This window comes from Peromyscus maniculatus, chromosome 21 (assembly GCF_049852395.1).
Source record: "Peromyscus maniculatus bairdii isolate BWxNUB_F1_BW_parent chromosome 21, HU_Pman_BW_mat_3.1, whole genome shotgun sequence".
Classification (NCBI taxonomy): domain Eukaryota; kingdom Metazoa; phylum Chordata; class Mammalia; order Rodentia; family Cricetidae; genus Peromyscus; species Peromyscus maniculatus.
This window is the reverse complement of record NC_134872.1, coordinates 51,864,523-52,152,880: the sequence shown is the minus strand read 5'-3', so window position 1 is coordinate 52,152,880 and position 288,358 is coordinate 51,864,523. Positions and strand designations below refer to the sequence as shown.

Genomic DNA, 288,358 nt, shown 5'->3' with positions numbered 1-288,358 from the left:
GTGTGTTGGGGAGGGAGAGGTAGGCACAGAAGCCTTCAATGTCTCTCATTTTCAGTTATGAAGTCTGAAGTCATGGATACCACTGCAAAGGAAGCTTTTTTGCCCATAGCAGTCAATGGCCTCATGGACCATGGACCTCAATATGGTCTTCATCGGCAGCATGGACCACAGACCTCAACATGGTGGGACTCCACATTCTTAATAGTCACCCCCATGGTTCTATGAACTATATGTTAATGAACAGGACTCTCTAGAATTTTCATCAACAAATGTTTCTGCTGGTCATTACTGGATAGCTTCCTCTGGTCCTTTTCTTATAAGAAAATCAAAAGACCATAGCAGCCTCTAGACTCTGGGAGTACTAAGCGGATATTAAGAATCAGAGACAGTGTCTACACTGCAGGGAAGGCCTCCCTGGGGTGGAATCCACTCGCTCCTAAAGTTTTAAGATGTTGGGGTGGATCTGGTATGGAACATCCCCAGCAGGCAGGATGTGAAAGAGCGCAATGCAATGGGCGGGGCTAAGGGCACCGAGGGCTTGCTCCTCACCTGAGCACTAAGGCAGAGCCCTGAGTGACCCTGATCCGGGTCAGCATCCGATAGATTAATTTCAGGTTTTTACCTTGCTGGGACACAAAGAACATACTTTCCCATCCGTTCTTGGTGAGGAGAGAAATCAGTCAGGCAGCTTCTTCATATTTTTTGCCAATCATCTTCATATTGATGAAGTGGACACTTAGAAGATACTTTGGTAAAAAAGCATTGATTCCTTGATATTGTCAACGAGGCAACTAAACACACCCCCAAAGCCTGCCACCTCTGCCTTTAGTCTCTACCTGCCCCCTTTGCTTCTGGTCACCTGCTTCCCTATGCAAGCCAGAATATTGTTTATTCAAAGAGTGCCTGCCTACCTAACCTCTCTCATTGTCCTTCAAGGCTCAAATCACAGAGATACGTCACTACCCAAACCTTGCAGTCACATTGAATTCAAGTAGGAGCATCACTCAGGACAGGACCCCTCCCCCACCACGGAGCAATCTTCCCAAACTCTTAACGTGATTATTTATTTAGCATTTGGGGATTTATGTGGAACCTAACTTGCCGGGACTACCATTGGACTGGCTTTTGTCCTAAAGACACTTAAGTTACACTCAGACTTTGCAAAGTACTTAAGTTGAAGTCACTCACAGGAGATCCACACAGCCATAATGACTGGGCCAGGGGCCCAACTGGACTGGGTATTTGGAAGAAGCATCTAAACACATGGGGATGGGTGGAGAGAGAGCCAAGAGAAAATTGGGCCAGACTTTTGTCAGTAATGTGGTTCTCAGGGAGAAGATGTCTGTTTTTCTCTTGCCTCAGAAGTGAGGGCACAAGGAAACAAGCTCATTTGCAGAAGGGACACTTAATTACTCCATATAAAGTGCATTCCTGGTCATCCGAGGAGCCTTGGATTTTGAAGCATTTTAAGGAGGGGGTTGGTATTAGTCACAAAGAATTGGTCTCAAGGCCACTGCCTGGCAGCAAGGCCAAAAGACTGATGAAATCCCTCAGAGGAAGACAAAGCCTGGGTGGGGCAGAGTTTAGAAGGGCTCTTCTTTTGTGTGTGTGTCCTAGGAAAAGTTATTTAGCTTTGAAGTCTTAAATGAAAGCAAGATGATGACTAAGTTGCACACGGAACTCAATCCAGAGAGCAGGGGGTTCAGCCCTCTCAGAAAACAAAAGGGATTCGGAATCCCATTTCCCTCAGAAAATCACCAGGCTGGTTTGGAGCCAAATAACTCTTCTATGCGAGTGGACAAGGGCTCCATTCCCGACAACCCCATCATCCGCACTATAGGCAGCAATTCAAGGTCAAGTAAGAAGGAGAAGATAACGGGAGGCCCTGGGCAGGGGCAGTGATGGGAATTCTCTCCGGGTAATGGATCCAAGCTGATAGATTAGGAAAGGAGGCGTCCTGAGTTGCAGCCCCAGGCTCAACACAAGTGTTTCCTATAACTCCGCCATCTAATGACCTCGGATGGAGGATGACAGGCCAGCTGCTTTCTAAAACACTGCCACATCCCACACTAATGAGGACAGCTTTGTGTGGTCATGTAAAAATGTCAGTCTCTAATAGCCGTGTTGGAATGGAGCGTCTAAATAGCTTCACAAACCAAACAAGGAAGAAAAGTAGTCATGCCTTGGTTTTTCAGTTGAATTTCTGGGACTAGCTGATTGCCAAGACCTGGTAAAGTTGCTCACCTGAATTTCTTCTCATTGGTGACTTAGGAGGCACCTACCATATGGCAGCTTTTTCTTTTCTCTTCTTTTCTTTCCTCCGTCCCTCTGTCCCTCCTTTCTTTCTTTCTTTCTTTCTTTCTTTCTTTCTTTCTTTCTTTCTTTCTTTCTTTCTTTCTTTCTTTCTTTCTTTCTTTTTTTCTTTCTTTCTTTCTTTCTTCCTTCCTTCCTCCCTCCCTCCCTCCCTCCCTCCCTCCCTCCCTCCCTTCCTTCCTTCCTTTTTTTTCTTTTAATTGTAGACAGGATTTCACTATGCAGCTTTAGCTAGCCTGGAAGTCACTCTGTAGACCAGGTTGGCCTCAAACTCACAGAGCTCCACCTGCCTGACTCCCAAGTGCTGTGACTAAAGGCCTGTGCCACTACATTGAACCTCATATGACAGAATTCTAGTAATCACTTTATATGGACTATTTTTCTTGATCTTCCTAACAGTCACATAAAGTAAGAATTAGTTCTTTGCTTTGATAAAAGCCTCGAGTTTCAACAATATAAATATATAGTGCTCAGCACCTAAGGAGCGCTGGGAGTCTAATTAGCGAGAAAGAGGAGGGTTTATATGAGCAAGAATTGTTGAAACCAAGGTTGGATAAAGCACAGGGACAAATAGCCAAATGAATGGAAACACATGAACTATGAACTAAAGGCTGAGGGGCCCCCAACTGGATCAGGCCCTCTGAATAGGTGAGACAGTCGATTGGCTTGATCTGTTTGGGAGGCATGTAGGCAGTGGGACCGGGTCCTGTGCTCAGTGCATGAGCTGGCTGTTTGAAATCTGGGACTTATGCAGGGACGCTTGGCTCAGTCTGGGAGGAGGGGACTGGACCTGCCTGGACTGAGTCTACCAGGTCGATCTCAGTCCTTGGGGGAGACCTTGATCTGGAGGAGGTGGGAATGGGGGGTGGGGTGGGGGGAAGGGGAGGGAAGCAGGAAGGGAGAGAACAAGGGAATCTGTGGCTGTTATGTAGAACTGAATAGTATTGTAAAATAAAATAATAAAATAAATAAAAAAGAAAAGAAAAAATATCTAAATAAAAAAATAAGTATTTAACAAACAGGGCCTCGTGTAGCCCAGGCTGGCCTCTAACTTGATAAATTACCCAGGATAACCCTGAACTTCTGATCCTCCTGTCTGGTAGTACAGGAATGTGCTTCCATACCCGGTTTATTCAATGCTAAGACTGGACTCAGGCTCTTGTCTATGATAGGCCAGCACTCTGCCAGCCAAGCTACATGCCCAGCCCTAAATAAATAAACTTATTTAATGATGGGCTTTCTTTCCATCAGTTGACTAGGTGGGTCCTTTCTGTGTTCATTTATGCATTCATCCATGAAATGCCATCACATACCACCCCTGTGCCGGATATAATCTCAGAGACAATGAATCCACCATGGACCAGCGTTACCTCAAGGAGCTTGGGTATCAGTGAATGTCTAGATTGCCAGACTTCAGCACAGTCCAGTAGAAAGGTGAACAAGCAGGTAATAAACGGAGTAATAAATTGTGATATGTTGTGATAGAATGCACATCAGGACACTAGTCCCAGGGGACGCTGTGGATTCAGTGAGATAATCTGCCATTCTTAGAAGTGAAGAGGATTCTAAATACTCAGGTATAAGGTAAGGCTTTGTCATGCTCTAGGTGACATGTAAATATGTGACTAGGTCATTCCTTTACTGAATATCACCTTGTCCTGATTCTCAGAGGCCTTGGGTGAATTTAATAAGATGGGTTTCATAACATTTCATTGATGATTACCTTCTAAAGAGAGCAGCCTCTGAGTCCAAGCCAGGCCTTGGGGCCCGGGACAACATGCTTTAGGGAGAACTCACCCATCCGCTCCAAATTGGGACCATCAGCTGGCTGGCAGATGGAAATAATGGCTTTTGAAGATTTCTGCCAGGAACCACACATCCCCAAATAATTAATAAGCCCCTGTCCACTATGTGACTGGGTGCAGAGCACAAGCCACCCAGGGGTCACAGAAGAAAATGAATTAGTGACAGCTGCTAGGGCTGTGTTCAGAAAAAGCTGCTCGAGTCTCCTCTGATGAGTTTGTTCCTCAGTGCTGGCTGTTCCCCCAATGAAGCAAAAAAAAAAAAAAAAAAAATGTGATTTCTCAATTCACAAAGCAATTCTTCACCATGGTTTTTTTATTTGATTATTATTACCTAGAGTCCAATTTGCCACTAATTTCGAGCCAGTTCACACTAAGAAGGAACAGGAGCAGTTATAGATAATCCCTCTTGCCACAGTAACCACAGCCAGTGTTTAATATGGTCCCTCCTGTGCACTTGGGTCTATGTTGAATGCTGAGGGGTAAGCCAGGATGGATGACGTACATTCTTGTTCTCAAGACCTGTATATTTGTTTCTTCTTTCCTCCTGATAATTCAGCTTCTTTCTCTACTGGCAAGGAAAAAGACATATCTAACATGATGTTCATTAGAGAACATTTATAATCTTTTGTTTTGTTTTGGTTTGGTTTTTGGTTTTTCAAGACGGTTTCTCTGTGTAGCCCTGGCTATCCTGAAACTAGCTCTGTAGACTAGGCTAGCCTCAAACTCAGAGATCTGCCTGCCTGCCTCTTTCTCCCAAGTGCTGGGATTAAAAGAGTGCACCACCACAGCCCTGGCTTTCTGCTGGGGAAGGGAATGTTATTTTTCTGTGTCACAAGTGGTCACTGATGGCTGTCCGTGCTCCAGTGGGTAGCTCTCATGTGTGTATAGACAGTTCTAACTAGACCCGAATAGGTTTAAAGGAAGGAAGGAAGGAAGGAAGGAAGGAAGGAAGGAAGGAAGGAAGGAAGGAAAGAGAGAAAGAAAAAAGGAAGGAAGGAAGGAAGGAAAGAGAAAGAAAGAAAGAAAAAAGGAAGGAAGGAAGGAAGGAAGGAAAGAGAAAGAAAGAAAGAAAGAAAGAAAGAAAGAAAGAAAGAAAGAAAGAAAGAAAGAAAGAAAGAAAGAAAGGAAGGAAGGAAGGAAGGAAGGAAGGAAGGAAGGAAGAAGGAGGGAGGGAGGGAGGGAGGGAGGGAGGGAGGGAGGGAGAGGGAAGGAAGGAAGGAAGGAAGGAAGGAAGGAAGGAAAGAAAGAAAGAAAGAAAGAAAGAAAGAAAGAAAGAAAGAAAGAAAGAAAGAAAGAAAGAAAGAAAGAAAGAAAGGGACATGTAGTTGAGGGAGAGATGTGTTGGGGAAACTGAATAGGAATGTGGAAGGTGCTTATCAAGATACATTGTATACATGCATGCCATTTTCATAGAATACACAAAAGGTATCACTTTTTAAAATCTTAGATCAGAAAAGTATGAACGCCTCTGATTACATATCCAGTTTTAAACCATTTGGGCATGCGTATTTTAAGATAATATAAAGATAATATCAATGTAGATCCATTCCAATCTGACCAAGAGGACGTTGGGGAAGTTTCAGGGTTGAGATCTCACCAGTTTTCCTAAATGATCCCTTTTGTGGATACCCGTCTGTGTTCACCTCTTGCCAACAAACGCTGAGCATCAGAGCTCTGCCCATGACACTGTCTTTGAATGTCTCACCTTCAAAAAACAAAACAGATGAACAGAGACCAATGCTTAAGTTGTTCTCTGTTCACAATTCAGAGACAATGAATAAAGAAAACTGGGAAGGAAAGCCAGAAAAGGCTCCCTTTACTCAAATGCCCACTGTTGGAATCTATACACATGGCCAAGACTTTTTTTTTCTCTTTGTTCACTTTTCTTTTTATTTATTCTTCTCTCATACAAAACATCACAGCCACAGTGCTCCCCCAGTCCCCCTCCCATCTCCCTTCTCCCCCAGATCCACTGATCCTCTGTTTCTCTTCAGAAAAGAGCAGGCCTCCAAGGGATATCAACCGAACACATAACAAGTTGCAACAAGACTAGGCATAAACAAGGCTGGATGAGACAACCCAGTAGGAGGAGAAGGGTCCCAAGGGCAGGCAAAAGAGTCAGACAACCCCATTCCCTTTGCTAGGAGTCCCACAAGAACACCAAGCTATACAACCATAAGATATATGCAGAGGACCTAGCTCAGACCCATACAGGGTTTATGATTGCCACTTCAGTCTCTGTGAGCCGCTATGAGTCCTGCTTGTTGATCCTGTGGGCCATGTTCTCTGGTGTCCTTGATCCCTCTGGTTCCTGCAATCTTTCTCTTCTCTTCTGCAGTATTTCTTGAACTTTACCTAATGTTTGACTGTGGGTCTATACATCTCCTCCAATAAGCTGCCAGAGGAAGCCTCTCTGATGACAATTGGGGTAGGCCTATGAGTAATAGCAGAATATTTTTAAGAATCATTTCATTGATTTTTTTTTTTTTTGGTCAGTTATGTTTGGTGTGTAGTTTTCTAGATACAGTCAATGACTGTGGATAGCATTGCTTATATTTTTACTCACTTATGAGCGAGTACATACAGTGTTTGTCTTTCTGGGTCTGGGTTACCTCACTCAGGGTGATTTTATTCTAGTTCCATACATTTGCCTACAAATTTCAAGATGTCATTTTTTAACAGCTGAGTAATACTCCATTCTGTAAATGTACCACATTTTCTTTATCAATTCTTGAGGGACACCTAGGTTGTTTCCAGTTTCTGGCTATCAGCAATAAAGCTGCTATGAACATAGTTAAGCAAGTGTCCTTGTGGTAGGATGGAGCATCTTATGGGTATATGCCCAAGAGTGGTATAGCTGAGTCTTGAGGTAGATTGGTTTCCAGTTTTTCTGAGGAAGCACCGTACTGATTTCCAAAGTGGCTATTACAAGTTTGCACTCCCACCAGCAGTGGAAGAGTGTTCCTCTTACTCCACATCCTCACCAGCATGAGCTGTCACATTGTTGATCTTAGCCATTCTGACAGGTGTAAGATCAAGTCTCCAAGTAGTTTCAATTTGTATTTCCCCGAGGGCTAAGGATGTTGAGCATTTCTTTAAGTATTCCTTGGCCATTCCAATTCTTCTGCTGAGAATTCTCTGTTTAGATCTGTACCACATTTTTAATTGGATTATTTGGTTTTTTTGAAGTCTAGTTTCTTGAGTTCTTTATATATTTTGGATATTAGCCCTCTATCAGATATGGAATTGGTGAAAATCTATTCCCATTCTGTAGGCTGGCATTTTGTCCTATTGATGGTGTCCTTTGCCTTACAGAAGCTTTTCAGTTTCATGAGGCCCCATTTATTAATTGTCCATCTTAATGTCTGTGCTACGGGTGTTCTACTTAGGAAGCTGTCTGTCTCCTATACCAATGTGTTCAAGGCTATTTCCTACTTTCTTTTCTGTCAGGTTCAGTGTATCTGGTTTTGTGCTGAGGTCATTAATCCATTTGAACTTGAGTTTTGCACAGCATGATAAAGATGTATCTATTTGCAATCTTCTACATGACGACATCCAGTTAGAGCAGCACCATTTATTGAAGATGCTTTTTTTTCCATTTTGTATTTCTGGCTTCTTTATTAAAAATTGGGTGTTCATAGGCATGTGGATTTCTGTCTGTGTCTTTGATTCAATAGAAGTTCTTTTATTGTTCAGGATTTAGCTATCTTGTTTCTTGTTTTTGTTTTGTTTCTGTTTTTCCATATGAGATTGAGTATTGTCCTTTCAAAGTCTGTAAAGAATTGTGTTGGAATTTTGATTGGGATTGTGTTGAATTTGTTGGTCACTTTTGGTAAGAAGTTATATTATTATTGCTATATTAACTCTACCAATCCCTGAGCACAGGAGATCTTTCCATCTTCTGATATATTCTTCAATTTCTTTCTGTAAAGACTTGAAATTCTTGTCATACAGGTCTTTCACTTGCTTGGTTAGAGTTACCTCAAGATATTTTATATTATTTGTGGCCGTTATGAAGGGCCTTGTTTCCCTGATTTTGTTCTCAGTCTGTTTGTCATTTGTATATAGGGGGCTACTGTTTTTTGTTTTGTTTTGGGTTTTTTTTTAGTTAATCTTGTACACAGCCACTTCACTGAAGGTATTTATAAGTTGTAGGAGTTCTCTGGTAGAATTTTTGGGGTCACTTATGTATACTATCATATCATCTGCAAATAACGATACTCTGACTTCTTCCCTTCCAATTTCTATCCCTTGATCTCCCTTGGTTGTCTTATTGCTCCATCTAAAACTTCAAGTACCATGTTGAATAGATATGAAGAGAGTAGACAGCCTTGCCTTGTTCCTGATTTTACTGGAATTGCTTTGAGTTTCTCTCCATTTAATTTGGTGTTGTCTATAGGCTTGCTGTAAATTGACTTTTTCATGTTGAGGTATGTCCCTTGTATCCCTAATCTCCCCAAGACTTTTGTCTTGAAGGGGTGTTGGATTTTGTCAAAAGTGTTTTTGGCATCTAATGAAATAATCACGTGGGTTTTTTTTCTTTCGCTTTGTTTATATGGTGGGTTACATTGACTGATTTTCATATGTTGAACCAAACATTAAAAAAGCCTACCTTGCATTAGGCTTATAGCCTGACTTGCAAATGTTTCCCCACATTGATATTCTTAGGCATCATGCTTTGCAGTGGTTAGCAATAAATTCCCTAAATGCATACACAGCACTTACCTAACTGAGCCTGTGCTAGGCATTTATAGGATATTTCCACGTGATCTTGTTTATTATAGGTCTATTATTCTGCATCCACAATGGATGCAGAACCTTGAATTTGTAGTCCTAGGTTATCGAAGGTTATTCCCTTAGAACGAACATCACAAAGAACTGAGAAGAAACTTGCTACAGAAAATCCATAACACCTTTGCCCTTGCCCTCTGAAGGCATCTCACCCCAAGTTCCTTTCACCTGAGGCCTTCAGAGTGCAGGAAGCTGGGGCCACCATGCCCCAGCACCGTGGTCTTGGGGCTCACACAAGGTGAGCAGCCCAAAGGAAGTGACTTTTATTTTATCATAGCAAACAGTTGAACAGGAACAAGGAAGCCACAGGCAGCAACCGAATTCAATCCCAGCTGATGTCACAGCCCAAATTATACCTGGTTTGTCCTCCCAACTTTACAAAGACTAAAAATTATGATGTTACAGGCACTCGCCACGTCAATTCTGGCTTCGTGAACGGATTCTGTTCCCAGAAGAACACCAAATTTCAGTATCTGACCATGTGAGGGCATTCAGCTTTTTTTTTCTACTTTTATTGACTCTTTGCAGATTTTACATCATGCATCCTGATCCTTTCATCTCCCTGTCTGCCGCCACCTACCACCCACCCCTGCATCTGCCCTCCGTCCTTGTAACCTCCACCCCCCCAAAAAAAATTTAAAAGAAAAACCAAAATAAAACAAAAATTTAAAAAAAGGACAAGAATCTCATCGTGGAAGCTGTAGTGTGGCCGGTTGAGTTACACCTTAGTCAGCCCTTTAATTCTTTCATCCTCCCTCGCAAGCGTTCAGGCAATCAGCTTTATAAAGCTTTGGTTTCCTGCACTGTGAAACGGCGTTCCACACCCATGGCGTGACTTTCAGAGTCTAAGGTTTTCTGCTGAAAATGTATCGACTAGTATTTTGTTCGCTTTTATAAGAAATGCACTCCTGGGATGCCGTGCTTACGTTTATGAGTGCGGGAAGGCTGGGACAGAGGCGCGTGTTTGGTTTTGTGTTTTCCCCACCAGGGGGCGCCCACGCGCTAGCGAATTAAATATCACACGCCTGTCTCCACAGACACTGTTTTCTCAGACTTCAGGAAAACCACTAAGACGGTTTATGATGGTTAATGTTGCCAGCATGATGTACATAGTCACCCTGAGGGAACACCTCTCGCCGTGCCTTTGGGGGATTACCTTGCCTAGGTTGAATGGTGTATGGGAAGAGTCACCTTAGCTTGTAAGCAAGACCGTTCCCTGAATGGATCCTAGACTATGCAGAGCGGGAGAAGGGAGCTAAGCACGAGTACTATTCCTCTCGTTTCTGACTGCAAACGTCATGTGACCAGCTACTTGAAGGACCGCTGCCTTGATTTTCCGGGCGTGATGGACTGCACCTAGAACTGTGAGCTGAATGAACCTTTCTTCCTTAAGTAGCCTTGGTCAGGTCATTTACCACAGCACCAACAAGACACCAAGGCATTGCTGTGAGCACAGGATTATAAGAAACTGAAACACCATATTTAACTTAATGATTTCAAAAGATAATTTTTACTACAAAGTAATTTCAGATTTTTTTTTAATGTTTATCTCTGCACGTAGGGTAAGTTTGTGAGTTTTGTTCACAGTACTAAAAAGATAGACTATGGACTGAGTTTGGGGTTCAGATAGTGCTGGAGAAAGCTCTCAATTCCGTAACTTACCAACACTCTGCTTACTAGTCATGCTTCCTAATTACACCTGTGTGGTCCATAAAGACTATAGAGACGGTCTGAAGCACTTCCTAAACCCGAGTGTCCAATTCACAACCCACGGGCCTCAGGCCACCCAGGGTAGCTATGAACCAGGTCCAACACAAAATTACAAACCAACTTACACAGTATGAGTCTTAAACAAACCAACAACAAACCACTTTGTAACTCCATTGCTTGGTTCTTGAATATGAACTTTGTAGATGGCAATGTTTTGTCACACCCTCCTACAAAATCAACCCGCATCTGTGGGCACGTGTGGCCTCGGTTTTGTGGTAATGGGAAGTCTCCAGAAGCAAGACAAATGAGCTGGCGCCATCGGACATCACATTGGCAGATGGAACTGGCAATTACCTTGCCCAACACATTTCACAACCGCCCTCTGCTTTATACTGCATCCACAGCTGAGACGTGGAAGGATCCAAACTCTACTCTATTGTCCTGTTAACTAACTTTCATAATGAAAGCAAACAGTCTCTCATCTATCATTACTTTTTAATCCCGGCGTGGCTTGCTATAGCATCACAAAAGGAATCAAAACACCAAGAAAAAAACTGCAGAAGAAGAGAGATTATTCAACTAAAAGCAAATAGGTAACGACTGTGTGTCCAGGCAAACAGTAAATGACTGATTAATTTGTACAAAATGTGTACAAATCTTCCAAGACTATAATTTGAAAGAGTGTTATTTGTAAAAATACAACATCAAATCCAGAGTATATGAAGGATGATGCCATTAGGACAAAAGTGCTGAACTGAAAAATAAAAGGCTGTCTTCTCAACAAAATCCCCAGCACTGCTCAGGGGGCAAAGATCCCGAGACTAGATAGGCCAGCGAGCTAGGGGAAAAACCAAATGCTACTGTTCTGCTAAAAAACTACAGCAGTAAAACAAGGCCTCCTAATGACATGCTGCTACACTCACAGACCAGTGCCTGGCTTGGTCGTCATCAGAGGAGCTTCCTCCTCCAGCAGATGGGAAACACACAGAGACCCACAACCAGACATTATACAGAAAGGGAGAGACCCTGGAACCCTCAGGCCTAAACAGAATGTGTCCTTCCAACTCCACTCTCGGGGCTCAGGAAACCTTGTGGGACAGGAGGAAGAAAGACTGTAAGAGCCAGAGGGCATGGAGGACTCTGAGAAAACAGGGCCTCCTAAAGATAGCAGAACCAACACAGAGACTGTGGCAGTGTGCACAGTCCGTGTACGGATCTGCGCCAGATGAGGCCCCAGTGCTGAGAGAAGAAATGGACACACCTGTGTCTCCAACTGTGCTGGCTGGTTTTATGTCACCTTGACACAAGGAGAGTCATCAGAGAGGAGGGAGCCTTCGCTAAGAAAATGCCTCCCCAGGAATAGGCTGTAGTCAAGCGTGGAGGGTGATTTCTTAATTAGTGATTGATGTGGGAGGCCACAGCCCATGGTGGGTGGTGCCATCCCTGGGCTGGCGGTCCTGGGTTCTTTAAGAAAGCAGGCTGAGCAAGCCAGGGGAAGCAAATCAGTAAGCAGCGCCCTTCCATGGCCTGCGCATCAGCTCCTGCCTCCAGGTTCCTGCCCTGCCTGAGTTCTTTCCCTCACTGCTTTTGTTGATGAACCGTTCTAGGAAACAGTGAGTGAAATAAGCCCTCTCCCCCTCAAATTGCTTTTGATAATGGTGTTTCTTCACATCTGGGGGAGTGAATAAGCAGTGTCGGGGATAGGTCCTTACGGAAGGTCACTGTCTTGGTAGGAAGTGTGGGTTTTCAATACAGGTTTGTGGGCCCTTTGCTGGGCTTCGGTCTCTTGAACTAAAACTGCACATGGTGAGTTCTGCAGGAACAGCGCGGTGACAACTGCCACCATTGTCATTATCACCATCTTCCCCGTCATGGCTCTTCTCCCTGTCATCGTCGTCGTCGTCGTCGTCGTCGTCATCCTTCCTCTTATCGTCATCATCCCCCTGCCCTCCTCCACTCTCTCATCCCTTGACCTCCTTCCATTCTAAGGCTGATGATGCAAGCCCTTCAGCGAGAGGACCCAACCAGATGCTTGTGTGTGTTCTCATGCCTGGCTGCCTGTAGAGCTCTTGTAGACTTTCGCGTCGGTATACCCAGTGACCAAACAATTCTACCCCTGCGTGTTTACCGGAGAGAAGTGAAAACAGATCAATAAGAGGGCATGCAATGAGCAGTCACTGTGGTTTGCTATTACAGTGTCCTCAAACAGAAAGCAACCCGGATACCCATCGAATGGTGAATCATTGAATAAAGTGTAGAGTATTCAGAGCATAAGCTGCTGGCAGTCAGTAACTCATGAATCTCAACCACACATGGAATGGAAGAACTCTCACATAAAGGACCCATGATAATGAATTCTTCATAGAAAAGTCAAGAAAGCCCAGACTAATCTACAGCGACAAAAATCAGAAAAGAATATAGGGAGGCGACGGGGTGGGACTAAGAAGTAGTAGTGACCAGAAAGACACATGGAGGGGAGATTTAATGTAACTCTATTTAAGGTGTGAGCTTCACAGGCACACACATTCAACTGTTCGCTTACGCTTTGTGTGTCCAGTAGAGCCAAGCAGATCGGTTCTCTGGAGAAATAAAGTAAATGAGTCTATGGTATTTAACTATTCATAGAGACCTCACAAAGTAAGGTTGGGCTACCAAGATATAGTGCAGGGCAGCATGAAAGGGGACGGCTTCCCCAGCAAACAGACAGCAGAAAATGATCGTGGGTAAAGCAGGAACAACTTTCCAGAAGAGGGGGAACATCATCGCTATTCAAAGAAGTCACCAGCTGTCAGGGGCCACCCCAGCCACCGCAGCCACAGGCTTCCCTTTGCAAAGCTGGCTTGTCATCAAACACAGTTGAGGCCCATGAATGGGGCTGACACGACATATCCTGAGTATCTGTCTACTCATCCTGTAGCTGGGCCCTCTGTCTCCTGCTGCGGAGTGCTGACCTCCAGGCATGGCATGGCTATTGTCCTGTTGAGCTCTTGGTAGCTATGATTAGCAGAAAGACACCACCACCAAATTGTGACCATTAGCTTTCTGTCACCACACAGGAGGTGATCACAAGGTCTCATCTCTCCTCAAGGATCCATAGACAGTTAAAGTTGATGCAAGGGAGGTGGTTATCCTCAGGGGGCAGCTGCTCCTCAACGGCCCATGTTCCTGTTCTCACTCAGTCACACTCTTCTAAGTAATTCTACATGAAACACTTGTTTCCCTAGCTAAACCTGCATGGAGTCATTCCCTTGGTCTGTCACTCATATCCTTTCTGGGGTGAATAGACATCAGTTCATATTTCCCTGGGAAGAATTTGCACATTGCTGTGCCTGCACGGCAACTGAGCCCGAAACCTGGCGAGGGAAGTCGGGATGAACACAGCACACACCAGTCAAGTTGCAAGCATTAGGACAACCTTTATTCTTTCTTCCCCATCTTACATACCCTTTCAGGAGGAACAAACAAAATTGTTTATCAAGCACCCAGGGTCAAGGAACAGTCAGCATGCCCCAGGAAGCCACAGCTGCCAAACCACGAGATGTACCAAACAGCAAAACATCTGCAGAACAGCCTGACCTCAGCGCACTCTGAACAGGGGAGGTGGGGGCAATCTTAGAGGGGTCAGAGCCATTCTGATCCCAACATCTCCTCCCTTTTTATTTATTTAAGCAGCACCTGTCTTAGGTCGACCCGGTAGCATGAACTTACCCGTCATAGGAAAGTGCCCTTCATACTTCCTGTCTTAGGCGCCCATGCTATCCTAGGAAGTTACCTGTCTCTGGTTACCGCTTATCAAGCTTCTGAATCCACGGGACTTGCGTGAATTCAGTATGTGCTGAGACAGCTGGCGGGGCCTGTGGGGTGACACCTGCATGAGTGGTGAATCGCGTTTTAAGTAGGCAGAGGGCCCAGAAGCATGCGTCGATTCCAAGACATCCTAGGATTGCCTTAGCAAGCGATCCTGACCATTTTTGAAACCAGCCTCCAACCTGGGCCACCCAACCCCACCATCCAATATCCGAAATAGGAACAACTCCGGCATCATCAATGGCCTGTATGGCATGAAAAAGCTGCATAGTAAAATTTACAAATGTCATATTCCAGGACCCTGAAACATACTTATTCAGGCTCCAACCTTCATGAGAGGCATCAACAACCCTCCCCAGGGTCACACACATGGATATGTACATCTGAGAGCAGGTCCATGTTGTTGAGTCCATAACAAATCTAATTGTTCTTGTACCAACGCCATCTGTTGATTGAGTGTTGGCAGTCCAGAATATACATGTCCATTTATCTGATTTTGAGTGTCCAAAGCATTAGAGACTCTTTTCACCACATCAGCTTGCTGGGTCTGTTGCGAAAGGGCCATTCCTGCAGTAGCGGCAACAACAGCAGAAACAGCAACAGCGGTAACAATGGCGGCAGTGATTCCAAAACGTCTCTTTGTTCTATGCAATTGGACAGGAAACTGGGAAGATGCTTCCATCGGCATCGGAATGGCAGCAGGAATTCTCACAATTAACTAATTATCTTCATTAAGCCAGCAACTGCTAAGGCTGCAATTCTGAACAGAACCAGTTTAATAAAGCACCCCTCCCCCGCCAGTATCATTCCACACCGCAAAAAGGAAGGGAGCTAATAAACAGGGAAAGGAAGAAATGCTAAAATTTTCCCAACAAGAATAATTGACTTTAACAGACTCCTCAAAAGTCAGGATGAGATGGAATAGAATCATTAAAGTTTTATCCATAGGTCTATGAGCCAACGGATGGCCCATAGTCCAATTACTAGCATAAACAGAAGATAGGGCTATGTATCCCTATGGGCATCAGCACTGGGGGATTTTTTACCAGACTCCAATACACCGTCTCCGGCTTCACTTGATAAATCAGAAGCAGCATTTCCATCAGCCATAGACATTTCCACAGGATGAACACACCTCTCGGGAACCCACACTGGTGATTCAGCATCTGGAGGATAAACACACACTGCTCCCCTTACCCTAGCCAGAATCGGGGCAGGGTCTTTCCAATTACCTGTAGACAGATCTTTCCACCTAACCTGTTCCTGTACCATAGGCTGGCCCTGAAAATGTTGGGTCATGGCAGTAAGGCCCTGTTTATCAACCATTAAAAAATGTAAAATGTATAAAACAGATGATAATTTTATATTTGGTCCTGATTCTGGCCCCACAATTTCCCCCTCTTTTATTTTAATTAAATACTGCTTGATGATAGCATGTGCTTGTTCAACTATAGCTTGGCCTTGAGGATTATAAGGCATGCCAGTAACATGATGAATAGAGCAGGCAGCACAAAATTGTGCAACCCCTCTGCTGGTATAAGCTGGCCATTATCTGTTGTTACTTGTCTGGGAACTCCAAGGTGAGTGAAAGCTTGAATACAATGGTTTTGTACATCTTTTTGGCATTCTCCTCGATGTAAGGAAGAAAAGACAGCTCCTGAACACATCTCTACTGAAACATGCATATACTTAAGCACACCAAAGGAGAGCACATGTGTAACATCCATCTGCCAAATATCACTGAGACAGAGACCTCAAGGATTTACTCCCAGCGCTGGAAAACTTAAAAAGGGGGCACAGGTGGGGCAGGTGGATGTAATTTTTTGAGATATTTGATGAGAACATTTGTGGAACTGTAAGGATTGTGCATTTAAATGATATTTTTGATGCAATTGCAAGGCTTGATCACATACAGTGGCAATCATAATAGCTCGGGTTAAGGAATCAGCTAAGGCATTTCCTTGAGCTAAGGGGCCAGGCAAGCCTGTATGGCCACATATGTGAGCCACAAACACAAAATGCTTGCAAGCCCACAATAGGGATTGTAATTGTAGTAACCATTCATGAATCCTAGAAATAGAGGCAACATAAGAAGTCTCAGGGGTCCTACTATTTGACTTGCATAAATACTATCAGTATAAATATTAAGATCTTCGTTGGGAAACTGTTGAAGGGCCATTATTAAGGCAATAATGTCAGCCTGCTAAGCAGAAGCATGTAACACAGGTTGCTGAAAAATTTGTTAACCTGAGACAACCACAGCATAGCCATTAATAAAGGCATCTGTAAACACTAATCGAGCCTCTTTTATGGGCTTATTCTTAACAACTTTAGGGAAAGTAACAAGGTGATTTTGAAAAACATCCATGAATTTATTGGCGGGATAATGGCAATCTATATGACTAGCAGTGGTGCTAAGAAACAAGCACCACATATCATTTGTAATCTGTAAATATTGTATCTGTTGATTATTATATGGAAGAATAATTACATCTGGTTCTTTACCAAATATCCTAATACTCATAAGCTTGGCTTTCCATAATAGTTGTAAAATTAAATCATAATATGGAGTAAACTGTTCGATTTGGTGAAGCTGACCCATGAACCCAAAAGAGGGGAGCCTCCTGCCAAAAAACTCCTGTAGGACTAAGTTGAGAAGGAAAAACTACAAAGGAAAATGGAAAATCATAATTAATGCACTGTGAATGAGCATTTTCCAAGGCTGCTTCTACTAGTTGAAGGGCCCTTTTGGCTTCCAGAGTGATTTGTCGCAAAGAATTGGGATCCGAGTTTCCTTGTAATACATCATAAAAGGGCTTTAATGCTTTAGTGGGTACGGATAGAAAAGACCAAATCCAATTTATATCTCCCAAATATTTTTGCCAATCATTCAATGTCTTTAAATGTTGTATACTCAATTGTAATTTTATAGGCTTAATGCCTCCCTGGTTAATAACATAGCCTAAATATCGATAAGGGGACATTGACTGAACCTTCTCTGGGGCTATAAGTAAACCTACTACCTTTAAACATTCTTGCAACCATGTATAGGCCCTTAAGAGTTGCTCTTCTTGGGATGCAGCTAGCAATATATCATCCATATAATGGATAGTATACAATGAAGGAAATTCCTTTCTTAATGGCAGGAGTGCTTCTGAAACATCCATTTGACATATGGTGGGACTATTGGCCATTCCTTGAGGCAAAACCACCCAATGATATCTCTGAGCGGGAGCTCTTAAATTGATAGAAGGCACACTAAAGGCAAATCTTTGACAATCTTTAGGATGTAATGGAATAGTAAAAAAACAGTCCTTCAAATCTATCACCATAAGGTGTCAGTCCTTAGGTATAGCCACAGGACTAGGTAAACCAGGTTGTAATGCACCCATGGGTTGCATAGTAGCATTCACTGCTCTAAGATCCTGTAACAATCTCCATTGTCCAGATTTTTTCTTAATAACAAAAAATAGGGGTATTCCAGGGTGAAGTTGAAGGGACCAAGCATTGTTCTTCCACCAACTGATTAGCGGCCTGCAATTTTTCAGTTGGCAGGGGCCATTGTTCCACCCACACAGGTTTATCATTAAGCCAAGTAATAGGTATGGTTTGTGGCCACAGAACAATGGCCCCTACTAAAAATGCCCTGGTCCTGTTCAATCTCCTGGCAGTCGAACGATTTGATCATCAACCTCAATAGCTGCTTTCTTGCCCTGGGCGTTTCTCCCTAGTCCAGACCCAGGAACCCAGCCCATTTCCATCATCATTTTAGTAACAGGAGAAGGAAGATTCCTTGTTAGATTAGTTGTTAATACTGCTCCCATCTGGAACAGCACACCTCTTCCCCATAAGTGTGTGGGTAATCCAGGCAAGACATAAGGCTGAAAACTCCCTCGATGGCCATCATCATCTTTCCAGTGCAAAATTTTAGTACATTAAGAGGTGTGGCTTGCCCTATTCCTTGTAATTTTTACAAAGTACTCTCCAGGGGCCAGGCTTTAGGCCAATATTCGTAAACCAAAACAGAAACATCTGCCCCAGTATCCAGAATTCCCTTAAAAATCTTCCCATCTATAGTTAATTAAAATTGAGGTCTGTCCTGCGAAGAAGCAACCCAAAAGGCTGCATGACCTATGGAGCCAATGCCCCCAGTGCCTCTAACGGGGTTAATAATAGGATTATTCATAGATACCCTGGGAATCAAAAGTAATTGAGCCAATCGCTCCCCTTGGGGAATGACTATAACTCCTCTTTGAACGGTGGTCATGATCTTAAGTTCTCCTTGATAATCTTGATCTATGACTCCTGGAAGAACTGTGACTCCTCTTAAGGTTACACTGCTGCGGCCCAATAAAAGGCCCATGGTGTTACGCGGTAAGGGCCCATAAACTCCTGTAGGCAAGGCCTGTGGTCTCATTTGAGGAGTTAGGAATGCTCTGGTGGTGGTACTGAGGTCCAGTCCTGCACTGGGGTTCCTCTGGCGAGGTTCTCAACATGAAGGGATTGCCTTGAGGTCGAACTGAATCCTGCCGCTCCCAGGCATACTGGAAGGGTTCACTGCTCCATACACTTGGGCTTTTCAGGGGCCCCGGAGCAGGCCCCTCTGGCCGTTTCCCAGCTGTAAGGGTCTCCCTTCAATGTCTGTTTTTGAACGACAGTCGCTACTCCAGTGAGCCCCTCTCCGGCATCGTGGGCAGATGCCAGGAGTAGTCTGTTGTCTGTTATTAGGGCAGTCCCTTTTGAAATGTCCTGCTTGTCCACAACCAAAACAGTTGCACTGTCCTGCGTTACCTGCAGCCCCTCCAAGGCCACGGTGTATGGCTGCAGCTAACACCTGTCCCATTATGTGATTTCCACATATCTCTATATATAGAATATATCTCTACAGATCCTGATATAATCATTCAAACTCTTCTACGAGATCTTAAGGCTTCCTTACAATATTTATTGGCATTTTCAAAAGCCAACTGTTTTACTGTTGGCATGGCCTGATCAGCATCCCCAAACAACTTTCCAGCTAATTGTAACAAGCGTGAAACAAAATCGTGATAAACCTCAGATGGGCCCTGAACCATTTGAGACAGTTGATCACCTGCCACTTTATTAGGCAATGCTTTCCCAGACTGGATTGCGGCAGTAGCTTTTTGAGCATATATCCCAGGATCATAAACAAGTTGTGCTGCCAAGGCAGCGTACCCTCCTGAGCCAGTCAGGATGTCTAAATTCCTCTAAGGAAACTGGGCTTGTGCATTTAAATGGGCAATTTGTATACACTTTTCCTGATACTCTCCTCTCCATAGTAAGTAATCACCTCCAGACAAAACGGCACGGCATAGCTGCTGCCAATCGCTGGGTGTTAGGTTAGATGCCTGGTAATATTCTACCAAAGATAAAGTAAAAGGAGCCAAGGCACTGTAGCTGGATACAGCTTCCTTCAACTGCCTCACTTCCTTGAAGGTGAGGGCAACATGCTGTCTGATTCTCTGACCAGGGTTAGCAGGATCATCTGTCTCTATGACTGGGAATGCATGGGCACCTGAATTTTGTAAGGCTACTCCTCGATACTCTTACATTTGGCCATTTCCAATCCTCCTCCTCATAATAGGTCGGAGGTAGAGGTGGCCCAGACGGCTGAGTGCCAACAGCGTCCTCTTTGCCTGAACTGTCTTTTGGTTTCACTTTACATTGTTTTAATTTTTTCTTTAACTCCTTGATTTCTTGCTTTAATCTCTCCTCCTCCGAGTCCTCTCCTTCTGATTCTGACAACTCAGTCTCTGTGCTCCCTAACATGTCTGATTTCTCATCAACAGTGCTTACAGATTTCTTGGTTTCTTCCTCTTGAACCTCATTAAAAAGTCTAGTAGCCTCAGCTAATTGTTCTTGTACTTTAACCTTCTCTGTTAGCAAGGCGTCTTTAACTAATCTCCATAAGGAAAACGTAGCTATGGGTAAGTTATCTGGGCCCCTCTCATGAAGGGCCTTTGTAAGTCCTGTTGCACTTGTTCCCAGTCAGGGATGTTCAATCCCCCTCCAGTTAAAAACCAAGGACTGACTTCTGCAACCATTGCGACAAATGCGGCTACGGTACTTCGCTTAATTTCTGTTCCTTGCTGTTTTAAAACCTTAGTGATCTCAGTGGCCATCTGAGATTTACTTGTAGTGTTCCCCATGGTACGTACCTTACCTTAATTACTCATATTCCCAATTTACTCCGTTTGCTAGCCCAGGAGTGACCCCGTCCTTCAAACCCCTCTTTCCAGGTCTCGGTGAGACCTCCACTTGCTGCGCCTATACGGCAATTGAGCCCGAAACCTGGCGAGGGAAGTCAGGATGAACACAGCACACACCAGTCAAGTTGCAAGCATCAGGACAACCTTTATTCTTTCTTCCCCATCTTATATACCCTTTCAGGAGGAAACAAACAAAATTGTTTATCAAGCACCCAGGGTCAAGGAATGGTCAGCATGTCCCAGGAAGCCACAGCTGCCAAACCATGAGATATACCAAACAGCAAAACATCTGCAGAACAGCCTGACCTCAGCGCACTCAGAACAGGGGAGGTGGGGGCAATCTTAGAGGGGTCAGAGCCATTCTGATCCCAACAGCACATGTTCCTTGAAAGCACATTCATGAATCTGAGTTGTTGTGTATAGGTCACCACAGCCAAAGAGTTCTGTGGTACAGAAGTACAAAAGGACTGCAGACGTCACAGAGTTGGTAAAGCGTTTGTCACACACATGAGAATTGAGGTCAGTCCTGGGCACCCATGTAAAGAAGCCAGCATGGGAGCATATGCTTGTAATGCCAGTGCTAGGGAAGTAAAGACAGAATTCCTGAGGCTCACTGGCCAGCCTTGCCTGCTTGGTGAGCTCCAGGCCGGTGAGAGACCCTGTCTCAAAACAAAAACAAGCCAGCAGACAACAGCAACAACAAAAATCCAAGGTGGATGGCATCCGAGAACCTAGAGTTGAGGTTGACCTGGGGAGTCCTCATTAATGCATGCACACATGCGCATATGTAAACACACACACATACACCTGCACACAAAAGGCTTTGGCTTTACCCTGTTCCATTAAAATGACCTGTCTTAGTTATGGTTCTTATTGCGGTGAAGAGACACCATGACCACAGCAACACTCATAAAGAAAACCTTTAATTGGGGCAGCTCGCTTACAGTTTCAGAGGTTCAGTCCGTTATCATCATGGCGGGGAGCATGGCAGCATGCAGGCAGATGAGGTGCTGGAGCTGAGAGTCCTACATCTTACAGGCAACAGGAAGTTGACTGAGGCACTGGGTGGTATCCTGAGCATAGGAAACCTCAAAGCCCGCCCCCTCAGTGACAGACGTCCTCTAACAAGGCCACACCTCCTAATGGTGCCGCACCCTATGAGATTATGGGAGCCAATTCCATTCAAATTGCCACATGGCCCAAAGATAGGAACAATGTCTCCACCTCCGGTCACAGAACACAACTCACTGTGGGCGCTCATTAACGTGTACTGAGTCGAGCGGGACCTGGAGGGGCTCCAGGTGCTCACTCTACTCACATGTGCAGGCACGGGCCCTGTGCCTGGCCCGGGGCGAAATGACACAGACATCTCTGTCGCTTCATCCTCACAGATGTGAGGACCCCAGAGAAGGCTGGGGAGACGGCTCAGTTGGCAAAGTGCTTACCAGGCAAGCACGAGCACTTGAGTTTGACTCGCTGAAGCTACCTGAAAGAGGCAGGTGTGGTGGCACACACTTGTCACCTCAGTGCTGAGGAGGCAGAGACAGGTGGATCCGGGACTTGCCTCAGAGCCAGCCTCACTTGAGGGTTAGTGAGAGATCTGGTATCATTGGACAGGGTAGATAGTGCCTAGGAAGACAGCTGAGGCTTCTACATGCATACATGCATGGACATATGCACACATACGTGCACTGCACACGTGTTTACACCATACGCACATGAACACACACAGAACCTAGAGCAGTGGTTCTCAACCTGTGAGCCGCGACCTCTTGGTGGTCAAATGACCCTTTCCCAGGGGTTGCCTAAGACCATCAGAAAACACAGATATTTACATTGCTATTCGTAAGTATAGCAAGTTACAGTTATGAAGTAGGAACTAAAGGGGTTTTATGGTTGGGGTCACCACAATGCGAGGAACTGTATTAAAGGATCACCGCATTAGGAAGGCTGAGGACCACTACCCTAGGGGAAAGTCCTGCCACTCTTCTTAGTTCACAAACAGGAGAGCTCACAGACAAGCAGTTTAGAGGAACAGGGAATTTTCCTTAACTAGATTCCTCTTAGAGCAGATCTTATGATTCGGGACTTCACGGGGCTGATAGCTCGGCTGACTCCGTGTGGTATCACTTACCACAGTTACTTCAACAGTATCCTTAGTTGCGCTCTCTGTTTGGATGTTTGCCCTGTCCAGGAAGAATGTTTGTAACGTCACCATGTCACAAGCAACCCTCCCTAAAGCCTGTCAGAAGCATTCGGGGCAGGAGGTGGGGGGGGGGGCACATCAAGGGCATTTATGATCTGCCTTTGCTCACTTCCCAGGCTGTCACCTCCCCTGGGGTCCCTAAACCCCCTCACAAACACTTCGCGGTAACACCGCCAGAGCTGCTCTGGTCTGTCAGACTCAGCCCACGGTTCCAGGTCTCGGTCTCTCTGTAGCAGTTCTCCAGCTTGGAGCCTGCGCCACTTCCTCTCACCTCTGACTTCTGACCTCTGACTTCTTCAGATAGCCACGAGCTTCAAGGGAGAGCTCTGCAAAAACTGTGGCCTTCCCTTTCTTTTCTTTTCCTTCCTTCCTTCTCTTCCCCTTCCTCCCTTCCCCCTCTCTCCCTCCCTCCATCTCTACCTCTATCCCTCCCTCCCTTACTCCTTCCCTCTTTCCCTCCCTCCCTTCCTTCCTTTCTTCCTTCCTCCCTCCCTCCCTCCCTCTTTTCCTTTCTTCCTTCCTCCTGCCCTCCCTTCCTTCCTTCCTTCCTTCCTTCCTTCCTTCCTTCCTTCCTTCCTTCCTTCCTTTCTTGCAACATGGTCTCCTGTAGTCTAGGCTGCCCTTGAACTTGCTATGTGCCTGACGATGATCTTGAACTCTTGACCCTCCTGTCTCCATCTTCCAAGTTCTAGGCTTACAGGAATACACCTCCACAGCGGGCTCTTCTTTCTTGTGTTGACTGTATAACTTCTTGCCTTCCCTGTGGAGTGAGACCGCATTGCCCATTCAGGACAAGTCCCTAGCACCTAGCAGGGTGCCTGGCACACACCCCTGCTGGGTGTACACTTGCTAAGTGGCTTATTGAGGAAATGAAGAATGGAGGTGTTATCATCCCTTCGTCCACACATTTGCAGGAAATGTGCGGAAATGGCAGCTCCATAGAAACAGAAAGTAGATGGGTGACTTCCGGGGTCCAGGAATGGAGAGTGCCTGCTAATGAGCAGGTGGCGTCTCTAGGGTGATGGAAAGGTTCTAAAACTAGATCGCACAATGTTTGCACAATGATGTATGTTTACTAAATTTATTAAGTACATTGGGACCATTTTAGGGCATGTCAAATAGACTTCAACGAAGCCATAAAACCTAACACAAAGGAAGTGTCTGGCTCCTTGCCAAGCAGTCGCAGAGTTTATTTTGATGACAAGGAAGACTCCTAATCCCCAGAGAACTTAACTTCTAACGGTCACTGGAGACCTCAGAGCTCACTACTCCATGTGCAACTTGACTTCTCAGTGGAAGGTAGTTTGCATGTCAGATTCTTCCGTGGCAACAGATAATAACATCCAGAGTCACATGACTATGTGATTTCCCAAACTAAGCGCTAAAAGGGGTTGGGGGTGGTAGTGAAACAATATGCTTGAACATTAGCACAATATGCATACATGTTAGATACGGTCAGAGAAGTGTCCCAGTGTGACCAGTCAAGGATAAGAAGCCAGTGTAGCCAACAGAAGGTATTGTCTCAAACTGTTAATTTACTGTGTACAATGTTGCCTAATGGCCACATGATTCCCAGTAGCGAGAGGTTTCTGATTTTTCTTCTGCAAATTTAGCATGAGTGTGTACTCTCCCAGATCCAGAAGTGGGAACATGTATAAGAGCACACCGGCCTTGAGATTTTAATCATGCCCCGTCTTGTTAAATGAGATGGGGCTAGAATGGCTGGCAGGGAAGGATGTACCTGCTGTACCTGTGACGTTCTTACTTACCACGCCCTAGCCAGCAAACAAAAAATAGCAGTGTTTGATGGGTCCTGGACAGCTCATCTCCTATGGGATCTGAGACCGCTTAAGTGTTCCAATCAGAGCAGCCAAGACAGCAGGGGAGAGATCTCCACCACCCTCTCTTTATTTTTGTGCACAGAAGTGATCGTTGAGACCTTACTACTCTCTAAGTGACCCCCATGTTTTGTAAGGTGTAAGAAACAGTCCTCTGGAGTATGAGTGGGATGGAGGAGAGATTCCTCATCTGAAACACAGAGGATCTGAACACAAATCACCCTTCTTCAATAAGTTAGCTGCACATCCCTGGGGAAATCATCTTTGTTCTCTGAGCATCTGATGGCCCATCTGGAAAATGAAGAGGTTTGAGTTTTAAGATCCTATTATTTGGAGCTGGAGAGATGGCTCAGTGGTTAAGGAGGGCACTGACTGCTCTTCCAGAGGACCCGGGTTCAATTCCCAGCATGCATATGACAGCTCACAACTGTCTGACCGCCAGTCAGGGGACCCGACACCCTCACACAGACATCCATGCAGGGAAAACATCAACACACATAAAATAAAAACAAATACATTTAAAAAAGAAAAGAAAGGGCCAGTTATTCTAGTGGTAGGAATACTTACAACTATAACTGGGCTGAGGAGAGAGTTCAGTCAGTGAGGATCTTGCTGTGCAAGTGTGAGGACCTTAGTTTAAGCCCTAGAACCCATGTGAAAAAGCTGGGGAGGCAGAGAAACGTAAGGGCCATGCCACCTAGCCGAGTCAGCAAGCTCCAAGACGGTAGAAGAGCATACTTAAACAAACAAACAAACAAACAAGCAAACAAAAGACCTAAGGTAGGGGCTGGAGAGATGGCTCAGGGGTTGACTCAGGGTTTGTTCACTCAGCTAGGATGGGAATTGTAAGCATGATGCTCAAGAAGAGATTTCCTGGTTGTTGTTGTTGTTGTCAGCCTGACAGAGTCATTAGAGAAGAGGAAACTTCCATCGGGAAAATGCCTCCATCCGGTTGGTAAGTCTGTTGGGAATTTTCTTGATTAGTAATTGATGTGTGAGGGCCCTGCCCACAGTGGGTGGTACCATCCCTAGGCTCATGGTCCAGAGTGCTATAAGAAAGCAGACTGGCTGGGTGGTGGTGGTGCTCGCCTTTAATTCCAGCACTTGGGATGCAGAGCAAGGTGGATCTCTGTGAGTTTAAGACCAGCCTGGGCTACAGAGTGAGTTCCAGGAAAAAACGCAAAGCTACACAGAGAAACCCTGTCTCGAAAAACCAAAATAGAAAAAAGAAAGCAGACTGAGCAAGCCAGGGAAAGTAAGCAAGCAGCACCCTCCTGCATGGCCTCTGCTTCAGTTCCTGCCTCTAGGTCCCTTCCTTGAGTTCCTGCCCTGACTTCCCTCGGTAATGGGTGTGGTCTGGGAGTGGTAAACTGAAATAAATCTTTTTCTCCCCAAATTGCTTTTGGTCATGGTCTTTTATCATAACAATGGAAACCTAACTGAGACAGATTAAATTGATTGTGTTTCCTCTCCAACAGCACTTCATATTTATGGTTTTGTTTTGTGCCTGTGTTTGAGGGTACATTTGTGTGTATTTTTGTAGTAATGACTTGTTTTAGAAACCAGTGCCTTTGAACCAAGTTGTAAGAGAGAAAACCAGAGTCATAAATGGTTTTGTAGAATAGGTGGTTCTTCTGTCGCCACGATGGCAGTTGCTCTTTTTGCAGTGCATCCCCAAAGGATTTACATTCTTCATGAAAGAAAGAGGAGGAAAAAACAGAACAGGAAGAGGAGGAGCTGGGGAACCTGAGGAAGAAAAGGAGAGAAGGGGAGAATGGAGGGAGGAAGGCAGCCAGTTTCCCCGGGCACAATCTGGACAGAGATTGAGAACGAAGAATATCAGCAAATACCAAAGGCAAGCAGCCCTGGAGTCCCGTAACTGGGTGCACGTCGCAAGTCCAGCACAGGAGGCAGGACGTGCGGTCCTGCACAGGGATTCATCGATTGTTTGATTTCAGACAAAAGTCTCCACTGAGCTTTAGGTGTGTAAACACCTGATCTGCTGGGTCAGTAGGGTATCCTAAAGAGGCTCCAAAATACCTGGTGTGCAGCCAAGGCTACCCAATCAGAAACTCCTGGGATTCGCCACTGCAGCCAGCTCAGTAACTTAGGCAAGAATTCATCTTGTGCCTGCCTGTCTGTAAACACCAGCTTGGAAGAGAGAATGGCTAAGAAAGGAGCTTCTAATTTCTCAAGTACGCCAGCCTAGCGGCTGTGAAGGATTTTGTTGCTGTTGTTTCTTTATTTGCTTGCTTGATTTGTTTTGTTTTGTCTTGTTTCCTTTTTAGTGGGAGTGGAATCCTCTCTCTCATCTAGAAAACATTTGTGATCCCATTTCATCCAGAATATATTATATTCTGTTTTCTTCTCTCTCTCTCTCTCTCTCTCTCTCTCTCTCTCTCTCTCTCTCTCTCTCTCTCTCTCTCTCTCTCTCTCTCATTCTGTCACACACACACACACACACACAGACACACACACACACACACACACACACAGTTCAGACAGTTGTGAGCTGTCATGTGCATGCCAGGAATTGAACCAGGGTTCTCTGGAAGAGCAGTCAGTGCCTTTAACCACTGAGCCATCTCTCCAGCTCCAAATAACAGGATTTTAAAACTCTAACCCAAACCTCTTCATTTTCCATGTGAGAGGTGTGTGTGTGTTTGTGTGTGTGTGTGTGTGTGTGTGTGTGTGTGTGTGTGTGTGTGTTTGTGTGTGTGTTTCTGTTAAGCCTTATGGGAGAAACTAAAGGAATATGTTCAGAGCCTCTGCCTCTTAGCTTAGAGCATAGTGCTAGGGAATAGAATAAATCATCAAATGCTAATAAAACTCAGAGCAGACCCAGGTTGAGTGGGCTTGGTACTCTGAACAGCTTTCTGATGGAGGCAGATTGACCCTCAAAAGGAATGGGATTTATAGAGGCAAGAGGCAATTTAGGGGTTCAGTGAGATGACTCAGAGGGTGAAAGCTGTTACCACCAAGACTGGCCATCTGAGTTTGGTCCCAGCACCCCAATAGTAGAATGAGAGAACAGTATCCCTCAAGTTGTTCTCTGACCTCCGTACAAAGTGAGGACTGCCCACATGTCCACATGTCCATTGTGGTGGTTTGACTAGGTATGGCCCCCACAGACGCATGTGTTTGAATGCTTGGCCTATGGAGAGGGGCACTATTAGGAGGTGTTGTTTGGTCCAAGGGCATGCAAAAAGTGGGGGACAGACCATGGAAGTCTAAAACTAGAAGCAAACTTTATTTAAAGAAAAAATCACCACAGGGAGAAGAAGCATACCAGTTAACTAGGGCCATAGCCGGGGTTCAGGCTTCTGTCACTATGGCAAAGGGGGTGGGTTTCAAGCCCCTTTATAGGAAGAGGCAAGCATTAGGCATGGACAAAGGAATTTTTACAATTTTTAAGTTACACTTTCAGAGACATATTGCATTTTAGGATTTACAATTTCCCACTAACAAGATTTTAGAGCGTTCCAGCTAATGGATGTTTGTATAGCCCTGTAGTTTTCTTTTGACATAATTAACAGTATTTGTCAAGACTTATAGCTTTCTTGACCTAGCTGGTTTCCCACAGCAGCAAGAATGTGAACCAATGCAAAGCAGGTTTTCAGGTAAAACTCATTAAAGGTTAACTTTGGTCTACGGCAGTTGTCAGTGGTAGGAGGTTGTTGAGAATAGCTAACCCCAAGCTGTAGAGAGCCATTTAAAAAGCTAACATTTGGGTTGCTGACAGAGCTGCCCATTGTAAAACAAAGACAGGCCCAGTTAAAGGCTAATCCCCCTTTGTTGGCAAAGCTATTGGCTGTAGGCTTCCATCTCTCAAGCTTACTACCTTTTTTATTCTTATATTCCTATCTCATTTCTGTATTTCTATCTTATTCTTATATTCATATCATCCTATTTCTGGACCCTTCAGCGTGTCCTTGTTGGAGTAGGTGTGGCTTTGTTGGAGGAAGTATGTCTCAGTCTCTCCCTGCTGGCCAAGGACCAGGATGTAGGACTCTCAGCTCCTTCTCCAGCATCATGTCTGCCTGCATGATGATAATGGAATGAACCTCTGAGCTGTAAGCCAGCCCCAATTAAATGTTTTCCTTTATAAGGGTTGCTGTGGTCATGGTGTCTCTTCATAGCAATAGAAACTCTAACTAAAACACACACACACAATAAGTAAAATATAATTTAAAAACTGGATACAAAAGCAAAAAGAAGTAACTTAAGTGGCGTTGGCATGTAGCCCATGGTGGAGAAGAGGACAGCTGGTCACAGTGCACCTGCAACAGGAAACAGGGAAAGTACAGGTCATAGAGCCATCTAAGAAACCTCCGGGTGCACCACCAGTGACTTTCCCAGCTAGGCCCTGCCTCAAGGCCACACTGTCCTGGAGACCAAGTGTTGGAGCTCCATATAGGACAGGTTTTATCTATGCCACATTGTTAGAGAAGGAGGAAGAGGAGGAGGGGAGGGGGAGGAGAAGGAAAGAAGAAGAAGAACAAGAAGAACAACAAGAACAAGAAGAACAACAAGAAGAACAAGAACAAGGACTAGGAAAACAAGAAGAAGAAGGAAGAGGAGGAGGAGAAGAAGAAGAATTCTTATTAATCTCCTTATTTTTCATGTTTTTAACCATTCACATTTATTTCTTCTTGGAGACACTTGAATGTGTTTTTCTATATATGCTACCACTCTTAGACTTTGTAGGACACACTGGCTTTAAGAAAGATAAGATGAAGGGTGTGAAGAGATTGCTCAGTGGTCAGGAGCCCAGAATGCTCTTTCAGAGGACCCAGGTTCAATTTTCACAATCCAGGTGGCATTTCACAATCATACATAACTCCAGGGGAATCCAACACTGTCTTCTAACCTCTGTGAGTACCAGGCATACATGTGGTGCCCTTACATACATGCAAGTGAAACACCCATACACATAAAATAATAAATTAAAAAGAAACAAGATTTTAAAGGGGGACTGGGAAGGTGGCACAGTGGTTAATGTGCTCCCCATGCAAGCATAAGGATTGGAGTTTGGATCCTCAGAAGTCATGTAAATGCCAGGCTGGTGTGATGACGCTCCTGGAACTCCAGCTTTGAAAGGGGGAGACAGGGGATCCCCAGAGAAAGCTGGCTGGGAAGAGTGGTTGTTCTAGCAAGCACTAGGTTTACTTGAGAGACTTCTCCTCAGTGAATAAGGTAGAAAGGTGATGGAGGATGACGCTTGACATCAACCTTGCTCTTCTACATGCACATGCCCACAAGTATAGGTGTGCCCACACATATGCAGACATGCACAAACACACACATACTCACCAGATACACACATGTGGAGATGGAAAACATAAAAAAAGATAAAAACCATTCATGATGTGTTAATTTGAATGTAATTAGTCCCCATAATCTCATAGGGAGTGGTACTATTAGGAGGTATGGCCTTGTTGAAGTAGGTGAGACCTTGTTGGCAGAAGTGTGTCACTGTGGGGTGGGTTTTGAGGTCTCCTATGCTCAAGCTGTACCTAGTTAGGTTCACATCCTATTGCCTGCTGATCAAGATGTAGGACTCTCAGCTCCTTCTCCAGCACCATGTCTGCCTGCATGCTGCCACGTCCCACCATGACGATAATGGATTAAACCTCTGAACTGTAAACCACCCAATTTTTTTCTTTATATATAAGTCGCCATCACCATGGTGTCTCTTCACAGCAATAGAAACCCTAGCTAAGACTCATGACCAAAGGAAGATTTTCAGAAAATTCAGTCATTGACCCAAACAGACGCTTGGGTACTGGGCATTGTAGTTAGATTTTTATTTGTGCTGCCAGCTTACAAATAATGACTCAGAAACTTATTATTAATTATGAAAGCTTGGCCTTAGCTTAGGCTTTTTACCAACTAGCTCTTATAAGTTAATTAACCTGCTTTTATTAATCTACATTCTGCTATGGGGCTCAGTTACCTCTCCTCTGTACTGTATGTCCCGACTTCTTCAGTGTCTCCTGGCATCTCTCATGCACCTAGATTCATCCTGAGTTCCTCTTTCTGCCTGGAAGTCCCACCTAGTCTCTCCTGCCTAGAAATGGGCCACTCAGCTCTTTATGAAACCAATCACAATGACACATCTTCACACAGTGTAAACAAATACTCCACAAGAGGACATACACAAAACACTGTGTCCTCTTGTTGTCTTGACTGTAGATCTGAATCAGGAACCGACAAGTTTAGGTTATAGTCCTCATTCTTCCCTTCCAGAGGCATAGGGCCCAAATGGCATCATTTGGAAAGTATTTGCTAAGTCTTCCTAATATACTCTCTAACATGACAGTGAGTAACCAGAGATTGCCACATTCTGTAGTCAATGCTACTATTGAAAGGCATTTGAATCAGTCTTCCAGGACTGTTAGAATAAATCACTACATATAAGACATTAGTATTAGCTACTTTTCCATTGTTGTGATAAAACACCGTAACCAAGGGAACTTACAGAAGGATGTTTATTAAGGCTCGTGGTACCTGGTAGAGTCTATAATAGAGGAGTAGAGGCATGGCGGCAGGACCAGGAATAGTGAGGGCTTTTTAATTCTCAGAGTGCCTCAGTGATGTACTTCCTCTAGCAAGCCTACACCTCCACATCTTCCCAAATAGTGCCACTAAGTGAGTACCACATACTCGAATGCCTGAGACTATGGTGGATATTTACACTCAAACTACCACAACACTTAAGCCAAATATTTTTTCCTCCAGTTTCAGAGGTCCACATTCGCATGTCACTAGCACTTTGGAGGGTTACTTGATGGCTACTTTCATTGTCAACTTGGTGGGATTTGGAATCACCTGGGAAACACACTTTTATGTCTGTCTGTGAGGGTGTTTCCAGAGAGGCTTAACTTAGGAAGGCTCATTCTGAATGTGCGTGGGCTATCCAGTGGACTGTGGTTCTATACAAAACAAAAAGGAGAAAACATTGAATAGAGGTGCTCTGAATGCCTCCTCCAGAAGACATGGGTCATTAAATGAAAGTTTCATTGCCAGACATAGAATAGTTCCCTATAAACTCCCTATATTCAGGGAGTCCTAGAGGCTCCCGACACAACACAAGCTATTGTCATTGCTCTTGGTTGTCCATCATAGCTAGACAGCAAGACCCCATTGTTGAAGACATAACACACTGTGTGTGCAGGCTGTAGAGAAACCAGACTGGAACTAACTTAGAGTCTTCTCCCTATTGTCTACCTTTAATAGACCCAGTAGGTGCTGTATAGACTTCTGAGAGAAAAAAGTCATCAATGGACTTACCCAATGGTACAACCCACATGCTAAAGTACTAACTTGCCAGGCACTGGTACAATAGTGGCGTGACCATTATGGGAATAACCAAATGCTTTCTAATTTGATTTGAGGCTTGCTCCAAAGGAAGGAATTCTTACCTAGTACTATAAACATGGTCCAAAGTGCTGTGGATGATTGATTGATAAATAAAACACTGATTGGCCAGTAGCCAGGCAGGAAGTATATAGAGGAGAACTGAGAGAACAGGAAGGCAGAAAAGAGGATACACTGCCAGCCGTCCAGGGAGCATCACGTAGAAGCAGCAGGTAAAGCCATGTGCTGTGGGCCGCAGGAATATGTCATAAGAACTCAGCTGGTTATGGCAAAGTCACTACCTGGAGGGATCAGGGAATTCCTCCAGAGGAAGCCAAATCCCAAGGAGTTTTTGGTGTTACTTGGCTTGTTATTATCAGCTGTGTTCTGTTATGAAAATCATGTGTGCCTTCATAGCTTTCCCAATTGACTTTTCCCTAAGAAGGACTAACAGTGTAGACTGAGCACTCTCTGAACATACACATTCCAGGTATTTGGAGAACAGCCTCAGGGAAAGGCTTTCTCTGGAATCAGATATCTCCCTTGGCCACTTTCAAGGACTACAGGAAACACCACCCAGGTGGGCGCCCATTGTTAGTCCCAGGTGGACTAACAATGATAACAGCCCACATGCAAGTCTCCTGATTTACGGTAAATTCCACAAGGAGACACCGCCTAGGAGAGGTGGACGTTAAGTAATAGCTTTACACAATTTAGCTCGGACCCTCCCTTTATATACCGAGACTTCCAGGGCACGGGGGGAAGAGAAAAGAGAATGGAAGAACTAGATGGGTAAGAACTTGAGAGGAACAAAATGAGATGGGGAAGAACTAGAATGGAGGGCTAAAAGAGAGGACTAGAGGAATGAGATGGAAGATGAGGAAGAGCCAGATGGGGAAGAACAAGATGAGGAAGAGCCAGATGAGAGAGGAGATGTGAGAGGAGCTGATAGGGGAAAGAACTAGATAGATGAGAACCTAGAAGGGACAGAACTAGATGAAGGAATTAAGATAGAACCTAGAGGGGACAGTAGATAAATATAGAGAAATCAGGCAAGAAAGGAGCTAGACTTGAGAACAGAACTGAAGCTGTGTATAAAGGATGTTATGCCAGAGGAATTAAAGCAAGTGGACTATAGAACTTGGTGTGCTGAGATTCTATTTCCTGAAAATAGTCCTCGCCGTTAGTAGTTCTCTCTCCTGAGCCCCTGGGATGTATAATATTAAGGCTGGTTCTTCTAATATTATACAAGAGCCATGGAACATGTGGCGACATATAGATTAACAGAAATGGGCTGAGTATAAGAGTAAGAGCTAGATAATGGTAGGCCTGAGCTAATGGCCGAGCAGTTTAAATAATATAAGCGTCTGTGTGTTTATTTTATAAGTGGGCTATGGGACTGCTGGGACTTGGCAGGACCTGGAGAGAAAACTCCAGCAACACCAAAGTCCATGGCTAAGCGGGTCATAGGCCCTAGGGAGTGACCTGCTGCTGTTGTGTTGCCATATGGACATGTGGTCAAACTGCCTTCTAAACATTTATGTTTATACACATAGATAAGCGCTGCTCTCAACCTTGATTAGGGAAGTGTACAGTGGACAGACATCTATGGGTCAAGGTGCTGAAAATAAATGACTGGTAAGTGAATGAGACAGTTATAACAACATGCACACACACACACACAGAGTGAGAGGTGGGGGGGACTACTCAGGGAACATCATGGAAGAGGGAGCAGAAAAGATATGAGAACCAGAGGATGGGGAGGAGTACCTTTGAAGTTCTGTCTGTAAGCTATGACAGCCATTGAACTCATGAATTCATAACAACTATGGTTATCTGCACAAGCTGGGGACACGGTCCCGTCAGTCAAAGTTCCATCATGGGCAGAAGAGGGCCTCAGGAGGCTCCCCACTCCTAGCTGAGGAGTCATTGTCCATTGATGGCTGCTGGGAATCATTTCTCTTCAGAGATGGAAACATGGACAGTTTTTCTATAGCTATACCACTTTCCTGTAAAGAAGTGAAGCTTTCTTTTTGTAAGGCTAGAAAATCCCAAACAAGCCCAGTTCAAATCAACAGATAATTAATTGAACAGTGTGTAGTAAAGATCTTAGGTAGCTAAGGCTATTGATTCATGCAGAGAAATTAATTGATCTGAAAGATTGCAGAGCTGGCCATTAATATAAAATATGCCAGCATTATCTCTTACAGGAGGCTGCAAATGTCTGAATTCTATAGCAGTGCCAACAGAAATTAAATGCAAGCCACATAGGGATTTTTAAACATTCTACTAGACATAAGCTTTAAAAAGTAAAGCAGAGCTGGCAAGGTGACTTAGTGGGTAAGGGCCCTGGCCACCAAGCCTGACCGTTGAGTTTGATTCCCAGGACCCAGATGATGGAAAGAGACGACTGACTCCCACAAGTTGTTCTCTGGCACTCAAGAGCATACACACAGAGAGAGAGACAGACAGACAGACAACACACACACACACACACACACACACACACACACACACACAAAAAAAAATATGGCAGGTGCACATGCCCCCAACAAAAAGAAAACCTACATAATCTTCTCATACTTGAAAACAAATAGATAAAATAAAAAAATAGAAAGAAGTAAAATTAATTTTCATAGTATGCTTTACTTAGCATTAAAACGTCTGATGCATTTCAGCAAATCAATATTAAAAATAGCTAATGAGGCATTTATCTTTTTCTTGTACTGTCTTCAGAACTTCAATAGATGTGATACTTTTCTTGGAAATATGTGATCTAACTTTTACAAAATCCACAATTGCATAACTAGACCAATAAGCCCACACTTCATCATTTTCTGCATTTGCTCCGTTAGGTGGGGCAGAACCCCTTCATGCCAGGCTTTCCGGTTCTCTCACTGAGTGGGTGCAGTGCCCACCATTGCTCCTAGGTGGACGTGATGATGGGTGAAAATGTCAATGCTGGGACTGTGGGCTCCCACAAGAAAGAAAAAAAAAAAGCTGAACGCCAAGAGAGAGAGAGCGTTTGCTTAGTCTTTGTGACAAAAAAAAATTCATAATTTTATGCATAGATTGAATCAATCATATTGGGACATTTTAGAACTTTTTTTGTAATTTATTTAACTTTATTTTATGTGCATTGGTGTGAGAGTGCCAGATGCCCTGGAACTGGAGTTACAGACAGTTGTGAGCTACCTTGTGGGTGCTGGGAATCGAACCCGAGTCCTCTGTAAGAGCAGCCAGTGCTCTTAACCTCTGAGCATTTCTCCAGCCCGAACTTGATTTTTGTTTTGCTTTCTATTTCATTTTTTGCCCCCCTCCCCCCCGTCTGATCAATTTCACTGGAAGAGCCCTTTCTTTGATGGCGAACACTCTGTAACTAAGTGTGTGTTGGTGGGTGAGGGGCGGGGCATGATGGCTTTGCAAGTCACTACAAACAAAATGCAAGCAGCTGTTGCCTGCCAATGCCATGTCCGCTCCGGGTCGAGCTTCTGGGTTTAGCTTCACGCTCTTGGGTTTTGGCAGAAACACGGCGGCAAGACTTTCCAGCCGAGTGGTTTGCTGTGGAGGCCTGGGTAAATAAGGGTGGTGAAGTCGAATTCTGTGAAGAGCAGGAAGCTGGGTCCCAGGTCCAATAAATCTGTGTCCTGGGCTCCGCCTTCTCATACCCTCCAGGCCTTGGAATGGCTGAGCCTGGTAGAACCTCGGATTCTCTTATTACTCTTTTTGTTGGTGTTTCGGTCTGGGGCGGGAAGAGACTGCTCTAGCTCTCTTTTCTTGAGGTCCCAGTCTGGGTCCCGCTCATCAAGCAACAGTCCTCTCTGGCGGTGGTCGCGGCATTCCGGTTCTGCCCTACAAAGAGACCGGTCTGTGAGTGTGGTGGAAGGAGCCTGGCCCGCGCTGACATGGGCCTTGCTTCCCCGAGCACTACACACAGCACAGGCCATTCATGGTCTAGTTAGGACGGTAGGAGGCCAGGTTCACACATGTCCAAGTGCACACGTTAGATTCCAAACCTTCTAAAGTTCAGAAGGTCTCAGATCCCAGAGGAACTACCTGCAGATGGAAGAGGCTGGTATGGCCTGAGTGTGATTAATCTCCCAAGACTGCTAGAAGGAGGGGCTGCTTATTGTTAAAGTGCCCACGTTTCCAGAACAGTCTTCATGTGATTGGGAAGATGTTTCTTGTGGTGGTATTGTGTTCCCCAAAATATTGTGTACCCTAATTAACTTATCTGGGGTCAGAGAACAGAAAAGCCAGTAGATACTTAAGATAGTCAGTGGTAGCACACGCCTTTAATCCTAGCATTCCAGAGGCAGAAATCCATCTCTACCATCACTCCCTGGGATTAAAGGCGTGAGTCACCATGCTTGGCTGTATCCTTGAACACACAGAGATCTGCCTAGCTCTGCCTCCTAAGTGCTGGGATTAAAGGCGTGCACCACCACCACCCAGCTTCTGCTATGGCTTGCTATTAGCCCTGACCCCCAGGCAACTTTATTTATTAACATACAAATAAAACCACATTTCAGTACAAATAAAATATCACCATAGTTTCTTTTAATTCTTTCTTTCTTTCTTTCTTTCTTTCTTTCTTTCTTTCTTTCTTTCTTTCTTTCTTTCTTTCTTTCTTTCTTTCTTTTGTTTTTTTGAGACAGGGTTTCTCTGTGTAGTTTTGCATCTTTCCTGGAACTCACTCTGTAGCCCAGCCTGGCCTCGAACCCACAGAGATCTGCCTGCCACTGCCTCCCAAGTGCTGGGATTAAAGGCGTGTGTCACTACCACCCAGCTGTTTCTTTTAATTCTATTTTCCTGACTATAAAAGGAACACATGTTTGTTGTTTAAAATTTTAAAGTATAGCCTGCCACGTATGCAATACCAACACCCAGGAGAATGAGGCAGGAGGATTGCTGTAGGTTCAAGGCTAGCCTCTGCTGTATAGTAAGCTCCAGCCCAGCCTAGGCTACAGGTGAAACCCTGTCTCAATCAACCAATCAATTAAGTAAATTGGAAGTGCAAGAAGAAAATGCCAATTGCATACATTGTGTGTATAGGTCAATTAAGTAAAAATAGCCTCAGAATGCACATCCTCACAATGTGAACTGTGAAGAAACTCAGTGGTCTTGTCTAGCGTCATAAAGCCTCTGATCCCACTACAGGAAACCCAATTGCCACATCCTCTATTGTGTGAGCAACTTTGCTAGCCAGTCTGTTTCAGCTCATCAATCCCATGATGAGTTCAGCATTGGCTTCTTGCCTAACTAACTACGGTCCTCGGCCCACCCACTTTAGCTTGCAAGGCTCCTGGCTGGGATCACCCAGTCAGCCAGGGCATTCAGCCCTCTCTACACCCTCCACATCTTCTCATGCACACTGGACTGATGCACACTTCCAACACCCAGATCAACAGGTTTTCTCTCTCCTCCCTTGGCCAGGTCTTCACTCTATTTGCAGGACCAGACTAATTACACCCACATCCAGAATTCTTTCCTCTGACTCCTCTATCAGCAGAAAGGAAGTAAGTTTCTGGTGGGAAATGGTAGGTAGATGTGATTCACATGTGATGTAGCTGGCATTTATTTTTGTCTGCTCGGCATTGTCTGCCCGGTTTCCCTGGTGGTGCCCACTCCATTTTAGATAACTGGGCCGAATGTCATGTGCATCTGGTCACTAAGGAGGGGCTAAGATTACTCAGAAAAATCCAGAGAAAGCCAAGGCAAGACTCTGAGGAATCCTTGCATTTGAAAGATACACAAGAGAAAATGCTGATGGTACCAGGCTGTAATCCTCACCCTTGGGAAAGGGAGGCAAAGCTGGATTGTACAGTGAGGCTTTGACCAAATAAATAAATAAATAAATAAAAATTAAATGAAAGAAAAAAGGGAGGGAGGGAGGGAGGGAGGGAGGAAAGAGAAAAAGGGAGGAAGGAGAGGGTGAAAAGAGGGGGGAGGAGGAAGGAAAATGCAGGATTAACTGTGAGTGGAGAAGGGGGCATTGTGTTAGGAACAGGAAGTTTATGGTTAGTCCTGTGAGAAATGTGTCAGTGCAGCCATGGGGAAGACTTCCAAAATGAGCGAGAGGTGAGGAAGAAGCACCAGCCCTGTGGATCAACTCTGCAGCTTCGGAGCCGAGGGGAGAAGGGAAAGCAGCCGGAGGGGCCTCTGGCTGTGTTCATTTGTTTAGTAAGATCTGCATGAACGAGTTCACAGACTGGGGCGGGGTGGGGGTGGGGGCGCGGGGGTGTGTGTGTGTAGAGATAACCGGCAATACAAGAGGAAGTGGAGACTAAACAAAGGACAACACAGGGGTGGCTTCCTTAGAGGAGATATGAAGATTCTAGAGCAGTGGTTCTCAACCTGTGGCTTGTGACCCCTTGAGGGGTTGAACAACCCTTTTCACAGTAGTTGCCTAAGACCATCAGAAAACAGGTATTTACATTCCAATTCATAACAGTAGCAAAATTACAGTTACGAAGTAGCAACAAAAAGAATTTTATGGTTGGGGAATCACCACAACAAGGGGAACTATGTTAAAAGGCCGCAGTGTTAGGAGGGTTGAGGACCACTGTTTCAGAAGGAGGACACCATGACACAGAAAAAAGGGAAGGCGAGGTGAACTGATGTGGGGATTTGTAAGACATGCAAGTACATGGGGGAGCAGCCTTTGAAAAGTGTGTTCCTTCATGAATTCAGATACAAAGTGTGTCCTCTGAGAAACAGTTGAGGTGGGTTTATATAGAAGTAGACCTCTGTTGTTCCCTGCCAATATTCATCTACTTATTTCTGGGCCTTTCTTTAGCTGGTCAAGCCCAGGAGTAGAGAGTGTAGAAATGCCAAGTCCAACAGAAACCCAGACAAATGGCTAACTATGGTGTCCATTAGCATACCAAAGAGCATGCTGGCTTCCAGGCTCTCTCAACATTACAAATACCTATTACAAAGTCCATGCTGGCATTCTGGAGCTTCTCAGCTCTTCTCACCCCACCTCAACCCTAAACTTCTCCAGCTTACAGGCATCCTTTCCCCCAGCTTCTCATTCCTGTAAGCCCTGCCATTTCAGCCATGCTATCTCTTAGCTCACTCTTGGCTGTTGGTCCTCTTGGCTCTGTCTCCTCTTTACCGTCTCTGATGGGTGATGTCGTTCTGTATGCTGTGAATATGTATTGCTCTGATTGGTTGATAAATAAAGCTGTTTGACCAATGGTGAGGCAGAATAAGATTAGGCAGGATATTCTAACTAGAGAGGAGGAAAGAGAACGGGAGAACAGAGAAGACACTGCCGGCCACTGCCATGAGAAGCAAGATGTAAAGATGCCAGTAAGCCACATGGCAAAGTATAGATTTATAGAAATGGGTTAATTTAAGATGTAAAAGCTAGCTAGTGAAATGCCTGAGCTATTATGCTATAGAGTTTGTAATTAATATAAGCCTCTGTGTGTTCATTGGGTCTGAGTGACCATGGGATGCGGGAGCTGGGCAAGACCAGGAAATCGTCCAGTTACACTGTCTATGTTCCTCTCTTGCTTTCCTCTCATGACCCAGTCCATTCTACTGGCCATGTTTAGTCTACTACTTTGCACTGGAATGCCCCTGGCTGTACTCTCCCTCACATCTACAATAAAAACCTTCTCTTCAACCATCCCTCAGAGTAGTCATGTGCTCACTTTATAGATCTGGTGCTGAAACCCACATTATACAAGAGATCCATCCACAGATGGGAATGCTAGGTCATAAGGTATAGATAGCAAAGGGTCTAAAAGTTATGAACAGAGGCAAGAAAGGTATGGGATACCATTCCACGGTATGCGGATGACAGGGAAATTAGTGAGTCCTGCACACAGGTGATAGGTTGGGAAAGAAAAATGTCCAATGACAGGAGTTTCAGATTCAGATACCTGTGTGAGGACCTGAGAAGTAATAAGATCAAGGGAACCATGTCACATAGCAGGGCGTTAGATCTGTAGGAAACTCAATGAGGAATGCCTGCTGGTGCTCAGGGCCATGGCACACAGAGGTCCTGAGTGTGACACCTAGATCTGGGGAGAGGAGTTTGTGAACAGGACTCATAGCGTGCCTCTTTCCAGCTCCCCATCTGTGATCTGTAATATTGTTAAATGGTGACACCATCTCCAAGGTAGGGTCTCTTGAGGCATCTCTATGGATTGCCAATCTCAGCCCAGGGAACAGTTTTACTAGTTTAACTTTTAAGGGGATGGTAGTGTCAGGGATTCAACTCAGGGCCCTCACATGGGCTAAGCAGTCACTCCATTTTCTAAGTTACATTCCCTAAATCTTATTTTACTTTTTCTTTGAGACTAATTTGCCCAGACTGACCTTTAACTCACTGTATAGCCCAGGCAGGCCTTGCATTTACAATTTCCCTGGCTCAACCTCCTGAGCAGCTCTTATTTTAGGCCTAAGCCACCATCCTGGCCTAGTTTAACATTTTGACCATAACTGTATTTGAAGCTCATCGGAGACAGCCCACGGTCACTGTTCTCTACCATAAACTGGCATTACTTCCAGCTTTTCTATCTCACCTTCCTTTCCCAAGCAACCATGTTCAGACCAGGCTATTCAACTTTTTCTTGTATGAATCACTTGTTGACCCAAATTTTAGGTTCATATATCTTATTTCCATTCCTCTCAAGGCTATGACTGCAAAGAACAGAATTAGTACTTAATTATATCCAACTGCTTAACTTAGTAAATAAATGAATGAATATTTGACAAGTTCTAGCTGTGTTAGGGGAGCCATACATGAATGTAGATGGCTCTTAAAAAACAGAAGTCTAATTCATTTGCCTCATGGGGTGTGGGAGGGAGGGCAATATATGTATGTGTTTGTGTGCACGTGCATAAAGAAGCCAGAGATCAATGTAGTGTATCGTCTCCTCACATTTTGGGACAGAATTTCTCACTTGCAGTTCTGTCCAGACTGTCATGGGATCCTTCAGTGTCTGAACTCTCATACTGGAGCTACCGATGTGGCCACTGTGACTAGTTTTACATGGGTTATGAGGTTTCAAACTCAGGGCCTCTTGTTTGTGTGGCAAGCACCTCACTGACTGAACTGTCTCCACAGCCCCTCCTGCACTGTAAGTGTGTGGAAACCGAGGGTCAGGAGGCTGGTTTAGCTCCTACAGAGTCATACAGCTAGCTCGAGCACCTTTCAGAAGCCCAAGAGTGGCCATGAGGTTTAGGTTGTGTCCCATCCCCAAACTTAGTGTCCAGCTCTTGTTAGAGATAATTTTGTCGGATCTAGAGCAAAAGATCAATGTACTTTTCACCCTCAAGTTGTCATTCAAATAAAAAATATTAAAATCAAGTTAAAAATTATTATAGAAGCTAGAAAGATGGCTCATTCTGATAAGAACTGTAGCTAGAGTTTCCTGCCTGGCCCACGGTCAGGACAAATCTCTCTCACCTGCCAGTACCACACCCGCTCAGACCCAACCAAGTAAACACACAGAGACTTATATTACTTATAAACTGTATGGCCATGGCAGGCTTCTTGCTAGCTGTTCTTCTATCTTAAATTAACCCATTTCTATTCATCTATAAGTTGCCACATGGCTTGTGGCTTACTGGTATCTTAACATGTTGCTTCTCGTCACAGCAGCTGGCAGCATCTCTCTGCCTCAGCCTTCCACTTCCCCGAATTCTCCTTTCTGTTTGTTTTGCCTATACTTCCTGCCTGGCTACTAGCCAATCAATGTTTTATTTATACAGAGCGATGCAGAGGACCTTCTCTTCCTAGCCCACATGGCTGCTTACAGCAGTTGGTAGCTCCAGTTCCAGGGGATCTGGCACCTTCTTTTGGCACATACATACACCCAGGCAAAAACCTCATACACATAAAATAAAAGTAAATAATCATTTTAAAAAATTATGATACCAGTCAGTTGGTTCAGGGGTTCACAACCTGTAGGTCATGACTCCCTTGGGGTCACATATCAGATATCCTGCATGTCAGATATTTATATTATGGTTCATAATTGCAGTAAAATTACAGTTATGAAGCAACAACGAAATAATTTTATGGTTCGGGGGTCACCACAACATGAGGAACTGTCATAAAGGGTCCAAGCACTAGGAAGGTTGAGAACCACTGGGTTAGATCTCTTTGTTTTGTTTTCATTTCCCTGAGATTGGTCAATGGACAAAAACTCCATTACAGGCTCCTTTCTATCTCTGGGAAAACACAGTACTTACTTCTCCAGAAAGTCCACACAGGCTTTCTGCCCATAGATCTGTGCGATCCTCTTGGGTGTATCTCCAAAGAAGTCAGCAGCATCAATGGCAGCATGCAGTGCGTGGAGAATTTTGAGTACATTCAGATGGCCTGACTCAGCTGCAAAGTGAGCTGCGGTCCAGCCCACATCAGTCACCAAGCAGGGTCTGGCTCCATATTGTATCAGGAGATGTATCACTTCCATTTGCCCTTAGATATACCACGGATAAACAAACATGGAGTTAAGATACAAATGTCCTCAGTGGCCTGAGGCCACAAGCAGCCTAGACAGTACCAATGCAGGAGGAAACTGGCCTTCAGGGTACCTCTGCCTTGTTATCATCATTCTTCTTCCTGGGAGGCAGTTCCCCATCCTCCTTCCATGGAGACCTGAGCCCTCTAAGAACTTCCTGCATTCTTTCTAGAACAGTCCTCCTTTCTGTGTACTGTCCCAGGCCTGACTCCAGTCCTTCCCATCTACACACTGGCAAGCCTCGCTGCTTCTGCAGCCGCAATATATTCCTTGCTTATTTATTTTAATTATTTATTTTGTACAACTTGGGGTTGAAGCTAGGGCCCCACATGTCCTATGCAAGTTCTCTACCACTGAGTTACAGTCCTTAGAACTCTTCTTACTTTTTATTTTGAGAGAGAGTCTAGTTAAGTTGCCAAGACTGGCCTTGAACTTATTCTGTACCCCAAACAGATCTTGAATGCTCTGCTCCATTCATAAACAGCCAAAAATGTGAAACAACCTAGCTGTCCCTCAACAGAAGAATAGATAAAGGAAACAGGGTCCATTTACACAATGGAATATTACTCAGCTGTTAAAAATGGCATGATGAAATTTTCAGGGAAATGGATAGAACTAAAATAAAATTGTTTTGAGTGAGGTCATCCAGACTCACAAAGATGAATATGGCATTTACTTATATGTGGGTATCAGCTATGAAGTTAATGATAACTGAGCTACAATCTATAGAACCACAGAGGTTAGATATAGAGTAAGGGACAAGAGGGAACATATAGATTTCCTTAGGAAAGGTAAGTAGAATAGACAGTTATGGATGGATGTGGGGGGCTAGAATGGAAGGATCAAGTGGGAAGGGGATTGTGGGAGGAATACAGAGAGAGACAGCAGAAATTAAGGGACATTTAAAAGGTAGTATGGTGTCTTAGTTTGGTCTTGGTTGCTGTGAAGAGACATCATGACCACAGCAACTCTTCTAAAGGAAAAGATTTAATTGAGGCTGGCTTACAGTTCACAGGTTTAGCACATTATTGTCATAGTGGGAAATGTAATAGCATACAGACAGACATGGTGCTAGAGAGGTAGCTGAGAGCTCTACATCTGGATTGGATCAGCAGGCAGCAGGCAATGACTGAGCTACTAGGCCTGGCTTGAACTTCTGAGACCTTAAAGCCCACCCTCAGTAATGCACTTCCTCCAACAAAACTATACCTATTGCAGCAAGGCCACAACTCCGAATAGTGTCACTCCCATGAGCCTATGGGGCCATTTTCATTTAAACTATCACATATGGAAACCTAATGTAATAGAAGCTTTCTAAAATATATACATCGATGAAGGTGATCTAAATGAAATTGCCAAATAATGGAGGGGTGTGTGTCATCATTCCAATTTGCCATCTCTTGTCACCAAACAAAGCTTCCAGTACCTGTATTGGGTTAATCTAATTGAGTTGTTGGTCAAAGGGGCACTACAGGAATCCCCAAACAACTCCAGCTGTTACCAAGACTGTAGGTTGCTCTCCACAAACTGCCGGCAAGGCCCCATTGCTAAAGACAACACCTATACAACTCATTAATGATGGAGATGTTGAGCCAGTGCCTACACAGAGCCTTCACCCTATGTTCCAGCATCTTTGGTATGGCAAGGTACTCTTCACGCTCTCAAAAAAGACATGAACACCAAGCCAGCCACAAATTCTGTATCTACAGTGGTATCCTATCTGAAAGATATGATAAGGCAATGGTGGCACAAAGCTTATGGGAGTCACCAACCCATACCTGATTCAACTTAAAGCCCACTCTGTGAGATGGAACCCTTACCAGACAGTGTTGTGGAATATTATTTCATGATGTGTTACATTTATTCATGCTGTGGAACATTTTTTTAATGATTCAAAGATATGTTGCTTTCTTTTATGTTGCATTTGTTTAACTTTGTGAAGGTGTGCTGCTTTGCCTGTCTAAAATACCTGACTGGTCTAATAAAGAGCTGAACAGTCAATCGTAAGGCAGGAGAAAGGACAAGCAGAGCTGGCAGGAAGAGAGAATATATAGAAGGAGAAATCTGGGAAGGGAATCAAGGAATAAGAAAAGGAGAGAGGACACTAGGGGCCAGCTACCCAGCTACACAGCAATCCATGGAGTAAGAAGTAAAGAAAGGTATATAGGAATAGAGAAAGATTAAAAACACAGAGGCAAAAGGTAGATAGGATAATTTAAGTTAAGGAAAGCTGGCTAGAAACAAGCCAAGCTAAGGCCAGGCATTTGTAAGTAAAAATAATCCAGCTGGGTGGTGGTGGTGCACGCCTTTAATCCCAGCACTCGGGAGGCAGAGACAGGAGGATCTTTGTGAGTTTGAGGCCAGCCTGGTCTACAGAGCGAGATCCAGGAAAGGCGCAAAGCTACACAGAGAAACCCTGTCTCGAAAAACCAAAAAAAAAAAAAAAAAAAAGAATAATCGTGTGTGTGTGTGTGTGTGTGTGTGTGTGTGTGTGTGTGTGTGTGTGTGATTTATTTGGGAGCTGGGTGTCAGGCCCCTAAAAGAGGAAAGAGCAAAAACAACTAACAACACAGTGGTTGGGTGACCAAGAAGCTGAGACTAGTTAGCCCAGGGACCTAGGGTAAAAGGTAACAACTGTCACTTATATTTGCTGGGAGAGAGAAAAATCTGTTTTCTTCAAAAGAGTGACACCGAGGATATCAACCACCCTAGGACAGGCCTCGTGTTCAGGAGTAGAGTATCTTGTGTATGTGTGCTTTTATTGGCTATAATTTGGTATTCTTGTTTTTTTCTTTTTAGGTGTGGTTTTACTTGTTTACTTGGTTTGGGGGGGTATTGTTGTTGTGTTGGCTTTGTTTGTTGTTTGTTTTTCAATACAGGGTTTCTCTGTGTAACCCTGGATGTCCTGGAACTAGCTCTGTAGACCAGGCTGGCCTTGAACTCAGAGATCCATTTGCCTCTGCCTCCTGAGTGCTGGGATTAAAGGAGGGAGCATGGAGAGGATCTAGAAGGACTTGGGAGAGAGGAATAATATTATCAAAATATACTTAAATAACAAAAATATAATAAAACATCAAAAATACATAAACTAAATTTTTAGAATAAAAAAATTTTAAAACTTGTGTTGATGAGATAGCTCATCATTCAAGCCTGGTGCCATGAACTAGAGCTTTTTCTTTTTTGGTTTTTCAAGACAGGGTTTCTCTGTGTAGTTTTGGTGCCTGTCCTGGATCTCACTCTGTAGACCAGGCTGGCCTTGAACTCATAGAGATCTGCCGGGCTCTGCCTCCCGAGTGCTGGGATTAAAGGTGTGTGCCACCACCATCCAGCCTGAGCCAGAGCTTAAAGTAAAACAGAACCAACTCCTGAAAGTTGTCCTCTGACTTCCACTGTACACCATGGCATACACACACACACACACACACACCTACACAAACAATCATGTACAAACACACACTAGCAAAACTAATTACAATCAGTAAACTGAGCACCCTTAGAATACAGCTGACACAGTTTAAGAGCACAGGCGTTCTAATCGGACAGATGTGCGTTCGTTCTCCAATAAGTAATACCTTGGGTACGAAACAAATGCTCAATGCCCTCATTTGCAAATTAGGGCTGCACCATTGGTCTCACCAAATCCGTGAGGAGTATGAATAAACTCCCAGACACGAAGCACCCAGCACAATATCCAGCACACAGCAAGTGTTCCCTGAGTGGTCATCTGATACAGTTACTAATGCTCCCTACACAGATTTCTGCAGAAATATCCCAACCAAGGTTTTTGCAGCTAGTTTTACTTTCTGCCTAGTCCCTCTCCCCACAAGAGAGAAGACAAATAATTGACAAGCAAAGTTGTCTCTAGTACTCTTTTCCCTAATGTCATTTGGTGGTGTTTATTGCTAGAGACTTTTAAAAAAGTTTAATTTGTGTGTGTGTGTGTGTGTGTGTGTGTGTGTGTGTGTGCGCGCGCGCGCGTGCATGCACATGTCTGTAGGTGCCCCACAGGCAGAAGGTGTTGGTTCTCCTGCAGTTGGAGTTAGAGGTGGGTGTGGGTGCTGGGACAAAAACTTGGTCCTTATATGAGCAGTGAGCGTTCCTAACTGCTGCTGAGCCATCTATCCAGCCCCAGTTTCCAGAGACTTTGACTGAGTTTTCTCACTAACTTCCGGTCGCATAAATGGGATGTGCTGGGAGGGGGCGAGAATTCATCTTCATGATGCGCCATTCATGAAGTCATGACGACCGAGGACTAATTGAGAGCATCGTTTAGAGTCTCATCGTTGTTCTCTAACTCTCCATCAAAGAACTCCAGTACAGCATTACTGCCCCCATTGTGTAGAAGAATGAGTGCCCAAAACATTAAATAACACGGCCCAGGGGCTGTCACTAGTAAGGGTCAATGCCAGGTGAAATGGTCCATGGAGCATTAACGAAATGTCCATCCCACTCTGACACAGACTGACGCCCTCGTGAAGGTGGCCGGGAGGAAGGGGTCTACGGCGCCATTGTCTACTCACCTCTGATTGCAGCCCAGTGGAGAGGCGTCCGGTCATTCCAGTCCACGTCCTTGTAGTTTGGGTCACAGAGACCTTTCTTCAGAATCTTCTTCACTGAATTGCAGTCCCCTGCTGCTACAGCCTGGTGGAGCTTCGTCATGTCTGATATTTTGGACAGTTCTATGACAGAATCTGCCCGAGATACAGGCCATTTAGGAAATTCCATACAATCCTTCACCCCTAGCAAGGGCTCCCTAGGTTTCTGCATCAGTGACTTGCTTTCCTGTCATGTGGATTTGCATCTAAATTGTGTGTGTGTGTGTGTGTGTGTGTGTGTGTGTGTGTGTGTGTGTGTGTGTGTGTGTTTTCTGCTGTATGGATGCCTAACTCAGCAACTGTGGATAGCATTCACCATTCTGCAAACCCCAAACTACTGATGGCCTCCACTGTACCCAGAATTATCTCTAAAGTAATAGACTGGCACTTTACAGTGTCACCTCCACCCATCTCCCAGTGTGACTTTTCTGCTCCTACTTCAGGGTTCTGTTAGTTTTATGCTACCCTGAGTTGGTTGTGGAGTTCTGCATCTTGTCTTTCTAGTATAGAAGCATCCAGAGATGCTGTGGGGACAGCGACAATCTGCATGAACAGTTTGGACTGGATGACTGGATCTGGCATAAGGGATCCATGGAAATTAAAAGCTGTTGCCACACCACATGAGGAGTACAGCTCACCAACACACAACTAAAACAGCTAAAAATTGTTATTCATGTATGCCACGAGGTGTCTGGGGGAGATGATGCACTGTCAGTAACGTGGCTTTTTTCTCAAGCTTGAAGACCTAAGTTCAGATCCCTAGAACCCCCACACAAAGCTGGGCATGGTGGTTCATGGTTGTGATCCCAGCATGGGAAATAGAAATAGGCAATCCTGAGGTTCCCTTGCCAGGCGGTCTGACCTGCTTGGTGATGTTCCGGGCCAGTGAGAGACCCTATCTCAAACAAAAGATGGGAGACTGTGAGAACCAACACCCAAAGTTGTTCTCTGAACTCTACACACACATGCACACCTCCACATAAACAGCTTTCCTCCCACACACTCATGCACATGCACATGCACACATACACAAAATACTGTGCCATGGATCACCAGTGCACATACTGTAATCTATAAACCCTTACGCGTCCCTGATTTTTAGTTTAGGGGACTTAGGAAATGAAAACTGTTTTCATTGTCGGATTAAAATGTCAACAGGCTCATTTACTCTGTTGTCACTTATCCTGTGGTTTAAAGACAATGGTAGAGAAAACTGCTGATGCCTGAACACACAAAAAAAGATGCCATCGGCAAACTGCTGTATGCACCACACTTACAGGAGCATGTTACAATCCAAGTACAATTTGGAGTGCATTTATTGAATCCTTTACCCCTGTGTATACGGCTTAGCAAATGTGATTGTACGATGAAATGTGTCAACCTGAGGGAATCTCCACCACCCATGGACCAGTCTCTCCATATGACAAGCACAGGGTGTTGCAAGATGGAGCACATGTAAAGAGAGCCATTGGAGGTAGGTCGCTGGGTTCTAATGGACTATAGCAGGAACATGCACATCATTTCAGATGCTACATGGCACTACATCTTTGAGACATCACCACTTGTGAGGTTCTGATGTGGATCCAGAGAAGAAAACCCATGATTATCCAAAAAGGCTACAATTACTTTTCCCTGTCCAACTTTACAAATGCCTGAAATCACCGTTTCTTTATATACATCCATCAAAACATTACAGTGAATGCCAAAGTTGCTATAAAGATCGAGCTGACCCCAGTTACGTTAGCTGGTAAAGGGATTCTGGGAACAGAGAGTAAGCCAACATCATTCTTCACATTTTTTTGTTGTTGTTGTGGAAAACGTGATTACTTTTCATGAAAATATTTCTTATTGTGCTGTTAACTTTCTTTAATTCTATAAGAAATTTAATTCATGAAACTACTTTAACATGTTTCTAAATATACCATTCTTGTCAACTTGACACACAGGGAAGGAAGCTCAACTGAGGAATTGGCCTTCATCAAATTTGCTCTCAGATGTTGGAGGGCTCAGTCCACTGTGGGCAATGTCACCCCTGGACAAATGGTCTTGGGTTGTATAAGAAAGCAAGCAAGCTAATAAACATTCCTATATGATCTTTGCTTCAGTTCCTATCTCCAGGTTCCTGCCTTGAGTTCCTGCCCTGATCTTCCTTGGTGACGGACTATACCAGGTAAACTGCAACTTCCTCCCACAAGTTGTTTGGGTCAATGTTTTTTATCACAAGACAAGCCTAACTAGGACTCTTATGGAATGGGTTTATTTGAATTCCCATCGATGAATCTATCCCACTTTAAGATATTCTGTTTGAGGGCTGGAGAAATGAATCAATGGTTAAGAGCACATGCCGTTCCTCCAGGGGACCAGAGTTCTACTCCCAGGCAGCTCACAACCACCTATAATTTCAGCTCTAGGGGATCAAAGGTCTCTAACATTTGGTTCTAAAACACACACACCCCTCTAAAATGGGAGCTAGTTTTTAACTTTGTATGCCTGGTAATATCAATAGATACAATCTAAATAAATGAAAGCCCTTTGGGTGATGTTTAAAAGATTCTGAGCTCTAAAGTCTTGAGAAATGCTGATGTGAACACATGAGGACTAAAGGCAGGAAACTGGAGTGGGCAGTTGCTTGAACTTGTGCCCACTGGGGATGCCCTAGATCTCAAGATTCAAGCTGAGAACTGGAGAGCCAGAGTCTACCTTCCAAACTATCATCACGAGCAGCTCCAGAGTTTGTTAGAAATGCAAATTATTGGGCTCGATATCTACCTACTGAACCTGAAACTCTGGGGCAGGGACCAAGGATCCTGGCCCGGCATCTGATGCATAATCAAATGTGAGAACAACCCTAGAGCCCGAGGATCAGAGAAGTAAACGTAATTCAAATGCAGTGTCAAGGGACGGGAAAAAGAGCCAGTCACTAAGACTGGGAAGTAAACAGAGCTGTCCTGTCAGAGCTCTAGGTTGGATCCTAAAGAGCTGAATAACGGTTGTTTTCGTGGCTGACAGTGGAGGATCCTGGGACTAGGAGCTCACACTGCACAGGGTACGAGCTTCCAATATCAACGTGTAGACCAGGGCTCACCAATCTTTTTCTATAAAGGATCAGACAGTAAGTCACTTTTACATGGAGGGACCAAGCAGAGGCTACTAAATAGGAACTTAAAAGCTGCTTCTATAACAATGGGAATTCCTGTTCCACCATTTTTTCTATGTGCCTCGGGTGAATGTGCCGTCTACTTGGTGTCCAGCACCCACCAGCTGTAGGCATTCTCAGGAAAAAGAAGACAGGCATGAGGAGGGAACAGATGGTCAGTGAGAAGGTCAGGTGCCTCTCAGCCCCAGGGCTGAAAATCCTCTGGAGACCTCATTCCTCCCTGGGTTGGCAATCTCAACAGCTAGCCAGTGTTGAACAACCTGCACTCAGATCATTGATGGGCTATGTAAGGACCTGATGTTAAAATCCAGCTGTTGCTGCTCAGGCCACAATACTTTTCAGACGCACCTTTCACAGATAGCTCCAGGCTTCCTACAGAGACGCTTGCGTCTGTGAGTCCCTAGCTAACATAGTTTCAGATGTCTGGATTTCTCATCTGGGTCAGTGAGTTCATGTCAAAAGTGGACACACATCCTGCTCCTCAGCCCTTCTTTGCCCCCTGCCTACGACTAAGAGAGCCCGGCTACTGGCTTGTGTGTGAAACCTCCTCCATCCTCAGAACAGTGTAAGAAAAGGCCCCTTCTTCTGCCACAGGGGCTCTGATTCTTCTTCAGAGACCCTGCCATGCTGTCTGTCTCCTGCTGGGGCCCGATCTCAGACGACGGCCATGTTTTTACTACCTGTCTGTCTTCCGTGGCAATAATAATCCTCTAAAAATCACTCATCATCAATACAACTTGGCGTCCTCTTAAACCCCATCGAAGACCTTTAAGACTGTATCAGAGTTTAGTGTCAGGTCCAATGGGTACTGCTCTGTTTTTCCCCAAAAGGGCCAGTCTACTGATTTGGTCCAAAATCAAGTCTAGGCTCAGCCTCCCCCCCCCCACCCCCACCCCACCCCCCCGCCCCGAAGAATTTCTGGTGGTTGGATAAAAGCCAGCATTCCTCAGGGACTTGAGAAACTGGTTCCCATCTGCCAAAAGGAGTCATCTCCCTTGCCTCTGGCAGGGGGGACGTATGGCTATCCATTGACATGTCCCTGTGGTTGCATATGGAAGCCCATGGTGGCCTTCAACCTCTACTCACGTAAGCTTCTTATACATCTCAAAGCCCAGCTAGTTCCCTTGCCTTTCTCACCTCTCTCCTAAGGCTGCTCCAGACACAGACACACATGCAAGCACTCACAACCCCCTACACACACACACACACACACACACACACACACACACACACACGCACGCGCGTGCACACAGACACACGCACAGACACACACACGCACAGACACACACGCTCACACGCGCGCACACACAGACACAGACACACACGCACAGACACACACACACACACACGCACAGACACACACGCTCACACGCGCACACACAGACACACACGCACACGCGCACATACACAGACACACATGCGCGCACGTGCACACAGACACACACGCACACAGACACACATGCACACAGGCACACACGCACACGCGCGCACACATGCACACACGCACGCGCACACACACATACACACACACACACACACACACACGCGCGCGCGCGCGCGCGCGCGCGCACACTGTATAACACAGGGTTTTTCACCCCACCCTGCTCCTCTCGCTAGTCTCTCACTCGCTATTCTCTGCCATCCCTGTCTCCCGAGCCTGGGCCATGCCTAGTCTGCTTGTTTCTCTCTCTTTTCTGGACTCTCTCTCTCCCAGATGCTTCTGAATGTTTTCTCCCTCTTGGCCCCCAGTCATGGAGTGGCCAATCACGGGTTTCTTTACTGTGCCCCTCGCAAACATTTAGGATCTTTCAACACTGTGATCAGAAGGACCTGAGGAGGGGGGGCAAGCATAGTGGGGGCTGGGCAAGCAGGTGACTGGGATGAAAAGGTCAACGAGGGTGGCGATGTGAAGGCTCACCCTGCAAGCCTCCTTGAGCCAACCTAGGAAGGCTGGGAATCTTAGATGACTATAAGCCTTCAAAACAGGAACGGGATTTGGCCTAGAGGTCACAGATTGCCAACTTCTGTCTGCACAGATCGATTAGGGAAATTGTTTGTGTTTCTGGCTGGGTAGGTAGTAGATAAGGCCTTAAATTCTGCAATTGTAATGAGCTCCCACGGCAGGCTTAACCACTCACCAGACTGGATAGCAGCTTCTCTCTGAGTGGAAAGCAGGGAGCAGAGGGCAGGGAGCAAGACTGGACACTTGCGGGACACAGCAAGAAGGGGATGGTGGTTCTCATTAGAGGGGATAGATACATAGTATCACCAGTGGAATGTTGGGAACAAGGACCCTTGACCTTGACCCAAGCAAATCAGAGTCTCTAGTTATGCAAGACAAAGGTTGAGTGTGTGACAAGAGAAAGGTGTTCTGCATGTGCTTCGTGGAGTAACAGAGAAGATGGTACACACAGCATTTCACCTTTTTTGGCATGTGTGGGGATGCATGCATGCATGTGCGTAGATACATATGGGGTGAGGGTGTGCAAGCATGTGTATGAGAGGACATGAGGAGGTCAGAGGTTGAGCGTCTTCTCCCACCTTATATATTGAGGAAATATGTTTCCCTTGAAGCCGTAGCCCAGTGATTCAGCTACCTGGCCAGCTTTCCCTGGGATCTCCCGTCTCTGCCTCCTGAGAACTGGGATGGGCCATTAGACTCACACCTAGCACTTACATGGGTGTCAAGATTCAAACTCTGGTCCTCAGCTTATACATCAAGCATCTTGCCTGCCCCGATCTTTCCCGAGCCCTCGCGTCTCACTTTTTAAATTGGACTCACTGGGGCCAGGGACGGTGGCTCACTTGGTGAAGGGCTTGCTCCACAAGCAGGAGGACCAGAGTTCAGATCCCCAGAACCCATGTCCAAGGATGCCTGCCGCAGCTGGTGACTGTGATCTCAAAGCTGGGGGACTGGAGTCGGGCAGATCTCTGGAGATCACTGGCCAGCCAATTTAGCAGAATAAATGACTAGAAGTTCAGTGAGAGGCCCGGTCTCTCACGAATTCTGTGGAGAACAGCTGAAGAAGACACCCAGAGTTGATGTATGCTTCCTATGCTTCCACACGTATGTACACACACACACACACACACACACACACACACACACACACACACACACACATGCACACGTACAAAATAAACTCAAATTTAAAAATAAATATTTAACAGACAACCCTTACCTTACCCTAGAGGATTTGATCAACAATAAACAAATATTCATAGATCTCATCTTCAGGTGTTACTAAGCAGAAAACCATTTTTACAGCCAGTGTGCAAAAGCCCTTGCGCTTGACTTGACTTCTACACAAGCCTCTAGGCTTTAACCATCCCCATCTGCTCCACATCTGAGGCCACACCAAAGAGCTTGCACAACATGTGGACAAGTAAGCCAGAAGTTTGAATGGGCGGCAATATTTTATTTCCAGACAATTGAAGAGCGAATGCCCCAGCCCCCAGAAAAATCATATAGAAATGCAAAAAGAAAAAGAAGAAGAAACAAGCAAGCAGAAACCCAAACAGGCAAAACCATCTCAAAAGGGATAGGGTGAGAGGCCCCGACATCCTGACTTCAGGACTCATGGCAGGCAGTTCAGTGGGGGAGGAGGAGGCTTTTAACAAATGCTACTGAGAGAACTAGATGGCCATAGGTAATTTTCCTTGTTCTGCCTTGACGGCTTCAGTCTTGCATTTGTATCTGTGATCAATTGTGAACATATTTCATTTATCTGTACATTTTATATACCCGTGTATAAACAACTGTGAAAAGCAAGGAACATGAGCACAGGACTTTTGAGAGGGCCAGGCAAATACCATGACAGCCTGCCCTAATAACTCAGATAAAAACTAGGCCTCAGTCCCTGCTCTTGAAACTGGAAAGAATGTTTCTGAAGAAGCTAAGAACAAAGGGCAATTAATCATTGGTGCCCCTGACAACAGGGACAAGGGAGATAGGGAGTAGCAAGCCTGGACATTTGAGCCAGTCCTCATAGTCAGCAAGCTCAAGGTAATAACAAAATAAGGCCTGGGACTTGTCCAGGCCTGCCCCTAAATGGAAAACTGTAGTCCTGACCAGCCCCTGACTAGCCCTGGCCAATTAGAATGTACTAATATGATTGCCACTTGCTTAAGCCAATTATATCTAAAATGACCTGACTGCCCTAGGAACTCCCCTTCAGCTCTGCTTAAAAGGAGTTCACACATCTCTTTCAGGGTCGTCACCATTTTGCCTTTGTATGGAATGGCCGGGCCCAGAATGCTGGAAGCTTTCTCGAGATATAAATGCTCTTGTTGATTGCATATGTGGATGGTGGTCTTTTGTGGGACCTAACAGGGCCCTAACAGCTTTATTTCTAGACTTGCTTTCCTATCCTCTTTTGTGCTAGTATTTCCACAATCTTGATTGCTGTGCCTTCATAGTGAGTTATTAAATAGAGTATATCCATCAAAAAGAAGGAAAAATATAGCTATAAAAAATTTGGACATGAGGCTGAGTGGTGGTGGTGCACGCTCGAGAGGCAGAGGCAGGGGGATCTCTGTGAGTTCGAGGCCAGCCTGGTCTGCAGAGTGAGTTCCAGGACAGCCAGGGCTGTTACACAGAGAAACCCTGTCTCCAAAGACAAAACAAACGAACAAAAAAATTGAACATGAATGTTCATGGGGAGTCATAACGGGCAAAAGTGAAAATATTCTTGATATTAGCCAACAGATTACAAAACAAAAGTATAATACCCAGACAGCAGAATAGTATTTGACAACAGAAATGAAGCAGGATGGACAGACAGCTCAGTTGGTAGTCTTTGCGGTGCAAGTGTGAGGATCCCAGTTCAATCCCCGGTATACATGGCAGGGGAACATACTGCATTCTTTTTGCTGTTGTTGTTAGTTCTCTGAGGATTCCCCATCATGTATCCCAACCCCACTCATTTCCCAGACCTTCCATGTCCACCCTCCATCCCTGTGGGAGCACACTTCAAGCTCTACCTGGGGAGGGAGAGACAGGCAGATCTGTGTGGCTTACTGGCCAGCCAGGCAAACCTACCTGGTGAGCTACAGGCCAATGAGAGAACCTGTCTCAAAAAACAAGGTGCGTGGCTCCTGAGGAACAAGACAGAGGGTTGGCCTCCATCTGCCACACACATATTCACACATACACTCAATGAGTGAAGAGTGATAGATGTTTTTATGGAAGAATCATGAAACATGCTATGTGAACAAAGTCAGACAGAGAACACCACGTATTACCTGCTTCCATGTGCATGACAGAGGCACAGAGCCGGCAAATCTCTGAAGTCAAATGTAGACCAATAGTTGTCTAGGACCAGTTGGGGGTAGGTGTGAGCCCTGAGTGCTGGCAAAGTACAGGGCTTCATTTGGGGGTGATGAACTCCTTGAAAATCAGACTGTGGCAGCAACAGTTTCCTAACTCTAAAATTCTAAAACCCACAGAATTAGATGCTTTAAACATACCCAGTTTTATGGCATGAATTCACTAACCTGTCTATAACCACTGAAATTTAGCAAACTTCCCTTTGCATGAATCCCTATGAATTTGATCAAGTATATCTGAACTCCAATTCTTCAAGACAGATGTGCCTTGGCTTTAAAAAGTAATCAGTAGTACATTCTTGAGTTAAATATGATTTGTCTAATAAAAATAAAGAACTAAGATTAAAACACTTACTGTCTTTCCTAGGCGCTCTGTGCTGCAGGTCAACTTAGCTGGCTGGAGTGTTAGTTTGTGTGCACCATGGAAACTTGTTGCTTAGGATTCCTGCAACAAACTGACCCCAGAAAAGCCAACAATGACCCTCAGCTTCTGGGGCCTTGGAGTCTGGTAGGGCAGGCTTGCCTCTCTGCTTCCCACCCAAACTGTTCAATCATTTCATCTTCTACTTTAGTATAAGTGGGATGGTCCTCAACAGGCTCTTAAGAACATTTGATAATCAAATTGAAATTGAAAAGCAGCCGATTGCTCACAGCCCACAACATACTGTAAAGCAGACGGGCTGTTAATCAGCCAACTGGAACTTGAGAAATGTCTGCCCACCTTGGGGTACTGGGTACAGCCTGGACCCCTAACCTTCAAAACCAGCTGTGAGATCCTGAAAAAATTCCTTAACTTTGACATTTCTCTTTGCTCAACACTCAAAGGAAACATGTTTTGGTTTCTTTGTTTGTTTTCTGAGACAGAGTTTCTCTATGTATCCCCAGCTGTCCTGGAACTCACTACGTAGACCAGGCTGGCCCTGAACTCATTGCCTCTGCCTTCTGAGTGCTGGGATTAAAGGCCTGCACCACTACTGCAGTAGAAAGGAAACATTTTTACCCTTTCCCCTTCTGGCTATTAAATACAATTAGCTGAAGTAATTTATGAAACATTTGATGCAAGATAGAGGTTTAGACGATGACATTCCTGGATGCCTCCTCCTGGCCTTTCGGCCCCTCCTCCCCTCTGCTCTAACCAAACGTCTACCATGTCTATGGCACTGCTGATCTCAAGCTCCTCCCTCCCTCTGCCCTCCCTCCCTCTCACCTTCTTGCCGCTCTGTTTTCTCCTCTCTTTTCCTGTTGCTGTTCTGTATTGCAGGGGACAATCAAAGAGAGTCACTCCAAGATGTAAGCCAGGCTCTGTGGCAGCCGGGAGGAACACTTTCAAGGAACTGAACCCCGAACAGCTGTGCAAAGGCAGATTTATTGATTGTTATGAAAAAGTTGTTTTGGGGAGGTAAACAAGTTCCTCATACCAAAGCCCCTGATCTAATGTGCATGTTTTGTGAAGGAAAATATCAGACCCCTGCAACTTTAGTCCTTATTGTGTGCTGTTTGCAGTACCCAACAACGTAAGATGCTCTAGGTGTGCCCGGACCATCTTGTGACGTCATGCAAAGGCCATAAAGCTCCTTCAGAAAAACAACTCTGTAGATAACAGAAACAATCACTGTTTCTACAATGATGTCTTCAAAGTCTAAGTACTTCTAGAAAACTATTCATGCTAATGTTTACCCTCGATACAGTATAAACAACTATTCATGCTGATGTTTACCCTTGATACAGTGTAAACAACTCTTCATTCTGATGTTTACCCTCCATATAGTGTAAACAACTCTTCATTCTGATGTTTACCCTCCATACAATGATTCTACTGGGGTTCCACTACATCTTTTCTTTCCTTCTTCCCCTTTCCTTCCTTCCTTCTTTTCTTCCATTAGTCTTCCTGTTTTTCTTCTAATATATGTTGGTGGCTGTACTGGGCCCACGTTAGCCTTAATTGTTACCTTGACCCAGCCTAGAGTCATCTGAGGGGAGAAGCCTCAGCTGAGGAATTGCCTAGTTAGGCTGTCAGTGGGCATAACTGTGAGGGATTATCCTTATTATAAACGGACACAGGAAGTCCCAGCCCAGTGTGGAAGGCACCACTCCAGCAGGTGGTCCTGGGCTTTATAAAAAAAAAAATGTGGAAGAGCCAGCTAGCAGGCAGCATCCTCCACGGTTCCTGCCTTGGCTGTGAGTGAGTTTCCTGGTTGGAGGTAATACTGCATGGAGGAGCAAGCAGTCCTTCCTTCAGGTTCCTGCCCGGACTTCCTTCAACGGTGGACTGTGACCTGGAAGTGCATTTGGTCAGAGTATTTTATCACAGCAATACACAGAAAACTAGAACAGCCAGGTAGAGAACGAGGTACTCCTCATCCTGTCTAATTGAGCTTTCTCAGTCCAGAATGGGGTGGGAGTGGGGCACAGACAATAAACAAGAGAAAAATGCTTACATGTAAATTTACAACTTCTTAAATGCGATAAAGCAAGCATGCAAAGGCAGAGAAAGTGGGAGAGGATGACTGAAGAGGCGCTGGAGGGGGGAAATGAAGGCTACGCTGTTCCCAGGTACGGATTGAGGAGAAGGTTTGTAGGAGATGTGAGGGAGAAAACAGCCTGAGTCATCTGAAGAGTCCAGACTGACCTGGGCCGTGAGGTGGGGTGGGGAGCGAGAGAGGAGGAGAAGAGTGGAGAGGGGGAGCAAACAGAGTACCTGGGAACCCCCAGAGACCAAGAGACCAAGAAGGCCAGAGAGCATGCATGCAACCAAGAGCTCCAAAGGATGCACAGCCAAATGCCTGAGGTTGTATAAAGGAACCCGGAAGCCCAAGGGCTGGAGATATGGGGGCGGGATATGTCAGCCAGGATGACTCTGTAGCGAGTGCTTGTGAGTAGAGACTGAAGGAGCCTGGAGGCCAGAGTCCGCTTTGATATGTTAAATAGGCACCTCAGCCATCTGTCCTGAGTTTGAGACCCAACAGGAGTCATGATTGATTTTGGTTGTCAACTTGACCTGAGAGACACCTAGAAGAGAGGTGAAGAACTGTTACCATGTTTGCATACAAAAGGGCCTGTAACTGTGTGTCACTTCACGGGTGTGGGTGTTCACGTGGGTCTATGGAATGAAGACTCAGTGGCATCTTAAGACTGACTCTAGCCTTTCACAGCTGCAGGGGGGTCCAGCCTTGAAGGACTGAAGCACTTTCCCTTCACCTAGTGCATATTTATTTTCTCTCTATTACAGTTTAGCCACTTAATTTCCGTACCTTCCAAGCATCCTAAAAGGAGCTCCCAGAGACCAAATGTCAAGTTCAAATTACTTGATTTGTCAGGTACCTCCGTTTTCTAGGGCAATAACAGAAACAAATGGTAAGAGAAACAAAAGGTGTGGTTAAATAAAGGAAGGGCTAGGTGCTGCTCTCTGGAACCAGGCCAGGAGCTCAGCAGGAACGCACTACAAGGGCCCTAAAGGCTCCCCTGTCAAAAGGTCGATTGTCAGCAAATAAGACCTTAGAAAATGGCTGCATTATGATGGCTCCGACCTGATCAGTAGATTTCATCCATTGATGGATTCATAGTGTGTGTGTGTGTGTGTGTGTGTGTGTGTGTGTGTGTGTGTGTGTGTGTGAATGTTCCTGTGTCTCCATCTTACTGACCTTTAAGCTTACGAATTCAGCTAGCCTGGCCAGCCAGCCCAGAATCTTCTTGTTTCTGCCATGCCAAACATGCACGGTCATGACAGCTTTTTTAACACCAGTGCCAAGGATCAAACTGAGATTCTCACCCTTGTCCAGCACCTATTTTGCTGAATCATCTTCCTAGTCCTTGGATTCAGGCTTTGGTAGCGTTATTGGGAGATGGTGGGAAGGAGGATGGGCAGCCATGTGGGAAGAAGTCCATCACGAGGAATGTACCTTTCTTGAAGCCAACATCTTCTCTTGTTCTCTCTGCTTCTAGGCAGGCTGGAGGTAAGCAACTCTGCTCCACCATACTCTCTTGCCACAGCCTCTTGCCATGATGTTGGGCCTCACCAACAGCTCATGTAACAATGATGCAGCTGGCCATGGCTGAAACCTCTGAATGAGAGAGAGCCAAAGCAAACATTTCCCCCTTTACGTTGTTGTTTGCCTCAAGTATTTTGTCACAGCAATGAAAAACTGACAAACACAAGCCTACTTCTGCTGTGTCCTTGAGAGTGACTGATAGGAATTCCACCCATGCCACCATGGTCGTGCATGCCTGGCACGACACTTAGTCATCTCCACCTAGTCATTTCTGGGTCTACGTCCTCTATAACCAATGCCCCATGGCTCCGTTGTCACATAATCACAAGGACGTGACCATGTGATCTATGTGCATCTATGCAATAGCCACGTGGTCCTGTGTGCGCAGGTTCAACCTGGCTTTTATAAGTCGGGCCCCATGTTCCCCTGCCCTCTTTCTCACACTTGTCCTTCCTCAGGCATGATCACATCTGTCCCTTTCTCCTTGTCTTGATAATACTCTTGTTAGGGGGTTCTGTTGTGTTTCATGACTTTTCCTTGGGGGTAAGAGCGCTGCTAAAAACCATCAGTGATTCCCAGAACACGTGGGTCAGTCAGCAAAACGAAAGCCTAAGACCGTCACTGAGTACAGAATCACCAAACAGACTAGAGGCCTGGAGGGAAGCTCAAGTTCATGCAGCTGTCAACCCCTTCCTGAGCACATGCATTGTTTTGTGACCGCCACAGCTCAAGGGCATCCGTCTCCAGATTCACCAGCATTTGCAGGCAGATGAGCACTGATAACTCCCCAGGGGTTTCCAAGTCTTCATCCTCCAATCAGGACTGCACGGTGGCCCGCCTTGTGCTGAAGCTTCCAGAATCTTGGACTGAACATACTGATTTCCCCAACATTCCAGCTGACAGGTAGCCATTGTAGAACTCTTGTGTCCCTAACCGCAGAAGCCAGTTGATTAAACCCCTCCTTATGCATTTATTGATCCTGATCCTCTGCAGAACCTTGATTAATAGTGGAGGTGAGACTTGGCAAATCCAGAGAACTCAAGGAGCTGAGGAGCTGGAGAGGAGGCCCACACAGAGGGGCATAGCTTGGCTTGTGTGAAAAATAAAAAAGGGGAGGATGTTGGTTCTGGAGTGTGGAGTGGGTAGAGGTGAGTTTAGTGGAGGTAAGTGCTAGACTGTTCAGTGTGTCTGGGACCTAACCAGGAATTTGGATTTTCCCCCCTATTACAAAGAGCAGCCATGGAAATGTTTCTTTTCTTTCCTTTTCTTTTCTTCTTTCCTTCCTTCCTTCCTTCCTTCCTTCCTTCCTTCCTTCCTTCCTTCCTTCTTTCCTTCCTTCCTTTCTTCCTTTTCCTCTTCCTCCTCTTCCTCCTCCTCTTCTTTTTTTTTTTTCAAGACAGGGTTTCTCTGTGTAGCCTTGGCTATCCTGGAACTTGCTATGTAGACCAGGCTAGCCTCAGATCTCACAGAGTTTCACCTACCTCTGTCTCCCAAGTGCTGGGAATAAAGGTATATGCCACCACCACTTGGCCACTGAAAGGTTTTAAGCAATGGACGAGATGGTTTGGTGCAACTTTGTGTGTCCTTCAAAGGTTGCTTTGGCTGCTAATTGGGGAAGGGATGGAAGGGAGACAAGACTGCAAGCATGGACACTGAGGAAAGAGATCCATTGCAGAAGTCTAGACAGGAAAGGATAGTGGTTTGGTGAGTGATGGTTTCAGGGGTCATGGAGGGAAGTGCTGAAGCTATAGTTATTTAGGAGGGAACAGTGACTGACATCAGTTGTCAGTGGCGTAGATATGCGTAGTGAGGGGATGGGAGAATCAAGGCTGGCTTCCCTGGCTTAGGTGATTGTAGGAAGATAAGGCCTACCAGGCCCAGAGATGAGCCAACCTGGAGTCTGCCTGAGGGCCTAGCAACAGGTGTTGTCAGAGGTCCTAATGGTGCCTAGCCAATGAGGGGCGACAATGCAATGTCACTGGATCTGGACTCAGCCTGGGTGCTGGGAGGAGGGTATATCAGGCTTTCCCCACTGATGAATAAACGAGTCTGCTGTTTGCCTTTTACCCGACTCCCAGTGTCTGTGCCATTGATGCTGCGCCTTCTCACCCCGTCCCCAGGGAGCCCTTAGGACCTAGCAGCAGGTGATGACATTGGTGGTATGGGAATGGATACAGGGGGGCCAGCTTAAGATGATGGAAGAACACAGATTAAGAGTTAGATTTGATACATGTTTGAGAAACCTGTAACAGCATTAAATGTCAAGGAGCAGTTCAAAGTCCTGTGACTCTGGGGTTCAAGTTACATATTCAAAATCACAAGCACGTGGGTCATATTTAAAGGCATAAAGAATATGTAAGATAAACTAAGACTGATCATTGTATAGGAAAGGCTCCAGCCCCAGCCCGAGGCCCTCTCTCCTCTGGAGTCTGATAGCAGGGAAAGAACTATCACGGTAGAGAGACCACTATCAGGGAGGATACAACTTCACCAAGTCTGAGAGAGAAGAGCGTAGTTGGAGGGAACAGTATCAGCTTTGTGAAAGTCAGTGGTGGTTAATGAGTGTCTGTTACAAGCTAGAAACAGTGTGTGTGAGAGGCCGATCTCCAACCTCCAACCTCTGATGCTCATGATGCTCATGCTCCATTGCTCTTCCCAGCTTCATGTGGCTCCAGTTCCTCTTGACTTCTCTGAACAAATATTTACTGAGAGCACTCTGCTCTGGGTGACACAAGGGTTCAAGGTCAGAGGTCCTCCTGATAAGTGACAGAGCGATTATGATAAGAGCTAGGCAGTGGAAGGAACTTGATAGGAGCTCCCGTCAGCAAACTGCAGGCTTCTGCGGCCCTGTCACCTTCTACCTGTTTCTTTCCTCTAATAACAAAGCTTCTAATGTTGAACCTCTTCCCAGTCTCGAGCTGGTCAGGCAGCAAGGTCAACCAAAGGGAGAGGCCCCAGGATTTCTTCCAACAGTGAGCTTCTGCCACTACATTAACAAAAAAGAATTGATCCTCAAAAGCTTGAACATAATGTAATATATTGAAATGATGAAATTGACATAAGTAATACATAAGGCCACAAACAAGTCAAATCAAAATAATCATGATAATATAAAATATTTATTTATTACAAGTAGCAGAATGTGCTAATAGGGTACATAGATTGTGATGGGTATTTTCCAGGGTGATCTTGTGATTAGCTATATGAATGCCAAAAATCTATACCCTGGGGCTATGCCTCAGCTGGCAAGAATGCTTGCCTAGCATGCATGGAGCTCAGGGTTTGGTTTACAGCATGACATAAAACCTGGAATGGCAGTGCATCCCTGTCAGCACAGCACTGGGGAGGCAGAGGCAGGAGGACCAGGAGTGCAGGGTCATCCTTCGCTAATTTATCAGTTCGAGGTCAGCCTGGGATACATAAGAATTTGTATAAAATTACGAAAGAAAAAAAAAAGGAAGAAGGGAAGGAAGGAAGAAAGGAGAGAGTAAGTGTATAGCCTGTCTCTAGATTAGTCTATGATAGGCCACTGGGGTCATATCTATGGGCCAATCATGGATCAGTGACCACTTTGCCTCAAGCATTTCTGGCAGAAGCAAAACTTTTTTCATGAATTTCCACCCCCCCCCCCCCCATAGAATCAAAGCCTAAATCAAGAAAGGAATTTAGGGGCTGGAGAGATGATTTTCATGGTTAAGTGTACTCACTGTTCTTGAAGACCCAAGTTCAGTTCCCTGCACCACATCAGGCAGCATACAACCTCCTCTGGTTCCAGCTGCCACAGACACCTGCATTGACATGTACATACCCACCCACCCATACATATATATACCTACACACACACACACAGACACATACCTACCCCCCCACATACACCTACCCACCCCCACACATGCACACATGCACCTACCCATACACACGCACCTAGCCACACACACATGCACCTACCCACCCCCTACACATATATACCTGCCCACACATACATGCACATATATACCCACCCCCACACATGCATATACCCCCCCACACACATGCACATACCCACCCACACATGCATATACATACCTTCCTCCCACATATGCCATACCTACCCATACACAGATATATACAGAATTTAAATTAAAAATAAAACTTTTTTAAAAAAAGATAGTCTATAACTAATGAATCGAAAGCTCATTTTATACATGAAGATACTGAGAACCATTAATGGTAAATTTTTACTTAAAGGCTGTGTTACCACCTCTCCCACCTCAGTGATGCCTCTGCAGACAGACAGATACTACAGGAAAGGTCAGGATATGAGTGCTGGGCAGCTTTATCATCCTTTGTGTGTCTGCTGTCTTCCATTGGCCCGTGCTTGGAGCTACATCGTCTGATTCTCTGTGTCTCACTCCAGTCCAAGAAAATGATCATAATCACAAGGTCACACAGACTTTGATCTAATTGCATTATCACACATCAAAAGCCTGCTTGAACACATAATTGTACTGCCTGAACACACAACTGTATGAGGCAGGTACCATGATAATGCATCCCTACTTTATGGATGGGAACACCGAGGCACATAAGAAGTCAGTTACTGGTATTTAGATAGCTCTGGTCATTTGGTTATGGCATCCTTTGCAATCTTGCATTGCCTCCTGAGGGGCTAATTCAAAGTCACATGGAAAGATTACCAAACGAGATTTTTTTTTTGCCTAGGAAATGATGGAGTCCTGACTTCAAACCAATCTGCTTTTTTTTTTGCCCCTGAGACAGGGTTTCTCTGTGTAGCTTTGCGCCTTTCCAGGAACTCACTCTGTAGCCCAGGCTGCCCTCAAACTCACAGAGCTCCACCTGCCTCTGCCACCCAAGTGCTGGGATTAAAGGCATGCACCACACTGCCCAGCTCCAATCTGCTTCTTTTCAAAGAGATTTGCATAGTGGGATGTACAAATCAGTGAGACAGGTTGTCCCGAGAACTGTGTGCATGGGGACTCCACCATTCAATGGATGTCTTTATGTATTAGACATCTTTTTTTTTTAATTCTCTAGACTTTCTTTCATTACCCTTGACCCCAAACCTGATATATGGGGAGTTTGCATACAAGGAATCTGAGGCCCAAAGGGCTTAGGCACATCCAGGTCACAGTTTCTATGTCCTCTTCAGAACAGTGAGTCACTTGATCAAACACAGAGCCTGGCAGCACCACTGTCAGGGCCCTGACATCAGGGAGCCTCAGGGTTCCCCACATCTTGAGCTCAGCTTCCTTTTGCAGTCCCTAGTAGGGAGGTTTTCTGTACCCTGATAATAGGTTTCTCCACCAATGCAATATGCCAGATCAAGCCGAATAAAAAACTGTGGTTAGTAGGTAAAATAAATGAAAAAATAAATGTACATCTTAAAGCTAAAAAAAAAAAAAATAACAATTTCTGAATTGAAGCTCTTTTAATGTCAAAATAAGACTTTTAATTATAAACACAGTCCACAAAGAGACTGGGATCTTTCCTGATCCTTTTATAGTACACCATTATAACAATTCTCTGTATGACTTAGTTTATCAGACTAGCTACAGCTTAACAATGTTAGTGAAAGGAAAGAGGTTAGAGATACATTCCTAACCTAACTAGCTATAGTTTAACAATGTTAGTGAAAGGAAAGAGGTTAGGGATACATTCCTAACCTAACTAGTTATAGTTTAACAATGTTAGTGAAAATAAAGAGGTTAGGGATACATTCCTAAACCGGTCTTTGATAGCCTGACTATATCTTAGGTAAGGAGAGACCCGTTTCCAGACTGCGTAGGTCACCCTCTCGCTGCATCATAAGATAGGGATACCTCAGTCTCTGGTGTTCAGCTGTGGGCCTAAGTTTGTATTTTAAGAATGAAGACATGCCAGGCAGCGGTGGTGCACGCCTTTAATCCCAGCACTCGGGAGGCAGATCTCTATGAGTTCAAGGCTAGCCTGGGCTACAGAGTGAGTTCCAGGAAAGGTGCAAAGCTACACAGAGAAACCCTGTCTTGAAAAACCAAAAAAAAAAAAAAGAATGAGGACATGCCAGGCAGTGGTGGCACACACTTTTAATCCCAGCACTCAGGAGGCAGAGACAGGCAGATCTCTGAGTTTGAGGCCAGCCTGGTCTACACAGCTAGATCCGGGACAGGATCCCTGTCTCAAAAAACCAATTTAAAAAAAAAAAAAAAGAATGAAGACATAAAGCACAACTATAATCTGTGGAAGGCAAAACCAAGTTTCAACAGTGTAAACAATTCAGTGTCTCTAAAATCAATATCAAGGGGATTACTCTTATGTTACAAAATCAGGCTGCCAGCAAGATACATCCCTGTACATGAATGTGCCATGGTCCAGTCACAGCCTGGGTTCAGGTCCTGAGATGGGGAAGGGGTACTGGGGTGAAGAAATGAAGTGTCCGACCACCATATGAGCTTCACACAAGTGGCCGGCTCCAAATAGCTCCAGGCATCTTTATACATCGAAAAGAAGCATGTTCTTCCATACTTACAAATAAGTTTTTCCATCCTATAACATTAACATCCACCAAAAACAAATATATCAAATATGTTTTTTTCCCAGCTTTATATCAAAACATCTTTAAACCCCAAACAACACTTATCCTTTCGCTAGCTTGGCTAAATATCAAGCCAGGTACATCCTGTCTTTACAAAACTAAAAGGTGATTGACATGGGCACACATTTTCAAGAACAACAATCCTGTTCAAAACATATTTACAGAAATAGTGTTTTGATCTGCCTCTGATGCAGTGAGCACCGAATTAGAACAGCTCCCAGGAGTATGATGTATGATGTGACCACTGGCATCCCCAGACAAGTTCAAAGAATTTTAGATGAAAATATTAGAGAAATATTGGGGTTACCAATGTTAGTTATTTAGCTGTGTTGTGTTCTTACCCTGCAAGGAAGTGTCACGAAACACGACAGAATCCGCTTATAAGAGTTTATTAGAGATAAAGGGATAGAGTGCACAGGCCTGTGGGAGAAACACGTGAGTGGAGAAGAAGAAGAGGAGAGAGAACCAGGAATATGGCGCTCCGCTTTAAAACCGGCTGGGGGTGTGGCCAGGTCACGTCACTACTCCACGAGTGTGCATAGATCACATGGTCACGTTGCGCACTTACGTGGCCATGTAACGTCACGGATCCTGGTTATGCGAGATGCCTCCACCCGGAACTTGCTAGGTGGAGGTGTCCAGGTCCACCAGGTATCCTGGTTACGAGAGACGCCCTGACCCGGAAATGCCTATCCTGACCTGGAATTGGCTAGGCGGAAGTGTCCGCCTGGTATATGCGACCGTGGGGGTGTGTTGTGAACCCTTCAACCAGGGATGATCACATCTGTCCCATGCAAGATTGACAAAATGACACTAAAACTGCCAAGAGAGGGGTTGGGGATTTAGCTCAGGGCAAGACCCTGGGTTTGGTCCTCAGCTCCGGGGGTGGGGGTGGGGGTGGGGAACTGCCAAGAGAATCATCAGTATTACAAGAGAGAAGAGAGCGTGCAGGCTATGCGGTCCCAGCACTGTCCAGAAGTCCACTGGTCCTTGCCAAGTGAGGCTGAATCGGTGGGCTTTTGCCTCATCTGGAGAACCACTGGACAAACACTCATACACTGGTCCAAAACTAGGTCGCACTGCTCTCAACCACGAATGCATGGAGGTGCAGTTTTAACACCTCAGTAAACCAGCATTGTTTTAAATCCTATCTTTTATCAACCTTGTTTTCAGGATAGGACAGGGATGATAAAAAATCCATCCTAATCCAAAGTATCTTGGAGACCTGTCATCTCCTTGTGGTCACCTTTAATCAAGATGGCGGTGAAGTCACATGACCTCCCTCTTCTCCAACCCTAGTCAGAGTGCTGGCTGCCCATGTAGCTGTACTAATTAATGTAATGATAGTGGATGTGGGAGGCTTTGGTGGGTAGAGCCAAGTTGCCCCATGGCGAGTGAGAGATAGACACCATGCAGGCAGGGCTCGGTGAATACTTTTATTTTTGGTAGGGGGAAGAAAGGGAGGAGAGGGAAAGAGAGAAGCAGGGAGGAGAGGCGGTGAGGGTCCAACCCTCATGGTAATGGAGAGAGTGGGGGAGGGGGAGGTTTCTTTTTTAAAGGGGATTTTATGCCAGGACGCAGGGTGGGTCTCCAAGGAGTGGGTCCGAATACTAACAATTAAGATAGTGGCAAACCATGTGTTGTTTCCTAGAATAGTTCCAGTTTGGAGTTACAAGTTTTAGGTTAACTTTTTCTTACCGATTTTTAGCCATACCCAACTCCCTTAGCTGTTTTGTTTTGTTTTTTAAATCAAGTAGAATGGCATAAAATAACTTTAATATTATTTATACACAAATGACACATGAATCTCTGTCATCACATCAGATTCAGTGGCCAGAAATCACAGAGGCAAATTCTAAGCCCAGGCAGCTAGTTGCTAGCCCAGGCAGCTGAGCTACCACCAAGACACAGGGAACACATCAACGCAGGCATCCGAGACCAGTCAGAAACAAGCATGCAGTGACCACATACATTCACACACCCAACTGAACCTGATGCAATTCCGTGTGGCTCCCATGTCTACAAGAGAACATACAGGCACAGATCCTTCCACACATACAAAATAGACAGAGCTTTTCTAACAGTGAGACAAACAAAACTTTCCGCCGGAAACAGACTTGGTTACAAATTATATAGATTTTAAACCATGCCAGATAAGCAACTTGCAAACCCTGAAATAAAAGTTTACAGTAGAGAACACACCAGGAACAACAGTTAGTCAAAAGGTTTATTGGGGGATGGGGAGAGTGAGAGAGCAAAAGGCCGTGTTGAACTGGAGACATGAGAGAGGCAGGCAGACAGACAGCAGAGAACCAGGAAGAGGGAGGGGAAGAGCGCAGGGCTCAGAAACCCTGGACAAGGGAGCTCAAACCATTTGCTGCATGGTGTGAGACAGCCCCAATTTGGATAAATTTCATAGTGAACATCCCAGGGGTGGCTGAGGATCTGATTTAGACTCAGGGTTACCCATTTCCAAGCCTGTGTCTGAGACCGGAAAACTAGGGCGGGGCATCCCCACCCCCATCCTGCAATAGCCTGAGGTTGAGCGGTGGGCTTGGGTAGCCTTTGGGTAGCACATCTTCCCCACAAAGGTCCCAGGGAACAAAGACGGTCTTTGCTCTGGAAACAGGTTGGACTTGCCCTGTTGTGGCCATGGCGTGGCAGGAGATCCCGAAGGACTTTGACCCAGAAGAGGTCTTGACCTTGTAAAGGTATCTGGACCTCTGTAGGCGGTGGCTTGGAAATGGTGATTTACCCCAAGTCAAAAGTCAATTCCATCTGGAAGAAGGAGGATAAAGAGAGAGGAAATGTCCCCCCACCCCCACCCCCCTGGCCAGGGGACCTGGTCCATCCAGAGAGGAAGGCTCAACTCCTCTTGGGTTTCTGGCACCAAGGCAATGGGTTTTCTGTACCCCAATAATAGGTTTCTCTGCCAAGGCAGGAAGACAGATCTAGCCGAATTAAAAAGTAAAAGACCAGGTTTATTCTGAGCAAAGCAACTCGCTGGTAAGTCCTCCAGCCCCCAGAGATTGAGGCAGGGAAGAGGCAGGAGAAAATCACATGGCCGAACTAGAGGTGGGTGCTTATATACCCTGTAGCAAGGGGTGATGACGAGTCTGCCACAAGCTGGGGTTTGTGCCCAGTTACAATGCTGGAGGCGGGGATTGGGCTGCTGGCAACTTCCGGGGAGGAGTCCGCCATGGTTGCCAAGAATGCTGATCTGGACTTTTCAACAGTGGCTCTTCTCCTTTGGAGATTCTCTGAGCGGGCGGAGTTTGGAGAGAGAGAAATAGGACTTTCACAGGAATGAGCTGGGAGTTCCAGCCGAACAGTCCTTAGTGCTTTTGTTCTGGTCTATATCTACCCTTCAGGAACCTTTGCAAAGCCTTCTGGTAAGGTAGCAGGAACTCGGTTCACTCCGACTTGAGAAGGGGCTGTGCTGGAGCTAGGATTCCAGCCCTGTGCCCATCAGCTCAAGTTGGATCTGCATGTTCATCTATCTGAAGGCTTATGACGTCTTGTTCATGCAAATGAGGAGATCCATAGGGTCACATTTCCGAAATTAAGAAGGTCACACTTTCTGGTAGAACCATCTGGAGAGACACTGCCATGGTTATCCCTTACCCAAACTGGATGCTGTGTAACCTGAGTTGGATATGCACAGCCTGCTTACAGAGGACTGTGGGTAACTGTCCTGGATATCTCACACTCCTTCTGTTACACCTAGTGGCCCATGTTGAGACAATTCTCTTTTTCTAGCATCTCTTCTGAATCAATGGAAGGCCCTTGTTCAACTGCTTTAAGAGAGTTTCCCTCTCTCCCTCTCTCTCTCAGTGTATCTCTGACTCTGTCTCTGTCTGTGTGTGTGTGTGTATGTGTGCGTGTGCGTGTGTGTGTGTGTGTGTGTGTGTGTGTGTGTGTGTGTGTGTGTGGTTTCACATGGCACATGTATATGAAGGCTGCCAGAGGACACCTTCAGCTGTGGTTCTTTAGATACAGTCTGAAGGGACACTAGCCCATCTGGCTCTGACAGGCTTTGCCCTTCTCATTCCTTATTTTACTAAAACTACATAGATTACATTCCTAAAGCTATTATCAAGGTCTGTGTTTTGCCCACATCACAAGACCCCCAAGCAAGACCACCACAGAGCCAGTATCCGATGCAAGCACACAGAGGTTTGTTTTTTTAATAACAAAGCAAGCCCAAGCAGGGGCTTGGTCCATATTCCAAACACTCAATGTAGCAGGTGGAGGAGGACCGCCCGAGCACTCACTTGAAGGGGTTTATATAGGAGAGGTTTACATGTAGAGGATTACATATCTTGGGATTGGATGAGGGGGCTGGGGTGAGGTAGTTCTTTGAAGTTACTGGTTAAATTATAAGCATGTGGTTACTGATGGCTAACAGGATTCAGGGTATCGACAGAGACATAATTTTTTTACTCCCTATGTCCTGCTTTTGCTGAACCCAGGATATACACATTCAGATTTATTGTTTCAGTCCTATTTTCCCATGAGTTCAATTTCTGGTCAGTTGAGTCCACTACTCCCCATATCCTGTTTTACCAAGTCCAGGACATATAGATTTATTGTTCCAGCCTTATCATCCCATTTGAGTTCAACTTCTGGTCAGTTGTAAAACTGCTGGTCAGCAAATAACTTTGTGGGGGTGGTGTGGGGGTGGGGGGGTAGTGTTTCTCAAGATGGCTACTGCTTTTTCTTTTCCAGTCTGTTCCCTTATTTGGTCACTTCCTCCTCCTGAGGCTGACTACCAAAGTCCAACAATCAAAAACCCCTTTGGTTCACCTAATTGACATGGCCAATTAAAATTAAACACCTCTCAAAAAAAAATTAAACACCTCATCCTAACACAAGGTTTCCCCCCTTTACCTTTATAAACTGCCATTTGCCTGTGTGCCATGTCTGTCTCCTCTCTATCCAGAGGCGGTCCGTTGTCCCTCTGGGACAAATATCTGTGGTCCCTTTCCCCCATTCTCTTGTCCCCTTCCTCTTCTCCCTCGTTCCCCATCTCCTTCACCACCTCATCCTAGCCCATTCTAACACAGACCTCCTCTTCTCCTCCTCTTAAAAAAACGACACCTGTAACGCCATTGGCTGCTGTTTTCTGCCTGAGTCAGAAAGCAGCCACTTTAACGTCTCTTCTCCACTTAATGAAGGCTCTCTCTGTGGCAACAGGCGTTTGGGTGGGGTTTGTGCCTGATCCGGGGTCCAGGAGGAGGCCTGCTGTTCCAGAGCCCGCTACACCCTACACCGTGCACCGTGTGTTTTAGACAGGGTCTCTCATTGGCCCCCAGCTTCTGAGCAGGCTGTGCGGACTCACCCGTCAGCCCTGGGGATCCACCTGTCTCTGCCTCCCCCAGAGCCGGGATTAACTCCCATCACTGTGCTCTGTGTGTTTATTTTGTTTGCTTGTTGTTTTCATGTGAATGAGTCCTAGGGGACTGAGCTCAGATTCCAATGTTTGTGAAACAATCTCTTTACTAACTGAGCTGTTACCCTAGGCCTAGGGAGTCCCTTGCAGAGAAATTCACTGCAAATATTTTTGAGCCCCTCACAATACATGTGAAAAGTGTCAGATCTCTCTTGGTGGGGGGGGGGGTGTTACTATATTTGAGGAAGTGAAATATTGCACAAATCAAGTGTAATTCTGACCATGGTAAATGGCCTGAGAATAGCCCAAAGTACTTTGGGACTCAGCATCTTGGAGTAAGTTGGAAATCTTATTTGTCTCCTTAGATCCATGCCCCCAGCCCCACCCCGCCCATCCTTCTGCCCCCATAGAGACTGGCCTATCTGGATACCATCCGTAGACTCTCCTGCCAACTCCTTCCGTCGGTGTTGGGGGGGGGATATGGAGAACGGGGTCAGGAAGCTGACTCCCTTGGGAGGCCTGCCAGCCCTGTGGGGTGGTTTTCTCCACAGAGCAACTCTGGCCAAGGCCCAGCCACAGCTTTCTCTACTTGCTCCTTCTAGGGCACGCTGGCCAGGCCTCTCAGTGCTGCCGGGTCAAAAGCAAGGTCGGCTGTGTTCCCTGAATTCGCTTTCTGCTTCTATCAACAGGCCCTTTATTAAGCACTCATCAAATAATCCACTTGGACTTGAACAACGACAAAAAAAGATCAGTCTTCCCAGCGAAGGAGATGCTGGAGCATGCAATCCAGAGTGGCTGAATGTAAACTGAGCTGAGTATGGAAGCCTTCCAGGAGGTGAATGAGGCCAGATGCGGCAAAGGACGTGAATTGCCATGTCAGCATGACCTGACTGTATTTCTTGCTGTGTGTGGTGGGAAACACTGATGGGTTCAGAAAGAGGAAGACGGATCAGCACAGATCTCTCATTTTTGGAGAAGTACCTTTCCCACAGTAACATACAATCTATTTCGTGCTGAATCAGGGCACCCATGGATGAAGGAGAAACAGAAGAAAATAACACACACATTCTACCTCATAAAATTCTTTCCTAGATATTCACAATAAAGAGAGAATTATAAACACATGCAAAGATTTATCTGCAAGGACATCCAACTGAAGTGCTATTTCAAAACTTAAACAACCCAAGTTTTCACTAACAAGAAAGAAATCTATAACCTTTAAAATGGATTTTGTAGCTGTGTTTATATTAGCTTGGAAAGACATTAGTGATGTATTGCTAAATGAAGACAGTATGTTATAAACACTATAAACAACTTTAATGCTTATGATATTCATTTACATGCATAGAGTAAGGAGAAAAAAACTCACTCTACATTGACTTAGTAATAAATACCATTTTCCCATAGGCATGTATAATTCATACCAACAAGCATTTTGTGAATATCAAGGGTGTAGCTTTTGACTCTTAATAAGCACGGTGGAGTAAATGAATGATATTTTGCATGTAGAGTCAAATAACTCACAACTAGACAGCCAAGTGACTCAGGGAGATAATCAAATAACTCCCAGCTGGGCCAAGGAACTAGGTGACTCAGTCACAATGACAATGCCTTGAACTTGACAAGATACTCCCTACATCTGTGCAGTGGACAGCTGTTGGAGCCGTGCCCTGAAGCTCCGCCCTTAGGGAGACAGGTGTAGCTGTTACACCTGCCTGTGACCTTGAGGGACCAGCCTTTGGGGCATGGCCACCAGGGACCTTTAAGACCTGGGATGCACATGCACTGGCCCCTCTTGGCTACCTCGTGGTTCTGGATGTTGAGATCTTGGACTAAGCCGTTCAGCGTGGGACATAGTACAGCTTTCCTGGACCCTACGATAAATCTCCCATTGTTGTGAGTTTACCCCCCAAATACATTCCTTTGAATAATAGGATTTATCCCATTACATCTGTGTTGAATCAGCAGGGGTATTCTCAAGGGCATACCGGAGAGAACAGTTAGGCAGTCTATGCTCAACACCCCCCACCTGCCCACCCCACCCCCTCGACCCACTGAAAGTATAAACTGGTTTTGACATCTCCAATTCCGGAGCCCCTAAGTGAATGGGAAAAATGAAATGCATTTCACTTAACAGAAGGTGTTAAGTCATTGTCAGTAACATACAAAGTCAATCCTGGTGTTGGATAACTAACCTTAGACCTGGCTAAAAATTTGAATAGGAGATTCGTCATTGTCTCTATTTTAGAAATGCAGAATTACTGTTCTGGACTTCTTGTCCCCTGGAATTGCTTCACCTTTCAATTTACAGAGCCCAGGCTCCATTCTCTGACTCGACAATCTGGATTTAGCTACTCCTGTCTCTCTGCCTCTGTGAATGTTCTCCTCATCCATCGACAACATCTGTATCCTTCAGTTCTTCCCAGAAATTCATATTCACTTATAATTATATTCTCCTATATATTTTATGAATATGCACACCTTACATATGTATAAATTGCTAAAATTTATCAAGAGCTCACTTTGCTTGCCAAATATTATCCTAAGCATTTACACACATAGTTCTATTCAATCTGTTTATTTATTTGTTCCTTTACTGAGATTAAAGTCTCATTCACGGGGCTCAGACTGGCCTTCCTTTGTAGCCAAAGTCAGCCTTGAACTCTTGATCCTCCAATATCCGCATCTCAACTGTTTGAATTACAGCTGTACATTTTCACCCTTGGCGAAATTATCCCTTTTAATTCTCAATACAATCATTCAAGAGCTACTTTTATTTTCAAATTGTAGATTAGGAAATTGGGGCATTCAAAGCCTGTCATACTTCCCCAAGGCCTTGGAGGGAGACTCAGTGAGCTGGACTCAAGCCCAGATTTACTTGATCTATGCTGCTATCAATCTATCTATCTATCTATCTATCTATCTATCTATCTATCTATCTATCTATCATCTGTCATCTATCTATCTATTTTTGAGACAGGGTTTCTCTGTGTAACCATGGCTTTCCTGGATCTTGCTTTGTAGACCAGGCTGGCATTGGATTCACAGAGATCTGCCTGCTTCTGCCTCCCAAGTTCTGGGATTAAAGATGTTTACCACCCCCCCAGCTGCTCTCTGCTTTTAATAACTGCATTTATATCTGAAACAGTATCTGTAATATTGTACCAAATTGGTAAATAATTGTCTGATGGAATTGGACTTGTAATAGGGTCCTAGACCTTAGTAGGCTCCCAAACCTTAGCATAACTGACTCCATGATGGAAATACCATTCAGGCCATAAAATTAGCATGTAGGCTGCACCACATGCCAAAACAAAAACAAAGGCCTTATCCATCAAAGTCCAGAGTCCTGGGAAAGTCTTTAAATGCACTAGCCTTGCTTTTTGGATTCTGGAGTTCTACTTCTGGCTAAGTGTCCTTGTTAACTGAAGTATGTCAACCCAGAACATGGTTTTTATGTTTAAAAGCTCACCCTGAGAAAAGCTCAATGCTGCACTGGGAATTCAAATACCCAGTGTAGTTGCTGGCCAGCTAACAAAGACTTTCTACTGGCTTAAATCCATGTCCAAGCAGTCTTCTCTGGTGAATACCCCACATCAGGCTTATGGAAGAATATCCACTTTCTACTTCGATTTTTCTATTTGGATTAGATTTTAGAGAAATTAGTTTAGTATGTTACATCTTTTTTTTAGATTTATTCTTAGCTATTTTGTAACTCCTCCCAGATCCGCTGCCCTTTCCCTACCCACTCAACTTTGTATCTTTTTTCCCTCACACATCAAGTCCATTTGTGCTGCCCATATCATTAGAAGTGTGTGGCCTTCCATTGGAACAGCGATCCACCTACCAGTGAGCAACACTGGTAAAGAAGGCCGACTCTCCCTCTCTCAGAGGCTAGCAATTGCCTATAGCTCCGCAGCTAGGGGTGGGACTTCCTGTCTACCTTCCCTCTCCATGCTGAGATCTGATGAGGCGTGAGCTTTCCGGGAGCTTGTGCCTTCTGTCAACTGCTGTGATTTCCTATGTGGAGCTGTCCTGCTGTGTACAATGGACACTGTTTCCTCGTGTTCATCTTCCACCTCTGGCTCTTAGAGTCTTTCTGCTCCCCCACCCCCATTCCACAGTGATGCCTGAGTCCTGGGAGGAGAGGGCACAGTGTAGATGTTCCAACTAAGCATTCTCTGCTGCTTGAGCAGTTATGGGTCTCTGTGGTCATCACCATATGTGGCAAACAGAAGCTTCTCTGCTAAGGGTTGAGACAGGCATTAATCTATGGGTGGTATTACTTATTAACTAAGAAAATTTCTCTTTTTAAGTTTTTTTAAATTTATTTATATTTTATGTATGAGTGTTCTGCACGCCAGAAGAGGGCATCATATCTATTATGAGCCATCATGTGGGTGCTGGGAATTGAACTCAGGACCTCTGGAAGATCAGCCGGTGCTCTTAACCACTGAGCCACCCCTCTTAAATATAAAATATAACTCTTAAAGTTGCTGTCAGCTCTGAGTTTTCTTAATCTACCCCCCAGTTTCTAAGCACAGGTGACTTTCCTGAAGGGACTGTGGCCTGTCCCGGCCTGGCAAACATGGCTCTGGCAGGCCTTGCCTTTCTCCTTGATTCTCTCTGCGACTACCAAGGTCCACCTATCAAAGTCTTGGAGTCCAGCAATCAAAAGCTCCCTTTGGCTGACCTAATTAACATGCCCAGTTAACACTAACACCTCATCTGAACACCGGTTTCCCTCTTTCCCTACATAAATCACCATTTGCCTATGGGCCACGTCTGTCTCCTCTCCATCCAGAGGCCGTCCTTTGTCCCACTCCAGGACCAATACCCCTGCTCCCTCTCCCCTGTTCCCTTCCCCTTCTCCCTCCTCCTCTATCTCCTGTCTTTGTCTCTTATTCCCTGACCTCTGTCCCTCTGGGGCAAATAAATCTCTTTTGTGCTGAGAACTTGGTCTTGAGGGTCCTTACACTTCCTCTCTGTTCTCATTTCTGCAATGGAAATGTCACCAGGAAAGGTACTTCACCACAGGGCTGGACTCCACCACTGGAGGTGATGTTACCAGGGAAGGTGCATCGTCACTGGGCGGGACTCGCTGCTATGAAGCCAGTTTAACTACCATGGATCATGTGGACTTACAAAGCTTCCCACATGCCCAGGAAGATTCTCACACCGCACCAGGTTCTCACCCTCCTTGTTTTCTCCTATTCAAGCTACAGCCCTATCTTATCCTTGTTTGTTTCTTTGGGTTTGGGTTGTTTCAACTCCAGGAATGTTATTTTGTGGTACTGAGGATGAACCTAGGACCTCATGCACATTAGGCAAGTGCCCTCCCACTGAACTGGTGTCTGCAGGCCTCCATAAATACCTTTTTTTGAGACAAGGCTTCTCTGTGTAGCTTTGTGCCTTTCCTGGAACTTGCTTTGTAGACCAGGCTGGCCTCGAACTCACAGAGATCCACCTGGCTCTGCCTCCCGAGTGCTGGGTTTAAAGGTGTGCACCACCACCACCCGGCCATAAATATCTTAGAAGCAGTTCTCAGTCACGTGTATCTTCACGGCTACTCCATACTGTCTCTCCACCCTCACTACTGCAGAACATTATTAGAACTTCATAAGGACTACATGAAATTCAACCCATCCAAAAATGTCAAAATATAATATTGTAATACTACATACAAATGCCAACCTCTTTTCTCTCAAGTTTCTAAATGGTTTTAGATGAAGATGTCTGAAAATTATTGGGAAATGGGTTTGAGGAGAAAACTTTAGAAAATAAGGGATGGCATTTCAGGGAAAACAGGGTTGTGTGGCTGACTTTGTGGGGAGATGCAACACGTGTCTTTACACCCCAGAAAAGGAATCCAGACAGATTCATACAACATTTTCCCCAGTGTCTAACTTAGTGAACCAATGAGTTTTTACTGGGGCTCCTATCAGGAATATGGGTGAAAGGTTACTTATAAGGAGCAGGAATGAGCAATTGCATCATTGAAAAGGCCACACAGCGGGGGGGGGGGGGGAAACGGAGGCGGGGAGGCAGGGGACCAGACAGAGCCATTTAAGTTGCAACCCTATGGCTCTCTGCACACCTGCATGCACCTCCGCCTGCGGCCAAATCTCTCTACTTTTCAGCGGTTAAAAGTCTCCAACGTCACCCTCCCTCCCACTGTTTGTTGTTGTTGTTGTTGTTGTTTTTTAATACTGCCCTGGAGAGGCCCTCAGGGATCTTCCCAGGTTTTGTCCCCCCCCCCCCCCCAGACCTGTGACTTTGTTTACCCCGAGAGGCTCCGCAGCCTTTTCCCTCTCCCGACCCCACTCCCCTCTGCCGCCTCACTCCGGGAGGGGAAAGCCTTTACAACAAGCTCTAATAACTGAGATAGACTGAGCTATGAGACGGAACCCTAAAACACGATGACCCTCAAAATCAGCAAAGCAAGGAGGCTACGCAGCGGCAGGCCTTTCCTGTCTGGAGCAGAGTCTACACAAGGAGCGACCTGGGGTTCCGGGTACAAAGTATCAAAATGCAGACTGTGCAGAAGATTTCAGGTTTCTAAACCGGTGCTCAGTGATTCGGTGAATTTGGTGGATGTGCAGAACAGGATGAAACTAGCAAGATACGCTTGGGGGTGGCACACAGCTCACCGCGTAACAGACCTGGTGAGATTCGGGCGTCTGACTGGGAACCTAGGAGCCCACCACAGCTTCAGGTAGGCAGGATCCACGCGTGGGCAATTGGGGAGGTCCAGGTAGTGGCCCGCCCTGGGGCGAGTGCTGTGTGAGCTTGAGTGGCAGCTGCTCAGAACTGGCAGGAGGCCTGGCCACACGCTCCTCCCGGTCCCTCCTCCTCAGTAACCTGGGGAGGGGAGGGGAGAGGAGGGGAGGGGAGGAGAGGAGAGGGGAGGGGAGGAGAGAGGAGGGGAGGAGAGGGGAGGAGAGGGGAGGGTCGAGCCTGAGGATAGATCTTAAGCGCCTGCTCAGCCCACCTCCGAGATACCCCAGCCCCGGGTGAAAACGACTGTCCGGAAACCTTCATTGTTGGCTGCGAGAGGCTCTTGGATCTGGCTGGCGCCGGTGGCATTGGTGCACCCAGGATCCCGGGTACCCCGGAGTAACAGCGCAGCGCCTAGGTAAGGAGCCCCAGGGCCGCCCAGGTCTTGAGCTATGGGCTATCACCAGGCTGTGGTGGGGGACACCGGATCGCGGGCAGGCAGGGAGGGCTGGCTGGAACCACAGCGTCCTCCTGTTTGGTCTTGGACTGACCTCGGAGGCCCCCAAGAACAGAGCTCCAGAATTGCTGAGGGAAGCTGTCGGATTCCTTCCGAGAAAGTCACCCTAAGAATTCAGTGCCAACTGGGCGGCAGGTGAACCCGGAGCATGCAGGGGAGTGTTTTGTCTGTAGATCTCATTCTGGGACGGACACACACACACACACACACACACACACACACACACACACACACACTTCCTTGTGAGGAATAGCCCAGCTAAAGCTAAAGTCTGAAAATAGAATAATAAAGTCGTATCTCTCATTGTTGGAGCATCCTGCTGCTGGCCAGATAAAATGCTGGTTATTCCACCCTTTAGGCTGGATTTTTACAAAGCCAAGTAAAACCAGACAATAGAGACCACTGTCTTCTTGGGGTTTTCATTCGGACCCATGGGAATCACTGCTAGGTCCGGGTAAGGAAGGCAGGAGAGGTGTGCCAGGCTCTTACACACACGGGAGCTGTCACCTCTAAAGGACACACAGATTCTGGTTTGGGTGGCACATGTTACCAAATCAGACTTGCACAAATTATCTTTGACCCAAATGAGAATGCAGAGCTGGGGGAGACTGGTGTATGAGCAGGAGCGGGAAAATGTATCCCCTGAAGCAGGGACAACCCCAGAGGCTGGCAAGCAAATCTTGGAGTCACATTGAACTCCTGGGTCAGGGCACCAGAGTCAAAACAAAGAGTTAGACCTGGCAACCAGGCGGGTTTTTCTCACCGGGACTCGGGGACTCTTGTGATAGAGAAGGCTTGTTGGTTTAGCATCCTCAGTAATGCTGGCTTCCGCTCCTTGCTGTCAGGCATTGAGAGTGATTTTCCTTCCTGGGACATCAGTGTACAGAGCCTTCCCTCCCCACGTGCTGCTGATACCATCCTTGAACTGCTACCATGGTCTGTCATTCCAGACTGTCCTGACCTCAGTGACACTGATGCCGAAGGCTCAACATCCTGAGCCACTGAGTGCCTGAGAGGAGAGATGTCATTGAGTCTCAGCCACTCATTAAATTGAGAAATCAATCCCCTGTGATGTGTGAAGGGCGGGTCCAGGTTTCCCTCATAACCAGGTAGCTGGCTTTGAACTCTTCTCCACTGTGTCTGCTCACAGGCCATAAGGAACTCCTACAGACCTAACTAAATCCACCCCCCCCAATAGTTTGTTTTGTAAACAAATACAATTTAACATCCACTTTTGATTCTGCCTCAGCATAGAGCAGTAAGAGAAGAGACAGTGGGGTACTTGGGATGGGCGTCCCTGGGAAGAACTTCTTTAAGGGGGACCCTCTTGTTATCTTTTCATCCTAAAGGGTACATGTGGCCCAGACTGGGTTCCAACTTGCTGTATAGCTGAGAACCTTGAACTTTGATGGTGTCTTTGGTGTCTCAGTCTCCTGACATGTGGGATCACTGGCCTGAGGCACCCTCGCCTGGTCTATTAGGCACTGGGGATCAACTCCAGGGCATGCTGGGCAAGCATTCTACCAACTAAGCTACATCCCCAATCATATTTTTAACAATATTTTATTTTATGTATATTGGGTGTTGCCTGTATGTCTGTGCACCATGTGTGTACCTGATGCCTAAGGGGGGCAGGAGAGGGGCACCAGATCCCCTGGAACTGAAATCACAGAGATTTCGAGCTGCCATGTGGGTACTGGGAGTTGAACCTAGGTCCTCTATTAGAGCAGCCAGTGGTCTTAATCATGGAGCCATCTCTCAGGAGCCCCCCTCCCCCACCGAGTGCTCTGTATGTTAGGCCTGCCATTTTTCATGATTCATGATTCACAATTATGAGCCTGACTGACCCACTGACTCTGAGAAACACAGAAACACTTCCATCAAGTAAAGCTTGAATGATAAAGTATTAAATAGAAAGAAATTGAACGAGGGAACGATTAGTTCTAAGTCATGTTGTTCCGGGATTCTAAGGAAGCTCTGCCGTCTGCTGGCCTGGGTAGAATGTTCCCATTGCCTTTCTCTATGAAATACCAGCCACCTCTGGCATGCCATCACTGCTGCTGCAAAAAAAAACATTTTTTTTTCATAATTTATTTAACTTTATTTTATGTGCATTGGTGTGAAGTTCCCGTTACAGACAGTTGTGAGCTGCCATGTGGGTCCTGGAAATTGAACTCAGGTCTTCTGGAAGAGCAGCCAATGTTCTTAAGCACTGAGCCATCTCTCCAGCCCCTGCTGTGAAAAATTTTATGTAAGCAACTTCTAACACAGTAAACAGAACAGGCTCCCCCAGACTGTATGGCTTTTGTTTTTAAGTAAACTTAGCAGCGGAGAAGGAAAGTCACTGCAAGAACACACACTGAATTAATTGGTAGCTGACTCTTAGCAAAAGCTGGGTTCATTCCTTCATTCAGCTATGTCAACACATCAGTTGTCGGGTGCTGCTCTGTATTTACAGTGCTGGGGAGGCTGAAGCAGGGCAGTCTCACACATTCAAGGCTCAGCTTGGGCTCTACAAAACATCATGTCTCAACAAAAATAACCATGGGCAGGGGGTATAGAGAACTTGCCTAGCATGTGCAAAGCCTGATTCAGTCCAGAACTCTGGAACAGACAACAGGTAAGGTAGTAGAGATAGATGGATGGATGGATGGATGGATGGATGGATGGATGGATGGATGGATGGATGCTACTATGGACCAGGGTGTGCATGTGGAACAGTAAGTTAGATACTTTCTAGTGTCAAAGAATTTTGGAGTCAAGAGATGAGCAAAAATTAAGGAATGATCGGAGTGAGTTCAGACAGTAATAAATGTTTAGAAGAAAAGCCAAGAGCTGTAGTACAATGCTGTCCATACAGGCTTAAATGTGTAGACATGTGTTGGGCAGATAGCAGGGGCCTGACTTTCTTGGATTCAGCTCCTCCTTTTTTAGATTTATTTTTTTTTATTTTTGTGTATAAATATTTGCCTGCATGCAGGAAGATGGCATCAGATGCCCCGGAACCATATTTAGTGATGTCTGTGAGCTGCTGTATGGGTGCTGGGAACTGAAATGTTGTCCTCCGCAAGAAGTGTGAGGGATCTTAGCCATATTCAGCCCTTTGGAGTTTTGAGGAGAGATTTCTCTGAAAAGAAAAAAAATCCTAGAGATGGGACCCCTGAAAAAGAAATGCTTTTGGCAGAGGGTCCTACTGTACGGGTGTGTGGGAATCGAGTGCAGTGTACAGAAGGCACAGTTGGGAAGGCCAGAGTGGCTGGAGAGGAGAGGGACAGGAGAGCTGGATGCAGGGGGGAAGGGCAAAGGTGGCTGGGACCAGGTCACTCAGTCTCGGAGGCCAAATCAAACAATGCAGGTCTCACTCCATATAGGGCAGCAAGAAGCTGGGAGTGTTCTAAGCAGAGGTGTGAATTCATAGTTTTGTGAGGTTGAACTGGGTGTGGTGTGGAGGATGGAGTGTATGAAGGTGGAGGATGAAGAAGCAGGAGAGGATGCAGCTTTAGATTAGCTGGTGGTAGTCTAGTCAAGGCTGTAAGTGACAGATGGGCACAGGGTAGATTTTGAAAGAAGAGTGAAAGGTTATGTATGTAATGTTTCTGTCTTAAATTTTCCACCTACAAAATGGATCTATCATTGCTGCCCCTGAATTTCTGTAAGAAAAACCAGCTAATAAGTGTGCTTTAAAAAACATTATGAATGACTCCTTTTTTAGAGTATGTAAGATCTTATTACTAATACTCTTTGCTAATAATGTGTAAATCTCTCCTCTCTCTCTCTCTCTCTCTCTCTCTCTCTCTCTCTCTCCCTCTCTCTCCCTCTCTCTCTCTCTCTCTCTCTCTCTCTCTCTCTCTCTCTCTCACACACACACACACACACACACACACACACACACACACACACACACACACCACATTATAGCAGAATACAATACAACACTTTGCTCTCTCTGGAACGTCAGAAACCATTAGATGAACCACAATAGAACACAATGACGTGAAGGCTAAAACAACAGCTAATTTCATCTTACAAGTTGAACGTGCTCAAGGAAAATACAAAAATATAACATTTGAAACTGGGAATTGGGAAAAAAGAAGTTGAAAAACTTTTCAGAGGACAAATGAGTCTTTGTCCTGGAGAGGGCCCTGCCTGTGTCCAAGAGTGCACAGCTCTGCTGAATGGAAATCTCCATGGGGCAGCAGAATTCACCGGGAGGGCCCTGACAAGCACTGAATAGCTTTCCCTTAGTGGGGCATTCTCTCTCAGAGGAGGCTCTGCAGCTTCCCTGGTTGATGGCTGACCAAGTTAGAAGTGAGGGTTTTGAAGTTGTTTACTTCACTGGAGAAGAGATGACCCTGCCGTGACAGGACAACTCACCACCAATTGAGGCAACCATTTTCCTTCCAACCACTTCTCCTCCCTCGCTTACTTTGAGGTACAACTTACAAGAATGAGAAGTCCTGGTTCCGAAGAAGAGGGGCCTCTTCCTTATTTGCATTGTGTGCTGTGGAAATGTTAGTGCTCATGACAGCCTGCGGGTTACATTCTCTTACTAAATGCCTCTAATTAGTCATTGAGTCGACGTCTGTGTTTGATTCTCAAGTAGTCAGCCTGCTGATTTAAATTGGTGACAAGATGTGACAATGATTCTGGGACATATCTACCATATTTCCTTAGGATTGGGAGCTCGTGGGGGCATCTTTAAGGGAGAGGTCACAATCTCTTCTTTGGCTGAATGTCTTCTGTTGATATTCTCTCTCTGTCTCTCTGTCTCTCTGTCTCTCTCTCTGTCTCTCTCTCTCTCTCTCTCTCTCATTTTTGTGTGTGGCATATGTGTGCATGTGCATGTGTGCTCTCCTGTGCACACACATGAGGAAGCCAGGAGTCGGTGGTGCCTATCTCCCACTGTCATACTACACTTTAAAAAAAATTTTTTTTGAGTCTATCTCTTGCTGAACTCCCTTATTTAACTAGATTGGCTGGCTGGGCAGTCTGCAACCCCCTCCTGCTTCCACCTTCCAGCATTCAGACGACTGATGCTCGCCACCACACCCTGTTCTGTATAAGGGTTCTGGGAATCTGAACTTGGGTTCTCATGCTTTTGCTGCAAGAAATTCACAACCGAGCCATCATTTCAGCCTCAAGGGCTGTAGAGCTATTTTTGTTTAATTCGTACAATGTATGGAAAGGTTCAATTTCTTGATAATCCTTCAAAAATCAGTGACTATTACGGGCAAATGTGGTCACCCAGTTTTTCTTGAAAACAGCTAAAGGATGTAGTGACATTCAGCTCTCGTTCTTACACAGAAGCAATCTACTGGAGTGGGATGGGGATGCTCCTTTGTGGCTGGTCCAGATTGTCACCATTCCCATTCCATGGCATAGGTCTGTTTTCCTCATGTAAGATTCCCGTGGACTTCAAATTTTGACGTCAGGTCAGAGTGCACTGTCTAGTCAGCTTGTCTCACTTAGTGCAGCATCCTCCATCAGTAGAGCACAGACCTGCGTCTTCCAACTATTGAAAGGCTCCATTAGCCGATTACTGAAGTCTGAGTCTGCCTAGCAACCGGCTAAGACCCTCTGTGTGGAACTGTATCTGTCAGGAACCACATGAGTTTTCTATATTGCTCCAGCAGCTCCTGTGACTTGTGGTCCTGACCCTTTGTCATTCAGGTTACTGTTCGGTTATTGTATCTTTGCATAAACGCTCATTGATTAAAATCCTTAAATCCCCACCAATTAGTAGACTGCCAACTGTCTAGCAGGTACAGGGTACAGTGGGAGGGTGGCTTACCTCTTTCTAGGATGCTATTGTGCTTCGGTTATGCAGCCTGGGATGTTTTTAGGTTGTACTGGATTAGTTTGTTTATTTATTTATTTATTTATTTATTGCCAATTCCTTATTCTTTTTGGCTCATTTTTAGGGCTTATTTTCCAGCTTGATCGTTCCTGAGTCCTTAGCAGAACTAAAAAGTATATAGAAGTATATAGTGATGTTGCTGGAAGTTTCTCTGGTCCCACCTGCCCTGCACTCCTGCAGCCACTTATAAAATAATCACTCAGAGGCTTACTATTAATTACAAATCGTGTGGCCTATGGCTCAGGCTTCTTGCTAGCTAGCTCTTTCATCTTAAATTAACCCATTTCTGTTAATCTATGTGTTGCCATGTGGCCATGGCATTACCTGCTCTCTCACATCTTGTTCTCCTGATGGCAGCTTGCAGCTCCCTTCCACCCTGCCTTTCTCCTCTCTCTATCCCTCTTGGATCTCCCACCTGCTCCATCTTGCCCTGCCATAGGCTAATGCAACTTTATTTATTAACAAGTTGGAGCAACACATATTCACAGCATCCAGAAAGACATTCCACAGCATCCAGAAAGACAGACATCCCACAGCCTAGTGGCTTTCAACTGACAACGATTCTTGCTTCCCCATGGGATATTTGACAAATATCCACATACACAAACACATATCTGGTTGCCACAGTGGAGTACACTGTTGGTATCTAATGAGTAGAGGTCAGAGATGCTGCTATAAACATCCTATGAGGCACAGGCTACCCCTACAACCATGATTTGTCAGCCTGAAATGCCAGGCATGAGAAGGCTAAGAACTCCTGTTTTAGAGTCGGGGCCTAAGTTTAGATTCTGGCTTAGCTGTCTCCTATCTCTGTGATGTTGGCCACATCATTTAGCTCCCACACCTCCATCGCATTGCTGTTTTCTCTTATGTCTATTGAGCTCTGTAGAGGTCATTTGTATAAAACACTTAAGATGTTGCATGGTATTGTCAGTTATCATTACTGGCAGCCCTCATCTAGATAGATGCTTTCATAGTTTTCCTTTTCTCATTTCACCTCATACATAAGCCATCATCAAGACCTGTTGGTAAAGTCTGGGAGTTGGTACTTATTTTTTAACCTCATCTGACAGGTAGGCATCTGTGTGTTTGAGTATTTGAAGACTCTGTTAAGAGATCTCAGAACTCCCTTCCCTTTATGACCCCCATTATAGCAGCAACCCTCCCTGACCTATGATCTCAATCACTCATGGTCAAATGATGACCAGGAAGTATGAAGTGGAACATTCCCCAAATAAACCATTCATGAATGTTAAGTTGCATGCCATTCTGAGTAGGATAATGAGACGTCATGATACCCCACTCTACTTCAGCCCAGCCTGCTCAGGAATGTGAACCACCTCTTGCCCAGTGTGTGTACACTGTGTATGCCAACCACCCGTTAATCACTTAGCAGCTTTCTTGGTTATCAGATCAACTGTCATGTGTTTAAGGAATCCTGGATGTTACTTATGAGAGCCCCAAAGAGGAACCATAATGTAAAGCATGGAAGGACAGATTAACTCGGGCACTATGTTGTGTGATTTTTTCCCCCTGTGGAGGCATGAACAAAACCTGGACATTTGCACACTGGAAATGGGGTTTTTGATTTTTTAATTTATATAATTTTATTTTAGGTGTATGGGTGTTTTGCTTACATGTATGTCTGTGCACCATATGCATTCCTGATGCCTCTGGAATTCTGATGAGGGTGTCAGGTCCTTGAGGAATAGAGTTACAGACAGTTGTGAGCTGCCATGTGGGTGCTGGGAGTCACACCCTGGTCGTCTGGAAAAGCAGCCACTTCTCTGAAATACCGAGCCATCTCTCCAGCCCCTGGGTGCACGTTTTTACCGCAAGTAGCTGTGCTGTTTCCATAACAGCGAAGAACTGCATTTTAGTTTCTTTTCCTTTTCTTTTTGGTTTTTTCGAGACAAGGTTTCTCTGTGTAGCTTTGGAGCCTTTCCTGGAACTCACTCTGTAGACCAGGCTGGCCTCAAACTCACAGAAATCTGCCTGCCTTTGTCTCCCGAGTGCTGGAGTTAAAGGTGTGCACCACACCGCCCCGGCTAGTTTCCTTTTCTTGACCACAGTTCTTTTCTGATGTTGTGAAATGATTATGCAAGAATCATATGAACTGTCCCCAAAGCATGATTAGACACTTCTGCAGAAGTTTCATGATTCTTATCCCTGTGAGGTTATGTGACATTAAGTTCTGAGTTCATGAGATAATGAGATAAGAATGGGCATTGTGTTAAGAGGGTAAATAACTGTTCTCCTTTTTAGTTTTGATATTAGCACATATTGGACAGGAATTGTTTTGCTGACTTAAAAAAAACATACACCAAATGTTTAATGTTAAATGTTTAATGAAGTGGGGACAAGAGAGTCCAATCCCATCCACAAACTGTCCTTGTTTTAGCATCCCTAGAAAGGGAACCATTAACAGTGTTCAACTTCAAGTGACAATTGAGGTAGCTATTATAAATGAACCAATTATTGGGGGCTGGAGAGATGGCTCAGCAGTTAAGAGCACTGGCTGCTCTTCCAGAGGACCTGGGTTCAATTCCTAGCACTCACATGGCAGCTCACAGCTGTCTGTAACTCTAGATCCAGGGGATTTGACATCCTCATACAGACATGCATGCAGGCAAAACACCTGCCCATAAGATTTAAAAAAAAAAAAGAATAGCCAGGTGTGGTAGCTCATACCTTTAATCCTAGAACTTGGGAGGCAGAGGCAGGCAGATCTCTGTGAGTTTGAGGCCAGCCTGCTCTACAAAGCAAGTTCCAGGACAGCCAGGATTGTTACACAGAGAAACCCTGTCTCGGAAAAACCACTTAATTAATAAATAGTTATAAAATAATAAAAATAAACGAACCAGTTATTGATGTTTTCCTTTTGTCCAGGTACCTGGACAATATGAAATGTCATTTCTTTTGTGTGTATGTGCACTTAGTGTATGTGTGCAGGTGTGAGGTACATTGGCACATGTGTACACAAGCCAAGTAGAGACCAGAGAACAGCCTCAGATGTCTTTCTGTGGGAGCCGGACACCTTGTGTTTTAAGACGGGTCTCTTTAGTTTGGAGCTCATTGGTGTAGGCTCAGCTGCCTGGTTGTACTGGATCTCACTCTGTAGACCAGGCTGGCCTTGAACTCAAGAGACCTGCCTGCCTCTGCCTCCCGAGTGCTGGGATTAAAGGCCTGCGCCACCATACCTGGCTGGACCAGGGGTTCTTAATCTCAGTCATTGATGATTTGGAGTATCTGTATATGGTGGGGGGCAGTCTGTGCATTGAGAATATTTAACAGTATGCTGGGCCTCTGCCCATTCTGTGTCACTAGCAACCCCCTGACAATGGAGACAATCGAAGATGTATCTTGATATTTCCAGGGTCTTTGGGGAAACAAAATCAGCATGGTTTCAAATTGCTAGACAAGCTGTTTACATCATCATATCCAAAGGAGGAGATCCTTATCTCCCTTGACTATTCAGCCTGGTATTGAATCAATTTTTGAGATAGCTAAACTGTTTTACTAGATTTTAGTCCAAACTGAGCCTGCCTATTATCTGCTCACACATCTTGCACAGCAAAAACATTAGTTTTCTGTGGCTGCCATAACAATTTGCCATTTAGTGGTTCAGAGCATGTTCTGGTTGGGTTGTGGAATGTCCCCCATGGGTTTGTCTTTTGAAGGCTCCTTCCCTATCGATGTCGCTATTTTGGAAGACCAGGGAACATTTAGGGGGTGGAGCCTAGCTGGAAGGAGTGGATCACTAGGGGTGGATTTTGAAGGGTGGGCTTCTCTCACTTCTGACTTCCTGATCTGCCATATGAACGGCCTCACTTTTCCTCCAATTACTGCTCCTCTGCTCCTTCTGTTTCATACATTGTTTTGTCTGAAATCAGGGATGATTCTCTTCTGATATTTTACTTTAAATTAAACATAAACTGTAGCTAGAGTTCTCCTGCCTTGCCCACAGTCAGGACAAATATTTGTCACCCGCCAGTCCCACAGCTGCTCAGACCCAACCAAGTAAACACAGAGACTTCTATTGCTTACAAACTGTATGGCTGTGGCAGGCTTCTTGCTAACTGTTTTTATAGCTTAAATTAATCCATTTCCACAAATCTATACCCTGCCACACGGCTCGTGGCTTACCGGCATCTTTTCATGCTGCTTGTCAAGGTGGCAGCTTGCAATGACTCCTTCTGCCTTCCTGTTCTTTTATTTCTCCTCTCTGCTAGTCCCACCTATACTTCCTGCCTAGCCACAGGCCAATCAGTGTTTTATTTATTGACCAATCAGAGCAACTTGACATACAGACCATCCCACAGCACAGCCAAGTGCAGACCATCTCAGACACCTGCACTCAGGCTCGTGGTCCTAATCATCCTCTATGTGGACCTGCTAGGTAAAGCCACGAGGAACCCGAGAACGGGCTCCCACAGGACATAAAGAACATCCCACAGCAATAAACATTCTATGATCATATAAACCCCTATTATATCCTTTTGAATTAGTTCTTATTGAAGAAACATTTTATTGTAAAAAGGATACATTTTTATTTTTTTAAGCAAAGTTGGAGTTTGTTAAGAAACAGTTTTATGGACTTGATGAGGGGGGGAGATATAGATAGATGATAGATAGATAGATAGATAGATAGATAGAAATGGATGGATGAATGGATAGATAGACAGACAGACAGAAGTTGGGTGATAAAGAGGAGGGAGAGGGGAGTGAATATGTCAGAATACATAGACTGAAATTCTCAAAGAATTGATGAAAGCATTATTTATAAAGGAAGTATTTTATTAATATGTCATACCTTGTGTTATTTTCTCAACATTAACTTTTATGTGACAGTTTTATACTTTTTCAATTAAAATTGAACTAGGACTCTTTCTCAGTCATAAGAATTAACTTTCAAATGTGTTAAGTAAAATCCCATTGATAACACGTCAAGATTGTCGGACATTGCAGTGTTTTGGTTGTGGGTACCTGCATGTCCCTGTGTGTGCTGGCTTTTGTCGTACTGAACACATGAGCACTGTACTGAAAGTTGTGTTTATTTGGTTAGTTGTATTTTTGTTGTTGCTTTATTGAGTCAGGATCTTGCTTTATACTGCAAGCTAAACTTGAACTTAAAACCTTCCTGCTCAGTTTCCTCAATGGTGGGGCTGTAAGTGTGAGCAGCCACACTCAGCATGAGTTAACAGTTCAAAGGTCCCCCTCCCATTTATAAGCTGTTATACTAATCCTAAATTTAATGAAAAGATACAAATAATTTAAGGCTTGCAAAATTATCTTTTTTATTAGTGGGGGGGAGGAGAGAAGATAGATAGATAGATAGATAGATAGATAGATAGATAGATAGATAGATAGATAGATGTGTGCTTGGAGGTCAGAAGAGGATGCCAGGTGCCTATCAGTGCTCTCTCTCTCTCCACCTATTCCTTTTAGGCAGGGTCTCTACTGAGCCTAGAGCTAGACCAGCAGCCAGCAAGTCCCGGTGAGCCTCCTGTCTCTCCCTTAGTGCTGGGACTACAGGCATGTACATTGCCACTCTATGCTTCTTATGTGTGAGAATCTAAACTTAGGCCCTCACCCTTTCACAGAAATCACTCCTATCCACCGAGCCCTACCACCAGCCCCCAAATTGTTTTTTAAAACGTACTGCATATGCCTACTGGCATGGCTGACTTTGTTTCTATTTCAGAGTCTTAAGGAGATGCTCTGTTCCTGGGTGTTGATCTACCATTGATGCTTCTGCACCTAGTTCCTTCTTTCTCCAAGAACAGGTTGCATGTTTGTGTTGTGTTGGCCTGAGGTGGTGGTTTAGAAAAGGGCTTCTGTAGTTGTGATTTTGAAGACTACTACGGGACCATTTTGTGAGCTCGGGTGATAGCTCAGTGGAAGAGTTCTTGCCAAGCAGGCAGGAGGCCCCCAGCTCCATTCCCAGTACTGCTAAACAAGTAAAAATAGACATTTTGTATTCTCTACTTCTAAGAGAATGTCCCAAGTCACCACCCGAAATGTAAAGGTATTTTTAGCCAACTCTTATCTGAAGGCAAAGAGCTTGAAGAGCCTTTGGGAGTTACAGCCTCCTACAAAGGGTTCCACTGTCCAAAAGCCTTGGGGGCTGCGGCCATCTCCCACAGGTTTCAATGACCCTTGGAAGGTTGAAGCAGCCTGTGTCCCGGGAAGCCAAGGACTTCAGGCTGTTTATACTGGCACTTTGTTGGGAAAAACAGGAAGCCTTGTTTGCTACTTTGTAGCCTGGGGAACTTTGGATCATGTTTATTTAAAATAGGTAATACCTTCAAAGGGGTTGGCAGTGCCTTCCAGCAAAATCACAGAAACAAAGAAAACAGCACAGACAAAATAAGATAGGCAAACAGACCAGAAGCCAGAGGAATGTAAGCACCACCCATCCCCAGGCACAGAGACAGTCAAGACTGGAAGCCAGAGCCTGGTGTGTTACCACCCGGCCCTCTTAAAGCGGCAGAGATAGATGCAAAGTAAAGGTGTGAATTGAGAATGGCCTTGAGGGGCTGCAGAGGCCCTGAGGTAGCTAGAGTTAGTGACAAGGAGCTCAAGATCCCCAGACACAGGGCACAGGGATGGCGAGAAAGGAGACAACTTGGAGGGAGAGTCACGTGAGGTCTAGGGCTCCGACAGTCCCTGTTCTTAGAAGATAGTGTTTTCATTTGTAAGGGATGGGAAGTCATGTGGAAAGGAGAGAGAGAGTAGCTGAGCAGGGAGATAGGAGCCAAATGAGTCAGGAAGAGTGCCTTGAGTCCCCCACGACACACATGGAGTGCTCAGGACAGAGGCTGAGGAGACATACCACTCAACTGTCCATCCCATATCCCCTAAGGCTGGAGCGTGCATACACCACTTCTGCAGGGCAGAAGTCATTCCTGTGTTAGCCCAGGAGATATGCATGCTATACCTGATGGGCAAAAAGCCGCCATGGCCAAGTGCAGTGGGAAACACTAGCTTCAGGATAGAAGTCCAGCCGTTTGCTGCTGCTTTGTTTCCCTGGCAGGGATTTAGTGTTCCCATAGAAGCCAGCCACGTTCTTAGTACTCTGAGCATTCCAAGTGGAGGGTGCTGAGTACCTGAGGTGAGGGATGTGGTCCATGGATACCACAGTTATTACTCATCATGAAGAGACGTGTGAGCACATCGTGAGAGAAGAATTAACAGAGGCATGGACACACTTCGGTGGGCACGATGGGCAGTGAGCTGGGGGCTCCAGTTAGAGAAGGCAGGAATGGTATCTTGGAGGAAAAGCAGCGACTGATGGGGTCATACGTTGAAAGCAAGTGTGATGTGTACGTGTTAGAAGGTGAGTGCTCTATTGATGAATCCAGGGATCTCGGTAAACCTAAAAGCAAAACAAAATGTATGCTTAACAAGAGGGCTTATGGTTTAGCTTTCTCTCCTCTCTCCTCTTCCTTCCCCGTCCCTGAGTTTGTATGTTGTTGCTAAGACAACCACTTATGCAGCATAGGCTGGTCTTGGGAACTAACTGTACAGCTAAGGGTGACCTTGAACTCCCGTTATGTGGCATGCTATTGTTCTTGCTTTTTTGTTTGTTCTTGTTTCTTATGCAGGATCTCACTCTCGAGTCTAGGCTAGCTTGGATCTCACTAGGTAGACCAGGTTGGTCTTGAACTTGGGGCAGTCCTCTTGCCTCAGCCTCCTGAGTGCTGGGCATGGCAAGCATGTTGGCCCAGCCTGATAGCTTTCCACCCCAGTCATTCTCAGTGTGTGTTCTTATCCCCTCTCCCATGCCAGCTTGGTGCCCTTGGCTGTGAGCTGCTCTTCCTGATGTCACCTGCTGAGTCTCAGATGGGGGCAGTTTCACTTCCCAAGGGACACTCTCTTTTTGCTTACCACAACTTGCTGGCAGACAGGGAATGCCAAGTACACGTTAAAACAAAAAGACAAGGAAACCAAGCATTGTCCTCTCCCTAGAAGTGATCACGGAAAACACTCTGGGACTGTGTTTATCTGGATTTTTTTCTATTTATGTAGAAATTATAGATTTTAAATAGAAACAAAGCCATGCCACATTAACATTTTTTTTCTAATATGCATCAGAGTGTTGGGCTTATTCCTTCGACTCTAAAGGCTGCCATTCATATGACCCGGTCAGATGGTATCAGTGGTACCACCCAATGACTCCATGATGTAAGAAGCAGAGACCATTCGAAGCATGGAGCCAGACAGTGCTGTGCACAGTAGGTACTGAGTAGGCAGACATTTATATCTCACATTACTGTTTTAAGTTTCATAAACACATATCAAATTGGGGATTCCAGAAGTCTCCATGGAAGGCAAAATGCTTTTTCGCTTGTGCAGTTCCTGTCTTATGTGAAGACGAAACAAAACCCAAACCAACAAGTTGAGATACCGAAAAAGTCCAACCCACGTCTCCTCAGACCGCTGTGCTTTCGACAGAGTGCTTGCTGATCTTTCCAGAAACAGGAAACAGGCTTCTTCATTTATCTTCCTGCTCTGTGGGGCTCTCTTTGAAGTTTTGTCTTGTTTTTAAGTCTTGTGTGTGTGTGTGTGTGTGTGTGTGTGTGTGTGTGTGTGTGTGTGTGTGTATGCAGGTATGCATGGTACATATGCTACCATGAGTATGTGGAGGGCAGAGGACAGTCTTGGGTGTGGCTCCTCACCTTTCTCTTGGTTTGAGAGGGTTTCTTTTTCACTTCTGCCTGTGCCAGGCTAGCTGGCCTTCACCTTCTACGGATCCTCCTGTCTCCTCCAATCAGGAAGCAGGAGGGCTGGGATTGCACACTAGCACATCCCTGCCGTATGTGGGTCCTGGGGACCTGAGCTCAGGTCTTCACACTTGCACAGCAGGATTTTACAGTTGATCTATCTCCCGACCCCTTCCTTGGGGGGTATATGTCTGTTGACCTCTGTAATCCTCGCCCATGGAAGGTGGAGGCAGCAGTTCAAGGTCATCCTTAGTCACACAGCAGAGTTTTCTTCTGGTCAGTCTGGGTACCCAAGACTCTTTCTTACCTGCCCTCCAGAAAAAAAAAGGGGGGGGGGCAAAAGTAAAAAGAGAGTCACAATATTCTCATTTCTTTAGCACCGGTCAGTTTCAGAAAGAAGCAGAGGTTTAGCTCCGGCAGGACTTCAGGGCTGCCTCCCTGTCACCGCCATGCGCCGCCATCAGAGAAAACTGTCCTCTGCAGCAGGACAGTCCTCCCCTTGCTCGTGCATTCCCTGTAACAAGAGCAGCGTGCCCAGAGCAGACCTGTCTGCACTGCGGTTTCTCCACCTGGAGCATGCTTTCCCAAGTGTGTCTTTCCTGCTGTCTCCCAGCCGAAGCTGCAGTGGGGACATCCAGGAAGCCTCTGAGCCCTCAAGGATGGCATGGAGAGTAGACAGCTGCCCCGTCACGTCACTCCTGTCTAAAGCTTGGCAGCCAGGGGCTCTGGGGCAGCCAGAGTGGACTACTGCGTGGGGTCTGACTTATGGGACATGAAAAGTTTGCTTTACCGTTCATAAACCTGCAAACCCAGGCCTCAGGAGACTGAGGGAGGAGGAGCGCAAGGCACAGTCTCAAAACAAAACACGTTCCTGTTTTCTCTTGAACATCTCTCCCCACAGCCAGGGGATTCTTTCCTTTGAAGAAAACCTCTGGAGGCTTTAGTGTAGTACCTCTAGGTGTCTAGGCTAAGACTAAAGTGGGTTTTTGAAAGTTAATGAAGAAGGGGTGTGTGTGTGTGTGTGTGTGTGCACGCGCACATGTGTAAAGCAGAGGTGGACCTCAGGTGTCTACGGCTATCACTATCTACATTTTTTTTTTTTTCTTGAGACAGCTTCCCACAAATTGCATTCACTGACTGGCTACACTGACTGGGCAGCCAGCTCCAGGAATCTCCCTGTCTTTACTCCATCTCTGCTCAGGCGCCCCCCCCCCCCCCATGGTTCATTAATGTCTTAGTCACAGTTTCTATTTCTGTGATATAACCAAAAGCGAAGTGAGGAGGAAAGAGTTTACCAGGCTTAGATATTCCAGATCACAGTCCATCAAGGGAAACCAAGGCGGGAACTCAAGTTCAAGATGGGGCGGATGCGGAGGCCACGGAGGAATACTGGTGTGTCTAGGTTTGTGCCAAGCTGATAAAAACCAGCCAGCACCATCGCCATGCTTTTACCGAGGTGCTTAGGATCCAACCTCAGGTCCTCATGCTTAGAGGGCCGGCACTTCACCCACTGAGCTAACCGACCACCTTGATGCAGAGGTGTTCTTAAAAACTGAATACTTTGAGCCGTGGCTCGAAGTATTTTAGGGAAAATTTTCCCTAAAATTGGGTGAATGACTACGTGAGCAAATAATGAATATAGAAAATATGAGTGAGCTGGTCATGCTTTATTGAAAGGATGGGTGCTTTGAGGATAAAATTGGAGGTCTGGCGTGGTGGGGCAAGGGAGAAACTATGTAACAAGCCAATGGTACTATATTGTCCGTTTGTAACAGTTTCCAAACGCTGCAGCGAGGGGGAGAGGTTGGCTGTGCCAGATGCCTAGGCAGCCTCTGGAGGACAGATGTCCGGGGAAGGGCTCCCAAGAACTTGTATGGCTTTGTGTCTGTCTACTGCCCTGCTCCATTGTGAACACCTAAGGTGATGGCCCTGGAGAGTTGAACATCCCCACCCTGCCTGAGGACTCTGAAGAGGCCATTTGCTGTCTCTAACGCTTCTTCCGGTTGTTGGTGGGAATCTGGAGTGGAGATCAAGACACTGCACGCAGGCTAGCCTTTGCCTAGAGTAGCTTTGCTTGTTCCAGCACACTGATCTCCATATGATCTGTCTTCCTCTTTCTTCTCCCAATCCCAGGGATCTTCCGAAGGGATCGAATGGCCCTCTCCTTTCTTAGTGAAGCTAAAAATGACTGGGGTGGAATATTCTAGAGCTTTTTTAATTGAAGTAGATCGAGAAGCTGAGAACTCCAGTGACGACATCCCCAGGTACTGACAAGTTAGATGCTGTAACAGAGGCTCTTTGTAGGAGATGGCAAGCTGAGCCGTATCCTGGTTTGTGTTAACCCCTTGACTGTTAATTTGGAAGGCTCCATGGTCCTATTCCTCAGGACTCAGAATCAGTGCTCTGCAGTTTCTGAGGGTCTCAGCACCAAATTGCTCCAAATATAATGAGAGCAAGTCTCAATCTCAGGAGAGCATGGCTTACTTCAAAACCAAGGCCGCTGTCGGTCTAGGGTTAGCATAGGATGACCATCACACCCTTAACATGGCTGTTTTCTTCATTCGTTTTAGGAGACTGTGGTTTAGAGTACACCAGCTGGGCCTCCCAAGTTTGGATGTTTTAGTTAAAAACAAGGAGTAGGGACTGGGGAGATGGCTCAGGGCTTAAGAGGCTGCCCTCCCAGTGAACTCAAGTTCAGTTCTCATAACTCTTATTAGTCAGTTCACTATCACATGTAACCCCAGCTCCAGGGATTCAGACCCTCTCCTGGTCTCAGAGGACAGTGCATTCATATGTACACACACACACACACACACACACACACACACACACACACACACACTTTAAAATAAAATAAGGACTCAGGCCTTCTGGGAGCAATCTTTGCCCCTAGCACTTCCTATCTCTGTGATTTGGACAAGCCAATCAAATCCTCATGCCTGGTTCCTCCGCTGTGGCATGCGGAACTCTCACATGATTTGGTGGTGGCTACATAGGATGCTTTGTTCTGGGGACAGTGCACAACTGCTGGGAAGGTTGTAAGGCTTCGTGAGTTAGCAGTGTTGGGGCTGGAGAGATGACTGGGTGTAAGACACTGGCTGTTCTTGCACAGGGCCGGGGGTTCCGTCCCAGCACCCACCCGACAGCTCGCAACCATCTGTAATCCCAATTCCAGGAGGTGAGGTGGTATCTCCTGGCCCACTCAAGATCCAGTCACACACGTGTTACACACACACACACACACACACACACACACACACACACACAGGCAAAACATTTTCTGTTACACATAAAATAAAAAATAAATCTTTAATTTAAAAAATCTTGCCGGGCGGTGGTGGCGCACGCCTTTAATCCCAGCACTCGGGAGGCAGAGCCAGGCAGATCTCTGTGAGTTCGAGGCCAGCCTGGGCTACCAAGTGAGTCCCAGGAAAGGCGCAAAGCTACACAGAGAAACCCTGTCTCGAAAAACCAAAAAAAAAAAAAAAAAAATCTTAGCGATATTATTACGGGTTCAGTAGCTGTTTGTTTTGAGGAATTTAGTATTATTTTTAAATACAATAATATTGTTGTGCTGTGTACCAACATGAACAGATACCTATATTTCAAATTAAAATTGAAACAAAATTTTATAAACAAAATTTAAAACTAAATGTATATATATTTATACATAATATAGCTCTATATGTATGTCTGTGTTTATATCCATGTATGTTTTGTGTGTGTACATGAATTTAACCACAGAAATACATCTGGAAAAGACTGTTAGCAAATCATTATAAAGGGGAAAAACTTAATTCTTTTGTTTACTTTATCCTGTTATCTTTGGATTTTTAAAAATCATGTGCTTTCTGATAGACTAATAAGACTGAAATAAGACAAAACAAAATTAGTCAAAATTATAAACAATCTTGGAGTATTAAACTATGCATACTTTTTCCTGACCAGAAAAAGAAACGAGTTGAATAGATAAATACAGCCATTATGTAAGAAACTCCAGAGACAGTTTTCCAAGCTGATTGGCATTGTTCGGTGGTAAGATCTGATTTTACTGCAAATGGTGTCTTGGAATCCTTCTGAATTCTTTTTGCTCTGAAATGGTTCCATGTCATTTAAGAGGTTTTGAATGTCTGAACGGTTCCCTTCCTATAACATATGTGCTTATCTTGCATTTGAGTCCCACTTATAAGCTATTTTAGGCCAATGATTGTATCAAATTCTTCAGGATTCCCAATTGCTTCCATCATGGAGAGTATATACAGTATTTACTTGATAATTACCCTTGGATTAAATGGCTGGGATCTGGTATTAGAATAAAGCCATTTGATGCTGCAAAAAGGCATTAACAACCTAGAAATTTCAATGCTTTTATGCAACAAAAGCATATTTCTTATCCACAAAAGGCTGAACACATTGGAAAAGCTCTTTTATGCCTATCAACTAGGGATCTAGACTTCTTAGGCTGGAGCCTCCAAGGCTATAACCTGACTTCTGAGTTTTGTGTTGGAAAAAGGAAGGGAGAGAGGAGACACATTGTCTCAAGTGTCTCAGGCCAATTCTTTTCAGGTTTCCACTAATCAGGAATTAGTGTCCAGACTGGATTCCAACCGTAAGAGAGACCAGGATGTGCAGGGGACATAGGGGTCTCACAGGAGTGGAAAATAATCATGCCGTCTGGTTAGTGCCTCCTTCAAGTCAGCAGAATTGGCATTCATGTGGACTGTGAGGCTTGTTTTAATGCGTGTTGGAAATCAGATGTGTCAGAAACCGCTAGGATTCCTATTGTTTAAGCAGGCATTTATTTAGTGCTTGCTGTATACCAGGTGCTAGTCTAGGACTTTGGAAGACAGTAGTGAGGTGGAGTCCAGACTTCTCACAATGCAAGAGCTGAATTTCTAGAGCAAGTTAATAAAGCAATAATGCAGAGTTTGGCATTTGGTAACAAATATTGGAGGAATGTACATGGGGCATTGGACTTGTACTGGTGTGGGGAAGTAGCATGCAGCCCCATTTTAAATAGATAGATCAGGAACAATTCACTGTAAAGGTAACTGGGGCAAAAACCTAGAGATGAGAGTCATTTGGGTGTCAAGGCAGAGAGCCTTGCTGTGGGAAGAAGCACAGACTTTGGGGTGGGGGGGGAGGTCAGGATACCTGGTATATTTGGCAGGAGGCCAGGAGGCCAGGGTGGAGACAGCAGGTGTGCAATTAGAGAGGACAGAGGTAAGATTTCAAGTCCGTTGAGTGTAGACCAAAGACAGCCATGTGTGATACTTTGCACTATGACATATGAAGCCAATGAGGAGTAATGCAGCCATCTGTAATTATATTGGGTTTAGACTTGGGGGCTGGGACAAAAGCAGAGAGACAATGTTGCCAACATTCAAATGAGAGGTAATGGTGGCTTGGACCATTTCCATCAGCTCCTTCCAAAGTTGAAGGGACACATTTTAGTTCTAGTTTTTTTTAATCTATGTCTATCTGTCTGTCCACCTACATCTATCTATCTATCTATCTATCTATCTATCTATCTATCTATCTATCTATCTATCTATCTATCTATTTTTGAGAGTTTCATGTCATCCAGGCTGGTGTTGAACTTGATATGTAGTTAAGGATGACCTTGAACTTCTCCTCTGCTCTACCTTCCAAGTACTGGGATCACAGGCATGTGCCACCAAGCCTGGTTTATGCTGTGCTGGGGACTGGACCCAGGGCTTCAGGAATGCTAAACAAGCACTCACCCAACTGAACTAAGTCCCTTGCCTGGAGAGATTCACATTAAAGGGGAAATTATTTCACAAATATGAGTACCTTTTTTGTTTTGTTTTGTTGGTTGGTTTTTTGAGATAGGTAACAGCTCTGGCTGTCCTAGAACTTGCTTTGTAGCCAAGGCTAGCCTCCAGCTCACAGATCTGCTAGCCTCTGCCTCCTGAGTACTGGGATTAAAGGTGTGAGCCTCCATCACTGGGCAGTACCTTTTGCTAATGAGATGTTTGTGTATGGGTCTAACTGCAAGGTTGCTTCCACTGCCTCAGTTCTGATATTCTATCATTTCATCAGTCCATTCGTTCAGAAAATATTTCTCCAATACCAGCATCCTCCACAGGCCAATGATTTAGACCTGACGTCTACTTTTCAGAAACTTAGGTGTGGTAGGACACACACACACACAGCACCCAGTTGTACCACTTACATCAAAACCACACAACAGAGTACTATAATCACAATAGAAACTGGCATGGAAACATTACCCAGAGCCGACTAACTGCTGCTAGGTATCTGTACAAGATATGCCTTTGGGCATAATAACGAGGAGGACAGATTTGCTGTAATTATTATGATTTGATGTTTCCCTTTATAACCAAATGGCACTGTAATAAAATCAGAGAAAATCATATTGAACTGTCTGAAAATGTTATGTCTATGCTCTGCCATCTATCAGCGTAAAGGATTCTGCCAATTCAGTACCTATCTAAACGCCAGCTCTGAAAAAAATATGTATGTGTCATTGTTAACCAACATCGCTGGGACCCCAGGCTCACTGATTGGCAGCCACTTAAATCCTCTTCAGTACATTCATTGCATGGTTTTTTCTTATTTCTTTTCTTTTAGCTCCCAAGATGGCACTGCTCGAACAGCGTGCACTTTTCTGCCTCCTCTGCTGCCTCCCACTGGTGCGTCCTTTCCACTGGCAAGATGACTTCAGGTCAGCAGGTAAGAGACATCAAACTCCAAGTGACTTCCGGATGCTGCATGTTTTGATGTGTGCGAAAGTCCTTTTAAGAAGTGTTCCTGTGGGGGCTGGGGAGATGGACCCCCATGATAAAATGCCTGCTGTGCCAGCTTGAGGACCTGAATTGGATCCCCAACCCTGATGTTAAGAAGTTTTCAGTGTTGTGTGTGTGTGGGGGGAGGGTGGGCAGGGTCAGGGGGGTCCCTGAAACTTACTGGCAAACCATCCCAGATGACTTGATGAGCTCAGTGAGCGATCTTGCCTCAAAAAAGCAAAGACATAAAAGACACTGTTCATCGATCTCTGGCTTCTGCAATCATGTACACACATATGCATGTACATCTGAGCATGCATGTCTATATGCGCACACTAACAAGGACTTACCACTGACACACACACACACACACAAGAGGCGTGCAAATACGTTCAGGGAAGTAGCTCATCCTGAGGTAGGGAGGGGCCAATCTCTTTATGATCCAAACTGAACAAGCATGTGTTTTCTTGTCTTGCTACGACCATGGAAAATGTCCCAAACAACCCCGCCTCCCCTCTTCTACTGCCTCTATTCAACTCCTGCCAGGGACAGGAGCTCACCTGCCACGGCGTTTACAAGGCAGTCTCCAACCCTGCTTGTGTCTTGACAAACAAGCTTAGTCCTGGGGAGGTGGAGAGGTATGTGAGAAGATAACAATCTGGACTCTTGAGGTCAGAAGGGATGTGACTCTTTCTACCTTAGTATGAGGAGAAGTGGCGGCAAGTAGATACTGGAACCCCAGGGGAGATTCGACATGCTCAGGAAGGGATAAAGGAGGAGGAAGATTTAGACCATACTTGGAAAAGTAGCTAGAGTGGGACAGGTACACCTCATGTCACCAAGAAGGACCTACCTTGCCAGGACATTGCTTCAGAAGCATCGTGAATGCCTGTTCTTCTTAAAGAAAACTGTGACACACATGTGTCTCAATCTATGTCCTGTGGAGAACACAGCAGGAGGTGGCTACAGAATGATGTCATACTGTCTACACCCACAGATCCCTATACCTGAATACATGTACTCACTTTGGATCTGGTTGTTCGTGCTGGTTGGGTGACTCCTTTTGATAGCATCTGCAAAAGGGCTTGCATAACTCCGTGGCATCGAGATAAACTTTGCCCTACTTCATAATTGGGGAAATGGATGGATCAATAGGAAAAGGACTGTGCCTTATATTGATAATTACACAGGTAATTGAATAATATGTCAGAGGCCATTCATCCCTCAACAATTCCCAGGAAGTGAGGGCTCTCTGGATACAGCGGTGACTAAGGAGCGGAGCTTGTCATCAGGGAACCTGTAACCTACTTGAAATGTAGTTAATTTTTCCAAGTATCAGTTTCAGAGATTGGAAACAGGTCACATGATGGGTAAATTATTATCCAGGGTACATTTTATGTCATTCACTCTTATTGGTGCACTGAGAATTTAAAGACATGTTTTCTCTCCTCTCATCTTTAAACATCACTGGAAATTTGTTCCTTGAGGACAGGGTTATTTAAATTATTCATCTTCCTGGGATTTGTGTTAGCCCAATGCTATACTCATTCTAGATGCTCAGAAGTGGCTACATGAATATTTTTTAAGTTATAGTTAATAGACTAATTTCTTATCAAGGGAATACATAGAAAATACAGCTAATTCAGGTTATGATTTACTTGTGTGTGTATGTGTTATAAGTGTATCTGTGAGTGTCCACACCTATATACACAGGCAGAAGCCAGAGGAAAATGTCCAGTGTCCTGTTCTATCTCTGTACCTTATTCTCTTGAGACAGTTCCACACTGAACCTGAGACTAAACCGAAAGCCAGCAAGCCCTGGAGATACTCCTGTCTCCACCGACCACAGGATTCGGGTTTCAGGTCCGAGCATCCATGCCTAATTTTTTATGTTGTGCTGCAAATTTAAACTCATGCCTGTGTAGCAAACTCTCTTACACATTAAACCATCTCCCTTCTTTTGATTGTTTGGGACAGCTTTATGTAGCCCAGGCTGACCTCTAACTCACTATGCAGCAAATGCTGGCCTTGGATTATTTATCCTGTTCTCTTCACAAGCACTGATGTGATAGGCATGTGCTGCCCTACCCGGAAAGGCTTCAAGTATGGGCTAGAGACTCATCATGTGCTGATGAAGGACAATGAAAGTCTAAAAGAGAATGCAATTTTCCTACCATGTATACATGCCGAGACTCAGGAATATTTGACTACCAAAAATATATACCAAGTAGCATACTATAGGTCCAAAGTTCCTATTCAAGTAAAGTTGTGGAGGATTGAGAAAAGATAAACTGAGCCACCATCTAGAGCATCCAAGATGAGGTGGTTCTGACATCTCTTTCTTCTTCTTCCTTACGATGATTTCAGACAGAAGGAGAGATGAGATGCAGACTCATGCGATGTGCGAGCTGTAAGACACCGTTTTCTGTACCCAGTGTAGTACCTGTGACTCCTAGAGTCTGGGTGAGCAGGCTCCTAGAGCAGAGAAGGCTTTGGAGAACCACAGATTGTTTGAAGACGTTCCCATGGTTTCGGTAGAATTAAGATCTCACTTCTGGGCTGTGGAGCTCTGCTGCTAGGCAGGGTCTCCAAAGCAGCTACGAGTTCTCTGGGGCTCCTCACTGAGCTGTGGGAACCAGTGGTCTCCCTGCTGGTCTAGCCCCGCCATGGCTGCCTATGGGTGGGGACACAGCAGCGCACTGGCTGCTCATCACAGAAGGAAAGGCAGAAGGTGTCTCCTACCCTGTTACTCTCTAGACTTGTCGTCTCCCAGTTAGACCAAGCCTGACTACAGATAACTTGACATGGGAGATGAAGAACCTTCTGTAATTCTAAAGAAGCCACAGAATATTCACCAATAAGGAGGTAAAATGAGATAATAATAAAAAATCTTCGAGGAATTGTCCCAACTTTTGAATGTGCCCTGAAGGAGAGTGAAATCCCTAGTGGAGATCTGCTGACCCTTCTAAGGACTCTCCATCCTTTGAGTAGTGGGAGGTTACCAGCTCTGGAGAAGGGAAGAAGTTGACTGCTGGTTACATGCAACTGTCAGTATTAGGCAGATGATGAATACACTCATTTCATCCACATTCTTCATCCACATTCTTCATCCACATAGCTGTCCTGAAGCTGGTTAAGGCCTTTACCAATGGGGATCAGAGAGAGGACTTAAATTGCTTAGGCCAGAGCACCATGGCTTGGTGTGTGAAAGAGGACCACTTGGATTCAGTACTGGGCTTCACTCTATGTTTTTCTTGAAAACTGCCTCCTATCGTTACTTCATCAGTGTGGACCAGGACACAGCAGCTCTTCACCTCGAGTCAGCCTACTTGGAATCTTCTGATTCAGTTAAATTGGAGTGAGGACTGGGATCTGCATTTCTAAACTCTGGGTGATACCCATGATGCTGGCCTGAGGATCAGCTTGGTGTAGGAGGCCTCTGTGCAAAAGCCTCCATCACTGGCTGGTGCTTCACACATGAGTCATCAGTGGAGCGTGTGAATAAGATTATTGCCAAGACTCAGAGCCTTGCTGAGCAATGCTACATGATAACAAGGAGGGTGCCACACTCCACATAGCCCTGGGTGTTTGGCAGAGTCTGTACAGTGCAAAACACAGAGTCTGTGCAGCACAGGAATCAGCTCCACACTTCAGTCAAGTGAATGTTGGGGGCAGGCTCAGCATATCAAGAAAAGTGTAGGTAGGGATTTATCATTATTTGGACCCAACATCTGGTTTTTATTTTAGTTGATGTATGAGTGTTCTGCATATATACGTGCATGCCAGAAGAGGTCATCAGACCCTATCTATAGATGGTTGTGAGCCACCATGTGGGTGCTGGGAATTGAACTTAGGACCTCCGGAAGAGCAGCCAGTGCCCTTAACCCTCCCCACCTCCCAAGCCATCTCTCCAGCCCATGGACCCAACATCTAAAAGGAACGCCTGGATTTGATGAGGTTTAGAAAGGAGGGCAGCTGCAGGTATATGGAAGAGTTCAGGCTTCAGAGATGGGAAGGAGAGTCAAGAGTGGGTGGGTCAAAGAACATCTATGATGGGTTTGAATGAAGGACAGGAGAGACTGGTGGTGTTTCAGGTTATTACTTTCCACAGAGTTGTATTGAGTCTGGTGCATCAGAGGCTGTATTTAGACTAGTGGGGGCCAGCTCTTGAGTGGTAGCTAGTCTGGGCCACTGTCCTCATTCTTACCATCACATAATACTCCACACATACCAAAGTCTTGATTCTGAAGAGGAAATGGTCGTGTCTGGGATCAGGGATAATTCCAAATAAAGAACAAATCATAGGTTGTGAAAAGGTTTGTTTGACTCGCAGGATTCTGGCCTGGAACTCATAAGATAGAGAATTCTGAGGTTCAGGGTGGGGCTGGGCAGTTGTAGAGTGAGAAGAAGAAATTGGGAGACAGTCATTTAGTTTCATCCTGGGCCACTGGCTTTGATATTACTATGGAACAATGTCAGGTCCAGATGTACAAGAAGTGTAAGCATGCTGGGCAATAGTGGCGCATGCCTTTAATCTCAGCACTGGGGAGGCAGAGGCAAGGGGATCTCTGTGAGCTTGAGGTCAGCTTGGTCTACAGAGTAAGATCCAGGACAGTCAGAGATACATGTAGAAGCCCTGTCTCAACACACACACACACACACACACACACACACACACACACACACACACACACACACACAGAGTATAAACACTAATCAGAAGATGCATGTCTATCTCCATCTTTTTATTCCCCAAAGCCCCATATGGTTTGTACAAAGCAGGCCCCTGGGAAGGGTGAGAAATGGGAGGGTGTTGGGGAAATGAGTTAGTAATGTGCATGTCACACAAGTATGAAGATCAGCACCCATGTGAAATCTGGGCATACGTCTACAACCCCCAGTGTTGGGGAGGGAGAAACAGCTGAATCCATGGAGCTCATTGACCTGTCACCCTATTCCATCAATGAGCTAGCTCCAGGTTCAGTGAGGTTTCTGTCTCCAAAAAAACGAGGCGGAGAACACTTGAAGAAGACAGCTGACGTAGACCTCTACATTCACATGTACAAATGAATACACACACACACACACACACACACACACACACACACACACACACACTGCCAGCAACTATTGCCCTGGAACTCCTAGCACAGTCAAGTCTGAAGTGGACTGGGTTACTGCCATGTGTTCACATCAAGTCACACGAACCTGTTTTTCAGCATGGTTCCATAAGATACAAGCGGCGATGTCTGCTGCCAGCTCAGGCCACAGTAATATCCCCAAAGGAAATGGATCCTACCCCGTCGGTTGTACAGACGTGATGTTCGGTTATGCTGCTGAGGTAATGCCTTACTTTGCCTTAACCTTCAATCCTGGCCTTGGCCTTGCTCACTAGCATGTGTGCTAACTTGATCCCGCAGTCACCCGAGAATGAGTCATTGGCCACCCCCGTGGCCACGCCTTTTGTTACTGTGTCGTTCTTCAGCTGTTCGCTGTCTCCTGATTAATTTGCTAATGAATCTTATGTTTTCTCAGATTTCCCTTCTATTCAAAGATAGTTATTCTATCTTCTTCTCTCCTTTGGTTATCTATAGGCACTCAGCACTTCCCTAGATGTCTTTAGGAAAGACAGGGATTTGGGCCCTGGGAATAAAATATTCAAAGCACTGCACTTGGACTGTGTGTGATGGAGAGCATGTTCATTTCTTCTCCCAACAGAGCGTCTTCTTGAGATTGTATTACCCAGCTCAAGATCAAGATCGCCTTGACACTGTTTGGATCCCAAACAAAGAATATTTTTTCGGCCTTAGTAAATTTCTTGGAACACCCCGTTTTGTAGGCAACATTTTGAGCCTGTTATATGGTAAGATTTCTATTGGTCCTGTTCTGAAGTTACATGCATATGTATATATATATATATATATATATATATATATATATATATATATATTGTGTGTGTGTGTGTAATATGTATACAAGAAACAAAAGTTACAAGTAGTAAGACTAAGGTTGATTTCCTCCTAAAATGGTAAGGATGGGATTTCTCTTCTTTTTTTTAAAACTGTGTGTGTGTGTGTGTGTGTGTTCTTATGCACACAAGTGTGCATTCATATGAAGGCCGGAGGACAACCCGAAGTGTTATTTCTCAGAAATGCAGTTCACCCCCTTTGGGACAGGCTCTCCCAGTAGTCTGGGGCTCACCAGTTAGGCCAGACTGGCTCATAGGCAAGCCCCAGGGACCCTTCATCTCAGCCTCCACAGCACCGGGATTACATGTGTCTGCCTGGTATTTTTATACCACCACATGCAAGGCAGACACTTTAACAGCTGAATGATCTCCCGAGCTAGAAAGACGGGACTTCCTAAAAGGTTTGGGCAACACTGAGAGAAGCGAGGGCTCTTTATCATTTTACAAATTCCGATTTGGATGCGATGGAATGGGATGGGGTGGGATGGGGATGTTATATTTGCCTTAACATCTTATACCTGAGCCTCAATTTCCCTCTTACATCCTGTGGTAGAAGCCACAATGTGGTCAGAGTAGCAGACTGTCTGGTGGGACCATTGCCTGCACATTTTGTGTCAGAAGAAAACAGAAAAATAGAAACCAAGCCCAGCTGACCTCTCACTTATCACAAGAGACCTCAGTTCATGGCCATCACCACCCCCAAAGGACTCATTTCTCTCCTACAGTCTGAGACAGTCATCATTTAATATGTCTGCGATATACAAAGGGAGACTTTCCATTCCTAACATTTGTTAGATCAGGAAAAATTGAGCCTGTATTAATTACACCTTCAAAATTTTCAGCTTTGGGAATTTTCTTTATCTTTAGGTTTTCATAGGAATTGCTTTAAAGTAGGAAAATACTCTAAACTAGAAAATACTATTGCAGCTGGGCGGTGGTGGCACACGCCTTTAATCCCAGCACTTGGGAGGCAGAGGCAGGCGGATCTTTTTGAGTTTGAGGCCAGCCTGGTCTACAGAGCAAGATCCAGGAAAGGTGCAAAGCTACACAGAGAAACCCTGTCTCGAAAAACCAAAAAAGAAAGAAAAAAAAGAAAGAAAGAAAAAGAGAGAGAGAGAGAAAGAAAGAAAGAAAGAAAGAAAGAAAGAAAGAAAGAAAGAAAGAAAGAAAGAAAGAAAGAAAGAAAGAAAGAAAGAAAGGAAGAAAGAAAACACTATTGCAGTGTGGAGTAATTTATAAGCCACGTCCACAACAACTATCACATTCAGTCTTTTCCTGACCAAATGTTTGTTTATGATAAGAAAATGATGTTCAAATGACCATAACAATAATGATGAAAACAACTAAGATGTGAAGGAAGGGAGCTCACATTTTCCAGTTTTAAGCTTTTTATGGTACTTTATATATAAAAATGGGTGCTTTATATATAAAACCTCATTAGATATCAGTCTCATTAAAACTGTCTAAGATCACAATGACCCCTACCATTTTGTGGAAGAGTAATCTGAAGCTGAGAAGCATGCCCAACTAGTCAGTGGCAGTCTCATGAAAGGCTCCCTTTGGTGTGTGAATTCCCCAGCTCCCTTTGGTGTGTGAATTCCCCGTCTCTCCGTCTTTTGCTGGACTGTGATCTTCACGAGAGGAGAGTCTGGTGCTCAGGTCCTGGCTGTCAGCATAATGGTTTCCTGGATGGTTAGTTTTAAATGAAATGTTCAATGATATCTCAAAGCCTCAAAGTAGAAACAAGTAGTGTCCTTCTAGAATATGCCTGTAAGTAGGACAAGCTCTCCCTGTGAGGTCAGTGGCAGTGAGGACCGACTAGTAATTGATGCACTTATGGGGAAAGGCACATTGAAGTCCCTGGTTGGTGAGTATTTAGTATCTGGCTTTTAAAGTGAATATACAAATTTATAAAATCATAGCTAAGACTCCATGGATTGGGGATTTTGTGCCGGAAGACGTAAATTAATTAGCTAGCAGCATTTAAGCCAGAGGAAACATTGATTTACCTCCATTATTGTCTAGGTTCAAGGACAACCCCTGCAAGCTGGAATTCACCTCTGAGGACTGGCGAAAAATATCCACTCATTGTCTTTTCTCATGGTCTTGGAGCGTTCAGGTAATGCTTGGGAGAGAAGACAGTTTTTTTTCCCCCCTGGAGCTGAGGACCGAACCCAGGGCCTTGCACTTGCTAGGCAAGCGCTCTACCACTGAGCTAAATCTCCAACCCCTGATAGTTTTAGTTCTAAGCCATCACCGACTAGATCTATTTCTTAAAAATAAAAAATCAGATTTCAGAATGTAATGTTGGCGCATGTTGGACACTTGGGGTTCCCTAAGAACTGGCTGTGGGGCTGGTGGAAAGTTGGGTATCTCTCTTCAGCACTGGATTCATGGTTCAGAAAATTATTGGATTTCTGCTGCAGTTGTGATCGGCAACTGGGAATTCGAGAATCAAACGTAGGCAGCCATCTCTAAAACAGCTACCTCGCAGCAGAGCCCCGGGCACTCAGCTTTCACACCATCAGTGGCTGCTACAGCCGAGCGCGGATGTCTTCCCTACGAAGCTGGAAGCGGCGACTCTGACTGCAGCAGGCAGGTCTTCGAGTCTGCCCAGTGGATCACATCCCTTCCCGTGCCTTCAGCAGTAGCAAACACGGTTCCTAGACACCCCTTTTGTATTTCCACGGTCATTGACTATGGAACACATGAAGTGAGACAGAGAGCTTAGAAAATGGCGATACAGAAGAGTGGGAATGTGACCGTCCACAGTTATTTACCCCCTGCTCGCAGTTTGACCATTCCCAGAACACTAAGCGTGTGTTGAATAGTTACACTGCTTTATATAGGGTCAAGGCGCTGAAGATACTTGTGCTCACTTGACCTTAGTGGTGACCGCCTTTCACAGGTAAAGACCCCCAACTGAGAAGACTCAAGGGCCCAAAGCAGGACCGGCAGTTAGCAAGTGACGGAACCTGACCTACCTCCTGGGTACTGCCTCCCTGTGTGCATTACCTTGTCAAACGTTTCTGGAGCTGTGGAGATGGCTCAGTGGTTATAAAAGCACTTATTGCGTTCACAGAGAACCCAAGCTCATAGCCCAGGGCCCATGTCGGGTAGCTCTCAACTACCTCTGACTGCAGCTCCAAGGGACACAGTGCCCTCTTCTGGCCTTCACACGCAACTGCACATACATGCACCTATACATTATACACATAAATAAAAAAAATTAAATCTTAAATTTAGTTCAGATCACTTTACCACAGAGCTGTGTCCCTGGCTCATGAGAACGGCTTTTGGATATGGCCCCCACATTTGCCTTTGATAAAGGAGGTGTCTTGGCGTGTCACTAGACAATGGACAATCAGATACTTTTCTGAGCATTCCCAAAGAGGAAAGGGAAGTCAACAGATAAGAGGAAAGTTGAGTAAAGGTTGGAGCTGAAGAAGACAGTCAGTCAGGTGAGGGATGAAAGAGAATAATTAAACCTGTTGTAGAGATGGTCCTGCATCAACTCTAAAAGTCATTATTTGGAATCATTGTGACATTAACTCTGAGTTTCATTAACTCAGCATTCTTGACAGTTTAGACCACGCAATTGCTTGCTTTGGAGGCCTTACCCTGTGTACTGTAGGTTGCTTAGCAGTGTGCCTCTGCTCACCAGACGCCAGAGGAAATAAAACACCTCCAGACACTGCCACATGCCTCCTAAGGGGTAAGCCCTTTGAGGACCAGAGCTGCCCAAAGTGCCGATGCAGGGTGTATCAGGCTCCATGTTCCTTGTTTTCTCAGTGGACTTGGTTTTGTAATTGTGGTTGGTAATTGCTTCCCTCTTTTTGTCTTCCAGAACAATCTATTCTGCTATTGGCATTGGCCTGGCATCTTATGGGTTCATAGTTGCTACTGTAGAGCACAGGTATGTTCCCGTGTATGTCAAATTCAGAAACAAAATAAACTATGTTATTGTTCTTAACTCTACCTATAACTGTTCCCTAAGCTTATGAAAACCATGGGTGGAATTTTACATGATGAAAAGAAAAAGAGAATGAACTACATTTTCAAGATCTCTAAGACAGTTCATGTCCTGAGAGCAATAAAAGTCTGCCATGGACTAAACTGCCATGTTTCAGACACTATCTCAGTTCTTTAGAATTTGTAACAATCCTATGTGATGGTTGTTTTATTCATGTCACACAAGATTGAAATAGAGGCACTACCGGTAATTTACCCAAAATCATTTTACCTGAAATACCTAAATCTATTAGGTGGAATTGGATTTCAGAGAGTTTTGTGTTATTTTTGTAGTACAGGGGATTGGAAACAGGACATTGTGCGGATTAGGCAAGCACTTTACCACTGAGCTGTGTCCCTAGCTCATGAGAACGGATTTTCAACATGGTCCCAATGGTGTCTTCTAGGATTGTGATAATGGAGGGGTTATTTGCATGTCCCTAGACAGTGGACAGGTAGATCCTTTTCTGAGCACTCCCTTGGAGTCCTCTTTTACTTGTGGAGGGAAAAAGTAGAGCAGAAGAGGAAAGAGAAGTCAACAGCGGAGAGGAAAATGGAACAATTGAGGAAGGCGGTCGGATGAATGGAGCGTAATTAAATCTGTGTGTGTTGTAGAGACAAATCTGCATCAGCAACTTACTATTTTGAGGACCAGGCGGCTGCAAAAATGGAAAACAGGTCTTGGCTTTACCTTAGAACCGTAAACCAAGAGGAGGCGGAGAGAGTCCGGAAAGAGCAGGTACAGTTCAGTGAGGGAAGAGGCCGTGGCCTTCAGAGCACAAAGAAAATGACGACATCTGTTAATGTTCGCTGCTAGCTCTCCCACTTACCCAAAGGTCTGTCAGAAGGCTCTCCAAGTGGAGAAAAACCTTTCTATTAAAATGTCTGTTTCACAGAAAAACAGACAAAATTACTCTGGGAAATGACAGTGCCACTCAGAGTTCTCTCTGTTAAAGTGTCTGGTTTGGGAATCTCAAAACGGATTTTTTTTTTTAAAGATGACTAGATGTATTATTAAAAAGGTTTCAGAGAGGCTGCATAGGTTGCATCCAGTAGTCTAAATATACAGGCCTTTCCCAGACCTTGGGAGGCAGAAGCAGGCAGACCTCTGTGAGTTTGAGATCATCTTGGTCTACATACTGAGTTCCGGGTCATCCAGAGCTACATAATGAAACCCTGTCCATTACCTCCCCACCCCCACCCTAGAGAAATGTACAAGCCTTACAATCTGCCTGTCTGTGAATGTTAGCTCCATGACTTGGCAGTGGAACGATCCTGGCCAGTAAATCTTGAGCTTTGATGTGTTACAAAATAGTGATTAACGATATCTGTCTCTCATGGTCACTGGAATAATTACTTGAGATAAAGTATACCGGCTGCTTCTTTATCTTGGGTGTGTTAGATGCGGCAGGATATTTAGACCCACACAACATTTCATTGAAGTAGGCTACGGCACTATGGAATCTTCCTTTCCAGGAAGCTCAGAAAGCTGCAAGGACTCACAAGGTCCCTCCCCGAGGCTGCACAGGCAGGGAGCAGCTGACTGCTCTACTGCTGGAGGGATGGAGCTTTTGTGAGTCACCACTCACGCCCATGCAAGCGACCCTGATACACTTAGCAGTTCACCACGCTAGGCTTGGGACTCGGTGGAATCGTTTTTTGTTCTCTTGGCATCCCCTCTGAGATGGGTGGACTTTGTTCATATGCCCCCACTATTAGTATACAAAAATAGAAATCTGAACAAGTCACATATCAGGGAAGGAAGAGGTGAGCTGAGTCCAGCTGCAGCTGACACCCCGATTACAGTGCTAACTTGTATCCCTATTGTTTTTCACTGAGGTGTTTGCAGTGTGTAACTAACCATTCTCCCACAGACAACCCTACACAAATGTTAAGGTGTTAGAATATTTTATGTATCATTTCCTTCTAATTATTTTATTAGGTGCGGCAAAGAGCAAAAGAATGTTCCCAGGCTCTCAATGCAATGCTTGACATTGAACATGGAAGCCCAAAAGAGAATGTACTAGGTACAGACTTTGATTTGAATCAGCTGAAGGTGAGCATTTACCAGAGCTCTTTCTTCCTTGGACTGTGTTTTGTATTGTTCTTTGTTGGCTGTTTTTCTGCTACATTGCAAGGTAGATGATAAGAAACTTTGTGATGGATGGCTAGGATTGTCAACTTGACCCAGTCTAGAATCACCTAGAAAGGGAGACTCAATTGGGGATGGTCTACACTGGGTTGGTCTATGGGTATGTTTGTAGGGGATTGTCTTAATTAAGTTCATTGATGTGGGAAGTCCACTGTGGGCAGCACTAATCCCTAGGTAGGAAGTCCTGAACTGTGTAAGAGTAGAGAATGTAGCTGAGCACGAGTAAACAAGTAAGCTAGCAAGTGAGAAACCATGAATGCATTCATTTCTCTCTGCACTTGGTTATTGACTAGCTGTTTTAAATTCCTGACATCGACTTCCATGCCATCATGGACTATAAAAATAGAATTGTGAGCTAAAATAGACCCTTCCTCATCTAAGTTGCCCTTTCCCTACCTCCCAGGTATACCACAGCAATAGAAATAAAACTAGACCAGAATGTGCATGTGTGCACGCCCCCCCCCCACACACACAATGCACACAATGCAAGCAGCAGTGAAACCTACATCAGGTTAAATTGTAAATAAAACTGCCACTTTGAACTGAAAACAGTAGTTACATGTGGCTCAACTTCCTACTTCCAAGGGAGGTATAATTTGTTGGGTAGTGATGGCATCATTTTAAGCTTGATCTTGAAGAGTTGGCCAAATGTTTTGAATGGCGTTTTTTTTTTGGGGGGGGGGGTGCAAGTGTGAATGGTATGAAGTGTAGGTTGGAGGGCCGGGTGTAGAAGGAACTAGAAGCAGTTTAGTTTGAGGTTAAGATGATGGGCTCTTCTCTAGATACAATCAAGAGTTGGCTATCAACAAGCCACCTTACTGCAGCCTGAGAGACCAGCCCCCAGAACAGCTCTGGAGTTGCAGATTGAATGCCTTCAGAATAGGGGGGACTAGGAATAATTCTTATTTATCTGAGGGAATAGAAACTCACAGATGTTTCTCTCAAGTTCTTCTACTTCCTTTCTTTGTTCTGCCTCCCCTTATATAGCATCCCAATGAAAAGCAATAAAAAGCTGCATTTGAGGGTCATAATACATTCCTTGAGCCGACGATAGGGAGCAGAGCCATTTACCATGGCAACACATAGGCAGAGACATGGTGTTTGGCACTTTCCGGGCAGTGGCATTGAAAGTGTCCCAAACCTAAAAATATGTTGTTTTTTTAACCCTGCTTGTAACTCCAGATCATGAGGAAGGGAACTTGTAACTCTTTATTCAAGGCTGTGAGGCCAGAGCATCCTCTGTAGCTCTGGCTAATTGTGTAACTTTTCCCACAGTTAGTTGGACATAAAACTATTTCTCTCAGGACTTGGTTAATTGATGAATTAGATATATCTGGACCTAAACAATGGACAGTTAGTTAATTGACCCTTGAGTCTTGTAGTAAGAATCTGAGGTTAGAAGATCATGCAGAGAGTTAATGCTTGAGTAGTTTGTGTAGGGCGTTAGTCATTGGTCTGAGTGGTTAGCCAGACTTTTAGTGGGGAAACTGGCACCAAAGTTGCTTCGTGGCTGACCTTGGTTCTGCAATAAGACATCTGTGTAGCTAAAGTTTTCCTGGTTCTGTTCAGCTCCTGCGGCACTGCCGCCAGCCGTTTGGACTCAAGTAAACACACAGAGAGACTTATATTACTTATAAACTGTATGGCCGTGGCAGGCTTCTTGCTAACTGTTCTTATATCTTAAATTAACCCATTTCTGTTAATCTATAAGTTGCCACGTGGCTTGTGGCTTACCGGCACTTTTACATCTCGCTTCCTCTGTGTCTGGCTGGCGACTCCTGACTCAACCTTCCTGTTTCCAGAATTCTCTTCTCTGCTTGTCCCACCTATACTTCCTGCCTGGCTACTAGCCAATCAGCATTTTATTTACCAACCAATCAGAGCAACACATTCACAGCATACAGAACGTATCCACAGCACACCTGGGAATTTGTCCTTGTGTATTTTCTGTGGAGGTTTATCTTATGAGGTATTCAGTTTAGTTTGAATTTGCTCTCAGGCCCCAAATCAGCCAATTGTATGTAGCTTGTCATAGAACTGAGAAGAAATTGCTGTTTTCTTTATTTCAGTCTGAGCTAATGATAAAGAACAGGGCCTAAGTGTCTTACAGTCCTCATGGAACAGTAGATCTAATTATGAAGCATATCCTAGTATATTTTCTATTTATCAAAATTATATAGCTTAATGAGGAGTCATCTTTAGACAGTCCACAGATATAAGTGCCCACAAGACTGAGATGTAATCATGAGATTACATATACACATTACATGAAAATGCACAGTAACAAGGAGATTCTACAGCTGTTTTTGCACATGTGAATTTACAGACAGAAGCAGCCAGTTTCCAGAGTCTGTGGCCCTGTAAGTCTTGCTTGAGTGGGTTCCTCCATCAGAGAATTATTCATCTGGTGGGTTGACATCTGAATTATCAATCGCCATTCTCTGTATTTGCATCATGGCCTGCGACAGCTCCGGACACCACCTCCTTCTGTCTCCATGCCTCTGTACATGTCCCCTCGGCCTGAGACAAACACTTCCTTTTTACTAACTCCTGTCTAATCTTCAACACTCAAGTCAGACGTCACCTGCTCTGAGAGGCTCCTGTGGACTCCAAGGCCTTTGCAGAGTCCGGGTTGGCTATTGTCCTGCCAAGTGTGCTCCTGGGTCCCGGGGCCCCAGATGCTGTGTGGCGTGGTATCGGATCGAAAGTTTCTATCACTTTCTCCCATGATAAACTGTGAGCTCACTAAAGTGAGACTACAGTGTGGGACATGGGAGATATTCAATAAATATTGTTAGAATGAATAAACTAATAAACATGGATGAGGTGGGGTGGAAATCAGCAGAGGGGCTGTTTCAGTGTGGATGATAAAAACTGGTAAGTTTACCTCTGAATGTCTGTTTGTCTGTCTCTCCCTCTTTGTCTCTCTGTCTCTCTGTCTCTCTCTCTCTCTCTCTCTCTCTCTCTCTCTCTCTCTCTCTCTCTCTCTGTGTGTGTGTGTGTGTGTGTGTGTTCTATGTTATGTCCTCAAGGCACTTAACCAGACCTGAAGTGAATAACGATTGTATGACGGACAGATTCTTTAATGTACTCTTCTAATGCTGGGTGCGTTGCTGACTCACTGTCCTGCTTTGTCTACCCAGGGTGCTATCGATGTGGATAAAATAGCGGTGATTGGACACTCTTTTGGAGGAGCAACAGTTATTCACACCCTTAGTGAAGACCAGAGATTCAAGTAAGAGACAAAGCAAGGCAACCAAAAATGACTGGAATAGAGGGCAGGGTGACACACAGGACAGGGAACTGTTTTTCTGAAATTCTAGTGATTAAGGGATCTTCGGGGTTTGTAAGTCTAATTATATTTTACATTTCTTTGTTTCATTTTACGTGTATGGGTGCTCTGCCTGTGTGTGTGTGTGTGTGTGTGTGTGTGTGTGTGTGTGTGTGTGTGTGTGCACCATGTGCACACTTTGTGCTGAAAGAGCTCAGAAGAGGGCATCAGGTGCCTGGAACTATAATTAGGGTTAGTTGTGAGCTGCCATGTGGGTGCTGGGAATTGAACCTGGGTCTTGGGCCAGAGAAACAGTTGCTCTAAACCACAGAGCTAGCTCTCCAGCTCAAGCTTTACTATTGTTCTTGGCTTCATTGAGGTGCTACATTTTCCTCGGCAGAGACCATTTATTTGTCTTGCTCCTAAAACCTTCCCCTTGCCCTTGTAATAGAGCAGCAGTATATAGGCACCTCTGGAGTAGGGTATGGAGCCCTTTGTGTGTGTACCTGAACAGTACCCTGGGTCACCTATATAGTAGATAGGGTATGGAGTCCTTTGGACATACACCTGAACAGTGCCCTGGGTCACCTCTGTAGTAGGGTATGGAGTCCTTTGGGTGTGTACCTGAACAGTACCCTGGGTCATCTCTGTAGTAGGTAGGGTATGGAGTCCTTTGGACGTACACCTGAACAGTGCACTGGGTCACATGGTAGCTGGATGTTTAGCTTTCAGAGAAGCCTCCACATTGATTTCCAGTGTACCTGCAGCAGTTCATGCTTCTACCAACAGTCAACAAGGCTGCCTCTCTCCCCACACCCTTGTTGACATTTGCTGATTCTCACTGGCATGAATGAGATGGTCTCTCCAAGATGCTTTAATCTGCACTTCCCTAAAGGCTATGGAGGTTGAGCACTTTTAAAAATACTTATTAGCCGTTTGTTTTGCGCACTTTGGCCCATTCTTCTTCTTCTTTTGCTGTTGTTAAGTTGGGTTCTTTCTTGTTGTCTAGTTGTTTTTGGTTCTTTGTGTATTACTGCCTCCCTCATCTGTGGATCGTAGCTTCATTGGATGATTGTGTGTAGAGGCCGGGAAATGAGAAGGGGTTTCACGAGCAGTGAGAATAGAGGCTGTGTGGGAGGGTGGGGGAACGTAAGAGAACACGTGATATGACGGCTTTAAGCGAGGATGTGCGAATGGAGATGGAGAGGAGTGGGGGAGGGTCAGCCCGGACGAAGTATGCAGAGCAGCCATAAAGAAACCTGCTACTTGGTCAGCTAGTTTTGAAAACAGTTTCCTCACCCTTATCCCTCACCCATTGTCCTTATTTATCTCTAAAGGGTCCCATGTGTTCACTTGGAAACTTATCTTTATGTCTTTATGTGGCATGCTTGTGATAACATTGCTGCCATTTTTATAGACTTCCCTAAGACACTGGGTTTTGAATTTTATCATCAGCTTTTCTTTTCTTTTGTCTTTAAATTGAAGCTAGATCTAAAATCACAGTTATTTGGGCCAAAGTCAGACAAAAGCTCGGTTTTCTAACATTCAGAAACATTTTCTTTCTTTAATGACTTATCCTAGACACACATAGAACCAACTCTCTATCATCAAATGGGCTGGACCTTTGGAGACATTTTCCCCTCATATAAGGGTATTCTCTACTGTCATCTCCTCAGAAGATCGGTGGATTTCCAAAAACACCAGGGAACAGGATCAAACTTAGTGGGAAAAAGAAAATTTGATTCTAAATTTTTTAGATTTATTTTTATTATTTTTATTTATTTGTATGTGTATCTCTGTGTGTATGTGTGCACGTGTGCATGTGTGTGTGTGTGTGTGTGTGTGTGTGTGTGTGTGTGTGTGTGCATACATGTGAGTGCAAGCACCCAAGGAGGCTGGAGGTGTCAGACCCCCTGGAGCTAGAGTTACAGGTAGTTGTGAGCCATCTAGCATGTTCCTCTGAAAGGACAGTAAAGACTCTTAACCATGGAGACATCCTTCCAGCCCCCAAAGTTATATTTTCACAAGGTATGCCTCATGTGTTTTACCCCCTAAATACAGTCCTGTGTGTCTGGGGTATCTTGTTACCATGAAATAGGTGTAATAGACATACTGTGAAGCACCCAAGACTTTGGAGATGGGCTGGAGAGATTGATCAGCAGGGAGGAGCGTGCACTCTTATGCATTTCCCAGCACTTCAGGCAGTTCACAACCACCTTAACTCCAGCTCCGAGAGATCTGGCGCCATCTGCTGGCTTCTCTGGAAATTGGTACATACCCCCCAATGTATACACACACACACACACACACACACACACACACACACACACACGCACAAAAAAAAAACTAAGAAGAACAATGTTTGAAGCACAGAAGAAATAAGGCAAAATTGCAATTTTTCAGTTTTGAAGAAATTTCAACTGACTTAAATGTATTTTGAAAACCTTGTGACAAAAATGAACATGGAAAACTTTTAAGGAAATAGCCTTCTTTATGTAATGACTCCAAAAAGAAGTAATCAAGCATTACCAGGCCAGCAGTGTCCCAGAGTCCATTGTTGCACCTTTGAGATCCTTGTAGTAAGTCTGTGATATGATCATCCCTGCTGGCCGGCCCGTAACTCATCATTCTCCATCACTGCCAACAATGTCTGCAGGTGCGGGGTTGCTCTCGATCCATGGATGTATCCAGTGAGTGAGGAGCTCCACTCAAAAATCCCTCAGCCCCTCTTCTTCATCAACTCTGCACAATTCCAGACTCCGAAAGACATCATGAAAATGAAAAGATTCTACCAACCTGGCAAGGAAAGAAAAATGATCACAATCAGGTAAGTGCTCACGGGCTAGATGATGATCTGCACTTGGAACGCAGGGCGGGGGGCATTGCAAAATGGCTGTGCTGTTGTGAGGTTTTTTTTTTAAAGTGGAGACTATAGTTTATCACCTCCAGTACTCTTAGACTCTCTCTCTGTTTTTGTTTTTGAGACAGGGTTTTTCTGTGTAGCCCTGTCTGTCCTGGAACTCAGTCTGTAGACCAGGTTGGCCTCAAACTTAGAGATCCGTCTGCCTCTGCCTCCTGAGTGCCGGATTAAAGGCATGTGCCAGCACAGCCTGGCTTACTCGTTCTTTTTTGATGTGATGAATGTGTGTTTTGCCTGTCTGTCTATGCACCAAGTGGTGCAGTGTCTGCAGAGGCCAGAAGAGGGCATTAGATCCCCTGGAACTGGAGTTGCACACAGTTGTGAGTTACTATGTGGGTGCTGAGGGCCAAACCTTGGTCATGGGCAAGAGCAGCAAGTGCTCTTAACTATGGAGCCATCATCTCTCCAGCCCCTGACTTAAATGAAAATGCTTTTGGTGACATTAATTACAGCGCTTATATTGACAGTTACACACACACACACACACACACACACACACACACACACACACACACACGGTACCGACAGCTTTCATCTGGACCCCTGATAGAGTGTGGTGGAGTAGAACTGAGGGACAGCAGTTCATCCTTAGGCCATGTAAGGATGTCTTGAGAGAAAAAGTGAGAGCATCCATTGTGTTCATCTGTTGGAACAACGTGTGAGTTTATAAGCTCCGCCAATACTACAAAGGGGTGCCCTTGAGTGATAGCCATATGCTTATGTCTTGATACGGTTTTAAAGTCACAACAAGAGTATAGAAACTGGGGCTTGAGTGATGCCCAGCAGTTAAGAGGCAGTGGCTGTTCTTGCAGAGGACTGGGTTTTGGATCCCAGCTCCCATGTCAGGTTTCTCACAAATGCCTGAGCTCCAAGGGATCCAATGACCTTTTCTAGTCTCTGTCAGCAAGTGCGTGCGCTCACACACACATGCACACACATGAAAATAAAAATAAATACAAAAAAGACTTTTAAGCAGAAATGGAATGCATCTTACTGCTCTCTGAACCCTGGTTAATTCGGGGGCGGGGGATAGGGAGGAAGATGTACCTAGAATAGTTCCCCTTTATCAATAGTTTGGCTTTCCAGATTCCCTTTTCATAGTTTTTGTTATCTATGGCCAGTTAGGGTCAGGAAATATTAGCTGGGAAAATTCTAGAAGTGACAATTGACTTTTTAAAAGTGTGACCTGCTCTCTAGAACATAGTGAAATCTTTTACCATCCTGCCGTGATGGGAGCCATTCCTTCATCCAGTGTGTGAATATTCCACGTGCAAACCTCCTGAGAGTCCCCTGGTGCCACCCCAGTCATCAGACCGACTCCCCAACTATCAGGCTGTGACAGCATCCAAGATTAAAGACAGTTCAGTCAGCCAGTGAGGAAGAGGAAGAGAAAAAGAGAAAGATACTTACTTTTCGAATTTTTCCTTTTTCTCCTCTCCCTCTTTACATATTGTTTTGGTTACTTTTCCTGTTTTGTGTTAAACAACAACAACAACAACAACAAAACAAAACAACACTCTGTGGGCTGGAGAGATGGCTCAGCAGTTAAGAGCACTGGCTGCTCTTCTGGGGGATCTGAGCTGTCTTCCCAGCACCCACATGGCAACTCACAAGCACCTGTAACTCCAGTGGGGCTCGGATCCCTTATCCTGGCTTCTGTGGGTACTGTACATGTGATGCACAGACAGTCAAGCAAACACTCAGACACATAAAATAAAAATGATTAAAATCTCAAAAAAAAAAAAAAAACTCAAAAAGAGCACTCACGGCTAACAAATAAATAAAAGAGAAAACATACTCTGAAAAGAATCAGATTGCAGTTCAAGTTGACAGTCCGTCAATGTCACGTAGCATTTGCAGTCACGAGGCAGGGAGCAATGAATCCTAGGCACAGCTCACTGTCTCCTTACATAGTCCAGGTTCCTCACCCCAGGAACGGTACCAGCCACGGTGGGTGGGGATTCCCATTCATTTAACCCAATCAAGAGAATTCCCCAGAGGCGTACATGGGGTCTGTCTCTCAGGTGATTCCACATTATATAAAGCTGAGATCTAGACAGGATCTTACTAAGGAGCCCTGGCTGGCCTGAACTCACAGACACCTGCCTGTCTCTGCCTCCTGAGTTCTGGGATCAAACACACCACCACTCCCCGACCCACATATATTATTTTTATTATTATACATTAGGCTTCTTGTATTTTTCCAGGCGTCATTGCAGCGCTTGGGAGACTGATGTAGGAGATTGTGAGTTCGAGTCTCTACTGGATCATATAGACATTGTCTCAAAGAAAGGTTTTATTTCATTATCAGTTGTTGTTAAACTCTTATTACATCTAATTTATAAATTAAACTTTTCATAGGTGTACAGGACAGGAAAATATAGAAAAAACAAACAAACAGGATGGTCCTATCTTTGTTTTACTTGCTCCTGCCCCTCCCACATAAGGGAAACTGTAGGGCATTATTCCCAACCTGGTGAAAGAATGGGAGGAGTCATTCCCTACTGGAAATGGCGGTTGGGAGAAGTGGTGATATATATATAGATCTCAATTCTACACATTGATCCTGTAGAATTGAGAGTTAGACAGATGGTGAGGGACATTTGGATGTTCCCATCTCTAATTCCTAAACAGAAATCTTACAGAACACTCAACCCTCGGGCGAAGCCTCCATCTGCCCGTGTGCCAGATCTCATTACAGATGGCTGTGAGCCACCATGTGGTTGCTGGGAATTGAACTCAGGACCTCTGGAAGAACAGCCAGTGCTCTTAACCTCTGAGCCATCTCTCCAACCCATAAAAAAAAAAATTAAAAAAAAAAATCTCGTGGGCTTCTGCTCACTCTGACACCTGTAGCCTAGCTGCCCAAGGCCTCACCAATGCACTGAAGAAAAGCCTGCCCCTGCCTCAGACACCCCCCCCCCACACACACACACCTCTTTGGGTCTCCCTTTCTCTCTGCATCTTCTTGATTGTTACTGAAGGCTCTTAATCCTCCATCTTCGGCTGACACAACCTCCCCTCCCGGGAGATGTCCTCGTGTTGTGGATAATGCATTTCTTTCTCTGCTCCAACTGTGTCTCAGCCTTCTCCACACTCTGCTCTCTGCTCTCTCATGACGCCATCTGTACTTGCTCTCTTTATGACTCCAACTCTCATTTTGCCTAGAATGCAGGGAGGAGGTGGAGGGGGTCTGATGACTCTTGGTTGAACATAGCGTAATAGAAGAACGAAGGTTGGCTTCTAAGGACAGCCTCATGAGGAGGGAGAGTTTCCCTCAGTGGTGCTGGTCCAATACTGTGTTTTAACCTTGGCATTGGAGCTTGCGAACAAGACAAATGTAGGTAGAGATGCAAATTCTCCAAATTGGGAAAGTACAAAATTTCCTCAGCGTTGTAGTTGAAGCCACTGGAGTCGATGGGATGGAAGAGGGAAGCGCTGTTCGGAGAACAGTCTCTGCAGGCATGCCTACAGTAGATGGGAGGAGAGTGGAGAGCCAGGGAGCATCATGGGGTGGCCAGGTCAGAAAGGAGGGCGCAAGTGTGCAGGAAACAGAGAAAAGCGCAACAGACACAGGAAGTATCTGATGTCCCAGAGGCAGAACATGAGAACACAAACCCTCGGAATGGCTGACCTGGCCGATGGCAAGCTGCTACTGATACATTAGAGAGCCGAGTCAGTTGGCCTGTATAAGCGGCTTACAATGAAATACAGGCAGGGGCTGTTCTTTTTAAAATCTCTCCTCTACGCTGCTCTGACTAGCATTAAATATTACGTATGTTAAGGGACAGGGTAGGTGGTAGACTCTCTAACACATACTACATTCCACCTTCTCAGAAGTAGTCTGGTTAATGGAAGGTTGCAATTTATTTCCCCTAAAAATAGGATACAAATCACGCCCGTTAGTTTTTGTCAACTTTATACAAACTGGAGTCACCTGGGAAGAAGGAGTCTCAATTAAGATATCACCTCCATCAGATGGTCCTGTAGGCTTGGCTTTGGGGGCATTTTCTCGATTAAGGATTGATGTGGGAGGGCCCAGCCCACCTAGGAGGATGCCACACCTGCCTGGGTCCTGGTGCCGTAAGAAAGCAGGTTGAGCAAGCTGTGGGAGCAAGCCAGTAAACAGCACGCCTTTCCGGTCTCAGCTTCAGTTCCTGCCTCTGGGTTCCTGCCTTGTTCTTGCCTTGACTTCCCTCAGTGAAGGACTGTATGCAATCTGAAAGTCAGCTAACCCCAAGTGGCTTTTGGTCGTGGTGTCTGTCATAGCAGGGAGTGTAAACTAGGGCACAGTTTATTTTTCCTGCCAGGAAGAGGCATTGTATTTTATCATCCTTACACGAATGTCTTTTGACCCTCAAATACATCAAAAATCATCAGATTCCACATTTTATTTCCTTGTTTTGCAGAGGATTGTCTAGCTGGGCCAGAATCGTTTCTGGACTTTTGTAAAACAGAAAAAAAATAAATTTTTTCAAGCGCCAGGAGTTACAGATACCTTTCTCTTTTAGGGGCTCAGTGCACCAGAATTTTGCCGACTTTACTTTTGTGACTGGCAAAATAATTGGAAACAAGCTGACGTTGAAAGGAGAGATAGACTCCGGGGTAGCCATCGACCTCACCAACAAAGCGTCTTTAGCTTTCCTCCAGAAACATCTAGGTAAGAAACAACCTTCCTCTGTGACTCAAGCTGCTTGCTTCTCGGGACAAAACCATTTTCTACTCACTCAGTCTTAGTCTTCTTGCAGCTGTTCCCATTTGGTTTTTAGTAGGCAGAGCAGTATGTTAATGTAAAAAGAAACATTTCAAAAGTGACTTATGTTGCCTTGCATTCTTTAATATGTGTGTATGTGTATATATGTATCATGTCAGGGATGCTGATGTCAGCTTGCTTATCTCTAAGCCTCTCAGGAGGTTGTGCTTTTGCTAATGCAACTTGGCAACCTGAGATAGAATACCATTCTGTTAACACAGTGATTGTTGTGTCATTTGTGACTCTATGGTGCCACCTAGCGGCACCCAACTGTTTAATATTCTTGACAGTGTTTATTATTATTTTTTAAATATATATATAGGACTTCATAAAGACTTCAATCAGTGGGACTCTCTGGTGGAAGGACATGACAAGAATCTGATCCCTGGGCCACCCTCTGATGTCGTCACCCAGGCCCCGGCTCTGCAGCGCTCTCCAGGATCACACACCCAGAATTAGAAGAGCTGGTTACAGTCTTCTTTTGAAATTGAGTGACAATGAGAGAGAGTGAGAGAGAGAATGGAAGAGATAGACTAATGTACCTATCCAAATAACCATTTTTAAGTGTACGTGTGTTATAGAATGGATGCCTAGACTAAGATTTTTTTTCCCGTGTAAAGAACATAGAGTAGAGCACATGAAAATCATTACTAGTCTAAAGCATAATTTTACAAAGCTGGTCCTTTGTGTTAAAAGAAAATCTGCTTCCATATTATACTTAGAGAAAAGTCTATCGATGGGAACGATGGCAGTGAAAATGTTGTAAGTGCCCTAAGATTCCCAAACTTAAAATAAAAACAGATTATCCTGCCTTTGGTTTTCTGTTCGGAGCAGCAGGGTTGAGTTGGAGTCTGAGTCATGTGAGAGTCTGTGTGGAATCTGGTAGCATTTCTCTGACTTTTGGCTGAGCTAAGAAACTTACATGAATCTGATCATAAAGCCATTGTCCTGGTGCAGGATTGGTCATGTTGTCCGATTTCAGCTGACGATGAAACATGACGTGGGTGGGGTTTTTTTTAGAGTACCTGGGACATGGGAAGGTTGGTGCTTTAGGTTTTTAGTACTTTAATCTCTGATGTGTTCTGTTGACTAAACAGAGATGCTGTGGGTGTTAGCTGTGTGAGGCAGGCCAAGGATCCCCCTCTGACAACAGCAGCTAGTTACCCAAAGGCTGTGAGGACACAAGGAAAATTTCAAAATTCTCAGCCAACTTGGGATGTTTTCAATTTATATGACATAATAGTGTAGGATTAACAGCTAAGTGGAAGTTTACACAAGGATCTGATTACAGTTTGTGTGGACTATGCCTGTGCACATGAGAGGCTGCATGTGTTTGTGTGTGCGTTGCATGCACACATGTGGAGGTTAGAAGACAATTTTGGGTGTCAGGCCCTGCCTTCCACCTTGCTAGTCAGTTTCTCCTTGCTGTTCTCTGTCCCACATACCAGGCTAACTGGCCCCCTAACTGTCAGGGACCCTCCCTCCGGTCTCTGCCACTTATCCCATCAAGGAGCACCAGGATTACAGAGTCCTGCTGGCCCTGACTTGACCTGGCCCCTAGGGTTTCAAATTCAAGTGCTAACCCTTGCTCAGCAAATGCCTCAGTCACTGATTCATCCCCCCAGCCCTTCAGAGGTATACATACAAGTCTGCACCTGAGAATGGTAGAAAATGAGTCAGTTTCCTGGAGGCTACAGGAATTGAGGCTGTCCAGTAGTTAAGGACAAACCCTGTTTTAGGCATCCGGTTGCTTCTACAGTTTCTTCAGTGTGTGGCTTGGCTCAGCCTGTGTGAACAAGGGTTGTCAGTTTTAATCTGCAAGCCTGGCTATGGCTTGATCCCTCTCTTGCCCAGTTAGTAGGTAACCATGCTCTGATTTGCCATCATTCAGGGCTTTGTGGTTCACGGTCACTGAAACTGAGAAATTGGACATCGCCTCCCTGGTAGCCATTCAGTCTTTAAATAGATAAAATTCCTTAACCCAAAATGGAAGGCTTTTGTATTCTGGCCATAATGACGCATCTTCTTCTCCTCTTGATAATTTATAACATTTCTCTATGTCAGCCAAACTATTACATTTATCCCAAGAAAAAGCCATGTTTTTCTTCAGTTATTTTGTAAGAACTCTGTGTGTGTGTGTGTGTGTGTGTGTGTGTGTGTGTGTGTGTATACGCGTGCGCGTGCGCGCGCGCATGTGTATGCACGCACACTCATCTGCAACCAGTGCAGGTGCTGGTTGAGGCCAGAAGAGGACATTGCGTTTCATGGAACTGGAGATACAGGCGATTGTCAGCTGCCTCCCGTGGGTGCTGAGAACCGAACTCTGGTCCTCTGCAAGCACTGTATGCACTCTAACTGCTGAGCCATCTCTCTGCCCTCTTCCACATTCTGTAGTGTGACTTCCTCTCCGTTCCCACTTACTGCAACCATACCCACATGTTGATGCTTTGCTGTGTATCCCTAGCTAGCCTGGGACTCTCCGTGTAGACCAGGCTTGCTTTGGACTCTCGGTTCTACCTTCCTTTACCTCCGAAGTGCTGAGGGTGAAGGCGTGTGCCACCATGCCCAGTCTTGAAGGTGCTTAATTCTCACTGTTCCCCTGGGACAGCAGGGGCTGATAATATTTCTATACATACACTTTCAACCTGTTCACACTGGGCATACCTTTTTATTTTAGAAGTGGTTAAGTGTTGTGGCTGAAAGGATTTTTTTATTCAAGAATACTTTTTTTAAAAGTTTGGTTTATGCAGATGCTTAAAAGAGAAAAATGATGGAAAAACATCCAGTGAGCTACAATTTAAAAAATAACTAGCACATTGGGCATTTCTCACAGGAAAGGAGAAAAGTGCTTTACACATTCAAGCACCTTTCATGTTCTATGTGATTTTTTTTAAAAATCTAATCTTTAAAAAGTTTTAAAAAGATTTACTTTTATGTGCATGAGTGTTAGCCTGCCCGTATGTCCCTGCACCATGTGCATGCAGTGCCAACAGAGGCCAGAAGAGGGCACTGGATCCCCTGGCCTGGAGTGGCCTTGTGGATATTGGGAACCAAACCAGTGCCCTCTGGAAGAGCAGCCAGTGCTCTTAATGGCTGAGCTGTCTGTCCTGAACACTCTTCCCAATTTTAACCCTTCAAGAAGGTTTTATCACTATGGCATGGTTGAAGATCAAGACTTCAGGACAGTACACTGCCTGCCCAGGTCACACACCAAGTGAGTAGCACACAGCTCATAAACGTGGCTCTGGACACTTTCCAGAGCACAGCCCATGGAAACCATTCCTCAAAGTATGAGCTTTGTAATCAGATGGATATGATTTTAATCAGGTCCTTTAAAGTTTTCAACTGACCACAGGCAAATTAATCAACTTTTCTAAAAGCTTCAGTCTTTTTTTCCCTCTATGACGCCTAGACAATATTAATATACACCCCAGAGTTCATAATGAAAATGGGAGATTGCCTTTAAAGGACCAACTCAGAGGCCTGTGAGAGGTTTCAGCTGGGAAAGGGGCTGCCACCACCATCCCTCTTGATGACCAGGGTTCCATCCACAGAACCCACACGGGGTAAGTAGAGCTCTCGCAAAGGTGTCTTCTGGTCTGCGCGTGTGCCCATGCAGCTGGGTAACTCAGAGGTAAAGGCTGATTTTTTTCTTCTTTTGACAAGGTCTCATTATGCAGCCCTGGCTGGTCTGGAACTTAATATGTAGACCAGGATGTCCTCAATTTTGCAAGAGAGCGGGCTGCCCCTGTCTCTTGAGTGCTGGGGTTAAAGGTGTGTGCCACCACAACAAGGTCAGAGCTAAGTTTCCATAGCACCAAGCTTACCCACGCCTCAGAGGAGAGACGGAAGATCAACGACACGACCACAGCTGCAGGATAACCTTTATTCAAATCGTGTGTTGCGTTTGTGTATTTCCAAGTTCAAACAGAACAGCAGCTACCTATGGAGTAGACTGGTGAGGCAAAGCTCCAAACTCAAAACAGCGGTTCAGAAAATCTTGCTAACAGCTGTGCTGCACTGTAGCACCCTGCCACACCCACTGTGAACCTAGGGTTTTCTATTTTAATATAAACAATATATTGAAAAGATACCCTTTTTATGAATATAGTAATGCGTTAGCAAATTGTTTAGCAAAATAAATTATCCTGGCTGAGAAGAAACACAAGAAGACTACAGGCCAAAAGACAGGCCCAGACACCTCTAAACTGCAGTACACAGGCTGCTTTGTCAACCTGAGATCTGTTGTTTCCGTCACAGATCAGTGTCCCCCACAAGGACAACTTCCAGTGGTCACAAGCTTTGAGTTTGGTCTGGGGACCTTGTGGCTTGTGAAAGGCAGCATCTGACTGGCCGTGTCTATACATGCAGAGTCGAATCGGCATCACCTCCACATTCCTCCTCTGAAACAGAAGAAAGGTCTGAGCTGAGAAAGCATGGAGATAACAGGGCAGGAAGGAAGGCGGGTGTCCTAAGAGGAACCCAGAATCATTCTTAAGAAATGAGTTTTCTTCTTTTTAATACTCCAGCTCTCTGTACCTAGTACCAACGCTTTTTTAAGACATTATGAAACTGGCTAATTTCATATTTTTCTAGAATGAGGGTAACAAGGGGGTCAATCAGTTTGTGGATTAGCCTGGCTTTTTCTCACATTCTACTGCAGCCACAGGGTGCAGGTTTCATTCTGAATGTGCTGAGATTCTAAGAACCAGCATGTTGGCCTATTCTGTTTTCAGCTTATCGTGTGTGTGTGTGTGTGTGTGTGTGTGTGTGTGTGTGTGTGTGTGTGTGTGTGTGTGTGTAAGTAGAGATAACTTGTCAAATGTCAGTTCCTCCTTAGACCATGTACTGGTTAGGTGGGTGGTTTTGGGTTTTGTTTTTGTTTTTAACTTGACACAAGTTAGGCCATCCAGGCAGAAGGAACCCAACTGGGAAAAGGCCTCTATTAGACAGGTCTTCAGGCAAGCATGTGGAGCTTTTTCTTGAGTAATAATCCATGGGGAAGAACTCAGCCTACTGTGGGTGGTGCCGGCCCTGGGTAGGTGGTCCTGGGAGGTAGAAGAAAAGCAGCTGAATAGGAACTGGAGAGCAAGCCAGTAAGCAGCATCCCTCCATAATTTCTGCCTCTGTTCCTGTCTGAGTTCTTGCCCTGAATTTCCTCAATGATGGACTGTGATTGCCCTGTCCCAAATAAATTACTCTCCTCCCAAGTTGCTTTTGGTCATAGTGTTTATCACAGCAATTGAAAGCCAACTGGAATGCATCATGTGGGATCTAGGGATAGAATCCAGGTCAGCAAGGCTTGGCAGTGGGCCTACATACCCACCGAGCCATACGACCACCCACCAGTGTACCATTTATGAAAAAGAGATGTGAAGTTCTGGCAATACCCAAACAACTGCATCTTGTCATGAAGAGAAATGTCCAAAAAGAAATTTCAAAAGATTAACAGGCAGAAAAATTCAATGTATAAGTCAACTAGTTCTGAGCAAGTACCTACTTTTAAGTTACACTTATTATTCTGTGTGATGAGGGAGGACTACCAGGTACGTGCACACGTGTGTGAAGGGGAGAGGTCAGTTGGCAAATACAGGGTCTCTCCTTTCACCACGTGGGTCCCTAGGTTTGAACTCACGTCTTCAGGCACGGCAGTAAGTGCCTTAACCTGCTCACGGATCGATCCCTCTTGCTTGCCCTGAGAAAACAATTCTATGCCTTTTAACATGAACTTGTCAAGTTTGGAAGTTAACTTCCAAGATTTCTTCAATTCACCAACAAATTCCCTCTGACATTTCAACAAATAAACCTCCTTGATCCTGATTAACCACATTTAAACATTTTCCCACCGCCACTACCGCCGCCACCTGGTTCTGCTGACATCCACTGAAGATGAGAGACCATTTCGTTTGAGGGATTAAAGTAATTCTGTCTTTAGGACTTGGAGATTCTGGTGACAAAGAACATGGTGGTTTTAAACACCCAGGTTACCTTTGAGAGTGGTGTCATCCGATGACACGAAGGGAGGGTCCTTTCCCACGGTTTGGAACCCAGCCTAGCAAACGGAACCTTGGAGTTATTATCATCGTTAACGTTGTAAACACAGTAGTTTAGAATCAGAACCTCGCCGCGGAGGAGGACAAATGGGCAAATGCACCCCTGATGAGTTATCATGATTTGCTTTCAGAGCCAGGGATTGGGATCAAAAACACGTCTTCTGTTTGCCAAGCCCTCCCTCCCTGGCACATCTCTGCCAGAGCATTCCACACAGGCAGGAGAGTACCCTTTCCTGGATGTATGCTCTCCCAACCCTGGCAGCTTCATCCGATGAAGGGAGGAGAGGGTGTGTGTACAAACGGGTGTGCTAGTGTGCACCTGTAGTCCCAGCCCTTGGGGGAGACAGAGGATCAGAAGTTCAAGGTCATCCGCCACTATTTAGAGAGTGCAGGGCAGCTTGGGAAGGTGCAGTATACCTGGCCTCTACAGGGAACATCTTACCTTACCCCCTGCTTCCAAACTTGGGGATCATTGTAGAAGAGGGGGCAGAAAGAGTGTAAGAGCCCAAGGCAGTGCACAATCACACGTGTGTTCTGAACACAGCAGGGCAGCTGCACTCAGAATCTTAAGACAGCATGCACAAGCCCTATGCAGACCCGAGTTAGACCAAACCCAGCATGGAGATGGGTGCTGGACCTTCAAGCCCACCCCAAGTCAGGGGGACAGTGACAAGTGGGAGAAGAGGAGACAGTTTTCTCGAGAGTCTAGCCTCTGCCAAGTCAACTATGCCCCAGGGAAAACCACACACCCAGGAACACCTGGGCAGCACAAATCAGCCTTGAAGGGATAAAACAAAATGGATTCAAAGTTGGGTGGGTGGGGAAGGGGAGTGGATTTGGGAAGAGCTGGGGAAAGGGGGTGACTATGATCAAACCACATTGCATGAAACTCTCAGGGGACTGAAAAAAAAATACAAGCCAGGCTTTGAAAAAAAAGGGTGGGGGGGGGGCGCGGAAATGGGCCATCACTCTTCAAATAGCTGCTCTCCGTGGTGAGACTATTAATGTTATTAATGATTATGGTCTCTTCAATAGCTAATAGCATTGTGTGCAAGTAAGACATTTTGTGATAAAATTAATCATTCAGATAAAAATTCTTTTATAAAAATCAGAAAGACACCTAGAGACTAACGGCTCTGTGTATCGTAAAGTCATGCACAGCTGAGTGACTCATGATACTCATTTGTAGGTGGCTATTATCTGAGCTCACTCGCATTACAGAGAGGACCATTTAAGTCCCATTAGTAACCAAATCAAACAATGTTGACACTTTTCTCCTAAGTAGTTTCTCAGTATCTGCTAATTGGCCTAGTTAATGCCACCAGCAGTTGTATCTATGAATGTCCCATTTAGGTTCTTTGTTTGTTTGTTTGTTTCATTTGCTTTTTCGAGACAGGGTTTCTCTGTGTAGCTCTGGCTGTCCTGGAACTCACTCTGTAAACAAGGCTGGCCTCAAACTCACAGAGATCCATCTGCCTCTGCCTCCCGAGTGCTGGGATCAAAGGTGTACACCACCACTGCCTGGCTGAATGTCCCATTTAGGTATTCCTAAATAAGTTCTCCCACCCTGCTTTGCCTGCTACAGGGCAGTTTATCCAAGTAGAATTCTACATATCTATATTTGAGTATGGACTCTTCGAAATTCATATTTGGATCCAACCAGAGGGGAAAGAAATGGAGGAAAACTGTGGCAGGCTGTTATTCCACAAGAGGGGTAAAGAGTGAAATTCAACGCTTTCACAGCCATGGCTTATGGCTTTCCCGTGGTAGCCAGTATGGAGTGAGCTCCCTAACTTTTCTCCTCTACTGATCACAACTGACACTTTCAGACACAATGAAAATAAAGTGAATGCAAATGTCAAGAGTAAAAGGTTGACACCGACAATGAGAAAAACTGGGACCCACAGCAGGTGGGAGTTTCCTGCCTCCACCTATACTGCCGCCTCTGCACTGAGGGTAGGCCTGTGTGAAGATATGTCACTGTGACTGGTTTAATAAAAAGCTGTACAGCCAATAGCCAGGCAGGATTTCCAGGCACAGCATGCTAGGAAGAAGAAGAAGAAGGGTGGAGTTGTGAGGAAACGTGGAGAAAGCATGACATGTAGGAGAAGAGGAAACAAGCCAAGAGCAATGTGTCAGCACGGAAATTAACAGAAATGGGTTAATTTAAGTTACAAGGGCTAGTTAGAAACAAGCCTATGCTGTCTGCCCAGCTTTCATAAGTAATCAGTCTGTGTAGTGCTTTGGGAGCTGGTTAGCGGGACAGAGAAAGACTCACTACAGACCCAAGTTCGATCAATAACATTCCTATAAAAAGCTGGGTGTGGAGGAGCACGCTTGCAATTCCCTTGTAGACAGGGGCAGAGAGAGGCAGCCACCTGAAGCTTCCTGTCTGGTCAGCAGAGCCAAACTGAAGAGCCCCAGTTCCCAAGGAGGGACCCTGTCTCAAAACACACACCACCAGGGTGGGTGGCTCCTGGGGAACATGAGGCTGACCTCCGTCCTCCGTGTGCCTGTGCATACACATGCATGTATGCCCTCCACATCCAACAGGTGACTCGGCAGAGAGGAAGCTCAGTCTTAACCCCAACACCAAGAACGAGCCAAGGCCAAGAACCGCCCTGAGCTGTGCTTGGCAGAAACCGCCCCAGGAGTCTCTCACACCTGTCTACCACCACGTAAGCTCCAGATTGGCCCCTGAGTAGCTGAAGTGCCGAGCAGACCTGAGCAATAAGGCACAGGCTTTGAACCCTGAACTGACGTGGGAACTGTCAGCCACTGACAGATGGAATTTACAACAGGAACCTCTGTCAATCACTGAAACAAAAACCTCAGCCTTCTCCAGAAGGACCCGGGTCTTATAAGATTCAAAATGCTCAGGACATAACCCAGAATGACTCGGCTCACAAACCACTAGAGAAACCTGAACCATTTCTCCGGGGAAAAGACAATCGACAGACGCCAAGTGATGACCAGGCACTGGAGCTGTCAGAAGTAAGGAGTTCAAATCCAACCATCCAAACACCACCAACTTCAACACCCAGGGATACATCCTGATGGCTGTGGAGACTGCTCACCATTACAGTCCTCTGCAGACTACAGTGTCCCGGGCTGCAGCATCACTTGTGTTTGCCGTGTGTGTGTGTGTGTGTGTGTGTGTGTGTGTGTGTGTGTGTGTAAGAGATACTTAAAATTCAATGTAAATGGTAAATGGTGTGAGGGGAACCAAAGAACCAGCCTGCTTGGCTCTGTGGAGGGTTGACTGTAAGGGGCTGCTACTATTTTGTTTTTAAATTTTTAAAAATATTTCTTTTGTTTATGTGTGTCTATGTGGGTGTGTGCAGGATGAGTACAGGTGTCCTTGGGGGCCAGAAGAGGGCATCAGATCCCCTGGAGCTGGAGTTGCATGCAGTTATGAGCTGCCAAATGTGGGTGCTGGGAACCCAACTCAGGTCCTCTGCAAGAGCAGTAAGTGATCTTCAACTCTGAGCGATCTCCAGCAACTTCATTTTAAATTTTGTCCTATGTCTTGAATTTTTTTGCATCAAAAAAATATACCATACAAGTATCAACACCAAATACTTTTTCTTTCTTTCTTCTTCTTCTTTTTTTTTTTTTTTTGGTTTTTGAAACAGGGTTTCTCTGTATAGTCCTGGCTGTCCTGGAACTCACTCTGTAGACCAGGCCAGCCTCAAACTCAGAGATCCTCCTGCCTCTGTCTCTGCCTCCCTAGGGCTGGGATTAAAGGCGTGCGCCAGCACCGCCTGACTCACTTTTTCATTCTTTAACTTCAAAGTGAAAAGCCAGGAGTAAGCCATGAATGACTAATTTGCTCCAAGTGATGCTTGGCCTCCAATCCCAGAAACATTTTGATACTCATGTTTTCAACTGTTGTTGATACAGGTTTTTCCCCTTCATTTTTCTTAACACAAGGGCCTTGAAAAGTTCTTGTCCAACTATCTTGAAAAAACGAACAATGATTTCATTAGTTAATGCTTACATAGTCGTACCTCAGAGGGGTTCTTATCTACCTTGGGGATACCATTCCAGACATTCTCGGGGCTTACTGTCTCCTCTACACCATTTGAAAGGTTCAAAACCTACAAGAAGAAAAAGAACACTTAGTAAAAAACAAAACCCAAACCAAAAAAAACAGGCAAGCTCCACACACTGTAGGCGATAGATATGTCCCAGGAATCCTTACAATAAAGCAGTAAAAAACAATTACACCAGGGGCTGGGGACACAGCTCTGTTGGTAAAGTGCTTGCCTTGTATGTACAACTCTAGGCTCAACCCCCCAGGTGTGGTGACACATGCCTGTCATCCCAGCATGTGGGAGGTGGAGACAAGAGGCTCAGATATTCAAGGAAACCTTTTGTTACATAGAGTTTCAGACCAGTCTGGGCTACATGAGGCATTGTCTCAAAAGAAAAATAAATGGTTATATTAATTTTTCCCTATACTTTAAACTCAGTAGTACAAACATGTTGATATGTATGTTAACAGATAAAAAATAATTAAAATTTAGACCTCGTGTTCCAAATTTAATAGAAAAACCCTATAATCAGGTAAACGCAATGGAATGTAGTCTCTACAGTGCTGCCCCCCAAGCTTGCTTCTACATGTGCAAGCATTCAGGTAGATGACAGGCACACCGCTCTTTCTTGGGGGTAGAGTTTGAAGCTATAGAGACATCTACACAATAATAGCAGAGAGTTTCTCAGAAGAGGAAATGGCTAATAGAAATCTTTAAAGAGAATTTGGAATTAATTATGTGGTAAGCCAGGTGTGGGGGTGCACGCCTTTAATGCCAGCACTTGGGAGGCAGAGGCAGGCAGACCCCTGAGTTTGAAGCCAGCCAGTGCTACACAGAGAAACCCCATCTCAAAAAACAAAAAAAGTAAATAAAACCAAACAACAACAAAAAAACAGGTGGTGGATGGGATGAAATGAAGGGAAAATGGGGTTGCTTTATTGCATACACTAAAGCAAAAGCGTGTGTGTGTGTGTGTGTGTGTGTGTGTGTGTGTGTGTATTTGTGTATGCAAAGTTAGTTTGATGTCTATTATATATAGTACAAGATATTAAGAAGCAATGCCTAAGGCTGGAGAGTACAGAGACACTCTGCAGAGTGTTGCCTGCATAATGTTAATGAAATTCATGTACATTCTACACAGTGGTTCTTCCATTTTAAAATTTGTTGATTTATTTGTGCCTGTGTGTGTCTGCTTCTCTGTATGTGCACCACATACAAGCAGGACCAACTCAGGCCACAAGAGGGCGCCTGCTCCATCGGTGGTTGTGAGCTGCCTGATGGAGTGCTGGGAACCCAGTTGGGTTCCTCTACAAGAGCATAAACACTCTTAACCACTGAGCCATCTCTCCAGCCCCAGCTATCCAGTCGTAATGGTGTAAAAATGTACATTCTTGAATCCCATCTCCAGAAATTCAGACTTGCTAAGTCAGGGCAAGGCCCAGGAATATCGAATTTAAAGAACAGGCCAGCGATTCTAGAATATCTGGTCTTCCAGACTGCAGAAAACAAAACAAAATAATACCACAATAAACTCTTAAGTCCCTACCAGTGTTTACATTAAAAAGTGTGGTAGATTTTGATTCTCACAAACTTCATCAAGTTGCCAGGAGAACTGAGTAGGGATAATAAACAGGGACAAACAAATAGCTCCCTGGGCTCTTTGGCAGTCTGGTGACATTAGTAAAGCTCTTACATGCAGCAAGCACCCCTTGAAATAAAGTCCTTCCCTCTCTCTTACCCTTGTTCCTTCTTCGGTTACTTCCAGAATCTCACACTTAGACCACGTGTTCCTTAGGCTTGACCACACAACACATTTCGATCCAACAGAGAAGCCTTTCAGAGTGTAGGTGTTCTGGAGCTGGACTGCTAAATTGAATACAGGAAGACTCAGTGTGCATAGCCTAGCACCTTAGTGTGAGACATGCAGGAGAAGCTCTTTCCTTGTCTAAGTTTTCTGTCCTTGTTTAATCAGTAACATGCAAGTCATATAGTAGTAAATTTTCTATGTAATCTTTTTCCTCAATTATATTATGTATAAAATATATATTTCATACATATGTATTTATGTATGTATATGGGGTCCTGAATCCATATAATCCTAACCACATCACCCACATAATAAAACTAAAAACCACCATTAAATATGACCTCTAATGCTTAAAATTACTACTAAAAGCTGGTACTGTCACTACCAGTGAAAGTGTTGTAGTTTCATAGCCTATACCCTACCATACACACACATATGGAAATTAAAGTCTTGGATACTCACATGAAAAAAAGAATACAAGGTATTTTTCTTTATGAGTCTGGGCTATTTAGCTTAATGTAATATTCTCCAGCTCCATCCAGTTTCCTGCAAATGTCATGCTTTCACTTTTCTCTATGGCTAAATACAATCCCATTGAGTATATTTACCACATGTCTACTGCTGGACATCCAGGTTGACTCATTCATAGCTATTTGTGAATAATGCAGCAATAAACATGGATAAGCAAGTCTGCTGGCTAGTTTTATGTCAACACAAGCTAGAGTAATTTGCTAAGAGGGACTCCCAGCTGAGAAAACGCCTCCGTAAGATCTGCCTGTGGGCAAACCTGTGTGCATTTCCTTGATTGGTGATGTGAGAGGGCCCAGCCCATTGGGGGTGATGCCACCCCTGGGCTGGTGAGCAAGCCATGGGGAGCAAGCCAGTAAGCAGCACTCCTCTGTGGCCTCTGGATCAGCTCCTGGCTGGAGGTTCCGGCCATGACTTCCCTGGATGATGGATGACAAGCTATAAAACAAAGTAAACACTTTTCCTCTCCGAGTTGCTTTTGGTCGTGGTGTTTTATCATGAAACTCTAACCAAGACAGCAAGACTGTGTGGGAGGACTTAGGAGCCCCTTGGGTATATGCCCAAGGATGTCTGTAACTTAGGACAATTCTATTTTTAACTTTTCGAGAAATCCTCATATCAATTTCTATAGTGGCTATGCGGGTTTACACCCCCACTAGCAATGTATAGAGTCTCCCCATTCATCTCAGCCAACATGGGCTGTCATGTGTTTCCTGATGACAGCCATCTTTCTGGGATAAAGAATTTCAAAGTACTTTCAATTGCATTTTCCCTGATGGCCAAGAATGTGAAATGTGTTAAAATGTTTTGTGTCTCTTGAGAATTGTCTACTCAGTCAATTGGCCAAGCTGTTGATTAGAAAATTTTGTGGGTATTTTTTAATGTTTAATTTTTAAAGATCTTTGTCTACTTCTAATGTTAGCCATCTATATGAAATATATCTGGCAAAGATTCTCACCCATTCTGAACATATCTTAAAAGATTAGATTTCCATTTATATTTGGATCCGTGTGTGCATATGTGCACACGCGTGGTTACCCAGAGGCCAGAAGAGGGAGGGTACTGGATCTCTTGGACCTGGAGTTACAGGTGGTTGTGAGATGCTTGCTGTGAGTGTTGGGAATCCAGCTTGGGTCTTCTGCGAGGGCACTGTGCATTACTAACTGGTGAACAGGCTTTCAGGGCTTAGAGCACAGGCTTCCATTCTGTGTGGCATTATAATACGCATCCGGTTTTTAAGTTGTTTGCAGCAAATGTACACAGGGACTAAATCATGGCCAGAGGAGAAAGAGAGCCATGGTGTTAGCACTGAACAGTTCTTAGTAGAAAGAATCTGTGATTTTCATTCTCCTTGTACTGTTACTTTCTCCATTTTTGTATCATGGTTCAAATTCAACAACACAAATATAGACATTTGAAAAGCCCAAAATTGATCACAAAAAGTGAAGAGAGGTAACCATTTAATACGACTTTATTTTTTTTGTTATTTTCTTGGGGCTAGAGAGATGGTTCAGAAGTGAAGAATGTATACTGGTTTTCCAGAAGGTTACTTTTATTATTTAAACTAATAATAACCATGGGAGTTTTGTTGCTTTCTTAAAATCTTTTTTAATAAGGAAAGAAAATAGCAAGTAACAAGGTCAATATTTATTGAGTGCACTCTGAGGTTTCTCCAACCGCTGGCTTTTTTGATTAACAGAAGCTCCCTACATCTAATTTTTGTTTAAAGATTTCTAAATGAATGGCAAAATCGATATATTACACAATTAAGTTGAGGAGAAAAGCAACAGGCAAAGTGATCTCCACTGTAAATTTATTTATAGGCATCCTTGACTAAGGGAAGGCCATGTTTTTAAAACTTAACAAGACATTTACTGTCTTGATTTTAACATACAATTCCTTACAGTTTACATGGGATTGTCCTTTTTAAGACACAGATTTTAGTCATTTTGCTTATTTTTTAAAGTATTTCGTTTATGTGCATGTGGAAGTGAGCAAAGGCAGTCAGATCCCCTGCAACTGAAGATTTGTATGGCATGAGCCACCAGGTGGCTGCTGGGAACCGAACCTGGGTCCTCTGCAAAAGCAGTACATATTCTTAACTGCTCAACTTCCAGCCCCTTGGTCATTTTATTTTTAAACTTAAAATTAATATTCTGTCATTCCATTTAGCATCATTCCACACTGAGTTTACAACTGTGTTTCCATGCTTCAAAATGTCCTTCCTACTGGGGCACAATGGCATAGCCATGCCGTGCCAGCACCCAGGAGCTGAGCCAGAAGGGGCACAAATTCTAGGTTAGTCAGGGGTATAGATAGACTCTCTAAAATCAAAACAAAAATCAAATGCCCTTCATAAAATTCAAATCTGAATGCCTTCCTTACATTAACCTTTCACAAAAACTGTACCTCACACAATAGCTATCTCACCCCCCCCCTTAAAAACTAACAAACAAACAAAAACAACCAAAAAACCAAAAAACAAGAACCACGGAAAGACTTCAAGTTTCAACATACCTGGTACAGCGCTCTCACACTTCCTTCCGTCTCTGGCTTCCTCCTCAGAGAACAAAGGTGCCAACGAGGCAGTGTCATCCCTGTTCTCAAAGCGTGGAAACTCCTCTTCAAATAGGTTCGTGTCCTCACGCGTGGGGGAATCTCCGCTCTTCCCGTGGTGGAGGAGCGGCGACATGCTGTGGCCGTCATCAGAGGAGCCCTCGCAGCTCGACTTTCTCCCCTCCTCTTCCTCCTCCTCCTCCTCCTCCTCCTCCTCGTCGTCGTCCTCCTCCTCGGCACCCCGGGCCTCCTCGGGACTGTTCCGACTGTCGGTGGCCGACAAAGGACTCAGACTGTCCTCCAGAGACAGCTGGGGCGTGGGGAGTTCGAGGTCCAGCGGCTTCTCGGCCTCGCAGTCCAGGGGAAGCTCCACCATAAAGGGCTCCAGGGCCCGGGCCTCACTGCCCGGGGACAGGGGAGCCAGGGGAGGCCCCAGTCCCAGCTCCTCTTTCTCCTCCTCCCCGACAGGGGAGTGCTGCAACTCAATGGATTCCAGTTCCAAGAATTCTTTGCATTCGTCATCGGGGGAGAGTGGGATCTCGAGTGAATTCAGTTCCAGTAACTCTTTCGGCTCACTGGCGTGGGGCATTATTGGGTTAAACCCTGCAATGAGGTAGTTATCCTCAAACTTGGCTCTGTCCACAAAATGGTAATCCATGGTACCTTCCAGCCTCTCGGGACCCATTTTACCTTTGCGGGAGTTCTCCAGAGCTTCAAAAATGTTCCGGGTGCTAGGTTCGTAGAGTTTGCTTGGCTTGGTTACAATGTTTAAATCCTTTTCAAGTCTCTCCGAGAGCTCATCTGCCCGGGCTTCCACATACAAGGGCTTCTCTTGTGCCATTTTATGACTTGGTTTCTTGAGGCCCAGGTCGGGACTGGCGGGCCCGAGGCCTCCCTTCCTCTCCGGGCCCTGCTTCTCATAGTACAGGTCACTCTTGGGAGTGCCCATCTTAGCATATTTCCTCATCTTCTCACTGAGGCTCTCGCCTTTGCTCCTCACCTCCACAACTGCTAATGGAATGTCACAAAAGTCCCTTCTGATGTCCAATACTGTTATTTCCAATACGCCTTCTGTAACTATCTTATAAAAGTAATCCTTTCCCTCTTGGGGGCACGCGCCGCCAGAGACAGGGAACCCAGAAAGGCAGCATGGGAACGCCTGCATGGGGACCGACAGGAGTTCGGGTGGGATGCTCCGAAGCGCTTTGGGGTCCACACAGTCCTCCACGTTCCCGAAGTCCACAAGCCGGACCGACACGAGGTGATCTTCACTTACATTGACGATGAGGGCTCTGTAATAATGTCCATCTTCTCGGTACCGCATGATACACAGATCTCCGATTTGGGGACACTGCGTACAGCTTCCGAGTTCTGCGAGCTGCTTTGCCACACTGTGAAACTCAGTTTCCAAATACTGCAGCTTCTCAGAATTGGCAAACTGACACCAAAAGTACTGAGGTCCGTCTATCACGGTGGCATAGGCTCTTATCAACTTCATTTTGGGATTATACCAGTTCAGAAACACGGAAGTGTCAATGTTGGGTTTGTGGGCAGACTTTGAACAGTCCCCTTTGGTGATGTGGGTGGTAAGCCCCATTTGGGACTTTTCACTGAATGGAAACCTGCTAATCAGATCTTCAGCGATGACGCCATGCTCATCCGAGAGAATCACTTCCCAGATGCCTTGGAATTTAACAAATTCACATCTTATCCGAGCCTCATCCGTCCTTTGGGAAAAGTAGCCCACCATTTCCTTACAGCTTACTACATCAGGTACCCCGAACCCCCTCAAGGAGCAATGGAGGCACAGGGCCGGTAACATAGCCTCGGCAGGGCCAAGCTTACCTGTTCTGTTGGTGTGGACCACAGACATGTTGCCATAATCTATAAACTGCACCGAGAGAAGGTCATTGGGCTGTCGTTCCAGGACCGCTGCTCGGTACCATAAGTTATCTTCTGGGAAGATGGCACATATCACATCGCCACTTTGCCAAGGCGGACCTGTGTGACACTGGGGTCTTGTTCTGACATCATTTAATCTCTCTGAAAGATGGTTGATCTCAGCTTCATCTTCTATCAGCTGGATGTAAAAATCTGAAAGGTCATTGATATGCGAGACATAGATGGAGGTCTTAAAACCAGGGGCTATTGTCTTTTGTGGGAATTCACAGAACTTTGGAGGGGGCACATCTTGGCTGCCAGGTTCCCCCATTCTTCTGTCAGGAAGGGTGGGGTCCAGTTTGGAGGCACTCACAGGTGAGTTGGCAAACAGATCTTTTTTTTCTCTTGCTAATGGGAACCCTCCATCATTCTTGTTTCCCACCGAGTCCTGATATGTGACTAGGTTAGCCTTCCTCGAGCCCTGTGAATATCTGAGCTCCTTACGTGCTGGGCTGGTCTTGGGTCTGCACGATTCCCCCATCATCTCTTCACTGTGTGATTGGCTCTCTTCCAAGCTACTCAAATACTCTGAAGATAAAAACTTCATGTTCTCATTCTTATCTTCAAGGGTGTCGGTCATGCAGAGGATGATTTCCTTCTCCTTGTCTTTTTTTCTGGCACTGCTTTTGTAACCAAGGAGCCCTAGCTTCTCATTAATACTAGCATTAATTTGGATAGCTTCATCATAGAGCTCTATAATCAGTCTCCCATCTGGGTCTTTTGCTACGACTAAAGCCTTCAATGACTTATCTAACACAGTCTCCCGAAACCATGCTGGAACTTCTTCTGGCATGTGATGAGGAATGTCAGATAATGAACATTTAACAGCTTGCATGGGTAAAAGTAAAACATCGTAGGCGTCTCGAGGGATCGGGAGCAGATGATCACTTGCTGTGTAAGTGTTCCCAAAGTCAACAAAGAAGACTTTACACGGCTCTTTTTCTATTATTATTCCCCTATACCAGTTTCCATCAGTATATTTGGCAAGGCACAGCGTCCCAGGGATCAAGGTGGATGCATTTAAGTTCAGCAAGGCTTTACTTAGCTGCATAATGCTGTATGACAATTGTTCTAAAGTATTGGTATTTCTTGCTAGTTGGCAATAAAATGTCCAAGGGTCTTCCACATGTGTTACATACACCAACTCTTCACTTCCGATTTTTAGGTCATGTGTAGAATAGTAGTAAGAATGTAGCTCAACAGAGGGTTCCAAAGGCTTCTGGAGCTTTACAGGCCTCGCCAGTCTCTTTTCTACCAAAAAATGGCAGGCACTCTGAAAGGGCGTTAGCAAGTCCACAACACTGAACCACTCTTCATCATGCCTGGATGCCAACGCAAAGATGGTGCATTTTAATTCTAAGTTATTCTGCCAGGCGTTATCTATAAACCCGCTAAAGGCCTGTACCGCCTTGTCATCCCAAACAAAGGGATTGTCACCCGTGGGCTGAATTAAATTATACAGACTGCACCGAAACGCCTGCACTCTAACCTTGAGAAACGCATCACTAACCGAGAGTATGTTCTTCATGGATACCACGTCCTGGTCGCCATAGTCTACAAATACCACTCTGATGTGCTCCGAGGACTGGGCGCCGCTAATCAGGGCCCTGGACCACCTTCTGCTCGCTGGTCGCTTGGCCAGACAAGCGCGTGTGTCCCCTTCGTAGGGGGCCGGCTCACGTTTGCAGTAGTCTTCGATATCGCACATCAGAGTTCTGAATTCCTGCGCGTCCCCCGTCAGCTGGCACCAGAAGGAGCCAGGGCTTTCGATGTGAGACACCTTGACTTCCAGCGTACTGCCCACTTCCAGCCCTCCTTTGCCGCTGCAGTCTGGCTTCCTTTCCAGGAAATTCAGCCTAGGGAGAGAAGAATCAGCTGTCCCCTTCTCTTTGTCCTGTCCAGTCTGTCCGGAGGGAACATTCAAAAGGCTTCCTGTGTCGACCAAAGCTTCTGGGAGGGATCCAGTTTTATTGTCTTTCTGTTCTCCTTCCACCTTCTTGGCAGAAGACATTTTGCTAGTGTCTGCAATAAAATGACTTGACACATGCCCCGGGGAGTGGGCACTGAGTCTGACGCTTTCTTTTGTTTCAAATTCCTGGTACTTGGCATATCCAGCTTGAGCGATGACTTTGCTGATGTTTTCCTCCCCTGTTCTGGACTCATCAAGAATCTCTATGACGTATTGGTGATCCTGCTTATCAAGGATGTGGACCACTAGTTCTTTGTGGAGTACTGTCTTTTTAAAAAATGAAATTGCTTCCTGGCTCCAAGTTTTCCCCAAAGGCCAGATGTCAGCCAGAGAGCACTTCAGAGCCAATATCGGTAGCTGCCTAAACTGAGGCAGCAGCATCCTGACATCACACCAGTCCACGTTCTCGGAATTGCCCCGGTCTACCAGGAACACATCCACGCTCTTGCTGTCCAGGCGGGTGACCATGGCCCGGTAGTAGCCATTCTCTTTCCATTTGACACAGCAGACGTCCTCGGGTTCAGGTTTCAGAACAACACCGTCCAGCTTGCTAGCAGAAGAGTAGAAGCTGCACATTCTCTTCAGCAGCTTGCTGAAGGTGTTCTTGTGCTTCCTGAGGCGAATCCAGAACTCGGAAGGGCTCTTAACAAACTCCACCTGGGCATCGTAGAAGGCGTTCATCTTCAACCTGAAGGAGCTTAAGGTTGGGAGGGAAACTTCCTCCTCCACCTCCTCAGCCGGGGACTGAGACTGAAATGTCACTTCCATGTCGTCGTCCTCCTCCTCTTCCTCCTCTATGCCCTGGCTCTGAAGAAACCGGTCAGCCAAGCAACAGGACTGTACTCCGAACACGCTGTTGAGGTTAATTCCATCTTCCCCATACAGGGTCACATAATACATGTGCTCAAAAGAACAGTAAAATTCAATCTTTGCATTCAACGCTTGGCCCAGGATCAGAGCTTTCAAATCACCTACTTGGGACCGAGACCAGCCTCTCCCACAGTCCCAGAGTCCATACAGAGCACAAGGGTAGGTCACCACGGGCATTCGGAAATACTCAGGCAGCAAGTACCGGAGGCTGCGGCAGCTCACTAACTCTTTTCTCCCGTAATCGACGTGAAGCACCTGGGCACAGCGCTGAGGCCTGAAAGTCTCAAGCAAGAGAGCCCGGTACCACTGTCCATCTAAGCCACAGGAGGCACAGGGAGACCCCGGCTTGTCTGGGCTCTCCTCCCTCTCCTCCCAGGTGGCACTATCATCCTCGATCTCCGTGGACGCCTGATATACCTGGGCCATGCTCTCAGAGAGGCGGTGGATCTCCTGCGAGAGGCTCCGCAGCTGGCAGTGAATGCGGTGGGGATGGCACACTTGGGTTACGACCACAGGCTCCGTCACTCCCAGCTGCAGATGGGGATAGAAGTAATCCAAGCCAGGATGCTCTTGTTTGGGGGCGGCTCGCGGGAGAACCGGAGCTCCGGAGCAGCCCAGCCCAGTCGCAGTCAGGTAACGTTTGAGCAGGGAACAGAAGAGACTGTCGGGCACCTGCCTGGCCAGGCCCAGTTCCTCCATCTGCTGAGACACCGCGGGCACCTCCAGCAGCACCAGGCGATGGAGGAGCAGCACGTCCAGGACCCGTCCGTGCACCTCCTTACCCTGCAGGTTGCTAAGGAAGTCCACAGCGCTAGGGGACCAGTGCTGGGGTTCGCCGCCGCCGGTGCCACCGCCGCCCGCGGGCACCAGGCCGGCCAGCACACAACCCAGCACCTCAGAGGGCAGGTGGAAGAACTCGCTGCGCCCCGGGGCCAGGGAGCCCGCGCCCGCCGTGATGGTGCGGCCCTCATCCAGCAGGAAGACGCGGCTGTCCTGCGCCTGGCGGCTGACCACGCGGCAGCGGTGCCACATGAGCCCCACCTGCACCAGGCACAGCTCTCCCGGCGAGGCCGAGGCCCCACCCAGGGCCCACGGGCCGCGCGTGGCTGCGGCCTCCTGGATCTCCCGGCTCAGCCGCACGTACTCTTCCCGCCGCTGGCCCACCAGTCCCCACAGCTGCACCGGGATCACCTCGGGATGCACGTCCACGAAGGACACCCGCAGGGCCAGGGAGGCCCCCGGAGTGGGCAGCCCCGGAGTCGAACTCATGTCTACGGTTGGCGCCGAGCTGCCCCGCGCGTCCAGAGACAGTCCCACCGAGCCAGGACCAGGCCACCGACGACGCAAAGGGAAAGATGCCCGGAGAGGAGGGGACCCTTCGGCCAGGCACCCGACGCAGGGCCTCGGGGACTCGCGACTGGTAGCAGCCAGCGGCCGGCCAACCGCCCACCGCGCCTCGCAGGCTCGGGCAGCGCGTGGCTGCCCGCCTTCCCGGCGCGGGGGACCTCAACGCGGCCTGGAGGGTGGCCTCCAGGCACAGGGGGCAGCCAGGGTCCGCCAGCAAGCCCGGGAGAGGCAGGGCTAGGGTGCAGCCTCCTTCCTCCCAGGACGCTTTGGCTCTGGGATGCCCGGTGGGAAGGGCTGGTAGAGATCCACTAGGAGGGCAGGGCCGGGAGGCCACTCCCTTTCCGGTTCCCCAGCCCTGGATGGAGCGCTGCGCGCCAAGCATGGTGCGAGCCATTGAAGTTCCCGAAGAGACACCGGGAAGGAAAAAAATGGAGGCGCCAACGGTGCGGTCCTGGACGTTGAGGCTGGAATTTTCATTGCTCTAGGCAAGGCCTAGCTGAGGCCCAGCAGTGCGCTTGCGCAGGGCCCCGATGAGTTGTCTCTTCGGTCTGGTGTATTGGAGACCTGGAGCAGGTTGCTTCAGCCTCTCTCTATCTATGGCCCTGTTTCATGTATGAATGACAGATTCCGTAGGTACTTAGATTAAGTCTGAGGTCAGTGGTTCCTACCCAGCACTTCCTCTCGTGTGGCTTCCTTCCCTGCCCTATTGCCTAGCTATGCCCAGCTAGGGCACCCAACTTTGAAGATACTCTTTATGGATTCAAGGTGAGCACATAAGAAGATGGGCGGGGGTGTGGGGAGGCAAAAGGACTGAGTTATTTCTTCCAACTCCTGCCATGTATGTTATATCAAAAGATTTCTTCTCCCTCTCCTAACTTTTACCAAAGAAAATCGTAGAAATCTCTACGAGGTGGAAGTGGTGTGGAAAATGCAGGTATAATTTAAGGTGGGCCTAGCAGACAACTACATTAGGTTTGTTGTGCATTCACCAAGTTGTATATACATCCCTGAGACCTTTTCATTGTGCCCATACATCTCGTCATACTGCAGGTTCCAGAATGTAAGAACACAATACGGTACTTAATTGTGGTCCTGGCCCAACTCAATTGCAGAATGTTCTAGATCAGACGCTCCCGGTGCTTCTAACTCTCCCTACAGGGTTTCTTTTCCCGTGATGTTGCGGTTTATCACCTGGTTTCTCACTAGCCTGCATGGGGCGGAGGGAATGAAATGCTCCTGAGCTACTGAATGAACAAATTTGATTTCTCAAAACGTTTACTTTTCCACGATGGTCTTATCCTTGAAAAAATTCGATTCCATTTTTTTCCCTGTGATTCTTTTTTTTTTTTCCATTATGAAAGAAAAAGCACACATTGAATTAAAATATTTAGCAAGGTGCTGGAGAGAAATAGCTCAGGTGTTAAAAGCACTTACTGCCCTCAAAGAGAACTCAGTTTCCAATCCTGTCACCATGGGTGGCTCAAAACTGCCTGTAACTACAGCTCCAAATAGTCTTATGCCCTCTTCTGGACTCCATAATCACCTGCATACACACACACACACACACACACACACACACACACACACTACTCATACATAGGAGTAAACATAAAACATTAGAAAGTATTTAGCAAGAACGTTTTGCTGTGGAATGTTATTTTAAGGGATGTTACATTTTCTTCCTACTGCTTTTAACAATGTAAAGATGTGTTACATTTGTTTGATTAAATACAATTAACCTGAGAGCAGGAGGCTGAGTCAGTAACTAGCTGACAGGAAGTGGTAGGGAGGAATCACGTGTAGCTGGGGTTCTTAAGTGGGGGCAGAGCAAAAGGATGCCAGGTTTTGAGGGGAAGGTTTGAGTTAGGAGAGAAGGTTAGCTACTTGCTATTCAGCCTCTCTGAGCCAGCAGAATTTCACCTCAACCTTTGAACCCTGAGTTCTTTAGAGGGATAGAGATCTAGATAAAGTTCCCTTTAGACAAAGCAATCAAGCCCTTGCCTGAGGGAACGGAATTCCCGCCTGGCTACAGCCAGAGCAGCTGAACCACTGTTAGGAGCTGCAGAGGAGTTTGCAGTTGCTGATTAGGACAGCAGGTGCATAAGGGGTGGCCACTGTAGTTAATAAAAAACAGCAGTGTCTCTTCTTGGTGACTCTGTTATTCACCAGAGAGAACTGGTTGTTCCTGCCTTTTGCACAGTGCTAATGTTACAGGGAGCCCACCAGAGATGATCATCAGACACAGTTTATAGCCAATTGAAAGTCTTTATTTCAGCTGGTTGGGACTACACTCAGGTATTGCAGACCTAAGTGTAGCAGCAAGTGTCTAGAGCACAGGGTTTTTGAAGGCAGAAACTTTGGCATTTCCCTTGGGGTAGGAGTAGGGGAGGCGATTTTGTGCAAGCAAGCAATTTGACAGGAGCTAAGACTAGCGGTTAGCTGGAGGGGTTCTGTACAAGCAGGCAGTTTAAGAGAAGCTAAAGTTCGTTAGGGCATCTTGGCCTTGGGTTGGAGTTCTAGAAAAGAGTTGGATAATTTTCCTTGGGGTACTTCATCAAGGAGATCAAATTCTAGTTAAACTTGAAATGGCCTCAGCAAGAATACAAGATGGAAGAACCTCTGCACTGTCTTGCCCCATCACACTCTGTAATCTATGATGTTTTGAAACTGTTGGCTGTTTCTCTTTACTATCATAGTGTGAACTTCATCAAAGTAGGATCTCTTCTCATTTTCCTACTCCCGGGGCCTCATACAGTGCTGGAATGCTGACACCCAGTGCAAGTTTAAGGAGAGAGTAAATCTAGAGCTAGAAACTGTACCATATAAGTGGGAAGTTCACCCTAAGAAATGGTTTGATCACAGAGAATACTTCAGGTACAAGCATATATACTAAATAATACAACGAAATAGTATACACCAGAAGCTCATAGATACAGTGAGTTCTTGCTCCAGCACCTATATTTATAGGTGCTCGAAATTTAACAAGCCTTACATTTGCTTGGCAAGTACCATACCGCTGAGCTGCACTCCAGACCTTTCTTTCCATTTAACCCACCCTCTTGCTACTGTCCACCCCCAAGTGTTATTGAACTTGGGTGTCAGAGACTGAATCCAAGCAGGATTCAGCCACTAACCCTCAATAAGACAATGTCAAGAGTCACATTAATAATAGAAAGCAAAGAGAGGAGGTTTATCCAGTGTGGCCACATTGGGGAGAGGGACAAAGAGTTAGTGAACCCCCCAAGTCCATTCACCTTTGGGGTCCAGCAGCTAGGCATAGTGGTACATGCATTTAATGCCAGCACTCGGGAGGCAGAGGCAGATGGAGCTCAGTGAGTTTGAGGCCAGCCTGAGTCCCAGGAGAGTCAGAGCTAAATAGTGAGACCCCCGTGTCAAAAACCAAATGAAAACCAAACAGAGGGCCAGGGATGCAAATTTCAGCTGCCCTGGCCAAGGTGTGGTCCAGCCCAGCATAGACTTATCACTGCCTGAGTTTCAATCTCATCCAGTACGGTGGCCTGACAAGTTGTCAGAGCTATGTGAAACCTATTTAAAGGAGATAAATCACCCCCACTGCTCCCCACAACCCCTGGTTGGGGCCTTTTCCTTCTCCCAGCTTGAGATTCCTGGGAAAATTCCCATTTCTTTGGGGTCCATTGTTTCTGATAGTCAAGTTGTGACAGGCAAGTGTATTTTTAGAATATCTTCATTTCTGCCAGGCTCCTGACATAAAGGTCTTAACCCTGAAATGTCAGGGAACAGCCCTTATGTGCTGACATTCTGCTAAGTATTTCAGTGTTCTTCATCTGTTCCTGGAGTAGGTAGTTTTACATTTATTTTCTGTCCTATTCTGCTCTAGGAAAGAGAAGTGGAATTTTTTTTTATGTTGGACCATTACACTATTATGATTAAACTCCAACTAAGTTATCTCCCGTTCTTTATCATGAAAAGTATTTTCATTTATATTAAAAAGTATAAGTTCCCCGCCCGATTAGTCCTGAGAGTCCTCTGCTTCAGTAAAGTATGGACAGGGAATATTTTAATTCTAAACATATAGTTAAGGGCCAAAGAAAGGAAGGATAAGGCCAAGGATGAGATGGAAAATACCTGAGAGGGGTTGTAATACTATATTTTAATATTTTTATGAAAATAAGACTCAAAAAATTGGGAAAAGTCAAGTGATACTTTTCTCTATGCTATCCAAACATAGTTCAGAGTCTATTGCAGGAATCAACCATGTTTATTTTTTATTTTTTTGTTTTTTTTCAAGACAGGGTTTCTCTGTGTAGTTTTGGAGCTTGTCCTGGATCTCGCTCTGTAGAACAGGCTGGCCTCAAACTCACAGAGATCCACCTGGCTCTGCCTCCTGAGTGCTGGGATTAAAGGCGTGCGCCGCCGCCGCCGCCGCCGCCGCCACCAGGCCCAACCATGTTTATTTTTAAAATTTTTATTAGATTTATATATTTCATTTGATGTGAGAATGTTTTGCCTGAATGTATGTCTGTGCACCACATGTATGCTTGGATCCCATGGAAGTCAGAAGAGGGTGTCAGAGCCCTTGAAACTGGAGTTACAGACAGTTGTGAACCACACAGTAGGTGTTGGGAATCAAACCTGGGTCCTCTGCAAGAGTAGCCAGTGCCTTAAATTGCTGAGCTGTCTCTCCAGCCCTAAACCATGTTTAAGGATGCTTAGATTTCTCCAGTTAATATTTAAAACATAATTCAAGTAAGAAAACATTGTTATGGGAATGAAAACCACAAGCTACATATTTTGAGAAAAACGGCAAATGACATGTGTTCATCCTTATATCTATGACATGTTCAGACATAGCTACAACACATAAAATAACTTTCAAAACTCCATAGTAAAGAATCCAATGTGACGCTGGGCATTTAATCCCAGCACTCGGGAAGCAGAGGCAGGCAGATTTCTGTGAGTTCCAGGCCGGCCTGGTCTATATAGTGAGTTCTAGGACAGCCAAGACTATGTAGAGAGACCCTGTCTCAAAACAAAACAAACCCAGTTTGAAAATGGGCAAAAATCATCATCCTTATTAGCCTCAGCTGTCACCCTGACACAGTCTAAATCTGAGGAAACCTCACTTGAGGAATTGCTCAGATCAAATTAGCATGTGGGCATTTCTGTGAGACATTGTCTCTGTTGCTGATTGATACAGGAGGGCCAGGCTCAATGTAGGAGACATCATCCCTAGGCAGGTGGGTCTGGTTGATGAAAGAAAGCTAGCTGAGCTTGAGACAGGGAGCAAGTCAGAGAGTGAGCCAGCAAGCTACATCCATCCACGATTCCTGCCTCCAGGGTCCTGCTTGAGTTCCTACCCTGAGTCCCCTGAATAAAGGATTGTGACCTGGAAGTCTAGGACAAACATCCGCTTTCGGCCATGGCAGCAACAGGGAAGCAAACTAGAACCATTTCGGAGTGACATTTTGTCAAAGAGGATTGACAGCTGGCAAAGAAGAACATGGGAATGTGTTCAGCCTCATTCTCTGCTGGGGAAACAAAACCATAGTGATGCATCACAACACATCAGTGGAAACAGCCGAGGGGCGAGGCGTTAGATTCCCACATAGGGAGAGGGGGCATGACCACACAATAAAGTCGGTGGACTGCAAGATGGCTGCCTTCTTCCTCACCCTCCTGACTTGATACAAAGGGCTGGCAGCTTTAAGAAAAAAAAGCCCCACAGGCCTCACCTCTGCCCTGATGCCCCAGCCTGTAGACAAGTTCAAGACCAGACTGGGATTTGTTTACCCCAAACTTGTGGACCTATCGGCCTCCTTGTCTTTGTCCAATTTTACCAAGAATAAATTGGGGTGGGGGATGACCCCTCAGAGATCCTTAAGACTTCCAGCCCTCCAGAAAGCCAGGGTTCCTGCTTCTGAGGTCCCCCTATGCAGTGTCCCTTTGCCTGTGTGTCTTGCTGTGTCTCCTCAGCTCTACTAAAAGCTCCTCTCTCCGGCTGAAGCTGTCCGAAGTTCTCCGTTGTGTCAGATTCCCCCGCTGCTTCCGATGGCACTAAAGATTATCTCTGCTTTTTAATTCTTTAACTGATAGAAACAATGAACCAATCAAGACCCTTTGACAAGAACATGACTGCCCTAAACATGGTACTAACAAGACGGTGAGATGTTTCTAAAGGAAGTTGTTGCCATGTCTGGCTACCTGGGTTCAATCCCCAGGACCCACGTAGTGGAAAAAGAGAGCCGATTCCCACAGGCTGTCTTCGGACCTCCACCAGGGACTGTGGCATTGTGACACACACACACACATCCCCAACATGCACACAAATAAATGTGACTTGATTCTTTTTAATGTAAAATGATGGCCATGTCAATAACAACAGGAGTGTTAGGCTTCAAATGGGGACAAAAAGCTGAGGTGCCTATTTAACATACCAAAGTGAACCTGGCCTCCGGTTCTCCCTGCACCCCTCAGCCCCTACCCATTACAGCCCTCCTGATGGGCATACTCCCACCCCCTGCCCTAAACTTCTCCAGCCCAGGGGCCTGGGCTCTCTTCCCTATATAAGCCAACCACTTTGGTTACCGGTTCTCTTTGTATTTTGGGCCTCCTGGCTGCTGCACCTGGTTCCCCTCTCTTCCCCTCCCCCCTCTCTGAACATGGCCCAGCTGAAGGTCATGTCCACTCTGGACTCTCCCAAAGGTCCCTGCCTCTGACCATGCTCTCCCACATGCCTGCAATAAGCCTTCCCCTCCACCATACCTAGGAGCAGTCATGTTCCTTTCCTTTTCCTCTTTCTTTCTTTCTCTTTCTTTCTTTCTTTCTTTCTTTCTTTCTTTCTTTCTTTCTTTCTTTCTTTCTTTCTTTTCATTTAAGGAGAACGGAGAAACCCATTTGCAGCATTGATGGGAATGATAGGGCTGATTTTTAAAAACTAAATGTGGGTTTCCCATATGGCCTTCTCTGGGTATCACCTTAGAGTAGTGAACACTTGTTCACGCAGCCAACTGCACACTACTATTTATAGTTGCTATATCTCTAATAGCCAGCCCCACTCTGTAGATACCCAAATAACTTTTGATAGACACACGGTTAAATAAAAACTGCTTAATCTTCATGTTGCATGAGGCATTTCAGCAACAAAAAAGAAATGACCTGTTAGGTGTAAAGACTTGGAGGCTCTGCAGAGCAGTCCACTAATATAAGAATCCAGCAGATGCTTGGCCACAGTGACCGAGGCAGAGGCGGCCTTACTTCACAGATACCAATGGACAGTCCCCTGAGGACTTTGTCTGTGGATCTCTAATTTCCAGGGGCCAGGATCTCTGACCTGGGAAGCAAGTTTACATCAAAGGAGTTACTGGTGGCCATGCATCTTGTTCCCTACTCCTTCTCCTACCTCTTGTCTGCAATCAGGGCCTGGCTGCAGGCTTGTGCTGCAAACCACCCCCAGCATCAGACAGTATTAGAAGAGAGCCCTGTTTCTGTCGCGTGGGCTCTGGTTCCTCTTGACCCCACCATGCTGTGTCTCTGGTGCTGGGGCCTGAATTCTGCTCAGAGCCCCACTAAGCTGTTTATCTGTGTGTCCATGATGTTAAATATCCCTTCTAATAACCATTACTCCCTAAGGATCCATCTAAATGCCTTATAGCAGTAGTTCTCAACCTGTGGGTTGTGACGCCTTGGGTGTGTGTGTTGCATATCGGATATCCATCAAATCATATTTATACTATGATTCACAACAGTAGAAAAGTTACAGTTATGAAGTAGCAACTGGCAGAAGATACCCCATAACCTGGGATTCAATGAGGAACTGTATTAAAGCGTCACAGAATTAGGAAGGTTAGGAACCACTGACTGACAAGGAGCCCACCAGGAATTACCACTCAGCCAGTTTATAGCCAGTTGAAAGTCTTTATTCCATCCAGCTGAGACTATATCCAGGTATTCAGGACCTAAGCGTAGCCCTGAGCCTTTAGACCAAAGGGCCTTTAAAAGCCAAACCCACATCCTGGCATCTCACTCAGCTGCTGCAGGGCAAAGGTCTGCACAAGCAAGCCGTTTAACAGAAGCTAAGTTCGCTGGGGCATCTTAACCTCAGGGCCAAGTTAAACCTGGCATGGCCTCCGCAAGAACACAGGACGGAGGAACCTCTGCACTGTCACACCCTGTCGCAAAGGTCTCTCTTAAATCCCCACCCAAGACCTTTCAGCTAAGAGATCGAAAATAAAATTCAAAAGACTACACACTGTATGGTTGTCATTAAAGAGTATTATTAGACTGAGAAAATCACAGCTATATAGAAGAGGTGAGCCAGGAGGGAGGAGGCAGGCGCTCACCCACAAAGGGAGAAGCTGTGGGCTGAGATCACCATTCAGACTTGTGAATGTGGCAGTGGCTGAGGAGGCCACGCAAAGACGAGAGGCTTGCACAGAACAGTCTCCACATCTTCCCTCCCCTGTCTCTCAAACACATGTGAATGCTTGTGAAGAGGTGAAATGCAGATTTATTGGATGCCTGCTATGGTTCGGCATTGCCAGGTTCAGTGTAGAAGTCACAGAGACCGTGTTCCTTCCCAGTGAAAGTGAACAGGCTTTGAACAATAAAACTTTAAGGAATTCGTGGCTAGGAGAGGTGACGGTGACAGAAAAGGAGTTGCCAATCCTGAACCGGATGAGGCACAGGAATCAAAGGCGACGTGGTGGTCAAGACTCCCTCATTCTGCAGCTGACTGCCATTCCTCTGCCAGGGAGTCTGTGCACAGAATCACTGGGGGAACTAGGAATACTCATAAAACCAAAATTATAGCCATGAAATATAATTATCTCTTTGGCTAGTATTAAATATCTCAAGCCCAACACTCCAAATCAAGCCAATTTCAATTTTCACGATGAACAGTAAAGTAAAAAAAATCTCTAAGTTTTTGTTTTTATCTTGAAGCCATAACTGGATAGGAAAGAACCACTAAATCAATCAGGCATTTAAAAGCATTTATTTTTAAACTTCAGAACAGCACACTTTATTTACTCACGTGTTCCTGTTTGGCACCAGATATTTTCAGCAAACAGACCTCTTCAAGCATCTTCACCTGCTTTAATCAGACCTCCCAAGTGGCTCCTGCTGCTGTGGGCAATCACAGCAGCCTGTCGGGGGTAAAGGACGGGAAGAGAAAAATAATCATGTACTCCTCACCGTTCAGAAGCGCTAAGGCACTTGGCGGGGGTGGGGGGTGGGGTGTAAACATGCATTTGTCTGTATTAAAGGAAAGGCAAATCTTCCAGACCCACTCTAAAATGAAGAATGACATAATCACACCTTTATTTAGCTATTAATCAACTAACTATTGTATTATCGTATAACTAAATGTTCTATTATTTAAAACTACCCTAAGCCGGGCAGTGGTGGCGCACGCCTTTAATCCCAGCACTCGGGAGGCAGAGCCAGGTGGATCTCTGTGAGTTCGAGGCCAGCCTGGGCTACCAAGTGAGTTCCAGGAAAGGCGCAAAGCTACACAGAGAAACCCTTTCTCGAAAAACCAAAAAAAAAACTACCCCATTTTAGCCTATATGGGAGGCACTTTTTGTTTGTTTTTTTGGTTTTTCGAGACAGGGTTTCTCTGTGTAGCTTTGCGCCTTTCCTGGAACTCACTCTGTAGCCCAGGCTGGCCTTGAACTCACAGAGATCCACCTGCTTCTACCTCCCAAGTGCTGGGATTAAAGGCCGAGCTGGCATTTTATTTTTTTGATATGTGAGGGGATATGAGTATGTCATGGTATGTGTTTGGAGGTCACAGGAGTCTGTTCTTTCTACCACGTGGGTCCCAGGGTGGAAATCAGGTTGTCTGTCAGCCTTGTCAGTGGGTGCCTGTACTCACTGAGCCATCCTGCCAGCCTGTCATGGAAGGTTTTCATGTGATGAAGATGGTATTTCTTAAAAATAATACATTTGACACCAATATCTTTTCAGTGGGAAGTTGAGCATTCGGTAAATACAGTAATGAAGTTCAAGGCACTACTCAACGTTATCTTCTGAAGAGAGGGGGAAAATAAAATACAATAATCTGTCCATAAATGTTTTTCTCTCCATTTCCTTAAAAAGAGAAACCGCTTCTGATTTAACAGACATCTTCTACGTGGCTCCCAGAGAAGTATTATAGAATCCTTGCTTCCAGATAGCTCCTCCGTGTAGGGGAAAAATGGCATATTTATCCACTTAGTAGAGGAAGCAAAGGGACCCATGGGTGCTAGAGCTCTTGAAAGCTTCTGATAGACGAAAGCTGGAACTAACTAGCCATCCGAAATGAAGGATGGGCGGGGTGATCAGACGGAAGTTAGGCGGAGGACACAGAGCGGAGGCTGTAAGATGTGCAGACAAGTGGAGCACATCTCTAGGGAAATAACCAGCGTGCTGTGCAGCTGAGAGGAGGCCGAGGTGGGAATGCAGGGAGAGAAAAGGCCGGAAACAAACGGGAGTCGGAGCGAGAGGGCCTTCAACACGTCGCTGAAGATTTTAACTTTATTGTAGGGATGGAGGAGCAGCTGAAGGTGATACTATGTGATGCAGCCCAATTACTAAAAGAAATTACCCTGAGAAAAACAAAGTCCATGGTGACACAGACCAGCTTATGTTACAAAGTCTGAGTACAGCATTTTCTAATCTTGGAATATGAGGAAATATTACACTCAGGGAAAGGCAAGTCTAATTGCAAGTATTTTTCTTTTAAAAACAGGATATCAAAATTATGGCCCATCAGATACAGACTGGGTTAACATACAGAGAGTAGTGGCTTGTCTATATCTTCCTATAGGTCAGTGGCTTTGTCTAGACCTTCCTATAGGTCAGTGGCTTTGTCTAGACCTTCCTATAGGGCAGTGGCTTTGTCTAGACCTTCCTATAGGGCAGGGGGCTTGTCTAGACCTTCCTATAGGGCAGTGGCCTGTCTAGACCTTCCTATAGGGCAGTGGCTTGTCTAGACCTTCCTATAGGGCAGTGGCTTGTCTAGACCTTCCTATAGGGCAGTGGCTTGTCTAGACCTTCCTATAGGGCAGGGGCTTGTCTAGACCTTCCTATGGGGCAGTGGCTTGTCTATATCTTCCTATAGGGCAGGGGCTTGTCTAGACCTTCCTATGGGGCAGTGGCTTGTCTATATCTTCCTATAGGGCAGGGGCTTGTCTAGACCTTCCTATGGGGCAGTGGCTTGTCTAGACCTTCCTATAGGGCAGTGGCTTGTCTATATCTTCCTATAGGGCAGTGGCTTGTCTAGACCTTCCTATAGGGCAGGGGCTTGTCTAGACCTTCCTATAGGGCAGTGGCTTGTCTAGACCTTCCTATAGGGCAGGGGCTTGTCTAGACCTTCCTATAGGGCAGTGGCTTGTCTAGACCTTCCTATAAGGCAGTGGCCTGTCTAGACCTTCCTATAGGGCAGTGGCCTGTCTAGACCTTCCTATAGGGCAGTGGCTTGTCTAGACCTTCCTATAGGGCAGTGGCTTGTCTAGACCTTCCTATAGGGCAGTGGCTTGTCTAGGCCTTCCTATAGGGCAGGGGTTTGTCTAGGCCTTCCTATAGGGCAGTGGCTTGTCTAGACCTTCCTATAGGGCAGTGGCTTGTCTAGGCCTTCCTATAGGGCAGGGGTTTGTCTAGACCTTCCTATAGGGCAGTGGCTTGTCTAGACCTTCCTATAGGGCAGTGGCCTGTCTAGACCTTATAGGGCAGTGGCTTGTCTAGGCCTTCCTATAGGGCAGGGGTTTGTCTAGACCTTCCTATAGGGCAGGGGCTTGTCTATATCTTCCTATAATGAAACAGGCACCTAGAGATGGGAAGGACTAGACCACAATGTCAAAGTTCTGTTCTGTTAAAAGAAGAGCCCAGACTTGGAGGGAGGTTCTTAGACTTCAGGGCCAGGCGTCCTTCCATGTTAACTGGCACTCAGTAACAATACGTGGTTGTCTGGTAATCTCTGAAGAGGAGCTTCGGTTTAACAGCGAGGAAGAGAACAGCTTACTTGCCAATTTTTGTTTTATTTGGAGACAAGGTCTTTCATGTAGCGCAGGCTGGCTTTGAACTTACCAAACAGTCAAGATGACCTTGAACTCCAATCCTCCTACCTCCACTTTCTGAGAGCTAGGATTACAGGTATGTGCTACCATGCCATGTCAAAACCCATATTTGAATCATCAAATATTAAAATTATACATTTTTCCCCAAGAGATTCCTGGAAGGAATCTGGTTTTGTTCATGGAGGGAAAAAAAAAAGTTTAATTCTCTCAATTCCTTTTTAAATTAACACAGCAAAAGAGACATTTGAGGCCTACATGAAAGCTACAGTCTTAAAATAATGAAGACAAAACGAATACATTGTATGTAGCAATAAACAATTATATGTAGCAATAAACAATTTTTCTTGAGGACAGCCAAATAAATGAATGAATGAATAAATAAATAAATAAATAAGATACAGCTATTAATGAGGGCAGTGATTCACATAAAAGCAGAAGATCTACCTAGTCCTCCCCATGAAGGATTATAATCCAACAGGTCCTGAAGCTCTCTAAAAACACGTATTATTCCTAGGGCTGGAGAGATGGCTCAGTGGTTAAGAGCAATGGCTGCTCTTCCAGAAGACCTGGGTTCAATTCCCAGCCCCCACATACCAGCTCATAACCACTTGGCTCTTTAGTTCCAGGGGATTCAGTGCCCTTTTCTGGCTTCTTTAGGAACCACATGCAATTGGTACATAAAGAAACATGCAGGCAAAACACCCACACGTGTAAAATAAAAAAAATAAGTAAAAACCCATATTATATCTAACTAAAATCAGTCTTAAGAAATGCTATTCCTTTAGTTAGATATACTTGTAAATTTGCTTATAAAGAACAGAGAACTATTTGTAACAAAATGTATAGATTTTTTTCAAGAAGAAAAAAATATTTGATGAGAAAAAAAATGTGTGAAAGCAAAAGAAAAGAAAACTGCCTAGAATTTTTAATACCGAGTCACAGAGAACATGAGAGGTGCCCAGAGTCCCACAGTAGGAAAGTGAGAAGGTGACAGACAGGACTCTTCTGCTGTGTTCACTTCTGGAGAGGACCAAGCGTTTTCCAAGTGGGTACTGAGAAACCAAGCTTGCTAGTAAACCGTGGGTGTGATGGGATATCAGTTAGAGACACAGCAAACAGCCAAGGATGGAGAGTCTCAGTGTTCATCTAATCCTAAACTTTGTGCTGCAAGCAACACAGATTTACTGAAAATGTACGAGATAAACAACATCAACATTAAAAAAAAGCCCAGGATGACTCAAGAATCCGAGATGGGGTTGTCGTGAGATGGACGCAAGAGTTGCTTGGGCACCTAACCAGTGTACAATGATGGTCCGTTGTAATGCCCATAACAGTCAGGACCTTTGCGCTTTGCAGCCTGAGCAAGCTCCTTTCTCTGGGCTTCAGTTTCCAAATCTGTAAAGTGACGTAGTTCAATCAGATGATCTTGAAGGATAACTTCAGACAGTTTCAGAAATTCACACGGATTCAGAAACCAAAGAACAACGTGTCAGTACAGAAGCAGTGTTTCAGCCCCAAGCCCCCAAAAGAATAAGGCTAGGCCAATTTTTAATAGTCCAGTTTGCATATAATTATTTAATTCCATATTTACTTAGTCATAAACATTACAAAACATAGGAAAACCAAAATTCCCCCAAAATGATTCATTGTGGAGCAGAATATGTGAGGACTTAAGCAGATAATTTAGTATGATCTGGACTATATATATATATATATATATATATATATATATATATATATATAGCCACTCAATTACAGATTGACAAACGTAATGGAAAGGTAGGCAACCTGAAGACATAAAGAGATTTCACAAACTCCACCTTCTGCAAGTAGAAAAATGAGACGGCTACGCACATTGAAAGATCTTTAAAAGTGTGCTTCCTCCTTTAAAATGGCAGTGATTATCCATCCCCACAGTCATGTTGCACAAGAGCATCTATGTCCATCAGGACATCTGTTAGTTTGGCTCTGAGGTCTACCTTGGGCCTGAGTGGTCGGGGTTTTCCTAGTAACACCTCCAGCCTTTAGCCCTAGCTACAGCCACCCATCCTGAAAGGCCGTGTCTGAGGCTGGGGGAGCGGCTGTGGGCAGGTGAATCTGGAGAAACCTTCCTATAACCAGAAAACGGACGGGATGCAGACTGGAGAGATGTACCACAGATGGCATACACTTGTCACATTTTATGCAAGAATGAGTAAGATTCAAAATGACTAATACTCGGGCTTCTGAAAGTTCTAGAATGGCATCTGAGTTCTCTCTCTCTCCCTCTCTCTGCGCTCCCCTCTCGGGGACAGAGGGGACAGGTACAGAAGGAGACACACCAGTGTGAGCTGCCTTCATGCCAGTCTTGCTCCAAAAACACCCAGGAAGAGCTGAGGACATTACGAGGTGCTCCATAAGATGACCCTGAGAGCTGAATCTCAGTCGAACATGGTGTGGTTTCCGTGTGTTACGATTCTCAGAGCTACTGACAAATGCGGGTTGTGATGGAGTACGCCACACACGGCATGTGATCTGCTCTCACGGAGACAGGCTGTGGCTGCCAGGGGAAGTTACTAGGTTCTAGGTTCATGACTGAGCCCCTGTACATCCATGCTGTCTTTCTGAGTTCCCCAGCAGCACAGTTGTGACTGTTGTTGTGTTCTGTTGTGTGGAGGGGTGAGCACATTGTAAAGGTGGGCCCTGACAGCAAGCAGCCTCTTTCCCTGCAATTCAAACATCACTTCAAGTTGTCTCTTTGATCTTTCCATCCTCCTTGCGAGAAAAGGTAAAGCCACTTCTTTCAGCACTAGGGAAACTCAAAAATGTTTATTCTTGAATTTTCACTCGCCTCTCTGGAGTATATGATATGTGCACTCTAATAACAGAAAAGTGAGTTGTCACACTGCAACAATAAATACTGGCACACAGGTTAAATGTGTTTCCTAAGCACTACGCAGTCTTCCACATGGCTGACGTCTAGCCAGGTCTGAGGGCCGGCTCCCTCTGGCACTCCTCTAGGCAGATACTTTTGCAGAGATCGGCAGCTCAAAGTCTAAACCTTCTGGTCCAAGGTCAAAGTGGTCCAGGTTCCATTCTTCAGGAAACGCTGTGCTAGGTCTCAGTGGTTGGTCTTGAGAGACTGGGACCAGAGAGATCACTCTTAGAGAAAGAGTGGGATCTAAGAGAACTCGGGTGTCCATAGAAATATAAAGCGCTGCCCCCTGTAAATCGCAGTCTCTGTGGAGTAAAGTATCTTCCTAAAGAGGTAGAAATAATAGGGGGCGTGTGTTGCGGATGCCCTTGTTCAGTAACAATGAGCCCTCTAGCTTTAAGGGCTTAAAATGGACTGACTCCACTCATCTCTCTGATTTTTTCATAAGTGAGCCAGAACACCATTGACCAAGGGGTCTGAAAGATTAACCAAAGAGGTTAGTGCACATTTCAAAGCAATTAGAAATATTCTACATATCACATTTACATCTTTGAGTGACAGAGTCATTTTCAATCCACTTGTAAAAAAAACAAAACAAAACAAAACAAAAGCCATACAAATATCTTGTTGTTTACCTTTTTAAATTGCCTTGAAACTTACAAAGCATTTTCATGTCATAGATTTCCCTAAAAACAACTTGCAATAAAAAAAAAAGAGAGAGATCTTATCCCCATTTTACAGATGAGAATGCTGAGCTCAGCTTAGTAGTCCACTGCCCACTGACATGGTGTGGGACTAAACCACCAAGTTCTTTCTACCAGCTGTTACTGGCTACAAGGCTGTGATGTGGGACGTCTTGACTTCTGTACTAAGCTGCTCTCCAATTAAACACTTAGGAAGTGAGGAAGACAAAGATCATCCTTTGAGGGTTGGGTCATGAAAATCTCAGTCTCAGATGTCTTGCAATCTGCACAAACAAGTTCACACTAAATAGAAAAAGGAGCTCCTGTCTCTGAATGGCTTAACCTTAATCTGAATGACCACATCCACAGGAACCAAGAGGGATGTGGACTGACATACCACACTAGCAAGTAGGGATTATCAGAGAACGGGTGCCTGGAGGGGATTCCTCCCTAATTTAGTTCTGATCAGTGACTGACTAGGGAGGATTTCCATTCTATAGGAGAGCTAACCAGTTGGAAACTAAACAGGATTTGCTACGTGTGTCTGTAAAGGAATGCATATGCCTGTGTTTGGATATACTAAACACGTCACCTAGGCAGACCGAGGATTTACTAAGTAGTGGTTAGCTGATCTACACAGACATAGCTGAAATCATAAGCACAAAGCTGTGACCGTGCCATATTCCTGTGTCATCAGGAATGAAGCAGTCAAGGAGGCAGCTGCAGGGAGACCAGGGAGGCGGAGGTGGGGGGTGGGGGAGGTGGGGGTGGGGGCTGGTGAAGTAGGACCCTGCAGCCATCTCTAATGGTGTGGCTGTTAGCTTTGCTCTTCATATGAATGCAACATTACAGGTTTGAAACCATGGGGCCAGGGGAAGCAACTTCATGCCTCCTCTGCCTGGGGGAAAGGACTATGGTGGGGTTCAGTGGGGGTATTGAGTGAGTTCAAGAGAGAGAGCATGTAGGCTGTGGGGAGCTGATCGGTGGGACTGACTGAGCCCCTGTACATCCATGCTGTCTTTCTGAGTTCCCCATCAGCACAGTTGTGACTGTTGTTAATAATCCACCTGCATATGGACCTGTGCTACTGCCTCAGGTTTGTCTTGAGCCCACTGAATTCTGTCTCTGCAGAGCAGGATACTCAAAAGCTCTCTTGGCTTGATAGTCTTAAATCTTAAATTTACAAATAAGCTCCTCCTCCCGATGTGATGCTTAGCAAGTACCTCCCAAAGCTAACCGGGGCTCACACAGGGCTTGGATTTACGAAGAACATGCTGGTCCGGAGGCATCGGTTACCTGTCTTATTTACCAAATGTATTGTATGGTGTGACCTAATCATAAGCTTCAGTGAAGTTAGCTGGGTATTTGAAGGTGCTTATGAGTCAGATGTCTGGGTTCAATTACACATAGCAACAATCACCAAGGCAATAACAAGCACACTAGTGATGCTTGCTGGGTAGCGAGCCTTTCCTTGGTATCAGCCCTCCTCTATACACCCCTACTTTTTAGTTTTTCCTGTGTGTACAGTGTGCGTGTTTGTGTGATGGTGTGTGTGTGTGTGTGTGTGTGTGTGTGTGTGTGTGTGTGTGTGTGTGTGTAGGTATGCATGTAGGAGGTGGCCAAAAATAACTATCAGGAAGCATCCTCAATTGCTCTTCTGTCTTACACAGTGAGGCAGGGTCTCTTGATCAAACCCAGAGCTCACTGATATGACTAGTCTGGCTAGACCACTTGTTCTGAGGATCCCCACCTCTGCCTTCAGGGACTGGAGTTACAGCCGGCCACCATACACAGATGACATTTACATGGGTTCTAGGGATCTGAACTTCAGGCCACACATATGTGGCAGACACTTAACCACCAAGCCTTCTCCCCAGCCCCCATCTCTCTATAGTCTTTTAAGATTTTTATCAACTAGCTAAAGGATTCTGAGGAACTCAGTACACTGAACCAATAAAGAAAGGGAGTCAGAGTCAAAAATAGGTTTGAGGGGCCAGGAGGTGGTGGCGCACGCCTTTAATCCCAGTACTTGGGAGGCAGAGCCAGGCGGATCTCTGTGAGTTCGAGGCCAGCCTGGTTTACAGAGTGAGATCCAGGACAGGCACCAAAACTACACAGAGAAAACTTGAGCAAATCTCTTCCACACGGAGACATGGTTTTCTCACCTGAAAATGTAAATGACAGTATCTGCCTTACTGTGTTCTTGTACAAATTTAGAAATGATTCTTGTGTGTGGAGCGCTTAGTGCATAGTAGGTACTTTAAGAAAATCACTGCATCACCTCTGCCTCCACACATGATGCTGATGCTCATGATACTCTCTCCCCTCTCATCTGATAAGCACCTACAAAAGCATCATAGCCCAGAAAAAATGACGACTCTTTGCAGCCTTCTGTGGCCCTCAGACAGCTACCGGCTACAGCCATGTTTTCTGTATTGTCCGTGTTCCCACACAGTATTGTTTATGCCACCAACAGATAAAAGCTCCTTAGAAAGATGTCCTCCAACATCACACTTTACCCACTAATCCGTCTCCTCAACCTCTGGACAGGGTGTGCGGGGGGGGGGGGGGGGGGGGGGGGGGGCGCGGGCGGCGCGGGGGGTGTTTGAAGGGTGCACCTGGCCCTGGCCCCTTCCTGTAGAGTGCTCTCTACTTCCTGGACACCATGAAGTGAGCAGCTTTGCCCTGCCACATGCTCCTACCAGGATGCTCTGCCTCAGCAGCCCACAAAGGCGATAGAGTCAGCTGACCAACCGAAACCTCTGATACCCTGAGACCAAATAGACTCTTTTCTTCTTTCAGGTTGTTATTTTGTTACAGCAATGAAAGGCTAACTGACATACTTATGCTAAGAGCTTTTGCTGTTTGTTTTCTTGTTAATAAGCAGTTACTATCCCATAGTGATAGACAGCACACATCCCCAGTTGCCATTTGTAAGTGGACAGTTCTTACACTCCCTGCATCTCCCTCTCCACAGTCCCCCCTAAGATTCCGATTTTGATCTAATTCTGATATTAAGGCTGTCTTCTGTATATCTATCTACTCAGATGTCTTATGGGCACTCCAAACTTATCTGCATCAGAGATTAAATGTATTGAGTCTACACTTTCCTTGCCCTGCAAATGATGCCCATCCGTCAAACCACTGTCAGCACCAGTTGCCCAGAGCCTGTTTTTCCTGTATCTTCTCTGGCTGTTCCGCTATCCTCATCCAATCAGTCTCCTGTACCCCAAATACCTATCAAAAGCTGCCCTCTTCCCCTCGCTGTCCGACTTCCGTCTGCACCACCGTTATGCTTCGATAAATACCGCAGGCCTTTATCTCAACTCAGGGAAGATAGAATAACGTAAAAGTGCAGAAGTGCCTGTCCTCAGCCCACCCCAGTGTGCATGGTTCACCTGGCCCGCCTCAGCTACCTTCGCCTCTCTGCCTCGCCCTTTGCCCTTTGCCCTCCTCCTTCAGGTCTCTGCCTCACCTTTTGCCCTTTGCCCTTTGCCCTCCTCCTTCAGGTCTCTGCATCTTGGCCAGCTGGGCTTCCTACCCTGCCTTCTGCTTTCGGCATGGCCCCATTCCTCTCCAGGAATTGTTTTCTTACCATTTGGCATGGTCAAGCCGTATTCATGCTTAAAATTTCAGCTCAAAGGTCTCTCCTAGGGCGGCCTTCTCCATTCCCTGGTGTGGGCTGAATCTACTTGCTCTGTATCTCCACAGCACTCGCAATTCCTCCTGTGAACTCACTGTTTAGAGCTCCTTACTCGAGGCTCAGCCCTTACTACAGAGCATGCACTCAGATGTGGGCAGAGATACTTATGTATTATTATGCTGAGTTTTGATTAAGTTTCTAACCCCACAGCTCATCCGCATTTTCAAATATTTATAAGTACTTACAAAAGTTCCTTGTTTTTAATTATACTTACTACATTACTAGCTCTGTCTAATGCTGTGTCTCGCTGCACTGGAGTAAATGACAGAAGCATTGGTATAACACCTTCTCCTAAAGCAGGGTCTCTGTGATAATAATACCTGTATAACTTGTCATCAAAATAACAAGTTCGGAAGCAGCAAAATTTTCCCGAAAGAGCTCCATTTTTAAGTCTACACATTCACCCCAACCCAGGGTATTTTAGTGAAGGGAAGTAGTAAAGGCTTTATATCACACACACACAGCAAATAAGTAAAAAGTAAATAGCATGTCTCTATCTACTTTCAAAACAGATTATCAACCTATTTATTAATAAATGTGACTGGTTCATTTAGCTTTTGTCTGTCAAGAAAAGGAACATGATTCTAAGGAGAGGTTAAAAAAAAAAACCCTAATACAATATTTTAAAAACAAAGGATGGATGGATGGGCCAGTTGTCGGGGTAGAGCCAAGCCACACACCAGAAGAGAAAATGGAAAATATCTGTAAAGTACAAGTCATTTAAATTCAAAGAAAACAAAAATTAAGGAAAATCAAAAGACCCCATCTTTACCATTCTGAGCCAGGATGGCAGAAAGCCTTTGTACAGGCTCAGGAAGCCTTCCCCTTGAACAGCCTGGATCAAGCAGTCAGTTGATGACTTATATAAAAGTCCCCTGCAAGGAGAGAGAGAGACTGTAGTCAGATTTCCTCCTGTGTAAACAGAGATGCAAACAAAGCCATCTCAGGAAGGTCGTCATGAACCAAACGCTTTCTGCTTATTTAGAACAAATAGGAGCAGCACTTCATTGACATAGGTTCTTCATTTGAGCGGAGGCATTTCCCTGCTGACTCTTTTTCCCATCACCCCCTTGGGCCTCTCTGAGTTCATTCCACCTGACCTCTTCCAAAGAGAACACACTATTTGATACTACATCACATTCTGTTACCTGAAAGGCATAGGCTCTGAACACAGCGGTCTGAAAATTCTCAGCAGAGTAAGCTTTCAAAAACGCTTGGAAGACAATAAAGTCACAGTAACTACTTTGTGTCTAAATAATATGACACCAAAGGCTTAGTATATTTGCATTAGAGAAAGAGGAGGTAATTTCATACGAACAACTGCCCCATTGAGCAGGAAAACACATGAACACATCTCTATCACACAGACCTACAAGAAAGCATCTTTGAAATACCAAGCCTGCCACAGACACTCCAGCGTGTGGGCACCAAGGGCTTTATCTACCTTCCTTGTTTGTCTCGGGGTTGGTTCATTATTCGGCTTTTAATGACATCAGCTGGTGTTCCCAGAATGGAAGCCACAAGTCCAGAGCACAAACTGTAGACACAAATAAAGGGAATTTAAAAAGAATCTTTAAACAGCTCCTGAATTATAAGAAAAGGCATTTAACATTGAAAAAGAATGCAGTGCTAAATATTCCTTGAGATTAAAATTAATGCTTAATTCTATAAGGAGACAGAAAATATTTAGAGCATAGCCAGCCAACAGGTATGTGCCTCCTGGTGACAGGTTTCCTTTCATGTAGGGAATGAGAGAGATAAGATTCTCCCTTTGAGAGAACTTGGGAAATGGAGGTGTTTGTCAGGAAAGTTTGATGCCCTGAGTCCTGATTTCAGTTCCCAGAGCCACAGTGGAGGCGAAAGCTGACTCCTGAAAGTTGTCCTCTGACCTCCACAAGCATGCTCTGGCATGCACACACCCGCAGGGCATATGGTCACAACCCATAACCCCCCACACACACACCCACACACCCACACACACTCACTATTACTACTAAATAACAAATGGTTAAGAAGACCCTGTTCTAGCCGGGCGTGGTGGCGCACGCCTTTAATCCCAGCACTTGGGAGGCAGAGGCAGGCGGATCTCTGTGAGTTCGAGGCCAGCCTGGGCTACCAAGTGAGCTCCAGGAAAGGCGCAAAGCTACACAGAGAAACCCTGTCTCGAAAAAAACCAAAAAAAAAAAAAAAAAAAGAAGACCCTGTTCTGGAGTGTCTATGCTCTGCTTAAGGACAAGCCAAGGAAAACTGGCCATCTTCAGATGCCGACCAGTGCTAGGAAAAAGCAAAATGGGTAAATGTGACAGATGCCAACCAGTTAAGCAAGTGACGGGCAGGCAGGGACAGGCTCTGGGGTGACCGAGTCACCTGTCAGTACAGATCTGGAGGAAGTGTTACAAGGACAGAGAGTAGTGGGTACAAAGGAATATTCTTGGTACACAGAGAGAGGGGGTAAGAGGGAGAGAGAGAGGGAGAGGGAGAGGGAGAGGGAGAGGGAGAGGGAGAGGGAGAGGGAGAAGAAGGGAGAAGGTGTAACTCCAATATCAACTTGAGAATATTAATATCACACCACATATCTAGGGGCATCTCAATAGCATATGGGGATTGGAGCTTTTTCAGCCTTTGGCAACAAAACCAGGAGCCAGAAGAAACAAATCACTGTGATGTGAAGGACAGCAGAAACCAAGAGTCACTCATTCCGATGGAGAAGTTGGAATTGTGCGTCAGAGAAGGGACGCCGAAGAGCCGCATCCCTCAACCCCTCGTGTCTAATTCTGCTTCCTCTGGGCCCCGTTCCTCAGTTCTTGTTGTTTTGCTTTGTTTGTTTTCTCACTCCTTTGAGGTCTGTAGTGACTCATTCTTCTCAATCTTTATTTACTGTTCATAGTTTTCACACGTGTCTAGTTCCCCTGTTGGTGAGCTCCTGGATAGGGCCACTGCAAGATCCAGGCTGGGACAATCAGCCCAGAAGGCCACACATACATGCTGAACTGAGCTGAAGAGACCATTTATCAGAAACTGCCACTGAGGCAGCTCCATCAAGTACAAATCCTTGCTGAGTTTAATCTGAAATATGCCATGATTTCATTTGTCTCTCCCACATTTTAATTGCAACAAAATTGAAGACTCTTTAAAAACCTAGCATTATCTTTCTCTCGGGGTGATAGCATGACATTCTCAACCAAAAGATCCCCAAAGTTAGAATTTATGCCAACAATTCAAGACAGGGCTATATATGTGTCTAGAGGGACAGCAGAGGGTTACGAGCTCTTACTGCCCTTACAGAGGACCAGTGTGTGGTTCCTAGTACCTGCACCTCTAGCTCAAGGTGGTACGACACACCCTTTGGGCTTCAGGAGCCCCCTGCCCTCACATGCACATGCCCACAAACAGACACAAATGCATACACATAACTAAAAACCAAATCCTAAACGAGGAAAGGAAATAGAGAAAACAAAATGACTCAACACAGCCACCTACCTGGATAAACCATGGGTGGCGATATTGTCCTCAAGTGGTGTGTTCAGTACCAGGTAGTGCTTCACTGTATCATAGGTGGTTAAGTCTGGCGAGGGAAAAGGGTTAAGTAGTCATTCATTCAGCAGTGAATGTCTTTTGTGTCAAGAGGATGCTGGGCTTGCGGCTGCACCATGTGCCGGAGTGAAAGACACTGTTCTTGTTTTTAAGCAAAGCTACAAACAGTAGGAGAGGAAGGAAAGGCCTGGGCACTCATCTCTAGCTATGTGACTCTGGAATTTTTGGTCTTTGGTCTGAGAAATTTCTGTCTGAACCCAAGTTAGGTTAAGTTAAGACCTTGACAGTCATAATCAACAGATCTGGACCACTGTTTTCCACTCAGCTTGTTACAGCTTCTTCGAATGACAATAGGAAGCTACTGAAGGATTTTTAAAAAGAGGAGTTACACCACAGTCCTGGAGTTTCTGGCGATAGCCCACACTGAAGTATAGGCAAACGAATGGTGATGTGGTGAGAACAGCCGGGCATGTTTGAGGTTGTGATGCAGTGTGGTTGCTCCTTTTCCAGAAGTCGGGGCAAGAGTCGCTAATATGAGCATCACTGCTCCCTGCTGGCAGCTGAAACAAGCAAAAAAAACCACCACATGTCCAGATGTCAGCAGGTTTAAAGGAAGCCCTCTGCAGACAAGCAAGAAAAGAAAAAGGGAACCCCACAAACAGACAATGCCATGAATTGTCTGGAAGGCCTCTTGCTAAAATGACACCTACCAGAGACCCAAAGAAAGCATGGACAAATGGCTGTTTAGACAGCTAAGAGAAATTGTCCCAATGAAAGGAAAGCCTCTGCCATGAGGCAGGAGCTGGCTTAGGATGTGGATGAGGATGCAGAAGGCTGGGGTAGCAGAGCATGCATGGGAGACAGAGAGCTCTAGGAGACAGTGCTGGCCCAGGCTACTGTGGAGAGGCTCAGAGGTCACACTGTAGGAAGGGGACTAGATATGAGACCATCACGCTAATCCTAGTAAGAGATGGTATTGCCTTGATAACGGTGCTGTGGAGCCCCGCTCGGCTTCTGCATAAATCCTGAAGGCAGAAATAGCCAGCAGATTAAATACAGAGAAAAAAAGAAAAGATGAAAGCAAGCTGCTAAATGTGAACAATTTAAAGGGAAGAGCTGTTATGTTTGGAGATAAAGATGTAAACAGACAACTTTTATGTATGTGTGTATGTATGTGTGTGTGTGTGTGTGTGTGTGTGTGTGTGTGTGTGTGTATGTGTGCATGTATTTTTTACAAGACAACAGTATTTGTCACCTTTGTAAAGCCAGTTCAGGGATGGTGGGGCAAAGTGGCTATGGGGTGCCTAAGGAGGGACCATCGAGGAAGCAACTGTAGTGGCCACAGAGGACTCAGTAAGTCATGGATGAAGCAAGAAGCTCCAGTGACAAAGAGAAGACAGGATCAACTGCTCTCAGTAGCTACCCCACACGAGGACAAGGAAAGAGACAAAGTTCCTACCCACACAACAGAGTGGTTTGTGGGGCATTTGGAGACAATGGAGGAGAAAGTGGTTTGAGAATGAAGTTTGGTTTAGGTACCTTCAAAGTGAGAGAGCCAAAGGAAGACCCCGAGAAAGCAACTGGAACTTGGTAGAGAGTTGAGGCAAAACTTTGAAGGAACAAATTGAGAAACTACAATCACAAGGATTCCTGGGGGCGGGGGGGAATTAGCTATCAATGAGACACAGTAGATGTACATGGAGTGCACAGAGAAAAGATTTACTCCCTTCCACATTTAAGTGATCTGTTACTGGAATTCTCAATTCCTGAGAGACACATCGTCCACCCTAGAAGATTCTTTCACTGATTAAGCCCTGAACATTTGATGAGTCCATGTGAAAGACTGGGGAAAAAGATTAGTAAAACCATGGCCATGGCCTTCAGGGGCTCACCATGTTGTGGAAGATACAGACACACAGTAGAAGAGAATGAGAGCTGTAGGGACATGGAAAAGGACATCTAATGTGATCAGGTATGGGGAGGGACTGTAAGAGGTTCAGGAACAATATCTGGGTAGAGGTGACAGTTTAGCTGGGTATTAAAGGGACATGTAGAAGAAAATGAAACACAAGAGGGTCAAGACTGAAAGCAGAGAGGTGAAGAACAGCTTCCTATGTGCAGGGCTGTGGTCTTAGCTCACGGCTTTCTGCTGTGTTCCTGCCAGCAGACACAAAGAACTGCTCAGGGAGCTGAAGGTATGTGGAAAGTTCTGTTCCTAAATCCCCACTTTGTTATCTAGTGAGAGGCCAGTGGAAGGTGATAAGGACACTCACTGATGGCATGCTGGATCAGTGATTAGAAAAATCTCTCTGGATAGACATGATGTACAACTTTGGGGATGGGGGACAAGGCCAGTTAGATGGCCATGGCAGGGGTCAAGCTGGGAGTTAGTTTGATGGTTTGTCATGTTGGAAGGTTACAATGGTGGTATGAATAGGTATAGCCCCCATGGACAGTGTGTTTGAATGTTTGGCCTATAGGGAGTGGCACTATTAGGAGATGTGGCCTTGTTGGAGTAGGTGTGGCCTTGTTGAGGGAAATGTGTCACTTTGGAGGTGGGCTTTGAGGTCTGATAAGCTCAACTGTTGTAGACTATTATTTTAAGATGTGTTACATTTGTTTATGCTGTGGAACATTTGTTTAATGATGCAAAGATGTGTTGCATTCTTTTATGTTGTATGTTTTTAACTCTGTGAAGCTGTGTTACTGTGACTGTCTAAAACACCTGATGGTCTAATAAAGAGCTGAATGGCCAACAGCAAGGCAGGAGAAAGGATAGGCGGGGCTGGCAGGCAGAGAGAATAGATAGAAGGAGAAATCTGGGAGGAAGAGATCAATGAAGACTCAGGGAAGGAGGAGGACATCAGGGGCCAGCTACATAGCCAGCCACAGAGTACAAGTGAAAGTAAGATATACAGAAGTAAAAAAAGGAAAAGGCCCAAAGTCAAAATGTAGACAGGATAATTTAAAGTTACAAAAAACTGGCAAGAAATAAGCCAAGCTAAGGCTGGGTATTTACAATTAAGAATAAACCTTTATAACTAAGAATAAACCTATTTGGGAGCTGGGTGGAAGGTGCCCCCAAAGAGCAAAAATAACCAACAACACTCAAGTCTGGCTGATGTGACACACTGTCTCCTTCTGCTGCCTGTGGATCAAGCTGGATAGAACTCTCAGCTCCTTCTCAAGCATCATGTCTGTATGTGTGCTGCCACATTTCCCATCATGTCAATAATGGACTAACTTCTGACACTGTAAACCAGCCCCAATGAAATGTTTTCCTTTATAAGAGTTGCTGTGGTCAAGGTGTTTCTTCACAGCAATAGAAACCCTAACTAAGATGGTTACCAGGGATACTGAAGGAGAGGGTATTGTGGTTGGGGGGTTGGCTTAAGATGATTTTGGAAGATGGAAGTAGTTGGTAACTTTGACAGCTACATCCCAAGGCCTGCTGTACATATACACATGAAATGATTGTCCCCAGAGATGAAAACCTAGGATGACAGGAACACATCTTTCATTTCTGCACCCCAAATTCTGTATTCTTAATAAGGCAGACAAGCTGCTTCTTTACTATACATTGCTGCTTCTAATCTTTCCCATACCTTAATTCTCAAGATTTCAAGTTCATTTTGGTGAACAAACATGGCTGGCATACCAGTAACCACGGTGTAGAAACATCCACTGTATATCGAAAGCATAGGCACTGTTGATTTCAGGCCTGTCTGCCTGGTGGTGGAATGGCCATTAGCCTCTTAATGTTATGAAATGCTATTTCCATGTACGTTTATATGTTCTAGATTTTGAAGTTATAAAATTAGGCATACACATTTAAAGTATCTTTTTAGGGAAGGCTATATCTAACTTCTCAATAAAGGTATCTGTCAACATATAGTTTTAAAATGCTTCCCCTCTTATATTTTATCTAATAGTATAAGTGTAGCTTCACTAGTAATATATTACCATTTTAATAGCATTTCCTAAATAAGAGTATCTGTTTATGTCTTAAAATTTTTTTTTTGGCCAGGTGGTGGTGGCACATGCTTTTAATCCCAACACTCAGGAGGCAGAGCCAGGTAGATATCTGTGAGTTCAAAGTCAGCCTGGTCTACAGAGCAAGATCCAGGACAGGCACCAAAACTACACAGAGAAACCCTGTCTTGAAAAAAAAATTTTTTTTTGATACAAGGTCTTTATTTTATGATTCAGGCTGGCCTTGAACTCACAACCCAGGAGGGCTCAACCTTCCAAAAAAAATGTCTTTTCCAGCTTTCTTGATATATAATTGACCAATCTACATTTTATAGTTAAGGTATTTAACAAAAAATTAGTAATTAAAAATGAGAAGTGAGGGGTAGAGATAAATTGTGGGGGGAATGCTCCCATTTCCAGGCTGTACACCATGCTATTCAGAACAATTCCAAAGGGATAGGGGCAGAGCTGCAGGGAGAGACCTGTGTGTCTGGGCAGAGTGACTGCCAGGCATACACATCAGTTTCATCTCAAAGGATAGTCTGGACTGCAGCAGGAGGCCTTAGATAGCTTTGTCTTTTCAGCTTATGGGAACATTTTTTCTGTGTTTGGTCCTTCCTGTACGTCACTGAATGAGGTAAAACTGCTCCAGGATAAACGTTCAGTTACCAACACTGACTCCTGTTATTGAAAAGTACAGCAATGCCTTCCACACCCCAGTGTTGGCGCTCAGAACTCGGTGATTATGGCTTAGAGATTCAGGAAGCTAGTTACCTCCCATGTTCACAAGCGCAGCTCTTTGAATATTGGGTACCCAGCCTGCCCACAGCCCGCGTATTCCTCCTTCAGCTAAGATTTTTGCAAATGCATGATGGACTCCACGAAATCTAAGGAAAATAACAAAGAAATGTTAGTCTATGCACTCACGTGTGTGGAAGGCAGATGTGTAATTTTCACCTTCTGCTGATTCCTTTGGAACACAGGCAAAGGAATGATGTGTGGTGAGCAATGCCTTGGGGAACTGGGAGAGAGGCTCCAGGAAAAAGGCAGAGGCTTTGCCTTCCACCTCAAGTGCATTCTGTCCCTGGATTGTTCTTGGACGTGATTCTGTGCCTCCTGTGTTAAACGTTTACATTCAGTTTATGAGACATGTTTACTCTGGTTGGATGTCAGAACACAGCTATAGAACCCAATCTGGTGAAAGGGTATGCTGAGTGCCGTCCTCAGGGCACCCTGATTCTGGATCTGGCCTTCTGCCTTGATTTCATGCTTTCCCAGTCATAATCTATAGTATGTGCCTGGCAATTGTGTTTAAATTGTCTGTCCTGAGAAAGTTCTGGGAAAGGGCTGCTCTGTCAACATTTAGTATGTGCTTCCTGACATTTACTTCCATGTTTTCCTGAACTCAAACAACCTTCCTTGGACCTTTGTTTTCTCTGTGACACTCATGTATAAAAGTACACTAATCTGAAGTAAGGTTGTCTGTAGCATTTGACTGTACTCTGCTCCGTTTTATAAGGTCTCCAAATCCCAGATCTCGCAGACAGATCCAGATCTGCATAGGTTGGTGAAAGTCAATAGATACAGTTAGGAATGAAATAATATTTATTCAGAGTAATTAGAAATTAAAGGATTATGAAACTCTGATTTCTAGATAAACTGAGTAACTTATTGTTGAAAGGCCAACCTTTAATTCAAACATTTCCCTTTTTAAAAATGATTTATCATTTATTTTATGTGTCTGCGTGCCTGTAAGTGCCACATGCTTGGATCCTACCTACGAAGGCTGGAAGTGAGCACTGGATTCTCCTGGAACTGGAGCTACAGGTGGTTGTGAGCCACCATGTGGGTGCTGGGTACCGAACCCGGGCCTGCTCCAGGAGCAGCCAGTGTTCTTAACTGCTGAACCATAGCCCAACATTTCCCTTTTGTCTCCATTCTTTTTCTTTTCCTTTCTAGTTTTGAGTCTTGTTATTTCAAACAGGCTGCCTCAAACTCGTAAATCTCCTGCCTCAACCTCCTGTGTACTTGGACTACAGGCATGCACCACTATGCCCAACACGATTTAAACATTTTTAGTGAGCAACATTAGAAACTCTGTCATCATTTTCTCTTCTTAGTCTAGTAAAATGATCAAAATACCACTGCTTGGAATTTTTATATTGCCAAATCCTACATTAATTACAGGAAAAAGCAATAGTCGTTAGCCTTCCCTTTACTGGTGATACAGAGGCTATGTGTGTGCGTGTGTGTGTGTGTGTGTGTGTGTGTGTGTGTGTGTGTGTGTGTGTTCATAATATATCAATCTATACATACACATATTCAAATAATGCTAAAAAGCCACTGACTCGGGTCCGGGGGTACAGCTCAGTGGTAGATCACTTCCCAGTCTGCCCAAGACCGCGGGCTTGACCCTTAGCATCATAAAACAAAACAAACAAAGAAACCCAAACTCTGCAAAGTTTGACTCTCTCACACTCTGTTATCATCTTGGGTTAGAAAAGATGGCTCAGGGCTTAAGAGCACTGGCTGCTCTTCCAGAGGACCTGGGTTCAATTCCTAGCATCCACTTGGCAGTTCACACAATCGTCTGTAACTCCAGAGACAGGAGATCCAGTACCCTCTTCTGGCTTCCTCCACATGTGGTACACAGACATACATGCAGGCAAAACACCCATACACATGACATAGTACTAATAAAAAAAATTAAAAAAACTTCTATCTCATAAGCAAGATGGGTTTTTTTTTTTAGGTCAAAAACTAGAAAAGATGATCTAAAAATTCTTAAAATTAAATAATGTCATCTTTGTGGAAATTCTATCCCATCCCTGTTTTTCTCTCACTTTTGTCCCCAGGTGAAAACCGCTGCTGAACTTGAGACAGTCTGCCCGCCGTCTGTACAGAAGAAACACCCAGGCTTGTGCAGTCCAAAAGGCTCTGGAGCGGAAGTCCCTGCTTCTCATTTGCTAGCTATGTGACTTTAATGTAGGTATTGCAGTCTCTGAACCTCACTCGGAGACAATGTGACACGCATCATCCTTCCTGTGATCCTGTGATTTGTCTACATGGGAACCCATGTTCCCAGGATTGATGTACATTTTTCTTTTCTTCCTCTTTCTTTTCTTTTCTTTTTTCTTTTCTTTTCTTTTCTTTCTTCCTTCCCTCCCTCCCTCCCTCCCTCCCTCCCTCCCTCCCTCCCTCCCTCCTTTCTTTCTTTCTTTCTTTCTTTCTTTCTTTCTTTCTTTCTTTCTTTCTTTCTCTCTCTTTCTCTTGCTTTCTTTTCATTTTTCTTTAACAATATATCAAGTACAGTCAACTAAAAATTCCCAACATTAGAGACAAAGGAAAGAAAGCCACCCACCCACCCAAGAACAGAGACAACTGGAGCCCAGATGCACATGTGTTCTCCTGGGTTCCTGTAACATGCTTTCAGAGATTAGAAGCTGTTAGAAAAGCAACAGGACAGGCCCTGGGACACTGTAACCCCCTTGCTAAGTCAGAGTAGGCTAGAGAGGACAGCGGAGCAGTGCTCAGTGGTGAACACTCCTCAAGGAAAACACCAGCCCTCCTCACTCAAGTCCAGCTCAGCTGCAGACAGTGTTCCCCAGAGCAGAGCCCCTCAGACTCAGCTCAGATCTCCGGCACTTTTCTCTTTCCTGGGAGGGGTCTTGCTGTCTGTCAGAGCCCCCCTTTCCCAGGAGAAACAGGCTACAAGAAATTAGCAATACTGACCTTTCTGCATTCTTTCCAAGAGGAAAATCAAGATTTTTTTTAGAGACAGTAGTGTTAATCAGGAATCCCCTTTAAAAATAAAGACACAGGGCGGGGGCGGTTTGGGAAGCAGAAGCAGGCAGAGGGAGGTGAGTTCAAGGCCAGCCTGGTCTACAGAGCCAGTTTCAGAGCAGCCAGGGCTACACAGAGAAAACCTGTCTTGCAAAACCAAAAAACACAAAAAGACAGAGACTGTGTGGTAAGTGATTTTTAGGATGCCAGCCCACAGTGACAGTGTTAGGGCTCATACCAGGGCACATGATCAAATTCTCATTCTCTTTTTCTCTCTCTCTCCCTCTCTCCTTTTGAAACACAATATCACCTATAGACCAGGCTAGCCTTGAGTTCACTGTGTCCTCCAGGTTGGCCTCCAACTCTCAGCAATTCTGCCTCAGCCTCCTATGTGCTGAGATTACAGACCCCAAAACGATAGTGGCTGGCTGTCTACATTCTTTACATCAACTTGGACCAGGGGACCAGTCTAATGGCCTTTTAGTCAGAGGAGGTGCAAAGAGTTATAAACACACAGCCCATCTGATACAGAGCGCGCGCGCGCATGCACACACACACACACAAATCACTGTGCACAAGGAAGACCTGGGCTAGCACGTCTCTTCACAGATGTAACTGGAAAGAACCGGTGCTAATCCCTTTAGTAGACGTTAGATAACAGAAGTGACCACACTGGATAAATGTGCAAGACACGGGTGACTGAAAAGCGGGAGGGGAAAGCAGCCATGCCTTGAGTGACTCACCTCAAGGGCTTCCCTTCCAGCCTCCGTTTCCCTTCCATCTGCATCTGGACCTTCACCAGGTCCGTGGGGTTGGCTAGAAACTGCCCAATGATACCAGCCATCATCCCTCCAATGACCGACTTCCTAATCGCAAAGGGAGACAGTTGGTTTGCTGTTTTAAGTCGCCACCCAGGGCACAGATTGAATGAGGGAACCACACTGAACTTGCACAGGCCCTGGGTGGAAGGTTAAAGATGCAGTACATAAAGAACAGACACACAGGAGAGAGCAGGGACAGCCTGACTGGCCGCTGGTGGGCAGGTCCAGGGCTCAAAAGGCGCTAAAGGGAAAATAACCTGAAATCCTTCCACCTAAGTCCAAAGGAGAGAAAAATGGACACTTCAACAGTACGGATGGGACGCTTGAACTGATCATTTCTCTGCCCCTGGCCTCTAACTGCAGGGTAAGAAAACAGCAGAGAGGCAGTCGGCTCGGAGGCAAAGGTGAGGACTGAGCCGGTTTTCCAAGCGACAGGCTAGACGGCATTCCTCTCTCTGAAGAAACTGTAGGCCAAAGCTCCCCTACGCTCAGCCAATAGTGAGCAGGGCTCAAGCACAACAATTACAGTGTTGCACCCCCAGATCACACATCAGAACCTCAATAGGCGGTGCATCTTATAAAGGTCTCTATTGTTTTACATTTTCCCAACACTGTGAAGGGAGTTCAAATTAATTTCCCTAGTTATCAGTGATGTTACTTGTTTTTTTACATAATGAACACTTATACTTCTTTTGGGAATCGGGTCTCTCAACGTCCTTTCCTTATTTTTCCTGGGTGCTATCTATGGGTTTGTTTTTGTTGATGTTGTTTTGTTTTGATGGTGCACATGTGAATTATTTATGGTGAACTATTTCAAAATATTTCTTTAATCTCTCTCTCTCTCTCTCTCTCTCTCTCTCTCTCTCTCTCTCTCTCTCTCTCTCTCTGTGTGTGTGTGTGTGTGTGTGTGTGTGTGTGGTGCCTGAGGAGGCTAGAAGAAGGCTTCAGATCCCTTGGAGTTGGAGTTACAGGTGGTTATAAACTGCCAAGTAGGGGTGTTGAGAATTGAACCCTGGTCCTCTCGAAGAGCAGGAAGTGTTCTTAACTGCTGAGCATCTCTCCAGCCCCTGTGAACTACTCTTTTCATTTCTGTTGTAAATAAAAAACATTTTTTTTTTTTTTCCGAGACAAGGTTTCTCTGTGTAACACTCCTGGCTGTCCTGGAACTTACTTTGTAGACAAGGCTGGCCTCGAACTTACAGAGATCCGCCTGCCTCTGCCTCCCATTGCCTGGCTATAAATTTTAGATTTCAAAGCAACCAGCACTTGTACATTATCTCATGCAAAGGCAGGCATTGCTTCTGCAGTGGAGAGGACTGCAGATGGAAGAGGAGAGACAGTTTATCCACGTTACTCATCAAGGGGGCAAAGACGGGATTCAAGCCCATCTCTGATTTCAAAGCCCAGAGCTTTCCAACAGCAAGAAGAACACAGACGGCTGTGCTGAAAGGTGGCCATAGGAATTCTGAGTGTGCAAAGATACTGTGGTTCTTAAAAAAACTTTTTGAGTTTGTGTTTGTGTGTATGTGTGTGAGAGAGAGACAGAGAGACAGAGAGACATAAAGAGAGATACAGAGAGACAGAGGGACAGAGAAACAGAGAGAGACAGTTAGAGAGACAGAGACAGACAGAGACAAAGAGAGAGACAGAGAGACCCAGAGAAAGAGACAGAGAGATGAAGAGACAGAGAGTAACAGAAGACAACTTGTGGGAGTCATTTCTCTCTTTCTAGTATTTAGGTCCCCAAGATTAACTCAGGTTATCAGGCTTGGCAGCAAGTGTCTTGGCCTACCAAGCCATCTCATTGGCTGCTGCTGTGGTTCTTAATAAGCAATGGCATGGTGGAAATGAGTCTTTGGCATTGACAAAATGGAAGAATGCAGTATTAAACTTGAGTCACGGAGACAACCTGGAAGTTGAGCTTCAACTCTGTCCGAGTTGATTTGGATCTCAGCGTGGAAGTGTAGTCAAGGCTACAGGGATGCCTGAACACACCAAGTACACAGAGCAAAGAGAGCAAAACTCAACACTTTTTATCAGGGATAACCCTGTATCCTCTCAGCATGGGCTCTTCCCATGAAACACGAATGACTGCGGTTTGGCGCTCAGTCATAGTTTGCAGCCCACGGAAGAGGGAAAGACAAAAGAGAGCCAAAGAGATGCTCAAAAGGTCAAAGAGCACAGTGTCCAGGAAGCCAAAGAAGCGAGGGACTCAAAAGAAGGACCAGAGGCACCTAGACACCCAGGACAAGGAGGATCTGGTTCAAAGTACATGAAATGCATTCATCGCTCTTACATCGCGGGAATGGAGAACACTAGTGTGTGGGTTCAAGTCCCACAACTGTTAATGCTCTTTTCTAAAAACAAAAGAAAGAAAAAAAAACATATAAAAATGAAAAAAAAAGAAAGGACAATAGAAAAAATTAAGTGACAACCTAAACTTCAGGGAATGAGAAGCTTTGAATATAAAGCCATTTGCTAAACACGCTTTGGCAGAGCTGACAAATGGTGTATCTTCATTACAGCGTCTTCCTTCTGTTATGAAAAGGGTCCAAACGACACAAAACAAGTTCCTGCAGGAAGCCCCGCTGTCCTTTATATGACTGTGGAATTTACTCCAGGTATTTCTTCTTTAAGAAATTTCCCATACTTCCTAAGGGGCGGGGGCTATGCTAGCCCACTGTCTGAAAACAAGAAAGAGCCATCCGGTGCAGAAAGTGGCAGACCTTACTGTTAGCCTGTACTCAGTAGAACTGATAGAAAAATGGGAATCATGGTTTACTTCCTGGACACAGGCTTTAAAAACTGGACCACACAAAAACTTCTACTAATACAAAAGCCAGACCCTGAAAAAAACAGAAATAAAACATGCATTAATCACAGGTTAGCCCTCCTCAAGAGAGAGATGTTAGTTTGTTTATTCTTGGGTGACATTTTCTGAGAGCATATTTTTTTCATTCAGAAAATTAATTGTGGGATTAATGGTATCTAAATAAAAGGCACATGGGCAAATGCATCAAGATGTAAAGGGTTTAAAGGACTTTATCAGATGTGCCTTGAATTTAACCAAAGCATTTCTGAAAGCGAGACTGGTGTCTTTTGATTATAATTCCAAAAGTACATGATAATGCAATGATTTAATGTGTTAGTTTAGATTTATTAAAACAGACTAGCTATAATCAAAGTCATGTGCTGGCTACTCTTGTATCAACTTGGCACATGCTAGAGTCATGAGAAGAGGGATTCTCAAATGAGAAAATGTCCCCCACCAGACTGGCTCATAGGCAAGTCTGTGGGGGCATTTTCTTGATTAATAGCTGGTGTTCTGGGAGGGCCCATCCCACTGTGGGCAGTGCCATCCCTGGGCAGTTGGTGCTGAGTCCTATAAGGAAGTGTGCTGAGCACACCATGGGGAGCAAGCCAGTAAGCAGCATTCCTCTATGGTCTCTGCTTCAGTTCCTGCCTCCATGGTCCCGCTTTGAGTTTCTGTTCTGACCACCCTCTGTTCCCTGGAATTATAAGTGAAATAAACCCTTTTCTCCTCAAGTTACTTCTGGTCATGGTGTTTTATCACAACAATAGAAAGCTAACTAATGAAAAAGGATGCCCCAGTAGACGATGCTCCAATGGGATTCTTTATTATTATTATTATTATTATTATTATTATTATTATTATTATTATTATTAGTTTTTGAGACAGGGTTGGATGTAACAGAGGTTGGCCTCGACCTCTCTATCTTCCTGCCTCTACCTCTCAAGGGTGGGAGTAATGGACATGTACCCTCATTCCAACCTTTGCATTCGCTAAGATTAAAATATTAGATAAATATGAATAATTCACATATGCATTTCTGTTGTTTCTATATACAATATGTACAGAAGTCTCACTTATTTGGATTTCTATTATTTATTAAGTCTGTTACTAAAAGCAATTTTAGTACAAATGTATAATTTTACGTAAATATAACCAAAAAGCATTAAAGTTTTTGGGGTCACAGCACATTGTTTTCAAAGCTAGACTTACCAGAGGGGATAATGCTTATCTTCACTTTTCCCAAACACAACCTCCCGGAGATGTTCATAGGTGACCATCCGACCTCCTGAATACACTGCATGAAACAGACGATGGAAACACAAATTCAGTCTTGTATCTAATGAAATGAGAGGAACTTGTGACCTGGCCTCTTTTAGTCTTCCAAAGGAGGAATTCTTGCTCCTTCTCTGACCTCTAGAGTAAAGCCTCCCTTCTCTACCTTGTTATCCCTCTTTGTCTTTTAGGATTTGGCTCACTCTGTTTTTCAGAAAGTGGCTCTTTGACCTTCCTCTCAGCATCCTCGGCCCACATGGCATGTTCGAACACAGCAACTATCAAGTTCATGAGTAATTAATTTCTTTTTCCCTCAGGACTTCTCCAGGTGGGTTCTCGGTGTTGGTTATTTATTTATTTATTTATTTATTTATTTATTTATTTATTTATTTATTTATTTATTTATTTATTTATTGGCAGACATTAATTCACCAAACTTGAGTCCATTTACTGACTGACACACAACTACATAGATGCTCAAGGTGTTAAGGGTTTCTGAGTTCTAGAACTTGAAGGAAGGCTAAGGAAGAAGGGCTATATCTGCCTTCTTCTTCTCATTTTGACCATCTTGAGCACCACCACAGAAAGGGGAGGAGAAACAAACTGGAAGGGAACCTCACAAAATAGCCTGTGTGTGGATTTTAACTCAAACACACACGTAGGGAGCTTGGTGTACAAAGGATATTCTCTTTGAATAAACACTTGTAACCGCACTGGAGGATTCATTAACAGTCTTCCCTTTCAGGTTTTAAGCACAGGAGAAAGATCTTAAGTGGAGAACAATGTAGTGGCTAGCACAATGAAAGAGGCAAAGCATAGAATAATGGGGTCCAAAAGAGAAATACTCTAAAAGGTGGTTAATGGCATCCTTAAAATCAGTACACCATGCCCATACAAGAGATTTTCTTGATAGTTTAGGAAGTTTGACTTGGTATTTAATAAAAAACAAATACAAATTACAAGATAGTATAAGTTTCTGTGTATAATTCTGACTCGCGTAAAAAATCCTATGCTAACCTAGTCATGTGAAGAACAGAATATTAACAGCAATGATTAAAACTAATGCTTTCTGGACCAAGGAAACAGCAGGAGGTGGAGGTGCAAAAGGCCACACTATGTCAACATCTCTTTGGAGCCAACTTCATGGTCTCCTGTCTACAAGCCGAAAGGTCGGTGACATCCGTTCCTGTGAATGGTGCCTTGGAAGCAGGGTTAGAAAGGTCTTCTCTGAGACATTTACCACTAATAACCCACAGAAGTAGCCTGGGAACAGAGGCAAAGGCAAGTTCACCTGTGCTCCGTCTACCCTAGTCCCACAACTAGATGTGGCGAGGCTCCTTGCTCTGTCAGATCAGCCTAGTTGGTCTCTGATGTACAGAGCAAAGATAAATATATTTCAATTTTCAAAGAACATAGAAGTTCATTCGGAACTTTGAATTTAAAAACCTATTTCAGTTTTTACTGTACTTAAGTTTTCTGAAGTAAGGGAAAATGATATAAATTATTCATGTTTCTCTGTCTTATACCATTAAAGAACTTACAAGGAAAAAATATTCAAACAGATAGCCAAGTAGAAACAAGTATAACTCCCTTTATATGAAGATTTTTTAAGTGATAACACTTGTTTAATTATCCTAAAGTGATTTATAGATATGGTGGTAGTTTATGGTTTTTTTTCCATGTTTATGTGTGTGTGTGGTGTGGTTGGTGTGTAGATATGCTCACATGTGTGGGTACACTCTCACGTGTGCACACACTGAGGTCTGGGCTGACATCAGATGTCTTCCTCTAGACCTTCCACTTTATTTACTGATCACCACTTCCAGCTAGCCTAGCTGGCCAGTCTGACCCAAGGATCTCCTGGACAGTTTACTTCCATATGCCATTCTCAAAACTCAGGGTACTAACTCCTTAACAACTGGAGATATTTTCTTCCACTGACTTATTGTATCAGTGGGAAAACAAAACAAAACAATATCCTCGCTGGATTTTGGATACAGCTGAAGAGAAAAGCAAAGAATACAGAACTCATAGCAAACTTACCAGTTAGAATCAAGATAAATACCTACGTGTCTGTAAATGGCGGGCGTCACTCCTTGCCACAACTTTAGAAAGCCTTCCTCCTGGACAATTCCTAGGGCCGTGCGCACCATGCCCCTATAAGGGGCAGATCCAGTTGCACCATCTCCCAACCTAGCAAGGGCAGCTTCTCCTTGCATCTGGAGTCGGGTTTTTGTGAGATCGAGGGGAAAGGTTGCTAATGAAATAAGAAAAAAAAACAAACAAACAAACGAAGGGGAGGAAAACCCAAAACATTCAGACAGACAAACAAAACCTCTCAAATCATAGGATTAATATTCTCCCACGGTTTGGAGATTCTGAAGTATGAGAATATAGTAGAAAAGAATCAGGCAGGGAATCTGTGAAAGTCACACTCCTCCTATCCCACTCCCACACATTCTGAATTAGTAGATGGATGATTTAGAAAGTAGAGTCTCATGCCTTCTCAAATCTAAGACTTGCTGTTCTAGAGCATCCCCAGATTTTTTTTTAAAAAGCAAAACCAAAATAATCTACAGAAGTAGAACAACCCTCTATCTCTTTTCAATAAAAATGCTCACTATCAAACCCGCTTTGATTTTCCCAACGAGAAACAGCTTATAGTGGCCATATTCTGTTGTGTCTCCTTGGGCCGCAGCCACGATCATTTGAGACCGGATACAAATTTAGAATACACTTGAAGCTGAATTCTACAATTTCCTGGGTGTTTCCCCTTGAGAACAGATCACAGAACTGATGTTTGAGAGGCAGAAGATGCAATGAAGTCAGAATGTCTTCACATACAGGGGTGGCAATGCTCAACACTCTTCAAACTGAGGTAAATATTTAGTTATATTTTTCTGAACTGATAAGTCTTACACATGGTCCATTCATGAGTTCTTTGTAAGTCTCAACTTTATTCATTGGAAATTTTGTTTACATGTTGAATTAGGAACAGTTTTTTTTTTTTATTTATCTGAAAGCATATTTTAGCTACCCAACCCACATCAGGAAGATCAGACTTATAACATCACATACAATGCCCTGAATAATTCTAAGGGGGGTATTGAGAAGAGCTCATAAATATTGCTGATGGTACTTATGATTTTCCAGTGACTACTACCTGGCCCAGAATCCATGAATACTTTTTCTAAGATGTGTGTGTGTGTGTGTGTGTGTGTGTGTGTGTGTGTGAGAGAGAGAGAGAGAGAGAGAGAGAGAGAGAGAGAGAGAAGGGGTGTTACATATTCCCAGTAGGTTTTGAGAAAGTTAGTATCTAGCCAATAATTTCCCTAAACAGATGTATCTTGCATATCCATACATTTAAAAGTGTTCTATCAACACATGAAGCTAAAAAAAAAATAGGGAGAGGTAGAATCCTCTAAGAGTTTTGATTTCATTTAGATTTTGTTTTTTTCATATGCAGGCTCTCATGCTGAACTGGGGTGTACTCCTCTTCATCACCTAACTTTGTTTCCCTAGCTTCTGATCTCTAGTCTTCAGATAATTCTCTCTGGCACATGTCACAGGACATGTACAAGCCAATGAGCTTCAAGGAAGAATTCAACTGTTAATGTAGCTAATCACTCAGCCACCCGATTTTAGATGTCTTTAAAAGCTGGTGAATTTTATTTCAGAAAGTGGATGATAAAAAATGCTCCACTAGCTTTGAGAGGAGAGAGACGAATAGACCGGCCAAAGAGCCAGAAGTAAAGAGTCTAAAGGCAAACAACAGATAGTGTGCTGGCTATACTAGGTATAAAAAGAAATAAACCTCCGCTAGAACAAGACTGGGTAACGTTTTCAAATGACTAATGCGCTAGAGACACCCCCCCTTTTTCTTTTTTTAATGGACAAGAAAATGCAAGGGTAATCTGGAATAGCTTCACAGAGACCACAGTTTGTACCCCTCCTTACCAACAAATTACCATCTGCTCATGCCAAGGTACCATAATCCACTCTAGGTGGTCCGTTCAATTGTTGTTGTTTCTTTTTGACTCACTTAGACATACATGAGTCTGTTTCCTAGGATGTTCTTGTGACACACAAAAATAGCCTCTCTGCAACAGGCAGTAGTTGTAAATGTCTTTCTCTGCATGTGCCCCCACTGGCCTGGAAGAAGGCCATGCAGGGGTCTTTGAAACTGTAGAGCCAGGACCCACTACTGTATTGACAGCAACAATGCCCCAATTAATAGCCACCCTGCCCAGCATTTACCATTTTTATAAAAATTACTTCTCAGGGTCCCTCCTGTCAGGTAAACAAGATATAGGCTTAAGAAGTGATGCGGGCATCTGACTTTAGGCAGTTCAGAAGGAATGGTTAATAATTGAAATCCCCAAGGTGGCACACCCCGCCCCCCAAACTCAAAGATTCGGAGGCTGCATAAACCATGAAAAAGACGATCTCAGGGAGGATGAAAAATATGTGAACAAATGGACTATGATTTCAAAAAGGTCATCCTCACGAAAGGGGAAATGTTTCCTAGAGAGGTATAAGGGCTCATGAAGAGCCCAAGAGTACTCACTCAGGCATAGGATAACATCCCTGGGGATGGGAAGACAAGGACCCTGGACACCTCCAATCCATGCTCCTCCTGAAGCTGGCCTACTGGGCACCTGACCACATCCTTGCGAGGGCGCAACCTCTGAAGATGCTCCAGCCTGGAGCAGGGCTGCCCGCCCATCCCTCCCCCAGAGCGATGAGGCCACTCGCTGGGGAGGCCGAGGCAGGGGCGGCTGGTACCTAGCTCGGCCACGGTTGCGGCGCAGCCGGACAGTAGGAACTTGCTCGTCCGGGGCCATCTCTGCGTGAGCGGCAGCAGCGTCGCCTCCTCCTCGGGGACAGACATTCAGCAGCAGATCAGGACCACTGGGCACCCCGAGTCGCCTGTGCACCTGCTACCCTGCCGGCGCCGCCCCTTTTCAGCCCAAGAGCAGTAGGGGAGGGACCATGTGCACCAATAAGGCACTGCAAAACCTCCACCCGCTTAGGAGCTGGACCGGTCCGGGGGCCTCAGGTACTGAAAAACAAAGCGGAACCCAAGAGGCTTCTGGGAAATGTAGTTCTTGGGGGGCTCCGCGCCCTCTCTGATTGGTTGGCATCTAGGCGCCCTCTGCAAATTGCCAGCTACTCCATAGCTACGGCTATAGCGCGTGTTCCCGCCCACCTTTCCCAACCCAGGCCGGTGTAGTTCAACTCATTGTAGGTTTTGTTGTTGTTGTTTTGTTTTTTTCGTTTTTTCTTTTTTTCCTACTGGCCAGCATTTGAAAGCAATGCGAAGGTGGAAGGGAGCCACAATGCAAAAATTACACAAAAATCGGGGCGGGGCAAAGGAGCTACAGTTACGCAAGAGAATTAGTTGCCAAAGTTTCGGCTCAAAGTTTGGAAGACCTGGTGCGTTTTTCTCACTCGTCAGGGGAGGAGGAAATGCCCAGGGAGAAGGACATTTTTAAACGTCTGTGATTCTGCAAGATGGGCATCATGGAGTTATTCTCATCATTAGTCATCGCCGTCCTGGGAAGCTGTGTTCTTTTCTTATTCTTTCGATTGAAGAATTTGCGCGGACCCCCGTGCATCCAGGGCTGGATTCCCTGGTTCGGAGCGGGATTTGAGTTTGGGAAAGCCCCTCTTGAATTTATAGAAAAAGCAAGAATCAAGGTATGTAGCTGTGCCGGGGGCTGGGGGCTGGGGGTTGGAGGGAGGTAATATTTTATTTTCAAATTATATTTTTATTAAGCGCAGTGTTAGAACATTGGACATAAGCATACTTCCGGCAATTAATCACATCTGTTGTTTCTCTCCTCATGATCTTCAGCTGTGTCCTAAGCAAGGCATCAAGAGATTAAATGAAAGACAACGCAGCTTGTTGGAAGTAGAGATGTCTTTTAAGTGTTAGTGACTTCCTCGCATTAATTCAAAGTGCGTGTTATAAGCGTATTGTAGTACTTGGGGAAGATAAGTTTCCATGACTTCATTTTGTGAAAATGAGTCATAAATCTGTATCACAAATAGAGATGGCACTACGACTTTGTAAAACTTGTTTTGCAAAGTTATCTTTACAGATTCAAGGCTTGCCACTTTTCTTTCTTTCTTTTTCGACCCCTGGATGCGTTTATAAAAGTTTTTGTCCCTAAAGCAGCTCTTGAATGTTGTGCATTAAAGAAGACACTTTTGTTAGCCTTTTAATTTTCATTCATATTTTCGCCGCCAAGATCTTACTATATTTGGTTGGTAAAATGGCTCTGTGGATGAAGTGCTTTCTACACAAGTGCGAGAGAGCCTGAGTTCAGTCCTCAACTCCTGCATTTAAAGTGTGTGTGTGGGGGGAGCAAACAAGTGGAGGAGAGATGGCTCAGCTGTTAAGAGCACACCCTGCTCTTACAGAGGACCCAAGTTCCCTTCCCAGCACCCACGGTGGGTTGGATCACAATCGCCTACAACTCCAGCTTCAGAGGTCTGGAGCCTCTGCCCTCCAGAGGCTTTGGTGCACATGCACATACCCATGTATAGAAACACACACACACACACATACAGATAAAATGGATCTTTATAATAATAATTAAAAAAAAAGAGCCAGTGTGGCCAAATGTGCTCAGATTCCATTGGGTGAGAGGCAGAGACAGGAGAATCTTTGGAGCTCACTAATCAGCCAGTCTAGGCCAACCACCCATCTCCAGGTTCAATGAGAGAACTTGTCGCAGAAAATAAGGTGGAAGGCCAGCAAGATGGCTCAGTGGGTGTAGGTGCCTGCTGCCACGTCTGACATCTTGAGATAGATCTCCAGAACCCATATGGCGGAAGGAGAGAGGCAGCTCCCTCCGGTCCCTCCGGTTGGTCTCAGACCTCACACAGGTGTTGTGATACGTGCATGCCCATACTCATGTAAACACAATATAGGAATAATATTTCCTTATCATTAAGTATTTCTCTCAGTCTTTGTGTGTGTGTGTGTGTGTGTGTGTGTGTGTGTGTGTGTGCATTGCAGGATGTGTGTGTCCGCTCATGTGTAGGTATTTTAGGCCATGCACGAATGAGTGTATGGAGATCAAAGATTGATGGGGGGGGGTGTCTTCCTAATGCACGTCTCCACTACATTTTGTTGGCACAGGGTCTCTCACTGAATCTGGGGCTCATCCTTTCAGCTAGACTGGCTGCCTAGCAAGCCTCGGCGCGTCTCTGTCTCTGCCTGCCTCTGTTCCCCGGTGCTGGGGAGGTAGAGATGTGAGCTGGCTTTTATGTGGGTTCTGGGGATTCGAACTCTGGCCCTCATATTGGCACAGCAGGCACGTTGTCCACCAAGCCATCTCCGGTCTTTAATGGCTGCATTTCATCAAATAAGGATAGGACATTTTACTCAAATCCTGAGAGTTGGGTTATAAAGGTTGTCTCCAACCGCTTTTCATTGTTTCAACCAATACCTCAATGGATATTCTAATATTTTTGCTTGTGAGCCTAGCCTTTAATGGTTGAGCCATCTTTCCAGCTCTCGATGGATATTCTTATTTGTGTGTATATAGTTGTATATTTAAAGCTTATTTGACTATTTCCTCAGAATAAACTCCAAAATAAACTCCAATAGATTTGCCTGGGGGAGGGGAATGCACAATTATATTGTTTATGATGGTATTGTGTTTTTGTACTGCTTTGAAAAAGATGTAGTATACACTTTTTTTTTTTTTATTGAGACAGCGTTTCTCTGTGTAGTTTTGGTGCCTGTCCTGAATCTCACTCTGTAGACCAGGCTGGCCTCGAACTCACAGAGATCCGCCTGGCTTTGTCTCCCGAGTGCTGGGATTAAAGGAATGTGCCCAGTGTAGTATACACTTTTAACCTTTGTTTTAGCATATAGATTTGCTTAACATATTAAATTCTGGGCCACACTGGGTGCCATAATTATGTGAAACTTTTACTAGTTGAATGCATCAAAGATGAAAAAGAATCTTTCCTAAAATAATATTTCTTTGTTTCCCACAGCCTTCCATGGTCATATGAGTTTAGTAATTTTTATGGAATGTTTAACAAAGTTGCCTCAGATCAAGTATGTGTGAGGGCTCTGTAGAGCCAACTATTATATAACACGACACAGGGTGTGTGTGTGGTCTTTCTCTCATATTCAAAGACTGTGGCTCCATTGTTTGATGTTTGAATCCTGGAAGCTGATTTTAAGAATTATTCTTATCATATGGTCAGGATGATAAAAAGTGCATTAGAGAAATTTAAACCATGCAAGCCGAAAGTCCCAAAGCAGGAATGCTCACTCCCTTCTTAACCCACTCCCTAACCAACACACACAAAAGGAAAACCAAAGGGAACTAATGGCTTTTGCTTCTTTGTGTTATACAAGTTCTTACTGTTCACTAAGTAGCCTAGGCTGGCCTTGAACTTAAGTCCTCCTGCCTGAGTACTCAGCCTTCTGAGGACGGGGATTCAGGTGTGCACGGTACGCCTTGCTCCCACTCAGCTTTCTCAGTCTACGTCCGCATTACTTTCTCAGAGCAGTCAAGAAAAGCTCCATTGCGGAAGTACTAAACCTTCTACAGCCTCTTTGCACGCTTGTGATGCCGTCTGTCTTCGCATTTGAACGAAATGTTGGAAGAGGATGTGATCTGCTTCTTCACAGTATCTGCAGCCCGTCTTAACATTTTGATAGATAGATTGCATTTATCTGGAAGCTGTACGGGAAACACATGGCTTGTTGGCTCTTTAAGGAAGGTCTTCCAGACATCCACGGTGAGCACCCCTCCAGCTCCAGCCTGTGAGGAAGACAGAGAAAACTGTGACGGCTGCAAACGTCTTCCCTGTAGCTGAATTTCATCTTTGGATGGAGGATGTGTTACTGTGGTTTAACATTTTAAAACATTAACTCTTGTGGGAGGCTTAGAATATGGCTCAGGCAGTAAAGTGCCAGAGGGCAAGCTGGAGAGCCTGGCACACACCTGTGATCCCAGGTGGAGGAAAGAGGGTCCTTGGGGCTTGCTGGCCAGCCACCCCAGCCAGTCCCTGAGTTCCAGGTTCAGGGAGAGACCCTGGCTCAAGAAATCAGAGGGGAGCAACGGTGGGAAATGTCAGTGTTGACCTCTGACTTCTACATGTACACACCTCTACAAACATACACACAATGTGTAGACACATTGTAGACACAATGTGTCTCTTCCACTGAATTCTCAACTCTCGTTCCCAAGCTCTGTAACACTAGTTCCTTTCTCACCCATCACCAGTCGCCAGAAATGGAGTTCGCTGTGGTTGGCAGTGCAGGCTAAGGGTTCTGGGGGGCCGGGTGGGGTTTTACTCTGGCACATCCCAGTTTTTCAAGTTTTCATCCCCCACTGAAAATGAATTTTAGCGTGATGCAGAGTGAAGCAAAGCTAATGAGGCAGTGATCTCTCAATCAGCAAATGAAGCCGAATAAATGATAACAAATAATAAAGCAGAAGAGATGAGACACACTTGAAGAGAGTCATGTGTGGGTTTAGGAAAGGAATAATTTAAGGCATCGGTAGTGGCTCTGTATGTGACCTGGGGCTGTAAATCGACATGATCTGCACCAGAGTTGGGAGACAGGGCATGGTATTGCTGGTGCAATTTAGTTTCCTTATCCATAAAAGCATGACTTTGAAGAAGGAACTTTGAAGGTGCAATGCATAAGCTTCAAGGCAGAGAGGGAATGTTAGAAATAAATCATTAATCACAGGCCAGAAGGAGGTCGGATTTAAGGTACAGCTCATTCGTCACATTAAACAGTCCGGTTGGGGTGTTTCTCAGAACTTGGCGTTCATGCGTGAGTTCAGAAAGGTTGGCACACAATTACTGACTGCATGGCCGTACGCATGCTGGAGCTGCACATGTGTGGTTAAACATACAATAACGCTTGTAATCACTCAAGCGAATATTTTGCTAAAAATATGACCGAATAGGTTCAATTCTTATTTGCTAACAACCCCCAAATGCTAATTAAAATATCAGAGATCCTAAGGGAGAGATATGCAGTGCTTGTGGTTGTAGATTGGAAAAGTCCATAGATGTCAGTCTCCAAATTGAAATCCAGGAGTACTTTCAAATTCTCCGGAAGCGTTATTTTAGATTCTGTGACTATTTTTGTAGAACTTAGGTGGAAAGGCCAAGAGAATGGAGTCCCTAAAACATGTTTGGAAGAAAAATACCCAAGAGGAATTGTTTCACTCAATTTCCATGCTGATTAGTCATTAAGACTGCAGTGCTGACGGAGGCATAAATACCAAGATAGACGGACCAGAAGAGAGAGCTTGGAGAGTCAGCCACACAAGTGTGCTCAGCTGACATGTGACAGAGACACAACAATAATTCAGTGGAGTAAAGACACCTTTTTAAACATTGGTGAAACAGTTCCATGCTCATGAGCCAGGAGGAAATAAAAACCCAGCAATTTACAAAACAAAATAAGGAAACTCAACCTAAGAATCACATCTTAGACGAAAAAATAACTCAAGGTAGATCCCAGTCCTAACCAGAAACATGAATAACAAAAAGTTAAAAAAGAAGAGAATATCACCCTTGTGGGTCTAGGAAATACTTTTTTGATTGGCACTCAAAGTGAAGTCCGTAAAAGGAAGAGAAGATAAACTACTTTATGAAAATTGGGGACCTTTTCTCTGTGACAGAATCCCCAAGGAGGACAAAGAAAAAAGTTTCAGAACAGAATCAAGTTATGTGCAAGTCCCATCCCCCACAGAGGACCAGTGTGTGGTGTGCATAAAGAACCATGGACAGTCAAACGCAAAGTACTGTCCAATTAGAAAATGGATGTGAACATCATGCCCATGATGAGGGTTTCCAGATGGCAAACCTACAAGGTAAGTGACAGTCACAGCCGCTGGTAAAGATAAAATCAGCCTGAAGACGCCTAATGGTCCAGCTACTGTGGAAAATACATCAGCAGTTTATTAACAGAACACGCAGCTAATCGTGTAACTCAGCACCTCTATTTTTAGATATTTCTCCTGCAGAAATGGAAACTCAGGTTTACACTGTAACCTGGCCATTGCTTTATCTGTAATCTCTTTTTACAGTACCCTTGAAATAGGACCCCAAATGTCCTTCAGCAAATGTCCTTCCATGTTGTGTGGAATTCTGCTCAGAAACGTATAGACATGAAGCCTCAACAACACCCAGAATCTAGCTAGACGTCTGTCTAGAGAATGGTAATAGTGGGAAAAGTCACTCCCAAGGGTTTGTATGGAGTCGGACATTAAATTAAGAATAGGAGAACAAAGGAGAAACAAATAAAACCAAAACCCACTGTTGTCGAGTCTGTGTCCCCACGCTGGATGACTTTCACTACGCAGAATCCTACAGTGAGCTCTTTTCAACAGCGCCAGCCTGGGGCAGCGGTAATCTCAGTGGCCCGGTGTGTTTGAATTTGTCCTCCACTTGAAGCCGCTAACTAACCATGTTACCAGTCCCTAACTAACCTACTAGGAAGGCCACTTTCCTAGTAGAAAGTTAAGAATGTACATTTAAACACAACCTTAACAATGAGAATGAGCCGCTCTCTTTGAAGTATTGACCACCAAACAATTGCCAGTAGGAAATATGGGGGCGGGCAGTGAGGGTATCTGGGTCATGGGTGTGAGAAATGATACGTCGGTGGTTGTTGTTGTTTATTTGGTTTTGGTGGTCAGTGATTCTTGAGCCTTCAGTTTGCCTAGTAGCACCTAATAGTCTTATCAAGAGTGTACCACGTGCCAGTCTCATGATTCGTGTGAGAATGAGTAGCACTGAAGTAGACATGAGTGTAAATGATGTCTTTTGAGATTCTTTTGAGACTCCAAATGGTATGCAGATGTGTGGCTCATTTTCATGGTGTACAGTTTGTTGCCAACATTCCTAATGGATACCAGAGCATAATTAGAATGCTCTGAAAATGGCATCTATTTGTTCCAATAAGGTCATAAACTCTGTTCTAGTTTTCCATTCTGTTGCTGTGATAAACACCAGCCAACAGCGGTTTACAGGAGGAATGGGATTTTTTGGCTAACCCTTCCAAATTATAGTTGATGACTGAAGTCATGGCAGGAGCTCACAGGTAGAAACTAATGAAAGAACACTGCTTGCACACTCATGTTCATCTTATACAGCTTAGGACCACCTGGCCAGGGAATGGTGCCACCCATAATGGTCTGGGCCTTCCTACATGATTGAAAAATTAGTCAGCCCTCTCCCCCCAACATGGCCACAGACCATTATGGTCTAACCCTCCATTGAGACTCCCTATTCAGTTGACTCTAGGCTGAGTCAAGTCAACAGTTAAAACTAATTAGGGCAGACTCCCAGAAGGCAAACCTCATGCTAGAAATTACATGAGTGAGAAGGGAAAAAATTACTACTGTATCAGGAAGAATGTATAGTTTGTGAAGTCTGAGCTCTGATGCCAGAAAAAAAGGAGGAAGGTCCCAGAAAGCAGGAGGATGAAGTGAATGCTAGGAGTCCTAGACAGACAAGACATGCATTATGCACCAGCAAACAGGCTGCAAGGCAGGCAGATGCTGCCAGACACCCAGGCAAATGCTAGTGCATGTAAATGTGTGATGGCTTATGCAGGCAGGCACACACACACACCAGCACACAGGTTGCAAGTAGGTACACAGACCTATATAGTGTCTGGTGAAGGCCATATTTATACAGACTCATACAAAGGTGACATTTGCCAGAAGTGCTTGTATAACAGACTGTTTTATTGCTTGCTTTGGGGGTTTCTGAACCCCCAGTGTCAGTCAGTTTTTGCTGACTGATAGACGTCTTATATCTACCATTAGCCATCTTGGTAGAGGCCTGGTATCCATGTCAGCACTAAGATGTCTAAACATAAACAGGCCCCTAAGGTCTTCTGTTCCCTTTAGCTTTGTATACTTCTCTTGAGCAGTAGTGAGCTGTATGTTGCTTAAGTTTCTTGATATCTTGAATAAAAGGTTTCAAGATGACTATGGTAATACATATATTCTAATTGTTTATTATTTTCTAATAACCAAGAAAGGAAGATAGAATATGCATCTTATTATATACATTTTAGGACAAAATGAATTAGGATTCATATAATTTAAATGTGACCCACAGAATTTCTAGCAACTACTAGATGTAATCATATTTTCAAGTCTGGGCCATTACTTCATCATTGCTATTCTTATTTTATTTTATTTTATTTTATTTTATTTTGTGTGTGTGTGTGTGTGTGTGTGTGTGTGTGTGTGTCCACACATATGCATACAGGTGCACACATGTGTGTAGGTGCCTGTGGAGGCCAGAAGAGGGCATCAGATCCTCTGGAGTTATATATGGATAGCTGTTGAACTGCCCAGTCTGGGTGCTTAAAGCTGAACTCAGGTCCTCTGCCAGGACAGTATACACTCTTAATCACTGAACCCTTGCTCCAATCTCAGCATTAGTATTGTGGAGGAAAATTGTGTTATACATAATCCACGACTTAGAAATGCTTACTAATACACCTGTGTTTTGTGTTCTATTCTAGTATGGACCAATATTTACCGTCTTTGCTATGGGGAACCGAATGACCTTTGTTACCGAAGAAGAAGGAATCGATGTGTTTCTAAAATCGAAACATGTAGATTTTGAACTAGCTGTGCAAAATCCTGTCTATCACACCGGTAAATAATATTTTTAGACAGTTCCTTTGAAGTATATCATTGAAACCCAAGAGTTATTTTGAGTAAAATTGCATCCTCAGTCCTCTATCAAGAACAGTGAAGGGCAATTATTTTGTTATTAAAGTAGGGTTAGAATGAAGATAAAAAAGTATATGTAGTAGACTGGGTCATTGAAAAGGAAATTATTGGCAGTCTAATACATTTAGATTTCACTTAGACATGTGAGTGGAATAGGCTCCCGTCACTGATGCATTTGGGGGATTATTTGGAATCTCTAGTGTGTTACAGCACCTAGGTATTATTAACTACAGCCTTCTACTGTGATTACAATGTTCTACCAGCTCCAGCTCTTGGCTTGATTATGCTCTGCTTGCCCAGAGTAGTGCCCTGCTTAATAAGCAAGCCATTAATATGGCCTCTCCTGAGAGTGCCCATAGGGGCAGTAAGGCTAGCTGGCTGATTTCTCCTTTCTTACAGTCTCCATCTGTCTTAGCCCACTGGCTATTACTGGAGAATGTGCTTCTCACGGGGCTGTGTCTCCCTTTCTCCCTAGGTCCCGAGCCCAGACCATGCATCTTCCCCAGAATGCCTGCCCTGGCTTCTTCTTGCCTAAGGCATCCTTCTTCTGCCTCCCTCCCCCGCCCCCTCTTTCCTTCTCAGAGTCCTTTAATGTACTCTGTCATGCATTTCTTAGTATTAAGACAAAAAAAATCTTTGAAAACCTCTCAGTGGTTAAAAGTTTAACTACTTTTCTATTGAAAGAGCACAGTATATTAGCTAAATTCACTGCTCTCTAGTGTTTGTTGATACATAAGCTATGGAGTTTCTGATCGATGAATATAAATATTTTGAAGGCTCTTCTTCTATATGCTAACTAATTTCTTCAGTAAAAGAACTAACTTATCTGCTAGAGGCATATGGATATTATCGGAATGTTCACCTGAGGCTCCCCTTTCATGTTCATTTCTATGAATCAGATAAAATCTGTTGACATTTACTCTTCAGCAGCCTCTTATCCCTGTCACACAGTCCACTACCATGCTTAGGAGATCCAAGTTTAATTTAAATTAATTTATACAAAATACAACCTGAGCATAGCAGAATCATAAAATATAAATTATTTTTTAAAAAGATTCTTTAAAGCCTTTGAAAGATACTTTTATTTGGTTAATCAAACTATATAAACCAGATTAAAATATTTTTTGGAAAGTAGTCTAAAAAAAACAAAACTCTTGACCCTACCCCGACCTAACCTGAAGCTGGTATTGTAGAAGAAAGAGGAATACTTCTTTAAACAAGTATTCTATAGTGGGATCAGAGTTATTCTGCTGAAGAAACTTGAGGGAAATTGGGGTGTGTGTGTGTGTAGAAATGGGGGTTTAGTTGGGAGAGTAGTGAGTATACAAAGTGTGGATAATAGCTTTCAGGATGCTAAGAATTTCAGGACAGTGTGCATTTTCAGTGTGCCTCGACCATAGATCTGGAGGAAGATGGGACTAGAAATAGCAGCCCTCTCATTCCTCTCTAAGTCATCTTGCAGAACCGATCTACTGATCCTGTGTGCTGTGGGGGCTCGGTCAGTAGTCCCCCTGGCCAGTTTGTAGCGGAGGAATATAGATTATGTGCTGCAAGGGATTGCTGCTTCTCGTTGTTGTTTTGAAAATAGTTCCCTCTGTCCTTAGCGCGGATTCCAAAGAATGTCTTTTTAACACTGCATGAAAGACTGTATGTCTTGATGAAGGGCAAGATGGGTACTTTCAGCATGCATCAGTTTATTGGGCAGCTGACTGAGGAAATTCATGAGCAACTGGAAGATTTAGGCACTCATGGGACAATGGACCTGGACAACTTTGTAAGGTAAATAGTAGTTGTTTTCATCTTCAAATAAAAACTTGAAACTAATACATTGTATTTCAAAATTCACCTGCTGGATTATTGTTCTCTAATTAAGCTACTATGAGATTTAAAAAAAATCATTTAAATTCTAATTGATAGGCACTTTCTAGATTAGCATTCTCACTTTATGGTGAGCAAATAAACCAACAATCATTTGACACACGAATAGTCATTGAGTCTTCTCGTGAAACACTGAATTACAAAAGCATTTTCTTACCCCACTGGAATCCCAGGATACAAAGGTGGAGAGTGACCTGGAAGTGGAATGAGGCTATACACTCTCAAAGCCCCACCCCACAGTGATGTACTTCCTCTGGCAAGACTCCGCCTCCTAAACATCCCATAACCGTCCCAAATAGTGCCACCAGCTGAGACCAAGGGTTCAAATACGGAAGCCTGAAGGGGACATTCTCATTTCAGTCATGCCACAACAGATAACATCAACAGATATTTCAATAGCAATAGTTTAAAAATGCAGACTTTTGTGAGAAATTAAGAAATGAGTGATTACTATTACCCCTTCAATTCCTAGTGTATTTGCCGCTACATTCAGAGACACGAGTGGTGGCCTACTTCTTACTATTTTCTAAATAAATTCCTATTGAATGACATTCATTCAGCTTATTTCTATTTATTGTTTTGCAGTTGTCTGGGTCTAAGATGTGTGGTGATATTTTATTTTTGCTGAAATGTGGTGATATTTTATTTGTGCTTTGATAAATAAAGCTTGCCTGGAGATCAGGAGGAAAAGGCCAGCCATTTTAAGTAAACAAAGTCAGGCAGCACACACCCTTTATCTGATCACTTATCAGGCAGAGTCTATGTGTGTTCAAGGCCATATTAGAGAACAGAGCCAAGTGTGGTGACACACACCTTTAATCTCAGTACCAACCATAGAGACCTGGAGGTCTGTACAGACAGGCAGTGACAAGGAAGTGAGGTAGCTGGGCTAAAAGCCAATGAGAGGGCAGAAAAGCAAGGCATATAAAGGTGTAGGTAGACAGGAAGTAGCTCGCTTTTGGAAGCTGCAGAGTTGGTGAGGTAAGGTTGGCTGGTGGCTTTTCCTATTTCCCTGATCTCTTAAGTTTTTCACCCCTACATTTGGCTCCATGTTTTTTTATTTAATATAACCATTTAGAAATTCATCTACAAAGATGCTTCCTTAGAATGGATTTTTAGATCTCCAGGGTTGAAGGGAGGACTCAGCAGTTAGGAGCACACGTGCTCTTCCAACGGACCCGAGTTTGGTTCCTGGCACATATATTGCACAGCTCATAGTTGCCTATATCCAGGGCCAGGGAGATCCGACTTACCTGATCTTCCGAGGCACCTCTGTTCATGTGCACACATCTGCACAGAGACACATGCACACACACATGATTAGGAACGAGGTGTTTGTTGGTTGGTTGGTTGGTTGGTTTTTAAGAAAGGGTTTTTTAAATCTTCAGATAAACATAGTCATGTTTCAGTCGTCCTCAAATGACAGCTTGACTTCCAGCAGCAGATGTTAAAACTTCTTAAGAATGACTGTCCCCTAAAGCCATGCCACATTATCCATTGCTCATTTGTCATTTTAGGATAATTCCATCTTTGTCTCTAATTGTTCGGTTGACTTCCTGAGTGTCCTTGTCTTTGCAGGCATCTTCTTTATCCAGCCACGGTCAATACTCTCTTTAAGAAAGGGTTGTTTCTCACAGACGAGAGGAAAATCAAGGAGTTCTACCAGCATTTTAAAACTTACGATGACAGTTTTGAGTATGGATCCCAGCTGCCGGAATGGCTCCTGAGGTAGGGTGGCCTTCTGCAATTGGTTCTTTGACCAAATTTCTTTTCAGCAACATATATCTATAATCTATCTAATCTCCATCTTGCTCTCTCTTTAATATGTGTGTGCACATGTGTGCCCTGTATGAATGTGGAAGCCAGAGGATGACGTCAGGTGTCTTGCTGTATCATTCGTCATTGCAGGTTTTGAGACAAGGCTGATCACCAAGCCTAGCGCTCACCGTTTTGCCTAGCCTGGCTGATCACCAAGCCCCCAGCATTCCCTGTCTCTGCATGGAATTGCAAGTGCATGCTGCCACGCTGGCTTTCATGTGGGTGCTGGTGACCTGAACTCACGCCTGCACAACAAGCGGGTTACCTCCTGAGCCACCCTCCTAGCCCCCATTCCTCTTACTTATCATTTATTTAGCACTTTGTTTTTGTTTCACTTGAGTAAATGTATATAGGGGTGCAGTGCACTTGCCGTAGTGAATGTGTGGAGGAGGCTGGAGGAAAACTTTGGGTCTGGGTACTCACTTCCCACCTTGTTTTAGACAGGATCTAAAACATCGCAGCATAACTCAGGTTGGTTGGCCAAGCTTCAAGGGGTTCTATTGTCTCCGCCTCCCATCTCCCTGTGGGAATGAAGAAATTACCCATGAATGCTACCATGACCAGCTTTTAGTAGGTTCTAGAGAATCAGACTCCTCTGGTCTTCAATACTGTGTGGCAAGTGCTTTATCCACTCAGTCATGTTTCCGGCCACATTTCTTCCTCTTAAGTAGAATCACATCGGTTGAGGTGGAAGGCAGCTGTTTCTGTGACTTTTTTTTTTTAAATGGTGGTGGGAGAGAGTGTGGTGTTCTCACTGTATAGCCCAAGCTGGCCCTGGAAGGCATGGCCTCGGGCTCCAGGATGCTGGCACTGCAGGAGTGCACCATCACACCAGGCTCCGTGACCTGCTTGTTGTAGTGTGCACGTATGAAGTGAAGGAGGATCAAAAAGAGATGTACTTCTTCCTCTGTCCTTCTCTCTGTTCTTTCTTTCCTCCTTCCTGCCTTCATCCCCATCTTCCTGTCCCTTCCTTCCTGTAAAACAGTGTGTGTGTGTGTGTGTGTGTGTGTGTGTGTGTGTGTAAGGCGGGAGGGAGGAAGGGAGAGAGAGGGAGGAAGAAGATGAGAAGGTGGCATGGAGAATGTATCTGATGCTCTTCTCAAGTACAGTGTGTCACTGTTGAGTTGATTCTATTTGAATCCATGCTGAATCAGTCCCCGCCTCCATAAGACATAAGTAGGCGTCATCAAATGCTTTTGTCATCATTGGCTCTGCTAAACATTCGTAAAATGCAGTGAAAAGTAACTGCATTTTAAAAAGTTCTTGGCAATTGCTCTATGTTTTATCCTATTTGGACAGTCATAGATGGCATGGATGGGTAACTTATAAACAATAAATATTTATTTCCCATACTTTGGAGGCTGTGACAGCCAAGATGAGGGTTTCAGCAGGATGGTCTCTGAGGAGGGCTTCCTTCTGGGGGCAGACTGTCGACTTCTGACTGTGCCTTCAGAGTGGAAGAGGCAAATCAAGTGCTTTCCAGTGTTTTATAGACACTAATCCCACTGGTAAAGAGTTCACTCTTGTAGTGGGGAGATGTTCTAGCTGTGACCTTGAAGCACCACCCCTAGTGAGGTAGCAGGTAACTGTTACACCTGCCAATCACCTTGAAGTACATGCCCCCAGGGCGTGGCCACTTGGGACCCCTAAGACCTGGGATGCACTTACGTGGCTCTCTCTCCATCTCCTCGTAGTTCTGGATGCTGAGATCTCGGACCAGGCAAATCAGCATGAGACATAGCTCAGCTTTCCCGAACCCTACGATAAATCCCCCATGGTAGTGAGCTAACCCCGAAATAAATTCCTTTGCTCGTTAAACAGACTCGGTAGATTTCTCGAATCACTCTCTATCTTGTAATATTGTCTTTAACACCCTGCTCCTAATACGATCACCTCCAAGTTGAGAATTTCAGGACTCGATTTTGCAGGGGACCCAGATCATTAGCAGTGAGTGGATGGTGGGAATGGATAGATGAGAATAAAATGGTGACAACTGATGGACTTTGCTTAGCTAAATCAGCCTCTGGCCTCTGTGCTGGACTTTCACCTGTCACTCTTAGGACAGACACAGTGAACGTGAACCAAGTAATTGACGCACCATTTTCTCCTTCGGTGGCGGGCAGCCCGGTAGGAATCCCAACGGCTGTTTACAAAGGCACTGAAATGAGTCCCCAGTTTTACCTGTGAACTAACAATTCAGAAGTGGACCTCTTTGGAAATGCTAACTGGAAACAGATGAATTTGAGGAAATTATTCTATTTTCAGAAGTATTCTTCCTTTTTTAAAATATAATTTACTTATTTTTGTTATTTTCTGTACATTGGTATTTTGCCTGCATGCATGTCTCTGTGAGGGAGTTTGATCCCTTGGAACTGGAGTTACAGACAGGTGAGAGCTGCCATGTGGGTGCTGGGAATTGAACCTGGGTCCTCTGAAAGAGCATCCAGTGCTCTTAACCACTGAGCCATCTCTCCAGCTCCAACATTCACTCCTCTTATATCATAACCTGTCACCTTAAACACCCTTGCAAATCACTAATTATATGGTTTTTTTGTTATTGTTGTTTTTTAATGCAGAAACTGGTCAAAGTCCAAAAGATGGCTCCTGGCGCTGTTTGAGAAAAATATTGAGGAAATGAAAGCTCAGGAGTCTGCAGGTCATTCTGGGGTGAGTTACCTCCTCATTCACTAAGATCTATGTAATGAATGTGGGACTAAACAGAGACCATACAAAACATTTTTTAGCTAGGAAATGCGTGTGATTGGATATACTTTTTGTACCATGTGATACACTCGGCATGCTTCTATACATTATTTTAATATCATAGCCTCACAGCACCAAGGCATTCTATTCTGTAGGATTACAAAATGGATGCTACAATAAAATTAAATTAAGCTCTTGGTTTTTTTTTTGTTTTTTTTTGTTTTTTTTCCCTTACAAAGTTGGCTATGCCAAAGGACAGAATTACAATTTAAAGGTCTTTGTTGCGTTACAGCATAATTCTCAAATTAGGCAACTTCCCATTCTGTACAACAGATGAAATGTTTTCATAGGCTAAGCAGAACTGGTTTTATAGAAAAAGGCTAGAGCAGGGTTCTCAACCTATGGGTCACAACTATTGGAGAGCACATATTTCTGTTGGTTTTAGGAACTCCAACCATAAACTTATTCTCTTATTATAACTCTAATTTTACTACTGAGTAGTCTCTCACTTCCCAAGACCAGTGGAAATACGTGTTTTTCTGATGGCCACAACCCTCAAGTTGAGAACCGTTGAGTAGAGAACTATGAAACTCAGAAACAAACAACAACAACAACAAAAAAACCTTCCCTTCTAAGACTGAGCACAGAACAAGAAAACTATGACCAATGGCTTAAAATTGGATTATTCTGGTGACTTAATGAGGGAAGGAGTCAACTGGACTCAGCATCCTTGTCCTCACTCTTGACCTGTTTGGGCACATCAGCTTCTCATTCTCCCCTAGATTTCTAAGAAGGTCACACAGGAACTTAGCTTTCATCCAATGACTTTGGTTTGAGCAACACCATATTGATTTGTGTTGTTGTTGTTGATTGGTTATAGGTACCTGCCCTTACTCACCAGGCCAAGGTCACCTGATATGGCCTCAAGGCATGAAACCAGGCAAGGCTGGAGGGGGCCACAGCAAAACTTAAGCTGTGGCAATTTTATTAAGAGCAATCAGACTTTTTATACCTCTATCTGAAACAGAATATAATGGGAATTGCCAGGATCAATATAGATGTAGTTGCCAGGACACAGTGACGTTTGCAAGCCATACAAGGGACACACGATTAATATCTAAGACCAATTGTGCTGTCACGCTTCCTGGACTTCCAAGGGAACATACAGAGAAACACAAAGCACATGAATGCTTCACTGCCTGAGCGAGCGTGTCGGTCTCTCAGGAGCTGGAAGGTACACTGTGGCCCAGGAGCCACTTCACTAGTTGTCTCCATGGCTGTAAGGAGCTGATCCAGTGTGAGTTAAAACACGAGTCAGGAGGAGTAGTCCCCAGGGCTTATTCTAGAGCCACGATTCTTTCAGTGTGACCCACAGACTACCAGCATCACCTGGGCGCCACTCACAAACTATGGGCTGGGGCCCAGTGGTCTTGGCCAGCAGCTTTCGAGGCACCCCTGAGGCTTGCTAAGTTGAGATTTTTCATCCCTGGCTGTAGGTTGAGTCACCTCTTGGAACTTTTAAGCAAAGTCAGATCTGATTCCTTGAAGTGCAACCCTAATTAGTTTTAATAATAAAAACCTGGAGTCAGATTTTGGGCGTGAAAGCTGAAAGATCAGAGAAACAGAGCAGCCAGCCACTAGAGACTTCTTACCTCTACGAAATCTCAGACTGAGTGGGCAGGATCCTGTCTCCACCTCCCGAGTGCTGGAATTTAAAGAGTGAGCCACCACCGCCTGGTTAACTAGTGGCTAGCACCACCTTCTGATCTCCAGGCAAGCTTTATTTGTCAGAACACAAACAAAATATCATACAACAGTTCCCGAGCTCTGAGCCCTCAGAGCCTGGGTTTCATTTGGTCTGGGTTCTAGGTTTCAAATTTGGTCACCAGACGTGCGACCTTAAACACAGGACCTAATGTCTAGACCTCACATTCCTCACCTGCCTTGCAGAGCGTTAGGAGGTCACATTAGTTCATTTTTGTAGAGGGCTTACAACATAGTAAGGACGAGGTGAGAGCTTGTTTTTGTCACTGTTTAAAAACTCATCTCAAGAACAGGAAGACAGCTCTGTTAGTAAGGTGCTTCCCTTGCAAAAAAAAAAAAAAAAAAAAAAAAAAAAAAAAAACGAGGACCTGAGTTCCATCCTCAGAACCTATGTCATGAAACTGGTCCCGGACTTACAGTCCCCATACTAGTGGACACAGGCAGGTCCCTGGAGCTCATTGGCCATACAGACTAGCCTAATCTTCTATTTTCAGGTCAGTGCAAGACCCCTATCAAAAAACAGGGCAGGAGGTGGATCCTGATAAGTGAAAATACCTGCTGCTGTCCTCTGAAGCCACATGCATTCACATGCTCATGCATGTAAACACACACACACACACACACACACACACACACACACACACACACACACACACCTGCACACACATAAACATAAATTTAGAGAACACATAGTCACTTAAAAACTGGGCCTGAAGATCTGCAATCCCAGCTACTCAGGAGACTAGGACAGGAGAATCGAAAGTTCAAGGCCTACCTGGACAACCTAGTGAGACTATCTCAAAATAAAAAGAGATGGCTGTGATGTGCTTAGGGATAGGGTGGTTTCTTAGCATGTTGAGGCTCTGCTTTCAATCTCTAGTACCAAAAACAAACAAATAAAAATCTACTACCATTATTTTAGCATTTCAAAATGATACAGAGAGCTGGGCAATGGTGGTACACACCTTTAATCCCAGCACTCAGGAGGCAGAGGCAGGTGAATCTCTGTGAGTTCGAGGCCAGCCTGGTCTACAGAGCGAAATCCAGGACAGACTCCAAAAGCTACACAGAGAAACCCTGTCTCAAAAAAACAAAAAAGAAAAAAAAAATGATATAGAGAGCTTCTGATTTTAGTTGTAGATTGTCACCAATAATGCTGATTCACTCTAGAAAGGAAGATAGCCTTAGGAAAAAAGAAATATAAATGATTTGTATCTGTGATGGTGAGTTTTAATTTTCAAATCGGCACAATCTAGACTCACCAGGAAAGAGAACCTTAGTGAGGGATTTTATAGTGGGTGTGTCTCCAAGGGACTGTCTTGATTGCTCCGTGGGTGGCACCATTCCCTACGCAGAGGATCCTGGATTGTTTAAGAACGGAGAAAGCCAGCTGAGCACTGGCTTGTGTACATCCATTGCTCTTTCTTCTTGATGATGGACATGACTAGCGGTTTCAAGTTATTGCTGCCTTGACTTGCCTAAAGTGGTGGACTGTAATCCGGAATGATGAGCTAACATAGTTCTTTCCTCCCCTAAGTTGCTTTTGTTGGGGTACTATTATTATTTTTTCTTTTTAACCACAGCTGCAGGAAATGAAACCAGCACAGTACCTTTCTCTTTGTCTTTGTATCCTTTCTGTTGCTGTGATAAACATGCTGACCAAAGGGACTTAGAGGAGGAAAGGGTTTATTTCATTTTATGCTTCCAGGTCATGATTCATCACTGAGGGGAGTCAGGGCAGGAACTCCAGGCAGGACACTAGAGGCAGAAACCATGGAGGAACTGTGCTTGCTTAAGGCTCTGACTCATTCAACAGGCATATGTGTCACCCACAGTGGGCGGGGCCAGCCTACAGAAGTTTAACACAGTCAAAACAGACACTTGGAACAGCTAGATGTGCTGTGGAGCATCAGAATATGAAATCCATAGTTAAAATGATCAGTTCTGCTCTCCCATCATTATGGACGTGATAGATAAGGAATTTTCAGAAGGCAGTTGCTATGCGCCAGTCATGGCTACCCATTGCCCGAAGTCATTTCCTATTTTATATGACAACTTTAATGCCAAGAAGACGATTGATTGGCAGGGCTAATCAACCTGGGAAACGTGCATGCTTCGTTAACAGCAAGTGACACCAGCACCTCGGTTGGTTCTCATCCTGCTGATGTATGCATTTCTTTCCCACTAACTTCTTTATTGTGCTAGTTTCCTCGTGTGAATGCCGAATGTGAATAATAGTAGCTGCTTCTTGGAACCATGCTAATATACAAATGAGCCAAACACTTGGAAAGACCTTAAAACTGCTCTGGCCCCAGGCAAGCGGGGATCGATCATAGCGTCCATATTGTTTTCCTATCATGGTACTGAGTTAAGATTAAAAGCACATCCATCGCCTGAGTGTCTGCCCTCTGGTGGAGAAGCAACCATGGGCAAAAGCACACTGGAGAAATCCCTGCATGAAGTCAGTTACAGTGTTTCTGTGGTCACCTGGGGAACAACCAGAGTGGGTTGTTTTGCTCTGAGTTGGCGCCATTTAAGTCAAAACATCTGTTTTCCCAGGAGCTTGACCTGAGCTCCTCGTATATACTGGCCAGCCCTCTACTTCTGGGATGAATTTCTAGTTCTCCCTTTTACTTTTTATTTTGAGGAAGAATTTTACGAAGTCTCCAGATAGGGTCTTGAACTCACTTTGGAGCCCAAACATACTTTGAACTTGAAATTCTCCTGCCCCAACCTTCCAAGTTGCATGATTACAGCCCTGTACCACCAGGCCTAGCGACTTAATTTTCCTATGAGCAGAGGTTTGCTTGTGTTAAAAGGGTAACGTGTGGGTTGGGTTTGTAACTCAGCTAGTAGAATGCTTGCCTGGTACGCAGGAGGACCTGATTTCAACCTCTAACATTGCATAATAATAATGGTAACAGCTGGGTGTGGTGGTGCATGCCTTTAATCCTCTGTGAGCTCAAGGCTAGCCTCAGCTACATAGTGAGTTCCAGGTCATCGAGGCCTACACAGTGAAACTCTGTCTCAAAAATCAAACACTATATTTATGAAAATACAGACATCACAAGTAACCAAGCAATCCCCAGCAAAACAAAAACAAAATAAAACAAAAAAAACAAAACCAAAAACAACGTTTTGGGTCCGGGTGTAGCTCAGTTCGAAGAGTGCTGGCCTAGCATGCACAACACCCCAGGTTCATCTCCGGTACTGACTGAAGCAGGTGTGGTGGTACATTTGTGAAATCTCAGCACTGAGGAGGGAGAGGGGGGAGAAGCAGGAATGCCAGGTCATCTTCAGCTATGGAGAAAGTTGACCTTGTCTCAAGTATTTTATTGGTAACTGTACTAATATTTACTTCTCAAAATTTTATGAAGTAGCCGGGTGGTGGTGGCACACGCCTTTAATCCCAGCACTTGGGAGGCAGAGGCAGGCGGATCTCTGTGAGTTTGAGGCCAGCCTGGGCTACCAAGTGAGCTCCAGGAAAGGCGCAAAGCTACACAGAGAAACCCTGTCTCGAAAAAAACAAAAAACAAAACAAAACAAAAATTTTATGAAGTAGGTACCACATCAAGGCCATCTTATAGATGAGGAGATTCAACCGCTAAAATAGTCTAGTGATTTATACAGGATCATTCAGTTCCCTAATAGTGACGCCACAGGGCAGAACTTCAGCTCTGCTCCCCTGGAGTTCCTGTTCCCCATTCCCATACTACCATGCAGGGGACCTTAGACTGCACTCCTGTGAGCATCAGACACAGTGTCTCTTGGACTAAAGATGAATGAATGGTTCCAGGGTCATGGGTCAGTCTAGGCCAAGTGCCCAATGAGCAAGCATGGGGATCTGAGTTTCAGACCCCCCAGAGCCCCCACAAAAATCTGGGTATAGTGACACATGTCTGTAACCCCAGCTCTGGGCAGACAGAGGGGTAGGTGGATTCCTCAAGCTCATTGGCTAGCCCAGCTGGCGGAACCGAGGAGCTTCAGGCTCAGTAAGAGACTCTGCCTCAAAAATAAAGGTGGAGCCTGGCAGAGGAAGGACACCCAGTGTCAGCCTCTGGTCTCCTTGTGCGTGCGCTTGCCCACACATCCACACCAATAAGTACATAGAGCACACACAGAGGAGAGAACAATAGAATGATTTCTTGTTTATGGACATCTGTCCTTGTCACATAGCTGTGGTCTAACAAGGGTCATTTCTTTCACACAGACCCTGGTGCAGGCCATACTGGATATTGTGGAAATGGAATCATGTCAACACAGTCCTAACTATGGACTCCTGATACTTTGGGCTTCTCTGGCCAACGCTCCTCTTGTGAGTACCAGGGGGACGATGGGGCTCATTTCCATCCGCTTGACTTTCTTTTGTTCTTTGGTGTTATTTTCCCTTTCTCTTCAGTTCTTCACTTACTTTGGGGAACAAAAAGAGAGCAGTGCACTGGGGTGTAAGATTAAAAGCAACAGTGAATGCTTGACAGAATCCGGCTGGGTAGCTCAGTTGGTGAGATGCTGGCCTCACAAGCTACAGTTCCTAAATGCTGGTGGGTGTGGCAGGCTGCCTGAGATCCCACTGCTGGAGAGGTGGAGACAGGGATCTGTGGGGCAAGCTGACCAGCTAATCTAGCCTGATCAATGAGCTCTAAGTTCAGTGAGAGCCCCTGTCTCAGTGAATGATGAAAAGAGTGACCGAGGAAGGTAACCAGCATCAATCCCTAGCCTCTGCAGGTAGGAGCATTCATGTACACACACGTCCACACACACTTCTGCACAAACATAGATGCATACATACCAGGTGCATGTGCGCGCGTGCTTTAAAGGAACACACACACACACACACACACACACACACAGAGAGCACTCACATTTACATATTAAATCCCCCACCTCCCCAAAAATCCCACCCCAGCACACTAAGGAGGCACAGCCTAGATCCAGAGAGAATTCTGCCCCCTGACATGCTTGCCCTTTGGGCCCCCTGTGTACCGTTTAAGGGGCTCTGACTTTGTCAGGCTGGATGCTCTGTATGCTGCACACTTGAACAAAGCCCAGCCCAGCTTTGAACCAGGCTGAGAGAATGGCAAATGATGGTTTCAGATGGAGCTGCTCATCTCCAGCCACAGGGGTGGTCACTTAAAATCTCTGTGCCCCCCATTTCCCTTGCAAGAAGTCGGGGAGGGAGGAAGGGAGAGAGAGGATATGAGTATGAGCATAAAAACTTCTGACAGTGATGCTGGCAGCAATCCCAGGGGTTGCTCATTTCTGGACAAGTCTCTGTGAGATCCAACAAGATGCTCTAGTCATGTCCGGTGAATGTGAGCGCTCCCTCTCCTCCAGGGTACCCATGCATCTGTATTTCTTGGTCCCTTGGTTCTGCAAGCTTCTCAGTGAATGGGGCTTGTGACATTGAGATTCACTGCACATCTAAAGACAGCAGGGACCTTTAAACCCATTGACTTTTATGTACTTAACTGATGGATTTAGTTTTCTGTTTGTTTGTTTTGAGGCTGTCTTGCTATGCAGCCTCAGGCTGCCCTTGAACTTGCAATTTCAGGTGCTGAGATTAGAGACATGAAGCACAGTGTTGGGCAACTGTTTTCTATTATATTTTTCTTTTACTAGGTGAACAAAATACTGAGTTTCCTTAGGACATATTTATCCATGTATATCATTGAACTTGGCCCATGGCTCTCCTCATTACCTCTTGCCCCCTTTCCCACCCACTCCCTTCCTTCTTCCCAAATGGTCCCCCATCTGCTTCCAGGTGTGTGTGTGTGTGTGTGTGTGTGTGTGTTCCTTTAAAGCTAATGTGAACTGGGTGAAAGCCAGGAGATCTGCCTGCGATTCTCTGTTTAGCCTGCCCTGACTCCCTAGTCAGCACACTGTCTGGCTGACCCAGGCTGTTCCTTACGTTGGCTGCAGCAGAAGGATGGCTGTCTGTGTATCTCTGCTTGATGAAACAGGGACGCTCAGCCCATCTCTGGCAAGCGTAGTTATTCTTTTTCTTTTTCTCTAACCACTAGAAATAAATATTACACATTTCTCTTTCCTGTTTCTGAAGGCCTACGTGGCTAGGTGATTTTTAGGCCCCAATAATGTAACTTCTTTTAACCTGTTGCAAATAACAGAGACAGATACTCTGGCCTTTCTGCTCCAACATGTAGCACCCGGAAGAATATATAGTTCAGCAGTGGCAGTCAAGTGGGGAGCCCCATGCCTCCCCCTACTCTCTCCGCTCTCCTATTCCTCTCTGACTCTTCTCAATTAATTGATCGAACTTCAGCAACACCTAAGAGCAACTTCCAAACATGCACACAACAGCCACAGGCAGTGCGTTAGTTCTCAGGACCTTTCCAGAAAGGTCCCCTGCAGAAGCCACACAAAGCGCTATTGATCGGACACAGAGGTCAGTTCTTTGTGATTGGGCCTGGCACTAGTCTGAGAGGATGTGTCTGACGATGACCAAAAGTTTGGATCTTCCTCGTTGGCACCTCCACAGGGTAGGGTGAGGCCTGAGCAGAGACCTTGGAAAGGCCTTCTCATCAGATCTGAAGCCAGTTCCCACAGCTGGGCGGCAGAGGGCTGGCTAGTCCTTTAACCTCTCCCAGCCTGCATCCGTGTCCTCATCTGAACTGCCTCCAAGGACGGTTGGGAGGATTTAACTGGAAGTAATGAAAAGTGCTTAACAACATTGGTGCTCAATAAATAATGTGTGTGCCGTACATAAAAACACCACCCTTGTTGAAATCAATGGCTTCTTTCAGTGGCCCATTAATAATGAATGTAGACTGCCATGGATCCCAAATGCTCGACCCCTGAATGGCCAGGATGGGCATGGCCCTACGGTTTGGGCTTTTGGGATCAGGATGGGCATGGCCCTACTGTTTGGGCTTTTGGGATCACCCATTGCTAAAGAAACCCTAAGAGCTGTAAGTGATGGGTGGGTCATTCAGGCCCAGATGGGGTCAGTGCTTCTCTTCTCCCTTGCAGCCCCCAGAGCCTGTGCTTTAGATGGGATGGTTACCTGCTCACCAGGAGGCTCTGTTTTGGCCCAGGTGTGCTTTGACAGACCATTGCAAGATTTTGGCCATAATTCATAAGATTATGTTGATGGAAAAACCATTTCCTAGTTCTAAGAAGTTCCTGACTGGCCAAAGAACTTTCTAGAACATTTCTCAGCTGTATCAAAGCTGACTTTTTATCTGCTGCTTCTCTGAAGCGGTAACTATGCTCAGCGGCTGTCATGGCACCGTTCTGCTCAGTTATTGTCATGGTAGCACGTGTGTGGCCTTGCACAGTGACCTCTGCTCCCCTGACCAGCTGTGTGTATTTCACATCTCTAACGTCAAGTTCTTTGATCAGAAACTGCTTTATATGTATTGGTGTTTGCCATGATTGATAGAAGATTATCTGGAATGTTATAGAGATTTGTTCTTTCTTGTTTCAAAAAAAGGTCAATGATAGCCATCACTTTGAGCTCTAAATGAGAATATTAAGTATACAACAAGCCAAAGTAAAAAGATAAATAGCAAGTGATGAATAGATGATGGATGGATGGATGGATGGATGGATGGATGGATGGATGGATGGATGGATGGGTGGATGGATGGATGGATGGATACATAGAAAGACATCATCAAATCAGGCACTCTAAACATCCAGCAGAAATCAGCTGGGAAGACATTTGAAGACATCCAGTTCTGGGTCTCCATGGAGAGAGTCTCCAGCAGAGCAGTCTCCTCTCTGCTGAGAGTTCCAAGTGAAAGAACAGGCAGCAACAGAGAGAGATGGCATCAACAAATCAGGTGCTCAGAGTGTCCATCGGAAACCAGCTGGGGAAACGGAGGCAGCCGGACTTCCCAGCTAAGCTTGCTCTCCAGGGGTGAGCTTGCCATGGCGATGCTTCCGGCTTCTCCTTCCCACTCTGCAACTTTTACAGCATGGCTGAACAGTGATAGCATCTGGTGGGAATGGCCTGCCCTCCTGCTGTTCTCCAGGGCACAGTGCTGTCTTGATCTAACTCGTCTGTTGTCCTTCTTCTCTGTCACAGAGTGGGGACCTCTCTGTGGTCCCATTTCTCACACCAGAGGAGGCTGGCTCACTCCTGACATTAACACACTAGGGTCTGAAGTGGGGGAACCAACCCCACTTCCAGTGCCAGCTTCTCAGTGAGCTTACACAGCACGTGGCGATTAACTTACATATGGCTCCTCCTGGACTCCATCAGCATCCACCACATCTCCTCTTGGATGCTGCTGAAGGATCCAGCCAGCCTCAGAGCCTCCTTCCTCATCTCTTCTCACTTCCTCCTTAGCTCTCCTACAAGTGGCTTGTTGTAGCCGCCCTGCAGTTTGGTGGCCAGTTGGCTTTCTTTTTTGCACTCTGACCATGGACTTGACCCTTTGGCATAATACTGATTGTTACTCCATTGGGCAGCACTTTTGAAATCCTTTACCAAATGTGTCAGTGACCTTTGCTTTTTGATTCAGTATTGCCTGGAAACATTCTACTAACTCTTTAATACCTTTTCCTATGTTTATGTTTTTGTTTATTGAGACAGGGTCCCACGCTAGCCTTTGAACTCATAATCCTCTTGCTTCAGTTTCTCAAGTAGAGTCCAGGACTATAGGCATGTGCCAGGCTGCCTAGCCCTTTCCTTAGTTTTAAGAAGTATAGAAATCACTTGTCCTTTTGGCTAAGGTGAAGTGGGTTATCGGTTCTTATCAGTGTAATATCACACACATCCTCTCTCTGAGGACAGGACAGTCAAAACAGACGTTTGGAGCTGGGAGGCAGAATGAGAGCTTGCACTGTCCACCCACTGCATGCACCTCTGCTATTGCGGCACCTCCATCAATGGTGCACCCCACTTGGGGGAGCATCTGAAAGAAGTACTCCCTTCCCCCTAACTATTGTAGGGGGAGGCAAGGTCTCATGTAATCGTGTAGCCCAGGTTGGCCTCACACTGGCTCTGTCAGGGAGGATGGCCTTGAACTCCTTATCCTCTTATACATCCCAGGTGCTGGGATCACTGTCCTGTACCCTCACACCAAAAGTTCATTGTTTGTTTTGATTCATTTTATTTTTTGTATGAGTATTTTACCTGCACATGTGCCTGTGGAAGTCAGAAGACAGCAGATCCCCTGGAACTGGAGTTCTGGGTGGTTGTGAGCTGCTGCATGGGTGCTGGGAACCGAACCCAGGGCCTCTGCAAGAGTAGCAAGTGCTATTAACTGCTGAACGATCTCACCAGCCCTCAAAAGTGCTGCCTTAAAGGTATAATAATAATAATAATAATAATAATAATAATAATAATAATAGCAGACTTTAACAATAGGAAAGCTGTTAAGGGAAAAAGCACTTTACACCATCGTGCAGCCATTTGTTATTGAGCTGAATTCTAGAGTTGTCCATAAAAATAAATGGTGCCCAATTTTAGTGAGTCTCAAAACCGCAGTCCGGCACACAGGAGCTCTTCTTGTGGAACGGAAGGTCTCTGAGCATCACTGGGATGCGTTCTCCAGTGTGAACTCTGACTTCAAATACAATGAATCAAGTATGGAGTGATTATTAATCAAATCCAATAACTTTTAGCGCTTCCGTTGATCGCTGATGGGAGGAAGAACCTGAGGAGGGAGACAGGAGAGAGCTCCCTGAGGGTGTGTGAAGATGAGCTAGATAATCCTCAGGCTAAGTTCTTCCGGGTCGGATGCTGCTCCAGACTGTCTGCACTCCAGGGCCCTGGGCCCCGGTCCTCTCGTTCCTCTGTCTGAACAAGGCTGTATGTACATCCTTGTGTTCCCAAGGATGCACCAGGGAGGAAGGCAGCCTGAGCTTGGCTGTCTTCAACACTTCCCCTCAGTACTGCTCTTCCCCTTTTGACCACACGGGGGAGGATTGGGATCATTTCAAGGGACATCCTGTTTCACAAAAGCAATAAACCGACAAAAGACGTAAGTTATACAAAGTGTTACCTGGGTCACCTCAGAACTGATTTCAAAATAATTTTTCCCACTTGCAGTTATTTTATTGATATTTTCCATTTTTGAGAATTTCCTGCATCGGTGCTGTATTTACATCATTTCCACCTCTCCCTTGTCGTCCCCCCCCCCCAACTCCTCCTCTGTCTGCTTCCACTCCCTCTCAAGCTCATGATCTCTTCTTTAATACAGTAGATGCTGATAGGGAAACAGTGAGAGGGAGATCCAGCCTTCTCGGGATCAAACATTCCTGTATTGTCTAACCTTAGAAGCAAAAACTTCCACCTCAGCAGGAAGCTCATTTTTAAGATGCACATTTTTATCTTACGCATATTATATAGGGAAGATATGAAATACTCTTTTTTACTCAAACTCATTTATTTTGATAAATATTAGGGATGAAAAAATCATTACTCTCCAAAATATGGTAGCTGTTGATTAAAAAATGTACACATGAAGACCGTTCTGGGGCATTTATTTGGGGGTCAGACGTTAAAGCAAAAGAGACCACTCATGGAAGCATCCAAAGCTGGCAGGTTGAGTGGTCCAGGGTAGAAGCAGAATTCTGCACAATCGAAAAGATGAATGCAGTCTACTTGGTAGGAGGAGACATTTATAATTGATGACAAATTCCAATAGAGATCCTGGCTGTCCAATCTATATCAGAAGCAGCTGCGTTCAACTTAGTTTTAAAACCCTAGACTGAGGTTTGAAATTCCTACAAATAGCAAATAGATAATCATTTGTATATTACCTGTGTTTCCATTGAACATTGAAAATTACATTAATAGATATAAAGTAATCCTGATATGCCAAAAGGGAGAATTTACGGGTGTACTTGGGTGTAAAATGGCTCTGTTTTTCTTGTGGTGAAGTCTCATCGTCTGTTCATTTTACTTTTATTCTATATTAATTTTGAGGAGTGCTGGGTACTGAACCAGGACTTGTATGTTCATACCATACCAGTGTCCTACCGTCAAGCCTCATCTCCAGCCCCCCATAGTTTACTTAATGAGACTTAAGTATGGTTTCCTGGAATTATTTAAAATTATTATGTTTTAGTTGCAAGAAGAAAATTTTCTAGTTGATTCTCATTCCCTCTCTCTTGCTCTCAACATAGCCTTGTTGTATAGGCCTGGCTGCTATGAAATTCACCTGGAAGCCAAGTTGTCCTTGAACTCATAGCAATCCTCCTGCCTCTACTTCCCAGATTGTAGCTATGTGCCACTACTCTCCTCTGCTTCATTTGTATTTTAAGGTTATTAAATCATGGCAATATTTTCATGTTGTATTAACATTCTTAGATTATGATTTGTTCTGAATATTTAGTGAATGGCTTCATGGCATTTCATGTTTCTTGTTAGTAAACACAATTCTATCTTTTCTAGTTCAGCAAAGATAGTTGCCTCTATGTAAATAGTATAGCTAAACTATAGCAACAGAATTGGTGTATACATTGGACATCTTAATGATATCACTCTTATTTTAAAATCTGGTTGTTTTGAAAGGTGATGCTTAGTAGCATGCATTTAAAAAAATGTTTTTTTTTTTTTTTTGGTTTTTCGAGACACGGTTTCTCTATGTATTTTTGGTACCTGTCCTGGATCTCACTCTGTAGCCCAGGCTGGCCTCGAACTCACAGAGATCCGCCTGGCTCTGCCTCCTGAGTGCTGGGATTAAAGGCGTGCGCCACCACCGCCCAGCTTTAAAAATGTTTTTTCCTTTATTTTTATTTAATTTTTTAATTCATTTTACATACAACCACAGATTCCCCTCTCATCCCTCCTCCCACTCCCCCCCCACTCCCCCTGACTCCCCCCCATCCCCTCAGCCCCTCCTTCAAAAGGCTAAATTCTCCCATGGGGGGACAGCTACGCCTGGTACATTCAGTTGAGGCAGGACCAAGCTCCTCCTGCCTCAAGGCTGAGCAAGGTGTCCAACCATAGGTAATGGGATCCAGAAAGCCAGCTCATGCACCAGGAGTAGATCCTAATCACACTGCCAGGGGCCCCTCAAACAGACCCAGCTACACAACTGTCTCCCGTATGCAGAGGGGTCTAGTCTGGTCCCATGCAGGTTCCACAGTTGTGTGGGGGTGTTTTACCTGCATGTACCACATGTGTGCAATGCCTGCAGAGGCCAGAAGAGGGCATCAGATCCTCCAGGACTGGGATTACAGATGGCTGTGAGCTATGATGTAGATTCTTAGAACGCAGCCTGTGTCCTTTGGAAGGGCCGGAAGTTCTCTTGACTGCTAAGCCCCTAATCATGTGCTTTTGAGGTCGACTGAAACACTGTCCTTGCTTCTTTCAGCTGCCTACAGCTAACACTAAATTTGCTCTCGTCACCTTGGGAGAAGGTTTCACGTTCGATGTGTTCCTCTTTTCCAGGTTGCGTTCTGGACACTCGGGTTTGTCCTGTCTCATCCCGACATCCACAGGACCATTTTAGAAGGCATAGCTTCCGTGTTTGGCACTACAGGTACTAACTTCATTTACGTCATTAAGGACTCATTTAGTGTCTGTGGTTTGGAACTTGAATGTCTGCCATGTTTTAAAGTCGGGGACCAGGGCTGGGGAGATGGCTCAGGTGGTAAAGTGCTGGCTGCCCAAGCGAGAGGACCTGAGTTCAATCCCCAGCACCGACACTAAAAACAAACAACAAACAAACAGATAAAAGGCTGGGCATGGTGACACACACTTGCAATCCCAGTGTTTAATGTGTAAAATTAGGGGCTGTGATGAGAAAAATAGAAAATAACTTTATTTTCTTGTTGAAAAGTTTAATATCATTGTATAAAATACCACACGAGTTAAAAGTTGTTCCTCCCTTGCCTCCTCCATAATGGCTGAAAATATCATTTCGAAAATATTTTATTTGGAGTCTTTGTCAAACTCCAGCAAACTTGGCTAGCCTGGGTACCTAAACGATGCCCTGCCAGCCCAGAAGGTGAAGCCAGCAGTACCGGGCTTCATCACCGAGAACTAGTGATGCTCGCCATGGGATTCCAGAAACACACTGAGGAGTACAGGGAAAGGCCACTGCCCTCCACAGAGCTCGGGTCTACAGAGCTGCCCAGCGGTGTGCATAGCCCCGTGTCCACGGGGAAGAAAGGGCAAGCAGGCGCCCTGACTCACGCTCTGTCCCCATCTGCTGGCACCTTTCCTGACTTCAAGTTCTCCGGATTCCTGCTCTTCGGGAAATACAAGGCCAGGACAGGAATGGTGGGGATGATGTGGAGAGCCCACGTGGCTCAGAGGCCACAACTGGACTGTGACGTGTCTGTGGGGCTTGAATTCGGAGCTCTTACACGTGGCTCCAGTGTAAAAAGACGAGACCCCCTTCTCCCCTTCTGTACCCTGGTTTGTTTTCAGAACCTGTTATTATTCTCTATTAACAGAAAAGCATCCCTTCAAACTGTCTCATGGGAATAGTTGTGGTGTATCGATGATTTCCATTGTAAGTTGTTACTGTAGAAAAGAAAACAACTCATAAAAATATAAAACTTTAAAAAGCCATATGTGTACAGAGGTAGCCCAGAGCCCTCTGAACAAATAAAATATCTCAGAACCAATGATGTGTAAGCTGTAGTAACAGCTCAGAGATTCAGATGTGGGAGGAGCCCACGAGGCCAGGAGTCTTGGAGACTGATATTGAGGAAGATATCCATAAATCTACACAAAAAAAAAAGCAATATTAGAGGATGCTGTAATCAAATATTCTCCAGAAAAATAGAACCAGTTAAAGATGGTTGGATGGATGCCTAGACCATAGATTATTAGGTATATAATTAGGTAGATAATAAATGAATGGAGAACTCTAGAAAGATTTAGTTTATTTTTAAAGCTTATTTGTATTTTTAAATTATATGGATGTTCATGTAACTGCATGTGGGTATAAGCATATGAGTCCAGGTTCCCACAGATGCCAGACGATGGAGTCACATCCCCTGTAGTTGGAGTAGCAGGCTCTTGAGAGCCACCTGATGTGAGTGCTGGGAACTGAACTTGGGTCCTTTGCAAGAGCAGCAGGGGTGAGCTCTTCACCCCAGAGCCCGGAAAGAGCTTTATGATGCGAAGTTGGTTGGTGTGATTACAGATCCTAGTGGTACACAGTCTTAGTCATGTGATCTCACGGGAAGTCTGTCCAGTCAGTTTGGTGGTTTCTCCAGAACTGGACGTGGATTCCTTTATTCTGTGCCTCCCGTTCTTGGCCAAGGGCCGCTATGAGCATGTCAGGTGCTCTCAGCATCCAGCCAGCCACTGAGAACTGCCTTGGCTCCTGCCCTCTGCTTGTGCAGAGCCTCACGGCCGGCCACGGCAGGAGGAGGGTGTTTTCAGGGCTCTCTGGAGCGGGATACACAGCCCTGCACAATTGAACGGCCTTCGGCTTGCGCAGGAACACAGACCTCGCCAAAGCTGCTACAGACGCCTGTTCCCTAGGCTTTGGGTTTCAGATGGTGTGTGTCCCATCTACTGCCTCAGGTGGCTGTGAGGTGAACAATGACCTTTAAAGGGTTCTCTCCCAGAACCTCTCGGGAAAAGCTCCCTGCTTTTCTGCTTCAGAAGTTTGGAAGACAAACAACAAATTACATTCTACTTGGTGCATTATTTTGAGAGAGGAAAAAAAAAAACAATGATCAGTTTAATGCATTAGTACGCTAAGACTATTATTAATGGCTGTCAAAGAAAACAGAATTGGGTGTGGATAATTACCAGTACCAGGGGTGGAAACGTGTGTTGAGTAGGTGAACCAGGTGTAGCACGAATCTTAAAAGGTCTTATTAATAAAAACAAACCTGGAGCCAGGTATTGGGGTGAATGCTGGAAGATCAGAGAAGCAGAACAGGCCATAGCCACCGCACCTTGCCAATTCCTCAGCTGATCCTGTTACCTCAGACTAGAAGCCTCTCAGTCCTCATCCAGAATGAATCTCAGCTGAACTGCTTCTCGAAAGTCTGAAAGCTTAACCAGGCCTAGTTCCTGGTCCTCATGCCTTATATACCTTTCTGCTTCCTGCCATCACTTCCTGGGATTAAAGGCTCTTGTTACCGCGCCTGACTATTTCCAGTGTGGCTTTGAACTCACAGAGATCCAGATGCCTCTGGAATGCTAGGATTAAAGGCATATATGCCATCATTTTCTGGCCTCTATCTAGAGGCTGTTCTGTTCTCTGACACCAGATAAGTTTATTAGGGTACACAATATTTTGGGGAACACAATATCACCACAACCAGGCTTGGCCTTATTGGTAAGATGCATTGAGCAAGGACGTGAAGTGACAGGTAGGAATCTAGAGGAAGGGGCAGCAGATGTGATCACATTGCGTGCCCACGGGATCTGCAGTTCTGTTAACACGGTCCTGCCATTCATTCTGCAGCAGAACGTGTGAGAAATGGATTCACCATAGAGGGAGGAACTCTAAGGTTCCATCTCTCCCGATGCCCTTCCCTTCCCCTTGACAGGCATACCTGCCCTTCCTTGTTTGGTTTTCTTTTGTTTTAAACCACAAGAACTTGCCTAGTTCATGGCCTTAACTCTCTATTTTTTTTTTTTTTTTTTTTTTTTTTTTTTTTTTTTTTTTTTTTTGGTTTTTCGAGACAGGGTTTCTCTGTGTAGCTTTGCGCCTTTCCTGGAACTCACTTGGTAGCCCAGGCTGGCCTCGAACTCACAGAGATTCACCTGGCTCTGCCTCCCGAGTGCTGGGATTAAAGGCGTGCGCCACCACTGCCCGGCTTAACTCTCTATTTTACAGCCATCTGCTCCCAAGTCATTTCTAGAAGTTTCTAATATAAAGCGTGAACCGTGGGTTGATCACAGCAGGCACTCTGGGGAGATGCATGTTGTCCTTTTTCCTTTTCTGTCCCGGAAGCCATCCCTGCCCCTTCCTCTCCTGTGGTGCCTTTCATTTCCCAGCAGCACCTGCTTCTTTCTCCAGATCCCTGGCTCTGCATCCTGTCTGCTTGTGGTCAGCAGGGTTTCCCAGAGTGAGCAGCAGGAGCTCCCTCCAGCTGAAGGAGGGTGGCTTTTTGTTTGGTTCCTAATGAATTAGTTAAAATGTTGTGGAGTTTCCAGGAGGGCTGATGTGCTGTGCCTGGAGTGCAGAGCCAGCCACTGCTCCCAACCAGGCCACGGACTGTCTGGCAAGCCCAGTATGTCCACTAATGCCAAGCACACGGTGACACTGGCAGAGGACACTGAGCTAAATGACATTGTGTCCCTGGGAACTTCAGCCTGTGAAATCTGCAGTTGGTGCCAGGAAAATCACAAGCTCAACCTCCGTGTCTTCATATCACTAGCTTTTCCGTCCCCCTTTCCTACTTCTTTTTATTTTATATTATTTTTATTCATGTGTAGTTATATGCCTGTATTTGTGTATTCACAGGTGTGTGTGTGTAGGTATTCACAGGTGTATATCTGTGAGAGTGTATGTATGTTCACAGGTGTGTGTGTGTGTGTGTGTGTGTGTGTGTGTGTATTCACAGGTGTGTGTGTGTGTGAGAGTAGATGCCTGAGAAGGCCAGAGGAGAGCATTGCATCTGTTAGAGCTGAAGTTACAGCTCTAGTTACTGCTCCAGACCTGAGTTCTGAGTTGAACAACACATGCTCTTCAAGCTGAGTCATCTCTCTAGTCCTGTTATCACTAACTCTTAATTCAAGATATCAGACTGCTTGTGCTGACCCGAAGTCTTTCTTCATGGTCCTGCCTGAGCTTCAGGGGAGACAAGAAAAGCAAGACTCCTGAGGTTTCTCTTCTGGGGTACTCAGGCAAGCTTCTGCTGAAACATAGGCAATGATGATGATGTGTGTAAATTACTTACATATGGTTTGCATGTATATAAGTGTAAGAAATGTGCTTATATCATATTTTTATGAAAGTAAATCTGTGTGAATGTAGTGCGTATGTGACATATCCGTGAGTGTGAGTGTGAGTGTGTGTGTGTGTGTGTGTGTGTGTGTGTGCGTGCACGTGTGTGGGGCATTCTGCATCTATCTCCACTTTTTCATTGAGGCAGAGTTCTCTCCCTGAACTTGAGGCTTGTGTCTTTTCAACTAGGCTGGAGGCCTGCAATTCTCCAGGATCCTTCTGTCTCCACCCACTTTGGTGTCGGAGTAACAGGCTTTCAGGGGACTCCTGGCTCACTATGTGGGTTCTGGAATCCAAACTCCAACCCTTGTGCTTACACAGCAAGCTCTCTTAGCTCGCCCAAGCCGTCTCTCCAGCCCACAACTGACAATTTCAAATAGTACAATGGCTACCTGAAGTCACTGTGTGCTAGCCAAAAACATGTTCATTCTCTTTCTTGTTATTTTTTAATTAAAAGAATCTACAAACTGATAGTTCAATTAGACCTTGATTGTGTTTTCATGAAGAGAACTTTCCCCAAATGTATCTTCTCTTATGAAATTTCATCTGTCCAAAATGGTGAGTATTGCTGTGCCCACAGAACTGAAGAGCAAATTAAATTACTTGACTCTTTGCTTTCAATTAAGCTGCACATTATTACATTACATATTAGTTATTACTTAATTTTTTTTTTTTTTTTTTGGTTTTTCGAGACAGGGTTTCTCCGTGTAGCTTTGCCTTTCCTGGAACTCACTTGGTAGCCCAGGCTGGCCTCGAACTCACAGAGATCCGCCTGCCTCTGCCTCCCAAGTGCTGGGATTAAAGGTGTGCGCCACCACCGCCCGGCTTACTTATTTTTTTAAGCATACATTTTTCAGACAAGGTTTTCTGTAGTCCCAGGCTAACCTTGAACTCACAGATAAGTCCAGGCTCACCTCAGATTTGCAGGAACCCTTCTGAGTGCTGGGTACCGGCTGCACCCCTGCCATGGCTTCTGATGGGTTTGAGGAGCAGCATGCTCACCTGTCACTGAGTTTACTTTCTTCATCTTGGTGAAAACACTGAGGTCCATGTTTAGATGCTTCTGGGGACACCTGTTCACTTCTCTTCGCCCTGGACCCCAAACTCCCAGTGACCTCCATGCATGCGCTCCTGTGCGTTGGCAGATGGCCGGCCTAGAACAATCGGCTTTTCGTGTTTGGGTTCTGTGCCCCCTGTCTTAGGCAGGTTCTTCTCCTCACCCAGGGCTTCCTTGCTGGGAGTTTGCCCAGCTGCAGTACTTGCTCCGTCTTAGAACAACAAACAGCAGGCAGAGAAAAGTTGCTCTTGTTTGCTTTTTTCTACATACTTGTTATGTTTTATTTTAGCAGCATTTTTATTTATTCGTTTTATTTTTTAACATAGGGTGGCATCCACAGCACCTTTTTTTCTGCCGATAATCTTACTATGCTTTATTTTAAGATGATATTTACATATTGTTCAATTTTGAGATTATAATTTAATTATGAAATTTCCCCCTTCCTTGTCCTCTCTCCAAACCTTCCCATAGTTCCCTCCTCACTCTCCTTCAAATTCCTGGCCCCTTTTTTGATCAATTGTTATTGCGTGTATATATGTATTTGTGTATACGTATATATTACCAAGAATAACCTGTTGAGTCAACCTTTCCCCTCGTTGATTTACAAGGAATTGGATTCACCTAGATGGTATTGATTCTTTGAAGTATAAATCATAAAATGTGCATGCAAAAATGTGCATTTGGTGCCTGAGAGAAGGCTCAGTGGTTAGGAGCCCTCGATGTTCTTACAGAATTCTAGAGCACCATTCCCAGTATATCAGGTGACTCACAGGCTCCTGCAATTCCCACTCCAGGGCATGTAGTGCCCTCTTCTGGACGCTATGGGTACCTGCATTCATGTGCACATACCCATATACAGATATAAGACTAAAAATAAAATCTCAAAAAAATGTCTATTGGGTAGAGTCAGAAGTTGAGCTGTGCATTTTCACCCTGCTCATCACTAATTTGTGACTTTGAAAACAAAAAAGATCTCACCCACAGCCTTTAATATTTTTACGGTGGTTTTGTTTTTGTTTTGGGCACCACTGCGTTTGGGTGGAACAGCGTGGAACATTACTGACACCGTGGAGTGGCCAGGCGCAAATACAGAAGGACCTTGGCTTTGCTAACAAACAAGTCTGCAAACTAGCAAAATCACAGTGAACCCAGCCAGGGTGACGTTTGTGGTGAACGTGGCACAGCCCTCTCCGGCTTCCTCAGCTCCCCAGTCCCGTTTCATTGCGTTCTGATATTTGCACTTCCTCCAAGTGTAGACCTTATGGAGCGTCATCGCTTACTTGCATCTAACTCACAGCTTCTTGCCACTGGGATGCCTTCTCTGTACCCTCTTGCCGGCCAATAGCAGCATTCTTGAAAGACTTCATCATACCATCTGAGCTGATTTAATAATCTCACTCATCACTCTTGCCCCGGCTAGCCTGGGTGCGATGGCTGATAACCAGAGTTATGACTAGAATTGGTCTTTTTGGCCTTTCATGTGACAAATTGTCCCAAATAATGAAGGAAAGGATCAAATAACAGAGCCAAGATTACTCCAGTGGAGTTATGGGCACAGAATAGTTATTTTATTAATAACTTCTCTGTTCCTGCTTGAAATCTGATAATCTGAATCTAATGTGGGGGTTGGAGGCTAATGCATATCATTCTGGGGATATTTCATGAGACTCATTTTCCTTTGCTAGCCTGGCCTTGATGAGCTGGGTTGGACCTAGGTTGCAATAAACCACATAGAAACGTATTGCGACAATATTTCTCAGTCACTAGCCTTGAAAACTGTATCTAACTATTTACAAAAGCGAGAGGTTTCATCTGACCTACCACAAATTTTATCTTTTCTAGCCCAAACCTATACTTTTGTCCTCCCCCCAGGCCTAAGGCTATGATGGCGCTATTGGGAACAGGTAACCTGATACCCCAGGCACACAGACATCCCTGTATGATGATGGGCCGAGAAGAGGGTCCTCAGAGGCTGTTTCTAATACTGTTTGTTTCCTGTATGAAACACTGGACATGGTCTCTGTGATGGCCTAAGTCAGATTTTCTGTGAGGTGACTCCTCCGTCACCTGGCTCCGGCACACAGTGACTCCTCTAATGGTCATAGGCTGTTGGACAGCCCTGTCATGTTTATGAGCCGGGAGAGAGGTTCCACTCGACATCGTCTCAGTTTAATCCTGCCGCGTCTCACTCCCATGACACTGTTCCTCGGCTTCATTAATTCTCCACCCTCCTCATTCAAGCACACTCCTCTTTTACAGTGTGTTCTGATGGAAAGTTATCAAGGCGTTTGGATAATCTCTTTTTCCCCCTATAGATAAAATGCTGAAGTGTAAAGGTCATTTTTAGAGTAAGATATATTTTATGTTTTATTTACCCAATATTCTCTCACCTCTGTTTACTATAAATGGGACCATGTTCTTTATTCCTTTTAAAGAAGGAAAAGGCATCACAATTTTGAAGCAGGCTCCACTTTGTGTTCTTATTTAATGTGGGAGGCAATACTTGTAAAATTAACATGAGATATAGTTTTTATCAGAAGAGCCAAAGAGGTTGATTCAGCATAGCATCGCTGGACTTGTTTGAAACGACAGAATGGAATATGTGTTTTTTTCCTGTGTGCATGCATGGGTGGAGTAAAGGGCAGAGGGTCAGTCTGTTGACCCTCTTCGTCTCCCGTCAGCTGTAATTTATCTGCTCCAGGCAATGCCTGCCGTGGTCCTTGCCATCTTTCCCACGCCATCGATCTCGCTGTCCCTGTATCTTCAGCATCAGAATGAAGCAGCCGAGCGTCATCTGCTTCCAGTTATTGCTTATACTTCTTCAGAAGGAAGCTGTACCCAAGATAACACACGTTGTCCCAAATACCTGAGATGTTAGAAGCCCCGCTGACCTCTCACAGATTTAGAAGCAGTAGCGTGAGAACTCAGAGATGACTACCATGTGTGGAAAGGCTGGCGGCTGGAGGATGAGGGGCTGAAGATGTGGTCTGCCAGGCTCCTTTGGTCTTGCCCAGCTGCAGTGCCATGTCTTCAGAGCCCATGGGCACTCCTTTGGTGTCCAGTGTTCATTTACCACAAGTACCTTAGGGGGCTGTGTAGGCCCCTCCTCGAATTCTTCACCTCTCTTTATTATTTTCAGTGCATGGAACCATAGGGCCGGGGGCTGGGATGTCTCAGTGAGTAAAAGCACTTGCTGCGCAGAGTTCAAATTCCCTGAACCCGCATAAAAAGCTTGGGATGGTTGTGCCTGTGTCTGTAACTCCAGCTCTGTGGGAAGCAGAGACAGGAGGATTGCTGGGACTTGTTGGCTCAGCTCAGCTCCAGGTTCAGTGAGCAATCTAATCTCAAAGGAACAAAGCAGGGGATGATAGAGCAGCAGGGCACTCCATAGTCTCCTTTGGCCTCCATAGGTTCTTATGTACATATGTGTGTGTGTGTACCTGCACATATGTTTGTGAACATCACACACACATGCACACACACCAGAAACAAAGAAAACAAAAAACTCAGGTTGGGATGGACCTATATGGAGAAAATAATATTTCATAAAAGTATACTTAAAAAAAAAATGCCTATGATCCTAGATGGCAAGATTTAGTATCATGAAAATGTCTAATTACTTCACATCTTAAAATTACTGTACCTTTAATGAATTATGATGAAAATTCCAATGTATTACTCAAAATTACCTAAATCAGTTAAATTTCATACAGAATGATAACTGTGATTACAATTAATAATTGGTAGTAATAATAAGTAAAATTTTTAGAAATATAAATTACTAAGGCCGGACTTCAGTAACATATGAAAACTGATCAGAAAGTTAGGATAACCAGAGTACACAGCATACACAGGAAATACACGGGGCATGGGACTTAGTTGTCTATCTTTTGTGAACAAAAAACATCAAAGAGAGGATAAAAACGTCCTTAGGTGGGTGGTGAGGTGGGGAAGACCTGGGAGGAGTTTGGGGAGGTGGAAGAATGTAATCAAGATACGTTGTCTGATAGTTCTTTAATGAAAATCTAGAAATGTCCAATTTGCAATGTTTATCTTTAAAGTAAAAAATAGGGGAAAAGTTGTATATCTATTTCATTTTCACATCTTGGAGAGAAACATTTCCAAGTTATTGGCATTTGCAAAGAGTTAATATTCCAAAAGCCTGCAGTGAATCAAAACAATATACCCAACAGAAAGAATTTGTAGGAAACAGCCAAGAACTCAAGGTGTTTCACTTCCTGGCCACTGTCTTTGATCTGTTCTCACTCTTTCTCCCTTAAACTTTACAGTTATGACTGAATGTCTGTTTTTATAGGTGTTCTGTCTAGGAAAACATGTGTAACAGTGCATAAATACTGAGCTTGTGCAGGAACAAAATGCTAATGTTTTATAAGAAACAGAAAACCTGAATAACTAATCTTTTTTACTGCTGAAGAAATAGTTGGGGGATAATATGGAATATTCATTTTCACATTAAATTTTGAGTGGCTTCTCTATCTGGTCAGATGTATAATTTGTTTAAAACAATAGCACAGGCCACATGTGGTCAGGAAGCTGGCAGGGATCTAGTCTTTAGTATGTGTCTTCATTCTGGAGTCTCCAGAGTGGGTTTCTTCTGTGATTTCTTTCTCTGTGTTCCACAAGTTCCTGTGCTCTCTCTGAAGGAGATGAGCAGACAAAAACTCACCCCCAGATATCCATCCATTTTACTCTTCAAGTAATTATGAGTCAATCAATTATTGCTGGTGTCAGGAAAACCATTTCCACTTTCTATTTTAGATCTCCAATTGTTTCTATTGCTGTGAAGAGACACCATGACCACGGCAACTCTGGTAAAGAAAACATTTAATTGAGATGGCGACTCACAGTTTCTTTGGTTCAGTCCATTATCATCATCATGTCAGGGAGCATGGTAACGTGTAGGCAGACATGGTGCTGGAGCAAGAGCTGCTACATGTTGACCTGCAGGCAACAGGAAGTAGACTGTCTCACTGGGTGTGGCTTGAGCATCTCAAAGCCCACCTCCACAGTGACACACTTCCTCCAACTCCAACAATACCTTATTTCCTAATAGTGCTGCTCCAAAGGGAGTGACATTTATAGAAAGAGTTTTACTGCTTTACCCATTAAGGAAGACAAGAAGAATTAAATTTTATCCCAAAAAAATTCCCACAAACTTGTGTTCAGCCCATTTTCATTACCTTTAAATAACTATTAAGGGATTGTTAGACCTAGAAAATTGATTGTAAATGCTATGGCCTTTATGACATTTCCATCCACTGTTGCTTATGAGAGACGTGCTAACTATTATAAGTGAATGTGTGTTTCCCTGAGGGGAAAAAAAGAAACAAAGTTTTAATGATGAGAGGATGTTTCTGAACTGAAATGGAGATATAATTTAAAAACTGGAGTTTTCAAACATTACCTTTATTAAGTTTTTAAATTTTTTAAATAAAAGAGGAAATATAAAATCCCCCCCCCCCCCCCCCGCAACCACAGAATACAGTAAATTCTTATTTCCTGGTTCTCTTTAGATTTTCCTCTCCTTTGTAAACAACAGACTTTCTTGTAAGCTCATCTTCAAGTCTCTGCCTGGGGAAATAAAACCGAACTTTAGGCATCTTTATCCCCGGACAACAATTGGTATCCCTGCTTCATTATTTATGAGTAGGAGTCAGAGAAAGATTTTATTTTTTCTAAACTCTTATATAACTTTTTGAAATGGAAGTCTAAGCTCCCTGGGCTGGAGAGATGGCTCAGTGCTTAACAGCCTGCAAGGCCAGTGCAAGGAGTGAAGTTTGCATTGCCTGAAGCCACATACATAATGCTGGGTCGGCAAGTCTCCAGAGCAAGCTGGCTGTGAGTCCTAGCCAGATTGGTGGTTCTGATTTTGAATGGAAACCCAGCCTCTTTCAGTAAGTTAGAAGTGTGATCAAGGATAATAGAATTCCTGTCATGAACTTCTGACCTCCACATGGACATGTGCCCACACACAGGTATGCTCACAAACATGCATACACATGTACACACACACATACACTATATATACACGTGAACATGGGGAAAATGTATAAAATGCTAACATTTTATTCATTAGTTTTTCTTTTTGGGGACATTATTATAAAGTTTAGTAAGGAGATCCCTGGGCCCAACATCGGTAGGAATCATTGCTGGATGGTGTCTCTTCAGTTCCTCTTTAACATAGGCTGTTACCTGTTTTTCTGTCAGCCACTTATCTTTGTGGGCACTGACCTTGACGCACACACCTCGGCTTCAACGACCTTTAGCAAGCTGGCCTATGGCTATGGAATGATAACCTCTGTGCAGGAGCACCCAGGATTTCAAAAGTCAAGAAGGACCCTGTGGGTTGTGTAGGAATGGGTGCTTTAACTCGGCAGGGAATTTGTTATATGCTTTTCTCCTTCCTTCCCCATGGCTCTTGACAGTACAGTAATACCTGCCTGAGGATACGGGGAGCCTGGAGCAGGGGAATACCTCCCTATCCAACCTCACATCACAACCTACTTTCTGATTCTGTCTCTTTGAATTGTGTCTCAAAAACATCTGAAGGACTCATCTCTGTCTGCCATTTTCCTCACCTTCTGCCAAAAGTCCTTACAGAGTGACATTCCAGTGTCACAGGAGAATCAGCGTTCCCTTTTGTGGAACCGATGAAGGGAATTTAAAAACCGAGCCTGCCGGAAAGAGCTGGAGGGCCATTTTATTAGCGTTTGAGAGAGGCACAGCAGGCAAGCTTTGTGGAAGCCATGGCAACAGCCAGGAGGAGGAAGATGGGAAGAGGAGGAGAGCATGTCCTTCCCATCTTCTGGGCTGGGGCCAGCAGGGGAGCTCCACGGGCAGCTGTAGAGGTTTCGGGCTGTTCAGAGATCTGGAAGCAACTGCCTTGAGGTAGGGTTTCTAGAGGGCATAAGTGTTCTGGTTTTTGTATTTTTTTAATTGAGGAGTAATTATTCTTCCCATTCCTTTGGCTTGTCTTCAAGCAAATCAGGTGGGTTTTTTGTTTGTTTGTTTTTTGTTTTTTGAGATGTAATCTGGCCAGGCGATTGACAGGTGCTGTTAGCTGAGCCCGAATGTGGTGGTAATCTAATTGTATTGAAATATTATTTTGATTTGTACTGAAATATTAATTTGATTGTATGTTAATAAATAAAGTTGTCTGGGGGTCAGAGCTATTAGAGCCATAGCAAGAGTGTGGCGGTGGTGGCACACGCCTTTAATCCCATAGATATCTGTGTGTTCAGGGTCAGAGCTATTAGAGCCATAGCAAGAGTGTGGCGGTGGTGGCACACGCCTTTAATCCCATAAGATCTCTGTGTGTTCAGGGATACAGCCAGCATTGGAGACATATGCCTTTAAGACCTAGGGGGCTGTACATTCAGACAGTGACGAGGCAGTCATGTGTTTGGGTTTACAACCAATGAGAAGGCAGAACAACATACTTTAAAAATACGAACCGACAGGAAGTAGGTCTCTTTTCGCGAAGCTGGGACAGCAGGAGGAAGGGTGAGATTTTAGCTCTGAGCTCTGACTTCTCGGCTTTCTCTTTTACATTGTTTCTGTGTTTCTTATTTAATAAGACGGTTGGTTACATCTACACCCGAAGGGGAAAGGACAATGGTATTTGAAGAGTCTTCAGGATCCAACAGAATGACTTATCTCCACCCAGATCCATTTTCTTTTTTGACCAGTAGGAATTAGATTTCCTTCAATAGGCCTCATCAAAGCCCATCTTTTTATGTTATATTTTAAATTTTAAGGAGGGGAAACATGATGCTTCCCTTTCTCCGGTTACCAGGGAAACAGGAGGTGGTGTCTAGAACTGATTATGAGGTAGCACTCCATCCTTAATGTCCTCAGGACCGCTGATGTCTCTTTAGCTACCTAATATTAGGACTAAAGAAGCATTTCTTCTACATATTTATTATATATGTACATGACTCTTTTTGTATGAGGAGAGGGGCTTAAAATAAAAAAAGGCTGTGGAATTGTCTCTGAAGTCCTCCTTTGGCATTCTAGTTGGCACATATTCCTTCTTAAGTCTAAGAAACTATAGTTTCATGATTTATTTTAGCATCTGTTATTTTTCTTTCTGCTTGGGTGACTCCTATCCATCCTTCTAGGCTTCTATGAATTCCAGCCACAGGCGAGAGGAGATGAATTCCACTGATGCCTGAGCCCTCTGCTCTGAGACTTGTATTATAGTTATTTATATCCTGATAAATCATCCTGTGTTCCTGTGTCCAAGATCCTTTAAGGCTGTGATTTTTGTCATTTTTGCTTCTTTGCCCTGCTTTGGAAAACTAGGTGGGATATCAGCACGAATGTGGCTTCTTGTTAGCTTTAAAGGCTGTTGTGATACTGTCAACATGTCTCCCTGTGTTAGAAAAGAATATTACGACGTCTCACATACAGATGCACAAACAATGCCAAAGTCACTGGGCAATGTTGTGCCCAGATCGTGACCCCCAGAGAGACCACCAAAGACGAGCATGCCGGAATGCAAAAGCAAGGTTTAATTCTGGATATCCAAAAGCAATACAAGCCTAGGCAGGGACTTCGTCCAATACATCCAACGCAGTGGAGGCTGGAGGAAGCGCCCACCTGTCTGCAAGCTCAGTTTTTAAAGGGAAAAGTCACAAGGTTACATCATTTAGGGGTGCTAGTACAGGTACAATTCTGATTGGCTCGCTTCTAGGGACTTCTAGAAATTACTTCTAAGGGAGTGGTTGCCCGCCACCATTTCTCATTGGCTGCCCTCAGGTGGGGGCATTTCTGTGGTCAGTTACCCTGGAAACCAGGGAGAGGACATTCCATAGTCTGGCAGGCATTACCTCGTGACTATCTTGTGGCTCTGTACTTTTACACTTCCTGGTTTCTGGAATCTGAACTGACTGGTCTCAGTAACTTCTGGCCTGTTCCAGTAACTTATGGCCTGTAGCTAAAAGGAGCAGTCTTAGGCCTTTAGTTTTGGGGTGAGAGCATTTTGGTCTTATTTTGGTTCCACATTTCCCCCTTCTCATGTGCCTAATGGAACCCAATCATGGGTTTTGGACAGTTAGCTCCTAAGTATCCCTCTCTAATAATGGCCATGTATAGTTAGCCATCTTGTCTCTATGCCAGGGAGTTTTCTTTTGACCCAGCATTTCAGCCTTTTCTGAACAGGGAACATGGGTGACGTTCTCTTCTGGAACTGCTTCGAGCTGGCATTGGGGCGCCGATATCAGGGGGCCCCAAAAGGCTGAAAAGCTAGTCAAAGACTGGGCAAGGGGGCATTTGTCAGAAGATGTAGCTGCCTGACCCCATAGGGACAGGGAAGAACCATGTTAGCTGGGCTGGTCCACATCAGCTTTTAGCAAGTCTGGAGCTCACAGTCGTCTGGAGCAGTGGAGTCAGTGACTGAAACCTGGAGGTGACTGCCAGCTGAGTAGAAATCTGTTGAGACAAATTTAAACTAGGAACAGAAGTTAAAATTTATGAACTTACTTGGAACCCTTAGGTCCATACCCTTAGTAATGGGAAAATCAGTAGTCCCAAGACCAGGAGAGAGGAAAAATACCATCTTTAGGAATACTTATCTGGGGTCCTTTCAACCTCTCTGAAATGGGTCTAGGTTTTTATGGCTCTTTTGATCCTTTGAGGCCTACTTACAAAATGTCATAAAAGTTTTAGATTCATTAGTATTACCAATCTATACTGAAATCCATATTGTAAACAAAGCAGGTAATGGGTATCTTGTAAAACAGCAGAAGTGGACTCATACTTTGAGTCCCAACAAGAACTACAGATTTGGGTTAAAAGCTTGTGCATTTTCCTTCTGTCCAGAAAGCCAGGTATAAATTGGACAGAGATTTTTGACCTGATGAGAAGCACTTTTAGGTTTACATTTAGACATATTTAGATGACATCTAAAACAAATCCAAAATGTTGAGCTTGTGACTGAACAGTAAGTAGTCATTGCTCTACCAGCTCATCAGGGCTCCTAAATGTTAAGCTCTGAACCATAGAACAGGAGAGTAATCTGAAACATATCTCATTTTAGACTCATATCTGAACCTTTATGACTTACTTAAACTTTTATATCCTAAAAGTGAGCTAACAAGCCAGCTATGGCCTTGCAGAAGGATCTGGTTGATGCTGCCATGCTGACAAAGTTAGAGCTAGCCCAGCCATCAGTACTGTCAGAGATCTGAGAAGGATAAACTATATCTGAGTGCAGACCAAGAAGCTTCCAATCCTATAAATTACAGGGACCAATCCCTACCCAGGTCTCCATACCGTTGGAGGCACCAGTCAGAACAGCATCAATCTTCTTCCACCATCAGGTCCATAAGGCAGAGTATTTTTTCTGTGGAATAGGGACACGGAAGACTGACCTTGATCAGGCAAAAGGGTGCAATCAATTCCAGTGTCCTACTGCTCATCCACAGTCTGGGCTGGGTCCTGGCGGTAGGCGTTTCACTGGGGCATCTTGCCCTGTGGTCAGCATTGTCATATTTCAGGCAGAGACGTTGTGGTGCCTCGTACGTAATCTTTGGAGACCTTGGGTCACTGCTAGGATCTGGAAGCCTGTCTGATATAGTAAGCTTTTAGATCAACATTTAAATGCCATATTCTGCAGATCTCTGAAGTATGAGGGCTGTCCAGGCATATCTGAATAGACAAACTTTGTTTCTAATTACTTGTTCCAAGCTCAACCCTAAAAACATATGCAAGAGACTGAGTAAATGAGTAAACTTACATCAGTACTTACTTACCCTGACTACAATTAAAAAACTTGATTACTTATGACTGACTATTTATGTTCTCTAACAGTCTACAAAAGTAGCCTAAAAACAATGCTTTTAAGTTGAAGCTCTTCTAGCATCAAATACAGGTTCAGTAAAGAAACCAAAACAAAATATCAATATACACCATTTTTAAGCCTGTACATACCTTGGGTAAGAAGAAACATTTTTTTTTAAGCCATTGGTTTTTAACTATAAAAACTGTTCTTAAAAGACTGAGATCTCTCAAATGTCTTCCACCACTGCAACTAGACTCTTTTTGGAACTCTAGTCCTGCCATACATTTGCAAACCTCAGCTGTTTCTTATTATTCCTTTATGTTGCAAAGTTTGGCTGCCAGAGCAAGGTACATTCCTGTGAATAAAAGCATTGATGTGCAGCTTTAATATTAATCAAATAAACATATATTGCCATCTATTTAAATTCTCTAGAAACTTGCTGTTGAACACTTGGTAAAGACATAAGTATTAGGTGTTAACCCAAGTAGATCTTTATAACCTTAGTAAAAGATGGCTGCCAGCCACATGGCTGCCCATGAGGTCACCAGCCAAGATGGAGGGCGCCACGTGGTTGCTGTTTAAAACTCGTTTTTCTAAACAGTAATTACTTGTACACATACACACAGTTGGATCCAAGTTACACACATACATACATACAGTTAAAGCTTGCTTACATTTTCAAGTCACATGCCTGTATACATACACACATAAGCAGTTTGCAGAATCATTAGCCATTTTTAAGAAGAAAACCAATAAGAATTAACTTTCAAATTCAGTATTTGCAGGTATAAGAAATCATAACAAACAGTTTACATCACATCCCCTCTGACCTTCTACAACCTTCCATATACCCTCAGTCTGTTCCTTTGATCCCTCAGACATTTACTCCAGACAAATTCCGCTTTTGCTTTTCTTTCAAAACAGAAACTCTTACCAAAGTCCTTCTTGTGATTTCCCTCAGTACTCTAGAATATATTGTAAAGTTACAACAGTTTAAACAAGAACAGAAATACATGCATACACCATAACAAGAAAACTCAATTTGCATCAGCACTGTACCACAGACAAACTGTTGGTGACATTCCATTCTTGGAGCCAGACCTTGATCAGGTTTTAGCCCCAGGGCAGGTCTTGGGAGCCCCACCCAACAGCTTGGAAGAGGAGGACGGGGAAAGCGGGGGGGGGGGGGGGGGGGGGGGGGGGGGGGAAGCATGCACCATGGAGACAAAAGATTGCTGTTAACCTCAGATTTTCAAGAACACGAGAATGACAGACTGAAAGTGACTCCACGCCCTGGCTGGGCCCACAGACCTGTAGGTCACTCCTCAGCTGTGACCCTGAAGGGGCAGTTAGTTCTCCACCAGGCCCCACACTGAGCTCCTTGAGGCTCCTGCTGGCTCCTGCCAGCTCTGCCCCATGTCCACACAGGAGCCCAGCCAGAACCTGCCGGCCAAATCTGGGCCCCACAGTGTTCACAGCCCGCTCTATCACAAAGCCATGCCTAGTTCCCATGCAGCCAAGCCTCTACTCCATAGCTTTGTGAGCAAGCTGGGGTCCCGAACCCACTGCATCTAGGCCCCGTGATGCTCATGGGCTGCCTAGCCCTCTCAGCAGTGCCCTGGGTCCCCGAAGTAGCAGCTGTGCAGCTGCAAGCTTTCTGCTGCCTGCTGCCTGTGCTCTGGTCAGAGAGAGCAAGGAAGCAATGTTAGGTTAGTCTGTGCCAGTTCAACCACCGAAGGGGTCTCCATCCCTTCGGCTGGCAATCCGGCCCACAAGTCCCAATGCATACACAAGCTCAGGCATAAAACACTCACACATGTGGTCACAGTTCTCACACATTTAACAAATCACACTGACGAACAAGATAGGCAGACAAAAAGGAAGAACAAGGGCCCTACAGATGGTCCAGGCAGACAGACGAGAGTCCGGAGAGGGAGCCTCAATAATGCCAAAGACCTACAGATGGGACAGGGAGAATTCAACAGAGTCTCCCGATCCCCAGATGGATCCAAACAGACGGACCCCTCACGGGCATCTCCTGATCCCCAGACGGATCCAAACAGACGGACCCCTCACGGGCATCCTAACAGACGGACCCCTCTCGGGCGTCCTATGACGGGGGGGACCTGTGAGGACCCCCGCGTCCTGATGAGGGGTTGGAACATCTTCCAACTCCTCCAGGTCACCTTACAGGCGCGTCCGCCAAGGTGAGCCTGTCAGATTCAACCGCCGGCTTCGGATAAGAGAATGAAAGTAGCCGGGCGGTGGTGGCACATGCCTTTAATCCCAGCACTCGGGAGGCAGAGCCAGGCGGATCTCTGTGAGTTCGAGGCCAGCCTGGGCTACCAAGTGAGCTCCAGGAAAGGCGCAAAGCTACGCAGAGAAACCCTGTCTCGAAAAACCAAAAAAAAAAAAAAAAAAAAAAAAAAAGAGAGAATGAAAGTAACAGGAAAACAAAGACAAGAAAATGGAGCGCTCTTACCGATCGGTGCAGATGGACCTCCGGAGCTCTTAGGTGTCCCGGCGGGGGGTCTCTGGGGATCCCGGAGAGCCCCCAAATGTTGTGCCCAGATCGTGACCCCCAGAGAGACCACCAAAGACGAGCATGCCGGAATGCAAAAGCAAGGTTTAATTCTGGATATCCAAAAGCAATACAAGCCTAGGCAGGGACTTCGTCCAATACATCCAACGCAGTGGAGGCTGGAGGAAGCGCCCACCTGTCTGCAAGCTCAGTTTTTAAAGGGAAAAGTCACAAGGTTACATCATTTAAGGGTGCTAGTACAGGTACAATTCTGATTGGCTCGCTTCTAGGGACTTCTAGAAATTACTTCTAAGGGAGTGGTTGCCCGCCACCATTTCTCATTGGCTGCCCTCAGGTGGGGGCATTTCTGTGGTCAGTTACCCTGGAAACCAGGGAGAGGACATTCCATAGTCTGGCAGGCATTACCTCGTGACTATCTTGTGGCTCTGTACTTTTACACTTCCTGGTTTCTGGAATCTGAACTGACTGGTCTCAGTAACTTCTGGCCTGTTCCAGTAACTTATGGCCTGTAGCTAAAAGGAGCAGTCTTAGGCCTTTAGTTTTGGGGTGAGAGCATTTTGGTCTTATTTTGGTTCCACAGGCAAGACCATCTTTGCTTTTCCAAAAGGTTGCATCATGACCCAAACTGGGAGAGCAAGCACCCTTGGATGAGGTCACTTAGCATCTATTCTAATGCGGGGGGGGGGGGGAGGGGGGAGTAAAGGGGAGGGGGATGGCTCTCTCCATTGTTTGGAACTTGACCTCACAGTCTGATGGGACTGGCTAATTTGTAATCAGCATGCAGGGGAAGGGTCTGATGGAGGAAGTTTCAGGGATATCTGTCTTAGGGGCTTGGGCAAACAAACACGTGCATGAGGTTTTCAATAGGTGGTAGAGGGATGTAGAAGATAGACCATCTTTGGGCGAAAAGCCTGTTTCTCACAGTTGGACACGTTGACTTGTCTGAGCCTGGAGTGTTGAGAGGTATCTATGAAGACTCAATGAAGGATCTAAAATGTTTGTGATGTTAGGTAGCCTGTCAGTTATTAACATTGCTCCGGCTCCTACAGCAGATGTTTGAGCGACATGTAACACAGATATGTTTGGAGTGTGCAGTGTCAGAAGCACGTGATCACATCCGTGTCTTCCCTCAATGTCAGAATCATTGAATAACAGTAAATTACAGGGTATGCCAGTTTCTATGGCAGCAATTTGCCAGACTTCCCTCTTTCTTTGGTAATCTTGGCCTGGGTGAGCAAGATTCACTTTTATTGTAGTCTTAATTACGAATATTAATTCTTGGATTACACATTATATACCACACAATACCTGTCTCTCTCTCCATGTATCAATGTATAGGTTACAGAATGGCAGTAAAGGGCTAAAAGGCCACCACAGAATTCAAGAGGTTTCTGAAGTCTTGAGGAGCCAGGAAGCTAATAGAAATGTAAATAGAGTCTGTATTGCTAAGAGAAAACATGAGCTGTTGGGAAGTAGCTGCTGTTGTGGGTCAGGCTGCTACAGGTCACAGGCTGGAAGTGGAAATACACAGTTGTATTCAACTTGAGAGCTGACAGAACCAGTCCAGGTAAAGGAACCGACAGACAGATGGGTCCAGACAGGCAAACAACTATGTGAACAATGAGGACAGAGCTGAGCCAAAGCCCCAGGGGCAGTCCTTGACATGGGTGGTCATGTGACATGTGGGTAGGAGCCAAGCGAGCACGGTGCTATGTGTCCCTCTTCATGGAGTCTAGGTGAGGGAGGTGTGTCCTTCTCTTGGTCTGGTGCATCTAGTAAGTTCTTGGTTGATTGAGAATGGCCCATAGACTCATGTGTTTGAATACTTAGTCCTCATTTGGTAGAACTGTTTGGGAAGGATTAGGAGGTGTGGCCTTATTTCCGAGTATGCTCTGCCTTCTGCTTGTGGATCAAGACGTGAGCTCTCAGCTGTTTTGTGACGCCATACCTTTGCTCTGCTATTGTGGATGCTAACATTCTGGAACCATAGGCCCTAAGCAAACCCTTCTCTTAGTTGCCTTGATCATGGCATTTTATCATCAACCAAAAAGTAATTAAGGTATCTGGTAGTACCCTTTCAACTCCCAGAAACAAGTACTTTCAGTCTATGCAGTGTGAGTGATGCCAGGTAGATGACCCTTCACATGCCCACCCAGGGGTAGTTATCCTTTAGGTCAAAACTGAGTAAAAAAAAAAAAAAAAGCCTGTTTGTAAAGTAGAATTTCTTGAGGTAAGGAAGAGTCTGAAAAATGAGTATTTTACAAAATGTGGCATAAGTTTGGGTAGGGTACAGCTGATCTTAGCAGATATGTAGCGTGTTTGTAGTGTGAGTAAGTCAGTACCTGAAATAACAGCATTTAAATCTCTCATTTATACTTAACAAAAATAGTTTATAGTTCCTGTATAATTATGACTTTCATCTAAAAACTAAATGGGATACATTGAAACTTTCTTTCTTTCTCTCTCTTTCTTTCTTTCTCTCTCTCTCTCTCTCTCTCTCTCTCTCTCTCTCTCTCTCTCTCTCTCTCTTTCTTTCTTTCTTTTTTGAGACAGTGTTTCTCTGTGTAGCCCTGGCTGTCCTAGAACTCACTCTGTAGACCAGGCTGTCCTTGAACTCACAGAGATCCACCTGCTTCTGCCTCCCAAGTGCTGGGATTAAAGGTGTGTGCCACCATTGCTAGGCAAAGGCCCCCTCCCCACGATGCCTGAATACAAGAATCATCCTTTCTTTTATTTGTTTTTAAATATCCTAAGGTTTGATTTTATTGTACTTATGCCAAGAGTTAAACAGACGGTTTCTAATTTTTCCTGTCAACCCCCTCAGCTCCCTCCCTGGCCTCTCTCTGTAGTGGTCTCAGTCTCTGTGGGGCTCCTGCCCTTCTGGTGATTACCTTGGCATTCTCCCAAGTGGAACTTTCTAAATTTAGAGCCACAGGACTGGGCTAACACACCACAGATGAGCATTGAAATCCTGATAGTACGGGAGCAGCACCATTTCTGAGAGTTTCAACAAAAAAACGGTCTTTTATCAGAAAGATGTTTGGAAACAGACTATTTCTTTTGTCTTGTCTAAGAATACTACATTATTTTCCCACATCACACTGGGATTTGAGAAACTAAAAATACATTATTAAAAAACACTTGTTTTCCATATCACTTATACATTTGTATGTCATAGTTTTAGCTATTTCCCATTGGAAACAGGCTTTCAGTCCTATATTTTGTAACGTGGTGTAAAATGTTTCTACAAAGCAAATAGTCTAATAGTGATACTTAGGTTTGAAAACGTAAATTCCCTAAAGGAGGTCAGAAACTTGACCACAACTAAGTTCAAACATCCATGGTCAAAACTACACATGTGTTAGAACAGGGAGATGTTAGGGTGGGGACATGTGTTATTTTTTTCTCATTGATGTGACAAAATATTAGCGAAAGTAACATAAGGGAGGCAGGGTTTATCCTGGATGAGGTCTGAAGGGATCTCATCTGCCTATCGTGCAGGAAAAGCATGGTGGCGTATGTACACAGTGGCTGATCACATGTCTGCAGTCAGGAAGCAGAGAGGAGTGAATACAGGCCCTCAGCTGGCTTCCTTTTTATTTGGTCCACAACTCCAGTCCACCAAATGGTGCCACCCACATTCAGGTCATGTCTTTCCTCCTCAGTTAAACCTCTGTGGAAAAGCTGTCGCAGTCAAGCCCAGTGGCCTGTCTCCTAGGTGATTCCTGTCAGGTGGACAGTAAAGATGAATGACCAGCCTGGCTCCCATTGGAATCCCTCACGTCTGATTTGGAGCATTAACTGCAACTGGTGGTCACCACCTACCCTTGGTGTAGTAGAAAAATATTTATTATCTGTATGCTGTAACAATACTGAACTAAAACAGAAAAACCAGGAGGGAGGAATGAGTGGGGAATTTGTTCAAATACAATTTCTGTAAATAGTTACTTTAGGGGAAACCAGTCTTTTGGAGAAGTTAGTGTGCTAGGATCTGAATCAAAGGGTCTGGCTAACTGATCTGTCATGTCTTTTTTGGGGGGGGGTCCTAGCTTACTAGGCCTCCCATGGCTTTTAGGATCAAGAAGGAACTGGTTTGAAGCTTGCCTCGGATCTCTGATTTCTAGTACGGAACACCAAACATTCCCCATCCCCGTTCCCATTTGCCATAGCCATGTGCTTCTGGGTAAACCTTAGCTCCATAACCAGTGACTGACAGCTGAGGCAGGATCCCTGGGAACCGGAATGGCAGACAAGAATTGCCACTGCAGGTCATTTCCAGCCTCAGTATATCTCTGCCTGTCCCTTGTCTCGTACTTTTAATGTTTTGATAAAGTCAACTAACACGTAAAGTTGAGGCTTGGACAACCGTGATCGGGGTGGTGAGCAGTGAGGCAGCCTGATGCAGAAAGGGGGCAGAGCATGCAAAGGGCAGAGAGCGGACACCAAGGCCCAGGAACCAGGATTCCAGGGACAATGGGATACCCCCATCTCCTGCTGCCTTTCACAGGCTCTCTCTCTTTCTAGAAATCACCAGCTGCCACCTTGTAATGCATTCTGAAGCAGCCCCCATACCTTTTCTGTTTGGCCAACCCTTCACTCTTGCGGGCTGCAAGAATATATTATAGAGATTCAGCTGTGTATTAAAGCTATACTTTGATGGCCGAAGGTCTGTCAAAAGGCAAGTCATGTATTATCAAATATTTGGTGTTATCCGGTTTTTAATATTTCAGCTGTCTTCTGCTATGAAAATCTTGTGTGCCCAAATACTATAGACCACTAGGCAAACAGATAAGCTTCCCAGACCTGCTGAACATCTAGGTAACTAACAACTCCCCTGCTGAGCCTAGGAGACAAGCAGGCTATTAGATGCATAGCTTTGTTTTCTTGTGCAAAGGAAGCTGAGACCATCCCCTTCCCTCAGGCTGGGGGCATGGCAGAGGGATTGAGGACAATAGGGCTATTTGCATAACCAGGGGTGGTAAGGACTGGAGCGGATTCCAGAGACACAGAACCCCATGGCCACAGAGAAGAGAGGAAGACAGAGGTTCTGTAGAGGGTAAGGCCCATCTCGGGTAGAGTTTTCTGAGAGCCAGGAGTGAGGAGCCAGGAAGGCGGGATGGAAGACAAAGGGACAGAGGACGAAGATGAGGTCAAAGGCACAGGAGCTTACTAAAACTGTGAGGACAGGAAAAGTGGGCACAGAGAGGAGCTGAGTGTGAGGACAGGGCTGAAACTGTGTGGATAGAATTGACCTGGGAGAATGAAGTGAATGGACCGAAGATTCATTTGATATCCCTCAGATTAGAATCCTTAGCTGCTTGTAGCATCTGTTCTGGACCCTGACAGAAATCTCCTCAAGGCAGGTACTTGGGGGGAATTTGTTACCTCACACATCGTAGGCCTCTACAGCAGGCTTTCCTATCATAATACCTACCGGAAGAGGGCTTTCCCTCCCTCCTGCCCACCTGCTCTCCTTTCCTCCTTGTGTTCCTAAACTCTCAGTACATTTTAGTTTTGTATTTCCACACACGCTTTCAGGTTGATGTAGATCACTTACCATACCACATTTAACTGTTTATCTGTGTTTTCTTGTTCTATGTAAAATATCCAGATGCCAGAAGTTTCAGGTATTTGCTCCATTCAGTTATCAAAAAGAGCTGGCCTATCATCTAATCCTCAAAGCTCATCCTTATTACTGAAGTTCTCGACCAATCCAACTTATTTCTAACAGAAATGATCTATCTTTATTATTTCTCAGCTCATGTGGGTGGCACACACCTCATAGGAATTTTAATTCCTCAAGTAACATAGGAAGACATACATGGAAATAGATGGGTGTTCGTGAGCTGGCTTATAGACAAAAGGGCACACATCTGCTGTCAAGATTTCTTTCCAGTGTCTGCTTTACTTAATTCCAAGGGATTACTCCTTAGGTGCCATGTGTTACCTAATTGCCCTTTCTGCTTGGTACCCAGGAGATGCTTGCACCACAGGGAAAATGGAGCAGACTGAAAACCAGGATGGCTGAGAGGAAAGCACTCAGATAAAATGGGGGGCAGGGGGAGAAGGTAGGACTCAACCACAGTGTTTCCTTAGATCTCCTTTAGAAAAGAGTACATGTAGAAACTGAGTGTCAGGAAACAGGTCTCCTTACCGCAGCTGCTGGCACATGCTCTCTGAGTATGTGAGTGTAAGCGTTACAGCAGCCCTCCTCGAAAGAAGCCATTTCCTCCCTGGTCATGTGTTTTACATGGCTTCCTAATATTAAAATAGTACTCAAGGCCTCACACACTTGACCTGGGCATAGAAGTGATAAGAGCAGTGAAGACCACACAGAATTTGTCATACTTTTAAAATTCAGGGGCTGGACTAAAACCTGACCCTTCGAGCAAACCCAATAATAGCTCATTCTTTCCTTGCCTCGTGGGCACAAGTAAACTTTTCTCCATACTAGGCCTTTCAGTTTAGACTTTATGGACCATAAAATCTCTATGACCTCCTCTTACCTGTCATTGAAGTACAAAACCAACCACAGGTGAGTGTTGATATTTGTATTGGAAGGCATGTCTTTCTAAAACAAAGCAATGAGCTGGATTTGGCCTGTTGTCAGAGTTAAAGAACCACACTCCATATCTGTGAGGTGAGAAACATGAGGTCCATTTAGGTAGGTAGGTAGGTAGGTAGGTAGGTAGGTAGGTAGGTAGGTAGATAGATAGATAGATAGATAGATAGATAGATAGATAGATAGATAGATAGATAGACAGACAGATAGACAGATGATAGATAGATGATATGTAGGTGGATAGATAGGTAGATAGATAAACAGATAACAGGTAGGTAGATAGATAATAATTATCAATAATAGATAATAGATGGATAGATAGATAGATAGATAGATAGATAGATAGATAGATAGATAGATAGATGAGCTCGGCCAGTGGCCTCCGATGTACCGCTGCTCAGAGGGAGCTGACCCTTTCCTCGTTATAAAATGATGAAGCTGGGGACTGGTGAGATGGCTCAGAGGATAACTGCACCTGCCACCAACCCTAAAGACCGGAGTCTTATGCCCAGGACGCACATGGTGTAAGGAGGGAACCGATTCTCCCTGAGTTACCCTGACCCCTGTATGCATACCCTGGCACACACTCACCCCCTCAACATGCACACAAATACAAACATTAAAATGTAATGTTGAAATGGATAGAATTTCCGGGTTAAAAGTCATCAGAGTTGACGACTCTATGACCCAGTTTTATGGCTCCTGGTGGGAACTAAAAGTCCACTCCTACATACTGATGGTCATCAAAGCTAGGTGAGGGATGGTTGGTGTCAATACATGCACTTGGATCTCTGACCTGAACTCTGGTGTAAGTCATAATTTTCACCCTCTAAGTTTATTTAGCTCTGTTTTTATTTATTTTATTTATTTATTTATTTATTTATTGGTTTTTTTGAGACAGGGTTTCTCTGTGTAGCTTTGCGCCTTTCCTGGGACTCACTTGGTAGCCCAGGCTGGCCTCGAACTCACAGAAATCCTCCTGCCTCTGCCTCCCGAGTGCTGGGATTAAAGGCGTGCGCCACCACCGCCCGGCATAGCTCTGTTTTTAAAGAGAAAGGATAATTTCAAAAGTACTATAGTGATAAGAGCACCTTTAAAAGGAGAATATTTAATAAATAAAACACAAGAGAAGCATATATTGGTTTACTTATTTACTGACTTACTGCACTGGGAATTGAACCCAGGCCTTTTACATCTAGGGCGGTGCTCTCTCACTGGGGGGTATCCACAGCTCCCTTCTTTTTCTTTTAATCCGTCACTGTGTTTTTTTCTTAAAGTATGGCTCCCAGACCCACAGTGTAGCGTTATTGAGGAACTTCCCAGAACTATCAATTCTTGGGTCCAGTGTATGCAAGGTTTGCAGGAAATTCTATTTAATTTAAACATTTTTCCCATTCTTCCCCAGAATTGTCTTTAAATCTTTCCCATTACCTGCACACAAGCTACAGCTTTTTAAAATTGATCTTCTCTTCCACTGCTTTAGACATCGGCCCATTTGTCTATTCATTTATTTCATCAGTGATAATGTACAGACTGCTTCCCATGCACAAGACATCGTGTTAGATCGTAAGCACACATCAATGGATCTTAAATGAATGAGATTCAGAAAGAAATGAAATATTATTACATTTGGGAACTCCATGGTAAAATTATAAGCTGAATTAATTTCTGTATCAAACCCATGAAGATAAAATGGCATGGCAGTGAGTTGGGAGAGAACCGGGGTAGTTGTCTTTCTCAGGATGTTTCACCGGTGGCCTTAAGAGTGAGTGGGAGCCAGCCTCCCAAACAGCTGCAAAGGGCAGAGGGAATCTTAATGACACATAACACTTGCTGAGTTCTTGGCCCTTGGCAGTTATAATTTTGAGAGAGTTACATACATTTACAGCCCTGACAATATTCTATGAGGCAGATACAGTCAGCATTCTTATATTAGGTACGCCAACTGAGCCAGATCAGCAGGTTGGGTAATGTACAAAGGTCACATTGTCTCCAAGATTCCATGTGAGGTGTAATAAGAGGGATATGTAGACGGTATTTGCCAAAGGGAAAAGAGTGGCATTATCTTTCTACACCACGACTTTCTACTTCTCTTCAGACACCAACTGGGTGCTGTAGAACTTAATTCAGTTCCTGTACTAGCTCCGTGGACTTAGTGCAGACCCTGAAAGTTTAGGGCTTAGCACCACAGTACTGCCCCTGCTTTAAATAACCATAGAAAGTAGTAGGTCCCACACCCCTCAAACTGTCCATCTTAGCTGCAAACTGGGAGTTTCCACAGCCTTCCTCAAGGTTCAGTGATTTGTCCTAATAACACAGAGATCAGAGAAACGCTTTGCTTACCATTACCTATTTATGATGAAGCCTGTTGTCACTGATGCAGGGGAGTGGCCAGATAGAGGGGAAACATCTGGGAGTGTCTTGCCCCTTGGAGCTGATGTGTGTGACCCTCCCAGCACATGGGTATGTTTGAAAAGAGATTTTAGGGAAGTGGCCCTTCACAGACATGGTTGATTCAGTCACGAAGTTAAGCTCCTTCAGGAAATTGAAGTGTGTGTTGAGGGCTAAGGGTTCCAGGCTTCTGATCTCATGGTTGATTTCTTGGATGACTTTTCCCCATACTCCCAGCATCACCTCACTAGGGTGAGTCCAGGTATGGGTAGAAGACACTCCCTCTCCATTGTCAGTCGTCCATCACAGTTTGAGGAGCCGAAGAACCAAGTGTATATTCCATATGCTCTCACAGTGTCCGTCAGAAGCAGCAGGGATGACAGATTTGTGGGAGTTCTAGCAACTTGGCAGATTCCAACCACTTTCGGTCATGGCCAGACAACATGGTCAGGAGTGTCTGTTTATTGTCGTGGAGGAAGGTGAGGGCTCCTGTTGGTCACTGTGCTCTGATAAGCCTGTTAGACTCTGTAGCAGAGCCCGGTGGGTGGGGACCAGCAGGGGCTTAGGGAAGTAATCGAGATGTAATAGGACTGGGGAGCAGGCGCAGTGGGTAAAGCGCCCAGTACACAATTACGGTGATCCCAGCACCCACATGAAAAGCCAGGCATGAACACACATGCCCGGCTGTAACTCCAGTGCTGGGGTTGCCGTGGAGAGAGATGGATCCAGAGGACCCTCTGGCCAGCCAGCCTGGTTAAAATGCTAAGCTCCAGGTTTAGTGACAGACTCAAAAAATACGGTGGAGAACAGGAGAGAAAGATGCCCAGTGTCAGCCTCTGGCTGCCACATGTGTGTACACAGACACGCAGGTGAGTGCATGTACACACACACACACACACACACACACACACACACACACACGCACGCGTGTATACAGAGACACACAGACAAATGCACACACAAAGGCACACAGACACACATATACAGAGACACACAAAGACACACAGACACACATATACAGAGACACGAATACACACAGACACACATATACAGAGACACAAATACACACAGACACACATATACAGAGACACACAGACAGCCACATACTCTCGGCACCTGACAAGTCTGAGGGAAAGGAGTCTTCTATAATCTTATAATCGCTGATGACAACTGATTTTATTTTTTGCTTTATTATTTTTATTTTACTTATTTTGATTTTTTAACTTTGTGTCTCCCTATGTAGCCCCACCTGGCCTGGAACTTAATATTAATATGTAGACCAGGTTGACCTCGAACTCAGAGGTCCACCTCCTCTCTTTCCTGGGCAATGTGATTAAAGGCCCACGCCACGTATTCTGACCCACTGATGTTTTAAGTCAGCTTTTGTGGCTAGTACAGATAAAGGAGATCAAGGAGTAAAGGCTTCTTTTGGCTCAGGGTTCCTTAGGATTCGTCCATGGTCGACTGGCTCACATTGTCTCTGGTGCCGTGAGACAGAGAGGGAAGGGGCCACAGGGATCCACTTGGATGGATTGGTCATGGTGACTTACTAAGTCAGTGATGTCAGGACCAGACTGAAAGCAGTGCTATTCTGGGAAATTTTCAGAATGCATTTTCCTTGAATTATTCACCATTAAATTGTATAACCTGACTGAAATCCTACGACCACACTTACAGCTGTGTAAAGATTGACCCAGTCTATTCCTTTTGTAAAGACTGGACCTAGTCTAGTATCATCATCTGTTCAACTTAGGGAAGTCTGGTGTGTCTGTGTTGAGAAAGCATGCTCTTCATTCCAGAGAGGTCACCCCCACACCCCACTGTCCCTATCTTTGCATCATCTGTAATCAATGATTAAACAGAAAAGTAAAAGAGCTGGGCATGGTGGTGCATGCCTTCAATCAAAGTATCAGAAGGATGAGGCTGGAGGATCTTGAGTTCAAGGCCAGACCTGGTTCCCAGTTACCAAACAAAGACCAAAACAACAAAAACAAACAATAATCATTGGGAAGGAAGGCCAGGTTACTTTTCATATCTGTGTGTGTGTGTGTGTGTGTGTGTGTGTGTGTGTGTGTGTGTGTGTGTCTGTGTGTATCTTTGAGTGTTTCTATGTGTGTCTGTGTCTGTCTGTGTGTGTGTTTCTGTGTATCTGTGTGTGTGTCTGTGTTTGTCTGTGTCTGTGTGTGTTTGTGTATCTGTGTGTGTCTATGTGTGTGTTTCTGTGTGTCTGTGTCTGTGTGTGTGTCTGTGTTTGTCTGTGTGTGTTTGTGTATCTGTGTGTGTCTGTGTGTTGTCTGTGTATGTGTGTGTATCTATGTGTGTGTGCCTTTTAAAATTAATTTTTTGGTTATACAAAAAATGAGTTTCATTGTGATGCTTTCATACACAAATTTCTCAATGTACTTTGTTCTTATTCACCTCTTGATGTCCTCACCCATCTGATCTCTCCTGTTACTGACTCCTCCCATAAATACACACCCCGTTGCCCTCTCTTCTTCTCCCCAGACCTTTCTTCCCTCTCCTGGCTCCTTTCTACTGTCCTATCATATATATGTGTAATGCATACATTTCAATATAGATTCTGCACATGAGAGAAAGCAAGCCATATATTTCTTTCCAGGTCTGGCTTACTTTGCATCAAATAATGATCTCCGGCACTTAAAAAAAGACATTTATTTTTATTTTATGTGTATGTGTGTTTGCCTTTGTGCATGTATGTGCACCATATGCTTGCCTGGTGCCACAAGAGTATGTTAGATCTGCCTGGAACTGAGGTCATGGGTGGTTGTAAGTTCTGGGAACCAAATCCAGTCCTCTTCAGGAGCAACAACTACTCTTAACTGCTGAGCCATCTCTCCAGCCCCAGTGATCTCTGGTTGTATCCATTTTCTAGTGAATCCCATGTCATTTCTCTTCATACCTGAATAAAATTCCATCATGTATATGTAGCACATTTTCTTTATCCATCTCTCTGTTCATGGATGTCTGGGTTGTTTCTGTATCTTGACTATGGTGAACAGAGCAACAATAAACATGGGTATGCAAGTGTCTCTGAGGTGTGCTGGCTTAGAGTTCTTTGGGAACATGCCCAGGAGTCATATAGCTGTATCATGTGTGGTTCCTGTTTTAGTTTCATGAGGACAGTCCATACTGATCTCTGTAGAGGCTGCACCAGTTTACTCTCCCCCCCAGCAGGGTAGACAGGCTCTGCCTACTCTGCATACATGCCAGGACTTGTTTTCATTTGTTTGTCTGATGGTAGTCATTCTTACTGGAATAAAATGTAATCCTAAAGTAGTTTTTGAGTGTGTGTGTGTGTGTGTGTGTGTGTGTGTGTGTGTGTATGAATATATAAGTGCATATGAGAGCAAGATGATACTTATCTTTCACAATTGGGTTTATTTTATAATGTAACGATCTCCAGAACTTAAAAAAAAATATTTTTAGTGTATGTAGGTATGCTTTTACCTACATGTATATATGCACTGTGTGCATGCAGTGCCTATGGAGACCAAAAGAGGGCACCAGAATCCCAGGAACATTTTTTACATCTGCTTGGAAGCCAGAGGTCGATGGTGGATGTCTTCTACAATTGCTTTTCTACCTCACTTTTCAAGACACGGTATTTCAGTGAACCTGGAGCTCACTGATTCTGCTAGGCCGGGTGGACTGCAAGCGCCAGGGACCCTCCGAATGCTGACATTCAGCCCCACCCTAGCTTTTTCCATGGGTGCCGTAGATCCAAACCCGGGTCCCCATGCTTGCATGGCAAATCTTTACCAAATGATCCATCTTCCAGCCCCTTAGGGCAATGTCGATTTGCATCCCCCAGTGGATAAGGATGCCCAGCACTTTTTTGGAAACATTTACTTTTCTGGCCTTCTTCTGCCAGTCTTTTACTGCTATTTCTTTGAGTGTGATGGGGATTTTGACAAGGAAGGATGAGATGAGGAAAAACTGAGGCCATCTTAGCTGTTCTGTAGCCACAGGACTGTGTTGTTAGAGGTGAGGCTGGGTGCCTGTCCATCCTGGCACAGAGAGGAAACAAAAATCAGTACAACCCAGCCGCACTTTCCTTGTTGGTGAGCTTGTCCTGGGTGGACAAGCCTACTCGAAATCACTTTCTGGTCTCTCTAGTGCATCTCTTCTTTAATCTTTAAACAATTCTCTTTACAGGTAAAGATAAGATGAAAGTGTCGGACGGAGACTTGAAGAAGCTCCTTTTCATTAAGTGGTGTGTTCTGGAAGCCATCCGCCTGAGAGCCCCTGGTGTCATTACTCGGAAAGTCGTGAAGCCAGTTAAAATTCTGGTAAGCTTGGGTTGTTTGAAAACGATGAGCCTTCTAGAAAAAGTTTGTGTTTTGTTCATACGTTTCCTAGGTTGACATATTATTGATTTCTTCACCTAGTATTACTGAATAGAAATTATATATGTGTGTCATATACAGCATGCTCTGAAGTATGTACCTGTTTTATAATGGCCAAATCAAGTCATGCACCTGTATATTAATTCACACACTTAATCATTCTTGTATGAAAATATTTTTGCACTCTGTGAGTGGTTAGCACACTATTTCTGACTATAGTGACTCCATGGTGTACCATATCTCTTTATCACATTCTGCTGTTTAAATGGAATTTTGTATTTTTCGACCAGCCTTCCTTAAGTCTCCTACCTCCCAGCCCCCAATAATGACATTTCTCAACACTACCTCTATGGGCTGAATCTTTGATTTTTGAGATGACCCGGCTCTTGTCTCTCTGTGCCTGGCTTATTCTTCCTCAGGCTTCTTCTGTACTGTTGTGAATTTCCATATTTTAAAAAGCTGGATGATGTCTCATCATGCACATACACGGTACATTCTCCTTCATTCATCTGCAGACGAAAACACTCTGATTCATGTCCTGGTCACTGTAGAGCATGCTGCAGTGACCATGAAGGTGAAGTTACCTTTTTGACATGTTAATTTTACATCCTTTTCTGTAAACTCAGCAGTTGGATAGCTTGATCACACAGTAGTTCTACTATTAATCTTTTTGAGGGACCGCCATATTATTTCTTACATGACTGTACTAATGTGCATTTTGAAAAAACAGTCTCCAGTGTTCCCTGTTTGTCTTTGTCCTCTGACACCTCTGCTTTTTTGGATAATACAGATTCTAACAAGACTGAGATAATATCCCGTGAGGTTGGATTCCTATTTCCCTGACAATGATATTGCATGCTTTTTTTTTCTTTAAAAAAAAAAAAAACTTGTTGAATATTTTGTAGGTCTTCTTTAGTAAATATTTTTATTTTTATGCGTGTGTGTGTGTGTGTGTGTGTGTGTGTGTGTGTGTGTGTGTGTGTGTGTTGGGGGTGGTGGTTATGTACATAAGTTCAGTGCCTTAAGAGGGTGTTGGACTCCCTGAAGCTGGAATTACAGGCGGTTGCAAGCTGCTTGGTGTGGGTGCAGGAGCCAAACTGGGGTCCTCCGGAAGTACAAAGAGCACTCCAAACTGCTGAGTCATCTCTCCAGCCAGTTCTCAAGTCTTCTTTTGAGAAATGTCTGCTTAGGTCTTTGCATATTTTGTAGCTCCCTTTTGTTCTTACTGTGGAGTTGTTTGAGCTGCTTGTGTTGGGAACATGAACCTTTTCTCAGATGTGTGCATCACACCTATTTCATCCTGTCCCATGGGTTGTCTGTCCTTCCTTAGCTGTGCCTTCCTTAGTTGTCCAGAAGGATTCTAGTTTAGAGTAATCCGGTTTGTCTGAGTTTTTGAGTTCCTCAAATCCTCGTTTCCCAGATCAGCATCAGAAAGGTTTTCCTCTGTGCTTTGTTCTGGTTGTTTTACACTCAAGTTTAATCCATTGGAGTTGATTTTTATATACTGTGTGAGATGAGAACCCAATTTCTTTCATCTGCATATCGATATCCAATTATCCCAACACCATTTATTAAGAAAACTGGCATCTTCCCATTGGATATTCTCGGCGCCTTTATTTATAAAAAGCCATAAATGAGGGATTGATTTCAGGGCCCTCTTCCATCCTGTCGGTCTGTGAGTCTGGTTTTGTGCCATTTTGATTACTATAGCTCTGTAGTACCTTTCAGGACCTGTGGTGCCCTGCCTCCAGCATTGTTCATTCTGGTTAAGATTCCTTCAGCTGTTTGGGGCCTTTTGTGATTCCATGTGAATTTTAAGATTTCATTTTTTTCCACTGGAAAACGTCATTGGATTGTGATAGTGTGTATTATTTACATGGGCCCCTAAGTTCCCGGGAGTTCTAAGTGACCCTAGAATAGTTTGAAACACTGTTAAGTGACACAGCCCCATTCAGAGCAAGATTTGTCTTTTGGAAAAGATTTTCACTGAAGTATAACCTTTCAAATAGAAATTTGGCCGCGTGACTCTGTATCGGTTATATAATGTGGCTGAAGCCAGGCAGGTGGTCTTTTGTTAGCTGACTCAACAGGACTTATTTTTAAAAACTTTATTTTTGAGAACTTTATATATGGATATGGTGATTTTCAGTCACATTCACCCCTCTGCTCTCCCTCCAGCTCCTCTCAGATCCCTCCCAGGTCTCCTTCCAAACTTGGTGTCCTCTTTTTTATTTAACACCCACTGAATATAGTTAGTGCTGCTCCTATCGGCATGAATGCAGGGCCTGGCTAACCTACCAGAGGCTACACCTGAAAGAGAGTGGAGTCCTCCTCCCCTGGCAGCCATCCGCTGTACAGAGCTCCTCAGGGAGGGGTGGGGACTTGTGGGCCACGCCCCCCCATCCATGTTGGTTCCAGCTGTGCAGACCTGGAGCAGGCGACCACAGCTGCCAGGAGCTCCTCAGTGCCACAGCTCTGCCATGTCCAGAAGACACACTATTCCTCCCAGTCTCTCTCCTTGCTATTCCCTGAGCCTTGCAGCAAGGAGCTGTAATACCGACATACGGACATACCATTTCTAGGCATGCGCTCCATCGTCACCTGTTTCCTGCACTGATTCTCAGCAAGTGCCTCCCACTGACTGGCAGGAGTTTCTAGCCACAGATGAACACGGCTGAGAAGAGAGCAAGCATGGCATGGATCAGCTCGGCAAGAGGACAGCAGCGGAGTCGGGGAGAAGTCTCCAGGTCACCATGCGGAGTCTGTGCACATGGCAGACTGCAGTGAAATATCTGTGAATCAATCATCAATCACCAGAACCAAAATTTTACAGGAATTACTTGGCTCAGGGGCCTTTATTACCCAGGGAGATCACATGGATTCCCTCCATCCTCTTGTTTACCTCATTTATACCAGGGAGATCACACTGATTCCCTCCATCCTCCCAGGGAGATCACACTGATTCCCTCCATCCTCCCAGGGAGATCACACTGATTCCCTCCACCCTCCCAGGGAGATCACACTGATTCCCTCCATCCTCCCAGGGAGATCACACCGATTCCCTCCATTCTCTTGTTTACCTTTTTCATTTATACATAGCTTGAGAGATTCTGGATTGATACCAGGGGGTTTTGGTAGAACACAAAAGAGATAAAAATCCCAATTTGTAACAGTTAAAACATTTGCACCCCCTGAAGACAAAGTTAGTTTCATTGATCTTACATAAAGTATAGCGCTTTGTTTTATTGGGATTTAGATGGCTTTGCTTTTAATTACTCTATTGATTACTTTAAACTGTGAGTGTACTCTGAGAGGAAATGGTCCGCTTGTTGCAGTGAAGCAGAGAAATGTGTGTGTTTCTCTGTGTGTTGGTATAATCCTGATTGGGCTTTCTCTAAGTACGGTTAAAAAAAGAAATCCCAGACTTGATATAGATGTCTCTGTGTCAGTGGGTGTCCCGATGGCTCTTTCAGGCAAACAGATTTTTAAAAAATATTTATTCCTAATATTTCGTTCATTTTAGAACTTTTGTAAATGGCTGTTTGGGGCAGGGTTTTGAAGTGGGGGTCTTATTATGAGAACATGGGTGGATACCTCAGGCTGGCCTGGAACTTGTGGTGACTCCCCTGCCTCAGCCTCTAAAGTATTAGTGTTGTAGGTGTGATCCACTCTATCTGGCTTATTTATGGTCTTCCGCTGTTGTTTAAAGTTTTGGTTTTCAGGTTTGTACAACTTGTTTGTAGAAATGCAGTGGTTCTTCGTTTCTTTCTGTGGAAACAGGGATGGAACCCAGGCCCCTGTGCAGGCTCGGCAGGCACTCTGCCACCAGGCCGCATTCCCAGCCAACAGCAGGGAATATTTGTAGACTTTGGTGATGTCTTTGCTGTAGGCCTTGTTTTTATTTCTGTCTTTTTGTTTTGTTTTCTTCTGTTATCGCGCTGGCTCTAGTTCCCAGCACTCTGTTGACTCTAGTAGTGTCCTACGGTGCTTTGTCCTGGCCTCGAGGGGAAAGCTTTCATTTTCACCATGAAGTGCCATGCTGGGCATAGAACTTTTATAGATGCTCTTTGTCGAGTTTAAGACATTTTATTTCTACTTTTCTGAGAATTTTGTGAATCATAAATCACTGTATCAGTTGGTAGAACCATATCCTTTTCCTTGTTTGTCTTACTGAGATGGGTCACATTTACTAGTAATCAAATACTGAATCAGCCTTTTGCTTCTTTGATAAATCACTTGATCACAGTGTGTGTATTATGTGCTGTGTGTGTGTATGTTATATGTTTATGTTGTGTGCATATGCCTCTGGAGGGCAGAGGTTCACAGAGATTGACAAAGGGTGCCTCCTCAACCACTTTTTACTGATTTTTATATATATTATTGGATTTGTTTTGTTGATTTTTTTAAATTTTCAAGTATTTTTATTGAAAAACTAAGCACAAAAGAAAACAATGACTGCTTAATTAATTATACTAATTATTAATAATGCTGAGTTGAAGTAGTCAATCTTCTTTTTGAATATATATAGTGCTGTGCGCACACACACACACACACACACACACACACACACGTTGCTTGCTTAGTTTGGTTCCCAACACCCAAGCTGGGTGGCTCACACTTGCCTGCAATGCCAGGTCTAGAGGATACCCTCTCTGGCCTCTGCAGTCACTAACACTCACATGCATATACACACACATACACACACATACACCTAATTTTAAAAAGTAATCCGATTTGGGGAGATGGCCCAGTGGTTAAGAGCATGTACTGTTTTTGTAGAAGACCCAAGTTTGGGTTCCCAGCACCCACATGGCAGCTCACAACTGCCTAAAACGCCTGCTCCAGGGAAATCCAATGCCCTCTTCTGGACTCCCCAATATTGCATTAAGTACACAGACACATAATCAAAATAAAGTAAATCTTTAAGAAAACAAAATGCTAACATTTAACTAATATATCCCTCTATGTAGTCAAACATGTATGTACAGGTGACTCATAAGCAGAATTAGAAATTAGTCATCTCCTATTTGGACCACAGAAATGATCTATCCAAGGAAAAAGGAGATCGCCTGGTTTGTAAGAGGACTTGCCTTGCAAGCACAGAGACCTGAGTTCAGATCCCCAGCATCCACATGCCAAGCCAGGTGTGGCAGTGAGCACTCATATTACAGTGCTGGGGGAAAGAGACAGGCAGGTCTCAGGGGCTTATTGGCCAAGAAGTGTGGCCAGAATGATTAGCTCCAGGTTCAGTGAGAGACCCTGCACCTGAAACAGGGCCGGGGGGATGGCTCAGCAGGTAAAGGCGCGTGCCTCCAAGGCTGACATCTAAATTCAGTCTCCAGAATCCAACTCCCACAAGTTGTCCTCTGTCTGCTACACATACGCCGTGGCACACACACACACACACACACACACACACACACACACACACACGCACGCACGCACACACACACACACACATGCACACAGAGAGAGAGAGAGAGAGAGAGAGAGAGAGAGAGAGAGAGAGAGAGAGAGAGAGAGAGAGAGAGAGAGAGAGAATATTTATCTAACCAGGAACGTTAGGTTTTTCTCACTTATTATAAAATGTCTCTTTTTCACGATATAGTTGTAGCTTGGTTTTTAATGACCCACACTCTCCTTAAAACTTATTTCAGAATAAGTGATTTGAAGCTGATTTTTCTATCTTAGAGTCATACAGTTCCTTCTGGTGATCTGTTGATGTTGTCTCCATTCTGGCTACACAGAAATCCAAAATATTTTCCTGAACCTGACTCATTCAAACCTGTAAGTGCTCTCTTTCAATATGTATTATTTTTTATAATGTCTGTGTTTCTTGCCAAGAATATGAATGAATAAATTAACTGAACCTGTATTAGTAAGCAGCCATATTTTCTGGTAACTGTGCCCAACATTGGCTATGATGGACCAATAGCATTTGCAATATAGATGTTACATTTGCAGATCGAATAGAGGAGTTGGAATGAGCATCCTCAAAGAGGAACTTTTATACAATGCTGGGAAGGAACATGAAAGCCAGTAGCCCTGGTTCTGCTGGAAGGAAGCCTTATTTTGTACTCCTTGGGCAACTGCTTCTGTTACTGGTTTCCAAGGAGCCCACAAAATAAAAACACAGCAAATTAAAATAGTGATCTGTTACTTCATGTGCTTGGGGACTCACGGACCGAGCCATTCTAAGAGTTCAGCTAGTTCATGCCTTGCCTTTAGGGAAGTCTGGGAGAACTGGCTCCCAGCTGTATTTATTCCACAGGCTTCCTCCAGCAAGCAGTTCTGTTTGCGTCTTGCTGTTGAATTATTATTATGAGCAATTTTATGATAAAGCCCGAGGCCACGTTATAAATAGCCTTCCTCTTCTTAGGTCAATTCTGTAGGTGATTTACGTTGTCATTTACATTCGCCACTTAATAGGATTCTTGTTAAGCCTTTTTTGTTTATAAGTTCATGTTCCAAAACCACAATTGTGTCTGATATTAATAACAGGTTGGGGGAAAAATGACCCACAACTCTGCAACTTTGTATGCAAGGATTAGCTGTACAGCATCATTTTTAGCCCAGAAAAGCAGAGTTAAGCTTATTTATATAAGACTGACTTAGGAAAAAAAAGTGTTTTCTTCCCACAGGAACGCTGGAAAGAGGCAAATTTAGATAAGAATGCTTTCTTGGACGGCTTCGTGGCTTTTGGAAGCGGGAAGTTCCAGTGTCCTGGAAGGTCAGTGCGGCAGCTGGGCAGCATGGATGCAGAAAGTATACAAAAAGCGCACGGGGAAACACACCACCCTGTCCCTTCATTACGGAGCTGCAGGGAAATCTAGGAGGGCACATTTGGTTTGTTTGGTCAGTGGTGGGGTGGGGTGTCTTTGTGGGAATGTCTGTGGTGGCTTCTGACAGACCTCAGGAGACGACACTGCACTAGCTGGCGTCAGAGGATATCGGGGCTTCCACAGTCCATGGACGGGCAGTTTAAAGCACTGCTTTCCTCTGTGTGTGTGTGTGTGTGTGTGTGTGTGTGTGTGTGTGTGTGTGTGTGTGTGTGATGCCATTGGAGGGAGGGGCATGTGATGCCTGTGTGCAGATGCATATGTACATGTGTGCCGGTGGAGATTGGAGTACAGCCTTAGGTGTTGTTCCTCAGGTGCTCCCCACATTTTCTTCGTATCGGGGTCTTTCATGGTCTCCAACTGGCCAAGCAGACTATGCTGGCACTCCAGGGAATCCCAGGAATCTGCCTGTGCCCACCTCTTCAGGACTAGGATTAAAGATGCATGCCTTTATGCCTGAGTTTTACTGTGTGTGTATGTGTGTGTGTGTGTGTGTGTGTGTGTGTGTGTGTGTGTGTGTGTGTGTGTAATGTCAAACCTGGGTCCTTGTGCCAGCCTTGCAGTTATCTCCGAAGCTAAGTGCCACATTTAAAAGAGCAAAGGTGTTCATTTGCTCAGCTACACTGTTGTCCGATGTTGGTTATGGTTCTAGGACATTGCTGGCTTGGAGGTAGGCAGCAGTTGACACCTGGTCCTTCATGTAGTCACTTTTGTCTCACAGAGCCTTCCCCTGGGCACCCTTTATGGTTCAGTGCATCTGCGTTCCATACGCTTGGCACCTGTTCGAGCACAAGTGTCCGTCATTGATGGATTGTGTGTATTATTTATCCAACCAGAAAAAAAATTGAGCATTTTCCTTTGCCAGGGATAGGCTCTGGGGAAGATGGGCATGGTCTGTGCCTCATGAGATTTATAGTCTACATTAAATAAGTCCCCTTTCTTCATTGAAGAAGACCCACTGGGGTAAATGGGTCTTATTGTTGGCATTTATTTGTAATAATCTCACTCAGGAAATCATTACAAATCCTTTAAAAAAAGTATATTTAACGGATTTTAATTTCTTAATTTAAAAAGTCATTCATCATCGTTTGAATAGTAATTTCAGGTCATATTTACAATGATTATCCTATAAAGCACCAACTCTATTCCTCTTTTCTCTGGGTTTTAGAGTATCAATATGCTTTTAATAGTTCGTATCTCTTCCTAAATGATTGTAATTTAGTCTGAGCCAACCATAAGCATCTAACGTCCTCTTTAGGATGGGTTTCAGGGACCTGAATCTAAGCAGATTGGCACATGGTGTTTCCCTGAAGACAGGTGTTTGCACTTCACTAGGTATTTGACATAAAATGGCCCAGTCAGAACAAATGGAGACTTTTATCTACATAATTAGAGAAACATGTTCACTTTAACCCCTCACACCCCAATCAAATACCATCATCCTCAACAACAACAATGACCAATCAGCCAGTGTTGCGAGCGGCGATCTTCATGACAGGTTGGAGCCTGTGGATGAAAGAGCAGAGATGTTGAAAGATCTTGGGAGATAAAAAGCACTGTGTCACAATATGGCAGCATTTTGAGGAGCTTGTCTAGTTCCTGTTTTATTCAGTAATGAATGTATACATTTTAAAGACAGTTTTAGAGGTTCCATGATTAGAACTGGACACGTGCTCACATATCCACCTCATTTACAAGAGCTAAGTGCTATACACGCATGCCAGATATTTCATGAGGAGAGTTTAAACAGTACACAGCATCGACAAAACTCACCTCTTTCATTCTGACTCTCATTATTACCACTTTAGAAAACCAGTTCATTAAAGAGAAAAAGATTTATTTTACTTTTAAAATTCTCTCTCTCTCTCTCTCTCTCTCTCTCTCTCTCTCTCTCTCTCTCTGTATCTCTGGGTGAGTATGTGCACATGTGTGTAGGTACCCACAGAGGCCAGAAGAGGGCATCAGATAGGGCACATAGATCTGATGTTACCAGCAATTATGACGTGGTGATGTGCGTGCTTGAACTTGTGCACTTTGCCAGAGCAGCCATTTCTCCAATCCCAGAAAAGCAGTTCTTAAACCAATGAGAAGTCCATCATTTTTGTCACTTAGTAAGGCATCATCACAGCTGTAATTCTTCTGAAGACAGTAGATATTACTTTTTTCATAAATTCTCCATTGCAACTTAAGAGTCTCTTATACTCATCTTCTTTGGCTTTGAGTCTGCTACTGAAGCCAAGGACTACGGTATTTACAGTGAAGCATGTAGCATGGGCCAGTGGTAGACAATTGCCTAATGAGTATTATTCCCAAAGGAACTATTACCACCCTCCCTGCAAGCTTCTAAGTCTGAGAGACATCTATTTGAGTATGAAGGTAATGGGTACAATAAAGAAGACCATGAAACTATAACCCAATCAGTGGTATTTTATTTGGGGCAAAAATTGTATTTTCAGAATATGTTGACCACAAAAATTATATTTTCAGAATATATTGAATTCTTCCTATATGCAAGGCAGTATCCTGTATACCTCTGGGTATATGAATATGAAAGAGCCATATTCTCAACTGTCATGAGGTGAACACCTGGTGTTGACAAGGAGGACATGAGATTCATAAATAGCTTCAAGGAATGGAGAATAGCGTTGCCACATACCATACTGAAGATTCAAGATAGAGGTGTAACTAGTTAGGGGGATCTTGGCGATTTCACAGGAAAAGTGGCCTTTTAAGGGAACAAAGAACTTTTAGGTTAAGAAAATAGAATGAACAAAAGGGATATCAGCACAGAGGAGCTTGGAGCTTATGATTTTACAGATGTTTGGGCCAGATTAGATCAGGATTGGTTGGGGAGAAAGATTGGCTATGAATGTTGGGTTGGTGTGCTGGCTAATCTTGGTAATCAACTTGACACGTCTGGGAAGTCCTCAAAGAGAAATTGCCTTCATCAGATTGGCCTGGGGGTGTCCGTAGGCATTTTTGGGATTGTTGATTCATGTAGGAAGGCCCAGTCCACTGTGGGCGGTGCTCTCCCTAGGCAAGTGGGTCTGGGCTTTTGAAGAAAGGTAGCTGAGCAAGCTGTGGGGAGCAAGCCAGTAAGGAGTGTTCCTCCATGGTCTCTGCTTCAGCTCCTGCCTTCAGATTCCTGCCTTGACTTCTATCTATTATGGACTGTAACCTGTAAGATGAAATAAACTCTTACCTCTCCATGTTGCTTCTGGAAACCAAAATTAGGATGCTGTGAATATAAGTGGCTGTCACAGATGGTGTGGATAGCTAAATTAGGAGCAGGAGGGTGTTTGGGGGCAAGATAGTACCTTTTCCTTTAGAAATTTTGACTATGAAATGTGGCAAGATATCTATCACATAATCAGACCCTACAGGTTGACTACAAATGTTGACTATGTCTTACATGTTTTTAAAAACCGCATCAAGTCTAGGTTTCTACTAAGTTTCTGTTTCAAAATATCTCTTTTTCCTGTCACTTATTTTAAACAGGCATTCATGAAACATTTTGTTTTTAAAGAGAGATAAAAATTGTTCAGGCGAGCAGATGACTTCATTTGGGCAACGTACACCAAGAAAGCTTTTCCACTGGGAATTTAATCCTATGAATCCTGAGTATAAACACCAGCAAATGACACCCATTACTAATCAGTATATCAGGGGCCAACTTATTTTCTCATGCACAAAATACTCAGCGAGTTAAAGTTCCCTGCAATGTAGCTGACCATCAAAGTCCATCATAAACACATACTCTTATGGCCACACAGCTGTTGTTTCCTAAGAGTTCATGCCATTGGTGTTCCATGAGAGTTCCTCTCTTGGGTGAGCATGGAAAGTTTTGCTGATATAGCTAAGTAAGTACTTGGTACAGCCACCAGCAACTAACAGACACAATGGCAGATCTGTAGCACCTCTTAGAAATAGTGGAAGTTCTAAGGGGTTTGCAGAGGACCCCTCTCTAGACACTCTCTGTAGTCAGACTTTTTTGGACCACAAGCTCCCAAATAATGACACAGAGACTTATTATTAAGTATGAAAGCTTGGCCTTAGCTTAGGCTTGTCCCCAAATATCTGTTAAAACTTAAATTAACCCATTTATATTAATCTACATTCTGCCGTGTGGCTTGTTACCTTGTCTCCATATTATATGTCTGACTTCCTCTACATCTTGTTGGTGAATCTCTACCTCTCAGATTCTTTGCCTGAGTTTCTCTCTCTCTCTCTCTCTCTCTCTCTCTCTGTCCTACCTATCCTCTCCTACTTAGCTATTGGCCATTCAGCTCTTTATTAAACTAATCAGAAGGTGCCTTAGGCGTGTGAGTTAAAACAGAGACACATCTTTACATTGTACAAAAAGGTGATCCCACAACATTTCCCCCTTTTTGTCTAAATAAAAAGGAAAGGTTTTTAACTCTAACATTGTAATTCACAATGTCTAGTCCATTTGTATTTGGCAAATTCAAAGAAAGTACTTTATTATCTCTCCTATCTTGGTGAGTACAAAGTTCTATACCTAAGCCATATTTTATTATAACTAGTATTACCCTCCTGAAAATAACCTTTTAGAACTTAAACTATTTTCTTAAACAACTTAAGTTTTTATGCTTCCCAAGCTTTATAAAGTATACATCTCTTTTATGAATTTCTTTTTTGAATTTGGTAACAATGAAAATGGTAAAACTATAACTATCTAATCTTCAACCCCAACAGAGACCTGAGAAGGATAAAATATTATCTGAGTTAACAGGAAGTGCAGAACAAGCAACGTCCAAAGCTATAGAAATTATAGAGACAGCTGGCTGCCTGGACAGTCACCCAAGGTTCCTCTGCAATGTAAAGGCATCCATCTTTGACCTATAGGTCTAGAATATCTGACAGACTTTTCTGTGAAGCAGGAATTTTGAAGGACTGGCCTACCTTGTCTTGGCAAAATTTGGCAATTGACTTCCTTTGTGTCTTGCTTGTCCAGTTTGGACAGCATATTGTCAGCAGTTGAGGCAAGGACAGTTTCTTGCCCAGTAGCTAGCTTTGACACATTTAAAGCAAACTCCATATGGAGTTTCTTCAATGCCCATCATCTTCTCTGAAGTAGATTGATGCTGCCAGAAGCAGACATATATCATGGTAATGAAAAGCTTTACGTTATTAAAACATCTTAAATGCCATGTTCTATAGATCTCTGAAGTTTTTGAAGACCACCTATCTATCTAAAACATATCTCTGTTTAACCTTGAAAACATACCTAATATGACTACAAGTTTAATTGTTGCAAATGACTACTAACCCACATTTCTTAATTATCCCAAGCAGTTTGTAATAGCTTTCAAGGACTAGAGTTTTTACATTTTTAAATGAGCTGCATAGGTACAATACCTTAAACAAGAGTAGAAACATATATACAGTATGTTATAACAAAAATAACCTAAAACTTGTATCAATATACAAAAATGCATACCAATGTAAATGTTTGAGACTAGTAGTTGCTTTTTAGTTTAAAAATAGATTCAATAATCTACCCTTTTATCCTATCTTTCCTATATCCCCCCTTTTCTTTTCATAAAGGGATCCCTGAATCTAAACTCCTTTGCTTAGTTTCAACCCTGACCATGACCAATAACAAATTGCAACTAAACCCCCTAAATAATGACAAACATCCATAACCCACTGAATAACCAAAATCCACCCACCCCACCTCTTGGAAATGTGGGTGTTGTGTTCTTAAAATTACTTCTGTTGTCTGAGGGGTGACAGCATCTTTAGGGGACCCTGAGAAAATTGGGTAATGGTCAAGTCCTGGAAGAGGTAGCTGTATCATTTGTTGTTCAGTCTCTGTGATAGGAAAGTGCAGGGCTTATCTAAAGTCCTGGCTGGAGTAGTCTGTGAGGCTGGACCATCTCTGCTAACAGCTTTAAAGTTGTTATGGATGCAAATTTTTGAAGAAACTTCAACAGAGGCATTCTGAGAAACTGGATCACCTGGGCCACTCATCTTCATTGGTGAAACTAGTAGTTGCTTTTTAGTTTAAAATAGATTCAATAATCTACCCTTTTATCCTATCTTTCCTATATTCCCCCCCCCACCTTTTCTTTTCATAAAGGGATCCTTGAATCTAACCTCCTTTGCTTAGTTTCAACCCTGACCATGACCAATAACAAATTGTGTGAAAACACACAAACTTTTAAAGGTAACATACATATCTGCACTAACACAAGTATGTAATATGCAGTGTGTACAAGTCAGCTATAGATGATTCTCTGCTTTGTGTTTGAGCAGATAAAAGGCATCTGTCAACTTTATAAGACCATTTGAACTATATAACTAAACTGTAATATAACTCTGCATGCCATATGAAAGGATGGCATGTAATAATAAGACATGAGGACTCGGTAGCCAACAAAATCTATCATGTCTCATTTGGGTTCTGAGTTGTTCCCATGTCCAGGGATCAGCTTACATCACCTTTCTTATAGTTGTTTTCTTTGGTTTGTTTCTATATGTCTGCAGCCAAGATTTTCAGGAGGTCCCCCTGGTCAAATCTGATCTTTATTAATTTTGATGGATTCCATAGCTTTTTGTTTCCTTTGGAAACAAAGGCATAACCAGTACCCCAACACAACACATTTTGTAACTTCCATTCTGAAGTTAAGGCATTCTTAAAAATATACAGGCTGGTTTAATTTAGTAGTTTTTTTTTTCCACAATCCAATGTCTGTTAACAGCTGTTGTTTTTTTGCTTATTAGCATTTAAAAAATTAAGAATTAGTTAAGCATTATATAGGGGTCCAAACTCACTGTGTCATATTTCCCATTCTCATGTGGCTTATTCTTTTTATGTTACTTTATTCTCTAAATATTTTATTTTTAAACTACTTTTTAGGACTGTCTATACCCATTTTCTTCATTTTATTTTCTTTCTTCTGCACCTAAGCACATTTTCAAGTATACTGTACCTGTTCAGTGGTTTTCTTGGTCTGGACCTAGGTTTTTTTTTTTGCAGCTTTCTGATCCTGTGAGCCAAGCCTTAAAGAGCCAGGCTACCTGCTGTGACTGACCCTACAGGAAGGGGTGGTTGCATATGAACAGTTACAAGCTTGCTGGAGAAACTAAGGAGTATGCACACCATGACTCTGGGAAAATGCTGCAAAGCCCTTATGTACATACAGGTTCCTTTTGTGGCTCTGTTTAGCACATGGCACTGGTGGCTGGCTCTGCCCCACTCAGGTCCACAAGAGCCTGCAGGCACTTGCTGGGAGCCATGTCTACCCATCCCAGCTCTGGGAAGTTGCTGGGCTGAGCTGCGTGCAACAAGCATTTCTACCTATTCTCCCATGGAGTAGCATGCCAGCTGCTCACCGACCTCATGCTTGGATATATGGGCCTCCACATTAGATGCCAATGTAGTCAGGTCTTTCTCTGGGCTGCCAGCTACCAAATAATGACACAGAGACTTTTTATTAAGTATGAAAGTTTGGCCTTAGCTTAGGCTTATTCCCAACTACCTCTTAAAACTTAAACTAAATCATTTATATTAATCTATGTTCTGTCACGTGGCTTGTTACCCCTCCTGAGTACTATCCGTCTAACTTCCTCTATTCTCATTGGCGAATCTCTGCCTCTTGGATTCTTCTCAGAGTTCCTATCTCTGCCTGGAAGTCCCACCTATCCTCTCCTGCTTAGCTATTGGCAGTTCAGCTCTTTATTAAACCAATCAGAAGGTACCTTAGGCAAATAAGGATGGACTGAGACACATCTTCGCACCATGTGATCAAATATCCTGCAGCATTTCCCTATAGCATCATAGGAAAGGAAGAAAGAAAAATATCTATCATATAACCATATTCTATGGGTTGAACACAAATGTTGACTATGTCTGATCTATTTTAAAAAATCTCACTAATTAAAAACCCCAATTAATTCTATTGCTAATGAAGTTCAGGCTTCCAGCAGGAGGAAGCAGTGTGAGCGATCAAACTTTTTTAGAAATAGTAGAATGACAAATGAAGAGCCTGATCATAGTAGACAGGCTCATATTGAGCTATGAGATTCAAGTGGAAGAGAAAGATAGGATTATAAGTGGAGAATTTTCCTTGCATGGGACTCTCTGAGAGCTGGTGATCTTACAGGAAGGGGACATGCTTTGTCTGGCTGCCCCCCTGGGATGTCCATCAAAGGAAGCTGGCTTTACTTTGTTCCCACACTTACAAGAGGCTATCTGCTCAGCTGTACCAAATGCTATGGGTTGAATTCCAAGGCAAAACAACACCTCTGGGACTGGAGAGTTGGTTTAGCAGTTCAGAGCTGCTCTTGCAGAGGACCTAGGTTCAGTTCTGAGCACCCACCTCAGGTGGTTCATAGCTGCCTATAGCCCTAGTTTTCTGGGGCCTGGGCCTACAAGGCTACCTGCACACATGTGACACATATAAACTCATGAAAACACACATACAAATAAATATGTTTAAAGATTCTGGTCTTTAGCAAGATTAAGTGATCTATAGCAGGAAATAAATTCTTCGATAAGATGGTGTGATAAGAGTGAGGCTTCAATATTTGAAATATGAAAAAGAGGCATTTATCCTTGAAGAATAGAAACTGGTTCTGTGTGTGTGTGTGTGTGTGTGTGTGTGTGTGTGTGTGTGTGTGTGTGTGTGTGTGTGTGTGTTGTGCAGGGTCAGTGGTGTTTATGTATCCCAGGGCAATGCTAGGGTACAAAGTCATTGATGTCTTGCATTACTAATGGAAACCTCACAACTATTGAAAAATGCCTTAAAAGTGTGGACTCAGCTAATGTAGATTAGTAGTAGTTAGTCAACTGATTTAACAGCTCCTGAGCAATCAACATTAACACGATTACTCACTGACACAGTGACTACTTGTTGGATGTATGCTATGCTCACTGTAGGGTTCTGAGCATCACCTTTGGAAACCAGTCAGATGATGCTCCTTCCTCCACAGAAGGGGTTCCAACCCGTGTTCTAACTCAGGTCACTTTGTTCAAAACTACAGGTTCAAGGATAGGAAATGTCCCGAACAGCTTACTGTGGTTGGGGGGATTGGATATGGCAGGATACAAAGCTAGCCCTGGTCTAGAAACGTGGCTCAGCAGGTAGAGGCACTTGCTGTGGCAGCCTGATGATCTGAGCCCAGTCGCAAGGCCCCACAGGAGGTGGAAGGGCAGAGCTGGCTACCACAGGTGTCGTCCGACCTTCACATGCTTGTGCCTTCCTGTGTGCTTGAATGCACACACAAACACTTAATACACCCCCTAGCCCTACTTAAAGGAAGTTGGCACATGGTACGCGAGAGGACTTACATGTAGAATAACTTCCATAACATGGGAATAATCAATATAAAAACATTCAAGAAAGTATGTCTTCTTGGGGTCCTGTTAATCTGCAAAGGAAAAAAAAAAAAGCTCCCATAGGAATCATAGGAATGCAACGTACATATTTGTTAGTATTAAGGCTACTGCTATTTGGGATTTATGAGCTGTGAGTACATTCATCCCTATGTATTTATCATGCAGATATTATAATTCTTATGGTTAGATATTAGTAAATTATTTTTGCATAATCTTGCATTTGAGAAGAATCGTGAACAGCTTTTACACATTCATGCATAGAAACGCACAGTACTTTTGAAGAGTGAGCACACTCTAATCCCAGTGGACTTACTGGTCAGTGAATGAAATAACACGTTATTCTGAGGAATGTGTTCTGTGAATAAGTGTGTCTCTTAAATTCCATTAGTTAAATATAAGTAAATGAAAACATTCATTGGTTTAACATTTCTCTAACATCTGGAAATGTACTCTAATATTTTTACAAAGTGTGGACATGTCTGTTAGGGTCTATAAAAAGGGATTAGGGATGAGGGCAGATGATGGGTAAGTGTCATTAGGTCCAAGGCTCTCAGCCAGGCTGCCAGAACCCCTTATTAATTTTTAGTCACAGTTGTCTTTTCTTGGTGCCTTGCTAAGGATCCTTGGCTCACTCAGAAGAGCACAGAAACCACTAAAGAATGGCAGCTATTATTCTCTAGGCCACTTAATTCTGATATTAATTATGAGGCTAAGATTTAAGTCTGTTGAGAACTGAACAGCATCTTAGGGGTAATATCTCACACTTAGATGAGCATGTTTCCAAAACAGAACATGTTCTTTTCTGGGCAAAATTTTCAGAAAAGGAGTCTTTTCATTTTCATATGTGAAATAGAACCCCAAGTCCTTTGTGGTGCACAGGATTCAGGGAGAGGGTATTTGTCTACATGTGTCTACAGAGAGAAAGGAGTCACTTCCAGTGGGGTGTGCTCTCTTCTCCAAACCCCTTCCCTGTGGATGTCTCACATTACTCAGCTGAGTGAGCTACTGACTGCTCTTTAGTTATCTCCATTATCTCCCAGAAAGAGAGATATGTTCTGTTCAGAAAAAGGCAGGTGTGCTGGTGCATATCTGTAATCCCTGCCCTTGGGAGATGGAGGGAGGAAGATCAAGAGTTCAAGGCCAGCCTGAGCCATGTGAGACCCTGTCTCAAAATAAAACCAGAGAGAGAGGGTTTAACTCCTCAGAAAATGGGGCTGGAACTGAAGTGCACTGGGCCCCAGTATCAGCCGTTGGCCTCTATCTTGCCATGACTTCATTCCTTTTCCCTTTCTGGTAGTCTTAATTTTCACATGGAGAGCCATGGTGTTCTGTGGCTCTGATTCCACCCACTTTACTGATGTGGGTCACTGCCCCCTCGGTGAATCAGTTCATTCAAACCCAGATCCATCTTTTCCTGCCATAGTAGTTAGTCTAGGTGATGGCAGGTATTTGCAGCAAGAAAGTTAGATATCAGGACTCCTACTAAGACTTCAAGAGTGGTCACTTCCTCTCAGATGTGAATAAAGAGGCATGTAGACACAGAACTGATAGCATCTGTCCTTTTCTGTTGTGGTTGTTCCTTTTAAAAATATATTAAACAGTCATACTTGCATATAATGTGTTTGGATCGAACCCACCCCTCATTCCCTTCAATTTCTCTTCTACCCGCCCCCCACTTCTCCCCTCCAACTTTGTATCATCCCTCCCCCCTCCTTCCATCTACTCCCTTCTCTCCCCCCTTTCCCTCCCCCTTTTCCCTTCTTCCTTTTATCCTTCCTTCTTTCTTTTCCTCCCTTTCTTTTTTCTTTCTTTCATTCCTTCCTTTCATTCATTTAAAAAATACCCACTGAGTCTATGTAGTACTGCCTGTATGTGCCTGGGTATTAGATCTACTGGAGCATGGGTATCCATCTATTCAAGGATTGCATCCCTGAAGAAAACTGACTCTACTGTCCCCTTTCCAGCAGCTTCCATTACCAATAGCTCCTCACACAGAGATGAGGGTGGGGTGGGGAGACTTTCATGAGTCCCTCTAGTATCCTTGCTGGGGTTTGGACTGGCTTGATCTTGTACAAATATTGGCATTCAGTCCCAGCCACTGTGAGTTCATGTGTGCAAGCTGCACTCTGTGTATGATTCTGTACTGAATCTATCTGGCCCTTGACTCTTGTTGGTTGGGAGAGTATTAACTACTGCTGTCTCATTGGTGGTTATGTGTCTGTTTAAGTTATTTATTTCATCTTGATTAACTTTTGTAGGTCAGCTACATTTAGAAATTGGTTTCTTGTAGCTTTTCCAGTTTAGTAACATTAACTTTTTTCTTTCAAAATTGGAGAGCAGTATTATAAATACATCCTTTCCCCTTTCACAAAAAGTCATGAACTCATTTTTCTATTTAAAATTAATAATTTTGTAAGCTATTAGAACAGTCATGATTATAGATAAGTAGAAAAAAATAACTGCACAGTAATATGCACCATCTCTCAATACCCAGCAATGTTTTGGTGTATTACTTTTATACTTTTAATTTGGTATATTGTAGGTACTTGATGTTATTTTGTGAACAAAGTTTGTCCTTATGATTTTCTGAATTTCCTCAATGTCTGTTGTAATGACTCGCTTTTCATTTCATGTTTTATTAATTTTGGTCTTTTCAATTTGGCCAAAGTTTTATTAATCTTTTTAAAGTCCCAACTCTTGGCTTAATTGATTATTTGCATTTTTTCTTTTCTTTTTCATTAATTTTGTCATCCCTGACTTTGAATATCTCTTCCCATCTTCTCTTTTTTGTTTGCTTTCCTTCACCCAAAGCCTTCAGGTGCATCATTAAGTAATCTCAACCCTTCTCAAACTTGTTCAAAACATGGAGAGACAAGTTCCTAATTTATCTGATGAGGTCAGCACTACCACAGTTAACTCCACACCGAAATACCACAAAGCAAACATTAGATAGAGCAACATTTCTTATGAATAATTGATGTAAAAAGCCTGGATTGATGGCTCAGTGGTTAGGGCTTGTTCCTCTTGAAGAGGACCCAGATTCGGTGTCCAGCACCAGGTGGTAGCTAACAACTCTAGTTCCAGAGAATCCCATGCCTTCTTCTGGCCTCAACTGCCACTGCACACGTGTGATGCAAACATGCATTCAGGCAAAACAGAAACATCCATACATTAAAAAAAATTAAATCACATTCTTAAAAATAAATCTCAATAAAATGCCAGACCTGCATTCTGCATTCAATAGCATTCCTTGGGGTGGGCTGGACATGGTGGTGCATGGCTTTAACTCTGGCATTTGGGAGACAAAGGCAGAGAGACCTCTGTGATTGGGAGGCCAGACTGCTCTATATAATAAGAACTTGTCTCAAGAAAGAAGAAGAAGAAGAAGAAGAAGGAGGAGGAGGAGGAGGAGGAGGAGGAGGAGGGGGAGGGGGAGGGGGAGGAGGAGGAGGAGGAGGAGGAGGAGGAGGAGGAGGAGGAGGAGAGATTAGGGTCAGCAAGATGGCTCCGTGAGTAAAAGCACATTCAGTGCAGACCAAACTCCAGTCTTCTGAACGAGCAACAAGCCCGCTTACCCTGTGCGTGATTTCTCACCCCCACCTCACTCCCACACCATTCTTACCGTCATATCCTCTTCCATTTGATTTTCCTCACTCAGCACAAAGTATTTACCTTTCTTCTTCCTGTCTATGCCTACTGTCACCCCGACAAAAGTCTCATGCCTCAGCCAAATCCTTTCATGGATTCTTTGTCACTTGGATGCGGGGCACTAAAATGAAGAGCGATGATAAGTCTACACCTGCCAGCATGCGTTCCTCCCTTCTCTTCACTAAATTCCTCTAGATTATCAATTTCCAAGTTGTGGGCTTCACAACACCAGTGGAAAAACTACCTAGAAACCTGCACAAAACACAGAGCTTGTGTCTTGTCCCATTCCTTTGGAGTCAGAAACCCAAGGGTAAGGTGCAGTGAGCTCTGCCTTCCCCCTTCTCCCAGGATATTCTGACAGATGCTGACGGTGGAGAACCACTAAGTCTGGGTTATGTTGCCTCCTGCCACGTACTTGATTTTTACCCTCCTCCAAGATTTCTTAAGAGGATGAGATTGTGGGGAAGCACCTCCTCTTGAACTTGAAGAGCTATGCTTCAATGTATGATACCTCTGAAACTATGCCTGCCTGCTGCCATCTCTGAATTCCAGGGCAAGAGCATTCTATTTTCATGTGCTGCAGCTGGTAGCAACCAGGAATACACGGCAGAGCTCCTCCTGCTCCTGGCAGCGGGGATGATTTTCCAGCCCTCCCTGGCATCATCTGCAGTGACTTCTAGGAGGAAAAAAGAGAGGTTTTTCCTCTTTAAAAGTCAGGGAGAAGCCAGATGTGGTGGCACATACCTGTAATCCAAGTATGCAGGAGACAGAAGAGGTTCAAGGACAGCCTGGGATTGCGTATGGGGTTCTAGGACTTCTTGGGCTTGAAACCAACAGCAACCAAAACAAGAGCAACGATAAAAGTTTGTTCAAAATCAAAACATCCGAAATGGAAATCAGTAATTCCACCCGATCCTAGCTCTCCGTTTCTTTGACATACATTGCTATCCTCCGAGACACCTAGTCCAGGTTGTCTTTTGCCCACCCCACCCCCACTCTGTCACCCCACCTGTGTTCTCCCCTGTGGAACCAGCTCCTCAGGTGATAGTTTATGTCAGCTACCCTGGCTCCCCACTCACTCCCTTTCCTCCATCTTTAGTATGCAAGGATGAATGTTCCCGAAATCGTTCTGTGAATGCCACTCTCTGATTAGGAGCCTGACACCGATGCTGCCGATCAGACCCTTACCTGTCAGGACTCCTGGTTCGCTGTTAATGTGACCCCAGCTGTGTCTTTGGAAGGCCCTGGCGACCCTCCCCCAGGGGTTATCCAGCCGTATCCAGACCCCCATGCTCCCTGCTCTCGGTGCACTAAAAGGCTTTCAGTCACCATGCCTGCGTAGTTAAAGCCGGCCCTCCCAGAAGATCGAGCTCAGGTTTGCCTTCAGGAACAGCCAGGTCAGTGCCCTCTCCAGGCCCCAGGTCTCTGCAGCGTCTGTGTGCCCGCATTCACCATATCCCCTTTGCCCTACTTCTTACCCTTTCCCTCTCACCCCATTCAGCCTTGGCAGCCTCGCTGGGACCTCATTTTTCCCAAAGCCCCTACAGCTCTGTCCTGACGGGTATTTACAGTTGGGGAGAATCCACAAGTGCTAAGTATCTAAGGAATTTTCAACATGTTTGTGTTTTAATGAGTTTTCTTTCTAGATGTGCACTCTTGTTCCTGTAAGTGTAAAAACTGAATCTGTTATAAATAACACACCTCATTATTTTCACTATTTTGACATTGGAAGTGTTGAGAAAACATTCTTAGCATGAACCTAGCTCAGCTGGCTTCTGACGAACTCTGAAGAAAAAAAATACTGAGTGCCACAGATGGTCAGATTCTCGTGTTAGCCATGGAAGAAAACTCAACGTTGTAGTAAATGCCTAAAACTTTTATTTTGCCATTGCCAAAAATTTACCTCCAGTGGGTACCTGAGAAAATTCTACTAGAATGTCCAAATATTTAAATTTGGGTAAAATCATATTTTCATACTTTTTCTTTTAGCTAAGATACAATGTAACATTTTGATTTACTTTTGTTTATAAATGTGCGCATGCGCCTGTTTATCTTCTGGCCTCTGAGGGTAGATTCACATGCACACAGATGTACATACAGACACAGACATACCTACATAGACAAATTAAGATAAAATACATCTTTTTTGTTTTGTTTTCTCTGTGTAGCTTTGCGCCTTTCCTGGAATTCACTCCTGGAATTCACTCTGTAGCCCAGGCTGACCTTGAACTCACAGAGATCCACCTGCCTCTGTTTCCCGAGTGCTGGGATTAAAGGCGTGCGCCACCACTGCCCAGCTAAAATACATCTTAAAAGACATAGATTTTCATTTGTGTTCACCTAATGACTAAGCATTTATACATCTTCTAAAGCAACTGAGCCATCCGAGCCACTCAGTGGTATTAAGAAAGACTGAAGTATTCATGTGTCTTTTAGAGACAAGTAATTGCCTTATGTTTTTTTCTTCAGGTGGTTTGCTCTGTTAGAGATCCAAATATGCATTATCTTAGTGCTTTATAAATATGACTGCACTCTTCTGGACCCATTACCAAAGCAGGTAAGTGCTTTTAGAATTTCAAACAATATCATGACTTCAGATTTGATATAAACTTTAAATATGGGTTTTGATACTAGCCACGTGTTGAGTGAATCCCTTAACTTTGACCTTGGCTCCATTTACAGAGGTCTTCTGTAGGTCTATAAATGAACTCTTTGCTTTGAGTGCGTCATAGCCCTTGGTCCATCCAGAAGGTGACCGGATGCAGGGAAGCCAATCTCTCTATAAAGATAGTGAGCACAAAGGAAGAGGCTGAGGTTTCTCCCTCACCATTGAGGCTATCTGTCACTTAGCTCTATGTAGATGCAGTGGCTCCTGAAGGGACAGGAGCCTCAGAGTCCTGGATCCTGGAAGATCTGCAGAGCATGGATTGTTCACTCTCCTCCCTAGGGCTCCTAATCCAATAGTTCTGGGAAAGGGCTCCATGTCTGCATTTCTGACAAGTTACAGATGTGTCTGTTACTGCTGGTGGCCTGGGTACCACGCTTTAGAGAGCACTGCTGTAAGGAGTGAGGAAAAGTCCAATTTCATCCCAAATGTGTGAAGACCGGCTTGGACTGGATGAAGGGTGCTATTTAAACAGAATGTGGCTCTGAGGTCACATCCGAGCTATTCACTAAGGCCGTTCGTGTTTCATGGAGGAAGGAGTAAATGAAACTCCTTGTGTTCTTTGAGTGGAAATAATCTAAGTGTGTAAGTGCCTCAGGGAATATGTCACAGATACACACACTTAAGCACTTTCCATTGGTTTTGTTCCCACTTCTCTTTCTCCTAGTTTTTTTTTAATGTTATCAATTTCTTGAGAATCTCACATATTATATTTTGATCATATTCATCTCTCTCCCTCATCTCCCAGATCCACACCCCATTCTTTACGGACCCAACTTTGTGTCTTTGTTTCTTTTTTTAAAACCTGTGGAGTTCAGTTAGTGATGCCTACATGCTTTTGGGTGTGGTCATTCACTGGAGCATGCTAGACCTGCCCAGGGGTCACACCCTTCAAGAGAGCTGTGTTCTAGTAGCAACTATCAGTTACCAGTAGCTTCTCAGCTAGGGGTGGGACTTTGCGCCCATCCCCCGGCCCCATGCTAGGGTTTTGTCTGGCTTGCAGAATGTGTGCACACTGTCACAACCACACGCAACAGCCCCCGCCCCCCCCATGTCTAGAAAGCAGAGTCTTCTTATAGTCACCTACCACCTCTGGTTCTTACGCTCTTTCCACCAATGGCAGCCCTAGGGGCCAGCCCACCTGAACCTACACTGCCCAGGCAAGGTGCAGGGCTCTTTCTGCTGAGTGCTGCCATTGGTGAGAGGCAGGCCCAGCTCTCCTGCCTGCCATAAGTGGCAAGGGACCAGGGTTGGGGTAAGGGCATCTTTCCCTCACCCATGCCACCAAATGGCAGATGAGGGGGGTGGGATCAGCTCTCCTGCTCTCCTGCCCTCAGGGCCAGCTCACTTATAACACCCACCACCACCACCACCACCAATAGGGTCAGCTGTACTGTGCTGTCCAGGCAAGGTGCAGGGCCAGTTCCCCTGAGTGGCTGCAGCTGGTAAGAGGCAGGGCCAGCTCTCCCTCCTACCATAGGTGGCAAAGGGTGGGGCTGGGGGAGGGCATCTCTCCATCGCCCACTCCACCGTATGACAGATGAGGGGTGGGGCCAGATCGCTCACACAGATTGGTGGGGCGAGACTACCTGTGTCTCTGTCAGCAGGGTCAGCTCTACTGTGCTGCTCAGGAGAGGTGCAGGGTCACTCTCCCACTCTTGTGACCCGAAGGCCACATATTTCCTCTTTAAGAAATAAATATAATTTCATTTCTCTCTCATTATGAACCAAATAACAAGGAAACACAGCAAAGCTTTATTTAAGCTGCACGCCACACCAGTGGCCCAGCCTTGGCAGCCTGGCATCCATCCACGAAACAACTTCAGTGTCAGGCACATATTTCACTGGTTCTGGTGGTTGTTGCATTCTAACATTTTTAGGGTGCAGATCCTTTTCTTGATTTAATTTTTTTTCTCATTTTATATACCAACCCCAGTTCCCCTTCCTCTCCTTCTCCCACCCCCTCAGCTCTCCCCTATCCCAACCCCCATCTACTCCTCAGAATGGGTAAGGCCTTCTTTGGGGAGTCAACAAAGTCTGGCATACCAAGTTGAGGCAGAGCCTAGACCCTCCCACCTACAAGGCATCCCTCCATAGGGAATAGGCTCCCCCAAACCAGTGCATGCATAGGGTGCAGATTAGTGCAGGTCCCCTCCTCCTCCACAGCCCATTGGCCACTGGGCCAAGGGGGCAGACGTGGCAAGCAGGGCCTTGTCCAACCTGTGAGTATGGTGGAGATAGCCCTTCAGGAAATGACTTCAGTGAATCAGCTCAGCGGTGTTCCAGAGTGTAGGGAATATATAGGATTGGGAACGACAGCTGGAGAATCACCTAACTTGCATTAAACAACACATTCCTATCATAAAGTTCCAGTACAAGTCTCAGTTATTATCATCTGTGGACGCTTGGTCCTATCATAAGGCTCCCAGCACAATGTCTAATTATCATGTGGGCAGCAGAGGGAAAGCTTCTGCAGGGCAGGGAACTGTGTCCAGGGTCACACTAGAGATAAGTCAGGGATCTGGGCCTAGCGACAGTCTCCAAATAAAGTCAGGTAGAGAACAGGGAGCCTTCCTCCCAGGGGATGGAATCATCCATGTTGCTGAGATTGAAGAGGGCTGCCAGGCCATGGTAGACTATAACCTCCGACCACAGGACCTCCCAGCACCTTAGAAACTAAAATTTTGTGCATCTCTTCATGGAGAAGTGCATACATCTTCATGTATAACTGTGGGTTCAACTTCAGTGGGCTCATGGGAACTACACAATTCATTTTATCAGCAGAGTTAAGGCATCCATCCTGTGTTCTATTGTGTTCACACTTGAAAATAAAAAAGGCTGATTGTCTAAAATGCATCCCCCTCTTTTCTCACTCTTCATTGCGGACAGAGCCTTTCATAACCCCTCCCTTTACCCCACAAACTCAGACATTCCCCTTTCCTGAGGAAAAAAGATCCACAAGCGGTGGTCATCCCAACGGTGTGGCTGTGGTCTGTCCACCAGCTCCAGGTAGTTCCCACGCACCTGTCACAGGTGCCGATTTTCATTCAGTGACTGACATCCAAGCTCCAGAGCCAGAAAGGGGGGGGAGGGGGTTACAGAAGGCTGGGAGGTTGAAGAGAATATAAGGAGTCATCTACGGATAAGAATAACTACCAGCACACAGGTTGGCCTGCATAGGCTGCACACAGGTGCGTGGGCGCAGGCACACCAGCAGACTCCCACGTAGCGTGCAGGCAGGAAGGTGGACTGGTTGCTTTGCTGCTGCTGTGATGAAACACCGTGAGCAAGGCAACTCAATCAAGGCAGCGGGCATCTGGGCGTATGGTTCTGCAGGGATAAGGGTCCATAATGGCTTGGAGATGTGGCAGCAAGCGGGAAAAGGAAGCTGAGAGTTATGTCTTAAGCCACCAGCATGACGCAGAAGGAGCAAGCTGGAGGTAGGCCAGGCTTTGCGATCTCAGAGTCCACCCCCAGTGACACACTTCCTGTGTGTCAGAAGCAACTACTAACGGGGGGTGGGGGTGGGGGTGGGGGGGTGTCAAGTGTTCCAATACCGAGACTGTGGAGGACTTTTCTCATTGAAACCACCACAGGAGAGGAACGCAAAGGCACTCACCTCCAACCTCAAGGTCGTTCTTCTGTAGAATCACACGAAAGTGGCATTCCATCAGCAACAGTCACGGATCATCACATCCCTGTTTTCCCTTTGGGTTCCCCAGGCATCTGCTGTCAGCCATCGTTAGCCGACTCAGTCCCCTCGGTATCTGGTGTTAGCCATGCTTTAGCTGACTCATGCCATATCACTGCCACGTTGTCTGAACACAAAGTGGCACATTCGGCCTTCTGTTTCCTACGTGAGGTGTCATAGCTTTTGAGTCAGGGATGTAGAAAGAGCCTTGTTTATTTTGAGCATGCCCTTCAGCCTGATAGAAGGGTGGGCAGAACACAGGCCTGTGGGCCCAGGTGAGCAACGTGAAGCTGAGAGATTATTAAAATAAGCTAGCTTTCTCTTCTCTGCTCCTCCAACGGTAAAGTTGATGCTCGAGGTTTCGAAACTCAGCAATGCGAACGTTTCCCACCCTTCCAGCCTCCGCTCTGTACCTTTAGAGATCACAACCAGGAAGACTTAGGACTAAAGCTGTTGGCCTCCGTCTCTTAGCTTCTGTGTCTCTTCTACATTTCTGCTTCTAGAGTTGTCTCCATTTGGTGGGTGTCCCCCAGCCAGAAGGGAAATGCCGAATTGAATATAAACAAAGAACATGATGTCCATTGGGGCTCAAGAGGGTCAGAACCTTCGAGAAGAATGAAGTAACCCGGCTCCTGCCCTCCGAGCATCTTGACCTGAAGACATCCTAGTGGCACACGTGTTTCTTATCTGAAGACCATGCATCCGATCCCACTGTCAGGAACATAGAAACCCCAATTCATGGTTTAGAGAATGGGTTCAAATGATTGTTTAAAAGCTAATTTTAGCCGGGTGGTGGTGGCCCATGCCTTTAATCCCAGCACCTGGGAGGCAGAGCCAGGTGAATCTCTGTGAGTTCGAGGCCCGCCTGGGCTACCAAGTGAGTCCCAGGAAAGGCGCAAAGCTACACAGAGAAAACCTGTCTCGAAAAACCAAAAAAAAAAAAAAAAAAAAGCTAATTTTTAAAAAAAAGTTGGAATTTGGCTTCATATATGACCATATCAAAGCTTCAAGTAGAAATGTCATTTGAATGGAAATATTGGTACATTAAATTCATTGTGAAGGCAACATTCTTAAAATTCTATTTTGTAAAAAAAAAAAGAAGAAGAAAAAGAAAACTCTAAAGTTTTGGACACTGAAAAAATTAATGATTTCTAGACATTTTCTATTTTTAAAATGTGATTCTTAACTAGAGGTTGGAAATCTTAGGCTTATTAATGCCAATCACTGCAGACATGCCCAGTGCTGAGAAGTATGGAGAAAACGGCAGATTTGTGGCACTTGTAGGGACCGGTTCCTATGCTGCACTCATTCCTGCACGGGCATCATCTTCTCTGGAGGGGTAATCACTACACATCGATTGAGGGATTGATTTGTACTTTAATTAAGGGAGAAGCACTCTTTTGACTCAAAGTGTCTTCGATGATAGTTCAACAGAGAGAATGCATGGTCTTACTGCATCTTGTTAGGCCATGTTTGGTTGATATTCCTGGGAGGTCTGCTCTTTTCTGAAGGGAAATGGAGGAACAGTGGATCTGGGGCAGGGTGTTATTGGGAGGGAAAACTTCAGTCTAGATGTATTGTATGAGAGATGAATAAATAAAAAGAAAAAATAGAAATGCACCTCTGATATTGTGTCCTTTAAGTAACTGCAATTGAGTCTGTTACTCACATCTCAGGACAGTGGAATATTTGCCATGAAGTTCTGGAGAGAAAACCCAGTATGTCCATGGGAATATACAGTTCTCATAACAACAAACAATGGTGTCATCATTTATCCTCCAGATTCCAATACAAGTTCTCTTCATCTCCTCTGTTTCACTGTGGCTTTGTAGTACATGCTGTTCTCCTGGTCTCTTCCCTTCCCTACCTGGCTCCAGCTCCTGACGTTGGGTGTGGATAGTCATCTTTTCCTTACCAACAAGGACGTGCATCTCTAGAAGACAAGGAGTGCTTTCAAGAATATTCACTCTTTCCAGTGAGTGAATTGATTTTGAAGGTTAGCTGGCTGCTCAGGCCTTCTCTTTGCAGGCTTGGTGGTCTGGAGAAGGCAGTGCAGAAGTCCACAGCAGCTCAGAGTGTGGCAACCACAGTAGGTGGGTTCTGCTACAATAACAGCTGTCTTCTGAGGGAAGGCATATTTGCCCCACAGCCAAGGCCCACAATGAAATGCTGTATTTGCATACATTTGCATACAGTTGAACTAAATTGCAGGGCTGGTGTCTGCTTATTCTTGCTTCATAATGTTCGCTAACATGCCTATGTACTTTAAGAACTGTCGAAGACAAGGAAATCTGTTGGTGTTTGGAATAGTGAAGAGTTAATATTTGGAGGCCCCATATTTCTTTTATATCTCTCTGGGTGTTTGTATCATATATAATATTCTTGTATTAACTGGGTTTTCCAGAAGGCAGAGCCTGAGACAGACTAGTATGAAGACAGTTTACTTGGGATGCAGGAGACAGGGCAGGCAGATAATAAGCCCGAGAGCTGTGTTAGCAGGCCGTGTGTTGTAGCATCAAGGGTCTGTGAGGCAGGAGTGACTGAGTGCTTTGGAGAAGTTAACCTGTGCTGAGTTCAAGAGCAAGTGGGTTCTGAAGCTTTGTGTGGCCAGAGAAGCTCAAACACCGTGAGTGGGTGAGTCTGAGCTGCTCTGGATGTGCTGACTTCTGTGAACTGAGGTTGGGCTGTGGACACCTGGTGTGGGGGCACAGTGACATCGGATGTACTCTTCTCTGATCTGCTGGCCCTTTGCTGAGATCCATCACATCACCTTCAAAGCGGTGGCTGCCAAGCAAAGACTTGTTGGGTTTGGCTAAAGCTGCCTTCATAACATTTAAACATGTGCCTAAGGGTTTCTCCACTCATGATGAACCTAAAACCGTAATCTGCTCATAACCCGCCCTTAGAATGTTTTGCTGCATCTCCGCCAGTCCGTAAGTGGCCAGATAAGACAGGTGTGAGCTCTGTCTATACCTCTCTTTTATTTTCTGCACATAGCTTTCTTTGGCCACAAATGTAACGTGCGGTGAAGTGGTTGGGCACAGATCTGCACGGTTTTCTATCCAGACTGCTATCCAATTCTAGTATTGCAAGTCAAACAAAGAGCTACAAAATCATGTTTATTGTCATTTTCTAATGATTTCAGAGCTATTAGAGCAGATGAGGCGCCAGAAAGAAAGTGCTGATAACTCCCAAGAGTCCTTGAGGGATGCAGGAGAGGCTCTGTTGACCCCTTCCGGGGTCCCTCTGTCTTACAGAGTTGGTTCCATCTTGGCATTGGTGCTCTGTTTGCACTGAGCACCAAATCTTTTTGGCTTCTGTCTTTTGACTTTTGAGTCCAGTGCTCATTTGCACTGTGAAGCGATTGCTGACCATTGGAAGCCCTTGCAGAAACTGGAGTAGTTCCAAGATGCATTGAGTTCCATAAGTAATTGGATTGGATCCAATTGCAGGCCTCTGATGACTGACTGGATGAGACAGAATCTGGCAGTAAGTGCACTTACTGAGGGAAATGCAAACCTTGGCCTTCCAGACTCTGCAGCGACTTCATATTCTAGCCTCCGTTTCTCCTGAACACGAAGGAATTACGACAACCTTGAAAAGCTGGCAAACCAAGAATGTGAATGAGACCATCAGATTTGCATCTGTGTGCATGGGGTGTGTATGTGTGAGTCTACCAAAATACACGAAGGAGCTTCTATTAGTCACTTTTCTGTTGCTGTGATAAAATACAATGACCAAAGCAACTTATATAAGGAAGAGTTTATTTCGGCTGGTGGTTCCGGAGGGCCGAGTCCATCATGATGAGGAAGCCTGGCTGCAGGAGCAGGAGGCTGAGGGTTCCTATCTTGATCAACAGACACAAAGCAAAGAGAGTGAACTGCAAGCAGGGTGAGGTTATGAACTCTCGAAGCCCCCCCCCCCATGACATACTTCCTCCAGCACATGCTGTACCACTTGCCAAACAGTGCCACCAACTAGTGACTGTGTTCAAGTACCTGAGCCCATGCACGATATGTCTCATTCAAACCACCACAGAGCTCTGTTTATCTGACTTAAAAGGGAAAAAAGTGTTTGAATCTAGTTGTTAATTATAGAATTTTACGTTAGACTTACTAGTTAAACAAGCTTTCCTATACCCTTGATAGATTAGGTCACAAAGATAAGGGTTTAGCCAAGGAGAAAAATGTATAAGAACAAATTCCTTCATCTATATCATCCCTGGGAATAAAATGAGAGGAAAGGGATTTGTGTCTGACTGTTGGATTTGAGTCTCTCTACCTCTGTGATGTTTGAATTTGATCATTGTTAGATGGGATCTCCTGTAGTCCGGGCTGGCTTGGAACTTTCTATATAATAATGCTAGCTTTGAACTTCTGATCCTCCTGTGTCCACATCCCAAATCCAGGGATTACAGGCATACATAAACATGCCTGGCTCCATTTATGATGTTTTTGATATTTGTTTGGTTTGCCAGTGAGCTGAGACTTTGGGACCAGCTGCAGCGCTTCCTTGGTCCTTGAATTACGTACATTTGGTTGGGAGCCTCTGGGATATGGAATGGTGGTTTTTGGACATGGGTGTTTTGGTAATACCTGGGTTGCCAGCTACCAGGTAAACCAGGCCTGCCTGTTATGGCCTCCTCCATTTTTTCTGCATAGAATTGCCTCCTTCCTGCCCATGCTGGAAACTGTTGGGTTGGATACTTTAGGCATCATTACCATAGCTCCTTGTCCCTGGTCCTGGGTTTATCACTTGGTGTGTGAGTTAAAGATCTAGCCATGCCCTTTCATTTTTATCCATCTTAGATACTATATGAGGGTTCAAGACACAGGACAACTGGGGAGTGTGGACTACTTACTAGGCATCTGTGTCTGTCTTCTCAAGAGCCTAGAATAAGGCTGGTTGATAGTTTTAGCTTGATTTTGCTCTTTTTTTTTTTTTTTTGGTTTTTCAAGACAGGGTTTCTCTGTGTAGTTTTGCGCCTTTCCTGGAGCTCACTTGGTAGCCCAGGCTGGCCTCGAACTCACAGCGATCCGCCTGCCTCTGCCTCCCGAGTGCTGGGATTAAAGGCATGCACCACCACCCCCGGCTTGATTTTGCTCTTTTAAAATAAAAAAAAATAAGACGACATTTTAACAAATGAGATAAGCATTATTACCCACAAGCAATTCAAATTTAGCCATCAAAAATTAGTAAATTGGGTAAATACAAATGACATGAACATTTATAAATGAACACTTCATATTTCAGAAATCTTTCTGGAAATTTGAGGCCTTGACATGATGTGAAGTAATAGATACCCTTTGGGTGTCTGGGTCATTTCTCAACGAGTTAAACTATTAAGATGATACTTATTAAATATAAGTTTAAAGTTTACATATTTTGGCATTTTGCTATTCTATGGTTGAATATAGTACCTAAATATATTTTGGGTTGTTAATTAAAGTAGGTCAAAATGCATAGAGTAATGATTGTGAAGTGCCCATCTTCCAATGGGACATCTGTGACTCACCCCTACCTCAAGCCCAGGAACATTGTGGAGGAAGGGGCAGAAAGACTGCAAGAGGGCCCAGGAAGGCACTGCTGCAAACAGTGTCTTCTGGATGTGACAGGGATGCTGTGCCCAGGACTCTCGAAGGCTGGGCTGCCTGTACAAGACTTGTACAAGATCCAACATTCCAGCCAGGATGTGGGGAAGGGCTCCCAAGAACCTAGTCCTGTTTGAGGAGCCACAGGCAATTGCTAGCTGCAGGCGGGAGGGTCAGTTTTCTTCAGCGACATGGCCATTGTTGGTTGGGTGGCTCATGCTCTCTGGTGGTCAGCCCTACACTCATGTGCACATGGGCAAGACTAATTGAACTCATGTAAAAAAGCAGCAGAAGAAGATGTAAATTTGAGAAGGGGGTATTGGGGAGAGCTGAAAGGAGTTGGGGGGGTAGGAAAAATGAGGGGAGGATATGATCAAAATGTATTGTATTTATGTATGAAATTCTCAAATGAAAATAATAAAAACAAAAATTGCTTCATGTGGAAGCATACTTCTAAAAATCACCTCAAAACTGCTGATAGGGAGCAGTTCAAAAAGCTTACTCTTTAGATATTTTTCACAAGAAATTAAAGTTGCTAAGAATGAAAATTCTAATTAGCATATGATAAGCAAAACTAAAGATAATAATGGAAACAAGAAAACTAAGGTATTTTTGATGGGGAATATTGTGAGGAAAGTCCATAAGATTATTCTAAGCCAAAGTATGTGTATTATTCAATAAACCCACTAGACTATTTTAGCTTTTATAGAGGCATTCTATTCAATTACTATTTTTCATTCCAGGATTTCTAAATCTGTAGGATTTTCCGTGTGAGAAGGCTGTAGCAGTTTGAGAGAAAACTGTCCTCAGAGGCTCATGTATTTGAGCTCTTGACTCTCTAGCAGCTGGCACTGTCTGTGGAGAATATAGAGCCTTTAGGAGATGTAACCTTCCTGGAGGAAGTGCATCATTGGAGTTGGGCTTTGAGAGTGTATAATATCACCCCACTTCCTGTGCTACAGTTGACAGACTTCCAGGTTTTCTCAGGTTAACTCAGTCACTGGGATACAGGATCGAGACCACTGGGTATTTTACAAGACAGATTTGGACCCCAAACCAAACGGTCTTATTTGTTCGTTAGCCCATACAGTCACCATCTCAGATTCCTGGCTCAAACAATGCTATTTCTACCTCTCCAAGCAATGTGTCCATGACCAAAAGTATGCAGGATTTCATAACCTACCTTACACCTGCAATCTCATGTTCTGAGAGATGAAAGATTAAGGGCAAATGTGGGCTAGGCAATTGAATGTTAAATTTGTTGCTCCAGAAAAACAGCTTTGGTCCACTTCCCTATCTATATGGTAGATTGTTGTGGAATAATCCTTTCGTACACTGTGAAGATATGTCACTTGGATTGGTTGAATAAAAACCTGAACAGCCAATAGCTAGGCAGGATTTCTAGGCACAGAGGATTCTGGGAAGGAGGGAGGAGTCACCAGCCAGACAGAGAAGGAGCAAGACATGCAGGAGGACAGGTAAAAGCCATGAATCATGTGACAGCATGTAAATGAATAGAAATGGGTTAATTTAAGTTATAAATGCTAGTTAGAAACAAGCCTAAGCTATCAGTCTAGCTTTCATAATTGATGACAGGTCCAACAAAGTCCGTTTACAAATGGAGACAATGTGGAGGCACCTATTTCCACATAAGACCTGAGAAAGCTTAAGGGGAAAAAAGGGTTCCAAACCCAGAAAAAAAATGGAGCCTTCTAGTCCCACAGTCTCTCATACGGGCCATTGTACAGAAATGTGTCCCTCAGCAACTGCCGAGGGCTTGAGCTGACAGGTCATGAGCTAAGCTGCACAGTGGTTTAAGTTTTACTTATGCAGACAGAAAAGGTTACAGATACACAGTAAAGCAGGTTCAGACAGAAAAAAACTAAACAGGTTGAAGTGTCCTAAAAATGTGCTTAGGCTTAAAAAAGAAAAGAAAATGGGTATAGATAGTCATAGAAAAAATAGTTTATAAATGAGATAGTCTTTAAAGAAAAAATAATATTGAGAGGATGAGCCACATAAAGATGGAAAATACACAGAGTCTGGATCCTGTATGCTGTTATATTGACTTTAAATTTTTTGATTGGTGATAGGCAAATAATAGCTGCTGAGAAACATTGGGTTGTGAAAACTACTAAATTAAACTAACCTATATATTTTAAAACTATCTTAACTTCAAAATGGAAGTCAAAAAATACGTTACATTGGGGAAGAGGTTATGCTTTTGTTTCCACAGAAAATGAAAGGCTGTGGATTCATTCAAGGTTGATAGAGATTAGATTTGATCAGGGGAGACCCCCTGAAAATCCTGGCTACAGACGTAAAGAAATAAACCTAGAAAAACTACAAGACAGGTGACATATATTTTATCTGCTCAAGCATAAAACAAAAAAAATCATCTTTGGCTGGCTTGTGCACAGTCCATACTTGTGTTACTGCAGATTTGTGTTACCTTTGAAAACCTCTGTTTTCAGAGCAAGGGGACCAGAATCCAATGAAAACAGGTGGCCCAGGTGACCCAGCCTCTCAGAGTGCCTCTGTTGCCATTTCCCCAGAGTTCTAGATCCAGAACAGCTTCAAGGTTACTGGCTGAAGTGATCCAGTCTCACAGATTATTCTAGCCAGGACTTGACCATTATCCTAATTTTCTCAGGGTCCCCCAAAGATGCCTGTGCCCCAGACAACAGGAAGATGCTAAAGAACACAACACCCATATTATCAAGAGATGGGATGGGTGGTTTTTGGTCGTTCGGTGGGTTATGGATATTTGTCATTGTTTTGGGGGATTGGTTACAAATTGTTATTGGTCATGGTCACAAAAAAAAACTGAACAAAGGCAATTAGATGCAGGGATCTCTTTCTGAAGAGAAAAAGGGGGGATAGAGTATAGAAATGAAGGGGGAAAGAGTAGATTATTAAATCTACTTTTAAACTAAAAAAACAACTGCTTGTCTTAAATATTTTACATTGGTATGAGTTTTTATATATTGATACAAATTTAAGGTTATTTTATTATACTGCATATATCTCTCTTGTTTTAGATATTTTTTATATATTGATACAAATTTGTTATTTTTGTTAGAACATACTGTACATAGGTTTCTATTCTTGTTTAAGGTATTGTACCTGTGCAGTTCATTTAACAATATAAGTAAATTTCTAGTCCTTGAAAGTTAGGGTATTTAGGATAATAAAGAAATGTAGGTTACTAGTTAGTCACCTATGTCAGACAAACTGGTATTCATGTTAGCAATGTTTTCAAGGTCAAACAGAGATGAATTTTAGATAGATAGGTGATCTTCAAACAATTCAAAGACCTACAGAATATGATCTTTAAAATGTTTTAATAACATAAGGCTTTTCATAACAATGAGACACATATGCTCCTGGCAGCACCAATTTACTTCAGAGAAGATGATGGTCATCAAAGAAACTCCATACAGACTTTCTATTCAGCTTTATGTCTATGTAAGTATATGAGAAACACAAATTGGATTTCTGTATTTTCTTTTTTCCTTCTTTTTATGTGGGGGGAGGTCACAAAGGTTGGGGGGCAGACATGGGAAGACTGGGAAGTGTGTGTGATCTGGGTTGATGATATAAAATTCTGAAATAATCAATAAAAATTTTATGAGAAAAAAAGAGTGGACTTTGGTGAAGTTGCCATGCAACTGAGCAAGGTGTTCAACTCCTTGTGGAGCTCTGTAGTAATGCTGGGTCATGTGGCTAGTCTGGGCTAATAGGATGTATGTCCTGGTGCTAGGTGTCAGTGCCATGTGGATATAATTGACCCTCTTCCTTTCTTCTGTGAGCTGATGAGGGAGAAGCAAGAGCAGGGCAGATTGTTTCTCAGGCTGCTCCTGGGTACCACCGAGAAGGAAAAAGCCCTTTGCCACAGCCTGCATTGGGATACCGTGGAAGTGACAGGGATTTTTTTTCTACCGTGGTATCAGAACCTACCAGGGCAACTTGGAAGATGAAGAGCTCTGACTGCTGTTCTCTCCTTCTGGTTTTAATCCTCTTTTCTCTAATCTGGTTCCATTTAGATCAGGGGTGGGTATAACCTTTTGACATTGTGATATGATGTTGCCATCTACAGTGAGATGCTGACAGAAGCCATGTGCTCTCAACAGGAGCATCAGCATGCTATACCAAAATGTTATCATGGATACTCTATGCAGAGATCTTTATTATTTTTTTAAGTCATAATATTTGCAGCCAAAATGATATGTTCACTATTTACTTCATTTTCTGAGCAGTTAGTTGGCTTATGAGATAGAAAATAATTCCCATTCAGCTTAATTCCCAAGTCACACAGATTACTGACTCATGTAGTAGACATTCAACAGCACACTTCTTGAGCCTGTAACAGTACCATGCCTGGACCTATACTCAGTAGAATAAGTAAGTTTGGAGTGGGAATATACTGTGGTCATTTGTGTTCAACTCTAACCCTATCCATTTCTGAGTGTGTGGGAGTCTGCAGGTTCCTCGGCCTCCCTCATCTGAGACCAAAATGGTACTTGGAAAGCGTTCTTATCTGCTGTGGCTCGAACTGGTACATAAAGCATCGCTCACAATCAGAGTGAAACAAGGGCATGCTTTCTTATGGGTGGAATAATTCCAGCCCCTCTCTCTTTGAAGGGAAACTGTACTTCTGTTTTGTAAGAAAGTCTTGCCGGAATTAGACCACAATTTCCTGTCTCAAGTAAAACTAAAGCACCACTTCGCTCTGCTACCACATTGCAGAACTGAAGATGTCTTCCTGCCTGGCAGCCAGGGACATTTTGTCTTTCCATCTCTCTCTGCATCGAACCCACTCAACATCAACTCTCCTTGGCTAAAAACAAAGTGCTTAATTACTTCCCCTCTGAACTTGTTATCCCAGTGTGCTTTATGGATTTGGATCATAGTTACATAAGCCATGCCCATCATGCCTAATGTAATATTTTCCCATCTGTTCATTTTCACCCAAGACTACCATGGCAAAGAGTAATTTAGCAGAGTCTACCTTCTTCCACTTTTTAAAGTGAAGCAAACCATTCAAGAATGTGATGCTCAGGCTCTCTAGGAAATAAGCAGGGATCCGTTGTCTCACAATATCTGTTGAATTCTGGAAAGTCACATGTTCAAGTCCCATATGGTCACACAGTTCTGCACAAGAGTGAGCTGATCACATTGGTTCACCGAGAGCGTTTTGCCACACCCTAAATATCATTTGGCAACAACAACAACAAAAGCATATACAATTTTTGTTTCTCCTCAATTGTGCTATGAATTTAGAGCTGGTCAAAAAGAAAAGTCAGCAGAAAAGAGAAAGAAATAGTTGTTGACAGATACTGGACCTTGAACACATCCTGCTAAGTGAAAAGAGCCATAAAGGACTTCATGTGACGTGAACTGTCTAGGACATGCAGTCATGCAGAGAGAAAGTAGATTAGTGATTTCCTCTGGCTGGGCAGGGACTCTCCTCCGTGTGTGTGTGTGTGTGTGTGTGTGTGTGTGTACCCAAGCACCTGTGTGATGATCAAGTGGATAACAGCTGTGTGGTAGATAGAGGTAGTCTTTGAGGGTAACGGAACATTCTTTTCTCCATTATGATGCATTTCACTTTCTCAGAAAACAATGGTGGTTGCTAAGAACCAGGCATTGGGGAAGATTAAGATGTGCTTGGTGGAGATATTTTGTGGTTGAAAGATAAGTAGGTTTTGAGGAACCCCTATACAGCATTGTGATTGTAGTTTAAAAAATAGCATATTGAGGCTGAAGACACAGCTCAGTGGGTAAGAGCACTCTGATCTTGCAGACGATTCAAAGTTCTGTTCCTAGCACCCACGTGGCAGCTCACAACCACTTGAAACTATTTCCAGGATATCCATTGTCTCTTCTGGTCTCAATGGGGACTGCATGCACATGGTGTACATACATACATGTGGGCAAACATTCATGCACCTAAAAATAAATACTTAAAAATTTTAAAATGTGGTAGCATACTTAAAATTCATATTAAGATATTTTAAATTGAGTGCAGTGATGGTTACACCATTCTAGGACATTCTAATGCTGCTGGATATTAAATGTCAGGTGGATAAATTGTCTGAAATGTTGGTTGTTCCTCAATAAAACTGCTTTAAAGGACTATTGTTTGTGTGTGTGAGCAATGTGTTAGTATTCCCACAACAAGTATGTGTCTCAGAATATGAGACGTGCAAAAAATACAAGGTACTAAATACTCTGTGAAACATCACAGTTCTGAGTCCTTGGTGTGCCTTTTTGGGGCCAATTGTTAACTCTTTGTGGGCGATTTCTTCCAAGGAGCCCTGTCCTCATCATCATGGTAGAGCACCTGGTGCCTGGAAGTGGGATGTGCTCTACTGAGTTCTGTTGCAAGTCTTTTTCTGCATTTTGCTGTCCACTGGCCTCCCACGGTGCCTGTGGTGTCTGCACCTCTGCTGTTTGCTGGCTACCCACAGTGCCTGTGGTTCTGGACTTTGCCCAGCATGGCTGGCAGCATGGAACCAGTGTTCCCCCTGCCCAACTCCCTGAGTCTCATGTGTCCCTCATAGTCAAAGCTCTCATGTCTCCAGGCTCAGCCGCTTCAACCCTTGCCAGACTTTCCAATGCAGGAAGTGTTAGTTATTTGGCGGCGCTCTTACCCTGTGAGGAAATGTCACGAAACACGACAGAATCCACTAACAAGAGTTTTATTAAGATAAGAGAGATGGACAGGTGTGCTCAGGCCTGTTGAAAGGACACATGCATGAAGAAGGAAGCCGGGAATATGGCGCCAGCTTATAAAGATTGGGTCGCACATGTGTACACAGGTTCATGTGGCTACTCCACGCATACGTGTAGATCACATGGTTGTGTTGCGTGCTTTACGCAATCATGCAAAGCCACGGAGTCCTGGTCACATGAGACATTTTGACCCGGAAATGGCTATTTTGACTTGGAACTGGCTAGGCAGAAGAGTCTGGATCTGCTGGATATACGCAACCAGCAACCATGCCCAACCATGGGGCGTGTTGTGAATCTATCAGGAAGAACCTCTTTCAGCTCTTGCCTTGATTTCAAGATCACTTTGGTCTCTCTCTCTCTCTCTCTCTCTCTCTCTCTCTCTCTCTCTCTCTCTCTCTCTCTCTCTCCTCACTACTACCCATTCACCATGTCCCAGCGAGGGGCTCAGGATTAAAACAGAGACAAGACAGCAGGTCATTCATCTCAGTAGAATGCCCTTTATTGAAGGAGGGAAGAGGCCTTAAATACAGGCTTACAGCACAGTGGGAGAAGGCAGAAGTTCGCTACAGATGTTTTACATTCTTGCATCCTAGCTGTTTACACCAAATGCAGGATACACAAACAAGGAACCTCGGTAAGCTGTTCTGGAGGAAGGAAACCAGCAGGGAATTAGCATAGGGAGGACATCTGATCAAGGTCAGCAAGCAAGGCAACAGCTACCCAAGGAATGGGGTCAGGGCCCAACATCTATGCAAAAAGAGTCCACCTTGTTTTTGGAGACAGGCCTGCTCTCGAAGGCCAGGCTGGCTGATCAGAAAGCCCCAGGGAAATATGTGCTGCTACCTCCTCTGCACTGGGGTTCCAACACACGCCTCCATTCCTCGCATTGCATTTTTAAATTTCTATGTAGGTTCTGGGGTTTGAACTCAGGTCCTCACACTTGTATGACAACCACTTTAGCAATAGTGCCTTCTCCACCCCTGCCGCCCCCCCCCACCCCCCAGAGATGGTTTTGATGGCTCATCAAACCCCCAGCCAAGCTAAATTGTAAGGCCACAAAGGCTTAAACTGAAAATATTTTCAGGACATGATAAAAATAGTTACATTCCATCTCTTCTAGTACAGGGAAGGAAAGGACTGACAGAATGGTTGAATTGCTGTACTAGAACGCTCTGCGAGTTGATACATCTAGACACAGCAGAGCCCTGAGGAAACTGAAGTCATAAGTTAACACTGTTTGGCATCCTGTAAGAACTTGACCTGCATCTCCTTCATAGGGATCATACTCAATAAGGAGATGCCGGTTTAGATTCCCAGTTCTAAGAGTAGTAACAAACCGAGCCATGAAATAAGCTTCTCTCTGCAAACTGTCCGTATTACTTAGCTGAGTGACTTGGTAAGAAACAAGAGATTTCTGCTCTTCAGTTTTCTGCACCCAGGGAAAAAAGCCAATGAGGTTTTGTTGTTTGTTTTTTCCCCCAAATGATTTCTTCATCAAGAGAGGGAAATAGAGTTTGCAACAAAGAAAACCATCTCTAGGGAGGAAGTTTCCTCCGCACAGAGCATCTCACACTTGTGCTGCAAGAGTCCTGGATACCGGATGAACCTTAATGATGGGACTGGGAGGAAAAGCCAGGTCCTGGTGCACAAATGAGGCATACCTTCTGCCCTTACTTCCTCCTCTACAGCATGAGAAGCCTTGTCTAGGTTCCTGGGGCTGTGATCCATGACTGCCTGGCACACGAGGCTATGCAGTCAATACAGCAGAAATGGAGGCGGAGCTTAAGGGGTTAGTAAGTTACTGCCATAGTTCTTTGTCTTTTATCACGGGGAGAGTGAAGGGCAAAACCGCTCAAACAAGTGGCAGGAGTGGTGGGTGACCTGGTCCCCAAGCTTCAACCTTGTTTTCCCAGGCTGTTTTAATTTTTCATCAGGTCAAAAAAAAAAAAAAAAAAAAAAAAGCAAAAAGTAAGTGAGTGTTAAAACACAAGCAAGGTGAAAACCCAGAGCCAGAGACTGAAAGGCAAGCTTTGCACAAGGCTTCTTGGTGCTCCCCCACCACCCCGCCCCAAGCAGCCATTTCATTTATCAGACTCTGTGCCACTTGAGATGTGGCCGAGCTCTGTGGGTATCATGAAGCCTTTCAGGGTGGCTTTACAGACCAGAGAGCAGGAGGACAGTCAGTTACTGACTCATCAGTTACAACAGGGCAAGACAGTCAGTGTAAGGCACGAGCTGTGAGAGAGACAGAGACATGAAGAGAGGCAGAAATAGAGACACAGAGAGACAGAGATGGAAAGAGATCATGTCTCCTGCCAGTATGGTGTGCCTGTGAAAACTGAGACACTTAGATCCTCTGCATTTTTCAGAAGTAGAGAGTGATGCGTAGAGAAGCCAATCACTTGTCTAAGATCACACAGACAGGAGATGGAGAATCCGGATCCAGTGCAAACACCGATTCGCTTTATCTCTCCTTTCTCATCTATGGTTACCGCCAGCACTCAACCCCCAAGGAGCGAGCCATGCAGATATCCAGACACCTGGTCGAAACCTTCACACTCCCACATCTCTAGAGGCTAAGTAAGCAATCACAAATGCCACGAAAATCTGAAACCTATCCAAAACTTTCTACATCCCTTGAGCTGGTGCTGCCCCAAAGAGGTGTGATTTTGATGCAGTTCTACCTTCATTTTAAAAATCCATTTTCTTCAAATGCTTTCTTCCTCTCTCCCTGCCATTCTTGGGAAGACCAGAACATCAGAGAGAAGAGATATAGTTGTAAGAATCACTCCCTCCTTCCAGCTTGTTACATTGTCAAGATTTTCCAGTGATTTCACTCTGAAAACAGCTACTGAATTCCATCAGCATTCCATTTTCCCACAGGAATAATCTTCAGACCTTATGAGTAAGAGACAGTGGGTGCAGCCCATGTCACAGGGTTTGGACAATAGTTCCAACATAACAACTGCCAGTCAGCAATGACCAGTGTGGCTGGTGCCCGATGCTATCGTTTCAGGGAAAACAAATGTCCTTTTTCACCTTCCATAAATCCTCCCAAGAAATTCATTCTTGTGAATTATTTTTCTCACTAGACTAGTTCAGTCCTCTGCCTGTCTCATCAATAATCATCTGTTACTTTCAGCAACACACACACACACACACACACACACACACACACACGCACGCACGCACGCACGCACGCACGCACGCACGCACGCACGCACACTCCTTCCCTAGGATTTTTTGAATATTAGCACACATCATAAAGATATATGACTAGATTTCATTCTTTTTAAATGTAGTCAGCAATAGAATGCAGACCTCTTCTCACACAGGGGATGTTGACTTAAACATTTTTTTTTTTATTTTTTATTTTTTTTTGGTTTTTCGAGACAGGGTTTCTTTGTGTAGCTTTGCGCCTTTCCAGGATCTCGCTCGGTAGACCAGGCTGG

General features: G+C 44.6%; 5 protein-coding genes and 1 non-coding gene across 15 annotated transcripts; 3 read left to right on the top strand and 3 right to left on the bottom strand.

The window, feature by feature from the left end:
- Positions 1–34,711: 34,711 nt before the first annotated feature.
- Positions 34,712–56,082, bottom strand: Ankrd66 (ankyrin repeat domain 66). 2 transcript variants are annotated; one of them, XM_076557827.1, is made up of 4 exons: positions 55,543–55,966; positions 47,067–47,237; positions 42,275–42,503; positions 34,712–35,911 (listed from the first exon to the last, which is right to left on the bottom strand). In XM_076557827.1, the coding sequence occupies exons 1-4, from the start codon at positions 55,556–55,558 to the stop codon at positions 35,722–35,724; spliced, it is 606 nt and encodes a 201-aa protein (XP_076413942.1). In that variant the 5' UTR covers positions 55,559–55,966; the 3' UTR covers positions 34,712–35,721. The 2 variants fall into 2 exon arrangements, with proteins under 2 accessions (XP_076413942.1, XP_042122126.2); XM_042266192.2 differs by lacking the exon at positions 55,543–55,966 and adding an exon at positions 55,982–56,082 and having other exon boundaries at positions 34,713–35,911.
- A 22,351-nt stretch (positions 56,083–78,433) lies between these two features.
- Pla2g7 (phospholipase A2 group VII) lies at positions 78,434–124,051 on the top strand. The gene is made up of 12 exons (XM_076557826.1): positions 78,434–78,713; positions 100,011–100,112; positions 105,385–105,506; positions 105,884–106,028; positions 108,159–108,252; positions 109,981–110,049; positions 110,760–110,883; positions 112,087–112,200; positions 115,440–115,531; positions 118,224–118,394; positions 122,999–123,147; positions 123,563–124,051. Exons 2-12 carry the CDS (start codon positions 100,019–100,021, stop codon positions 123,697–123,699), a joined length of 1,311 nt encoding a protein of 436 aa, XP_076413941.1. The 5' UTR covers positions 78,434–78,713; positions 100,011–100,018; the 3' UTR covers positions 123,700–124,051.
- A 3,061-nt stretch (positions 124,052–127,112) lies between these two features.
- Tdrd6 (tudor domain containing 6) lies at positions 127,113–145,368 on the bottom strand. 6 transcript variants are annotated; one of them, XM_042265923.2, is made up of 5 exons: positions 138,183–145,368; positions 135,069–135,196; positions 133,304–133,393; positions 129,229–129,292; positions 127,113–127,643 (listed from the first exon to the last, which is right to left on the bottom strand). In XM_042265923.2, the coding sequence occupies exons 1-5, from the start codon at positions 144,268–144,270 to the stop codon at positions 127,600–127,602; spliced, it is 6,414 nt and encodes a 2,137-aa protein (XP_042121857.2). In that variant the 5' UTR covers positions 144,271–145,368; the 3' UTR covers positions 127,113–127,599. The 6 variants fall into 6 exon arrangements, with proteins under 6 accessions (XP_042121857.2, XP_042121858.2, XP_076413939.1 ...); XM_042265924.2 differs by having other exon boundaries at positions 133,325–133,393; XM_076557824.1 differs by lacking the exon at positions 127,113–127,643 and adding an exon at positions 127,713–128,288 and having other exon boundaries at positions 133,325–133,393.
- Positions 145,369–159,175: 13,807 nt separating this feature from the next.
- On the bottom strand, positions 159,176–184,953 carry Slc25a27 (solute carrier family 25 member 27). 4 transcript variants are annotated; one of them, XM_076557820.1, is made up of 10 exons: positions 184,669–184,953; positions 183,926–183,999; positions 181,949–182,140; positions 179,821–179,905; positions 175,719–175,841; positions 171,967–172,079; positions 167,167–167,251; positions 165,131–165,223; positions 164,459–164,561; positions 159,489–159,776 (listed from the first exon to the last, which is right to left on the bottom strand). In XM_076557820.1, the coding sequence occupies exons 1-10, from the start codon at positions 184,725–184,727 to the stop codon at positions 159,705–159,707; spliced, it is 999 nt and encodes a 332-aa protein (XP_076413935.1). In that variant the 5' UTR covers positions 184,728–184,953; the 3' UTR covers positions 159,489–159,704. The 4 variants fall into 4 exon arrangements, with proteins under 4 accessions (XP_076413932.1, XP_076413934.1, XP_076413935.1 ...); XM_076557817.1 differs by lacking the exon at positions 183,926–183,999 and having other exon boundaries at positions 159,176–159,625; XM_076557819.1 differs by lacking the exon at positions 183,926–183,999 and having other exon boundaries at positions 159,176–159,498.
- Positions 184,954–185,108: 155 nt separating this feature from the next.
- Cyp39a1 (cytochrome P450 family 39 subfamily A member 1) lies at positions 185,109–277,512 on the top strand. Its single transcript, XM_042266391.2, has 12 exons — positions 185,109–185,583; positions 193,427–193,562; positions 195,245–195,419; positions 197,097–197,246; positions 199,913–200,003; positions 206,014–206,118; positions 214,171–214,261; positions 246,180–246,313; positions 252,062–252,157; positions 253,012–253,100; positions 268,691–268,778; positions 273,081–277,512. Exons 1-12 carry the CDS (start codon positions 185,398–185,400, stop codon positions 273,150–273,152), a joined length of 1,413 nt encoding a protein of 470 aa, XP_042122325.2. The 5' UTR covers positions 185,109–185,397; the 3' UTR covers positions 273,153–277,512.
- LOC121824905 (U2 spliceosomal RNA) lies at positions 210,479–210,670 on the top strand. The gene has a single exon (XR_006066910.2). It is a non-coding gene; the product is annotated as a U2 spliceosomal RNA (small nuclear RNA).
- Positions 277,513–288,358: the final 10,846 nt, after the last annotated feature.

Bases quoted from the DNA above. Each gene is read 5' to 3' on its own strand.
- Ankrd66 (XM_076557827.1), bottom strand. The intron at 42,504-47,066 runs GTGAGTAGACAA...GGTATATCTAAG, and splicing joins CCACTGGGCTGCAATCAGAG to GGCAAATGGAAGTGATACAT. The intron at 35,912-42,274 runs GTAAGTACTGTG...GTCTCTTTGTAG, and splicing joins TGTGTGGACTTTCTGGAGAA to GGCAGAACCGGAATGCCGCG.
- Pla2g7 (XM_076557826.1), top strand. From the start codon at position 100,019: ATGGCACTGCTCGAACAGCGTGCACTTTTCTGCCTCCTCTGCTGCCTC. The intron at 110,884-112,086 runs GTACAGTTCAGT...TTATTTTATTAG, and splicing joins AGAGAGTCCGGAAAGAGCAG to GTGCGGCAAAGAGCAAAAGA. The intron at 118,395-122,998 runs GTAAGTGCTCAC...TTTCTCTTTTAG, and splicing joins AGAAAAATGATCACAATCAG to GGGCTCAGTGCACCAGAATT.
- Tdrd6 (XM_042265923.2), bottom strand. From the start codon at position 144,270: ATGAGTTCGACTCCGGGGCTGCCCACTCCGGGGGCCTCCCTGGCCCTG. The intron at 135,197-138,182 runs GTATGTTGAAAC...TATTCAATTTAG, and splicing joins GTGTGAGAGCGCTGTACCAG to CAGTCCAGCTCCAGAACACC. The intron at 133,394-135,068 runs GTAAGAGAGAGG...TTCTTCTTGTAG, and splicing joins TAACCGAAGAAGGAACAAGG to GTTTTGAACCTTTCAAATGG.
- Slc25a27 (XM_076557817.1), bottom strand. From the start codon at position 184,774: ATGTCTGTCCCCGAGGAGGAGGCGACGCTGCTGCCGCTCACGCAGAGA. The intron at 175,842-179,820 runs GTAAGTCTAGCT...CTTTGCGATTAG, and splicing joins GATAAGCATTATCCCCTCTG to GAAGTCGGTCATTGGAGGGA. The intron at 167,252-171,966 runs GTAACTAGCTTC...TTCCCTCGCCAG, and splicing joins TGCGCTTGTGAACATGGGAG to ACTTAACCACCTATGATACA.
- Cyp39a1 (XM_042266391.2), top strand. From the start codon at position 185,398: ATGGGCATCATGGAGTTATTCTCATCATTAGTCATCGCCGTCCTGGGA. The intron at 193,563-195,244 runs GTAAATAATATT...CTCTGTCCTTAG, and splicing joins AAATCCTGTCTATCACACCG to CGCGGATTCCAAAGAATGTC. The intron at 214,262-246,179 runs GTACTAACTTCA...TTCTCTTTACAG, and splicing joins TTCCGTGTTTGGCACTACAG to GTAAAGATAAGATGAAAGTG.